Genomic DNA, 271125 nt, shown 5'->3' with positions numbered 1-271125 from the left:
GCATATTTGCACATTACAGGCACTGAGTGAACCTGTAGGAGACCACTGGTGGGGGTTTGATCAACACAGTGCTCCTCACACCTGTTTGACCACAGAAAGTTTATTTCTCCCAAATAGAAATTATTCAACAGGACTCATGTCCTGCAGAAAACACCGACCTAGTGAAATACTGCACTAGAACACGGGAGAGGCCCAAAGTGTCCGTAAGTGAGCCAAAGAAGATCCTTTCCAGTTCTTGTCTTTTTGTTTTTTTCTTTTCTTTCTTTCTTTCTTTTTTTTTTTTTTTTTATTTATTCATTTGACGGAGAGAGAGAGAGAGAGCACAAACAGGAACAGGGGGAGCAGCAGGCAGAGGGAGAAGATGATTCCCCACTGAGCAGGGAGCCTGATGTGGGACTAGATCCCAGGACTCCAGGATCAAGACCCCAGCTGAAGGCAGATGCTTAACTGACTGAGCTACCCAAGTGCCCCCCGCTTCTTGTCTTTCAAAGGAAGATGGGAACATTTTAGTTCCATGTAACACGAATCCTGGCCATGGTTTCTGCCTTCTAAGCCTATGATACATTTTCAGAACAAAACAAAAGAAAAAAATGTAGCAAACATTTTTCAGATAGGAAACAGAGGTACAAAGAGCTCATTCTTCTGCCTCTACAATCCCCCCTTCAGGAATGCCCTTCCTGGGTGCCTGGGTGGCTCAGTCCATTAAGGGTCATGAGATTGAGCCCCGAGTCAGGCTCAGCTGAGTCTGCTTGTCTCTGCCCCCCAACTGCCCCCCGGCCTCCACACCCCCCACACATGTACTCTCTCGCACTCTCTCTCTCTCTCTCAGATAAATAAATAAAATCTTTTTAAAAGAAAGAAATGCCCATCCTGCTCCTGTTTGCACACAGAGAGACCTGAACACCTGCATGGTCAGCTCCAATGCCACCTCCCCAGACACACTTGCCTTGATTCCTTTCTCTGTCCCTCATCAGAAGCTAACTGCATTCTATCACTTGCTGTTGGGCTATCATGGCCCGTGTTCTTCAACACTACCAGACTTCCCTTCCTACAAGGCAGGAACTGCCTCTTACCTCTCTACATCTTGCCCAACCTACCACAGGTGGGTACATAGTACATAGCAGAGTTCAATAAATAGTTGTTTACTGTCTTCTTAAATGTTGTTGGATGAATGAATCACTCATAATTTTTTTTTTATTTTTTTAAGTAAGCTCCACACCCAACATGAGACTTGAACTCAACCCTAAGCTCAAGAGGTGCACATTCCACCAACTGAGCCAGTCCAGCACCCCAATAAATGACTCACTAATCAATGGGCAGAGGAATAAATGAACTTCCACCACCCTACAAAAAGACAGTAAACCATCTATGTTCTGATGTACCAATGCCATTACCCTGAAACAGGGATCATCCTACAACAGTTACGCTCCCGCTCACAGCCACACTACAGTCCTTTCCCTCCATTGTGCCCAGCCAGTGTTTATCTCCACAGAACAAGCTTTCCTCAACCCGAATTGAGATTTGAACCAACATTACCCCTCCCTGACCCAGAGAGGCTCAATTAAAAAAGCAAACCTCCCAATTATGTCCACTTCATGTCTTCGTCCAACTGGGCTGCCATTACGAAGTACCGTAGTTGGGGCGGCTTTGGAAACAACAGAAATGTATTTCTCACAGTTTGGGAAGCTGGAAGTCTGAGGTCAGGGTTGGGTGAGGAACCTCTTCCAGGTCACAGACTTCTTGTACCCTCACATGGTGGAAGGGGCCAGCGAGCTCTGTGGGGTCTCTTTTAAAGGCACTAATCCCATTCATGAGGTCTCCATCCTCATGACCTAAATACCTCCCAAAGACCCCACCTCCTGATATCATCCCACTGGGGATTAGGATTTCAACAGATGAACCAGAGGTGGGCAGACACAAATATTCATACCACAGCATCTAGGGACAAAGAGAAACGTGAGACTTGTGTGTGTGTGTGTGTGTGTGTGTGTGTGTGTGTGTGTGTGTGTGTGTTTGTATCTGAGACAGAAGGAACTTGAGGGGAGGATACCCAATGGACATGGGGAGAGTGAGTTAGACTCAGACTAATAACTAATGCAGAGTCAGATACTAAGATGGAGACAGATTAGCACTGGGTATAAATGTAAGAAAAAAAAAAAAAAACACAACTTTTAAGCTCCTGCTCTTTCCCCATCACTCTTCCCAGGAAGAAGAATTTAGGATGAAAGAGAATTCGAGAAGGTAGGAGCCCAGCATTTGCACCACAGGAATCAGCAGAGTGGTTGCAATGGTCTCGGTTTGATATGTATCTCATTCTTGGTTCTGTCCCTGCTCACATGTACATATGACCCTGCTAAGAACCTGAGAACAAGACCTAGACTCTACACGTAATGATGAGGATAAGCAATGACCACATCCACGGTTGTCATCTCCCTTTTAAAGTCACAAAGTATTTTCACTTTGGGTCCTCACAACTACCCCAGGTTTAAGTCTGTTGGGCATTTTCATCCCCATTTTAGAGATGAAGAATCCAAGGCTGAGAAAAGAAAAATGACTTTTCAAAAATAATATAACAGGAAGAAGTAACAGTACAAATCCAGTGACCTCTTAGCTCCCACCTCCTCATCTTCCAGAAAGAACACTCATTTGTTTCTTCCCAGCAATGTTGGAGAAGAACATCCAGAGTCTTCACTGTATTTAGGACAACAGGAACCTGATCATTGTTCTCTTCAAAGCATCCTTAAGCTCTCTATTTCTCATGCTGTAGATCAAGGGGTTCAGCACAGGGGTGATGAATGTGTAAACCACAGACACTACCTGGCCCCTCTCTGGAGAGTAGCTGGAGCTGGGGCAAAGGTAGATGAGGCTCCCACATCCATACTGGAGCAGGACCACAGTCAGGTGAGAGGAGCAGGTGGAGAAAGCCTTGTGCCTCCCCTCTGCCGAGCGGATCTTCAGGATGGTGGCCACAATGAAGACATAGGAGAGAGTGATAAGCAGGAAAGGGATGGTGAGGACAGTGACACTGACCACAAACAGCGTGACCTCATGGACCCAGGTATCTGCACAGGCCAGTCTCATGACAGGGAGGATATCACAGTAGAATAGGCTGATTTCTTTGCTGCTGCAGAAGGGGAGTTGGAAGATGAGCACAGTCAGCTGCATGGCCAAGATGAAACCCAGCACTAGAGACCCCAGGGCCAGCTGGACACACAAGCGCCAGCTCATCATGAGGGTGTAGTGCAAAGGATGACAGATGGCCACAAACCTGTCATAGGCCATGACAGCTAGTAAAATGCAGTCAGTACTGCCCAGGAAGATGAAGAAGAACATCTGGGTGCCACAGCCAGGCAGGGAGATGAGGGCTCTCTCCATGGACAGGACACTGGCCAGAGTCAGAGGGGCAATGGTGGAAGAGTAGAAGATCTCCAGAACTGCCAAGTTGGCCAAGAAAAAGTACATGGGGGTGTGCAGAGAACGGTTAATCCAGATGATGAGAGAAATGGAGACATTGCCGCTGATGCTGACCAGGTACATGATTAGGAAGGCCACGAAAATCAGCATCTGCACCTCAGGCAGTTTGGAGAAGGGGCGGAAGTGGAAGTGAATCATCCCAGTTTGATTTGCACTCTCCATGTAGTCAAGGAGTTGGGCCTGTTGACGGTAACCTGCTGTGCCCTGAGGATAGATTAATGTCAGGACACAGAGCTCCTGCTGGGTGACCCATTCAACTCTTGGCTTCTCCCTTTCTTGAGCTCCCCAACCCCAACCATCTTTTTCTCCAGGCTAAACTCCACAACTGGGGCACCTGGGTGGTGCTCAGGGTCGGTTAAGCATCTGACTCTTGGTTACAGCTTGGGATCTCATGGTCCTGAGAGAGGATCTGTGTCAGACTTCATGCTCAGTGCAGTCGGCTTGAGATGCTCTCTCCCTCTCCCTCAGTTCCTCCCACTTGTGCATTCTCGCGCTCTTTCTCTAATAAATAAATCTTAAAAATGAATAAATAAGTAAATAAATAAATTCTGCAACGCACTTCTAAATCAGACTTTTTGTTGTAATCACCCAGAAGTAGTTCACCTCAGAAATCCTTTTCTTTTTTATTGTATTAGAATATACATTGCAAAAAAAAAAAAAAGAATATACATTGCATAATATTCATGAGTTTAGCCGTGTGTAAGTGTACAATTCAAGGGCATTAAATACATTCACAATGTTGTGTAACTGTCACCTCTACCCATAAGCAAAACTTTTTTATCATCCCCAACAAAGACTGCGTACCCACTAAACAATAACTCACCATGAGTTCTCCTCCCAGCCTCTAGTTACCTCTATCCCAATTTCTCTCTCTCTCTCTGTTTGCCTACTCTAGGTACCTTCACACAAGTAGAATCATACAATATTTGTCCTTCTGTATCTGGTTTATTTCACTAACCATCATGTTTTCAAGTCCATCCATGTGCTAGCACATACCAAATTTCCTTTATGTTTTATGGCTGAATAGCATTCTATTGTGTGTATATACCACATTTTGTTTATCCATTTCTCTGTTCATGGACACTTGGTTTGTTTCCACCTCTTGTCTCTTGTGCATAATGCTGTCATGAACGTAGGTGTGTAAGTATCTGTTTGCATCACACCAAAATCTTAAGTCAGAATACCATACCCAGACCACAGATCTCTCTGTTCCCTAATTCCTCCCCTGGTTCTCAAGAGCACAGCCTCTGGGATTAGAATCTACTTTGGGATTAGACCATCTAGGTTCTAATCCCTAATCTGCCACTGACCAAGAGTATGACCTAGAGCAACTCGTTGAGGCTTTCTGCTTCAATTTCTCTATCTTTAAAAATAACAATAGGACAAAACTCTTAAGATTGTTTTGAGAAGTAAACGTGTCTGGCCCCTAGTAAGCTCTCCATGACTGTAGTAATAATCATTAATATTTCATTTCTTCCAACTCTTCAAGACCACCTTGATGCTTCCAGTTCCTCCAAATAAGCCTCCTTGGGCATTACTCCCTTCCACCCAACCAAGACCTATGGTTTATCTCTTCCATTAGTCTTTTTCCAATATTGTTACTATCCTTGGCTCCTTGACTTTTTGTCAACCCTGTTGTCTTCTGTAATATCCAACATACCTATTCCAGGCTGAACAGGACTAAAGATTGCAAAACCCTGCTGACAGGGCCACAGCAAAGGGGCATTACCAACCCCAGCACTGTCCCCAGTCCTCTAAAGTGCAAACCTCCCTGGTCTCTTCAAGTCTTTCCTCTGCTACCTCCTTCCTCACTAATAATAGATGACCCAGCCTCCAATTTCACAGAAAGAAATAACAAAAGCTACTTGGAGGCAGCCCATCATCACCCTCACTAGCACTGGACCTAGAACATAAGACCTACACCATATCCGTAACACATTCCCGCAATCTTACATCACCCTCTGATGCCTCCCTATCTCCTTCCCATTATGACCATTCCCCACTTCTTGTTTAGTACAGGCAATCCAGTTTCCATCTTACTCCTTGAAACCACTCTAATGTGAAGGTCACCAATGACTTCCAAATCATTGAATCCAACAGCTACTTTTGACTTGATCAGCATTGCATTTGAAGCTGTCCCTACTTCTTGAAATTCCTCACCCATAGCCTCTGTAATGCTACTCTACCTCTCTAGACACTTTTACATTTTTTTCACTTTTCCATTTCTGTCACTTCCAGAGACCACCCTTCCTCTTAATAATTTACAAAAGGAAGATTTTGTTGGTTATTCTAAGTCGGCTTCCTGATCCACTCTCCACCCTGCTCTGCCCCATGGGAGGCTAGTCACTAAGAACTGCATTAACCAGTCTCCCTCACCTGTGGCTTCTGATTGAATTTGGCCAATGAGAGGTACTGGCAGGAGAATGAAGAATAGTAAAAAAACACTGGGTAGGGCGCCTGGGTGGCTCAGTGGGTTAAAGTCTCTCCCTTCGACTCAGGTCATGATCCCAGGGTCCTGGGATGGAGCCCCACATCAGGCTCTCTGCTCAGCATGGACTCAAAGCTCCATGAGGGCAGGGGTGATTGGGTCCCATTCTTCACTAATGCCCAGGACGCTAGCACAGTGCCAGGCACAATGTAATTCCATATTGACATGAATACTAGAGATTTACTGAGGCCCTATCAATGCCAGCAACTGATACTGAGTTCTTTTGAAGTAGAAATAGTAATCTTCATTTTAGCACTCTGATACTAAGCATATCCTTTCTGGAGGGATAATCAGCTGTTTTTCTTTCTTTCTTTCTTTTTCCAAGATCTATTTATTTGTTTTAGAGAGAGAGAATGGGGGGCGGCATGGTGCTTCAAGGGGAGAGAGAATCCTCAAGCCATGTCCTCGCTGAGCCCCTGAAAAGGGGCTCAATTCCCGGACTCAGAGGTCATGACCTGAGCCAAAATCGAGAACTGGCAGCTCAACTGACTGAGCCACCCAGACACCACAAAAATAATCAGCTGTTTTCAAGAAATGATTAAGATGTCACGTGCATTGGGGCATCTGGGTGGCTCAGTCGGTTAAGCACTGGCTCTTGATTTTAGCTCAAGTCATGACCTCAGGGTTGTGAGATCGAGACCCCCCTCCATTGGGTGCTGTGCTGGGCATGGAGCCTGCTTAAGATTCTCTCTCCCCTCTCCTTCGCCCCCTACTACCCCCCCACACCAAAAAAACAAACGAACAAACAAACAACAAAAAAACGGATGTCAAATGCACTGAATCAGCACTCTCATTAGAGGATCTACCCTAAGGAAATAGCCCAGAATATGGATCCAAAGGCACAAAGATGTGTATAGTATGTCTTAATAATTTCTCATAAGGAACCAAAACAAATGCTTAATGGAAAGTAACATTTCAGTCACTTAGAGTATATCCATGTAACAAAATATTACATTTCCCTTAAAAGTGTTATAATAAAGAGGTTTAATAAAGTAAGAAGATGTTTATAATATGACGTTAAATGAAGAAAACAAAGAAGCAAACTGCGTGCATGGCAACAACCAGTTCTGTTGCCAGCAGACAGGGCAACAGTACACTCTTCATAGTGTTTTGGGGAGAAATGAGGGATGACGTTTTCTTCATGCTTTCTCCACTTTTCAAATTTTCTTCCCAAAAATGTGGGTTTATTTTTTTTTTGTTATAAAAATGTTATCAATTTTTAGAATTCTCATTTGAGAAGCTATGAAACTGAAGAGACATAACACACCCCTAGTTATACAACCACTCATTGTCAGAACCAAGATTAACATCCAGATACGGCCATGGGATCTGCACACTTGCCAGTGAGGCAGACCAAGATGGCGCTAAATCTAGATATTTATTTTTATGTTTGTTAATTCCCAGGCATATCATACTCTTGACTTGGGCTAAGTTTATTGTTGTGTCGCTTCCTTCCTTTTCCTCCCTTCTCTCCTTCCCCTCTTTATTTTTCTTTATCCTCATCTCTTTTTTTTTAAGACTTTTTTTATCTACTCTAATGAGAGAGAGGGAGAGCAAGAGTGGGGGCGGGGAAGGAGCAAAGAAAGACAATCTCCAGCAGACACCCTGCTTAGCATGAAGCCTGACTCGGGGCTCCATCTCATGACCCTGGAGACCACAACACTAGCCGAAACCCAGAGTCGGACGTTCAACTAACTGAGCCATCCAGGCGCCCCATCCTCATTTCTTCTTAAAGCCAACCATTTAGAGTTAGCTCATTCTTCCAACCCATCAAGATCTTACGGAAAATTGCAATTCTTTGCTCCAACAAGCAATCGATTTCTCTCCCATTGTCATCTACAAATTTAATGAACATGTTTCTGGCCTAATGCCCATTTATAGCTATATTAGATCAGATATGGAAGCCACATCCCTCAAGCATAATAACCCCAATATCCCTCAAAATTTTCTTCAGAACATTAATAGGTTTTCAAAGAAGTTTTGTTTTTGTTTCTTTTAAGATTTATTTATTTATTTATTTATTTGACAGAGATCACAAGTAGGCATAGAGGCAGGCAGAGAGAGAAGAGGAAGCACACTCCCCGCTGAGCAGAGAACCCAATGTGGGGCTCGATCCCAGGACTCTGAGATCATGACCTGGGCCGAAGGCAGAGGGTTTAACCCACTGAGCCCCCCAGGCGCCCCAGAAGTTTTTTTTATCCCCGTTCGGTTAGCCACCATATCATTATCATATAATATCATTAGTTTTTGATGTAGTGTTCAGTGAATCATCAGTTGCATATAACACCCAGCTTTAAAGAAAAGTTCTCTGTGTGGAATGTCTTAAAAACAACAGCATATTCCACTGCAAAACAGAATCACACTGATTACAGAGAGATGTTCAACATTCCTTAGATAAGGAATTCTAATTCTCATTGCTTAGACTCACCTGAATCCACAACACATTCTCCACACCCTTGCCCAGACACACACGTTTCTCTCTAATGAACACATATATGTCGTCCTACTTGACTATTAATCCATTTTTGCCTTAGCTGTAAGGAAGTCCAAAACTTAAGTTTTATATTCAACTGCTTATCATTCCTCAACTCCAGTAACTCTGTTTCTGTTTCGTTCTTGCCTTTATAATGCACAAGTGAATTTTGATCTTACTGTAGCTAGGGTTTTATTGCAAGGCACTCTATTTTTAGGAGTATTCAAACCCTAGTAAATATATTATATGAATAAAAAATTTTTCTTGCCTTATGTGTCTTCATCCAAGGTATTGACAAGTGAATGAGAAATCTCTCCGCTCTCCATTCCCAATTTTGCTCCTTCTCTGAGTTCCTCTCAATGGTATAAAAATGACAACCCTGTGAGCTTGGTGGTAGTTAAATGTTCTCTTTCATTGTCTGCTTTCTTCTGCCTTTGCTGATGCGTAATCCCTTGCGGCTTAAACATCGGATCAGGGAATTCTAGTTCTCTTCTTACCTGGGAAATATAAAGCCTCAATAATGTTGCATCTTCTTTGATGTCTCTTGTGGTACCAGTACTGCTTCCAAAGATTTTGCGAACACTCAAAGAAAGATCCCTTCCTCTTCCTTGATGAGAAGGAAGGAGCCTAGGCATACTCCTCTACCTTCTTCCCTCATACGGTATAATTAACAGGACTGTTCTGCATCCACTCGTTCGACAAGTATTTACTGAGCATCTACTACCAACTAGGCATTGAGCATGTAACCCAGAAACTGAGTAGATTACACTATGTTTCCTGGGTGTCCCAATGAAGCATGTACCTCTCCTACAAGGAGGGTGGATAACACTTTCTCACCGCTCTCGGTTAACCTAGGAAATTGGTCACACTTTGAGAGAGAGGCAGACTTACTCTCTCACCCTCAGCAGTGGGCTGTCTGTTTTAAAGATTTGCTTGTTGTTAGAATATTTGGCATAAACTGTGTCACTTCATTTGCTCCAGGAGATGGCACAAATATTCCAACTCATTTGTAATTCCACCCCAGGAAGCCCCTCAGGGGATCAGGAATCCCAAGGTCGGTAAGGTTCATTGGTCCATTCCCCAGGGTCTAGACCACACAACAATTCAACCAGCCTGGTCTTCCCTGGGCTCTCCTTACCTTATGTCTGGAGAACCTGGCAGCCACATCCTTCCCTGAAGCTGAGTGAAGCCCACAGTGGAATCCTCTTCTCAAGGATCTTGGGAATCGTGGAGACTGTCACTCTGAGAAACCACCCAGCACTGAGGGGAGCACACATCCGGACACTGTTATTCCTTCCCTGCTGTGTCTTCCCAAGGGGGAAACATAAGACTTTGGGTCTTACAGAGACAGAATTCTGGGTTCTCTTTTAATTCTCAGTTCTTCTCATCTTATTTCTGGGGAATTCCCTGCCAGCTTTGGTTCAATAAAGCCCCAAGAGGCTAACTTCACTTTTAACTTGACCATCCCCTGTCGGTCAATGTTTGAACACAAATAGGAATTGTTTGGAGACTTGATATTCTAAATTGCTTTAATTGCTACTAGACTTAGCTATAGTCCAAGTATTGCTTAATTTTTACTCTCCAAGTTTGAGAGAGCTTAAAAGATAAACAGTTTTAATTTATCCAATTAATTAATATTGGGCACCTAGACAAATTATAGGAATCCTTCAGAACTCAGCCAAGTGTTAAATAAAGCCATATTCTGATATACACCCCTTCCCTTTCCCTCCTCCAAAAAAGGAAAAATCACTCCCTGCTTCATGCTCTGTGATGGCTTTGTCATATGGCATCTATCTTTGTTTTCTGTCCTGTAGCATCTATCACTCTATGTTGTGTTTATTATATTACTTGTCATTCCATCCCTACCACATAGGTGCGCAATGGGAGCAACTAATTCAACGAGATATTGCATTGCATGGTGTGGTATGTTGCACGACCCTGAGATCATGACCAGAGCTGGAAATCAAGAGTCAGTCGCTTAGCCAACTGAGCCACCCAGGTGCCCTTAAATTGTTTTACAACAACAGTTTATAGTGATCCTGGTTAAGGCTTTTATAAAATGTAGGAAAAACATTTCCCAAACTTCAGACATAAATGAATAGTTTTCATGATTTATGTTTTATCTGAGTTACTGGTATGAACGACTTAATGTTTTTCTTGACTTAAATTCAACTTACTTTTTGTTACATATCAATGTATATTACATGGGTTCTCCTTGGTAATCTCTCATTTTTCAATAAATACAAACAAATGTTTAAATGCTCATTTATGCGTCACCTGAAACTTTCCTTTCAAGAACCAGTAACTCTGAAGACTCTGTGAACCTGATCAAAATGAAGGCCTGCAGGGGTGTGGGTATGTGTGTGTGAGAGAGAGAGAACTTGGCAGGAGGCTGTCAAAGTAATCTAGAACAACAAATACAAAGCGATTCCTGAAACACAATCACCAGCCATTTTAAAGTCTCATGGTACGTACACTGAACTGAAACATGTTTCAGAAAGGAGAAGTAGTTAGGTGTCCACTCAGAGAAGGACCATCAGAACTGTTCTCTTGTCTAGAGCAGAAGGGGCAAGCTGCAGCTCACAAGATAGCAATGGGCAGTGGGGGGCCTCAGGTGGCTGCGCTCACAGTTTCATTGCCTTGTGGAAAGCCCCAGAATGCAATGCAGCAGAGTAGCTGCCATACTTGAGTTGGGACTCCATTTCTTTGGAGTCCAGATCTCTTACCACTATAGCCAGGGCCACAGATGTCTCTGAGTGACACAGCAGGCAATGTGGCAGTAGTTTATTCACGATTTCTCTCAATTCCATTCCTCTTTCTCTTTCTATTGCTTCTGCCTATTTTTCTTATTTTTTTAAAAATTTTACTTTATTTTTTCAATTTCCAAGATTCATTGTTTATGTACCACACCCAGTGCTCCACGCAATACACCCCCCCCTTAATACTCACCACCAGGCCCTCCCAACTCCCCTCCCCTCCAAAACCCTCAGTTTGTTTCTCATAGTCCACAGTCTCTCATGCTTCTTCTCCCCCTCTGATTTCCCCCAACTCACTTCTTCTCTCCTTCACCCAATGTCCTCTTGAGTTATTCTTTATGCCCTACAAATAAGTGAAACCATATGATAATTGACTCTCTCTGCTTGACTTATTTCACTCAGCATAATCTCTTCCAGTCCCATCCATGTTGCTACAAAAGTTGGGTATTCATCCTTTCTGATGGAGGCATAATACTCCACTGTATAAATGGACCATATCTTCTTTATCCATTTGTCTGTTGAAGGACATCTTGGCTCTTTCCATAGTTTGGCGATTGTGACCATTGCTACTATGAACGCTGGGGTACAGATGGCCCTTCTGTTCACTATGTCTGTAACCTTGGGGTAAATACCCAGTAGTGCAATTGCAGGGTCATAGGGTAGCTCTATTTTTAATTTCTTAAGGAATCCGAACACTGTTTTCCAAAGTGGCTACACCATCTTGCATTCCCACCAACAGTGTAAGAGGGTACCCCTTTCTCCGCATCCTCTCCAACACTTGTTTCTTGCTTGTTGATTTTGGTCATTCTAACTGGTATAAAGCTGGTATCTCAATACAGTTTTGATTTGACTTTCCCTGATGGCTAATGATAATGAACATTTTTTCATGTGTCTATTAGCCATTTCTATTATTTCTTCTTTGAATGAATTCCCCCAGGGAATCCATCAGGGAATAATCTTAATCTTTCGGTATCAGTTGTGCCCTGATTTGTGACCCAATATGTGGTCTATTCTGGAGAAAGCTTCATGTGTACTCGAGAAGAATCAGTATTCTGTTGTTTTATGGTGGGATGTTCTATATATATCTATGAGGTCCATCTGGTCCAATGTGTCATTCAAAGCTCTTGTTTCTTTATTGATTTTATGCTTAGATTATCTGTTTATTACTGAGAGTGTTGTGCTAAGATCCCCTACAATTAATGTATTCATATCAACATGACTCTTCATTTTGATTAACAGTTGCCTTATGTAGTTGGCTGCTCCTATATTGGGAGCATAAATATTTACAATTGTTAGGGAAATTAAAACTGGTTTATATATAGGGGTAGTATTGAATAGGGAAAAAGGATTACCTTGAAGCTTATATCTATATGTACACCACAACCTCCCACAGGCAATGTGCACCCCCGCCACCATCCCAGCGGTCGCCCAAGGCCCCCGCTTGTCTCTGCACCCCCATGCCACTAAAACAGCGAGCAATATTGGACTGGGTGAGCCCGAATCCTGGTGACGGCCATTGTCAGGACTGCTGTCTGGGGTCCACGCCTGCACCCGGTGCACTCACCCCCGTTGGAGGCGCATGGGCCGAGGGACCCAGAACTGAGACCACACCAGGCTCTCTCAGGCATGGGCAGAAGTATGCCCAGCCCAGCGGTGGTGCGAGCAGCGGAAAACCATGGACTCAGGGAACATGGACTGGAGCCCCATTGGGCTCTCTCTGGCATGGGTGGTCACCGGCGGTGACCGTCCTGGAACCATGGGTGTAGGCCCATGCCCATGACCGCCCGATTCCACTAGTTGCCCCTTAAGATCTTTTGCTCTTTTTGAGTGCTTTTAACCAGACTCCAAGTTAATGCTGTCCCCAATCACAGGGCCCTTTCGTTATGGGGGGTTATTTTCCAATGGGTCACTACTGGTGGTTCCCTCCCCCTTCTGTTTATCCTCCGATAACAGAGTGTTCCCACTCCACTTTACCTCTCCACTGATGTCTTCTGCCCCTGTTGAGATCCAGAAGTGTATAATCTTATATCTCAGGCTGATTTCATGGGTGTTCAGAGTGTTCTGATAGATACTTAGCTCACTTTAGGGGACCGGTTGAAACAGACTCTCCTACTTCTCTACCATCTTGCTCCTTCTCCGTGCTTACTTTTTCCTGCAACCCTAATGATGGTTTTCTCTTTCCCAAATTTAATGTGCCTTTGCCTTATAGGTATTAAATAAGTATCATTTTTAAGAAGCTACAGGGAGAAAAATCCACTTGACTCCTTGGCAAATGGCACCAGCCTTGAGTCATCTTCTTATCCTTTTTCTAGAATCAGACTCCAGGGACTTTGGAGTCATCCAATGATGTCTATGATCAATGTACCTCTTTCCCCCATGGTCTCTCCACATTCTCCAGTGATTCATTGAGTGCATCCATCTGATCCCAACTTTCAGTCAGTTCTTCCACAGGCAACCACAAACCACAGTAGGCATAGCTGGCAAATTATCTCTATGGGATGAGGAGAGTCAGTAAATCTTGCTGTTAATAGAGAAGCCCTTGAACTTCATCTTGACCAATATCTCACTTCTCTAGGAAGAGCAACCAGAGAGACACTATAGCAAACACTGCATGGCCCCAAAGATCATTTTCCTTGCTAAGGGTAAAGACCAGGAGTGGTGAGCTCTGAATTTCACTACAGACAAATCATAAAATCATTTGGCTTTTACTATTCTTTCCTAAAGTTTTTAATTTCTAGGTCAAACTTACCTGAGTAACAATCAAATCTTAAAATATACATACAAGGATTTGTGTTCAGTAACATCCATAAGTGAACAGGTTGTATTTTTCCAATTCGCTTGTGTGTTTTACTTTATAGCCTGTTTTCTGTTACAACAGATTCATTTCTTTCAGAGCTGAGGCGCTATCTAGCTTGTACCACTTGTACTCTAAATATCTGCTGTTGGTCGTTTACACAACCATTTCCCTAAGAGTGTTCACAGAAGACGATCTTGATCAGGTTAAGTTAATTAGGTGTGGAAGGAAGGAAGGAGAGAAGGAGAGAGAAAGAAGGAGAAAGAGAGAAAGAAAGAAAGAAAGAAAGCAGGAAGGAAGGGGAGAAGGGGGGGGAGGGGAGGGAAGGGGGAAGAGGAAGAAGGATGAAGGTTGATGTCCTCAATCACTCTCTTCCATCAGTTTGGTGAACAACAAGAAGAGGACTGGGGATCCACAGGGGCCCACCTAAACTTGAGTGACAGCCTGCCTGATATTTTTAGTTAAAAAAGGGAATGTTTTCTTAAATAACTACCTTCTATAAACTAGTTAGGCAGTAGGACCGTGGCATAGTTAGTTCTGGCTGTTAGAACAAAGTGGGTTGCTTCTAAACAACAGAAATTTATTTCTAACAATCCTGGAGGTGGGAAGTCTGACATCAGAGTGCCACATGGTGGGGTAAGGACCCACTTCCACACTCTCCTTATATCCTCACATGGTGGAGAGGGCTAGGGAGCTTTTGTGGGATTTCTGGTATAAGAGAGCTAATACTGTTCATGAGGGCTCCACTCTCATGACCTAATTACCTCCAAACAGTACCAAATACCATCACATCAGAGATTAGATTCAGTATATACATTTTTGAAGCAACACAAACATTCAGAGCATACTAGGCCACTTCCCTTGCATACCTAATGCCACTAGGAGTCTTTCCAGTAGGCTCAGACCGATGAGTAAATAAAATCAAATTAGAATATGATGACAGTATTTTGTGCTGTTCAAATCTAATTCCATCGGAACACCATTATGAAATTAGAGCATGCTGATGGATGTGTAATGAAAGAAAAGAAAACCAAATCATGTCCAAATCTTCTGTACTAAGCAAAAAACTTCTTGGCGCATTATTAATGCAGAATATATGCATTCCAACTCTTGGATAATAATAATAACCCAGAAATTCCTCTTCTCCAATTCCTAACCAGATCCTGGTTGAGTAAAATAGTGTTTGTGGAAAGACGTGCTGGCCAATCAGGCTCTAATAGTTTGGGTCTATTCCCCAAAATCAAGTTAGAAAATTTGAAAGATGCATCCTTTTTGACCATAATCATCCCTTCCAGAACTACTTTAAGTGACTTGAACACATCACACTATCAGTTTACATGGAGAATTAACCCTAGAAAATTCATTTCATATTTACTGTATGTTACAGTGGTTAAGGTCACAGTCTCTGGAGTTAAGATTGTGACAGCACTTACTAGCTGTATAATCTTGGGACAATTACTTAACCTCTCTGAGCCTCAGTTCTTTATGTGTAAAATATGGATAATAATGGTACATATCTTACAAGATATTGTAGGAATCAAGTGAGTTAACATGTACCAAGCACCTAAACAATGTCTGGCACATTATTCAGTGCTCAATAAATGATAGTTAGGGTTATTATTATAATTGCAGGTAGGTTACTAAATCTGGAATATTCTCCTTTGGAAGATTTTAGGAGAAGATTGTTTTACCTCTGAGATTTAACAAAAAAAAGTGTTAGATTTCTCCATATTTCTGCTATAAATTACCATATGAACTCTGAATTTTCCAACTGAATTGTATTTTATTCTTTTCCTTGGCTACTAGAAATCTCAGATACCTGTAGGTCACCACTGTAGAAACTGCAGAGAACACATGGTTTGCATTTCTACATAGAATTTTACTACTATATTCTCTATAATCCCACCTAAATTTTTCCTTTACCCCAATCTTCTTGCTTATGTGTTTTTAACATTTGTATCCAAGGTATTTTTAAGCTGCTTCACATCTTTTGTGGAAGCATATTGGAAACAGAATAAATAAAAAGTAGAGAAGTAATGTATTAATTCTAACAAACACCATTGCTATCAATAAAATATCTGTTGAATCTCCACACAAGCACAGCTGAAAATATTCAGATGCCCCAGGAATTCTTACCATCAGGATTCCATATCCCCTTCTTTCTCACATGCAAAACAATCAGATATGCGAGAGGCTGGTTTTTATCACCAAGTGCGCTTGAAACTTCTAGAGAGAATGGGATTCTTTTCTTTTGCTCTTATCAAGGAAGATGTCTTGGAAATACTTTTCCCTACTCTCAATCCTCCATCTGGTCCCTGCCACCAAGGCCCTGCTCATTGCCCACTATGGCTTGGGGTTCGCCTGTGACAGTCACAGGACCCACCTGCTGTGATGAGGAACCACTGACTCAACTGCTTTGGGAAGGGCTGATAGGATCAGCAAGAAGGCAGGAATTGAACAAGTTAGTAAAAGCCGTTCAAGGGCAAGGGACAGAGGACATACATACATACGATCGTGGCTTCTTCTGTACTTTCCTATTATATTTTCACACATCCATATTCTCACCTGTCTGTCCCTCCAACCCCCTTGAGGTAGGAAGCCTGTAGATATCACCATCCTCTCTTTTACGCAAAGGAAATGTTAGGACTCAAGTTTATAGTTGGACCTTAAGGCTAAGTATGCAGCACTTACCAGAAAATACGAAAAAAGACTAAGCCATTTCATCTATTCCAAGGGGCCTTAGAGACTTATTATAAAGGCAATGCCAAAACATATAAAACTTAGTTATAGGGGTGCCTGCCTTCAGCTCAGGTCATGATCCCAGGGTCCCTCGCCCTCTCCTACTCCCCCTGCGCCCTCCTCTCTCTCACTGTCTCTCCCTCTGTCAAATAAATAAATAAAATCTTTAAAAAAGAAAAGAAAAGAAACTTGGTTATATAAAAAGAAGTGTGATTTAGTGAAAAGAGAAAGATCACTGTTGAAGGGGTGGCCAGACAAACAATAAAGTTTGTGGGACTTTAAAGTGGGACTAGACAGTGGCATTAGACAGTGGGACTAGAGCAGCTAAAGAGAAAGGTCAAAAGACGATTGGATACGTGAACGCATTGGCTCTGCGTACTGTCGGGGATGCAGGCTCTTAGGTAACAGGACAGCATCCATTATATGAACTGCTATCATGTCTCTATGTGTCCATTCATCCATCCTTTTCCTCACTGACACTCCTGTGCAGTCCTTATTCTAAGCTGTACGGTGAGAGAGGAGGCTGGCTAGGCAGGCAGGGCCAATCCAGGGCTTCCTCACTGGAATCCATGAAAAAGCAGAGGAATTTGCAGTGATAAGCATTTCACAGACTAAGATAGTCAATGGACACGTTTATCTCTCCACTCCTTCCTTTTTGCTTCGGAGCTTCTTGTCCTTCAGATCATGCTGCTCCTCCTGGTTTGGGCAATATTTTTTCTAGCAAGGAATATTTCTGGTTTCCTGAACCAGCACATTCTTGCCGAAAGTCTTCTTACTGCGTCAGTCACCTCTTGATTCCTTATGCTGTAGATCAAGGGGTTTAGCAATGGTGAAAAAAAGGTGTAGACAACAGACACTGCCCGGCCCTCTTCTGGAGAGTAGCTGGACCTGGGGCGAAGGTAGATAAGAGTGCAGCTCCCATACTGCAGGAGAACCACGATGAGGTGGGAGGAACAGGTGGAGAAAGCCCGATGCTTTCCCTTAGCTGAATTCATCCTCAGGAGGGTGGCCACGATGCAGCTGTAGGAGAGGCAGATAAGGAGGAAGGGGACAGCCACGGCGGCCACACCAATGGCATAGACAACCGCCTCATATACATGGGTGTCTGCACAGGCCAGGCGCATGACTGCAGGCATGTCACAGAAGAAGTGGTAGATCTCATTGCGGCCACAGAATGGAAGGCGGCAGTTCAGAATGGTCAAAGGCAGTGACAACAGGAATCCCAGCCCCAGAGAACCTAAAGTCATCTGCCCACAGAGCTGCCAATTCACGATGAGCTTGTAATGCAGTGGGTGACAGATGGCCACGTACCTGTCGTAGGCCATGACAGCAAGCAAGACACAGTCAGACCCTCCAAGAAGGACGAAGAAGAACATCTGGGTCCCACAGGCCGGGAGGGAGATAAGCATCTGCCCCATGGAAAGGACGCTAGCGAGAGTCAGGGGAGCAATGTTGGTAGAGTAGCCAATTTCCAGCATGGCCAGAACAAAAAGGAAGAAATACATTGGGGTATGGAGGGAGTGATCTCTCCAGATGGTGAGCCCAATGGTGATGTTTCCAACAAGACTTCCTAAGAACAACAGCAAGAGGGCCACAAATATGAGGCGAGCCACTGCTGGGTCCGTTGAGAAAGGGTGGAAGTGGAAGTAGACCACTCCTGTCTGGTTTTCCTCTTCCATTTACCTGGTATGAGGAAAGAAGTCATGGGAAAAGTGACTGTCCTTGTCTTGAGCCTGGAACCTGCCCAGCCACGTTAAAAACACTGTCTGCAATCGTTGAGTACTTATCCTCAAGGCTTCCTTTGGAATCTAGTTCATGTTACCTCGCCTGGCTTGGGCTTACTCTACTAGCTGTGTGGCCTTGGAGAAGTTACAGACTTCACCACTCTCCTTCTAAATATGAGGAGAGCAGAACATCCACCTCTGAGGTGTGACAATTAAATGAGATTCTGTGTCTGAAAGTACCAAGCCTAGTGCACCCAGTAGGTTCACAATGGGGTTTCCTGTTTTCCTATTTCCATTCCTTCCTTGATCTACATATGAACACTCCTGATCATTCACATGTCTGTTTAGTACTCTGATTATCCAGTTACCACAACAGCAACTTAAAAATACATATTTAGGGGGGCACCTGGGTGGCTCAGTGGGTTAAGCCTCTGCATTTGGCTCAGGTCATGATCCCAGGGTCCTGGGATCAAGCCCTGCATCGGGCTCTCTGCTCAGCGGGGAGCCTTCTTCCTTCTCTCTCTCTCTCTCTCTCTGCCTGCCTCTCTGCCTACTTGTGATCTCTCTCTGTGTCAAATAAATAAATAAAATCTTTAAAAAAATACATATTTAGGGGCATGTGGGTGGCTCAGTTGGCTAAGCAGCTGCCTTCAGCTCAGGTTATGATGGTGGGGTCCTGGGATGGAGCCCTGTGTCAGGCTCCCTGCTCAGCGGGGATCCCGCTTCTCCCTTTCCCTCTGTTGTACCCCCTGCCTGTGCTCTCTCTCAAGTAAATAAATAAAGAGTTAAAAATTTCATATTTATACAAAGAGTATATGATTCTCAGGTCAAACCTAGAAGGCAGGCAATACAGGTGTTACTTTTGGTCAATAGAAATGTGGATCAGGGTGCCTGGGTGGCTCAATGGGCTAAAGCCTCTGCCTTTGGCTCAGGTCATGATCTCAGGGTCCTGGGATCGAGCCCCACATTGGACTCTCTGCTCAGCAGGAAGCCTGCTTCCTCCTCTCTCTCTGCTTGCCTCTCTGCCTACTTGTGATCTCTGTCTGCCAAATAAATAAATAAAATCTTTTAGAAAGAAAGAAAGAGAGAGAGAGAGAGAGAGAGAGAGAGAGAAAGAAAGAAAGAAAGAAAGAAAGAAAGAAAGAAAGAAAGAAAGAAAGAAAGAAAGAAAGAAAGAAAGAAAGAGAAAGAGATGTGGACCTGGAAGCCCAGATGAGTTAACTAGTTCACACAGCTACCCTCCCCAGTTAGGACTTTGTGATTGTATTTTTCCCTTCAACATTCATCATCCAATTTGTTTTGTTTTGTTTACCAAATGTGAACCCTACTCTTATTCTGTCTTCTTGCATCGGTCCACCTGAGTTTTTATGGTCTACCCTGGATAAGGTTTAATGCCCTCCTATGGGGTTCACCCTCCGGCCAACCCAACTTTTCATACTTTTAGATCCATCCCCCACCTTTTTTTTTTTAAGATTTTAGATATTTCATTGAGAGAGAGAGAGAGAGAAAGCACAAGTAGGGAGGAGGGACAGAAGGAGAGGGAGAAGCCGACTCCCTGCTAAGCAGGGGGCTCTACTTGGGGCTCGGTCCTAGGACCCTGAGATCATGACCTGAGCCAAAGGCAGACACTTAACTGACTGAGCCACCCAGGCACCCCTAAACCCATCCCTCTTGAACACTTTTAAAATCATATTACTGCACCTTGACACTAAGCTTAAAAAGCAAAAGAACCTCAGTTTTTTCAATTATACCTCAATAAAGCTGAAGAAAAAAAAAAGCAAAGGAGCCTCTTATTCTTACAGTATCATGTACAATTATGAGAGGCTGAGTCACAAAATATTTTTATAAGTATAATGAGCATGACTCATGGGGTGGGATGGAAGTTCAGGAAATCACCCCATGAACATGCCCCACGGCTCCATCTCACCACTCATATCTTGACTCCAAGTCACTAGGTCCTTAACATGACCTTTAAATTGCAGTGAGTCTGAATTTGCTGCAAGGTAGGCTTGCATATGCATACAAGTATTTTCTGGTGTTTGTGGAATTCTCGATTACATTCCAATGGCCAAAGCTACGGAGCTCTCCTTGTATTGATCTTCTTGGCCAGGCCAAGCCAAAAATACTGCTCTGCTAAATTACAGGGGTGGGACAAAAATGGCAAAATAATTTTTTTGTGTTTTTTAACACGTGAGCCAGGTTTTAATATTATGTTTTCTTTGGGTTTGGATCTTAAGGATAATCCTCAGTACTGTCGACAATATGGAGAAATGAGCCCTGCCACGCTCGCTGATGGAGGAGTGAAAGTTTCGAGACTTTGGGACAATGTCCTAACGTGAAAATATTGGTGATACAATACTACACAGAAAACGAAATTTTAAAAAGTTACAATCTCTGCACCACAGAAGAAATCCAGTCTTTGAGTGATGAGTCTGAAAGATATCTTTCCTGTTTTATATTCTCCAAAATCCTATAATAAACATCAAAACTCATCATCTTAATTACAAGCTTACAACACGATAAAAAAAGAGACAAGCAGTATTGCCTTCAAACTGCAGAGGACAATATTTTGCAAATCTCTAGAGCAAAGTGAAGGATTTTTACAGAATCTTTCTTCAGGGAGAGTATCTGCCTCATCACGATGGACCACCACAGTTTTGGGAAGAAAAGTGTCATCGCACGAATGCACTCAGTCCTTCTTCCAAGTCACTTGGAGTCGGTCATCCCCAGTATGAACGTGAAGGAAGTCTGTTGCTCCAGCCAGCCTGCTTTCCTTAAATGCCCACATAGAACAGGCCCAGCACATCAGCAATTCCCGGGAAACAGCCCCACCGAAGGAAGGTACCCAGAGCACCACGCACAGCCTCGGGAGGGCTGATGTGCAAACTTGAAACTGGCTCCTCTCACTCAGTGCATAGACCACCCACCCCCTCACTCTCCACTGTTCATTCTTGAGTCATCGGTGTACGCGCCTGTCCCCTTGGCCACACAACACACGTGGCAGCTTCTATATTTCGTCCTTACGCGCACACTCACACACGATTTGCCAAAGACAGACACAACTCAACTTTTTAAAAAGTAGGTAAGCCAGACCAACAAAAGCCAGATATCCTGAATCACAGCCGGGAAAACTGAAAAAAGGAGTAAGATGAAAATAGTAGCCAGTATCATGGGGTGCCTGCTGATGTCTCCTGCATTAGAAATGAGCATGACTGGGGCACCTGGGTGGCTCAGTCAGTTAAGCATCTGCCTTCGGTTCAGGTCATGATCCTAGGGTCCTAGGATCAAGCCCTGTTTAGGGCTCCCTGCTGAGTAAGGAGTCTGCCTCTGCTCCTGCCTCTGCCTAGGCTCGCTCTCTCTGTCTCTCTCAATTAAATAAAATCTTTAGAAAAATAAAATAAAAAACAAATACTAACTTTTATTGGATGTCGAGTGTTATGCTAAGCACTTTCTGCCAATTAACTCATTTACTTCTCATAATAAACTTATGAGGTAGGTGCTATTATTTCTCTCTCTCTCTCTCTCTCTTTTTTTTTTTAAGACAGGTGCTATTATTGACCTTATTTTACAGATGAAGAAATCAAAGTAGATTTCAACCCCAGCCAAAAGGCTGAAGATTGCATACGCGTAATCCCTGTTCCATGTGACTTGTCAGGAGTGTGTCCCCACATTTGTCACCTTTGTGGTGAAGCATTAAACCTGTGGACTTGCAGCAGAATAAGGATTTGCTGTATTCCATCTCTAGGAGACCGTGCATCACCTGTTAGTTGGGAATCTTAAAAAAAAAAAAAAAAAAATCAGGTACTTACTAGTCCCAATGCTGGGAGTTAATTCCGAAGAAGCAAGCCAAAGGAAGAAGGAATTATTCACATAAAGCTATTTCTACAAATATAGTTCCTGTATCTAGAAGAAAGAAGCAAATCACACAACTCACAAGGAACTAAAATGTCCAACAGTTAAAGAGTAATTAAATGTTATGGCGTATGAATTCAGTGGTTTAGAAGGCTTTTGCAAAGAAAAAAGTAGAGAAGACAGTATTGGAAAAAAAACAGGAAGTATAAATGGAGGACGGTCGGTCAGTTTAAGTATGAACAAACAAGGCCAAGTACCCTTCCCACCACGATCATAGGGCTGTGAAGTTTTATAACTGGACCAATGTCCTGAGAGACCATAAACAGTTTTAAACATCTATTGACAGAAATGAGTATGTTTGCATGTGTTTTTGCAAATTTTTTTAAAGATTTATTTATGTATTTGACAGACATCACAAGTAGGCAGAGAGGCAGGCAGAGAGAGAGAGAGAGGAGGAAGCAGGCTCCATGCTGAGCAGAGAGCCCAATGCGGGGCTCGATCCCAGGACCCTGAGACCATGACCTGAGCTGAAGGCAGAGGCTTAACCCACTGAGTCACCCAGGCGCCTCGCAAATTGAGGGGGCTCAATCCAGGACCCTGAAGTCATGACCTGAACCGAAGGCAGATGCTCAATCATCTGAGCCACCCAGGCGCCCCTAAAGTATTTTTTAAATAAAAATGAGGGAACCCATCACCAGAGAGTCCTTTTCTAAACAAATGCCAAAACCTACCTCAGGCTGGTTCAGAATCACTGGGAGTGTAAGTTAGCAGAGGGCTCTTTAAACATTATTTCCTTCAGAGCTTGGCAACATTCCATATCATTTGGGGGCCAGGGAGGCTGAGCTGCCAGTCTCCTAAAACTTCTCCCGAGGGATGCCAGAGCCTGAGGTTAACCACGTCCTGTCTCTCCTTCACAAGACCCCTCACTGAGCCCATGTACCTGACATTATTTATTGAGCACCTACTGTGTCCTCTGACCCTGATGTGGAAAGTGGGGGTGGAGCCATGAACAGGAGAGAAAAAGCCTTCCACGTGGTGAAGCTTACATCCTCACAAGAAAGAACAGACAGGAAATAAGAAAATGTGTGTGTGTGTGTGTGTGTGTGTGTATACACAGGTATATAATATATAATTGTAGGTAATGATAAGTGCATATGGAAGATATAGCAGAGTCATGGGGTGGGGTGGGCAATTTCCTCGAGGAAGACCCCTCTGGGAAAATGACTTGAATGGAGGCCGAAAGTATAAACAGAAAGAACAGGTGCAAGGTGACTATATTCTAGAAATCTGCTGTACAACTTGCCTATACCTAACAAGCCTATTTTGTACATAGATAAAGGGGATTTAAGGTACAAACTTCCAGTTATAAAATCATTAAGTCACAGGGATTAAAGTACAGCCTAAGGATTGTCGTCAGTAACACTGTAACAATATTGTATGGTGACAAATGGTAATTGCACTTGCGGTGAGCCTTTTGTAATGTGTATAATTGTCGAATGACTATGTGGCACACCTGAAACTAATATAATATGATATCAACTTCAATAGAAAACTTTTTAAAATCAAAACAGGTGAACCAAGGGGAAGGGATGGAAAAATAAAATAAGATACAAACAGAGAGGGGAGAACCATAACAGACTCTTAACTATATGAAAAACTGAGGGTTGCAGGAGGGGGTGGTTGGAGGATGGGGTAACTGGGTGTTGGGCCTTAAGGAGGGCTCTTCATGTAATGAACACTGGCTGTTATATGCAACTGATGAACCACTAAATTCTATCCCTGAAACTGATAATACATAGGATGCTAATTAACATGAATTAAAATTTAAAAATTTATGAATAATAAAATAAAATGACAAAAATATTCTAAAAGGTGCATTTCATATTAAGTATTCTTATCTCAATAAAAAGTAAAATAATATAATTTTTACAAGGTTCCTGAATGTGTAAAAATAAACAGAAGGGGGAAAGTATTCAGGGAGAAGTATTAGTACGTGCAAGGGTCCTGAGGCAGTGAATATTTGACTGGTTTAGTGAAGCACAGAAACAACGATGTGGGTGGATGGATGCAAAGGGGTCAGCGATGGGGAAAAAGGGAGGAGGAAGCCAGAGGAAGGTAGCTGAAATCATGCAGAAATATGAGGGCCACAGTAAGAAGTCTGGATTCCATTGTAAGTGTTACAGAAAACCGCTAGAGGTTTTTAAGGAGAGGGATATGCTAGCCCTTGTATTGCAACTAGGTCACTCAACTATGATGCAGAGAACATACTAGAAAGGAAGAGAAGTCAGAAAGATGGTCAGTAAGCTCAGATGCCATGAGATGACCGGTGGTCCCAGAATCAAACTCACCCATTTCCTTCTGCCCTTCCTGCTCCCCCTCAAATATCAATTTTATAGAGATCTTGCTAGATGTGAGACAAAGATGCATAGTTCTCCTCTCCAACAGGTTACTGTATCTAACTGGCTTTATTTAAAAAAAAAAAAAAGTAGTTTGGATATTTCCTATTGCCCTCTGCATTTCCCAGGTTGTCAAAGGAAATTTGACCTCTAAAAGGTATTAATAGAGATGACAGTTATTGGATACTTACTATGGGCACATTCTCTGCTAAGCATGTCATGTGCCTTATTACTTATGATTACCTCTATTTTACAGATGATGAAACTGGGGCTTTCAGAGTAAATAATGGGACCAAAATTAGGTATCTTAAAACAGAGAAACCTAGAAATAGAATCTAATTTGAAGGACTTCAAAGCCACCCTCTAGACTACATGCTTGCAAAGAATACACTGGTATTCTTTTTTTTTTTTTTTCAGCATAACAGTATTCATTATTTTTGCACCACACCCAGTGCTCCATGCAATCCGTGCCCTCTCTAATACCCATACACTGGTATTCTAAGTGTGATATGGGTATCAGCAAAATCAGTATCAGCTGGGAGCTTGGTACTAGTGCAGAATCTCAGGTCCCACCCCAGATCCCTTAACAGACAGAAGTTTTAAATTAAAATTTCTTACATTTTCTAAGTGTAAAATCGTATCATCTGAGACCAATTATTTCATTTTCTTGTCTGACTGCATTATTTAGAACCTCCAAAAAGTGTTGATTAATCACGATGATGGCAAGCGTCCTGTCTAGCACCTGGTATTTTGTGAATGTGGTTTAATTATTCTACCATTTTAATGATGCCTGCTGTGAGATCTTAATAGAGTCGTTTTTACATGAAGTTAGGCTCCACAGGAGTCAGCAAGTTTTCTCTGTGAAGTCCCAGAAAGCATGTGTTTTAGGCTCTGTGGTCCGTACAGCCTCTGTCACAGCTGCTCATCTTTGCTGCAGTCGTAGACAACGGGAATGAATAAGCACAGCTGTATTCCAATAAAACATTCTTTACAAAAAACAAACAGCCCAGGGGTGCCTGGGTGGCTCAGTGGGTTGAAGCCTCTGCCTTCAGCTCAGGTCATGATCCCAGAGTCCTGGGATCGAGCCCCGCATCGGGCTCTCTGCTCCGCGGAAAGCCTGTTTCCTCCTCTCTCTCTGCCTGCCTCCCTGCATACTTGTGATCTCTGTCTGTCAAATAAATACATAAAAATTAAAAAAAAAATTTTTTAAACAGCCCAGAGATGTGACATGTACCCGCAGTTTGCTGATTCCTGCTTTAGGGACAGCATAGGTTTGAATTTTGGTGCCATCACTTGCTAGTTACATCCCCTAGGGTGAGCTACTTGACATGTTGGTCCTCAGTTTCCTTCTCTGAAAGATGAGAATAATAGTAGCACCTCCTTCACAATGTAATTATGCAGATTAAGTGATACATGTGACATACTTAGAAGAGATGGTAACACTTAGATGACCTCTAAAATCCCTTTTCAAAGTTTTATTGTGTAAAATAAATAAATAAATAAATAACATCCCTTTTCATTCCGTAATTTTGTGTATGACCTTTCTAAAAAGAAAAAGCTCTAGACGGTCCTTCATTTCTCCAGGGAACACTAAAAGAAAACCATGTCTTTGGATGATATTGAATGAAGCATCAGTCTTCATTAATCTCAACAAATATTACTGAGAGACTACGGTCAGGATTTAGACAGTTCAATACAGAACACCCAAGTAGATAGTGAGTGAAGAGTGTCATGTTGGATGTGTGGAACAGAAGACACTTATTAGTGATCTAACAGAAATGTCAAATAGTGAATATACAAGTCTGAAGTTCAAGGACAAGTTTAGCTGGAAATAACGCATTTGAGAATTATCAGCCTGTTGCTGATAATTCAGCCAAACAACTAAATTGAATCATCTGGAGGAAAAAAATGTAAAAAGAAAAGAGGACCTAGGAGCGAGACCCAGCTTGAGTGGAAGTTAGGGGAAAAGAAGAAACCAGCAAAGTAGACCAAGAAGGAATATCAGAAATATAAAGTAAAATTAGGAGGAATTAATTTTCCAGAAGTAAAGATAGCAAGAGATATTGCAGAGTATGTCCTCCCTGCTAAAAAAGAAAAAAAGAAGGAGGAGGAGAAAGGTGAGGAGAAGGAGACAGAGAAAAAGAACGCTGCATGTAGGAATTAACTTTTTAAAAAACATGATTTCAAGGTGAGTCAAGTGAAAATAATAATTTTTTCTTTCCCCCAACTCACCACATCACTGAATTTACCAACAAGTTACTGAAAGACAATCCCCAGGGAAGATGTACCAATGGGATAATCCTGATGCAATTTTAATTCTTAAGAAACACTGTATTTAATCTTGTCGCTTTATGCTTCCCAGGCGGACCTCTGTCATCTCAGGAGACCAAGAATGTCCCTTTAGCCAGATTAGTTACGAATGTCCTTATTTGATGATAATTTCGAGTCTGAATGTCAGGGGAACTTCAAAGATAGGTTTTAGGCTACGGGGATGTAGTAGTAAAGCCTGGATGTTACCTTATACAAAGAAGAAAAAGGCAGGATGGAACATGCCTTCTTCAAGCTAAGAGTTGATTAGATAGGAATCGGTTGAGTTTGAGACGCGTTTTCACATAGTGCCCTGCATCAACGAGATATGTGAAATCTAGAAGTAGTGAGCATCCCTGCCCAGGGATCTTCTGAGGACAAAAGGACCTAGGGGCAGACTCCAGGGTACTCAGTGTTCAGCAAAGGATCCAAGTATATCTGCAAATACCTGCAGTCCACACAAGCCCAGTATAAGGTAAGAATTTCCACCCAGACTCCAGATTTGAGATTAGGAAAATCCCTAGTTTGTCATTAGGTCAAGCTTTATGGTAGGCACTGGCCAGGGAAGAGAAACTACGGATGGACGTTTCACAGACAGAGTCAAAGTTCAGTTCCTACTCAGAACTAATGTTTTATACCAGATGGTTTAAGGGGAACTCAAGAGCTCATGCCGCAAAATTCATGCTCTTCAGATTGGTGAATGGCAAGAAGGAGGTTTGGGCCAAAATGGTTGAGGAATCATACTCTCCAGCAGATTAAGAGTTCATTGCTAAGTAGCACTGAAACATACAGATGTCAGTACTTCGAAGGCTTTCCCTAGTTTAAAAAAATCCATCATTCCAAACATCAAACTTACAGAAGCTAAAAAACTAGGAAACATCTATTACAAAAGGAATGACTAGAAGCTTCCTTCACATCAAGAATCTCCCTTATATGTTCAAAAATAATTCTAATTACATGCAATTTTTCAAAAAACACTATTGCAAAAAAGAGCGATATGCCTGTACTCCCCGGGCATGCTGTCCTTTACCATAAGGTACTTAACTGAATTTAACATAAGGTACTTAAATGAATTTGACTTTTACTATTTTTATTGCTCTCAATTTTCAGCTCTTTGAACATTGGCTTCTCTCATTCTGTACACTTTTCCTTCTTTTCCTAGACACTTGAGATATGTCTTGCATAGAGTAGAGCCTTAACAAATATTTTTAAAGGATTTATTAAAGTGAATATTGTTGATTAAATGGGTAGTTGGTGAGGGGGTAGACAAGAAGGAGCAAAAAGGAAAGTGAGAGATCACAAATTAAGGGACTGAGCATTGACCTTGCAATGAACTGAGAAAGGTTTGTGGCACATCATTTTCCAATGAAATAGTTTTGTTAATAAGGATCAATTAGAATTTTAAAAGTTTTAAAAAAAGGAACTAAAAAGGCTTTCTCTCTAGGACACTTACCATTCAGCTTCACAGATAGTGCATTGCTCAGTGATGGTACAGTTTATTTGAATGGTAGAAGCTTACACTTGCTTCTAAACTGACATAGAAATTAAATTCTACCTTGCCATTTAACAGCTGGGAAAATCAGTCAAACCCAGAAGCCTGAATTTCTCCATCTGAAAAAATATAGACAACAAAGGTCCCTGTTGAATATTGTCTTCTGACCTGTTGAAAAAGACCACTGAGGTGAAATGATGCCTTTAAAATGATTAGCACAGCGTATCAGGGCCCAATAAATGTCACCCACTGGTATTCAGAAGGAGAATAACTTTTTGTCGCATGCCTGAATATCTCATTTGACATATTCAAAATATGTTTGTGAAATTGCCTGTATGCTACCATTAGTGGTTTCAGAAACAAATTCCATATGACTCAATGTGTTAGCAATAAATCGATATCACATTGGGCTCCTTCTTACCAGATGCTACTGCCAGGAAATTCTCACGGAAGTCTCTTCCAGAAAGTAAGGATCTCGTCAGACATCTAATCTCTTCAGATATATAGAGGCATCCAAAATTTGAATTTCATTTTATGAATGATATTTATAAATTCATAATTCTTATATGAAATTCATATATATTCAAGCATATAGAAAATGTTATTCAACAATGTCTTGTAAGGATGAATATACCTTTTGTTTGGATACATCTGATGTTGGAACATTTTGTTTGACTAGGTATGAATAGACCTTACAGCTGATATGAGCATCTCCAAAAGCCACAAATACTTGTGCTTCAGACATGACTGTTGTCCTGTGAATGATGGTTATAACATTGTTCTTCTCTGTTTCTCCCACAATCGACACTTCCGAGTTAAGATTTCACCTTCCTCTTCGGGTGAGTCTAACTTTGTGCTATATTCAGTACAATGCCATGTAAGTCAATTAGACCAGATAAACCAAAAACCAAGACATTTCATATAAGCTCTCTTTTAGCTGTAACAACTAACTTATGAAACAGTGGTCATTCTTCATTCTATTTAAAGAAGGATTTCTGCAATACGAGGTGACACAGGAAACTAGAAGTGGAACCAGATGTGACATAAAATCTTTCCCAGAAAACATCAGATAGACCTGCCAGGCATTCTACCCATTCAGCAATTTAAATCATTTTCAGTCTCAAGATAGATAATGAAGGGCACCTGGGTGGCTCGGTGGTTAAGCCTCTGCCTTTGGCTCAGGTCGTGGTCTCAGGGTCCTGGGATCGAGTCCCATGTCGGGCTCTCTGCTCAACAGGGAGCCTGCTTCCCTCTCTCTCTACCTGCCTCTCTGCCTACTTGTGATCTTTATCTGTCAAATGAGTAAATAAAATATTTTTTAAAAGGATAGATAATGAAAGGAATCAATGAATCAATATATTTTATTGACCCTTTAATATGTGCGAGACATTCCAGTAGGTTCTTGTACAGACATAATTTCATTTTCACCTCACAGCAACCTTGTGAAGAAGTGAGGTGCTATTCTGAACAAATGGGGTCTTAGAGAGGGCAAGTGACTTAGCAAATCACAAAACTAGTAAGTAGCAAAGATGGAATTTGAGTACACATCATTTATCCCAACATAGCCTACTTTCTACCATCTTTCCTGGGAGGATTATCTCCCCCAAATTATATGCTTTTTTAATATATGCATTGTCCTAAGATTGTTTAGTAATATAACCAAAGAGTCAGTTTACTGACTTAGTTAAAAGACCACTTTTTAACCACATTTTATCCCCGTGTTATAAGTGCTGTCTACAAATTAAATTAAATCAAATTGAGTAAAACTGACAAGGGAGGAACAAGTGTTTTAAACAGAACAAGAATAAGGAAAAATCTAGCCAACAGTCTTGTCCCTGTGACTCCACAGATGGCATCTCAATCATCTACACATCCTCTACAGTACCTTGTATATTTAAATGATGAATTTAAAAAGGACCACTTGTGAGACCTTGGACAAACCCCACAACCTTTTCAGAAGAGATAGACCTGATCACTTGGCAGTGCTCTGATTCTCTGGGCCTCTATAACCTTCTGTGGGCTGCTAGTCAGCTTGGACGGGAATTACATGAAGGACAAAGAACTCATGGAGCCATGTTCTTCTTTGCATGATGGTAACCAGTCTCAGGAGATGATAAACCACCTTTCCAAAGACTATCTATCCCCTGGGAGTTTTCTCTGAGCCATACTTATCTTAGAAAATGTTGACTACTACTTTGATTTTCTTTGGAACAATAAGGAAGGAGCTGTTCCAAATCAGAGTTGTATATTTGGGGAGTTTGGAAAATTATTTTTCATTGGGTAATAGCCAATCCCTGGTCTAAATCAGTACATCTAAAACTTTTCTACTTAAGTACTAATTAATCAGCATTAGAGACAATTTATATTCCTAAGGACCTCGTGAGCAACCACAAGTAAGGAATTTCATGGAAATATTTTTACCCCCCAAAATTCATGCAGATCTTCCTTTTAGTTATACATCTCCAGTTTCTTTTATATGAAATGATTTTCCAAGAACCTTCAAATACTCACTGCTGAGGATTTCTCAACCTTTGTATTTGAGGGTAGAGTTGGAAAGGTGAGGAGTGCCAAACACATGCATTATAACATTCCATGATCTGCACCAACATGAAAGTGTGTGCACATAATCGCTGAGGTACCTCAGAAAGTGCTCTAACAATGAACAAGGGAGTGCAAATGAATCATATGGCATGAAAGCAGTCTAGAGATGCATGCCAGTTTTCCTTTTCCCAGATCAAATACACTACCCATGGAAGAAATAAATAAAACTTCAAAGATACAGTTCTTCTTTCGTCCATTCTCCACTGACCCTAAGATCCAGATGGGAATTTTTGTGGCCTTCCTGGTGATGTATCTTACCAGCCTCAGTGGAAACACCACTGTTGCGGTCCTTGTCCAGATCAACCACTCCCTCCACATCCCCATGTACTTCTTCCTGGCTAACCTGGCAGTTCTGGAAATCTTCTATACATCTGCTATTGCCCCCCTGGCCTTGGCAAACCTCCTTTCAATGGGCAAAACTCCTGTTTCCATCCCTGGATGTGGGACCCAAATGTTTTTCTTTGTCTTCTTGGGTGGAGCTGATTGTGTCCTGCTTGCAGTCATGGCTTATGACCGGTTCGTGGCAATCTGTTACCCTTTAAGATACACCTGCATCATGAGCTGGCCCTTGTGTGTCGAGCTGATAGTAGGATCCCTGGTGCTAGGGTTCCTGCTTTCACTGCCACTGACTATTTTAATCTTCCATCTCCCATTCTGCAACAACAATGAGATCTACCACTTCTACTGTGACATGCCTGCAGTCATGCGCCTGGCCTGTGCAGACACACACATTCATGAGACTGCCCTGTATATCATCAGCTTCATTGTCCTAAGCATCCCCCTGTCATTAATCTCCATCTCCTATGTCTTCATTGTGGCAGCCATTCTACGGATCCGGTCAGCGGAAGGGCGCCACCGAGCCTTCTCCACCTGCTCCTCTCATATCTTAGTGGTCCTCTTGCAGTATGGCTGCACCAGCTTTATATACTTGTCCCCCAGTTCCAGCTACTCTCCTGAGATGGGCCGAATGGTGTCCGTGGTCTACACCTTCATCACTCCCATTCTAAACCCCTTGATCTACAGTATAAGGAACAAGGAACTGAAAGATGCCCTAAGGAAGGCACTGAGGAAGTTCTAGGTAGGATGATCCCATGACATGTTGAAATTGGATATTAGAGAATGAGTGGGATGCTATTAACAACTATGCTGAGACAATGTGAGCCAGGAATGTCCCCAGAAAATTGAAGCATGGCTCACTATTCTAGGATCACTGGAAGAGATGAATGCTACTGTGTAATGGAAATAAAGCTGTATCATGGAGGGTAGCCTGATGTCCTGGGCATGGATGGACAAGCATCAACACTTATTGGACACCTGCTATCTGCTAGGCACGTCCTGCGAGTTATCTCACTTAGCCCACAGTAAGGACCATTGTCTTCATCTTTTAGAAAAGGAAATAAAAATGACTAAAAAAGATATATCCAGGATGACAGCACAAGTATTTAAAAATCTAGAGGTACCTGGGTGGCTCAATCAGTTAAGCATCTGACTCTTGATTTTGGCTCAGGTCATAGTTTCAGGGTCATGAGACTGAGCCTGCAACATGGAACCTGCTTAAGATTCTCTCTCTCCCTTTCTCTCTGCCCCTCCCCTCCCTCTCTCTCTTCCTTTCTAAAAAATAAAGAATAAATAAATTAAATAAATAATAAATAAATAAATATCTAAATACTAACTTATCTTCACACAATAATATTGTCTGAGGAGGCTCTGAATGGCAAGAGAAAGAGAGAGAGAGGAGGCTTTTCAGTTGGCCAAAGGAAGGGGGACATTTTTCTTTTCTTCTTTTTTTTTTTTTACATATTTTTGTTTTGTTAACCAAAATGAAAACTCATGATTATGTTCATGACGTTTCTTTTTCTTTTTCCTTCTTTTCTTTCCACATCTTTATTTACTTTTATCTTTTTTTCAGTGTTCTAAGTTGCATTGTTTATATGCCACACCCAGTGTTCCATGCAATATGTGCCCTGCTCCATCCCCACCACCATGCCCTCCCATCCCCCCATCGCCCTCCTTCAAAACCCTCCATTTGTTTCTCACAGTCCAGTCTCTCGTGCTTCATCTCCCCTTCCAATTTATCCCAGCTCACTTTTCCTTTCCTTCTCCTAATGTCCTCCATGTTATTCCTTATGCTCCACAAGCAAGTGAAACCATGGAATAATTGACTTTCTCTGCTTGACTTATTTCACTCAACATAATCTCATCCAGTCCCATCCATGTTGATACGAAAGTTGGGTAATTGTCCTTTCTGATGGCTGCATAATATCCCATTGTGTATATGGACCACATCTTCTTTATCCATTCATCTGTTGAAGGGCCTCTTGGCTCTTTCCGCAGCTTGGTGATTGTAGCCATTGCTGCTATGAACATTGGGGCACCTGTGGCCCTTCTTTTCACTACATCTGTATCTTTGGGGAAAATACCCAGTAGTGCAATTGCAATTGCACTACTGGGTATTTAAACTTTAATTTTTAATTTTTTGAGGGATCTCCACACTGTTTTCCAAAGTGACTGCACCAACTTGCATTCCCACCAACAGTGTAAGAGGGTTCCCCTTCCTTCACATCCTCTCCAACACTTGTTTCCTCTCCTGTTGATTTTGGCCATTCTAACTGGTGTAAGGTGATATCTCAATGTGGTTTTGATTTTAATTTCCCTGATGGCTAGTGATGATGGTCTGTTAGTCATCTGTAGGTCTTCTTTGGAGAAGTGTCTGTTCATGTCTTCTGCCTATTTTTTGACATGATTATCTGTTTTTTGGGTGTTGAGTTTGAAGAGTTCTTTATTGATCTTTATTGACCTTTGTTTGTAGGGTCATTTGCTAAAATCTTCTCCCATTCCATGGGTTGCCTATTTGTTTTGTTGACTGTTTCCTTTGCTGTGCAGAAGCCTTTTATCTTGATGAAGTCCCAAAAATTCATTTTCACTTTTTTTTCCTTTGCCTTATCAAAAAAGAGAATTTCAGACCAATATACTTGATGAAAATGGGTGCCAAGTTTCTCAACAAGATCCTAGCTAATAGGATCCCACAGTACATTAAAAAGATTATCCACCACAACCAGGTAGGATTTATCCCTGGGATGCAAATGTTGTTCAACATTCACAAATCAATCAATTTGAGAGAACAAATTAACAAGAGAATAGAGAATAACCACATGGTCCTCTTCATTGATGCAGGAAAATAATTTGACAAAATATAGCATCCATTCCTGATCAAAACTCTCCAAAGTATAGAGATAGAGGGAACATTCCTCAACTTCATAAAATCTATCTATGAAAAACCCACAGTGAATATCATTCTCAATTTGAAGGGTGTCTGAGATCAGGAACATGACAAGGATGTCCACTCTCACCACTAAGAACATAGTACTAGAAGCCCTAATCCTAGTCTAGTACTCAACATAGTACTTAGAAGTCCTAGCAACACCAACCAGACAACAAAAAGAAATACAAGGTATTCAAATTGGCATAAAAGTCAAACTTTTGCTCTTCACAGATGGCATGATACTTTTATATGGGAAACCCAAAAGACTCCACACCCAATCTACTAGAACTCATACAGCCATTCAGTAGTGTAGCAGGATTCAAAATCAGTGTTTGTGACTTTTAAGGAGCACCCTAGCAATAAAAAGGGTAATAGTAATGGAGGAAAATGTTATTTAATTTAACAAGTGAAAATATAGGAAAGGAAGTGTTGAATCTTGACTCCCCAAGAATCCCTTCTACAGCACCTCAGTGTTCCAGACTCTTCTTGAGCTTCCAAGGAGAAAGATCACTCACTTGTAAGACACCACATTCCTTGTTGGATAACTCTGGTTGTCAAAATACCACATACTTGTTTGAGCTAAAATCCATCCACAAGCAACTTCCTCCCACTGATCCTATTTTGGCCCTCTGGATATTTCTTCCCCTTGATAGTTCTTCCAAGTACTAGGAGAGATTTTGTGTCTTCTTTAAGTCTTTAGTCTTCTTTTCTCTAGAGCAAATATTCCATCAGTTTTCTCTCCAAGAGATCATATTTAAATGCTCGCACACCAGTCACCTTCTAAATTTTCCCTAGTCCATATCCTTCTACAAATTTTCAACCAGAAATAAACACAGTGCGGTGGGAATATCTTGTTCTGGGGAACTGTTACTTTTCATGACCTATGAACTACGTTTCTATCAATTCACCTTGATCATTTTAGCCTCTCATAAAATTGGTATCAAATAAAATCCCCATATCATTTCATTTGACTTTCAATTTTGCCTGATCACAATTTATTTTACTAATATGTATGTAGGACATTTTTTTTGAGAGAGAGAGAGCATGCACATGTAAGTAGGGGTAGGGGTGGAAGAGCAGAGGGAGAGAGAGAATCATAAGCAGGCTTCACACCCAGCTCAGCAGTCCAACATGGGGCTCAATCTCACCACCCTGAGATAATGACCTGAGCTGAAATCAAGAGTCAGACACTTAAACAAATGAGCCACCCAGATGCCCCTGTAGGACTTTTCATCTAACACTGATATATTGGGTTTTTTTTAATTGGTTTGGGCCAAGTGATCCAAAATGCCACAGTCATCTTCAGGACTTTATTCACCACTGTTTTATGACATGATCAAAATTACAATCATATTTCATTTCCTTTGTCCAAATCATTAGCCAATATCCAGAACAAAATATAAGTGAACATCTATAGTCCTCCTACATGGGAATTGTTGTCCAGCCAGCTAGAAATATGCTCAGTAAATGCCACTGGTGGTACACTGTCACAATTATGAACACCCTGCTTCCAGTGGATTCATGCCTCTGTGTGGCCCCTTTCCCCCATGGTTATGTGACTTGCTTTGGCCAATGGTACATTAGCAAATATATTGCAAGCAGAAGCTTATACTTACTCTTTTGGTATCTGTCCCCTCTTGCTGCCCAGCGACTGCCACATGAAGTCGGGGCTAGGATAACGCCTAGAGATAGGCTATCAAGAAGGTTCCCTAGACCAACCCCAGCTGATCCAACAGATGATGCAGTCACATTGGTGATTCCAGCAAAAGAACTACCCAGCTGAACTAGCTAAAATGCTGACCTACAGAAACATGGACAAATAAAATGATAGATATTGTAAGTCGTTAAGTTTGAAATGGTATATTTTGCATCAAAAAATAACCAATTCAGGGTGCCTGGATGGCTCAGTGGGTTAAAGCATCTGCCTTCAGCTCAGGTCATGGACACGGGGTCCTGGGATCAAGCCCCACAATGGGCTCTCTGCTCAGCAGGGAGCCTGCTTCCCCCCGCCCCTTTCTTTCTCTCTGCCTGCCTCTCTGCCTGCTTGTGATCTCTGTCTATCAAATAAATAAATAAATCTTAAAAATAAAGTGCGTTTGGCATGATTTATCTTGGGTCACTTCATATGGGCTCTTCTTAGTTAATCACCAGGCTTTCCAAAATGCCTATAAATTATCTGTTCAATCACGTGTTTCCAGAATTTTAATAGGGGCTTGCACTGAGTTGGCTGTTTTATTGTTTTGAAACCCACTGGTAGTTTATAAATTTCTTTTATGTCTTCATCTGAATGGAAAAAATTTCAGTCGTTGTGAGTGCCTTGGGAGTGGAGAATATGCAATTTATCCTTGAATTCCCAGCATCTAGTGCCACAGCTAACATTTATTAGACTCACCTGTAATTTATCAGGAGATAAATTACATCTAGGAAGAGTGTCTTGCTGCTCATAAAAATTGTATGTTCTTTATATAAAGGGATTGTGTTCTACCCTTTTTCTACCATTTGTATACTTCACTGTTCCTTTAGCAGTGGTGGTACTCCATAAATATCTGTGGAATTAAACAGGACTTTCTTTGGAGATAATTTTTTTCTGGTTTTCAGAATTTTTTAATGTTACTGATAAATGTATATTCTTATTAAAAAATTTTTTTTAAGATTTTATTTATTTGACAGAGAGAGATCACAAGTAGGCAGACAGGCAGGCAGAGAGAGAGGAGGAAACAGGCTCCCTGCTGAGCAGAGAGCCCAATGCGGGACTTGATCCCAGGACCCTGAGATCATGACCTGAGCCGAAGGCAGCGGCTTAACCCACTGAGCCACCCAGGCGCCCCTAAAAACTTTTTTGAAACATATATTGCTGCTAGTCATTTATTAATGCCTTACTTGATTCTATATCTGTAAGCCCAATGTTCCCTAAGACTTACAGATAATAAAAAAATACAAATGGGAACTATAAAATATCCATCTGAAGGAAGTGGGCAGCTATTATTACTGCATATTAAAAGATCATATACTTTGATATATTTAACCCAATTTTAGCAAGGGTATTTTTAAACTGCCATCGTTCATCGAAAAATTTTGAGAATTTGTAACTTTTACTTGCTGCAGAGTGGATGTTGTTGATCCTGTTCCTCTTTATTCCAAAAATAAAGAGCCAAAGGGACAGGCATACTCTGCAATAACACCCAGAAGAAAATCCCCAAAAGACTCTCATGTTTATTTCATCCTTTTACAGTATAGCAGTGTCTAGAAGGAGAGGAAAGAGGATAGTGAAGAAAAGGTGAGGGGCACCTGGGTGGCTCAGTCAGTTAAGTGTCTGCCTTCACTTCAGGTCATGATCCCGGGATCCTGGGATGGAGATCCCAACTGGGCTCCCGGCTCAGCGGGGAGCCTGCTTTTCCCTCTCCTTTTGCTCCTCCCCCTGCTTGTGCTCTCTCTTTTTCTCTTTCTCTCTCAGATATATAAAATCTTTAAAAAAAAAAAAAATGGTGAGTCAGAAAGACACTAGAAAAACCAATCCCCATCAGGACATGGGGATAGGGCAGACAGAGGAAAGCAGGATGTCTGAGGAACCTGTGGGGGTATGAAAGATGGGAGGAATTATGGATTACTGCAACAGGCAACGGAGAGTGGACAGGGCATCAGAGATTCTACCATGCTTTTCTGGAAGACGCATCATGGGACTGAGATTCAGAGACATGGAGACATGATTTCTAGGAGCAGTAAGCTGGGAAAGTCACTTTCATCCTTCATGCTCACATCCCAACATCTAGAAAATAAGAAGATTAAAACTGTTAATATCTAAGATATCTGAGAGCATTGTCTTTGATTCATTAATTCTCCTGTGTTCTGTTCACTTCCAAAGCTCAGGCCATTCCTCTTCACCTTGGACAGGCTTCTGTGGTGCTTTACCCCACGGGAATAGATTTTTAGCTGCTTCTCAATTAGCAAGTGAAATGGACAACATGGGCATGACCCAGTGGGTTTGTAGGTACCCTTGTCTTCTCCAAAGTAGGACAGAAAGTCTGAGTGCTGGGGTCTGTGGGCGTCTGACTTGGGAAACACACTCTCCCAAAAATGATTTCATTCTGAGGTGTTTTGAAAGTCAGATGTGGTGTATGACTTTCTCATTATTTGAAAAGAAATGAGTGTTCAATCACAGCACCGGTACTAAAACTAGAATGATACTGAGATTAGCATGGTGCCTGCATAAGGATGATGTGCAAATTCATGAAGCATTCCATATTTTTAAAAACAAAAGCCCAAACTCATAGATGCAGAGAACAAATTCATGGCTGCCAGAGATAGGGGGTGGGGGGTGGGGGCGGGGCAAAAAGGGTGAAGGGGTCAAAAGGTACAAACTTCCAGTTATTAAATAAATGAGTCCTAGGTTATAGGACTTCTCTGGTTAACAATATTGCATTGTACATTTTATAGTCGCTAAGAGAGGAGATCCTAAAAGTTCTCAGCACAAGAAAAAAAAATTGTAACTGTGGTAACAGATATTAATTAGACTTGTTGTGATGATCATTTTGCAATATATACAAATATCAAAACACTATGTCATATACCTGAAACTAATATGATGTTATAGTCAACTATATCTCAATAAAAAATAAATATGCAAAAAAAAAAAAAAAAAGACATGAGCACCATAGCCTTGAGAACAGCAGGTAACTGGCTAAGGGTTCGTGTGTCTGTGTGTGTGTTAATTATAAACTGCAGTCTTGAAACTTTTCCATGTGTTTGATTGGTATGGGACAACTTTCTGGCCTTTAATTTGCCAGTCTGGTTAGACAGACATCCTCATCAGGGTACCAGAGCTTTGCCATTAGAGGTCAGCGTGCAGCTCACAGAGAATTTGGCAACCAGGTGTGCCCACAATCTGTTTCATCCACCATCTGGTGAGTCTTCCTGTGCTTTAGGTCCTTCTTGAGGACCTAAAAATCTACAAACTCCCAGATTCCCTAGCAATTTAGGATGTATTTAGTTTCCACCAATCAGATGCACTCCCCCAAGACATGAATTAAAACTGAATAACCTACAGAAAGAGGTGCGTGAAGTATGAGGCACCTGTTTACTGCTGGGAGTCTAGCAGTTGAGGTGTGGCTCTGAAGCCGAAAATCCCATCAGTGGTGACTCTTTGATTCCCAGACTCTCACGGATGAATGTGGCAGTTCCTCTTGTGATCGGTTCTGTGCTGTCCTCCTAGAGTCCCAGCCTAGCCCTGCTTCTCCATCCTTTCCAGGATTTGAAAAGCACCTAGGGTGGCTCAGTGGGTTAAGCCGCTGCCTTCGGCTCAGGTCATGATCTCAGGGTCCTGGGATCGAGTCCCGCATCGGGCTCTCTGCTCAGCGGGGAGCCTGCTTCCCTCTCTCTCTCTCTCTACCTGCCTCTCCATCTACTTGTGATTCCTCTCTGTCGAATAAAATGAATAAAACCTTTAAAAAAAAAAAAAAAGCACCTATTTCACTGAATACCATCTTTCTTATTTAAAATCAGGAGGATGATTAAAACCTAAGTGATATACCACCATTCTTTTCTATTACATATCTTTTAAATAGATGTGTTTTTTTCAGTATAGCTTTTATTGCATCTTTAAAATATCACAAATAAGTCTGAAAAATCATCCGGCTTCTCGCTGTTTCTGCAGATGGACAACTCAGATCTTATTCATCAGCCTGCTGAACTGTTCCTTTTTCAGAAACATAGATACCATCCAAAAATTTTCTGATATCCTTGTTTTTAACAGTTGTGGCTTGCTGAATCAAAGCAGCTGAGTTCAATACAAGTTCAATGTCATTTCCTTCAAGAATTAACTCATCTTTTTGGGCTTGAGATACAGAACAAGCAACACCTGGCCTCATCCGAACCCTGCAGATATATTTTTCACCCAAGAAATTTCGGATTTCAACAAGAGAACCATTCTCCTGAATAACAACGTTGATGGGGAAGTGAGCATACACAGACCTCATCTTGTATCCGTAGCCCAGTGTAACGCCCTTGATCATGTTCTGCACGTGACTATAGATGGTGCGAACCGTAGCCAGCTCTTTTCTGTTCCCCCACCATTTGTCAACTCGGAGCCTCTTCTTTTTCTTTCCAAGAAGACTGAGTTCTACGGTGATGTGGTTGAAGTCCCTTCGCAGGGTTCCTCTGGGGCCCTTCACGATCACCGTGCGTCCCTTCAGGGTGATGTCGATATTCTCCGGGATGTCGACCGTCTGATTGCTGAGAATGGTCTTCATCCTCGCAGTAGATGCGGCAAAGAGAGAGCCAAATAGATGTATTTTTTATTGAGCTATTCAGCTCAGCAACACTTCATCTAAATAGCCTTTCCTGACCGTCCACCCCACCCCCACACCAGGACAAGTGACCACACCATCCCCCGTGTTACCTCGGTACCTTGTGTATAATTCCATCACAGCATCTGTAGCACCTGCCCTTACTTATCTCCCTCAAGGACACTGTGACCTCTCTGGAGGAAGAAACTATCCCTGTTACCTTGATGCCTAAATATCTCAAAAATACTGAATTAATTTATGAATCATTAATTTACAGCCATGCATTCAGAGTTGGCTCAGTTTTTGCCTCTATTGCAAAGCACTGTGTGACTTTTCTTACCTTCCCCACGATAACATCCCTTTTGAGGGACAGTCTTGCATTGGACATTACTCACATTTCATGCCATTGTATTTTGTCTCCCAAGCCAGATGCTGACCTCATGGATGGCAGACACCATGCCTAATATCTCATGTTTTCAAATATCTCACAAAACTTGCCATACTGAAAAGGTGGATGTCAAAAATTCACCCAAAGAACTACAGATTAAATAATCTAATGGAAGAAATTGAACCCATCAATAAGAGCACAGAAATACTTCAGAGACCAACATGAACCATATAAAGTACTGTCCTTCTTGGTTGTCCACCACTGCTCTTCATGATACATGTAGGATGACACACTACACCCAGGGTCTACCATCCAACTATACCTTTGTGACTTTCAGGTTTTCCAGCCTCTGTGTCATATCCGTGCTTTCAGTGATCCCAGGAAGCGGGGAGGACCCAGCTGAGCACAGACACTTTCCTTACGCTTAGTAGCTAGGTGCTTCTGCTTCAGTGACAACATCTCAATGGAGAAAGTTTGAGTCTCCTATGGTACACATCTGTGATAATACGTATTTCTTCCAGTTGACTCAAGAAATGAAGTGAGGAACTTCCCAGCCTGAACAACAAATGCATGTTGGCATCCTTATTTACACACCTTCAAGAAGTAACTCCAGGGTATCCTTCACAGGATGCTTAGGGAAATTTTTCTTTTTAATTATGAAAGAAAGAAAGGAGAGAGGAAGGAAGGAAGGAAGGAAGGGGAGAAGGGATGGAGGGAGGGTGGAAGACAAGAGGTAGAGAGAGAGGGAGGGAGAAATTGAGCCTAGATCAAGGTACTTTCCCTACTACCACTCTTTTTAAAAAAATATGAAATGTGTTTATTTATAACATAAAGTAATGAGTTTGTTCTGTTCCAGTTGCAGTGATCCTTCAAGTCTTGGTAACAACTATCCCCAATAATTCCTTCCTTCATTCATTCAACAGGTATTTATTGAACATCTACTATGTGTAGCAAATTCCAACTTAGTGGGAATGTAACAGACTGAACAGAGAAGCCCTTTGCCTTTGCAAAGTTTACAATCTAATGGGAGAGGCAGACAGTAAACAAATAAAAGTGAACCTGATGGACAATAGTAGTTGCTGTGAAGGCAGTAACCATGGTGACGCAATAGGAAGTAACCGAGCGGGGAATATCTACTTTAGGTAAGACTGAATGTCTGTACACTATGTGTACACTGCACTCAAGTTCTCTCATGGTATAGTACATTTGTCATAACTAATTCACCAACCTCAACATGTTATTACTCACTAAAGCTCCTACTTTATTCAGATTACCTTATTTTTTACCTAGTGTCGTTTTTCTGTTCAAGGATCCCATACCGTACTACATTCAGTCATCATGTCTCTTTAGGTCCTTCTTAGCCGTGAGTTTCTTAGACTTTCCTTATTTGTTTTTTAAGATTTTATTTATCTATTTGACAGACAGAGATCACAAGTAGGCAGAGAGGCAGGCAGAGAGAGAGGAAGGGAAGCAAGCTCCCTGCTGAACAGAGAGCCCGATGCGGGGCTCAATCCCAGGATCCTGAGATCATAACTTGAGCCGAAGGCAGAGGCTTAAACCCACTGAGCCACCCAGGTGCCCTGAGACTTTCCTTATTTTTGATAACAGTTTGAGATGTCCTGGTGAGGTGTTTTGTAGAATGTCCTTCAAATTGAATTTGTCTGATGCTTAGACAAGGAGTTTACAGGTTTCTGGAAGATGCAGAGGTAAACTGTCATCCTCATCACCTTATATCAAGGGTACATACTATAAACATGACTTCATTGTTGATGTTGACTTTGATCACGTTGCAGAGGCAGTATTTGTCAGGTTTCTCCAGTGTAAACTTACTCTCTTTTCTCCCTTTCCACATCATCTTCTTTTGAAGGAAGTCAACATATTTAGACCACACTTACAGAGTAGGGAGTCATGCTCCACCAACTGAGGGGAGAATATCTACATAAATTATTTGGAATTGTATTGTATGGGAGATTTTTCTATGGTCCCTCATTTAAATTTTTATTCAGTGACATATTTATACCTGCCTATAATCATGAATAAGTTAAAACTCTTTGCTTTATTTTTTAGACTGTGCATATTTTTACTTAACTACAGATGAGAAGAGAAGAAAGATGAAAGAAATGAGAGAATGGACCAATGCGGGTGATAGAAATCAAGCAAATAAATGAATAATGATCACAGGACTTCCGTTTCTTGGCTTGGTCTTTTTTTGTTGTTGTTGTTCAAGGTGTTGTTGACTTTTGATTCCTTGTTCGTATTTTTTTTTTTACATTTTTAAATTTATTTTATTTTTTTTTTATTTTCAGCATAACAGTATTCATTGTTTTTGCACCACACCCAGTGCTCCATGCAATCCGTGCCCTCTATAATAGCCACCACCTGGCTCCCCCAACCTCCCACCCCCCACCCCTTCAAGACCCTCAGATTGTTTTTCAGAATCCATAATCTCTCATGATTCACCTCCCCTTCCAATTTCCCCCAACTCCCTTCTCCTCTATAACTCCCCATGTCCTCCATGCTATTTGTTATGCTCCACAAATAAGTGAAACCATATGATAATTGACTCTCTCTGCTTGACTTATTTCACTCAGCATAATCTCTTCCAGTCCATGTGAATACAAAAGTTGGGTATTCATCCTTTCTGATGGAGGCATAATACTCCATAGAGTATATGGACCACATCTTCCTTATCTATTCATCCGTTGAAGGGCATCTTGGTTCTTTCCACAGTTTGGCGACCGTGGCCATTGATGCTATAAACATTGCAGTACAGATGGCCCTTCTTTTCACTACATCTGTATCGTTGGGGTAAATACCCAATAGTGCAATTGCAGGGTCATAGGGAAGCTCTATTTTTAATTTCTTGAGGAATCTCCACACTGTTCTCCAAAGAGGCTGCACCAACTTGCATTACCATCAACAGTGTAAGAGGGTTCCCCTTTCTCCACATCCCTCCAACACATGTTGTTTCCTGTCTTGCTAATTTTGGCCATTCTAACTGGTGTAAGGTGATATCTCAATGTGGTTTTAATTTGAATCTCCCTGATGGCTAGTGATGATGAACATTTTTTCATGTGTCTGATAGCCATTTGTATGTCTTCATTGGAGAAGTGTCTGTTCATATCTTCTGCCCATTTTTTGGTATGATTATCTGTTTTGTGTGTGTTGAGTTTGAGGAGTTCTTTATAGATCCTGGATATCAACATTTTGTCTGTACTGTTATTTGCAAATATCTTCTCCCATTCCATGGGTTGCCTCTTTGTTTTCTTGACTGTTTCCTTTGCTGTGCAGAAGCTTTTGATTTTGATGAAGTCCCAAAAGTTTATTTTCGCTTTTGTTTCTTTTGCCTCTGGAGACATATCTTGAAAGAAATTGCTGTGACTGATATCAAAGAGAGTACTGCCTATGTTCTCCTCTAGGATTCTGATGGATTCCTGTCTTACGTTGAGGTCTTTTATCTCATTTTAACTCATTTCAAATTTATCTTTGTGTATGATGTAAGAGAATGGTCGAGTTTCATTCTTCAACATATAGCTGTCCAGTTTTGGTCTTTTTTTTAAGATTTTATTTATTCCTTTGATACAGAGAGAGACAGAGAACATGAGCAGGGGGAGAGGCAGAGGGAGAGGAAGAAGCAGACACCCTGCTGACCCAGGTGCCTGAGTGGGGCCAATCCCAGGACCCAGAGATCATGAACTGAGCCAAAGACAGACACTTAACTGACTGAGCATCTCAGGCACCCCTTGGCTTGGTCTTTTAAACATACATCCAATTCACAGAAGAGATGTAGATCAAAAATTACATCAAGAATTCAGGCACTGAGTGTCTCCCATCTCTCTTCTAACTTCATCCCACACCGAACATCAGATATTAGATGAGATCCTGAGACCTAAAGATCGAAGACCTAAAGATGCTCTTCTCTCTAAGTAGCTCACAGTCTAGAAGGAATAACAAATATATTAACAAACCATTGTGATTTGATGCAATGAAGGCTAAGAGTGAAATATGAATAAAGGGCTGTGAGAGCCATGGTAGGGAGTGGATTGCATCCTGGGGTGACTGACCAAGCCCTCACAGATGTGGTACTGGAGCATACAAGGAGATGAGCTAGAGTTTCCTAGGATAAGAACTGGAAAAGAGCACCAGAGAGAGAGCAAGGTTGACATTTGGGCTGCCATGAGGAGCTAATAGTGTTGTTTATCATTAGGAAAGACAGTACATTTATTTTTCCAAGGTACCAAGAATCTGGGGAATAAAGTAATTAAGATAAAATAATCAATCATGGCTTTGTAAGACATGAGAAAGAGGAAAAAGAATATAAAATTGTGCAGTCTTTTTTTTTTAAGATTTTATTTATTTATTTGACAGGCAAAGATCACAAGGAGGCAGAGAGGCAGGCAGAGAGAGAGAGAGAGAGGGAAGCAGGCTCCCTGCTGAGCAGAGAACCCGATGCGGGACTCGATCCCAGGACCCTGAGATCATGACCTGAGCCGAAGGCAGCGGCTAACCCACTGAGCCACCCAGGCGCCCCTGCAGTCTTTTTTTTTTTTATTTATTTTTTATTTCTTTTCAGCATAACAGTATTCATTATTTTTGCACCACACCCAGTGCTCCATGCAATCCGTGCCTCTATAATACCCATCACCTGGTACCCCGACCTCCCACCCCTGGCCCCTTCAAAACCCTCAGATTGTTTTTCAGAGTCCATAGTCTAGTGCCAATGCATGAAACAAGAAAATATTTCTCGATATTGATGCTGGTATTTGGGAACTGGTATCTTTTATTTAGGTGTGTGTGGCATCTTTTTTTACAGTTATTGTCTGAGTTCTTCTTGCTAGAGTTAATTTAAACAAATTCAACTTTATTCTTGAGTCTGATTATTATGCCTTAAGGTCACATAGTATCATTTGAGAATTATTATATCATCCCCACATTTATATCCCTAAAGGTCCTAACTTCATTTAATAAGGCCCAAGGTAATGAATCTGGGGATCAGATAATTATTAAGTTTAAGCCCTGGTCTCCTGATAAATCTCTTGTTCCAATGTCAACATTCAAAACTCCAACTTCCATTTCTGGTTCTTGTCCAGGTTTTGAAACTAATTTCTTTTGTTTCCTTCTTTTTTAATACCTATGGGCTTTGATTATTTCCTTTACCCACTTCTCTCATTAAGATGAGTGAAAACAGACAATGATATACTTACAGATGACTTACCCTTTTGAACATCAAAATAGAGAATTTGCTGTATACAGAACCTTTTCATATATAAAACTATTCCAAAAATATTATTATTTTTATTCTTTTAACAGAATCCCTATTAAACTGACATTATAGGGACACCCGGGTGGCTCGGTCAGTTAAATGTCTGCCTTCAGCTCAAGTCATGTTCCCAGAGTCCTGGGATCGAGTCCTGCATTGGGCTCCTTGCTCAGCAGGGAGTCTTCTTCTCCCTCTCCCCCGACCTGCCACTCCCACTGCTTGTGATATCTCTCCTCCTTCCCCTCTCTCTCTCCTCCTCTGGCAAATAAATAAAGCCTTTAAATTTTTTTTTCTAAAAATAAACTGACATTATAATACCCATTTGTGAGATTGAGAAATGGAGCACAGAGAACTAGGGTATTTGCCCAAGGTCACCTAGCTAGTAAGGGGCAGAAGTAGAACTTCAACTCCAATGTTCTGATTGAGTCCAGCTCACATTACAGGCTACATAAAAGTTGCCAGAATGATCTGTTTGGATATACTTCATGGCTCTAAATATAAAACTCCATGATCTACTCTGTCATCTGCTTTATGAAAACTTGGCTTTCACATATTAATCGGTCCATTTCCACTCACCAAATTTGTACACAGTGCAGGATATCAACCTAGAAAAACAGTAAACAAATCAACTTAATGATGGCAAGCAAATGCTGGCATTATGCCTTCTGTGAAAAATTACTTTTCAGTTCCAAAATTTTGTATTAGTCATTTTGCCAACAATTATTTGTGATATATAGAAGGCCCTCAGAGATCATCTAACACAGCTTCCTAATTTTTGCAACAACAACAACAAAGTAGTAAGGACTCTCAGAAGGTGACCAGGCCAGCAAGTGGCAACACCAGACCTATAACCCAGGCCAACCTGATTATCAGCCCAGTGCTCTTTCCAACTGACCATAAGAAACTAAAGAATATGACAATTTTCCACAGCCTGCTGTCTAGAACATGACATTATGGTTATCAACCTTCAGCTTCTAGATAGGAATTTCATCTCAGAAATAATAATAATATTTTTCAATTGAATAACAAATTTCCATGCACTTGATCCTCAAGATTGAAATGTTCCTGGTTTCTCATTATATTATGCTCATTTGAAGAGTACACCAAGTTTGAATGATTTGTCCAAGGTCTTCCAATGGCAAGTATGCTACTTTTTCTAATTTTTTATGCTTCCTTTTCTGTAAACTAATAATGGGACTATCAGGGAAGATTGCATAACCAAATAAGTAACCTGACTTAACCAGCCACCTAAGTTCATGGTTAAGTTTAAATTTGACATTATTTTCATTATAAAAGTAATGCATAATTATTTTTTTTAATTTTTATTTATTTATTTGAAAGACGGAGATCACAAGTAGGCAGAGAGGCAGGCAGAGAGAGAGAGAGAGGGAAGCAGGCTTCCTGCAGAGCAGGGAGCCCGATGCGGGGCTCGATCCCAGGACCCTGAGATCATGACCCGAGCCAAAGGCAGCAGCCCAAACCACTGAGCCACCCAGGCGCCCCAGTAATGCATAATTATTAAAGTATTCAAATGGACAAAAATAAAATGTTCCTTAAAAATAAACTTTATGGGGGCGCCTGGGTGGCTCAGTGGGTTAAGCCGCTGCCTTCGGCTCAGGTCATGATCTCAGGGTCCTGGGATCGAGTCCCACATCGGGCTCTCTGCTCAGCAGGGTGCCTGCTTCCTCTTCTCTCTCTGCCTGCCTCTCTGCCTACTTGTGATCTCTCTCTGTCAAATAAATAAAAATCTTTAAAAAAAAAAAAAAAAGAAAGAAACGTTAAAAAAATAAATAAATAAATAAAATAAACTTTATGGGGGAGAGGAACAAGATTGCGGAGGAGTAGGAGACCAAAATATCATGAGGTCCCCAGAGTTCAGCTAGATAGTTACCATACCATTCTAAACACCTACAAACTCAACAGGACATCAAAGAGATGCAGAGCATTAATGCTAGGAACAGAAAATTAATCACTTACTGGAAGGTAGGACGTGTGGAGAAGTGAATCCGAGGCAACATTCAGGAAGATAGAACATGAGGGGAGGGGCCAGCTCCAAGCAAGGGAGAAAGCAGCAGAGCACAAAATTGGAACTTTTAGAAATCTACTCCACTGAGGGACATCGCTCCAGAGGCTAAGCAAGGGGTGGAGCCCTTGCAGGAACAGTGTGGTTTCAGGACCCAAAGGGACACAAAAAGACCAGGAGTGTCTGAGTGTGGCAGAGCTCCCAGGCATTGGAGTGGGGAAGCTGCTACAGAAACAGAGCTGAGCAGTGGGCTCTCAGCTCAGGGTTATCTTAAACCATGATCAGAGGCACAGCTGGACCACTGCTCTTCAAGCAGGGACCTCAGAAGTGGCATGTCCAGGGAGACACCCCCTTTCCTCCTCTGGGTGGAATGGTGTGGAAGCATGGCAGGAATCTTCTGGGTTTGGAGACTCCAAATGGGGCCACATGCCAGAGATAGACACATTTGGCCACCTGCTGGGTGAGCAGAGAGCATGGCCGGAGACCAGAGAAAAGGAGGGATTGACTGCTTTTCTCTGAAGGTGCACTAAGGAGTGGGGCCCCAAGCTCTCTGCCCCTCCAGGCCAGAGATCAGGAGGCCGCCATTTTCATTCCCATCCTCCAGAAGCTCTATGGAAAGCATTCAGGGAACAAAAGCTCCGAGAGCGAACCTGAGCAGATTACTTAGCCTGGCCCCTGGCAAGAGAGGTGTAAGCCTGCCTGGGCAAAGACATTTGAGAATCACTGCAACAGGCCCCTCCCCCAAAGATCTGCAAGAACAAGTTCACCAATGTGGAACTCCAAACCTAAGGGAAAGCAACACATAGAATTCCTGGTTTTTTTCCCGTGATTCCTTAGTCATTGAAAGTTAAAATTTTTTAATTTTATTTTTTCTTACTCTATTTTTAAAAAATTTTCCTCTTTCCTATTTTAATTCTTTAATTACTTTATCTTATAAATAACTTTATAAAAATCTTTTTAAATTTTTCTTGTCATACTCATGTTTTATCGCTTCATTATATTTAATCTTATTTTTTGCCTACATGTAGACTTCTTTTTTCTTCAAAATTTGGGATACATATTCTTCTAATAGATCAAAATATACCCTAAGTTTAGCACATGGCTTTGTTCTAGTCTCCAGCCTTATCACATTCTTTACTCTTTTCTTTTCCTTTCCTTTTTTCAACCAACTTTTTATCAATTTCTTTTTTAGAATCTTTTTTGATATTCATCTTTAAGTCATATTCCATTCCTTTGTCATATTTACCCTTATTTTTGTGTGTATATATATATATATAAGTTTTTCTTTCTTTAAAATTTTGGGACATAGTTTCTTCTAACAGACCAAAATACACCCAATATCAAGTATGTAGCTCTGTTCTATTCACCAATCTAATATGTGTGTGTGTGTGTGTAGAAAGATAGTATTTTTTTTCTCCCCCCCTTTCCTATCCCCTGGTTTCAGGTATGTTCTGATTTGGTTAGTGTATATTTTTCTGGGGCCATTGCTACCCTTTTAGTATTTTGTTCTTTCATTCACCTATTCTTATCTGGATAAAATGACAAGGCAGAAAAACTCACTATAAAAAAAAGAACAAGAGGCAGTACAAATGGCTAGAGACCTAATCAATTCAGAGATTAATAATATATCAGAACTAGAGTTAAGAATGATGATTATCCAGGTGCCAGCTGGGCTTGAAAAAAGCATCAAAGATATTAGAGAATCCCTTTCTGGAGAAATAAAATCTCTTTCTGGAGAAATAAAAGAACTAAAATCTAAACAATTTGAAATTTTAAAAAAAACTATTAATGAGTTGCAATAAAAAATGGAGTTTCTTAATGTTAGGAGGCAAAAGAGAATTAGTGAAATAGAAGACCAAATGATGGAGAATACAGAAGTTGAGCAAAAGAGAGAAAAACAATTACTGGACCATGAGGGGAGAATTTGAGAGATAAGTGGTACCATAAGATGAAACAATATTAGAATAATTGGAATCCCAGAAGAAAAAGAAAGAGGGGAGCAGAAGGTATATTGGAGCAAATTATAGCAGAGAATTTCCCTAATTTAGTGAAGGGAACAACCATCAAAATCCTGAAAGCACAGAGAACCCCCCCTCATAATCAATATAAATAGGTCCACACACATCATCTAATAGAAAAACTTACAAACCTCAGTGAGAAAAAGAAAATCCTGAAAGCAGCTTGGGACAAGAGGTCTGTAATATACAATGGTAAAAATATTAGATTGGCAGCAGACCTATCTACAAAGACCTGGCAGGCCAGAAAGGACTGGCATGATATATTCAGAGCACTAAACAAGAAAAATATGTAGCCAAGAATACTATATCCAGCTACGCTGTCATTGTAAATATAAGGAGAGATAAAAAGCTTCCAGGACAACAAAAACTAAAAGAATTTGCAAACACCAAACCAGCCCTATAGGAAATATTGAAAGGGACCCTCTAAGCAAAGAGAGAACCTAAAAGTAACAGACCAAAAAGGAACAGAGACAATATACAATAACAGTCACCTTATAGGCAATACAATGGCACTAAATTCATACCTTTCAATAGTTACCATGAATGTAAATGGGCTAAATGGCCCAATCAAAAGACACAGGGTATCAGAATGGATAAAATAATGAGGACTATCAATATGCTGTCTACAAGAAACTCATTTTAGACCCAGAGACACCTCCAGATTTAAAGTGAGGGGGTGGAAAACAATTTAACATGCTAATGGATGTCAAAGGAAAACTGAGGTGGCAATCCTTATATCAGATCAATTAGATTTTAGGCCAAAGACTATAATAAGAGATGAGGAAGGACACCAAATCATACTTAAAGGGTCTGCCCAACAAGAAGATCTAACAATTTTACATATCTATGCCCCTAACATGGGAGCAGCCAATTATATAAACCAATTAATAACAAAATCAAAGAAACACATCAACAATAATACAATAATAGTAGGGGACTTTAACACCCCCTTACTGAAATGGACAGATCATCTAAGCAAAAGATCAACAAATAAATAAAGGCTTTTTACATGACACATTGGACCAGATGGACATCACAGATATATTTAGAACAGTCATCCCCAAACAGCAGAAAACAGATTCTTCTCTAGTGCACATGGAACATTCTTTAGAATAGACCACATCTGGGATCAAAAAATCAGGTCTCAACCTGTACCAAAAGATTGGAATCATTCTCTGCATATTTTCAGACTACAATGCTCTGGAACTAGAATTCAATCACAAGAGGAAAGTTGGAAAGAACTCAACTACATGGAGGCTAAAGAGCATCCTACTGAAGAATGAATGGGTCAATCAGGAAACTAAAGAAGAATTTTTAAAAACTCATAGAAAAAAATCTCATGGAAACAAATGAAAATGAAAACACAAGTCTTCAAAATATTGGGGACACAGCAAAGGTGGTCTTGAAAAGAAAGTATATAGCAATACAAGCCTTTCTCAAGAAATAAGAAAGGTCTCAAGTACACAACCTAATCCTACACCTAAAGAGGCTGGAGAAAGAACAGCAAAGAAAGCCTAAACCCATAAGGAGAAGATAATAAAGATCAGAACAGAAATCAATGAACTAAAAACCAAAAGAACAGTAGAACAAATCAACAAAACTAGGAGCTAGTTCTTTGAAAGAATTAATGAGATTGATAAACCCCTGGCCAGACTTATCAAAAAGAAAAGAGAAAGGACCCAAATTAATAAAATCATGAATGAAAGGGAAGAGATCACAACAAACACCAAAGAAATACAACTATAAGAACATATTATGAGCAACTGTACACCAGCAAATTTGAAAATCTGGGAGAAATGGATGCATTCCTAGAGAAATATAAACTACCAAAACTGAATCAGGAAGAAATAGAAAACCTTAACAAACACATAACCAGTAAGGAGATTGAAGCCATCATCCATCATCAAAAATCTCCCAACAAACAAGAGCCCAGGGCCAGATGGCTTCCCAGGGGAGTTCTACCAAACACTTAAAGAAGAATTCATACCTATTCTCCTGAAACTGCTCCAAAAAAATAGAAATGAAAGTAAAACTTCCAAACCCTTTTTATATGGCCAGCATTACCATGATCCCAAAACCAAAGACCCCCTCAAAAAGGAGAAATACAAACCAATACCCTTGATGAATACAGATGTGAAAATTCTCACCAAAATACTAGCCAATAGGATCCAACAGTACATTAAAAAGATTATTCACCACAACCAAGTGGGATTTATTCCTGGCCTACAAAATTGGTTCAACATCCACAAATCAATCAATGTTATACAATACATTAATAAAAGAAAGAACTAGAACCATATCATACTCTCAATAGATGCTGAAAAAAGCATTTAAAAAAGTACAGCATCCTTTCTTGATGAAAACTCTTCAAAGTGTAGACATAGAAGGTACATACCTCAATATCATCAAAGCCATCTATGAAAAACCCACAGCAAATATCATCAGGAAATATCAGGAACAAGGGAGGGATGTCCACTATCACCACTGCTATTCAACATAGTACTAGAAGTCCTAGCCTCAGCAATCAGACAACAAAAAGAAATAAAAGGCATCCAAATCAGCAAAGAAGAAGTCAAACTCTCACTCTTTGCAGATAATATGATACTATATGTGAAAAACCCAAAAGACCCCACTCCAAATCTGCTAGAACTTGTACAGGAATTCAGTAAAGTGTCAGGATATAAAATCAAGGCACAGAAATCAGTTGCATTTCTTTCCACCAACAACAAGACAGAAGAAAGAGAAATTAAGGAGTCAATCCCATTTACAATTGTGCCCAAAACCATAACATACCTAGGAATAAACCTAACCAAAGAAGCAAAGAATCTATACTCTGAAAACTATAAAGTACTGATGAAAGAAATTGAGGAAGACACAAAGAAATGGAAAATTTTTCCATGCCAAGGGATTGGAAGAACAAATATTGTGAAAATGTTGATGCTATCTAAAGCAATCTACACATTTAATGCCCTCCCTATCAAAATCCCATCTATTTTTTTTCAAAGAAATGGAACAAATAATCCTAAAATTTATATGGAACCAGAAAAGACATCGAATAGCTAAAGGAATATTGAAAAAGAAAGCCAAAGTTGGTGGCATCACAATTTCAGACTTCAAGCTCTATTACAATGCTGTCATCATCAAGACAGTATGGTATTGGCACAAAAACAGACACACAGATCAATGGAAAAGAGTAGAGAGTCCAGAAATGAACCCTCAACTCTAAAGTCAACTAATCTTTGACAAAGCAGGAAAGAATGTCCAATAGAAAAAAGACAGTCACTTCAGCAAATGGTGGTGGGAAAATTGGACAGCCACATGCAGAAGAATGAAACTGGACCATTTCCTTACACCACACACAAAAATAGACTCAAAATGGATGAAAAACCTTAATGTGAGACAGGAATCCATCAAAATCCTTGAGGAGAACACAGGCAGCAACCTCTTTAACCTCAGCCACAGCAACTTCTTCCTAGAAACATCGCCAAAGGCTAGGGAAGCCAGGGCAAAAATGAACTACTGGGACTTCATCAAGATCAAAAGCTTTTGCACAGCAAAGGAAACAGTTAACAAAACCAAAGACACCTGACAGAATGGGAGAAGATATTCCCAAATGACATATCAGATAAAGGGCTAGTATCCAAAATCTATAAAGAACTTATCAAACTCTACACCCAAAGAACAAATAATTCAATCAAGAAATAGGCAGAAGACATGAACAGACATTTCTTCAAAGAAGACATCCAAATGGCCAACAGACACATGAAAAAGTGGTCAACATCACTCAGCATCAAAGAAATACAAATCAAAACCACAATGAGATACCACCTCACACCAGTCAGAATGGCTAAAATTAACCAGTCAGGAAACAGTTGTTGCAAGGATGTGGAGAAAGGGGAACCCTCCTACACTGTTGGTGGGAATGCAAGCTGGAGCAGCCACTCTGGAAAACAGTATGGAGGTTCCTCAAAAAGCTGAAAATAGACCTACCCTATGACCCAGCAATCACACTTCTGGGTATTTAACCCAAAGATAGAAATGTAGTGATCCAAAGGGGCACATGAACTTCAATGTTTTAGAGCAGGAATGTCCACAATAGCCAAACTATGGAAAGAACCTAGATGTCCATCAACAGATGAATAGATAATAGATAAAGAAGATGTGGGGTGTGTGTGTGTGTTTGTGTGAGAGTGTGTGTCATGGAATACTATGCAGCCATCAAAAGAAACAAAATCTTGCAATTTGCAGTGATGTGAATGGAACTAGAGGGTATCATGCTAAGCGAAATAAGTCAACTAGAGAAAGGTAATTATCAAATGATCTCTCTGATATGAGTAATTTGAGAGGCACGGCAGGGGGGTGTGGGGGCTAGTGAAGGTAAAAAATGAAACAAGATGAAATCAGGAAGGAGACAAACCGTAAGACACTCTTAATCTCATGAAACAAACTGAGGTTTTCTGGGTGGTGGAGGGTAGGGATAGGGTGGCTAGGTTATGGACATTGGGGAGGGTATGTACTAAGGTGAGTGCTGTGAAATGTGTAAGCTTGATAATTCACAGACCAGTAAGTACTCCTGGGGCAAATAATACATTATATGGTAATAAAAATAAATAAATAAACTTGATTCCCAGCACTAAAAAACAACTTATTTTAATGTTTTGTTAAATTTCCATTTGATCTCTTGTATAGCATATTTTTAACATACTTTAATTATACATTATCTTTTTTCACTGAAAGTTATATTCATTTCCAATGTCATTACAAATCTTTTATAGACACAGTTTTTGATAACTTTTTTTTAAGAGGCTGATTATTTTTCTTTTTTTCTGTATTCACTCACTTTGTTTCTTAAATTACAAATACGAGTGAAATCATATGGTATTAGCCTTTCTCTAACTTACTTATTTATACTTAGCATTATACTCTCTAGATCCATCCACACTGTTGCAATGGCGAGATTTCATTCTTTTTATAGCTGAGTAATATTCCATTTTATATATATATACCACTTCTTTTTTTTTTTTTTATCCATTCATCTTTATCCAATCATTGATTGAAGGACACTTGGACTGCTTCCATAATTTGGCTATTGTAAATAATGTTGCAATAAACATAAGGATGTTTCTATCTTTTTGAATTAGTGTTTTCACATTCTTTGAGTAAATATCCAGCGTTGGAATTCTATGGAGTCTATGTGGATATTTTTCTAAAAAGGAAAATTATGAAAAGAATGAAAATAAACTCATTCTTCATTTCTTGATTTCAGAAAGATTATAAATGTAGTTTTTGTTTTCTTTCTTATACATTCCAAAAATGCTTTCCTATTCTTTGTAGGGCTTGGTAAAACTAGTTCCTCTGTTACCTTTCTCAGGCTCTTTTCTTTCTGCCCAAATCCCAAAGGCCAAAAAAGTACAGAAGGAACATCCAGTGTTGAGGAATTCATTGCAAATAACAGGGCTTTTTAGTTCGATTTTCTAAAGATTGATCTCTCTTTATGTGTATGTCCAGTATGTTCAGTTTATAAAAATTGTAAAGGAGCCACTGAATCCCATCTGTAGATCCATTATTCACGTGGAAAACTCAGGGGTAGGTGCCCAACTACTAAATGAACCAAACGGCATTAGAGTATCTATGAGAAATTGGACTCCTGTGTCCCATGGTGTAAGAACTTGTGAATAATTACTGGAGGAAAAATTCTGGGGCTTCTTCTGAGTCAGCATTCTGCTGAGAATTCTCCTTGTTCTGATGAAAATTCCAACCATGTTTAGTTATTGTATCCAAAACAAGGAAGGAGTAGAAGTAGGGAGAGAGGGAGGAGAAGAAAGGGAAAGAGGAAGAGGGAGGGAAAGCAAATAAAGAGAAGAAATTCTTGTTGTCTCTGGAGGTCAGGAAAATCACACATTTTTTTTTCAATAGCTAATACAGTAGTTGCTAAAGAAGGAGAAGAAAAAAGAATGAGGAGGGCGGATGAGGAGATGAAGACGGAAATGAAGAAAAAGGAGAGGAAGTGTGAGAAGTAGCTGTTTCTGGAGTTAGGGGCCAAGGTGTGTGTGTGTGTGTGGTTTCATACCTAACACATAACTGCTAGACAAAAAGATTAAGTCACAGAGGATCCTGGCTAGATTTCTCAACTATTCTAATGAATGATATGCACTTGAAACCAAGTTGGTTCTTCTGCAATGCCGTTTTACAACAGTGACCCTCGTAGTGCAGGTCCCAGGACCAGGAGCTTCTGCATCACCTGTGAACATGTTACAAATGCAAATTCTCAGCACCCACCCCGCACCATGCCCCAGACATACTTAATCAGAAGGAGAAGAGGGGGTCCAACGATCTGAGTTTTAACAAGCCTTCCATGTGATCCTGATACATAATACAGCGTAAAATCCACTGCTCTAGTACGTAGCCCAGTTGGGAAGGGATTGACATCGATGGCAATCCCCAAATCTTTACCATCTGTTCCCCATCCTCATTCTCCTCCGGGGACTAGAGCTGGCAGGGTTACTATCAACACTAGCCTCAGTAATTTCTCTGTGTATTAGATTCAAAGTGTTGGAAAATCTTTGACCACCACCACTCCCTCCCCCTTATGTTGTGACTTCCATGTTAGTTCTATTTTCAAAGCCTTTAATGTGATATTCAGATGTGTTCCACATGTGTTCTACCCAGTGTCCAGTAGGGCACCTGGAAGGTTATCTCTTAGTTCTAAGTCCTCCAAGTCTCTGGTATGCTGTTTGTATTCCTATCCACCCATTTGTGACTCAGGGGTGAGCCCAGGAATTCATAAACGACTTTATCAGGTCACTTTCCTGAACTCCTCCCTCTGCAAAATCTTCCTGGTATTTTTCAGTTCCCTGGGTTCTCCTGCTTGGTCAGAAGGCTGAGCTTTATTTATGTACTCTGAAGGGAGTTTCCCTGGACTGCTCCCAGGTCTGAGTCCAACAGCAGGAAGATGGGAGAGAAAAAATAATCCACAGGTGTTCACCTTTCCTTCTAGAGACAACATGTTCTTTGACTGGAGAAAAAGTATCTTTCCCCCTGAGTTTTAGGTGCCTGTGGGTGGTCCCACTGCTGCCATTGTTACCAGCAAGAAATCCCTTTCTTACTCTTCCCGTCTGAACTGGAATGGTTCCTCTTGGAGCCCTGTCTATCCATGCCAGTGCCCACTTCTGGGTTTCGGGCTGCCCTGAGTCCAGGCGAGGGGACACAGGAGAGGGAACAAAAAGGGGCAAACCAACCACCAACTCAGCTGTCCTCCAAATCTGGACTTCTTTCCCAAACTACCTGTTACTATATGCTTTTCAGAGTCCTCAAATGGCTCTTTCTTGCTTTTTGCAAGTTTTTTAGCTGCATTCAGTGGGAGGGACAGGGTAGATGATGGTTAATTCATTTTACCCACAGCCAGAACCAATGAAGATATTCCTTTTTTTATAGGAGTAAATGCTATCTATAATGTCTTCTTGTGGGGTTTTGTTTTACATTCTGGTATTCCATAAAACAGAGCTTACTTTTTGTCCCTCTGAAGGTCCCTATATCTTCAAGTTTCCTGATCTTAAAGCTAAAATGGAAAGGGTAGAGGTTTCATAGAGTTTATGTTTCTTATTTTATGGCAAATATACTCGAACCACAGATTCACTTGGTGGATGCAACTTATAGAGTATCCAAGTTCAGTTGCTTTTTCTGATCTCCATTTGAAGTTGAAGAGCAGACATTGCAGTTTCTTTTCCATCATAAGCTATGGCAGGATTGGTGGGACTCTTACATTTGGAGATCATCTTAGTTGCCTCCCCCCCAAAAAATGCCTCTTATTTTGGCTTTAAGACATAAACTCCAAGATCACCCGTTGTGGTCTCATTTGTGTTCCACCTAAGTTCTGCATCAGTGCTAGTCCCTGGTTCCTGGTCTCCTGGAGAAGAACATAGTTAGCATTCTTTATGGCATTTGGCAATTCTATATTAACCTAAACTTTTCTGTCCTACTGAAAGTTTCAATGGCTCTGGGCTCCAGGAAGTCCAATTCTTAACCCTGATTTGTTTAATTTGCCTGAAACATATTTACTACCTGGTTTTTTGTTTTTCGTTCTTTTTTTTAAAGATCTTATTTATTTATTTGAAAGACAGAGATCACAAGTAGGCAGAGAGAGAGGAAGGGAAGCAGGCTCCCTGCTGAGCAGAGAGCCCGATGCAGGGCTTGATCCCAGGACCCTGGGATCATGACCTGAGTTGAAGGCAGAGGCCACTGAGCCACTCAGGCACCCCTACTATCTGGTTTTTAAGTTGTTCTAATCATTACTACAATGTGACATGTTCATCTTTGGACCTTCTACAGCATCTATACCTAGTCTCCTGAGATTTTCCTATTGCCTCTTAGGTTCTCATTAACTGATGCCATTTTTCTGTGAAGTTTCTTTTAAAATCTCTTGTCTGGGTGGCTTAGTTGGCTAAGTGTCTGCCTTTGACTTGAGTCATGATCCCAGGGTCCTGGGATTGAGCCCCACATCAGACTCCCTGTTCAGCAGGGAGCCTACTTCTCCTTCTCTCTCTCCCCCCACTCATGCTCTCTCTCTCTCTCAAATAAATTAAACCTTTAAAAAAAACAAAACAAACAAACAAACAAACAAAAAAAAAAAAAAACAAGATAAAACCTCTTATCTCACCAAGAGTAGTTTGCATTCTATTTCAAAGTTCTGCATCTTTGGGGGTAGTTCCTGTAAGTTCCTGTTTATTGTCTCCTCCTCTCGGGCCGATTGCACACTTAAATGCGAATACATCTTCTAGCACAAAGAGAACACTCAAAATAAATATTTTTTGAACAAAAACTCTACTGTGAGTCCCATGAATGAGCACCACTTTCCATTCTAAAGTAGTTCTTCTCATATCACTGAGTCATCATTTATGTGGCCAAGAAGATTGATTTAAGTTAACAAATATCTATCAAGTAACTACATGTGTAGAACTTTTTTTTTTTTTTAAGATTTTATTTATTTATTTGACAGAGAGAGAGATCACAAATAGGCAGAGAGACAGACAGAGAGAGAGATGAGGAGAAGCAGGCTCCCTGCTGAGCAGAGAGCCCTATGCGGGACACGATCCCAGGCCCCTGGGATCATGACCTGAGCCGAAGGTAGAGGCTTAACCCACTGAGCCACCCAGGCGCCCCTACATGTGTAGAACTTTTAAAAAATAAATTTGTCACTGTTTTTGCCCTTAATTATATATGTCTTCTAATAATTTCTTAAGTATACAATTACCTATAAAATAATATCACAGACAAGGTTTGTATAAAGAACTATGAAAGTTTAAAGAGCGTATTCCTAAATACACTATTAGGACAGACTTATGGAGAAAGCACCTCTTTAAGTAAGAATTTTAGGAGAGGTTGGTGTTTTTTGTGTTTTTTTAAAGATTTTATTTATGTATTTGTCAGAGAGAGAGAGAGAGAAAGCACAAGCAGGCAGAGTGACAGGCAGAGGCAGAGGGAGAAGCAGGCTTCCCGCTAAGCAAGGAGCTAGATGCGGTACTTGGCCCCAGGACTCTGGAATCATCAACTGAGCCAAACGCAGATGCTTATCCGACTGAGCCGCCCAGGTGTTCCCTGCATAGGTTGGTGTTTGATGGCAAGAGACTCTAGGATATGTCTAGTATAATGGCATGAGATGAACCAAAGTATGTAGGTGGGAAAGTATAGAACCTGTTTAGGAAATGGCCTGGTTAGGATATAGAATAAAATTGAGGTTCTGCTGAAAATCTAATGGACTTTAAGAAGGAATAAAGGAGGACTTGTGGGTTTTTTTTGTTTTGTTTTTTAAAATATTTTATTTATTTGACACGCACAGAGAGAGAGAGAGACAGTGAAAGAGGGAACACAAGCAGGGGGGAATGGGAGAGGGAAAAGCAGGTTTCCCGCTGAGCAGGGAGACAGATCCTGCTGGGATCATGACCTGAGCCAAAGGCCCTGAGCCAAAGGCAGATGCTTAATGACTGAGCCACCCAGGTGCCCCAGAGGATTTGTTTTTAAACAATAGTGTAACAGTGGGCCACAGAGCAGAAAAATAACATGAACATTTTTAATATATAATAAATCACACTATGGAGAGATTTCATATTTGGACAATTTAGAGATACTATTTTGTGAGGACCTACCATATAATAGATATTATGTGGTATGCATGAAGGGTACATTAGCTTTTTTTTTTCTGCCAAAAAGAGCTTAATCCAGATATAAATAATTTGAGTGGATGAGACATATGACAATGGTACAAATTTGCATGGAATACATAATAGACTGAAACATAAGATCCTCTAAAACACTGTAAACCATTCTATTGTGAACAAAGTAGCAAAATTCACTTTTGATGCCAGTGAACTTTTATATCATCCAAGAGATATACAATGATTTTTCAATCCCAACAAAATGCTAGAACAAATCCAAGTTATATTTATCAGATAAATTTGGAGCTGTTGTCAAATATATAACAGAAAAATGGAGTTTGCTATCATGTGTCTAAAAACACAGTATACAATGCTCTTCAGAAAATTGCTAATGATATAAATAAGGATATAGTTTCTATAGTGCAAGCCAAAGACATACTTTAGAAAATATCTACTTTCAAATTCACTTTTCCAAGTTATAATTTGGCATAATATTTTATGGAAATTAATATTTTAAGCCATATAATACAGGCATCAAAATTCATTGTACATAATGCCCTTAGAAGCAATGACAGAGACCAATAAATCATTTCAAAAAAAAAAAAAAGGCAACCACTATATATATGTATATATTTATTCCAAGTAAAATTTTCAGTCTCTGAATGTGATGGCAACTTCTCCCAGCCAGAAATTTAAAAGAAAAGACAAAAACAGCAGCAACATGCATTTCGAGTATGAATTCAGAATCTTACAATTAGCTCATCAATTTCAAATCCATTTATTGTTTTTCTCTATTGAAAACAGTAATACTATCTTTCAAAGAAATGTTTCTACTCCTAAGAGAATTTTCAGTATCCGAGTTGACATGTGTAACTTAAAGAATTATGAAGAAAGTGAGCTACTGTAGTCATACGTAAAACATTATCCTTGAAACTGAGTGAGCACAGTAAGGAATGTGCTGTTGATATGAACTCAGTGTATGTGGAATTAAAAATCTTAAACAGTTTTCTAAGCTCTAGTATGATATTCCTATTTTAAGAGTGCAATATACTTACAGTAATAATTTACTAGGCACATTTTCAAATACTATCTAGGCCTCGGGATTTTTTTAACTCTCATTTCTAAATTTGCCAATATCAGTTGCTAGTGGAAGACAGAGCTCTCCAAATTTAATATTTGTTAAAAACTTAAGGTCTACAGAAAGATAATTATATGATCTCACTGATACGTGGAATTTAAGAAACAAGGCAGAAGATCATAGGGCAAGAGAGGAAAAAATGAGACAAGATGAAACCAGAGAGGAAGACAAACCATAAGAGGCTCGTAAACTCTGGAAACAAAATGAGGTCTGCTAGAGGGGAGGGGGTTAGGGGATGAGGTGGATGATGGACATTGGGGAGGGTATGTTTTGCGGTGAGTGCTATGAATTGTGTAAGACTGATGAATCACAAACTTGTACCCCTGAAACAAATAATGCCTTAAATGTTAATAATTTTAAAAAATTTAAAAAAAAAAACTTAAGGTCTACAATGGCATAAGAAGGATGACTGTCCAATCTAGTGATGGCTTCTATAAAACAGAGATATGAGAACTGGTAAGCACTGAACTGCTCAGAAAAAGTTTGTTTCCATGGAAGCAAGAGGTATAAATATTTTATACGAAATTATTAAGACAGATTTCATTTACATGTAGAATATAAAAAACAAAACAAATGAACAAACAACCAAACAACAACAAAAGAGAAACAGACTCATAAATAAAGAGAACAAACTGGTGGTCGCCACAGGAGAGTGGAGATAGGGGGATGAACCAAACAGGTCAGGGGGACAAAGAGGTAGAAACTTCCAGTTATAAAATAAATAAGTCACAGGAACAAAAAGTACAACATAGGAAATACAGTCAATAATATTGCAATAGCTTTGGGGGTGCCTGGGCGGCTCAGTCAGTTAAGCCTCTGCCTTCAGGTCAGCTCATGATCCCAGCATCCTGGGAAGGAAACCCTGCTCAGCAGGGAGCCTGCTTCTCCCTCTGCCTCTCCCCCTGCTCATGCTTACGCTCTCTTGGTCTCTCTCTCTATCTCATCCTGTCTCTCTCTCTCTCTCAAATAAATAAACAAAATCAAAGAGAAAAAATATTGCAATAACTTTGTATGGTGACGGATGATGGCTACACTTAAACGTGATGAGCATTTGTTAAGATATGTAACTATCATACCATTATGTTGTACACCTGAAACCAATATATGTCATCTACATTTCAATGAAAAATTTCTAAACAACACTTTAAAAATTACTATATCCAGTACATATTTATTGTACTTAAAATTTTAATTTTTCTATTAAGTTCAATAATTTGATCTGTATACTTTATATAGAATTCATGTTTGTTCTAATTATGACTGAGAAACAGTGTGCTCAGCTTAATTTTTTAACTTGAAAAAGTACTTTTTTCTACTTCAAAGAAGCTTTATAAGCCAAGTGAGCACGAAAATGTTCCTCTTTCAAAGTTTATATGATTAAGAGAAATACAGAATCAAAAAGACAAAGGGTGGAAAGAGAAAAGGTTACTAGAAAGTTTTAATAAAATTAAACCAAAAAGCTTAGTTAATAACAAGCAGTAACAATCATTATAGTCACAATAATACAAACTAAAGCTAGCTTAATATAATAAACAAAATAGGACTTTATGTTATAAAATCTGAATTTCAGCCCTGGCTCAAGCACTATCCATTACTTAGCCTGGTGAGCTTCTACTGACTCATCTGTAAAATGGGAATGATCATTTCAAGCTAACAAGATAGTGTACGGAATAAAAGAGTGATGCAAAAGTACTTAGAAAGCATTGCATACTATGATATGTGCATATTTTACACATACTTTATATTATTTTTTAATGACCATGTTTTTAAATCCACAAAAATTTGTTCACCTTTTTTTCTCCAGCTTTCCCCTCTTTTTTTCAAAAATTTCAATTCAAATTAGTTAATATATAGTGTATTATTAGTTTCAGGGGTACCCCCTTCTTTAATAAAGAAAATTTTTGTTAAATTTTTATTTATTTTTTTAAATTTATTTTCAATCTTCCAGAATTCATTGATTATGCACCACACCTAGTGCTCCATGCAATATGTGCCCTCCTTAATACCCACCACCAGGCTCACCCAACCTCCCACCCCTCTCCTCCAAAACCCTCAGATTGTTTTTCAGAGTCCAAAGTCTCTTATGGTTCATCTACCCCTACAACTCCCTTCTCCTCTCCATCTCCCCATGTCCTTATGCTCCACAAGTAATTGAAACCATATAATTGACTCTCTCTGCTTGACTTATTTCACTCAGCATAATCTCTTCCAGTCCCGTCCATGTTGATTCAAAAGTTGGATATTCATCCTTTCTGATGGAGGCATAATACTCCATAGTATATATGGACCACATCTTCCTTAACCATTCATCTGGTGAAGGGCATCTTGGTTCTTTCCACAGTTTGGTGACCGTGGCCATTGCTGCCGTGAACATCAGGGTACAGATGGCCCTCCTTTTCACGACATCTGTATCTTTGGGGTAAATACCCAGTAGTGCAATTGCAGGGTCGTAGGGTAGCTCTATTTTTAATTTCTTAAAGAATCTCCACACTGTTTTCCGAAGTGGCTGCACCAACTTGCATTCCCACCAACAGTGTAAGAGGGTTCCCCTTTCTCCACATCCCCTCCAACACATGTTGTTTACTGTCTTGTTAATTTTGGCCATTCTAACTAGTGTAAGGTGGTATCTCAAACTCAACACACATAAAGAAAATTTTGAAGTCTCTTGAAGATAATGGTGACATTCCCCTATGGTGGTAGTGATACCAAACCAATTTTTGAAAGAAGAGATAATAATGATTTAAGAAGTTTAAAGACAGGGGCACCTGGGTGGCTCAGTCGTTGAGTGTCTGCTTTTGGCTCAGGTCATGATCCAAGGTCCTGGGATGGAGCCCTGCATCAGGCTCCCTGCTCTGCAGGAAACCTGCTTCTCCCTCTCCCACTCCCCCTGCTTGTGTTCCTTCCCTTGCTGTGTATCTCTCTGTTAAATAAATAAATAAAATCTTTAAAAAAAAAAAAAAAGTTTAGGGACGCCTGGGTGGCTCAGTTGGTTGGACGACTGCCTTCCGCTCAGGTCATGATCCCGGAGTCCCGGGATCGAGTCCCGCATCGGGCTCCCAGCTCCGCGGGGAGTCTTCTTCTCCCTCTGACCTTCTCCTCGCTCATTCTCTCTCTCACTGCCTCTCTCTCAATAAATAAATTAAAAAATCTTTAAAAAAAAAAAGTTTAAATTCTTTTTTTTTTTTTAATTTTTATTTATTTGACAGAGAGATCACAAGTAGGCAGAGAGGCAGGCGGGGGGGGGGGGGGGGGGGGGAGGCTCACCGCTGAGCGGAGAGCCTGATGTGGGGCTTGATCCCAGGAGCCAGGGATCATGACCTGAGCCAAAGGCAGAGGCTTAACCCACTGAGCCACCCAGGCGCCACCCCCAAAAAAAGAAGTTTAAAGACATAACCTAGATATGTCAACACAACTTCAGAATATAGGAACGGCAATGAAGTATGCTGTTAATCCAAAATCTTACCTACATCCTACAAAATGTCAAGGGGCTTGCCTCAAAATACTCAAGTATTCCAGAGATAAAAAGTGCAGCATAGGGAATATAGTCAATAATACTGTAATAATGTTGCATGGTGACAGATGGTGACTACACTTAGAGTGGTTACAGAATTGTCCCATTAGTATGTTATACATCTGAAATTAATGTAACACTGTTAATTATACTTCAATACAAAATAATCAGATGTCTGTCTGATTCAATTTCTCAACTCTTCATTAGATATATTACTTAGTATGTTTTTTTCTTTATGAAAAGGACACCTTTTCATAAGGTATAAGTAAGGACATCTTACTCCGGGAGAAAGACTATTCTGGTAGTTGGTTTTTGGCTTAATGACACTATCAAGGAAAATAACACCCAAGAACTATTTTTAAAACAATTGAGAAAGGGGGTGACTTCATCAAGGCAAACTAAACTACCCATGAAACATAAGTCAAGCCTTTAAAGGCTACTAAACAGTGAATGATAAACGTTGTTTGTTTTCCTTGCTTTGAATTTCTAAGGGCTATAAACTCCTGTTAGATCGGATTGCGAAACCCTTCTAAGACACCAGACTCTCAGGGATAAATGCCTCCCTTGAACTAAAACACAGCAAGATGCAAGATTGCTGAAGAGACTCCGTGCTTGACAGAAACCCTGAATGGTGAGTGTGGCTTCGAGGAAGGAGGAGCAATGACAAGGTCTGTGCCACAACCTGGCAATTGTTTGTGGACAGGGATCTGGGGACACCCAGGGGAGGTTGGTCCCAAAGATCCCTGCAGAAATTGTAAAAGCTTGAGGATGGAGGGAAATCTTTAGAAATAACACTTGGATTAGAAGATAGTTCCTCCTTCCAGAGCCAATTCCAGCATCTCTCTTTGTTGCCTTGTAGGGGATCAGACTCCCTTACCTGTATGCTTAAGAGCCAACTCTGAAGATTATAGCAAAGGCAATATACCATCAGAGTTTTTGATAATAAGATGATTCTAATTAACCATTAGAATAAAAAATACTCTGTCTCTGTCTTTGGTTTTTGTAACATCTGTAAAAGTCTGGAAGACTGGCTCTACCAGGAAAATTTTGATATATGTTTTGACTTTCTTTCCAGGTAATTAGTGACTTACAGACCTGCCATTTATCATGGGTCCTTGCTCTCACAATTTAGTCCACGTGAAGACAGACAAAGGGGATCAAAAGAGTTTCACTGTGTATTGAACAATGAACATTCCCGTTTGGGTTAAGAGCAGAAAAACATCTGACAACTTCAAAATGAACAGAACTGGGAAGCTATGCATCCAGTCCAAGAATGGCAATGACTATTTCATGGGCAAATAGGCTAACTCCTGAACATACCATTATTTAACATAAATCTGTATGGTCCTAAGGAATGAGGTGGAAATTCTTTGGCTCCAGCTCCAAGATTCAAAATATTCTGGATAAGTTTCCTACTTTTTTTCTTTTTTTTTTTTTTTTTTTACCTCTTATGAGGATTGTAATAAGGCCCTACATTGAACTACTCCTTACAAGAACATCAAAATATCCCAGACAATGCTATATGCTCTCCCTTTCCCTCGTATACACCAGTAAGAAACCCTTCATTCATTCATGCATGCCTTCAGTCTTATATTTATTGTCTCTTGTATTCCAATACAATGATAGGTGCTGGGTGTACAATGGTACGCATGAGATATAAGAGCCATGAGTCCATCCTACTTGGAGAATGTGAAATAAGAGAAATATAATATTAATAGCCTAAGTCATTGGTTATAGTAATTAAAATTCAGAAAGGTCAAGATACCCTGGAAAATTTGGACGGACTTGGAAATACCTTTTTATAGTCACTGGATTTCCTCACGGGACTAGATTGTCCTGGTTCAAATTGGAGTAATGACAATGCCACACCAATGTACTTATACTTTGTCCTGTGGAGGTAAATCAGATGCAGGAAGACATGTAATTGTAAAGAGAGAACTAAAGCAGGAAAACATGATCATCAAAGGTTTTTATATCAGAATAAGAACTCATGTTATCTATGGCAAGACTCACACAGGGCCATTAGTACAACTTTTCAAAGATCAGTTATGGCAATAGCTAGCCTGGAATGACACCACCACCAGATGCTGTATAAATCACTTTATAGTCATTCTTTCATTGAATCCTTACAACAACTTTGTGGGATAGATGTTGATATTATCTGCATTTTGAAGATGAGGAAGTGAAGTGCATAGAGAGAAACTTTCCAAGGTCACACAGATGGTAAATAGCAGAGACAGGGGATGGTCCCAGGTCTTCTCAACTCTAGTCCTCAGATTCTTAACTCTGCTAGGCTTTCCTGCCAGTTCTGTGGACCAATCAGTATGACTGTGTTTTTAGGAACCAGGGACTGATGCTTTTGGTGCCAGTAAACACTGCTTTGATTCTAAGATGATCTGACCTCCTTTGAAGCTAAGCCAAGTCTGATCAATTCACTTGAATTAGTAGTATTTTTCTAATTTCACTTGAATTAGTAGTATTTTTAGAGTAGCCCCAACTGTATAAGCCTTGTAGATTCATGGAATTAGCTAGAAATTCTGAATAGAAATCTCTTTATCTTTTCCTATAGCATCATTAAGAACATTCTTCTATAAACATTAAGAGCCTTACCCTGAGAAAAGCCATTTGCTGGCTTGTTCTGAGTTCCCTGGGAGTGTCAGCGACAAGATCATAGCTGGCTCATAGTCCTGCGACAAGAATCAAGCTAAGATTTAAGTAATCATTGATAAGTACAAGGAGATCTAAATGCTAATCTCTCTTCCACCTCTAAACCCCTGAATGATAATGGGTCAGTTAATCACCTTTTCTGTGCCTTAGTCTCAAGATGGAGGTCTTAATAGCTACCTTCCTACCTGCTGGATATTTTAAGGCAATCAAATGAGATAGTGGAACAGAAATACATTGAAAAAGCATAGAATGGTCTATAAGAAATTGTCCCTAAGTTGCTATAAGACATCTAGTCATTCAAGGTTTATATCCAGGTTATGTCACTTTTTCCTCCCCTATGCACAGTGCTCTAAAATGTTCCCCTTTTAAGGGTGCGTAGGAGGCTCAGTTAGTTAAGAGTCTGACTTTTGATCTCAGCTCAGGTCTTGATCTCAGCGTTGTGAATTCAAGCCCGGTGTTGGTCATCATACTGGCGGTAGAGCATACTAAAAAAAAAAAAAGAAAGAAAGAAAGAAAAAAAAAAGGCTTTAAATTTAAAAAAATTAAATGTTTCCTCTTTCCAGGTCCTGAAAGAGAAGTTGAGTTGATTCTGGCAAATAAAATCAGGTAAGGCGCTGTTGACAGGTAAAATGGCATTATAACTGACTCTCTTCATTTACACTCACACCCCCATGCATCTTAGCTCACATTTTCATTTTAGCTGGGTACATTTTTCATTTTATCAGGAAAAAAAATAATCTTATGAATGAGAGTCTTTACAATGCCTTTCAACTCCTATCCCTATGGTAAATGTCTAATCTTTCTTCCTGGGGGGAGGGGGCTGACCCAGATCCAAGCAGTAATTAACAAAACCATGGGAGTTTGGATGACTTCCTATGGGATGACTATTGGGTAGAGGGTGTGTTTATGGGTGTGGCAGTAACTACAAAGAAGGTGAAACAAGGCCTCCCTGTTTTAAATCCTTTACCCTCCTTCTGAAAGTCTATTCTAGCCCAATCTACTGCCAGTAGTCTAGAGAAACTCTACATTTGGTGCTTGGCCCCCTTCGGTGGGGAGGCCCAGAGCAGGGCAAGGTCCAGACCAAAAATGTTCATCAGTCTAACCCTCAAACAGAGATTCAGGATTATCTAGAGATAATGGAGAGAGAGAGGATTATCTTCCATACATAGGAAAACAGTTTGAGATTTGAGCACTGAATTTATTTGAAGTCAAACTAGTAAGAACTAATAAGATGCACAAATTTTCAGTGATATTTTCTAATAAAGGAACTATGCTGCACCCAGCTTGTTAGAGGAGTGTTTCTTTCCATGACCCTTAAGTCATACTTTATAAGACTATGTGCTCTGCCTAAATGAAAATCTACCCAGGTTGTGAAAAACGTATTTATTTATTTATTCATTCTACAAATGTTTATTGGTCACCATAGTAGGCATTAGAGGGGGAGGAGTAAGATACAGTGCTTATCCTGCAGAAGTTCATATATCTATGATAAATAAGACATACATAAAACAAATTATCACAAAAAATAGAATAAAAGAAAAAAATTAAAAGTTTGTTTTAGAAAGGTGTACAGGATATCATACTTGATACTTTCTCTACCATATGCAAGACTGTGGACATTGTCCAATTGTCATAGTGGGAAGAATTTTCTAAATGTTTATATGGATGCTGTTTCTAAAACGGCTGTAATTTCTCTTGACTCTTGGTTAAAAACACAGGGAAAGTCTGTAAAAGGTATGGGGTGCTTATAGTTAAGGGCCAATGTACTAGAAGGCTCAGTTTTTTCTGCAATCACAAAGCAGTAATGGGGCCATCATGCTCAGTGCCGCTGCACTGGCCCGTTGACCTCTTTTTTTCTGTCTAGGAACCTAAGCCTCAGAGAACAATGGAGCATCATTTATATGGGACAATATGATCCCAATGTATATTATAGGACTTGGACTCAGGATCATTACGAGTCCATATTTGATAGCCAGTATATTACTGCTAGGTAACACATGTGTTTAGAAGCTCAGGGGTTATTAGTTCAGCTGGTTCTTGCAAAACAAAAGTGAAGTCAAAGTCCTGAGCTCCATTGCCACATGGGGCAAATTAACTTGGCTCTTACTCAAAGTGACAGGCTTTCCAGTTAACCTGAGCCAACTCTCTTGAAAATGTGAGCTGGCAAACACAAGCAAGATTAGAGAGTGACATGCCCGGTATAAACTCGGCTTCGAGATTATTAAAGCTAGAGGTGCTAATACAGTATCATCACTTCATCCTAAAGCTCAAAGCACTTTCTTTCCAAACATAATTTTTCTTTTGTCCTAGAAAACCTGATGTGCCACTTTTATGGGGGATGAAAACCAAACCACAGACATCCAGTTCCACTTTCACCCATTTTCGCCCATCCTGGAGATACAAATACTTATTTTTGTGGCCTTCCTGCTGATGTATATCGGCAGTCTCCTTGGTAATGCCACAATCTTCCTCACTGTCTGGGCAGAGAGCGTTCACTCCACACTCCCATGTTTTTCTTTCTGGCCAACTTGGCAGTTCTGGAGATCTTTTACTCTTCCACTGTGGCTCCTCTCGCTTTGGTCAACCTCCTGACCATGGGGAGAATACCCATCTCTTTCACTGGCTGTGGCACACAGATGTTCTTCTTTGTCTTTCTGGGCAGTGCTGATTGTATCCTCTTGGGGATCATGGCTTACGATCGGTTTGTAGCCATTCGGGATCCCCTGCGTTACACCCTCATCATGAGATGGCAGCTGTGTGCCCAGCTGGCAGCGGGAGCCCTGGTCCTTGGCTTCATTCTAGCCTTACAACTCACAGCTCTGATTTTCCACCTGCCATTTTGTGGCCACAACAGGATCACACACTTCTACTGTGACGTACTCCCGATCTTGCAGTTGGCCTGTGGAGATACTCGAATGCAAGAAGCCATGATCTTCATTGTCAGTGTTATCATCCTTACCATTCCCTTTTCCCTGATCTCCATCTCCTACATCTTCATTGTGGCTGCCATTTTGAAGATCCGCTCTGCAGAGGGGCGGCACAAGGCCTTCTCCACCTGCTCTTCTCATTTGACTGTGGTTCTCCTCCAATATGGCTGCTGTAGCCTCATCTATTTACGCCCCAGCTCTAGCTACAATCCAGAAATGGGTCGTGTGGTGTCTGTTGTCTACACCTTCGTCACCCCTGTCTTGAACCCTTTGATCTACAGCATGAGGAACAAGGAGCTGAAAGACGCACTAAATAAGGTAACGAAAAGACATTTGCTGTGCTAGGAAATGTGGACTCACATGAATGATAAACTCGGAAAATGATAAACTCAGGGGAACTAATTTACTACTTCCTCAGGCCCCAGTTCCTATTTCTAGCTCCTGAAAGTTAGATATTAACATTTAAAATAAGAGAGAGTAAATTCTTGATGGACAGGTATTTTGTTTTGTTCTCTAAATCCATACCCAGTGCCTAAAAGAGCTAAAGCTGTCAATACCTGTTTATTGAATTGATGAATTCCTTCGAGTGATGTCAAAGGACATTCTATTTCTTTGTTATCTCCCCTACAAAGTTATATACTGAGATTTGCTGCTGGCATTCCATAAATACTCACAGAGTAACTACAAGAGGTTCCCTTTAAGAGCATTAATAATTCTTCAAGTTTCTACTCATAAAGCTTTACTTTTCTCCTTTTCCATTGACTGAGTCTTGGGAAATGTTTATTGGGAGATCTATTATTGTTGCAAAGTTATAAAAATAGTATCTGGAATGTGATAAATATCTGGAATGTATCATCATTTTGAAAGTGTAATTGGTGATGCTTTAAAATCATAAACAATATCTTCACCCCACTCAGAATGGGAAATTTCAAGAAGGGGTCAGGAACTAATGGTTATTTGGCAGAACCAGTATGAGAACTTCTTTCCCCTGTTCTTGCCAATCTGTCTTGCTATGGTTCTTCTTTTAAAATAACATTTTTCCTAGGTGCCTGGGTGGCTCAGTTGGCTAAGCAACGGCCTTCAGCTCAGGTCATGATCTTGAAGTCCCAGGTTTGAGTCCCACATCAGGCTCCCTGCTCAGCTTGGGGAGTCTGCTTCTCCCTCTGATCCTCCTCCCTCTTTCTCTCTGAAAATAAAATCTTCTTTAAAAAAAAATAAATAAAATTTTTCCATTTTTAAGTATATTACATATCAATTTTAGAAAAATTGGGAAACATATAAAAGTAGGCAGGAGTTAAAAATCATTTCTAACCCCACCAATTAAAATAAACCTCAGATAATGTTTGGGTACTTTATACATTATGCATATTATATTTGGAGCTTTAGTACCCTGCTTCATTCTCTTAACTTATAAACACCTGCGTTGCTCAAGTAGCCTTTTAAAACATGGTTGTCGTAACATTTCCATTTATTCTTATTGCCATTTAAACGGCTACCTATCTTTCACTATTACAAGTGATCTTTACATATGATTTTGTGTTAACTCTAATTACTTCCCCAGTGTTAAAATACTTTAAACCCCTATTTATACACACACATTGCCAGATTGCATTCCTGAGACTACAAATTTATACTCCCACCAACTATTTACAAAGGTATTTGTTTTATAAATTCACAGTCAACACTGGGTCGGCTTCCTTCCATTCCTCCCTCCTTCACACTCCCCCTTCTTCCTTTTTTTTCTGTCCTTAGCTTTTTCTTATCTGCCAATTTGATGGCTTCACAATGGCAACTGTTAATCTTGTCTACATTGACTAAATTGATCTTTTTATAGATTCCATAGCTACTTAAAAATTTTTGTGGCCTTTACTAAGATGCTCAAAGAATTTTAAAATCTATTTTTAAGTTTTTGTACTTTATTCAACACTTTCCGTATGTGCTGAAAATATTTTGAAAGTTTATCTTATACATATACTACATCTTATATGTACTATTTACATATATTATGTGTATATGTTATAAAATTCAGCGTTCAAATTTTTGTTTTGTGATTTTCATTTTTATAGTAAATAAATTCTGAAAATTTATCCTGAAATCATACAAATATTCATTCATATTTTGTTCTTGCTGCTTTATGTTTAAAATTTACATGGAATGTATTTATCATTTTGGAATCTACTGTGTTGTATGCTGTGCTATAAGGCTTTAACTTTTACTTCAAAATAAATTACCAATTGCTTCAGTATAATTTTCAAATCGTATTTCCTTTATCCATTGAATTGAGGCATCATCTTTATCACATAGTAAATCCACATTTCTGTCAAGTTCTACTTCTCGGGTGCTTACTCTGCTCCATAAATCAGTCTGTATATTTCTGCACCAACACCACCTTATTTGTACCAGTGGTATTTTATGATCATCATCATATTAGAATCTATTTATCTTTCCAGAAATTTGTCATAATTAAAAGGTTTGGAGTCTGCCTTCAAACAGGTTGTGGTGGTTTCAAAAACTCCTTTGATATCCCTCCCTTTACAAGGTTAAGCCTGATACCCCTCCCTTTGAGTGTGGGCTATACTTAGTTAACTTATTTCTAGCAAATAGTACGTGGCAGAACTGATATATGACTTCTCAGACTGGGTCATTAAAAATACTGTGGCTGCAGCCTCTCCCTTATTACTCTGGGAGAAGCTGCCACATTCTGAGAACAGCCAAGAAGCTCCATGGAGAGGTCCATGTGGAGAGAAACTGAGGCGTCTTGCCAATAGCCATGTGAGTAAACCATCTTGGGCACACACCTGCCTTCAGATGACAGAGCCCTAGCTGACGTTTTTGACTGCCCTTCCTGAAACACTAGGAGCCAGAACCACCCTGCTGAGCTGCTCCTCCTAGAATCCTGACCCTCCAAAGCTTTGTAAGATGAGAAGTGATTTTAGTTTTCCGCTGCTATGTTTTAAAGTAATTTTTTGTGCAGCAATAGAGAACATAGCCCCCATTATTGGAATGAACTGACGAGCTGCATTTTAGGGGGGATCTGCATGCACATGGCCTACGTTCCACCACGGAAATCAGGGCATGTCCTTACCAAAGATTTTATAAGCTCCAAAACCGCAAAAATTTCCCAGATGTCCTTTGATTCTGTGCCAACCTCACACGCCATCCTATAAACCCAGGTAGTGGTGGTGGTGATGGCGACTTTTTAAAGAGAGAAAAATACCTACCTTGTAAGATTTGACTTTTGTTTCAAGAGATTTCTTGGCCTCTCTTAACCAAAAAGCCTTGTCTCCTAACCCTTAGCCCCCATTTTCCAAAACGACCACAATGACATATCCCTTCCCACATGCTCTCCTCCCACTGTGACACTGACACTCTTTCCATCCAGAGGTGAAGTCCATCTTTCTTGCCCTTGAATCTAGCAGCAGTGATGCTATGCCACTTTCGAGACTAGGTCATGACAGGGGATATGCTTCCAACTGGCCCTTACAGAACACTTGTTCTTGGAACCCAGAGACCAGGTGGTGAAGAAAGTAAGAAACCACGTAGAAAGTCCACATGTTAAGCACTGAAAACCCCTCTCAGGTCTCAGCTGCCAGGTAGTAAATGAAACTTCAGACGGTTCCACCAACCAACCAGAGTCATTCCCAGATGCAAGCAGTACCGTGTGATGCCACCTGGAGCAGAGATGAGCTGCTCCCCTTGTCCCCTTCAAACGGAGATTAATTGGCAAAATAAATCATTGTTGTTTTAACCACTGAATTCAGATGGTCCATTATGTGTATCAAATAACTACAACATTCCAAGTTAACCATCAAAGTCCAAAATATCACGTGTTTTACATTATAAGTTTCCTATCTCGCTAATGGGGGGCGGGGGGGGGGTGGAGAATACCAGAATCCAAGCATCTCTTCAATCAAAAGTGCCCTGACTTCAGTTGTTAGCGAATGGGTGAGGGAAACAAGTGTGCCTGAATTCTTAAACAACACTGTATATTTTACATAAGGCTTCTGTGTATGTAATAGAATGCCTCAAGACTGTTAATGGTGTTCATGGAACTTTGACTAATTTTCACACTTTGTTGAACAAAACTTTTTCTTTTGCAAGCTCTGCCCAAAGGAAGAGAGAGCGCCAAGTTCCCTCCAGTATAGCAGTCTCCACAGAGAGCCTGAAATCTCTCTCTTTCCCCAACTGTCTCAGGAAAAGGCCACAAACTAGAAGCTTACCTGCCTCCTCTCATTTAGACACGGGGAAATACAGAAGACCAGCTAATGCCAGAAACAGATCACCACTGAGCCCATGGCACAGGGAACACCAAGGTGTTGAACGGGGAGTTAAGCTTTTCAGCTTTCACAGGATTTCCTCCCTTACTCCCTACTCTTCAGCTACCTTGCCCCCCATTTCCTTAGCACCAGCTGTTGCCAGTAAAATGGGCAAGGATGTATTCTGAATGGGATGCTGCCACCTGACCCTGTTCCAGTGATTCTATAGGAACTGTTAAGAAACCAAGGCAAAGAATCAAAAAATCGAAATCCTGCCACTTGCAATGACATGAATGGAACTAGAGGGTATTATGCTAAGCGAAATAAGTCAATGAGAGAAAGACAATTATCAAGTAATCTCTCTGTTATGAGGAATTTGAGAGGCACGGTGGGGGTTGTGGGGGTTAGGGAGGGAGAAAATGAAACAAGATGGGACCGGGAAGGCAGACACACCATAAGAGACTCTTCATCTCAGGAAACATACTGAGGGTTGCTGGGGGGTGGAGGGGAGGGAAAGAGTGGCTGGATTATGGACATTGGGGAGGGTATGTGCTATGGTGTCTGCTGTGAAATGTGTAAGCCTGATGATTCACAGACCTGTAGCCCTGAAACAAGCAATACATTATATGTTAACTAAAAATAATAAATAAATAAATGAAATAGTCTCACAAGAAAATGGATTGTTTTACCTCAATTTTTAAAAAAAGAAATTATAGAGCCTATAAATACCACAAGGGATTATTTGTAGCTTTTGGGGAAAGGACAGACAGCGTTAAAGAAAACTCAGTGGTTTTATCTAACCGATGTCCTCTTCCATCTATCAAAGCCTCTTCTACCTACCTGGCGTGCAAGAGACTTTTCTTTCACCACTCACTGGACACTCTCCAGAGACATCATACCTTATCTCTAAAGAATCACTTGTCAAAAAAAACTTGTATCCTCCCCAACTTAATAAAGGATTACATTACACAACTTTTTTTAAAAAATGCATTATTTTCTTTAGAAAACCCTCAATCTCCTTCATGAACAGGTATTAGGTGAGGAAAAAAAGGATAATTTTGTTAATCCAGTGACACCTTGACTTCTGCTGAATTACTGCTTATTCTTTCTTTCTTTCTTTCCCAAGTTCACCCATTTCACTTATATTCAGCTTTCCTATTTTCCTTTATAAACGTCTTTAGCTATATCCTGAATCTCTTGATATCTTTTATCACTCAGTTCTAAATAGTTTCTGCTTGTCATTGTATTTTCTTAAGTAGTCCATGACTTAGAGATGTGTTTCTTTTTAACATCTGATTTCTAACACAGTGATGAGAAAACATGGTTTGTAAACATTTTCCATAAAGAGCCAGTGAGTAACTATTTTAGCCTTTGCTTGCAAAATGGTCTCCAGTGTAAGTACTCATCTCTGCCTTCCTTGCCCTAAAGCAAAGACAATTTATAAATAAATGAGAGTGACTGTATTCCAACAAAGCTTTACTTAAAAAGGCAGGCAACTTTGTCTGATTCAGCCAAGAGTCATAGTTTCCAACCCCTGGTCTATAGCACCCATGCTTTGGTCATTGTTAAGACTTGCTGTTACCTAATACTGTTTTGTAATGTTCAGTGCATGCCTGAAACCTAACAATTACCTTATTCTCCGGCTGCTACTCTTCTTCAAGGTTCAGGCCTGGCCCACGCAAGCACTTGCTTTTGTGAAAGGATCACAGTGCTTCAGATACTAGGTTTTGGAATGAGAGAGTCCCCAGCTGGCAACATTGCCACTTGCCATTGGGTGGTTTGGGGCAAATTATCTAACATCTCTAATCCTTTGGTTCCTCACGCACAAAAGAGAGAAAATAACAGTACCTACCTACCTCGTGGGGTTGGCATAAGGAAGGATAGAATGAAATAATCCATATACAGCACCTAGCAGAGTGCCAGGTTAGACCTCAATCGTCATGATACCATTAAACCACTACTGTAAGGCAGGTACCATTAAACCCATTTCACAAAGAAATTACGGCTCAGAGATGTTTTGGTAACTTGCCCAAATCTGATGGCCAGTGACAAAGCACCGATTACCACCCAGAACTTCTATTTCCAAATCCAGAGTGTCCAGACTTGGGGTCTGATTAGCATGTGAGGAATTTACTGTATGCCATTCCTAGGCCAGGCAGCATTTTCAAACACGCGGAGAAAAGGAGTTGCGAAATGCACAGGAATTAATTCCTCGCGGTTGAAGTTTAGTCCTTAGGGGAAAAGAGAGAGTTCCATGAGCTCTAAGGGGCCGAAGGGGCCCGGGCGGTGCCCGCACGGAGGACGAACCACCAGAACCCAGACAAACTCTCTCCTGGCTCGGTCCGCTCCGGAGGCGGTGTCCCCCAGCGGCGCAGCCGGGGTGGGGCTCGGCGGCCTCGCTGACCTTGCTGCCCACGGCCGCGCTGCCCTTTCTGGCTCCCCCGCGCCACGTGCCCGGAGCGCCTGGCGCCTAAAAATATCACCCCGGTTGAGCCTCCCGGAACGAGCCTCCGCTTTTTAAAAAGCGGGCGCCGTCATCACCTCGAGACACATAAATCACAGCCCCGACCTGCTGTGGACTCAGCGGGTGGCGTGCCGCTCACAGCGGTGACGACTTCAGCCCCTCTCGAGGACCTGCACCCGTCGGGCTTTGCCCCCTCCACTCCGCGCACAGGGTGTCTCGCCAGGACCACCGAGCCCCCCGAAGACCGCGCTGGTCGCTGGAAAAACAGCCCAGGAGCCTCCATTTCTCCGAGCCCAGGATCGGCCTGGGACTCTCTAAAGCCATACCCTGTGACAATCACCGGGGTTTTCTCCGCCCCGTCGGTGACGGAAAACTCGTGACTCGGACCTGAGCGCTGGGCGGGCGCAGAGAAGCCGGGGGCGGAGCCGCGAGTCGGGCTCGCGAGGAAGCCCCCGACGGACGGCGCGTGCGCAGTCTCTCTCCACGGGACCTCCTTCCCGCCGCTGAGACTAGGAAGCGGGACGCCAAATCTGTCCCCGCGCAGCCGCCGCGCCGGGCGCCGAGCGGGGCGGCCGCCCTCCCCGAGGCGCGCCTGTGCACGTTCCCACGCACGCTCCGGCGTACGGCGGCGGCCAGGGGTCGCGAGCCGGTGGAGGACCCGCGCGCGGAGGAGCCGGGGAGTCAGCGCTTCTTCCCTCCCTCCCCCACTCCCCTCCCCGCTCCCTCCCCCTCCCCAAGAATGTTCCGCTACGAGGTGAGCTCTTGCGACCGGAAGTGACCCCTCCCTCCCTCCCGCGCCCCCTTTCCTCTCTCACCCCCCGCGCGTCGGTCCCGCGCCCCTGGGGAAGGAGGGGGCTGGCGGCGGGACCCAGGGGACCGAGTAGAACGCTTGGGGCCTGGGGTCGCGGGTTTAATCCGTGGGCGCTGAGCCGGCTCCAGGGGGCGGGACTGTCCTATCAGTTGCCGCTGGGGAGAGTTGGCCTCTGTTTTGGGGTGGGGAGGGCCCGTTAAGTACTATAACCAGGCCATCCCCCACCCACACCCCGGCAGGAGCCGCGGAGGGGAAAGCGTTGCCCCCATCCTTGAGGGAGAGTCTCCCGGGAAAGCCTAGAGACGCGTTTCCCGCCCTGGACCCGGAACCCCCCCGCCCCAATTACACACACACCCGTGCGCACGGGCACCCAGCAGGTCAGGGGGGCCTGGACTTGCCCTTTACCGGGGCCCGAGACGGTTTACCGAAGAAGGCTCCGAGTTGGGAGGGGGCGTGTCCCGTAGAAGTTCCGGGCGAGGGGAACGAGACCTGTGTTTGGTGACCATCCCGGGAATGTAGCAATAGTAGAGAGTCCTGCCCCTGCCACTAACTCGCTGTATGACCTTGAGCTGCTCCTAGTCTCTGGACAGAAAGTTTCTAGACTTGTAGACTGAAAGGGCTGCTCTGGGTGATCCCGAAGAGTCTTTCTAATTTAAAAAAGCAGTGATTTGATTAAGTTGATCTCTGCTGTGGAAGCTGTTGCATGCCTGCTTCGTGGAAGTTTGGAAGGGTTTAAGACAGGTAGAATGGCCTTTTGGCCTAACCTTGCCTTTGGAAAAGTCTGTTTAAGGAGGTTGTCTGGCAAGGTGTATCACAGACCTGCTATTGATGTGTGGCATTGTGATTCTGAGTCTTTGAAAATTGGGGCCACAGGGTACTTATACTTGATAGGAATGGTTCAAGACCAAACTGACTTGATGTAAACGTGGGAGAGAGGATGAGGTGCGGTGGGCAGAGTTTCCAAAAGAAGAGAACTTGGAAAATAAATCAGTTGAAAACTGAAAAGGGGGGGTTGGTATTTAAAATAGAACTGAGCTAAATTGTCGTGGTGATAACTAGCATTGTTTAGCAAATTTACAATCTTTGCTTCATTTAATCCTTACAACCCTCTAAGGTATTGTCCCTTTGTTGCCACTCTGAGTAAATGTAGATAGAGCTGGAGACACACTAGGTACCTAGACGTGTTTAATGAGTTAACCAGAATATCACTTAGCCAAGTTTACACACACTTGTAAGAAGGGGACCACAACTTGAACTCACCATATCATAGCTTTTCCAGAGTTCACTTAATTGGGTTTGAGATTTTAGCTTTCTGTTTCATCAACAGATGAAAACAGAAGAGGGGAAATGAAGAGAAAGCTTTAAGAGGACATAATAGTTGAAATTTTGGCATGAAACTAAGGAACATGATACTTTTGTTGAAAGATACACATAACACTCAAAGTAATGATAAAGTTTGCATTTTGAGTTGTCATTACTATTCTAACCAGTGATGTCAGGAAAGTTGGGGGCCTAATTTCTTGGTTGCATGAAGAGATACTGTTATTAAATTCTTGATAGAGAAATGGAGTATTTCGGAAAAGAGAAACTGAAAGAAGATACTGCCATTTTTCAATGTCAGGGAAATTGGAGGTAGAAAAAATGATGTGTTTACAAGAGATCATATTCTAAGCTATCCTGATGATTGGGAAGACAAAATGAACTTTTTTTTTTTAAAGATTTTATTTATTTGAGAGAGAGAGAGAATGAGAGAGAAAGAGAGCATGAGAGGGAAGAGGTAGAGGAAGAAGCAGACTCCTCGCCAAATAGGGAGCCGGATGTGGGACTCTATCTGGGGACTCCAGGATCGTGACCTGAGTGGAAGGCAGTCACTTAACCAACTGAGCCACTCAGGGGCCCCAAAATGGACATTTTTTAAATGAAGGTGTGAACTTCATGAATAGCTAATCTCTTTTCTCTTTTTTTAGTCTTTAGAGGATTGTCCTCTGGATGAAGATGAAGATGCATTTCAGGGCTTGGGAGAAGAAGATGAAGAGATTGATCAATTCAATGATGATACATTTGGGTCAGGTGCTGTTGGTAAGTGACATCTTTCTCTTTTAATGTCATCTAGGTCTCTTGTTCTTCCAGTGTTCTCTTTTGTAAGTGCTTTGTCTTAGTAGGAGTAACTACATTCACAAATTTAGCAAAATATTCTATTCTTGGTCTCAGAATAGTCTTCACTGGAAGCATCTACCTCAATGCCCTGGGCCCCTCTTTTGCCTCATTTATATATAAAACCAGATGCTTTCTGAGTCCTGTGCCTTCTGGCTATATTATCTATAGCTCTAGGTTGATGCTGTAAGGTATGCTAGTCATTAGACAAGTAGACATTGTTTAAAGATTTAATATAATCCTAGAAGAAGGAAATTTTTATTTTTGAAACATGTAAGTTTTGGAAAATTAGTAGAGTAAAAGAAAACTTGGCCTTGGGTGTGTATGTTTTAAAACTCAGGTAACCATTGGTGTACTGCATGACCCCGCTATTGCCTTACATAGTATCTTCAATAAAATAAAAAACATTTTATTCTAAGAATTGTGGTGATAGGAAGTCTTCATAAGTTAGAAAAGTGCTCGCACGGATGAACGTTTCCCATCCCTAGATACAGATAAATATTTTAGGAGTTAGAAAGGGTAAACAGTTAAAGAGTCAGGCTAAACTTAACATGGCTCAGAGTTATAGTAATCTAAAATGGGAAACTTAGGCAACAGATTTATATGATAAAGTTTGAGAATTAGAGATCCTTAACCAAATATACTAATAAAATGTATTTTAAAAAAGAAGTAGGTAAGAGTTAATGTAAATATTTTTGCTTTAACCATTGGTGTAGAAAAGTAGCAATAAGAATGTTTCTGTTGGGATGTGTAAATCTGTGTGATTTCTTTGAAATTAGCATTCTGTCTGTGCAACAAATATTCAAAGTTAAGTAGCAAGAGGATATTTCACAATAGTGACTGATCTTAAGATGTTTAATATAAAAAACAAAAGGTTTTAAAGGTGTGAAAGTGGCTCCTCGTTTTGCAGTGATGTGGCCCACTTGAATTTATTAAAACTTAGACCAAGTTGAATTAACTGGGAAAAATGAGAAAGCATAGTATTTTTAGTCAAAGTTTACAAAATTCGGTAGAGAGTAAAACTGCCACTCTCAGGAGCAGCAGGAGAACCACTTAAGGTAGAAGTGAGACTGATTACAGAAGGAAACCAAAGACCTTCTGGATCATAGCCATAGTTTAGGGGATGAGATCCTACAAGAGGATGACATGATCTAAGATGCTGTTCTCTCTCCATGGAGATCACTGGGGAAGAGATGTTGACTAGAATTGCAAATACAAGGAACTGATGTGAATTGCAAATTGTATTTGGAAGTTAGTTTAGTAATAACCTATAGGATACAATAGAGTTAACAGACATTGTGTGCATGTTTCTAGAACTTCTTTTCTCTTAAAGTATTGTACTGAATGTTATTTTTTTAAGCAAATTCCTCAGGTTTAAATAAAGTTGGTGGGATTGATTTATAGATACTGTATTAAAATGAGACAGCATACTAAAATGTCCTCAGTTTTGAACCTGGACAGAAGAGTAATAGTTTCATCTCTTCTCATTGACTTCCAGCGTGCTGTGGACAGTCTTTTTCTGCCTCTGTGTTCCCCACAAGTTAGGGAAAATATTGTCTTAAAAGGACATTAGAGTGTACAGAACTCTATATGATATGATGGGAAAAAAGAAAAGTGCACACACATTGAAAAAGCCCCTAGGGTTATACTTTAAAAGAACAGGTAGCAAAAAGTAAAGGCAGTGAAATAGCATATGGTTAGCCCACTTTGTACCCCAGGGCATAAGTGATTAAGAAAGACTTCTTGGTCAACAAAGTTTGTAATGGGGAAAAGATGTCCAAATATGAATCTTTATAATATACACTAATTACAAAGTTAAAATCTTAGGGAGAGAGAGAGCACATGTGTGCATATGAGTTGGGGGGGAGGGGCAGAGGGAGGGACAATCTTAAGTAGTCTCGGTGCTCAACAGGGACGCCAGTACAGGGCTCTATCTCAGGACCTGAGCCGAAATCAAGAGCTGGACACTTAACTGACTGAGCCACCCACATGTCCCTCATGTTAAAATCTTAATTCTTCAGGGGGCACTGGGGTGGCTCAGTTGGTTGAGTGTCTGACTTTGGCACAGGTTGTGATCTCAGGGTCCTGGGACCAAGCCCTGTGGCTGGCTCCCTGCTCAGTGGAGAGTCTGCTTGGTCTACGTGTCCCTCTTCCTCTACCCCCAAACTCCCCCCACCCCCCGACACTCATGCTCTCACATGCTTGTGCATGCTCCTTCTCAAATAAAATCTTTTTTTTTTTAAACTAACTTCTTCATAATATCTTGATACAAATATCGTACAGATTTATTTATTTATTTATTTTTAAAGATTTTATTTATTTATTTGACACACAGAGAGAGAAATCACAAGTAGGCGGGGGGTGGGGGGAGCAGGCTCTCTGCTCAGCAGAGATGTGGGACTCAATCCCAGGACCCTGAGATCATGACCTGAGCCGAAGGCAGAGACTTAACCCACTGAGCCACCCAGGCGCCCCCAGATTTATTTATTGAAAAAATTGCTAAGTCAGCCTGTGATTTGTTTAATGCACCGTACAGGTAGATACATAGCTGGTGTGAAGAATTTAAATCAGGAGGTAAAATGTCCCACCTTGGACGTAATGTTATGGTTTGATAGTTTTTAACTCAAAGAGTGAGTGTTTTGAATGATACTTGTTAGTTATTTGAAGTCACTAGCTGCTAATGCTCTGATGTCATCTTTCCTTAAGAAAATAGTCCTTGTCTTCTGCATGGAAAAATGTTTACATCATCTTTAGAGCAGTAAATAGCCACAGTAATCTCAGCTCATTCTCTAAAAATAAAGTTCCCACTTGCAGAGTGCTTATTATCTGCTAGGCACCATTATGAATGTTTTATATTTATTATTAATCCTCACAAGAACCCTGCGAGGTAGGTACTGTTATTATCCTCATTTTAACAAATGAGATTTATGAGAGAGGTGCAATCAGGGTAGACTACCAGTTATGCTTGAACAGTCCTTGGGGAATCTCTGGGACTCTCCTGCCTTTGCTTGGAAGAGTCCCCCATTGTTTCCACTTCCCTTCTGTTGATAGCTGCTATGATCTTTAGGGACTAAGGCTGTCTTAAAATTAAATCACCTGTACTTTTCATGTGGTATTTATTCAGAATTATTCCTGAGATAGGCAGTGGGGGGCGGGATGGGGGGAGTTGGGTTGGGCGTTGCTAGCCGTGGGTAGATTTAGTAACCGGTCACATCAGGGTAGAGATTAATTAGTTGAAAACAAAAACTTCTTTTTCTTCATTTTTCTGGTATGCCTTTGCCTACCCTTTATTATTTTGACCATTGTGGATCAGGGTCAAGCTTTGTTATATCTGAGTAACTTTATTTTTAGGTCATTTGAAAAAGATACGAGTGAAGTATCCTCTAAAAGTAGGGGCTTGTGATCTTTTGATATTGCTTCACATGAGTTTTCACAAGAGCAAGGAAAACCTAAAATGATAATGATGGGATTCTGTGGCTTAGATTCCTTTGCTTACATCGTTCAGACAGTAATAGTTAATTCACAACAGAGCCCTTCTCGCAGAATAGGGCTATTTAACGAGTGTTTTTTTAAATTAAGGACAAACTGTTCATCTTTGGCAGCTCTAACAAACTCAGTAAGCGTGAGCATGGGAGGTAGTGAATGAAAACAACACAAGTTTAGGAATCCCGCATCAGAGTAATCCACTAACAAATTAACTTCTTTTTTTTTTTAAGATTTTTTTAATTTATTTGACAGAAAGATCACAAGTAGGCAGAGAGGCAGGCAGAGAGAGAGGAGGAAGCAGGCTCCTTGCCAAGCAGAGAGCCCAATGCAGGACCCTGAGATCATGACCGGAGCTGAAGGCAGAGGCTCAACCCACTGAGCCACTCAGGCACCCACAAATTAACTTCTTAAATTGGGGAAATAAATGTTTAAAAAAAATCCCCTCATTCAGTATTATAGAGTCCCCATTTTTTGGCATCACTGAATTAGTAAAATTACAAAAAACAATCTGTCCTTTAAAACGTACTCAGCTTACTCTTCCTTAGCAAAGATGACACAAATATTAATGTCAGCAGTGATTTTTTTTTAAATTTACATTTAATTAGCCAACATAGAGTACATCATTAGTTTTTGATGTAATGGTCAGTGATTCATTAGTTGCATGTAATACCCAGTACAATTGATTTTTTTTTTTTAAGATTTTATTTATTTGACAGAGAGATCACAAGTAGGCAGAAAGGGAAGCAGAGAGAGAAGGAAGCAGGTTCCCCGCTGAGCAGAGAGCCCGAGGCAGGGCTCGATCCCCTCGACCCGGGGATCATGACCTGAGCCCAAGGCAGAAGCTTTAACCCATTGAGCCACCCAGGTGCCCCCACTTGAGTTTTAATAACACTAATCTTTAAGAATAATTTTCCAGATAACTGATAATTTAAATTAATGTTGTAGTTTTCCTCTAAAGTGAATTTTTTTCTTTACCACAAGTGGTACATTGAAATATACCACAGTGCCCAAAGACTAGACAGTGATTCCGATCTTAAGCTACTTAATAAATATTTGCATAAGATGTTAAGACATATTACAGTATTAATCATTACATTGAAAATTTGCAAATAATCCAAGTTTCCATCAGTAAGGGATAAGTTAAATTAGTATATCAAAAGATCAGAATCTTAAACAGCATTAAAAAGAATGAGGTAATGTTATCAGTAGTTACATGCAAGTGTATATACATGAAAAGTATCCAAGAAGTATTGCTTAAATAAAAAGAAACAAGTTGAACTTTATAGTTTGCATTTTGAAAAACTTAACATACCTGTAGAATTCTGGGGAACATTCTAAGTTATATATTTGTGTGATGTTTAAATTTTTAATTAATAGGATTTTCTTTGTAAGCAGGAAAAAAGTTAATATTAACAAGTTGTACATGAGCCCCTCAGAAAATTGTCAATAAATCTAAAGAATCTCTCTCTCTTTTTTTTGAGTGGCTACCATTTATTATAACCTTGTTGTACATAGAAAAATTATATGAGAAGGATTGCCACTGAGGACACTTGCAGAAAGAATTCAGTGTTTTTATGTTAGTTATAAAGAGAATTATCAGGGCACCTGGATGGCGCAGTCGGTTAAGGGTCTGCCTTCGGCTCAGGTCATGATCTTGAGGTCCAAACCATCCAGTCCTGCCTTGGGCTCCTTGGTCAGTGGGAAGTCTCCTTCTCCCTCTGCCTCAGCCCCTGCTTATGCATGCTGCTTGAGCACTTGCTGTTTCTCTGACAAATAAAATCTTTAAAAAGAGAGAGAGAGAAAAAAAAATTTTAAAAATTGAGAGAAGAATGATCTGTTACCATTTTCTGTTGAATTTTATAGGGCGTAAAGAACAAACTAAGAATAAAATATATACAGATACATTGGGTTTTTGTGGAGTTTGAAAGTCTTGCATGTTTAGATGAGGTGAAGGTAGCATTAAAATGAAAAGGCTATTTAGGGAATGTTTCCATGAGGAGGAAAAGGTATCTGAATTTGAATGCCAGAAGGGGAAAAACATGGAGTCGAACTTTGGCAGTGGAAGCAGAATGGAGGAATGAGATAGAGGAGCACTGGAATGACAGCGCGAGGGAAATAGGGTCTAGTTCTAGAGAAGCTGATGGAGGGTTGTGAAGATTTTTACCTATGCTGTAGCAGGACTCCAAAATAATGCTGCTTTGGCATACAGAGTGAGAAAACAAGCTAGTGCTGGAGCTACAGACCGTCCAGGAGTGTGCAGGACTAGCAAGGGCATTGACAACATGGAAAAGGACTGGACCCAGCTGCAGGTCGCCACCCGCAGTAGCCCTGGTGTTGCTGCAGTAGCCACCTGGCAGGCCTCCATGCCTCCGGTGTTGCTTCTCCTTTTCCCGCCCACCCCTCACATCCAGAATCTGTTCTCAGTACAGCAGCCAGACTGTTTGTTTCAGAAAGGCCACATCAAAACCTCCAGCGGCCCCCCCATTTCCATCAGTGTGACCCAAAAGGCCCAGAAGGAGCTCCCTCCTACTACCTACTTGGCCTCACTCTTTTTTCCTGCTCTTCCTCTTTGATCGTTCCAATCCAGACACAGTCCTACTTGACTCTCAAAATCATCCCTTGTCTTTAAGTCCTTTCTACGGACTGGCCCTCTATGTAGAACACTCTTCTCCCAGATAATCCACACGGCTAACTATCTTACCCTTGAATCTTTGCTCAGATGTTACCCTCGCCATGAGGTGTACCTCTCTCTGTCCCATTTAAAGTTTTCAACCTGCTTTTCCTCCATATATCTATATAGTATTTCATCTCATACAGTATCTAAGTTATTTGTTATATTTATTATCTATTTCTGTCTCTTCCCTGCTTGAAGGAAAGTTGCAAGAGACCAGGGATCTTTTTGTCTTTTGTACACTGATCTATCCCATGTGCCTAAAACATTAACACATAATAGGTGCTCAACAAATACTAATTGATTTTTACCTATGCTGTAAAAAGATTTGAGAGCTCGTAAAGATGTCAGGCATAATCTAAAAGGACATGTATGCTAACGCAGTGGGTTTTAACTTCCCTTTTTTGCCTGATATGTCATAGAATCTCAAAACTAGGGATGCCTAGGTGACTCATCAGTTAAGTGTCTGCCTTTGGCTCAAGTCATGGTCCCAGGGCCCTGGGATCAGAGTCCCTCCTTGCTTCCTTGCTCAGTGGGGAGTCTGCTTCTCCCTCTGCCTGCCACTCCCCCTGCTTGTGCACTCCCATGTGTGGGGTCTCTCTGATAAATAAATAAAAATCTTTAAAAAAAAAAAAAAGAATCTCAAAACCAGTGAGTTGTGGACATACCTATCACTGGCTTAGAAACTGTTTTCAGAATACAGTTTGAATGCCGTTGGTAATGTATTAAGCAGTCCCTCTAAGTGCTTCAATTATATTCCTGGTAGGATGTTGTTTGTCCTTAATAGTGAAAAGCTCACTTTCCTATGACCCTTAGTTTAAATCTTACTTTGCTTCTCTCAAGTGGAAATATACTGTCTTCTGAAGTTAGAATTGTTCATCTGGTTAACAGAAGAATTTCATCCAACTTTTAGTCTCAGTATAAACTTTGTTTCTTGTGATGTTCTTACAGATGATGACTGGCAGGAAGCGCATGAGCGCCTGGCTGAATTGGAAGAGAAGCTGCCGGTGGCAGTTAATGAACAAACAGGCAACGGAGAAAGGGATGAGATGGACTTGTTGGGTGACCATGAGGAGAATCTGGCAGAAAGGCTCAGTAAGATGGTGATTGAAAATGAGCTAGAAGATCCAGCTATCATGAGGGCAGTGCAGACCAGGCCAGTTCTGCAAGTGAGTAAGTTACTCTGATCTGAGAACTATAGCCGACTAGTAATTAAGGTGAAGTACTGAGCTTTGCTGTTTTGTTTCATCTGCTACCCTAAGAAACTTGCACATACCATAGAAAATTGTTGATATACTTCCTGATCGTAGCAGGTGAAGAGGGGAGTCAGGTGTCGTCTGGAGCACTGTAATTTCTTCTTCTCAAGCAGTTGAGACTCTGTCGGAGCCTTGTTCACCGAAAGCAGTTAAAGCGTCCAGAAACCTCTCTCTACTCCAGACTTTGTGTATGTGTTTCCTTTTTTGTAGCCCCAACCAGGAAGTCTGAATTCCAGCATCTGGGATGGGTCTGAAGTTCTGAGGCGAATCCGAGGGCCACTGCTTGCTCAGGTATGAAACATTTTCTCCTTATACAAATTCCTAGTATCCGAAAACTCCTGTCTTGACCCTTTCCTTACTAAAGCAATGTGTTGATGTATGTCATTTGCTGTTATGTTGATTACTTAACCTCCTCATACCTGTACCTGGTGATTGTACAATTTATTTACTCAGCCTTCATGCAATGCTCATTTGTGCTTTATTTTGAAAGGTTGAAAGGGAGCCTTTAGAATTTGAATTTGTTAGCTTATAATTCAAATTGCTTAAGTCATTTCTAGGCAGAACCATAGGAATGAAGAACAGGTCAGTGTCTACCAATGGTTATAGGAGGGGTTGTCTGCTAAGGGACACTACAACAGGAGTTTGGGGAGTGACAGAACTGCTCTGTTCTTGATCGTGGCAGTAGATCCATGATATGTATTTATCAAAATTCAGAGGGCACCAAAGAGAGGGAATATTACTGGATATGAAATAAAATTTAAAAATAATTTCTCAAGATGCTTTTGGCATCTGTACAGATTATTAAACATTTGTTACGGACTAATTTTCTTTATTTCTTTCTTTCTTTTTTTTTTTTTTTTTTTTTAACTATTTCGTCAATTAGGAAATGCCTACAGTATCTGTATTAGAATATGCCCTGCCTCAGAGGCCCCCGCAGGGTCCAGAAGACGAGCGAGACCTTTCTGAGCGCGCATTACCACGGCGGTCAACGTCACCTATCATTGGGAGTCCTCCTGTTAGAGCCGTCCCCATAGGCACCCCACCTAAGCAGATGGCTGTACCCAGCTTCAACCAACAGGTACCTCTCATTAACAGGCACTCAGCCCAGGATATTGGGAATCTGGGCAAAATTATTTGGGAAGTTGGTGATGCTGGGAGGAGGGTGGAAGTTTTGGGTAGGCGTTAGATTAGAAAGAGAAATAGCCAATTAGAGGAGAAGTGAGTACAAATAAGAGACACATTCCCTAATGCCCTTTTCTGGTGCTGTTCCTGTTGCTGCTGCCTTTTAATTGGGGGAGAAAAAGGGTAGTTAACCACATTTAGTGTATATATCCTTTTCAAAGTGTTTTGCTGGCTGCCCACAACATTGGCAGAGAGGTAACTGAAAGCTGGGGGGAGTGGGAACACACAGCATTGTCCACATCCCTTTTTACCTTTAAGATATCCCTGCTTTCCCTAGAGCCTGTGCAGTCCTGTTCCATAGACTTTCCTCCACCTGAAACCAGCAGCTGAAAAGGAAGGCCAATTTGGAAGGTATGGGGGGAGGGTGGTGTTGGTATGGCCCTAGTTAGGCTCAGTATTCTATAAAACGGTGGAGTCCCGATGTATCACAAAAGAGCTGAGCATGGCGGCCATATCACAGGGGCTTCAGAATAGGACTTAGTTAATCCTCCAGCTTTCTTATCATTCCTTCTCCCTCGCTGCTACCAAAATAATATCCTCTTGCAGAGAATTTGCAAGTCAGAATATCTGTTGGTACCTCCCTCAGATAGCATGGAAGGGTGGGGATAACTGGAGAATTAGCTAAATCTTCTTCAGTTACAAGTGGCACATTGCTTGGTGTTTACGAGAGGAAGTGACCAAAGGTTCTTAGGTGAACCCATAGCCGTAGCAATTTGCTTAGAAGTAGGGCTTTGCATTGAGTTCTGTGTCTCTACCAGTACTCGAGGGGAGGGAGAGTAGGTGGAGGAAAAACTGACTTCATTGAGTGTAGTTGTGTATATGTTTGTCCTGATAGATCCTGTGTCCGAAGCCTGTCCATGTCCGGCCCCCGATGCCACCACGTTACCCTGCTCCCTATGGTGAGAGGATGTCTCCAAACCAGCTCTGCAGTGTCCCGGTATGTGTCTTCATGTCCTGATGAAAACGTGCTGCATATGGTTTCACCATTAGTATATAGAGGTCTCCTAAATTAGGTGCGCTTATTATAGTCTCCATACTTGAATTTCTGGATGTTATGGTCCCCAGGTCAGAAAACATGGTTCATCATGTTCAGTTGTTTCATACCTGAGCTTTTTTTTTTTTTTTTTTTTTTTTCATCTTTAATGGGGCACCTGGGTGGCTCAGTGGGTTAAGCCTCTGTCATGTCAGAAAACATGGTTCATCATGTTCAGTTGTTTCATACCTGAGCTTTTTTTTTTTTTTTTTTTTTTTCCATCTTTAATGGGGCACCTGGGTGGCTCAGTGGGTTAAGCCTCTGTCTTCAGCTCTTGTCGTGATCTCAGGGTCCTGGGATCGAGCCCTGCATGGGGCTCTCTGCTCAGCAGAGAGCCTATTTCCCCCCTCTCTCTGCCTACTTGTGATCTCTATCTCTCTGTCAAGTAAATAAATAAAATTAAAAAAAAAAAAAAAAGAATTCACACCCTGCGTGGTCATCTGGTTTCCTGCTATTTCAGTCCCTTATCCTACTGCCTCCTTCTTCGGGTTACATGATCATAGTGCTTCCTGATGTCTAGCATTGCTCTCTTTCATATTCCTTCCATAGACAACTTTTTTATATCCAAGATTTTTATATCCAAGTTTATTCTGCATTCCTACTAAATTCCTTTATATCAATTTACAAATTTCACAGAATGTGTGTAATTTTTTGTCATTTTTTTTTTTCCCCTAGAATTCTTCCCTGCTTGGTCACCCTTTCCCTCCTAGTGTTCCTCCTGTTCTCAGCCCCCTCCAGAGAGCACAGCTTCTTGGAGGAGCACAGGTAAGCCTGTGATGAGCCCAACCCATGAAGAGCTCTCTTGCTTTCCTAACATTCATAGGTAATACCTCTCTTTGCTGTTAATCAGTCTCTACTGCCTCTTATTTTATTCCTTCACTTTTTCAAACAAAGTTATTGATGGAAATAGTATTCACTTTTTTGTGGATAAAAGCAAGAGGCTTGCTGATTCACTAAATCTGAGATCTTGTCCCTCTTTCTAGCTACCGCCTGGACGGATGTCTCCCAGCCAGTTTGCACGGGTCCCTGGATTTGTTGGTAGTCCGCTTGCTGCCATGAATCCCAAGTTGCTGCAAGGGCGAGTAGGGCAGGTGCTTCCCCCAGCACCTGGCTTCCGTGCCTTCTTTAGCGCTGCGCCCCCTGCCGCTCCGCCGCCTCCGCAGCAGCACTCCCCTGGTCCAGGGCCTCACCTGCAAAACCTAAGGTGTGCAAACTAATGCCACTCTTTACCCATCAATCGCCCAAGGCTCTTTATCAGTGAGGCTTCCATGTCTGCAAGGGATGTGTTTTGAGATGTTACTGGATCTTCTTCTTGTCAGACACAAAAGTGTTTGACAGTCTCCAGGCATTCTTATGAATTAACATTTTCCTAAAGTCACATGCTTCCTGTGTAATTTGCATATTGCTAATCACCCCTTTATTTCTTCTAACCTTTCTTAGGTCTCACTTTATATCCATTTTATAAACATCCGCATGCACAAAGTACTTATTATGTAACAAGAATTACCAAATGCTAAGGACTAGAGATGTAGATGCTGAGATGTCAGCTCATCTTGGTGGTAGCCAAGTTGCTCACTTCTAATCTGGTTTTATAATAGGGGTTCAAGTTTCTGCTTCTAGTGAGATTGTATTTTATTACATGTCATATAGTATCAGGATTCCTCAGAGAAACAGAACCAATGAAGTATTTGTATATATACACATGTACATATGTATATATGCACATACATTTTTCTTTATATAATGAAAAGATTTATTTTAAGAAATGGCTAAGGAAATCCATAAAGCAGGCCAGGAAAGTGCAAGTTCAGATAAGAGTTGAACTTGCATTCTTGAGTCTGAAATTTGTAGGTTAGGTTGGCAGGTTGGAAGCTCAGGCAGCACTTCTGTGTTTCAGGCTTGAGGCAGAATTGCTTTGTGTCTGGGAAATAGCAGGTTTTTGTGCTTAGTGCCTTCAACTGGTTGGGTGAGGCCCACCCACATTTTCAAAAGTCCTCTTTTTCCTTATTTCTTAATAACAATATTATTGTTAGACCGGTGTTTGACCAAACAACTGGGCATTACAGCCTATGGCCAAATTGACATAAAGTGACTATCACACATAGATTTTCAGTGTGATTCCCAAATAGTTGAAACTAAACACATTAAATCTTTTGAGACTTCTGTTTATAGTTAGGAGGAAGAAGAAAATAGTTACACTGCTTCCCTGCGAATTCACTCAAATTTTATGGTCCTCTTCTTAGGAGTTGAGAATTAGTCTTGGTAGAATACATGTAAAAGTACTACAGTCTTTTCCTTCTGAAAGATCTGAGGATAGACTTGTGTATTCCCTTCAGTGCGCTGTGTGAGGTTAGCCTGTATTGACAACATTCTCTAAAACTTCAGATCACAGAACAACAGAATTAAAAACTTTTCCCTTTTTTTTTTATTAGATCTCAGGCCCCAATGTTTAGACCAGACACGACTCACCTCCATCCACAGCACCGTCGGCTCTTGCATCAGAGACAGCAGCAGAGCAGAAAGTAAGGACTCATCCTGCTCCTTGGTGGTTTCTTAATTCAAATTTTCCTTTTTTACAGTGTAACAAGGTGCTACTTATTTAGTTTACTCTTTAAGTAAATTTAATTAGTACTAAGTTTATTTTACTGGTAAAGAAGATCATATGTGCTGTCATGTTATGCTTTTGTTACACTAGCTTGCTTTATTTATTTATTTATTTTCATTTTTGGTCGGGGGAGAAGAGAATCTTAAGCAGGCTCCACACCCAGGACAGAGCCCCACAAAAAGCTCACTCACAACTCTGAGATCATGACATGAGCCAAAATAAAGAGCCAGACGCTTAAACAGTTGAGCCACCCAAGTGCCTTGATACACTGGGTTTAAATGACAAGATTTTTTATCAACTAATTTCTAAGATTCTATAAATTTGTTTATTGTACATCAGAAATATAATATAGATACGATTTTTTAAGTCATTTTTATACTCTTAACTACCTTTGTTTATCACCTCAGCTCAGAGGTGACCTTGAAATAAATGGCTAGGTTTGTATTTCGGTCTTACGTAAAGCCAGCAGTCACTCTGTTTTTGCCTGTAATCTAATGTTTATTTAACAGATGCAAATATGTACTTATGTGTGCAGCCCCGGCTGCATATCGGGCACTGTGGTAGGTTTGGGGGACTGAAAGAAGAACGAGGTATGTCAAAGTCCTGCCTTCATGGGGTTGAGGTTCTATAATCGCTCATAAACCAAAAATAGAAAATTAAACATAACTTTGAGGTTTCTTTAACCTTCAGTTTTATGGTTCTATGTGTGTAATTCCTTCTCACTTTCGAAGAAGCTCTAGAATATTTTTTGCAGGGGAAGAACAACATAGGCTCTTAAAATAAGACACAAAAAGTGCTAACCGTAAAGGAAAAGATTAATACATTTGACTCTTTTAAAATATGAAACTTGAGCGTGCTGGGCCCATAAAATATGAAACTTGTAGTGCCTGAAGTTAACAGTACGGTTTTATATATTTGAAAATTTCTGAAGAGGGGGGTTCTCATTTATATAAAGTGTTATTACCACCAAAAAAACCAATGGGAGATACAGAAATTCTAGTGGGTGTTGAATATATCTATTATCTTATGTGTGGTGATGGTAAGGCAAGTGTTTGCATGTCCAGACTTACAAAATTGTACACATTAAATATGCACAGTTCTTTGTATGTCAGTTACACCTCAGTAAAGCTGATATGACTTTGCTTATATGTGGAATTTAAGAAGCAAAACAAAAGAACAAAGGAAAAAAGAGACAAAAACTCTTAACTATAGAGAACAAACAGATGGTGACCAGAGAGCAGGGTGGGTGGGGGATGGGTGAAATAGATGATGGGGATTAAGAGTACAATTATCATGGTAAGCACCAAGTAACATTTAAAACCATTGAACCATTATATTGTACACCTTAAACTCAGAGGAAAAAAAAAATTTCAAGCTTGCTTATAATCAGGAAAATACAGATTAAAATTAGATAGCTATTTTACCTCATCAGACAAGTAAAATTTGAAATGTCTCAATACTCATTATTGGCAAGAATATTCGTTAGTCTCAGCCTCGTGTAAAGGAATTAGGCAGTAAATAATAAGGTTGAAAACATGGATACACCACATGCTGGCGGTTCTTTTTGGTGTATGCTTGGCTATGCTGTCAACACAGATAAATGTGAGGAGTGTAACATTGAATAAGAAGCAAGGGGCAGACTTAACATGTCCAGTAGCATTTATGTAAAAGTTAAAGGCACACAGAATAATACCGTATAATATTTAAAGATGGATACATGAGTCATGAGTCTTAAAAATATTGCAAGGAGGGGTGCCTGAGCGGCTCAGAGGGTTAAGCTTCTGACTCTTGGTTTTGGCTCAGGTCATGGTCCCCAATTGTGAGATCGAGCCCCACATCAGTATCCATACTCAGTGTGGAAACTGCTTGAGTTTCTCTCTCTTTCTCTCTCTCTCTCCCCCTCTCCCCCTCTTCGTGCTCCCTCCTACACACACATGGGCACAGAATGTCTCTTTTTCTCTCAAATAAATAAAATCTTTGTAGAAAAAAAAAACATTTCAGGGGGAATTCATACAAAGTCAGGATAGTGGTTCTTCTGGGAAGGAAGGGAGGCGGGAACCCAGGATCCAGACAGGGTACAAAAGGGCCTTAACTAAATACAACAGTATGTTGCTTTAATACTGCTCTTTAAAACCCTGAGGCAAATTGGGGCAACTAAATTTTTTTCTTTTTTTTCCACTAAGTCTAGGTGGTGGATAAATGAATGTTTATTGTGGGCTTTTCTCTATGTTTGAAGTACTTCATAATTTTTCTGCAAGTTAAAAAAAAAATGTATAGACTGTGAGTCAAATTGGCCTGCGTTCACATCTCTTTGGCCTCGGTTTGTTGTCTTCAGTGGAGAAAATCAAACCGCCTACCTCTTAGGGTTGTTGCAGGGCCTAAACAGAAGTCCGTGGGTGAGAGTGCGCAGCACAGGTGATGAGGCACTCAGGTCTCCGGGTTATTTTTTTCAGTGTATATCGCATAGCTCTTTGTTCTCCGACGTGATTAAGATTCAGTTCTTTTCACTTTGTTAACGAAAGCAAAGTGGAATCTTTTTTTAACCGGCGGGGCTTGTTCCTGTGTTGTTACAAGGCCTAATGAATACTGTGACTTGGAGTGAATGCGCCCCTGTGTTTGTTTTCAGTCAGCATCGCAGTCTCAATGGTGCTGGAGACAGAGGAAGTCACCGGAGCAGTCATCAAGACCATCTCCGAAAGGATCCCTATGCCAATCTCATGCTGCAGCGAGAGAAGGATTGGGTCTCTAAAATCCAGATGATGCAGCTGCAAAGCACTGATCCCTACCTGGACGATTTCTATTACCAGGTAGACAACCATTCAGTCCCTTACTCTGGGGAGGCGCTCAGAGAGATACTGGTAGACCTACATACTGACAGAATCTGCTTTTGATGTAGTTTTCAATTGGGTAAGAATTGACTAAGCAAATTCTGTCCTCTTCTGAAGCTGGAGAGCCTCTCAGTGTTCACTAGAAGGTTTCTATGTTTGCCTCTTATTCTTTACAGAGGCTCTCGGGCCAATGTTTTGAAATCTCTTTGGCATCAATAATCTGGTTTTCTCAGTTAAACATATTGGCAGTCTAACTTTAAAGATATTTCCATTGATGTTGGGCTTTTCTGTAGGCTGGGATTTTTTGAGAAGTAAATATCTGGCAGTCTAGCAAAAATTAAAGATCGATGCATATGTAGAGTCCCAGTTGTTGCTGCCGCCAGTATAATCACGTATGATAAAGAGCAGCGGTACTCTGGGCTTGTGTTGCAACTGAAATCATCTTCGTGTGGTAGAATTACTTTGAAAAACTGGAGAAACTGTCAGCTGCTGAAGAAGTACAAGGCGAAGGCCCGAAGAAGGAGCGCACCAAACTCATTACCCCACAGGTGGCCAAACTGGAGCACGCGTATAAGCCAGGTGAGGTCCTTACCCCTAGGCCCACAATAAAAGAAATTCAACCTGCTGCCCATACGATAAATAGAAATAGATGTGGAGACAACTGGATACAGACGTTCAAAGCTCATTCGTAAGGACCATTGTCCTTAAATGCAGAGGTCTGCCTTTATTGCGTGGAATGAGTGGTTTAGTAGATGGACTTGTAAATCCTTCACTGCTTGGAATGCCTTAACTTCTAATTTTTTTTTTTTTTTTAAGATATTTATTTATTTATTTATTTGGCAGAGAGAGAGACACAGCGAGAGAGGGAACACAAGCAGGGGGAATGAGAGAGGGAGAAGCAGGCTCTGTGATCCCAGGATCATGACCTGAGCAGAAGGCAGACGCTTAGCTACTGAGCCACCCAGGCGCCCTGAGATTCCTTAACTTTTTAAAATGTGTTATAATTTCTAGTATCCCTGTAATAAAAGGGAAATACTTCAGATTTTTATTACCATTGCAACCAAAGAATGGGAAAAGATAGATTTGGGTAAGAGATCACATTAGATAACATAGATTTCTGTACTGAACCATTAGACTGTGAGGAAAGAATATAGACCATAGAGGTCTTAGAAAGCTGCCTGCTTACACTGCTGAGTTACTTGTTGAAAATGCTTTGTCCTTACAGTGCAGTTTGAGGGCTCTTTGGGAAAGCTTACAGTCTCCAGTGTGAATAACCCCCGAAAAATGATCGATGCCGTTGTGACGTCTCGGAGTGAGGATGATGTAAGTGTCAGCACAGCCGTGTGTTCAAGAAACTCTGGGTTGTCCCTGGTGCCTAGGGGTCACCGTGGGAGGGAATCAGGCTCAATGGAGTTGTTTGTCGTGTGACTGGGAGCTTCCTCACCACATGTCCCGGCGTTCTGGTTTCCTGCAGGTGGGCTGAGGTGCTGACACATTCCTCAACAGCCAGGCTAGACTTGGGGCGGCAGGAGTCTTTTAACTGAGTAACCGGCTGCAAACAGCACTGGGCTATTCATTCCAGTTTCAAAAACTACCATTTTCTGTGTGTTTTAAGATTTTCCTGTGATAGTCTGCATCTTTACTACATTCTGTAATTACCTTGTGTCCACCTGTAAATTCAGTTTAATAGTCTGTGTGGGTTAATTCAGTCTGCTCTGTAACCTTCATCCAGTTAGTCTTGGTTTAGATTACTAACTTTCAAAGAGTTAAGATTTTTTTCACAGTATTGTCACAAGTGGAAGTACATATGCATACTTAGAAAGTTATTTTTAACAGAGGTTAAGAATTCACACTGAGTAGTCTTGTCTTTTTTTTTTAGGAGACAAAAGAAAAACAGGTTCGGGACAAGAGACGAAAAACCCTTGTCATAATTGAGAAAGTAAGTTTAGAATTTGTTGCTGTAGTTAGTTTCAAATAAGGAACTGTCACATAGATGTGATACTCAAGAAGTGGAAAAGTGAGCAGTCGGTGTTCTGTGATTTTAATTAGTGAATATGTTCTTCTTATGTGTCTGTTATGTACCAGAGCACACTAGAAAAGAGTGTGCCGTGCCTCACCTCTGGCTTCATGGAAAGAACACTGCAGTTGCGGTGAGAAGTCTTGGGTCTTTGTCCAGGCTTGGTCAGTTAACCACTAAGTGTTTGGGAGCAGGTCACCTTTCTAAGAAAATGAGAATAAAAATTACATTGTTCCACCTGTGAATTAATTGAGTTAACTAGGTCAGTTCACAGGTATTTCCTGGATGCTGGACACTGTGCTGGGTGCGAAGAAAAATGTGGTACTCTGTAGGCAGTTCGTTTATAAAGTGTAAATACTATGTGTCTAGGCCATAGGCATGGTGAGGAAGAGCATGGAGTATGGAACTGGGCTGCAAATCACGTCTTCTGCATTTCTAGCTGAGTCTGTGACTTGAGGCAAGCTGCTTAACCTTTCTGTGCTGCCCTCATTTTCTTCGTCCTCAACAGTGGAGATGATAACGTCCTCTCTTTCTGACTGGGTTGTGGAGAGTGTCTTGTGAATGAGTATAAGCGTAGTGCCTAGAACAGTGCCTGGCACCCAGGAGTAAAATTACTACTGTGTTTATAGATAGAAGGCATCACTTGAAGCAGCGATGCCGATCTTTCTGTTATAATGCTGTTCTTGCTGCTGGAAGGTTTGCAAAGGGTGTAATCATTCACTGTCCTCACCTCCTGGGTTAGTGGTCAGGAGGGACAACAAAGAGAGAGGAATTCTTTAAGTTCTTTCATTATGTTTTTCTGGATTCAAAAGAGCACCTTTTTCCTCTGTCTTACTACAGTTCGTCTTCACTCTTTTGTCTTTACCTGGTGGTCTTAAACTGTGAAATTGTTTATCAAATACTCTGATCCTGACCCAGCATGCTGTGGCCTGCTTTGTGTCTCACTTAGACCTATAGTTTACTCCTGGATGTGGAGGATTATGAAAGGCGGTATCTCCTAAGTCTAGAAGAAGAGCGACCTGCCCTGGCGGATGAAAGAAAGCACAAAATTTGTAGCATGTATGACAACTTAAGGGGGAAATTGCCTGGACAAGAGAGGTAAGAATTGTACACTTGGAGGGGCACGTGAGACCAGCTGGACTCCTTACTTGGCTGACCTGAGCTTTCCACATTTCTGTCTTTTGGATATCTTCTTACCATCCCAGGAAGCTCAGAGTCTATCCTTCCAGCCGAACTCAAATGCCACGTCATATAAAGCATTTCATAATCCTTCTCGGCCAGGAAAACAATCTCTTTATTCCGTATTCATTTATTTGGTACCTACCTATTCACTCTCTGAGAGGAACTATCCTGGGCACTGGACACATAGTGGGGAGCATGATTTGGTGTCTGCATTTGAGCCTATAGGTTGTACTTGCTTTGTGTTTTATTCCAGCCTGTTCAGTCTTTTAATCTTCATGTAGTCTCTTCTACTAAGTTGGAAAGTACAGACATTTATACTTTCTTGGAATTTCCATAGAATGCTTATACACTATCTTAGCCAATCAGTCTTCCAGTGGGGACTGAGCTCCTTAATGTATCCTTTTATCTGTATCTGGCATCTGTCCCACCCAGGATCTTGCAAACAGTAAATGTTCTATAAATCCCAAGTGTTTATTTGATGAGTGTAAGAGGACTCTGTCCCGAAAACTCCCCTCTCCTTTGCCCATGCAAAAGAATTGGTGATTCTTCTAAGCCAGGACACACACAAACCAGAACATAAGAATAAACCCCTTCTTTTCAACACACCATTTCTGGAGTCAGGCGGACAGGCAACTGGTTGAATAAAGGTGGGCTTTCCTTAGCTGGGGATGTTATGGGGCCATCAAATCAACGTAGTTGAAGTATATCTATTGAGATAGAAAATTGTCTTTAAGAAGTTGTCCAGTGAAGAAAGCCTAGTACAAAGCCATGTGAATTCTCTGGACTCTTTTTTGTTGTTTTTTTTGTTGTTGTTTTTGTTTTAATGAAAAAAATACACAGTCAGTGAGCACACAGATCTAACAGCGTTTCTTAAAAATGGTAGCAATAGGGGCGCCTGGGTGACTCAGTTAAGTACCTGCCTTCGGCTCAGGTCACTTGGGATCGAGTCCTGCATCAGGCTCCCTGCTCCATAGGGAGCCTGCTTTTCCTCTCCCTCTGCCACTGTCCCTGCTTATGCTCTCTTGTGCTCTCTCTGTCATACAAGTAAATTTTTGAAAAATGTTAACAGTATAAAGTTAATTGTGAAATGATTGTTTTTGTATTCTTTTTGCTTATGTATGTTTTCAGATTTTGCTGTATTAACCATGTTGTATGTCTAGTTACATAGTACTTAAATGAACATCTGTAGTTTGAACAAGTCTATTTTATGTACGTTTGTGAAGATGATTTTCTACATTTGTGAAACTTGAAAAATGACTTACTGTTTGGTAGAGAGTTGAGGAAGTAATTCCCATTATTTTGTAGCACAGGTCATCATAGGGTGAAAATGCGCACAGCATGTTCATTCAGTAACATGTAAGAGGAGAAAAAGGACGTGTTAAATAGTTCCTGCTGACCTAAGTGAGCATTTCCTTCCCCTGCAGGCCAAGTGATGACCACTTTGTACAGATCATGTGTATCCGAAAAGGGAAGAGAATGGTTGCCCGTATTCTTCCTTTCCTCTCCACAGAGCAAGCAGCTGACATTCTCATGACAACAGCCAGGAATCTCCCTTTCCTTATCAAGAAGGATGCACAAGATGAGGTGATCCCCCATGTGGGACTTCTTTCCTTTGGGTCTTCATAGTTGATAAGGTTTCTAGAATCCAAATTTCATTCCCTCCCCTCTTCCTGTTTCTCTTGTTTTGTCTAACCTTCAACAGTAGGATTTGACTGTTTAAAGCAAAACTCTACTCTAGGACTATACTTTTTATCCCATTTTTGCTCTAACAGACCAAGTTCCTAAACTGAGGAAAGCAGTAATCCCATCGTATTTGTCACAGTCATGAAGCTGTGTTGTGTATCAGAATTTCTTGGGAGACAGATAATTCAGTCCTACTCCAAACATTCTGAATCAGAATTTACAGAGGAAAGGTCAGGGCTTCTGTATCTGTAAGAGAATCCCCAGCTGAATCCAGCTGATGCTTACTAAAATTTAGAGATGTATGGTCTTGGTTACTTTGCTGGATGTAAAGTATTCACTGGACTGTTGTCAGGAGCTTAACATTTAGCTGCATATTTAGTTGAATGGTATGCTACAGGAATCAAGTCAGTGCTCGTAAATAACATTTATTGAGATCTAAACTAGGCTGGACTTTAAAACATGATTTTCAAGTTTATAAGTAAACTCTTGGTAAGAACTGCTCTCTAATTTCCCTTGTCCCAACACTTGAAAGATTAGCGCTATTTAGAATCATTCTAGAAGTTCAGAGCAAGCAATTGAAAAGGGAGTACAACAGGTAGTTCCTACTTAGTGTGAGGTTCAGAATGTTGGAACTTACGAGAGTGAGCCTCTCACAACAGGTGATGCTTGATCAGTAACCAGCTGGTGATGATCCACAGAAAACGTGATTCCAGGATACCATGTAGGTAGTATGGCATGAAAGTTGAAAATTACTCCCTCTGAAATCATAGTGAGTTGAAAAAGTCCTTTGAAATTGTAGCACCGGCAGAAGAAATTAATGCAAAGTTGAGGCCTCATGTGGAAAAGTGAAACGGGATGAGACAAATATGTTTCTTAAAGATCTTTAAGAAGGAAAAATGGGTTGGAAGAAAGTTTAAGGATTTGAGGTTTATCCTAGAAAATGGAAGCCAGACAAAAACCAGCAGCTTCCTTAGAGCATACAGATTATTGTAGGTCATGGGGTGAATGCTCGGTCCTAGAGGAACTCATCAGTGGAAATAATTTTGGGAAAGCTTTATTCATTCAGTAAATATTTATTAAATATTTATTACATGTCTATGTACCAGGAGCTATTTTGGGTCTTAGAAATATAGCGTGTAGGGCTAGGAGCTTGGAATTCAAAGACGTCTGCCTTAGTGGAAGGGCCTGCTAGTGAGGAAAACTTGGTTAATTATAGGGGTGGAGTTTCTGTCTATGTGTGTTAAAGAGTAATAGACTACATCCCTGAATACCATTTCTTGAAGCAATAACTGGTTGCACGTCTGAGGCCTAAGATATACAAGGTAATCCTAGAATATCTTGTACTAGAAAGTAAGGAAGCTAAAAGATTACTAGGGTCCCATGTGAAAGATGCACAGACAAAGCTGAAGGAACTCCTGTTGGCCAAAAATGGGGTCATTTGCTTCAGAAAGAAAAATTACAGCAGTGGATTGAAATATATCAAATATTTTGAACTTAATGATACCAAAAAATATTTAATCACCTTCAGAGATTGCTAGGCCATCAACTCATTATTCTAAAAATGGGTATATAGGGAAAAGACTCAAACATTTATCCTGCCTTTTCATTACAACTAAATATCATGGTAACCAGAAATTTGATAATAGAAAGTTCTTCCTAGAAGAGTTTCAGCTAATAAATGCAAAAGAAATGATAAAATTAGAAAATCTCCAATTTACAATACCTAATGGAAAAGCAGTCAGTCAGTCAGTCTGGACAGCAGTCCTTACTGGTGCAAAAGGCATCAGGTTAAAGGTGAATAGGGAATCTAATGTTGGTTGGGGCAGCAAACAAATGATTACCATCTAAGAAGGGGGACAGCCAGACACTGGGTGCTTCTTGACGTAATGCAGGAGTGAGCATACAGATCTATCCACGAAGTTTTCTTACCCTTGCCTTTTAAGTTCAGTAAAATGAACTTAAACATTTTATTAAACCTCTGATTCTAACCATCAGTTTTTATTGAAAAGACAGAGGGTAGCAGAACCTGTTAAGTGACACCACAGAGGTGCAGTTAGCCAGATCCAAACTGTGGAATGTCAGCAACCAAATAGCATGAGAAAAGAAGATAGGCAGTGGGCAAGGGACCACCAGTTCACAGATGTTGAAAGCTTTACCAGCCAGATGGTATGTATGGGTCCTATTGGAATCATGATTAGAATAAATCAGTTGCTAAAAGATCTTTTTGAGACAACTGGAGAAAATGAATATGGAGGAGATATTAGGTGATATTGAGGAACGGCTGTTAATTTTGTTAAGTGAGAGAATTTGTTAGAAATACAAGCTGAAGTATTTATGAACGAAAGGATAGGATATATAGGAGGAACAGATTTAATTTTAATAAGATTGGTAGAATGTGGATGATTTAATTATCAAAGCTGGGTGATGGGTACACAGACTTCATTATACTCTTATGAGGGATTAAAACTGCTTTTGTTGTTCAAGCTTTGTTTCTTTAGAGTGGTAGATCACTAGAAGTCTACTCTCCATCTTTGAATGCCATCTGAAGTAAAAACCAGCTGTCACTTTTTACACCATGGGCACTGAGTGCTGGAAGCACTTGATTTCCTTTCCTGTGTTAGAGCCTAGTTAACATTGGTAGCACTGTGTTTTAACCTTTCAGTCTGGGCCTCATGACAAAAAGGACTGAATGACTCGCAGGCCAGAATTCAACAGCCTTGGATTCTGGTTCTCACTGCTAGCTATGGAACTCTGAATGGCGAGCATCTGCTCGCTTAGCTTGCCTAATAGCTGCAAAATCTATCATTTTCCACTTCCTCACTGAGCCTCTATAAAGATCAGACAAGAGCCAGTTAAGTTTAAAAGTACATCAGGGTAGTTCCACGGCGCTCAGGATTTACCGGTCTCAGAGTCCTTCTCACAGTGTATTGAAATTGCCAGTTTACTCATGACTCCCCACTCAACTGTACATCCCTGCAGGCCTGGACTGTTTACCACTTCACTGTAGCCCACGATGCCTGACACACTGTAGACATTGAAATATTTGTGGGATGAAGCCAAATACTGGTGTTTTATCATGAATCTTGCCATTTGAGAAGTGATTTTACAACCTTGATTCACACAAGTCATGTTTCCTGTGCAAATGGAATTTTTAAAGTTCTCAGTAGACACCTCAGAACCCACTGTGGAGACTCCAAACCTGCTAGATTTGACAGCCCTTTTGTGTTAAATCTTGCCTGAGGCCATTTGAGGGTGCCCCTGGGCATCCTCCTGTCCATGTCCGTTGATGCAGGCTAAGTGAAGTCACGGTTGCCAGGACGTAATGCTTTTCTTCATTTTTTTGTAGGTGCTGCCATGCTTACTGAGTCCCTTCTCTCTGCTCCTGTATCACCTTCCGTCAGTGACTGTCACCAGCCTTCTGCAACAGCTCATGAACCTACCTCAAAGCGCAGCTGCACCAGCACCCTCCAACCCTCACCTCGCTGCTGTGCTCCAGAACAAGGTGCTCGCACCCTCTTAGGTCCCTGAACGTGGCCAGCCTTCTAGATTTGAGTTACAGATACAGATACTGGCTGCTGTGGCAACTTGTAAAAAGGTTTCTTTCAGGAGTGCCTGGGTGGCTCAGTGGGCTAAGCGTCTGCTCTTGGTTTCAGCTCAGGGTTGTGAGATGGAGCCCTGTATCTGGCTCTGTGCTCAGTGCAGAATCTGCTTAAATCTCTTTCTCCCTCTGCCCCTTCTTCCCTTGTATGTGTGTGCCCACACAAGGCCTATCTCTCTGTCTCAGTCTCCAAAATAAATCATTCAGTCTTTTTTGGAAAAGGTGTCTCTTGGCCAGGAGTAGAGCCTCTGACAGAGGAGAGCCTCTGACACTAGGCATTAAACGCCTAGTGTCAGAGGCTAGAAATAAGTGGTTTCAACAAAATGGGATTTTTCTCTCACTTGGAGTGGCTTTGGCATAGTGTCTGCGTGTCATCAGGGATATAGGCTTCTTTGGCTCGCCTTCTCCACAGCCTCAGCGGTGGCTGTCACCCTCATGACTTCGCTGGCTCCACTCTGCTTCAGGAAGAGAGGTGCCTGCAGAGGGGCCAAGCGTGTAGATTAGCTGTCTGCCTTGTTGGGATGTTTTCCAAGAGTTACAACCAACAACTTCTGCTTAATTTCAGTGGCCAGGTTTTCCTTACGTGCCACACATAAGTGCAAAGAGGGCTGGAAAACATCTTTGCGTTCACACCACTGTAATCTCAGATAAAATGCAAGTACTGACGTGAGGAAGGAAACAGGTAGCCTGCACTCTGACTCTTAAGACCGTAAATAGGAGAACATCTTGTCCCATGTTTCATCTACGTCAGATTCATGATCCAGAGACTTGCTGGGGACGTGTAACGTAGAAGAGAGAACATGAGCTTTCAGAGCAGCTTTCCATTCCTTGCCTGCCAGTCTCCAGGTTTGTGACACTGAACACATTCTTTCACTTTGCTGAGCCAGTTTCCTGACTTGGAAGGTGACAAGGGTGATTTCAGAGCTGTCCTTTTACTCAGATGAGCCTACTGCTGTGATAGTTCAGCGTAATGCCCTTGCTCAGTGGGCACTTGTGTGAACACAGTGTGAAAGTCAAGGCCTCTTTCCCCCGACACCTGAAAACCTGCCAAAGCAGGACTCAAGGGCAGTTGAGAGGTGATAGAGGTGGGGTTTCTGGAGTGACAGGCTGTGGGCCTTCTGCATTACTCGGGCTCTGAGTTTAATGTTGATAAAAGCAATAGAAAGCCACAAGGTCAGACAAGTGATTGTATGTGTAGCCCAGTGTTGTTTTTCTGACAGTGACATGAGGGTTCTCCTCTGTGAGGTGAGCTCAGAAACGTGGGTTCCCTTCAGATCCACTGTTGCTGTGATTGATACATTTAATCTTGGGCTGCTTGTTGCTGTTTGTGTTCCGTTCTGTGCCCCTTTAGACCACGTGTTTCCTGCGAGTACTGCCCATGAATAAAACAAATCTTTAATTTCTAGAGCAGGTTGCTTAAATTTTAATAGTCCTACATATATGAATGTATCTGTGCATCCCTTCTCTGCTCTGAACGTCTTACCTAAAACTTTATCTGTCCGCTAGGGATGTGTTATGGAAATTTTGTTAAGGGAACTTTTTCAGGAGATTCAAGGAAGTCTCTTCATAGCCTAATCGTTTCAGTCACTTCTCTTTGTACACTTCTCATTTTCCCACCGGTCTTCACATCTTTTTTCTTAATTCAAATATCAAGCTATTTAATGTTTTTTCTTTCTCTGTGAACTTTAATATTCTGTATCAAAGTTTATCTTTGACTTTTTTTAATCCATTTCTGTTTTAGTAAATGCAAGAAAAACTAAATCCCACATTATCTGTGGCAGGGAAAAAATTTCATCTCACTTTGGGGTGGGGAAGCGCAGAGGACGCTTGGCCCTGGGATTTCCCCTTTTTGTTGGTAATGCTGTTGCTGCTCTGCCTGAAGTAAAGCCAGGAGAAGGACACGCCCTCCCAGCTCATGTCTGATGTTTGCTGACGCCAGAGCACAGCAGCGGAGTCATTGTGGGCTAGTGCTGGGATCCCCTCAGTGCGGGTGGAGGATCAGGAGCTAAGTTGCATTCCCTCTCTCTCCTCTTGTAGTTTGGCCTGTCACTGCTCCTCGTCGTCCTGAGCCGTGGGGAAGACCTCCAGAGTTCAGACCCCACTACCGAATCAAAACAGAACAACCAGTGGTCAGTCCGGGCTGTGTTTCTTCTTTCACATTCTTTTAGATCATTGTTTATTCTTTTTCTCATATTGTTCTTATGTGTCGTTAACGGTTTTTCTTTCAGGACAGAGGTGATGTTCATGGCAACCCGAGAACTTCTGCGGATTCCCCAAGCAGCCCTGGCCAAGCCAATCTCTATACCCACAAACCTGGTGTCCCTCTTTTCTCGCTATGTTGACCGACAGAAACTGAACTTGCTGGAGACAAAGCTGCAGTAAGTCTGAAACAGGAGAGTTCCACATCTTACTAAAGTTGGCACTTTAAACATTATAATGAGGAGATCAGGGGCATAAAACTGAATTTAGTGGAAGACCTTAAAGACTTGTATCAACTGCGTGAGTATCTACTAGATACGAGATGCTATACGGGGTACAGAAGCACCCTTGAGTTCAGTAAGGAAAGGTAGAGATACTGTAGGTGTTTTGTTGAGAGAATTCTAACAAGGATGTAACTTTAATGCAAAATATTGCCTTCTGTTTTAACTCATTTATACAAGTTTCCTTTCTCTCTTTCTTTATACCCATAGGCTAGTTCAGGGGATCCGATAAAAGATCTCCAAATGTGTCCTGTACCTCCTTTTGGCTGCCACCTGCACTGCCGCCTCACAATGGAGTGTTTTTAATGAGGGAGGGAAGGTAGCTTATTTCCCAGAGCGTCTTGTGGGACCGATTCCTGTCACCAGGGGTCGGCTCCCAGTGCCAGATGTTTCCCCACTGCTCTGTGGAATTTGGCTGGGTGGTACTTCGGCTGGTTCCTTCTGACCTTCTGTGTTACAGTTCTGCATGTCCTGCTTTTCCTCAATTCTTCTCAATTTTGCATTTTCTTTGCCCTAGAGACGCAAATATAATCTGTCCCCTTTCCCACCCCCAGTACTCCAGTTCAGAGTAGATCGTAGCCTGCCAAAGGATTCCTTCCCTCATCCTGTTAAAGTCTTCTTTCCATTGCCCCATATTAATACAACTATAGGAGAACCAATTAAGTAGAAACCGATATATATACACATACGTATGTACGTACATATGTATGCACACACACCCCCTACACACGTTCACGTGGTCTCCAGAGGATCCTTAAAGAACGAGTTTTAGATTGAGAAATACATAGTCGACATGTCCCTCCTCTGAAATCAAACCAGCTGATGTATTTTTAATCTGTTTCTAGTCCATCTTGTAATTAGCTTGGTGGGTTCTACTTGTTTTAATATAAATACAGGGTATGCAGCACATTAATAAAATCAGAACTCGTAATTGGCTGACGCCCAGCTCTAGGCTGAGAAGTCCTGTATCTCCTCCCCGCCGTATTTCCTTTGTATCTGTCCGCCTCGGCGATACGGCACCCGGTTAAGCCCTTTTCCTGCTACAACTACAGTGCACTTGAGCCTGTCCCCTCCAGGGCGTACCAAGGTTACCCCAGATGAGCCGGACTTAGAACCTGCTTCCACAGTGTAGCGTTTGCACACTCGCTCTGTCTTCCTGAGACAACGTCAATAAAGCCATGCTTTTACTTCCCGCTTCCCCATTTTTATTTGGTGTCCTGGGTAGCAACCTCCAGAGGTAACCACGGAAGCTCAGTTCGGCTTGCTTTGCTCTGCAGGCTCCTCCACGCCACAGGCAGAAGTGCTGCCCTTCCCCTTTGTCTCCAGGTCCCTCTCCCAGGCAGCCAGGGGGGCCTGGCTCTCAGTCCTGGCGGGGACAGCGCACTGTGGTCCTTTCCACCCCTCCCCCTCTTCTGCAGCAGCCACGCAGGACAAGGGGTTTGATCTCCAGGGATTACAGCCCTCCGGAAAATTTAATCACAGTCAGTTTCACATGACTGTCCTGATGATAAACTTTTTGCTATTCTCACCTTTTCGAATGTTAGTGAGGGGACAGGTTATGATATTTAAAAAGAATCAACATTTTGCACAAACATGTCTCCTACAACAGTAAAGTCCTCCATTATAACCTGCTGTCCTTGCTCTCCATCTCTGCGTCTCCCCATTCTGGAGCCCCGGCCCCGCCAGCTGCTCCCGGTGACATGACCTAGCGTCCCTCTGCCCTTCCCTACTGACTGTTTCCACCATGCGCCTTTCCTCCCTTCCCCTCACAACTGATCAAGTGAATACTTGACTATTCTTTCTTCCTTTCTGTGCTTTATCTTTTTTGTTTGGTTCTAATTAATAAAAATTAAAGTTTCTAAATTTACATTTTTATAGGGTATTGTAAATAAAAACAAATTGTATACTTGAAGAACCGAGTGCCTGCATTTCTCTTTCTTGTGACTTCTTGGCTGAACGTGATTGCAAATGTGCCTCTAGCCTGTTTTGATGGGACTGATGGACACCTTGGTGTTGGGGACAGATGAGGAATTTACTTTTGTACTGTCGTAGGCGAGACAGATCAAAGACCTTATGTTCACATGGTGACCTTCCTTGAAAAACCTAGGTGCTTTCAGTTCTCCCCCATTCCCCCCCAACTATAAAACTACATTGTGAAGTGCGGGCACACACCGTGCAGTCCATCTGCATCCGCTCCACCTCCCGGCACATGGGACTCGCGGAGGCTTCAGAGAGCGTGGCCAGCTCTGCCTCGCATCGCGCAGTTCGTCTCCTCATGGGATGGGGAAGCGTTGATAATTCTTCATAGTAAATTTGTGTTATTTCAGACAGGGGTGTAGTTTTTACTCTCACATGCTCCAGATAAGAGACTACGCACGCTCTCCCCTCACACCACCATCGTGGTGTGTGCACTTAACTCTTCCTCGCTGGGTCTTCTGGTGAGACTTAAATCAAGCGATTTCTAGCCAGAAAACAGAAACAGAGTTATCCCATGTCTCAGTGGGTTCAAATGGAAGCTAGTACTAAAAGCTCCTTCCCAAGGGTGCCTGGTGGCGCAGTTGGTGGGACGGGCACTTTTGGTTTCCACTCCAGTTGTGATCTTCTGGTTGTGAGATAGAGCCCCACGGCAGCCTCCGTGCTCAGCAGGGAGCCTGCTTCAGAGTCTCTGTCTCCCTCTCCTGCTGCTCCTCCCTCCCCCCTCCCCACCCCTGTTCACACTCTGTCTCCCTCTTTGCTCTCATAAATCTTAAAAAAAAAAAAAAAAAATCAGTGAATATAATCCTCTAAGAAAAAGGAGACCATAGTAAGTAGTAGCTAACAGAGCTGTGATTAATAATTTTTATAAAGATACAAGTGAGTAATATTGAGAACTTCACCCTCACCCATAACATAGAAATAACAAATAAGATAACTTTTTCAACCTATCAAATCAACAAAATCTTTAAAAATAATGCTAGTGAGAGTTTGAGACTGCCACTTATACTGGTAGGAGAAATTACATTTCTGGAAGTGCTTTTGGTGAGGTGAAGACCTTCAGAAGTATTCACAGCCTCTGACTAATTAATTGGGTTTTAGAAAGATTCCAAAGGAATGATATATATATATATAATGAGAAAACTACTTGATGAGGGGAGATTATGTTCCTGTTGGTTACTGATGTATGTCTCCAGGTGATAGGAATACCGGAAGCTAATTTTTGCTTTTCCGTGTTTTCCAAATTTTCCATAGAGAAAACATATTGCTTCTATTTTGGGGAGAAATATTTTTAGGAAAAATTGCATTTAAAGAGCTCAGTTGGGGCGCCTGGGTGGCTCAGTGGGTTGGGCCGCTGCCTTCGGCTCGGGTCATGATCTCAGGGTCCTGGGATCGAGTCCCGCATCGGGCTCTCTGCTCAGCAGGGAGCCTGCTTCCCTCTCTCTCTCTCTGCCTGCCTCTCCAACTACTTGTGATTTCTCTCTGTCAAATAAATAAATAAAAATCTTTAAAAAAAAAAAAAAAAAAGAGCTCAGTTAACATGGGAAAATACTAAAATACAATGTTAAGTGTAGGGTATGTTCTGTATATGTATGTATGTGACTTAGTCTTAGTGGGGGAAAAGGTGACAAAGTAGCAGTGGTGACCTTTAAGGGAAAGGTGGCAGGGGATTGTGTCTGGGGGTGATTGTTCCTTTCTCCATATTTTCCAGTGTCTTCAGTGACCATGTATTGCTACTATAACCAAAAGGGTGATTCCTCTGTAAGAACTAAAAATAGGAGTAGCCTTCTGTTTCTAGTGAGAAAATAAGTCACAGCAGGGCAGAAGCATCTGATCTAGTTGTGCTTGACTTCAGAGCCAAAGTGTTTGACTTTGCAGCCTATGAATATGCTGCATGAGAGCAAGGCAGTTACCTGAGAACTGTGGCCTGGTGTTCCGTACTCCGTAATTGAGATGGCCTACCAACTGGGGGGTCGGAGAACCGCTTCAGTAAGCCCGGGCCGTAGCTCCCAGCAAGCTTCCCATTTCCTCTAAGCTGCATTTTTTCCAAACTGACTTGAATCAGGAAGGATCCCAGCTCCATCTCCAGGAAGATTAAGTGTCAGCCAGCTGGCTTGCACCGAAGTTGTCCTGTCCGTCATTAGGAAGGCCAAGACACGACTTTGAATTTGATACAGAGAACTGGATGCCATATACCATCTGCTTTTGAAGGGCAGGGAAGTCCACTGTGTGAGAAGTGAAAGTAGGAAGTTGAAAGCAACTTCTGCTTTTCCTCTGTCCGGCCACGTTTTAAGTATATTATTGTTGTGACCTTTGAGAAACTACCGTGAGGGTGTTTAGGAAGCAAGTCTTTAATCTGAGGAATCAGCATCTTAAAATCAGCTAATAGCATTGTTTTGACCTTTTTCCTTCTTCCTGCAGAAGCGCAGCTGTGAATCATTCGCAGGTCTCCTGACAGCCTCTGCTTTCCTTTTGCTTGATGACTTGCACATAAGGCTGTTCTGTGACTCTGCCAGCTCCCACCTTAGCCAAGTTCATTTTCTGAGGCAGTATTACCCTCACTCAGACCTTAGGGTTGGGAAACTTCTAGAAGCGACCTAGGGAATCAGTGGTGTGTGTACTTGGCCAGTTATGAATACATTGTCTTAAATTATTTAGATGTTAAGTCAATCTAAAGAAGAGGAGAGAAATCCGCATATAACACAGGGAAAATGTCAAGATTTCACACACTTGGCCCCAAAAACATATTGATAGGGACACCTGGGTGGCTCAGTCGGTTAAGCATCTGCCTTTGGCTCAGGTCATGATCCCAGGGTCCTGGGATGGAGCCCCACGTCAGGCTCCCTGCTCAGCAGGGAGCCCACTTCCTCTGCCTGCTGCTGCCCCTGCTTGTGCTCACTCTCTCTCTCTCTTTCTCTCCCTCTGACTAACAAACGAACAAAAACACACTGCAAGGACAAGTATATTGTCCTCCAAGTGATTTTTTTATGCATATACATATGTAATTAGTACTATAGATATTCTTACCTTTTTTTCCCATGATACATCATGGACATCTTTCTATGTCACTATATAAAAGCTCCCCCATTTTAAGTAACCTGTATACCCAACATGGGGCTCTAACTCATCCCCAAGACTGAGAGTCCCATGCTCACCGACTGAGCCAGCCAGGTGCCCCGAGCCGCCCTTTTTAACAGTCGTGTGGTGTTCCACTGTGCGTCATTGCACTGTGACTTATTGAACTGCTCCCCTATTAATAGGATTCGATCTTCAGATACTTCTCGTCATTGTTCATCCAACAGTGCACAAAGGGGATCACCGTATAGCTCTTTCATGGTGTACAAAGAACACTCACACTCATCATCTTGCCAGTTCTCTCTATAACCTTTTGGAGTAGGATGGGCCACTCTGCAGGTACACTGCCACAGCTGTGTGTGGCTCAGAAAACTGTCCAGCTGGTGAGGGCTGACACTGGGATGTTTTAGGCTCCATGTCTAACGACCCGGCCACTAGAAGGCCCCTGTGCCTGCTCCCTGCTTTATCCAAGAGCAGCGGGAAAGCTCCAGGCATTTAAGGACACATCTGCAAAGTCTTCTGATGGGATTTGAACTTCGTCATTCTCAGTAGGCAAATCAAGCAGTTGCCTCTCAGGAACATCAAAGAAGGGGTTGGTTGAGGGGGTCATTACTGGGGCCAACTGCATTATTGTAAAGATCAGAGTTACAGCTGTCCGGCATCCGTATGGTCCTTTACTGTAATAACTTGGTCTGCCTGTGCCATGCCTGTCAAACTGCATTTTCCCACACTCTATCATGACAACCCTGAGGTCAGGAACAGGCTGACTACGTCAGGCCCAGTGGTGATAACTACAAACGGAGGCCCCGCGTCACTGCAGCCTGAGGTCTCGGGAGGACACTCACAGGTAGTGACAGGCACTTGGAGAACAAAGGTCGAGGGAGTCGGGAGGTGGGAAGACAGGTACTCGAGACAGTGGTCAGGAAAGGCTGTGACGCGTAGGTGCACGAATGTGACAAGAGGACAGCGGTGCGAGGGGCTCAGAAGAGCATCCGAGGCAAAAGGAAGAAGACGGCCAAGACCCTGAGAGGAGAATGAGCTCAAGGCCCACAGGCGGCTGATGTGGCTGGAATGAAGCAGGGATAGAGGGGCCCACAGGGCCTTGAAGGGATTTGCTTTCATCTGCAGAGTGTTTGAGGAAAAAGCACAAAACAAGGCGTGACCTGATTTGTGCTTGTGAAAATCACTGCAGCGTGAAGATGGCAACAGGCAAGAGAAGGGGCCACTTGAGAGAGGGCCTCACAACACTACTTCTCGTCTGCAGAAGACAAAGCCTTTAGCAGGCAAGGTGACCGAGAGAGAGTCATTTTTGAAAAATTAGGTCTAGGACAGTGCTTACCTTCGGGAGCATTTAAGGGAATGGGATTCAGATAAAGTTGTAGGAAACCGGCTGTTGGGTGGTGGATTGGTGGGTGTTCGCTTTACTAATAATGTGCTTCACAGCTTCTGTGTATCAGCATTCAGCGTCTGTTAGGGGCCAAATTGTGTCCCTTGAAACTCACATTGGAGTCCTGACCTCCAGGGCCTCAGAATGTGGCTGTATTTGGAGATGGTGTCTTCAAAGTGAAGAGGTTAAGTGAAAAATGAGGTCATTAGGGTGGGCTCGAAACCAGTATGGCTGTCCTTTTAAGAGGACATTGGGACATGGGCACAGAGAAAAGGACCATCTTAAAAGTGAAAGGGAGATTTCAGAAGAAGCCAGTCCTGTCCATACCTGCACTTGATCTCAAACTTCTAGCCTCCGGAATTGTAAGAAAATAAATTTTCATTATTTAAGCCCCCAAGTCTGTGGTCCTTTGTTACAGTAGCCCTGGAAAACTAGTAAGTAGAGGTGTCAAATATTTCATCTTTAAGCATTTTTAATTATCGGGGCTCCTGGGTGGCTCAGTCATTAAGCATCTGCCTTTGGCTCAGGTCATGATCCCGGGGTCCTGGGATCAAGCCCTGCATCGAGCTCCCTGCTCAGCGGAAGACTGCTTCTCCCTCTCCTACTCCCCCTGCTTGTGTTCCCTCTCTTGCCGTGTCTCTCTGTGTCAGTTAAATAAACAAAATCTTCTAAAAAAAATGTAAAAAATAAAGTAAAAAGTTTTAATTATTTTTAAAAATCCCATGGGGTAGTAGAAAAATATATATCAAAATGTTAAGAACAGTCATCTCTGAAAGGTGTGATTATGGGGAGTTTTCATTTTCTGTATTTACATTTCTGAACCTTTATTTTTTAATTCTTTTTTTTAATTAATTAATTTGACAGAGAGATCACAAGTAGGCAGAGAGGCAGGCAGAGAGAGAGAAGGAAGCAGGCTCCTTGCTGAGCAGAGAGCCCAATGCGGGACTCCATCCCAGGACCCTGGGATCATGACCTGAGCCAAAGGCAGAGGCTTTAACCCACTGAGCCACCCAGGCACCCCCCCATTTCTGAACCTTTTATATATTTCATAATGAATATAATAGGGGTTTGTATTTGAAAGAAAACAGAGCATGGATATGACTTGTCCAAGATGGCAGTGAATTGAGTAGCCGAGAAAGAAAACTTGAATCACATGTACAATCATTTCCCATTGCTTCTTCATTAACAGACAAGTAAGCAGACATATTGTGTGGGACATCCAAAAACTGCTCCTTGGAAGGGAACCCTTTTTTCCCTCCTTCCCTCTTCTTGCTGCCCAGAATGCAGTTGTGATGGCTGGAGCTTTGGCTGCCACCTTGAGGCAAAAGGTAATATCAACAGCAGAGGAGAAAGAGTCAGTCAGAGTGAGTCTCTGAAGACTTCAATGAGCTACTCTACCAATTCTGAGCTGCCTGCCTACCTCTGGATCTCTTTTATATGTGAGAATAAATTCTAATGTGTTTAAGCCAACATAAATGAAGTCTTTCACTTGCAAATAAACCAAATCCTAATTATTACACAGTTTCTTTAGTCGTTTCATATTAGAGTTAAGTTAGTGAGGGGAGAAGCAGTATTGAATAATCTTTTAATAATTTATCATAAATTGGAGGGATGGCAAAAATGGTATCTTTCCTGGGAGTAACAGGCGGGACCAGGCTGATGATACTTTTTAAAAATAGAAGAAGCTGGGCGCCTGGGTGGCTCAGTGGGTTAAGCCGCTGCCTTTGGCTCAGGTCATGATCTCAGGGTCCTGGGATCGGGTCCCGCATCGGACTCTCTGCTCAGCAGGGAGCTGCTTCCCTCTCTCTCTCTGCCTGCCTCTCCATCTACTTGTGATTTCTCTCTGTCAAATAAATAAATAAAATCTTAAAAAAAAATAGAAGAAGCTATGTTTATTTTCTGTTATCAAAATGAAAACAAATGCCATGTTTTGTTGATGACACCAGCTGTAACTGTTTGGGTTGTTTATGTTATTAAGAAGAGAAGAGTTTTTATGGCACCTATGGTACAAAGGACAGCCTGCCTCAGCTGTGGGCCTTTGCCCTTACAAATTACCTACTTGTTCAAGTCTGTTTCTCCATCTGTAAAAGGGGGCATAAAGCAGCTGGGATTGTGACAAGGAATAAATGCAATTATATTTGTGAGTGTGCTTAACAATCAGTAAAAGTTGTGGGGCACCCAGCGGGCTCAGTCAGTTAAGCATCTGCCTTTGACTCAGGTCATAATCTTGGGGTCTCAGGATCCAGTCCCACGCCGGGCTCCCTGCTCAGCAGGAAATCTATTTCTTCTCTCTCTAACCCCTCCCCACCCCTGCTCGTGCTCTCTCTCTCTTTTAAATAAATGAATAAATAAATTTTTTAAAAATCATGTAAAAGCTTAAAAAAAAACTTCAATAAAGCTTCACTGTATTAACACACTCCTGCATCGTATGAAGTCCCAGTATTTCTAGGCTTCTCTATGGCATGTCTAATATTCCCAAGGAAGTCTTGGGCCCCACTTGGGTTAGCTCTGCTGTGCTTCAAAGATAGTCTTGAATAATTAATAATTACAGGTAGCATGGACTGATCATTTACTCTATGACAGATTTCATTCGTGCATTTTCATTTAATCCGTCCCTCAAAACCTTGAGAAATAAACGCTGTTCACATGGTCATTAGGAAACTGTTGAGAGGTTTAAGTAAATCCCCCCAAGATCGCATTCCCTTCGCACAAGCAGAACAAGGACCCCAGTGATCAGGGTCCCGAGGCAGAGTAACGCATCACTCTTACAAAGCCTCAGTGAGCCAATGCCGCCTCCTGCTGGGGGGTTAGAGATTTTCCCAGATAGTAGGCAGGTCCCATTTTTTAAGTATACAATTATTCCCTGTGGGACTGTCTACCAAATAGATACACAATGTGGTCTTCCTTTCTAGGACCGACCGTTCCCCTTGGTCACCCCAGAGTAGAGGGCTGAATGACCTCCCGGGAAGTTCTGTTAAAGTCCTGTTCCGATATCCTGGCAGTTCCCGCCTCACTTTTGTGTCTTTCTACTTTCGGTGAATTTCATCAGCCTACTGCACGAACTGGACCTAAATTGGAAGAACAATTGGCTCAGACGAAGTACTTGCTCCGGGGAAAGTGAGACAGCCAGGCAGACCATTCCTTGGTAACCACAGAGAGAACCATTCATTCCTCTTTTCCACGCTCAGTGCAGCCCTGAAACTAGAAGGCTTTAAGCATCGTTTGGACAAAGCATGCATGAGTGGCTCTGACCCCCGTGGCTCTATGGCAGTCCCAGTCCAGGCTTACCACCAAGGGCAGTATCTGTCAGGGGTCCAGCCTGCCTTGCCTTTCCTGTGGGTTGAGGGAACCACATAATGTAAGCCTGACCTATAGGGGGAATGGTTTCCTGTTGTGGGTGCCCTGGAAACGCCCTCTTTAGGAGCAGGTACTCAACCCAGCTGCTGACATCATCAGTGCCTCCTGGCTCTCCACTGAGCCTGTCTCCCTCTGGGAATCGCCCTCACCCCCAAGGAAATGCCTCAGGCTGGGCCACCTTCTTGGATGCAGCCTGGAAGCAACAATGGACTGTGCTGTGCTGCGAGTGCCCCCAGCCACCTTGCGTAAAGGGCGGAAGCCTGGGATGGGCTCGTCACAGCCAAGTGCCTCTCAGGCCCGCTTCTCCCTCGGATCTGGTTTCCTCCTCCTGCTCACAGTGAGCCTCTGGAACGTGTGCACCTGCCGCCACATTCAATCCAGACTCTGCATCTCTTGTAGAAAGCTGCACGTGGTCCCCAACTGCTGGTTCTTTTCCCCTCTTGTGACTCTAGTGACAATAACAAAAATTGGGGTCATTTTAACCCCTAATCACTCCGATTACACTTGGAATAGAACCCACACCACTCTGGAGGCCTGTGCCCCCGGCCCTTCATCCCTCCACCTCAGTCACCGCCTCTCCTCTCCTCCTCGGACCTTCCCACAAGAGTGACCATCTTTGGGGCCAGTCAGTGGCTCAGGGGAGGGGTGTGAGACTCTTGATCTCAGGGTTCTGAGTTCGAGACCTACACTGAGTGTAGAGATTACTTAAACAGAAAAGTCTTTTTTAAAAAAAAATGACTATCCTGTGTGCCTGGATGGCTCATTTGGTTGATCGACTGCTTTTAGCTCAGGTCATGACCCTGAAGTCCTGGGATCAAGTCCTGCATCAGGCTCCCTGCTCAGGAGGAAGTCTGCTTCTCCCTCTGACCATCCCTGTCTCATGTTCTCTGTCTCCAATAATCTTTTTTTTTTTTTTTAATTATTATCTCCATTCATTCTTTCCTTCTCTAACTCCTCCCCAGTCCCCAGATCTTAGAGAAAGTTCATCCCTGTTTGAAACGGGTCACACCTGTTAATTCTTTGATCGCACCTCACCTGCCCTCCACATTACTGTATGTATGTATAGGATTACATCTTTTCTCTATGAAAATACTATATATACTCTTTTCTGTGTTTCCTGCTCAATACCTGGGTGTTCCCAAGATCCTCTATATTCCACGAGGAACGAGAACCTATTTGTACATTCACTATCCTGTCCCTAACACCTGGCTCAGGCCTGGAGATGTTCTAGCAGATGCTCAATAAACATTTGTTACATGTGAATAGGCCAGGCTGTGTGCTACCGGCATGCGGGAACTGCAGATGACAGACACAGATCTACAGGTCACATGCTGGAGGAACTCGCCCTGTAGCGGCTATCATATGTGAAGAACACAAATGACTTAAGGCGAGACAACAAATATCACCGCAAATCCTATGAGTCCTGTGGAGGGAGCATTACTTCAAGGCAAGTAAGGAAAGGAGATGCTGTGTAGGGGGAATATTGTGCCGGGCGTTAAAAGAAGGGGAAGCATTCGCAGAGGCACCCACGTGGGAAAGCACAGGGCAAATGTGGAAACAGACGTTGGGACCAATTTAACGGGAGCATTGAATACATCAAGACATTAGAGCAAGAGACTGCCTGAAAAGAAGTCACTACAGATTGTCCTTATTTGCTAGGCTAAGAGATCTGGGCTGTATTCCGGAGGCAGCAGTGACCGACGATGACTCAACTCAGCCTTTGAAAACATTAAGAAAAATGCTCTTTTCAGATATACAAGTAGAAATAATAGTAGACACCCATATGCTTCTCACCAACATCCAACAGTTAACATGGGGCTCTATTAGGTTTGGGGTGCCTGGGTGGTTCAGTGGGTTAAAGCCTCTGCCTTCAGCTCAGGTCATGATCCCAGGGTCCTGGGATCAAGCCCCACGCCAGGCTCTCTGCTCAGCGGGGAGCCTGCTTCCTCCTCTCTCTCTCTCTGCCTGCCTCTCTGCCTACTTGTGATTTCTGTCAAATAAATAAATAAAATCTTAAAAAAAAAAACCATGGAGGCTCTATTGCTTTATAGAGATATACAGATGCATGGAATAGATACACAGATATAAATGTGTGTGTGTGTGTGTGTGTGTGTGTGTGTGTGTGCATTCCAGAGTATGTATTACTTTTTCTTGGCTCATTCTTTCTTATTCTTTTAATCTTTCTTTCCTTTTCTGAGCCATTTCCAAGGAAATTACAAACACTATGACTCTTCATTATCAATTATTTCTCCTAATATTAAAGGTGCTTTTCCTTCATAGCCATCATACCAATATCACATTGAACAAATGTAGTAACTGCCTAACATCATCTAATACCAATCCTTTTTCAAATTTCCCCAGTTATCCTCCAAATGTATAAAAAGCTCTTTTGTTTTGTTTTTTCAGAACCAGAATCTAATTAGGTATGAGGTTGTATCTTTCAATTTTTTTTTTTTTTTTAATTTAGGACCATCACCCTCCTGGCCCTTTTTTATGACATCAATTTCCCTTAATCTTTAGGTCTTGTCTTCTAGAAAATCAGTTGTCTTTATAGAACGCCTCACATTCTTGATTTACCTGATGGTCTTCCTTTGGGGTGTTGTTTAACTGGTTGCTCCAGCTCCTATAAACCAAAGGTTAGATTTGAAGGCTTGATTACATTCAGAATTCAGCATTTAGGGCAAGAAATTTTCATTAGCAGTGCTGTATACTTCATGCTGCAGCACACCAGGAACCTCATAAAAATATTGATTGTCCCAGGGTGAATGATGCTAAGTTGGATAGCTGACTTAAGGCGGGAACAGCCAGGTTTCCCTACTGTAAAAGTAGCTCATTATCCTTTGTGACTGACAAGTAATCTGAGGGATATGCCTGACAGCCCAAGTCACATTTTTGTAGCTGTTTAGTTTTAGCAAACATTTCCAAGTGCATTTAATCACAACAGCATCCCAGTAAGGTTTGATACCCATTTAAGAGAAGTGAAAACTGAGGCTCAGGGGCCTGAGTGACTTTCCCGAAGTCGCAAAACCAATAACTAGCAAAGGCAGGACACAAACATAAAGGGATTCACTTTAATTCAGTTTTATTTTTCTTTTTAAAAATATCACAATTAGGGTGCTGAGTGGCTCAGTTGGTTAAGCATCTGCCTTCAGCTCAGGTCACGATACTCGGGTCCTGGCATCGAGCCCTGCTTCAGGGTCCCTGCTCAGTGGGGAGTCCACTTCTCCCTTACCCTCTCCCCCTGGTTGGGCTCTCTTTCTCTGTCAAATAAATAAATGAAATCTTAAAAAAATTACAAATCACAAATAATCTACATCTAACTGCAGGTTTTCAAAGGGTATCCTCTCTCCAGAATGCAATAACTATTTCTCTTTTATATCAACATTTTCTGAAAAAGAGTATTCTTCACTTTCTTGATACCAGAGAGCACAATGCCATGGAAATGCAGTTTGCTTTAAAAGGTCAGAACGGCTATTTGTGTTGCGGATTTAAACTAGCAAAATGTAACAGGTGCCGGATTCCCCAAAGCTCAGTTTGTAACAAGAGTTCACAACATCCCCATGTTCAATGAGCTACTGACTCTGAGACTTTCACAAACCTGTGAACCAGGGCAATGGTGCTAAAGCCAACCAGGGCCCTCAGGTCTGGAGGAGACACCCACCTGGAGAAGCACACAGAAAGGCAGGGCCTCTCAAGTTGATTTTCTCCTCACAGCGGGGTCAGCAGCCTGTGGGACAGAATGAGGAGTGCCGCCAGGTGGACTGGGGAGACCCGGACCCTGAGGCCTCCCCCGAAGCCTACCCCAAGGATGTCCCTGGAGGCTCTCGGTCCCCTCACCAGAAAGAATTCAAGAAGAGACCAGACACCCCGGGTGAGCGGTGCGAGCCAGGGAAGTTTGAGTTCCAGTACCCTCTGCAGACATGAGAGTCCTAGCACACTGGCAGTTGCATTTCTACCTCTCCCTGACAGCTGTACAGGGAGGAATGTTACTGGAGGCAGAGGTTTCCTGGAAGCCGGATTTCATACTTTTTCTTCCTTATTTGGCCAGGGGTTTCCGGCCTTCTTTGTTAGCCAGCTTGGTTTCATCTGGTTTCTTTTGGGTTTGGGACAGTGGCCAGGACAGGCCTCTGACCTTCTGATGACAGAACTGCACACCAATTCCCCTTTTCTGGTCTCTGGGTATTCTGTTAGAACCTGACTAGCTGCTGCTTCTAACATTTCTCCCTTCAAGCACTCTGGGCCCTTAGAATCTCGGAAGTAAAAATTCCCTTCATGCTGGTCTGGGACGTTCACCTTGCCTGAGGGTTCCAGAAGTCCTTGCTCTCTAAGTTTCAGGATACCTGGATGGACGGTGGGGAGCAGAAAGAAGTCACAGGCTTGGGGCAGAGGGTGTTAATAGGTTTTATCTTCATGGGGGATCAGTTGGAATCCCTGGTGCGCCATCATTTGTTAATGAAATGGTGGGGACTCTGGAAGAGACAATTTGATAAGAAAATTAAACAAACAAGGTCCAGAAGGCAAAAGCAACAATATAGCCACTAGTAGTCCTGAAAAGGTCAAGGATGGGGTTACAGGTGGGAAGCTCTTACATCCAGCATTCCAAATGTTAATAGCAGGATCAGCCCCTTTGGCCATTAGATGTAGCCATTAGACTGGGGCTTCTAATTCTGGGATGTTTTCTTCCACCTGGCCAGTGGTGTTGATGTAGGTGCAACACGTTCTGTTAATGACAGCACATACTCCATCTTGTTCAGCCAAAAATTAAATGTAAGGCCAGCCTGTTGTCTGTAATTACATTGGCCAAAGACAAGTATGACTTGGTAGAGATCTGAGAAATGCGATACAATGGGGAACGCTGGTTCATCCAAGGCTGCTGTCAGATTTCGCAGGGTGGTGCCACGATATGCAAATCCCCAAGGAGCTAATGCACTGCCAGCCAACAGAAGGCCTATGGCCCTTCTGGTTCTGGAGTGGGGTGGGCAGATATACAGGGATTCCAGGGTGCAACTGCCCCAATGTTTGAGGTTATCAGTACACTGAAATCCTAGGGCCAATACACGCTGAGTAAAGATGGGTCCCTGTGGATTGTGAGAAGGATGTACACAGATAAGGAGACAGTTGGCAGAGGTACATAAGGTCATGGGATAACCTGCTGTTCCTAGCTCCTGGAGCTGTTGGGCCTATAGGTAAGAGTTATTGTGTGTGCATTTGGGGAATCAGGGCCTGCCCCCCCATATCCTAGGGAACTGGAAAGTGGTGGTGAAGGGAGAAATTAAACAGTAATGCTGAATGGTGTCCAGTGAGGCCATGATCCAAAACATGGATGTATTGAGGTTTTACTTGAAAGGATGGAATTGGCACATACCCAATGGGTGACATTGTAACCCGTGTCAGTTTTATTTTCTAAGCAGGCATGCCACATTCCATGCCTGGAATACTGAATTGAGACATCAGAAAATCATCTGATGGTCCAGGGGTCACTGGCAAAGTGAAGTCCAGAGGCTGCCCCTGGAGGTGATGCTATTTGGCAGCTGATTGATCTTTCAGGTCTGTTTTTTTTTTTTTTTTTTTTTTTTTTTACAAGAACAGTATTTATAGGGTAAACAAATAGCAAATGTACAGCCTCCCGTCCCCAAGCCCCCACTGTCTCAGTGCAAGAAGTTCCCCTCTGAGCAGTGAGCTGAAAGCAGGGTGGAGGGATCAGGTCTGTTTTTATGGGTTGAATTATTGGAGTTATCTGCAAGTGGAGCTTAGGAAATAAGCAGGGTCCACTACCTGAAGTATCGGGGTGCAAGGAAGGGATAGGTCAACACAGACCCAATTAGGGCTGATAAGAATCCCTTCTAGGGAAGGGGCACTCAGCCTGGTAGTATTTTTGATGGAGAGTTATTTTAGGAGAATGAGCAGGATGAAAGAGGGGGTAAGAAAGATCTTTCTGGGGATGTAAGTGACAAATCCAGCAGCTGGAAGAGCTATTCCCCTTGCAGAGAATGTTGGACTCCTTCATGGATCTGCCTAGGTTAGAGCAGTAATGAGAGTGAGAAAAAACAAGACTTCTAGAGCCATGTCTGAAGGTTAGACCCAATAGGAAAGATGTTTTTTGTTTTGTTTTGTTTTGTTTGAAGGAGGGGGGTGGCTTAAGGATCACAAGAGAAACAACTCAGAGGCTCAAGTAGACAAAGCATAAGAAAATCCAGAACTCCTAACGTTACAGCTTTTACACACACAAAAAAATACCATAAAGCTGAAACAAATGTATATATTAAATACAAGGGGAAAAAAATACAAAACCAATAAATTCAAATTTACATTTAAAAAAAAAATCCAGGCAATAGCTAAACGTATGAAGCAAATACTCATCATAAGGTATCAATCACTTTTTTTTTTTAAAGAAGTAGCGTAGATTTTCCACTGGCTCACGGGAAAGGGATGGAATGTCACAGTTTTTGACTGTGGGCAGCCTGGACCCACGAGTTTATTTCTAGACAAATGAACCTAGCTCATCATACCTTAGAGCTTAGCTGCTGTTGGGTGCTAAGAAAAACCTGGTAGGGTCTCTACCATTTGGGGTTTAATTGATCTGAAGGTAAACCCTCCTTCCAGGTCTTTAATAAAACCATGTCTCCTGGCTTGATCCAAGAGACAGGCTCTTTCTTGGACAGAAAATCTTGCCGTAGTCAAGGATACCTGCTGTACCTGTCTTAGGCTGATTAAATGTTTTATAAATTTGTGAGCTTCTGAATCAAACAGCAGATCTGCTATTAAGAAAGGCCTCATATAGCATTCCACAGGGGCTGAGTCTGAGGTTCCTTTTTGGGGCCATTCTCATTCTTAAGAGAGCTATGGGCAGGAGTTTCATCCAGGATTCTGAGGTTTCCTGACAAAGTTTGGCCAAGATTTGATTAACCCTCTTGACCTTTCCCAAGGATTGGGGCCTCCAGGCAGTGTGAAGGTGATAATAAATTCCCAGGGCAGAAGGCACTTGCTGAGTCACCCTTACAATAAAGGATGGGCTGTTACCACTCTGCGGAGACTTTGGAGGCCCAAAATGCAGGATAACTTCCTTTAGTAGAGCTTCTGCTACCTCTTGAGCTTTTTCTGTTCTAGAAGGAAGAGCCTCTATCCAACCAGTGAAAGTGTCCAAGAAGACCAGGAGGTATTTACATCCCTGAGATGGGGGCATCTGAGTGAAGTCTATCTGCCAGTCCTCTCCAGGTTATGTGCCTTGTCTTTGGATGGGCTAGAGAAGGGGAGGTGTTGTTGTGACATAGGTTACAGGTCCTGGTGACTTCTTTGATCACCCATGACAGGGTAATTCCTGACTTTAAAACTCTAAGGAGGTTAACACGTCTCTTCCCAAATGAGAAAAGTCATGTAGTCCCTTGATGATTCTCCACCAGGATGCCTAGGGAAGCGTCACCTTTTGATGTCCACCGTCCCTTGGGATGGAGCTGGTAGTCTTTCTGCTGAGTCCAGTTTATTTTATTTACTTATTTTATTTATATTATTGGTAGTCTTTCTGCTGAGTCCAGTTTACTTCCCTCTTTGTATAATGGGACCTTTGCTGGAGGGTTGGTCCATGAAAGAGTAAAGCTGTATTGGGAGTTTGGGGCCTTAAAGCCATCTTTTAGAGCTTTCTACAAATATCTGGACTGCCCTAGGACCAACATTCCCTCTGGGGTATCTGGATTGACACTGGTGAACTTTTGTGGTCCTTCTACTGGACGGGGCAGAAAAGAGCAGGATTGTCATTGGGTCCTTGGGTGATCTCCCTCAGATTATCATAGTTTACTAGTTTGATACATCTTCTCTTGCTCTCCAGGAGGCACAGTACCATGTGGTCCCTGAGGTCTAGTCCCTGCTGCCCAGGCTGATAATTCCAATTAGGGTCTATCTGAGGTATGACAGTCATTCCAACTGGGGTATCTGTTAGGCTGGGTAGCATGAAGTTCTCCTCTTCTGCCTGCATACAGAATTGCTCCTCTGGATGGTAGTGATGGAACAGAATGACCAGAAGGTCCTTCCAGGTTGGATCAAAAGAATGGAGTCAGGCTCCTGAATTCCTCAGTAAATTTGTTAGGATCCTCAGAAAACCAGCTTAGCACTCATGGCACTGCCTGAAATCTAACATCAAAAAGGGAACAAAGAGTCTTTGTGGTCCCCTAAGTTCCACCCACCACATCCTGGAGGGGGCAGAGGAACTTTTTCTTTTGGTCTGAGTCTGGCCAAAAAGGGTAGACTGGTTGCTAGGGTGAGGGACTGGTTGCTTAGGCTGGAGCCAATGGTGCTGAGGTATTTCTGAGGGAAGCTACTACAAGAATTCCTTTCTTGGGGCCAAGATCTAATGACCCCACCTCCCACTGTGCATGTTTTATATTTGTCAGGGGCATCCCTGAGGGCCATAAAGGCCTGGATGGAAGGGAATCTCTACTCTTTTCTTGCATTGTATGGAAGACATCAACTTACAATATGGTTTTATAGTTAAGACTATCATTTTCTGACCAGATCTCCCCTCTAGCTTATATGGTGGCCAAGCAATATTACAAAAGAAAATAAGCATTTTCCTATTTAGGCTTTCTAATAGAAGCTGATCCTAGTGTCTCAAAATACACCCCAGGGGGCGTCTTTGGGGATAAGGTGGAATTTCCCATTGTCTTCAGGGAGAGAGCTGATGCCTGTAACAAGAAAAGGAGCAACTAAACCAGGTTCCCATTACCAGAAGCCTGGAGTCCTATTTCCCTGAGGAGAGTTAGCTCTCTCTCTGAAACCTGAGAGGATCTCAAGTGGTTACTCTTCTAGAAAGTTCCAATGGCGAGTAGACTGTGGGTGATCCCAGCCTACTGTCCATCCACTCCTGAAATCACGGCTATGGCCAGCATGCCGTGTGATGACCCAGCAGCCCTGACACCCCAGGGCCCTCGCCTTTTTCCAGTACCTGCTCTCCCAGAAGTGATGGCCTTCCTGAAGACCCAACAGAAATAATGCCTGATAATTAACCCTGATGTCCCAGGATGGATCCTTCCAAAACGGGCATTATCATGATTTCAAGATCTCTGAATATCCCACCTCCCTTGCTCTGATACACCTCTTAACAGCTGATGGCAAACAATAGCTACCAAACAGGAATCTCTTGGGTGATCTAAACATTTCTTGTCTGGCCTGTTGATCTCTCCCTCACTTTGTGGGCAGTTCTGGTGAAACTAACCTCTATTTTCCAGTTCTCTTTGCATCCCTGAATTATTTGGGTTGAGTCACATTTAATTAAGTGGTGGATAAGGCATACCCACAGGGAGAGATCTCAAAAACTGGGGTCCTTTGCCAGGGAGTAAAATGGTTTATAGCTATTTTATGGTGATCACAGTCTGAGCTGGCAGTCGTGCAGGACCTCTGCGATTCTGGAAAGGACATCTCACAGGTCTTTATGCCCCACCACCAACAGAGGAGAGTGCAGAAGAAGGTAGGAGAGGAAACAGTTGAAGGCAGACAAAGTGGGTCAGTGTCCCATGACCAAGAGGCAGAGTCCTATAGACAGAGTCAGCCTGGGAATCTCAGACCGTCACCTTGGGACCAGTGAAGAGGATCTCAGTGTGCTGCTGTGTCACCTGCACGAGTGAATGAGTGACCATGGAGCACTCTCTTACACGTCTCAGTTTCTCCCACCAGAAGTCTAAGACAACCAGAGTGGTTCGGAGCACCGGAGGATCAGTCCTTGTGTGTACATACCCAGATGAGCCAAAGTCTTAATTACTAGTGAGATGCAAAACCCCATGGGACTCTTGCACATCCTGAGAAATAATCTCCGACACTTCCATAACACTTTTAGTCACCGAAGAGTGACTGTTGGCTGGAAGGAGCAAGTGTCCCTTGATTCTTTGGAGCTGAAAATTAATCTCTCATTAATGCCACCAGACCATCCGGTTCCCTGGTAGACCAGAGAGAACAGCAAAGGAGGAGTGGTGAGTTGACTAAGCAACTCTCCAGCACGAAGGCGAGAGCTGGAGGCTCACCAGGGTGGAGAGGGTCCCTCAATGCGCTGTTCCTTCCTTCTGGCTGGCTTGCCAAAACGGTGCCGCCGGTAGACTGGGGAGACCCTGGCCCCTGTGGCCTCCGCCCAGCCCATTCCAAGGATGTCCCCGGACGCTGCTGGTCTCACTGCAAGAAAGAATTCAAGCACAGACCAGACACAGCGGATGAGCGGCGCAAGCAGGAAAGTTCATCGAAGTGCAAGCAGGCTCCGCAGGCGCGAGCGGGCCGGCTCGAGCGCCGCACGCCGGGGGCTCGGGTTTCGATCCTTTACGGACAGGTGTTAACCAGGGCTGCAGTATCTATTACCTGCGGCGGGGAATTCTCGAAAGCAGGGCTTCCCGCCATTTCTTCCTTATTCCGTCGGGGTTTCCAGCCTTCTTTGTCAGCCGGGGGGGCCAGTCCGGTTTGGTCCGGCGTCCCGCGGCTGTTTGGGGAGGGCCGCCAGGTCGGGCCTCCGACTTTCTGACCGCGCCGGCCGCGATGCCCCCTGCTCTGGACTCCTGAAGCCTAACGAGCTGCCTACTCCAACACGGGCAGACGACCGTCCGGAATCAGGAGCTAAGGGCCGTGGTGCGAGGAGGAGCAAAGCGGGGAAGGGAACTGGGAGGATCTTGGACGCGCGAAGGAACTGGGGACGCGGTCTGTGGACGCCGCAGCAGCCCGGGCCTCCCGCTCAGAGCCAGCTGCGAGGACGACGCCCTCAAAGAGGGCTTCCCACAGGCAGTGGCTAACGACGGAGAGTCGCTCCTCCCAACAGGAAACGACGGATGTCTTTGACTCAGGAAGAGAGACTCCAACCCCGCGCCTATGCGAAAAAACGCTTCTGGCCAGAGGACCCCGCTCGCCCACCCCGAAGAGCCGGCAGCAAGCAGACACGCCCCCAGGCGGGCTTCCCGGATCTTATTGGTTGTCTCCAGTCAGCCCCTCTCTCAATTGGTCAGCACTGCACAGCGTCAGCTGTCACAGACACTATCCAGAACCAATCATCTCTAATCCCCACTCTGGCTCTCTTCCAACATGTGAGTGACCTTTAGACGAACCAATAAGATAGGGAAAGTGAGGATGTGAAAACGAGACTCCTTCCCTTTTTCTTCCTCTCGTTCAGCAAATGGTAGCTAAGGCTGAGCAGCTGACACCAACCACCAATCCGTAAGGGCGGAACTGGGGCGCACAGAAGAGTGATGGCAGGGGGTGACGTGGCAGTGACGGGATCATAAACTGAAATGAGTGGCGGAAACCCTGGCCAATCCGTGACCGAATTGGCCGGGCACTCTGCATTCTTGGGTCCTCCCGGAGCGCCGGAGACTCCGGGAAAGCACCAATGGGCTTGTACGTGAGTCTGATTGGCCTTCAGCTAAACCAATCAGCGGCGTGCCTGCGGGACGCGTCCCACCCCGGGCTCTCACTGGGCGGTGTGAGATGACAGGCCCGAGAGAAATGCCAATGTCCTAGGGGTCCTCCGCAAGTGACGCTCAGGAGCACCAATCGACTGTCTCCTTCCCGGCGGCCGAGCCCTCCTCCCGCGGCGGGCCTGGCGGGGCGGGGACGCTGCGCGGCCGCTGCTGATGCGCTAGCCGTGTGGGGCTCTCCGGGCGGCGACGGCGGCTCTCGTAGGCGGTTCCGGTCCTGTATCTCGGGGCGGCGGCGGCTCATGGCGGCGACGGAGCTGAGAGGGGTGGTGGGGCCAGGGCCGGCGGCCATCGCAGCTCCGGGCGGCGGCGGCACCGGTCCCCCCGTGGTGGGAGGCGGCGGCGGCCGCGGAGACTCGGGGCCGGGCTCCGGGGCCGCGCTGGGCACGGTGGCCGCGGCGGCGGCGGGCGGCCCGGGCCCCGGCGCTGGGGGAGTGGCGGCTGCGGGCCCGACCCCTGCGCCTCCGGCGGGGGGCTCCGGCGGCTCGGGCGCCGGGGGTTCGGGCTCGGCTCGAGAGGGCTGGCTCTTCAAATGGACCAATTATATCAAAGGCTACCAGCGGCGGTGGTTCGTGCTGAGCAACGGGCTCCTGAGCTACTACAGGTAACTGCTTCCGGGGCGCCGTCCCCCACGGCAGCCCACAGTCCCCGCGCCGTCACCCTCTCGAGCCGGCACCGCAGCCAAGGTCGCCCCAGGCCCCTTTTCGTCACCTGCGCGCATTGACAGCCCGCGACGCGAGCCCACTGCCACGAAAGTGAACGCCCCGGCTCTAAGCCCTCCACCCGGGTTACCCGCCCTTAGTGCAATACCTTCCCCTCCGTCCCTGGCCTTTCCAATCGTTTGGAGAGCATCTACTCTTCCATTGTGTTTCCACCAGCACAGAGGTGCAGTGATGAATTCTGCAAGGAAGGCGCTGTTGTGGGTGCTAAGGGACGCGTGTAGGAGAGCAGAGCCTAGGCATGGCTCTCCAGGAACTTGCTGTGAAAGTCCCAAGTCTTAGCTGTCTGTGCCCAGTCTCCAGAATTCAAGGTTATTAGCAGCCCTTGATGTACCCGACGTTGTTCTCTCCACTTTCAGGCACAAGGACGCCAGGCACAGGGTGGCCTTGGTATCTACCCCCTGTTTTCCTTATCTCTCCCAGACTTGGCATATGCCTTCACCTTCTGGACAGCCCGGAGTGGAGATGTGCTCTCCAGTGCTGCTTTTATTCACACTCATCCACCTGCCCGCTATGGGAATGGTTTAAGTGGTTTATCTAGTATTTCTGGGGTCTCTTTGGTTGGTTCGGTTTAAGTTTTATTAAAAGAAGAATCCATATCTTTGGTATGATTACTTCTGTTCCACAGTGTTTGTTCTGGAGTGTTTAATATATATTTATGGTGACTCACAGTCTTGCCATAAACTGCAGCCTGCTTTTGGCTACTTGAGTTACTAGACATAGGATAGTGGATTTGGGAAGAAACATAGACATTTTCCGAGTGCTGGACAGTTTGGATAGTTTCGTTGACTCCTGACACTAGCTCTGGGAGTTAGGAGATATTCCCATCTTACTGATGAGGAAACTAAGACCTAGCTGGACAATTTTTCCAAGGTCTTAAGGAATCAGGATTTGAAACTAGTTCTCTTCACACCAACATAACCTAAAACTCGGGTTAGTGTTACATGAATCAGTCAGATAATAGAGATCGTTGCTTGCCTATAGCAAATGCGTTTCTAGGTCACCGTTACTATATGTCCTTTATACAGAATATAATTAGTCTGTTTAGGGGAGACTTTGCTTAATAAAATGGCATTTCTAATTGAAATTTTTTTATAAAGACCATCCTGTTTGAGACCCCAAACTCTGTGAAGAACAGCTCACTCTTTTTCTCTTCCTCTGCAAGTAGTCATTCTGCCACCAGGAGAGTTAGAGTGAATGAATCTCTTGCATCAGCTCTTAGAGAATTTTGAGGGGAAATTGAAGGTGGGAGTTGGAGGTTGTTGAAGTAAGAACACATTCTTATCTAGTCTCTAACAGTGGAAAATGCCTTAGCACATCCTGACTGCTTCAGCTACGTTGTGAATAGTTGTGTGTGTCATTTGCATTATTATATGTTCAGAATTGATTTTAATTTTAACCTCTCTAAGTAGTCATCCAGGATGATCAGTGGAGGGTTAGATCTGACATTTTAGTGTGTTCCAAAACTTTCCCTCTACTCAAGTCCTGCTTTCCTGTTAGACTGACCGTCATTCTAATGTTCAGTTGATTCGTATCCTAACTTAGCTTGTAAGTCACTGTTAACATTGATTCCTCGTCTTCAGAAGTTGTGTCACAGTGCAGGCCTTACTGTGTGGCCATTTTTCCTCATCCAAATTCTTACCAGTTCCACTTTCCAGGCCAGTTGATTCTTTGATCAGTTACAGCCTTAAACAATGTTGATATTGGCTGGACATTAAGAACTTAAATGTTGCGGTCTCTTCAGGTATTTGCAATCACTTTTAACTTGGCTCCTTCAAGAGCTAGTGGCACCTGTCTGACAACAGATCAAACTCCTTCCAAAGCATACCAAATCACATATTGGGAAATGTGCATACGCCTGTCTTTGCCAGCTAAGATGGTCCCACCCACAGACCAACCAAGCAACAGGAGCCAGGGTTATCAAATCTGTGCACTGCTTCAAAATCACACTGAAGTACTTCCTACCAACTACACTCGTAGTTTATTCTTAACAGGGTTCTTTGGGTCCCCATCTCCTTAGAGTTATTCAGCTAAATTGTCATTCCTCCCACTTTTTGTGCCTCTGTAACCTGTCATCTCCTCTATATGCCTTTTATAAAATGCTGTTTTCTTTTTACCTGAGGTCATGTATTTCTTAGACCCACCCTGTGATGAACCATCCCAATGGCCTTTAGCGGGCCACTTCCCTCTTTTTACCCATCTTGTTCTTCTTTACATGGATGTTCCATTACTTAAAACCATATGTAGAATCCCAGCTTTCCCAGACACATGGTGACAGGGCTATGTAGCATTAGTTTTCCTGACTAGCTTCCAGAGATTGACTTACTGTTTTGGCTGACCTTTTTAGGGAACTTTCTAGACAGAAAGTATCACCTAATTGATATGTAGTGACTGAAGAACATATTTTGCACTCTGAAAATCACATCTTTCCAGCCTCTGTACTAATCATCTGTAAACATACATGCATCTGCCCGAACCCAAGAGCTCCTGAGTCAAGCCTGCCTTACTCCTAGGGTTCCTTGGTAGTTCTAAAACTGCTGTAGACTTTATGGGATGTGAGAAACTCCTTAAGTTCGTGAAGATGACCCAGGCAGAAGACATTCGTGTAAGTGTCTGGTGAAAAGTACCAACAGATAGTGGGGAAAGTGGTACAAAGTCCAAGTAGCTCCCTTGGAGTAGAAAGCAAGGGTGAGTTGGCCTGTCAGCTGTGGGTCTGAAATTCGGCCTGCATTATTCATAATGTAACTGAAGCTTGGGGGCGGGGGAGGCGGGGGAGGGGAGGTAAGAATAGAAAAAAAACAGGGATTCTCATTACAGTGTAGCAGGTGCAGGAGGTAGAAAATGGCCTAGTCCATTGAGACCCCCCTGGCCATCCCATACTGCTCATTTGTGCGTTTGAGGAAGAAAAACCAGTTTCATGTGACACACTGAACAATAGCAAATCTGTCTTCCTAAGCACAGTAAACAGACTTTCTCAAACATACCAAGTCTTAGTTTCTGGAGATGGGGTGTGTGTCATTTCTGGCATGCAGGAATTCTGGATGTGCCAGGTGTGTGGGGCTGCTTGGCGCCAGTGAAAGGGAAATGGCTCTGCTGCGCACGGTGGCAGTTGGCAAAAAGGACTTTGACCTCTGTATGTTCCAAGTTGGTCAGGGAAAACTGTGGTCTCAACATGCAGGTCTCTGGGCATAACCCAGCGAGTGGCGGGGAAATTAGCTCAGTCTGCAAGGTCTATGCAGTTGTGCTAGCAGCTTGGTATTTTCTGTGAAGTAGCTTGTCACCAAGTGGTGATGTAAAGTTCAAAAGTTAGGCTATTAATAGAACTGTCAGTAGAGATGGGGAAAATTTTTACACCCAATCCTCTGAGAACAGATTTGCTGAATCTTTCCTAGCTATTAATAGGATGGCTTAGGAGTTCCTACCAATAGAGGTCAGTGGATCTTTGGAAAGAGCATATTCCCAAATAATTATACTACCTAGTGATTCTTTTATGATTATTATTATTCTTTCTTTACTCCTACAGAGAGCTAGTTATTCCTTTCATATCATTTGAGCTGTAGTCAATACTTAATACCTAAGCATCTCAGTGCACCTTGCACTGATCCAGTAGAATTCTAAGCGTAGTGTGACAACTCTCATTTGGACTGAGTTGAGCTTAGGGAGGGGGGTTGTTCAGTATAGGTGAAATGGAGCTATTCTTTCTCGGAGGGAGTGAGATTGTTGAAAGAAATTTTGTTATGTGAGTTTATGAATCACTGTTTTTTTTTTAAATTTGATTTATTCATTTGAGAGAGAGACAGAGAGAGCACAAGCAGGGGGAGGGGCAGAAGGAGACTCCCTGCTGACCTGGGAGCCTGATATGGGGCTCGATCCCAGGAACTGGAGATCATCTCCTGAGCTGAAGGCAGATGCTTAACCATCTGAGCCACCCAGGTGCCCCATAAATCACTATTTTAAACTTAGAACTTGCTAAGTAAGAAGTAATTCCTGACTACAAAAAGGTAATGAGGGAACTTTTTTTGGTGTGATGGGAATGTTCTACATCTTGATTGTGAAGGTGGTTACACAGTTGTGTACATTTGTCAAAACTCACTGCATTATACACTTAAAATTGCTGAATTGACATAGCCTTCCATGAAGGCTCTTTCTGAAAAGCCGAGGGTGAGAGGAACAGCAGAGCAATACAGTCTGACTCTGAAACACCACTTAATGGCTGTGAAAGGAAACCCCTGCTGATTGTTTCTGGAATTTTAGGGAGCCATGTGAGGGAAATAGTAGAACTTGCTGTTTCCTAAGGCTGCTGCATTTTCAAAAGGCTTAGAGCTACGAGAAGACAAGAAGGTGGTGAAGGATAAACCACCCATCCGCTTTCTACTTAAGCTGGTCTTTGTCTCATTATTGCAGGTCAAAGGCTGAAATGAGACACACCTGCCGTGGGACCATCAACCTCGCCACGGCCAACATCACCGTGGAGGACTCCTGCAACTTCATCATCTCCAACGGCGGCGCTCAGACCTACCATCTGAAGGCGAGCTCAGAGGTGGAGCGGCAGCGCTGGGTGACGGCCCTGGAACTGGCCAAGGCGAAGGCCGTGAAGATGCTGGCAGAATCGGGTAGGGAGCAGAGTACACCACGTGTGGGGAGCTTCCTGTTTGCGCCTCCTCGGCCATACCTTATTTTATCCCTCACTCTCAGTCCGTTATCACCCATCTGACTGACTCAGGCTTGTCATCATCGTGTGGCATTTTTCCCGGAGTGGTGGCTTTCACCTGTCCGCAGTTCTGCCCTGCGCGGTGTCTGGAGATGTTTCTGTGGTCGTAGCTGAGGGTTGCTGCTCCTGCAGGCATCCGGTGACTAGAGGCTGGGGAGGCCGCACGGGACAGCCCTCACAACAAAGAGTGAACTGGGCCCAAACGTCAGTAGTATCGAGGCTGAGAAGCTCTGTCGTAGAGGTGCAGTGAGTGTCCTTTTGGCTTTTAATGCCATTTGGCTACCTCAAAATTTGGGGGAAGGATTATTTTATTGCTAGGTCCATCTCAAGATCATTACAGCTCACAGTTCGATTCTGTTGTTACTTTTTTTCTTTTTCTCCTGACATTTTTTTACCTAAGTATCTTCTGAGTTGAAACAAACAATCTTTATAGGTTGCCAGAAACCTTATAGGGGATACTGCCCATGAAAAATCTTTAGTTTGCCTTAGTTTCACCAGAAAGAGTGGTGTACACATGTTGTGATATTTCTTCAAGGAAAATGGTCCCCACTTGTTAATAGTTTAAGCACCCTGAGCTTGTCCACTCAGAGCTGACCGGGATGGTCACCTCCTGGCTTTTGTTCACCTCTTGTTTTTCTTATCCGCGGTCATTTCCCACACTGTATTTAAAACCTGGTTAACAGTGAAAGGAATATTTACTACATTGTTAGTTTTTTTGGTAACAGGTTATATTTTGGATTTAGTCCTGCCTCTCGAGCTAGCAGATAGGGGAGGTCTTTCCTTATTTCTTTTGTTTTGATTTTAGTGCTGATGTTCCAAAGGAAGTGACACTGCTAGGAGAGCATTTTACAGTTGCAGGACTGATAGCGAGAGGTGCAGCATGGCCCTCTGTTTGACCTGCTTCTGGAGGGTCGCTTAATAGAATACCTTACATTGCTTTCAGTGCAGGGGTGGCTTTAGTGTCAGATGAGTTCATCACAAAGTTCCTGAGCTCTCCTTTGGAAAAGGTAAATTAATGAGTCTTTTGGTGATGTGGACATTGCTTACAAAGAGCCAGACTGCATTTCACAACCTATTGCATACAGGGCTCACCTGTCACCCACAGGATGACGGGTTTGTAGTAATGATCAGCTTGGACTGGATTAGAACCCTCAAGCTTGAGTTACAAGGCTCTACAATTCATTCCCAATCCCAGGAGCCATTTAGCTTCTCCATCCTGTCTTCCAGGGATCATTAGTTCTGAGACTTCGGTGCGCATCAGAATGGCCTGGGCAGCTTATTCAAAATGAAGGTTCAATTTCTGGGGTGGGGGCCAGAATGTTGGCACCTTTAATAAGCCCAGTGTTGGGAGGGTGGGGAAATTGAATGTAGATGGACAAAAGGTACAGATTTATATTATAAGATAAATAAATACTGGGGGTGTAACATACGACATGATGACTATAGTATTTTTGTTTTTTTTTTTAAAGGATTTATTTATTTAGGGACGCCTGGGTGGCTCAGTTGGTTGAGCAGCTGCCTTCGGCTCAGGTCATGATCCCAGTGTCCTGGGATCGAGTCCCACATCGGGCTACTTGCTCCGCAGGGAGCCTGCTTCTCCCTCTGACTCTGCCTTCCACTCTGTCTGCCTGTGCTCGCTCTCACTCTCTCTCTCTCTTACAAATAAATAAATAAAATCTTTAAAAAAAAAAGAAAAAGAATTTATTTATTTATTTGACAGAGAGCATGAGCATAAGCAGGGGGAGTGGCAGGCAGAGAGAGAGGAAAGCCCCTGCTCCATAGGGAGCCCGATGTGGGGCTCAAACCCAGAACCCTGGGATCATGACCTGAGTAGAAGACAGATGCTTCACCGACTGAGCCACCCAGGTGCCCCCACACGATGACTATAGTTAATGCTGTATGGTATATTTGATAATTGCTGAGAGATTACATCCTAGAAGTTCCCATACAAGGAAGAAAACATTTTTGAGATGATGGAGGCTAACTAAATTTATTGTGGTGATCATTTTTCAGTATATATAAGTCAAATCATTATGCTTTGACAGTGCTGTATGTCAGTGATGACTCAATAAAACTAGAAGGAAAAAGAAAAGCAGGAGCAGAATAAATGTGTCCCAGTGGGAAAAAAAGGAAGAACCAGCCCGGGTGTTTGTGGTACAGGTGGGCTGTGGACCGCATCAGCGCCTAGTCGTCTGGTAACGGCAAGCTCTCAGTTGGTCCCAACGCCCAGCATGAGGCATGCTGATTTAGTTGGGGACAGAGTTGGTGGGCTTCCGACTCATAGCTCTGGAGTCACGTAACTGGCGTCCTGTGATTCCCCTTTTGGCTGTACAGATGAGTCCGGAGATGAAGAGGCTGTGTCACAGACTGACAAGACGGAGCTGCAGAATACCCTGCGGACGCTGTCCAGCAAAGTGGAGGACCTGAGCACGTGCAACGACCTCATAGCCAAGCACGGCACGGCGCTGCAGCGCTCCCTCAGCGAGCTCGAGTCCCTGCGGCTGCCCGCCGAGAGCAACGAGAAGATCAAGCAGGTCAACGAGCGGGCCACGCTCTTTAGGATAACATCCAATGCCATGATCAATGTGAGTGCTGAGTGCAGCTGGCGCCTGGGTCGCCTTTTCGTTCTTTCCCCCAGAATGTAGTTCTCCCCATGCGCCGTGCTGGGGAACATTGGAAATGAGAAAGCAGGGAACTGCTCAGGGGACTTAAGTTACATTGTTTGTTTCATGAACAAGACCAGGCTGCACAGTTGGAATGACTTTCCTGCTCTGATCACACAGTCCGTGCCAACCTGGGAATTCGTTAGGAGGCCAGGGGCCCAGTCTTCCTTCTGCAGCCAGCAGGATATCTGATGGTGATGTTAGTTGAATTCCTTAACCTCTCTGGGCGGCGGTTTTTGTTTGTTTTTAATCTAACCTGATCCGCTGGATCTGAGAGGTCTCCGTGGGTCCTTTCTGTCGTGTGTGAGCTTCAAGTTGGGAGTCTTACCATCCTTTGCTAGTGCGTTCTGGCCTACAGTGTGGTAAGTGGGGGCCGGCCGGGTACTAGTGAGAACTTGATAATACTAGTTAGTCCCATCTGTAGTCCTTGATCCCAGGGGTAATTCTGGGTGATAAGACAGAATATTCAAATTTTGCTTTCAAAAAGAAGGGACCAGTGCTTCTGTTTTATTGTGACTCCAGCCTCAGGTGGCTGTGTGGACTACGTCAGCTGCCTGGGTACAGGGCTCCAGGTAAACTTAGAGCATGGCGGGCGTTGGGATGTATTTCAGAAACTGGGTGATAGGTGTGAAATGAATACATGGTTTAAGTAGCGCAGTTTCTCCTCTCCTGGTGACTGATTCTCACCTGGCGGGTTTTTCAGTTAACTTACCCAGAGGAACACCAGGGGTTATGTCGTAAGGCAAGTGGAATGGGTATTCTGAGAAAGGGGTTACACTGGTTTTGCCCCTGTCCAATCAAATGGATGAAATTACTCTACGAGGGCTAGATTTTCCCTTGTTCAGGGAGCGATAGTAAGATATCTGCTTAGAACTAGTTTAGTTCACATGGCTTCTAGAGATCAAAGGTCTTTTCTCATGACCAGGGGAACATTTAGCTTTTCTCATTTAAAACCCCTTTGTTACTCAATAGGAAGTTGTGATACCCTTGATTTTCATATCATTTTCTGAAATGTTGAACATTTTCCTTGGTGCTCCGATTCACATACCAGTTGGAAGAGGCTAATTATTTTTGTCCACGTCAGGACTGCAGGAAGGTCAGCTGTCTCCCAGGACCATCCTGCCCATCGGCACGAGTGCTTGTGTTTGTTTCTAATGGCGAATCGTGTGCTCTTGTTCCAAACTGTCTACTTCTTAGTGACGGCATGCCTGTTTTTCAGGTCCTCTTGTGATCAGGAAAATCTCATAAATCATACAGGTCAATTCACCAGTAGTAAATAAATACACTTTTTAAATGGAACACCTCAGGCCACAATAGTCCCCTGACAGTGCGTGTTGCCTCTTATCCCTGTTTCATGCAGGTTTTCTTCCCTTCTGATGTGAAAAATTAGCTAAATCAAACACCTCTCGGTGCCTGGTTGGCTCAGTGGGTTAAAGCCTCTGCCTTCAGCTCAGATCATGATCTCAGGGTCTTGGGATCGAGCCCCGCATCGGGCTCTCTGCTCAGCAGGGAGCCTGCTTCCCACCACCCCCACTTTCTCTGCCTGCCTTTCTGCCTACTTGTGATCTCTGTCTGTCAATTAAATAAATCTTTAAAAAAAAAAAAAAAACCCTCTTGATAAAAAAATTCTCATAAAATTGAAACTCAGTTTGGATTTTTCTTTTGAAAAAAAATGCTCATCTTCATTCTTTGGGGGCAGTTCTTCCTCCCCAAGTTGTAAATGTTCAGAGTTTGGTGTCAAAGGGAATGATCCTTTGGCAATTAGAGGTAAGTTGTGTTTTCATTCTGTTCTCCCCAGTGTACTGCCTATGCCTCCTTCATAGCTGGGTGTTGCTTGAAATGGGTTTTTTATCCTTGTGTTTTTTCCTTGGTATCTTTTCGGTACTAAGGGCAAGGCCTTAAAATTAACCTGCTAACTTCACATCCCCAAACAGGCAAAGTTTTATCAAAGGAAGAGTACATTTCACTCAATTTCTTGATTGCTTAGGGCATAGCTATTCTTACCACCAAAGTGAATCTAACCTGAGAAATATATTTGATACTATTAGTGTGTCCACTTGCTTATCCAGGAAACATCCGTGAGCACCATCTGTTTTCTAGGCACTGTGCTATGGGATATAAAACAAATGTGGATACGGTCCCTGCCCTCAGGGAGATCATTCTTTAGTGAAAGGACAGAGAAGTGATGGATCATTATAGTGTGCTAGGCATCATGATAGAAAGGAGCACAGGCTGCTGTGGTGTATATAGAATATTGGAGGTGTTCAGCTCAGATCAGGAAGATTACAAAATAGAGAAGGTAACTCCTCAACTAAGTTCTGAAAGACCAGAGAGACTCTTCCTATGAAAAAAGGCAATAAAGAGCTTGGGGGCCTCAAGTCCAACTGCTTTGTCTATCTACATAACCTGCTTCCTCTGTGAACACAATTCCTTTTCAGTAAATGGTGATGATACCAGTAGCTGCTCAAAGAATTGTTGAAAGGCTTCTATAGATAATTAATGTAAAGGGTTCAGCGAAGTGCCTGACATATTGCCTTTCATTAAACTCGAGTTACCATCAGTATTCTTAAAAGAAGTGTGGGAGAAGAACTGATCTGGGTATGGATATGGCTTACGCAGAGCCCTTCCCTCCCTCCCAGTCTGAAAACGAATTGACTGTTAGAATAAGGAAGTGGCTAGAGATAAGGCTGGCCAGGGATTAAGTGTGGGGGAGGGGATGGGGTACAGATCCTACTAAATGGGCTTGGTAGAGTGGATTAGAAGGGGATAAGACCGATTTTGATGCAGGCTTAACTATAATAGCTAACGCCTTATTGAATGCTTACGGTGAGCCTCAGATTTCTAAGTGCTTTACAGGTAAAGAGACAACTCTTTGAGACAGTTGCTGTGGTGGTTCTTTGTTTACATATGAGGCACAGATAGGTTAAATAAGTAACTTGCCCCAAATTGCATAGCTAGATAGTGGGATGGAGCTGTGAGTAGAGCCCCAATGATGGAACTCCTCTGAGGGTATACACAGATCCCAGAAATATTAAAGAAGAATCAGTAGGACTTGATAATTGGAAGTGGAGAGGGAAGAAAAATGTAAGAATCAAGGGTGCCTCCTAGTTTCCTGGCTTGGGCAGGGGTAGGGCCCTGGTACTCTTCTTGGTATGGAGAATGAATACCAAAGGGAGAGGTAGAGTCAGAAAGGGAACATGGTGTGTTCACTCTGGCACCCTAGGATTTTGAGATTACTTTGAACCGTTGGATAGACAATTGGATACCCTGTCTCCATGAATGCAGAGCTGGAATTACTGATTTTGTAGACATTAGCCTATAGGCAAAGGTTGAAAACATGGGAGTAGATGTTTTCTGTTTACTTTTTAGTTTTGCCGTAACAGGGAATAGATTTTTAAGCTTGCATTGCTTCCTTCCTTCATTATTTATTAAGCAGACTTTATCAGGCTCCTACAATGTACAAAGCAACTAAGTTAGGAGCTGTATATAAATAAGATATAAATGGTGTATTCAAGTTGCTTGGAATCTACCTGGAGAGACAGAAAATCAGTTACAATGCCACTGTGGATGGTATAAAACAGAAGTGTGTGCAAAGTGCTATGGAAATGCAGAGGAGAGATTGGCTGCTTATGAAATCATCACATAAGAAGGAACATTTGCCATAGATCTTAAAGAAGAAAGAGGACTTGGCCAAGTCGAGGAAGTGGGTAGGAAAAGGCATTCCTGGCAAAGCAACTAGCATATGCTTGTGGCAGGCATGCCTGGGAGAGCAGGTCAGTGTGGCCCACTGTCGGGTGTAGGAGCAAGTCCAGCTGCCTGGGGAGGAGGATACGAAACAGGTGGTGGCCATACCTGAAGGGCCCTTGACGTTCAACCCAATAGTTAGGTTCCCAGTGGGGAGCCCATAAAGGAGGTAATATGAACAGGTCTGTGTTTTGACTGTAGATTCCTTCTTTGATGCCTCATGTAGGCTTCTGGTTTTTAAGGTCAGTTGTTTCTCTTTGTGACCAAAATAAAAACCAGCTGCTTTCCCCCGTCTTGATCTAATTCAGGGCAGATTCCCTTTTCTCAACGTCTGAATTCCTCAACTTTAGGTGACCTGTGTGTGGTCAGGAATGTATTGAAAGCAGTTATCCTCTGCTTGTCCTCCTCTTTCAGTCAGTAGATTGCTGCTTTTGGTTCAGTTCACACAGTTGGCCTTTGTGACGTTGCCACAAATACCTTGTCTGGGTTTACTGCTCACTTGGCATTTGTTTCATCCTCATGACCAGGAATATGTAAAGGAACCGTGACAGCCATGTCCAGTTTTTTCCCTGGGGCTGACCTTGATTGCATCACGGAGCTGGCTGTCCCTGATACTGTGGAATAAAAATGAGTCTTCCACCGTAATTTGCGAAAGTTCCTAGAATATGGTTACTTAACAGGCTCACAGAGGCCTGAGGGAACTCTCTGACTAGTTGGGTTGAGCATAACTCTTTCTCCATACAGGCCTGCAGAGATTTCCTCATGTTAGCCCAGACCCATAGTAAAAAGTGGCAGAAGTCCCTTCAGTATGAAAGAGACCAGCGTATCCGACTGGAAGAGACCCTGGAACAGCTGGCGAAGCAACACAATCACCTGGAGAGGGCCTTCCGGGGGGCCACGGTGCTGCCGGCGAACACTCCTGGCAGTGCTGGTTCTGGAAAAGGTAAGTCACCTGGCTCTGGGGTGGCCCGTTCACATAGGAGCCAGGTGGTTTTCTGCCGCTGATAGCAGACCTGCAGACTCTCCAGGATCAGGGGTTTCTGTGCCAGGGAATTGGAGCTGTTTACTTCTCCTGCCATGTGTTCCTGTGCGGTAGTCGCAGTGTGGTCAAGATCCTGCTGGGCTGGGTTTTGGTAAATTGAGCCAAAGTAAACGAATGGCCTTCCTTCTCCTTACAGATCAGTGCTGCTCTGGCAAAGGAGACATGAGTGACGAGGATGATGAGAATGAGTTTTTTGATGCTCCTGAGATCATCACCATGCCCGATAATTTGGGCCACAAGTAAGTTGTCCTTGACTCCTGCCAAAAAGAACACATCCGGCCATCAGAGTCGAGAAATGTTTCAGTGGGACTGTCGTGGTTGTCGGTGTTAACTAAGATCTGGACTCTTTTCCTTAAATGAGTGGAAAACTCTCACCTTTTTTCTATGAGCGAGTTCTCCAGAGATATTTGAATGCATGCATATTCTAATCTAAGTGTTGTCGTTCAGTTACCCGTTACTAACTTCGTGCAGTGTGCTTTGCACTCCACTTTGTAGAGACCTGGCGAGGACCAAACCCTAGTTGTTGATCCTTGTTCTAATTCCCGTATGTTTCCCACCTGTGTAGACGTACTGGCAGCAACATCAGTGGAGCCAGCAGTGACATCAGCCTGGATGAACAGGTAACATTCAGTTGGGAGCCATCGGATGGGAGACCTGGGCGTGATTCTCCAGGATTTGCTTGTAAAGCCCTTGTGAGAGAAGGAAAATGCCCATTCGTTTTTAAGATGGGGGAAGGGAAGCGTATAAATATTGGGTTTTTTGTTCTTTGTGGGTGATTGAATGGCTTTGTTTTGCCCTTAGTACAAGCATCAGCTGGAAGAGACCAAGAAGGAGAAGAGAACTAGAATACCGTACAAGCCGAACTATAGCCTCAATTTATGGAGCATCATGAAGAACTGTATTGGAAAAGAACTCTCGAAGATCCCCATGCCGGTGAGGCTCTTGCACACCTGCGCTCTGCCAGGAGGGCCTCTCGGGCCACAGTGGGAAGAGTGCTCCTGTCACAGCCCCACACACTTGAGAGGCAGTTCGTGTGTGGCGTGGTCTTTGTTACCGTTACCGGCAAAAAGTGTCCCTTAAAATTAGCTGCTTTAATGTAGTCTGTGGATCTGGTGTGTTTCCAGATCACGTCGGATCAGATGCATTTGTTTAATGACGATTGTGAGCAGATTCCTAAGCTTGACATGCTGGGGGCATGCACAGATAAATGCAACATAGCTTCTGTGTTCAAAAAGCATGTAGTTTAAAGGAGGCAGACGTGAAAACAGGGAGAAAATTCTACTCTCTATGGTAGTGTTACGGGAAGTACTAGCCGTATGCAGGCTTGGGGAGCACAGAACAAAGACAGTCCGTTCTGTCTGGGAAGATGACGACCATCTCCATGGTGACGTTGGTGTTTGGGCTGACCTCCCTGCCCGCCTTCCTGCCCTCCTCCAGTCTGTCCACACTGTTGCCAAGATGATCTTTTTAAAATCACAAATGTAGTCATGTCACTCCTTAGCCTAAAATCCTTAACTGAATTCCTTCTTTGCTTTGAGGGTGATCCAGATTCCTTAGTGGGCCTGACGCTTCTCCCTTGGACCAGGCTCCACCCACACTGCTGATCTAGTCATTCAGAGTCACGTTCAGGTGTGCTAGAGGCATTTTGGTTTCTCCCCCTCAGGGCATTTGCGCAGACTGCTCTCTCTGCCCAAACTTTCATCAGCTCCCCGTGCACTCGTGCTGTGGCTAATCGCCTTGAGGATTCAGCTACAACATTATGTCTGTTAGCAAGCTTTCACCCATGCATCCAGACAGGGTGAGAAGGCTCTCCCTTGTGTTCCAACAGGTGCCATTGCTCAGTCATTGCACAAGCATTTACTGAGCTGCCTCCTGTCTGCCTGGTGTTATACCCATGTATCAGTTATGTTTGATTTAGGATCAATTTAAAGAAAAAAATCCAAAATCTGTTTGTCTAAATCCAGGGTCAGCAAACTGTGAGCCCCAAGGCTACATCTGGCGGCCATCTATGCGGCCTGCAAGCTAAGAATAGTTTTTATATTTTTAAATATCTCAAAAGAATAAAAAAGAGGATAATATTTCCTGATGTGAAATTTATATAAAATGTAGATGTTAGTGTCCCGTTAAGTTTTATTGGAACACGGTGATGCCTGTTCATGCGTGTATTGTCCGTGGCTGCCTTCATCCTACAGCAGCCGTGTTGAGCAGTTGTGACAGGGGCCATATGGCCGTGTCATATGGGATAGTAAATATTTCGGCTTTGAGGGCCATATACATATTTACGATCTAACCTTTTATAGAAAAAGCTGGTCAACCCCTACCTTAAGCAAATACTAGCCTAAGTCATCCTCCTGTTAAAGTCCAGAAGTAGGGGATCCCGGGCTGGTACCATACTCCACACTGTTGGGACCAGGCTTCTTTCTATCCTGTTGCTCTACTATCTGTGGCCTCGGTTCCTGGTTCTGAAGTGGCTGCTCTAATGGGGCCCATCAGAGTCTCATCCCAGACAGCAGGAAGAAGGGAAGAGAAGGGTGTGCCCTGCCTGCGAAGAGTACTTCCTGGAAATTGCATGAACTACTTTCACTTCGGTCTCTTTGGCCAGAACTTAGATGGTCACAGGTGGCAGGGAGGACTTCTACCTTCAGTGGCGTGGCTTACTTAAACATGGGGGTGGGGGGTGTTTCTATTTCTTGCAGAAGAAGGGAAGAATGGAGAGTGGGGGTAGCATACAGAAATACGGAAAGTATTCTCCTCCCCTCTTGGGTCTTACGGACCAGAGTGTGGCTTCTGCTTCTCCACAGACTGCGTTCCTCATGGGCAAAGACTGTGTCTTACTGCCCTTCATATCTTTGTTGCTTAGCTAGTGCCTGGCACATGGATACCAGTTAGCAAATGTCGAAGTCATTAATTAACTGGGTCTTAGAGAACAAATGGATTCATAGGTTAAGTGTGTAGGATTTCTGTTAGAAAAGTGTTGACTTCCGGACAAGAAAAGGCAATGGGTTAGCACCCTGGAGACACACAAAATTACTGGTTTACTGGGGGCCTGAAAAGAAGCCTCACTTTTCTGGTGCCTTGCAGAAAGTAGTGGGAGGTGGGCTGGAAAGGCGGGTCACTGCAGCCTCAGAAGTGCAGTTCTTGCTTAGAAATAACTTCTGCGTTTAGGTGACCTCTCTGTCTCCTTTACCATTAGTTCCTTGTTGACATTGCCACCAGGGGTGTGCAGTCCTGTACCTGTTTGCCAAAGTTCGAGTCCTCGCCCTTTGCCTGCCCTGTGGGGTGTCACAGGAGAGCTGGTTCCTCCAGGCTGTTTCTCAGGTTCTGTGCCTTGGCAGCTGGCTGCGCTCCACCAGTGCAAGGCACCAGTAGGAGTTGTGGGGGAGGGGTTTGGGGGGGAGAGGAAGGGAGGGACCCTGGCCGTGCATTCTCCTGGGCAGTGCTTTGACGGTGGCTGCGTGGCTCTGGTTTCCACTGGACGGGCGCCCTGAGACTTCAGCTGCTGCTGCGTGCCTGTGGCCTCTGGGCCATGGTTCTACCACTTGCTTCTCTTTGTTCCTCCAGCCCCGTGCCCACGGACTCCTGCTGTTGTGATCTCCAAGCTGTCTAAGTGTCTATCAGCTATGTAATGAATTCCCTCCTTTCTTCTGCTTTAAATTTGCAGGTTCATTTGTTTTCCTGTTGGGCCTCTGGCTGATAAAATGACCAATATGAAAATCTGGGCGCCTTTAGAGAAACCGTGGTTCCTGGAACAGTGATTGGGGCCAGGGCTGCGTGTGTGTAAAGAGCAGCGAGGGCTTAAGGATGCACTGATTCCAGGCCCAGGATGTGCCCATATGTCTTGTAGCTATCAGAGGAGCGCATTCTTCATCCCATGTTCCTCAACACTCATGGAAGCGTTACTTTGTGCTGCCTGAAATTCTGCCCCTGAGAGATTTTGTCAGCATAGTTTCTAAGTACCTTCTGTAAAAAAGACTCCGAGGATTAGAGCTGTGTTAGTCCATTACCCCTCAGTGTGCATTTTTTCTTTTGCTGTTTTTCTCTAAGTGTCTCTCAGCATCAAGAAGATGGTTTTGGAGTGTGGCGCCCTATTTTAGTTGAGGCAGGTTAGATCCTACTGATGAAGTCCCAGAACCTAAATCAGGTTCGGTGGGGTGAGGTTCGGAGCTGACGACTAAAGAAAGAATTCTTAAGACATCTTTGGTGCAAAATGGTGGTTTATTAAAGCACGGGGACAGGACCCGTGGGCAGGAAGAGCTGCTGCACCCGGTTGTGAGGAGTGGTTGGTTATATACACAGGAGTTGGGTAGGTGAGGACAAAGGGGTGTCCAGAAGGGCTATTGAGGCAAAGAATACTATCAGGATATTGAAGGCTTGGTTACTATCAAGTAAAGACAATTGAGAGTCTCCTGGTGAAATGTTACATTCCTGCTATCAAGCATCCTTGTTAATGAGATTTAGGTTTAGAAGAAATTTAACTTTATTTACTTTTCCTTCTACTTCCACCTCCTTCGGTTTTTTATGGAGGGGAGGGTGACATTAGGGATTGAGGAACTGAGTTCTGTGTCTTTGGAAATTGGGCTATTGATAAGGTAATGTCTTTGTTGTAATCTCAAGGACATTTGCAAACCAAGGGAGACTCCTGTCTTGCAGGATTGCGATCTCAGCAAGTTAACTATTTATCATTTTATGGCAGTCAGGGGTGCCTGAGGAATGCTACACCTATGGAGGGGAGCGGATGAAGGGGAGGTGCAAGGCGCCAGCTTTTGCTTTGTCCTCAGCCAGCCTCCTGCTCCCTCATCACTACTGCCCAAAAGAGGAGTGGTTGTTTTTTTTTTAAGATTTTATTTTATTATTTATTTGAGAGAGAGGGAGAAGACGATGGAGAAACAGACTCCCCACTGGGTGGAAAGCCCAGTGCAGGGCTCCATCCCGGGACCCTGAGATTATGATTGGAGCCAAAGGCAGACATTTAACCAACTGAGGCACCCAGCCCCACCCCCCCGAAAGGGAAGTCTTCTGTTGTTGGTCCAGTGACTCTTTGTTCACTGGGAAATTTTCACAGAGATGCTGGGTATATTTCTCAGAGAAAAAGCGGGCTGTAGCCTGTATTTCATTTTTTAAATGTATACATGCATAGACATAAACATGGCAATATGATGGGTATCTTTGGGTAACGGCATCTCAGGTAAATTTTTTTCCTTTTTAAAGTTTGTTGTGGTAAAAAATTACAAGACACTTCACCATTGGAAGGGCAGTAAATATTGGGGTACTATGTGGCTCAGAGGTTGGTGGGTAGAAGGTTGGACAAAAAAGCAGAAAAAGAGGTGGGACCACAGGAAAGAGAAGTGTTTTTGTTTTAACTGAAATATTGCTCTAGGCCGGCTCAATCCATAGAAAGGGAATTGTTTTCCTCCTCCCTCTGTTCTTTGGATTCAGAACTCAGGCTAATGATACGCAGGCTTGTTCAGCGAGATTGCTGGATTGTAAAGCTAAAGTAAGCTTTGTGGGCTAGCCTGGAAAGCTAACCTGTTTTTATAGTAATTTTTTGAGTAGTAAAGTCATCTTAAATCCCAAACAGTTAGAGATGGGAGATGGAGAGATAATGTCTCTTTTGTTTACTTCTCTCTCTACCGGGTGGGATCTGGCACACATGGGGGCTCAACAGATATTTGTGGAATGCATAAGGGAACAAACGAACGAATGAACATCTCCCCTACAGAAGCACACATAAACTTGCTTCATCCTATGGTTGAGAGCCCTAAGTCGGCTCTGAAACTTGAAAGGCAGAAACACTCGAAGCCCCCAGTCAGCCCCGATCATGAGCACTGCTGTCCAGAACACAACTGCCCAGCCTCAGAGAAGAAACCAGATCCTGGCCTAATGTAGAACTGAATCAGTAATTAGCAATTGAGGGGTACTTGGGTGGCTTAGTTAAGTGTCTGCGTTTAGCTCAGGTCATGTTCCCGGGGTCCTGGGATCAAGACCTGCATCGGGCTCCTTGCTCAGTGGGAGTGGGCTTCTCCTTCTCCCTCTGCCCCTCCCCCCGCTCCTGCTCACTCTGTCTCACACCCCCCCCCCCGCCCAAATCTTAAAAAAAAATTAGCAATTGTCTCATCCAGGAGTAAGAAGCTAAACTTTCGTAATGTTTTCTTTTCACCAGTCAGGACAAGCCTGTACTTAAAATTCACTACCCTTTCTTTTCTTCCTCAAGAATTTTAAATACCTCACTTCATCTCTGGGTATACTTGTGCTAAAATACATTTCTTCTTTTATTCATTCTTTCTATACCTATTTGATGATAGTTTCCTGTGGGTGAGGCATCAATGGCTCTCGGATATGCAGGGATGAACAAAGAGGCACAGTTCCCATCTCAAAGAGCTTGCAGTCAGTGAAGTCAATGAAAACCTTGATTTATACCGCTCATTGACATGGACAGTTGACCAGGGAGGGTGCATCGCTTGTAGGTTAGATCTTAGAGCCGGTCTCCTGAGCAAAGGCCTCTTTTCTTCCCAGTGATTTACTTTATCATCTTAACAACCTGATATGTCTCTCTACCTGCAAAAACATTCAACTGTCTCTTATAGATGTGTGGGCAAAGTTTTTAAATCTGTTCTTTTCCTGACAGGTGAACTTTAATGAGCCCTTATCCATGCTTCAGCGCCTTACTGAAGATCTGGAATACCATGAGCTGTTAGACCGAGCTGCAAAATGTGAGAACTCTCTAGAACAGCTCTGTTATGTTGCAGCTTTCACCGTGTCCTCCTACTCCACTACTGTCTTCCGTACCAGCAAGCCATTCAACCCACTCCTTGGGGAGACTTTCGAGCTGGACCGATTAGAGGAGAATGGGTACCGATCCCTCTGTGAGCAGGTAAAGGGGCCTCAGGACTGGGACACATTTGCTTTGAAGAAAGGGATCATTTTGGTTGATACCTCTAGGTGCTACTTTTGCAGAAATTCAGTCCCTTTCATCCCAGACTGGCTTCTTTTCCTTTAGGGCTTCAACCCTGGAGGCCCTGGTATTCACCTACTGTTGTGGGTATACAAATATCAAGTGTGCATTTTGGGTGTTTATCACCAGTTCACAGGCAGAATCTTTTCCTTCTCCTCTTCCCTGTCTTAATTTGAACCACTGATTTCTCCAAGGTGAGTCATCATCCCCCTGCTGCTGCACACCATGCCGAGTCCAAAAATGGCTGGACGCTGCGTCAGGAAATCAAAATCACCAGCAAGTTCCGAGGCAAATACCTCTCCATCATGCCCCTCGGTAAGGCTGCCATCTGTGTAAGGAGGAAAGATTTTCTGGCTGGAAAGAAGTGGTCACTGCTTTGACAGTCAGGAGACTGGAGGTCTGATTTGGGTACGGAACCTTAACTCGCCAGCTCTGGGCAGGTCATTTCACTTCTCAGCTGTCAAATGAGTGAGGAGGCAGGAGATTCTTTAAGGGTCGGTCCAGTCATCAATGCTTCTTAGTTATATCTAATCTTTAAGTATCATTTTAGAATATAAAATCTGGCATGCTTAAAACTCTTTCTCTTAACCAGTGTTGTTGCCCCCACTACTCTAGCAATCAGCTTCACTCCACAAATCACAACTCCTGTGACCGCAAGGTTAGGTTTCTTGGGCGGTCCCTTCCCCTTTTTTTTTGTCTCCTTTCTCCCCTCTGTCTTCCGCCACTGGGAAGGTGAGGTATCATTTAGGTAATGGCTGAACTCCAGGTAAGAGGAAGCTTCATTTAAAAGATCTTACTGGATTACAAGTTAATTGTGCACCAACATCAAAAAGATCAGGCCTGGGAATAGGAGTCCTAATATGCAGTATTAGAGAGTCTGTACTTGAGGCGAAATGAGGTTACAAAGTGTCGTAGTGATTCTCGAGGTTCTCTTGAACCGGAGCAGCCACATTTGGCTGTGCGTGTCCAGAAGAGTGAATGCTGAAAAAGATACAAAGCAGACAGAGAGAAGCCGAGTAGCTACCTAGAGACAGAGCGGTCAGTAATTGCCTGAGCTCCTGGTGGCCTTCCATTTCCTGGTTCTAGTCTGTCATGAGGTGTGGCCTTAGTGCTGGGTTAGAGTCCTCTTCTTTAGTAAATTCCCCTTTCCTCTCAGAAATACAAAATGTAGCAAGTATAGAAATGAGAAAGTGTCTAGAAAATAAAAATTAGAAAACAAGTGCAGGAGTGTTTGTAATATACTAAAAGGAGAAAAGAACCAGGAGTGTTAGCTCTACCACCTCGTGGCTGATAGGCAAAAGACTCTTAGATGAAAAGGTCACTGAGTGGTTTTGGTCTTGATGTTTACTGAGGACCTTAGAAAAGGTTCAGATTGCTAACTGTCTTTGATGCTAACAATTTCAGAAGTATCTGGTTAAGAGTAGTTAAGCTTGGGGTGTTCTAACCTGATGTACAGAACTAGGATGTCAATGGTCATATTGCAATATGACTTTTACCCATGGAGAAGTTGGAGACCCCCTGAGGATCTCCAAAGGGATGGGTTATTTTTAACTCTAAGAAAGGTTGTATACATTTTAAAAGTAGCAATAGGGGTGCCTAGGTAGCTCAGTCATTAAGCATCTGCCTTCACTCAGGTCCTGGGTTCGAGCCCGTGTAGAGCTCCCTCCTCAATGGGGAGCCTCCTTCTCTTTCTCCCTTGGTAGCTCCCTCTGCTTGTTCTCTCTCTGACAAATAAATAAATCTTTAAAAATCTTTAAAAGAAAAGAGTCAAATTTATATACATAGTATTTATTTACTTGTTTTAAGATTTTTATTTTTAAGTAATAATTTAATAAATAATTTTCTCTACACCCAGTGTGGGGCTCAACCTCACACCCAGAGATCAAGAGCTACGTGCTCCCCCAACTGAGCCAGCCAGGGCCCTAAAAAGACACATTTAAATGGGTGTTATTTTACAGCGTTGGCGCTCTCTAACCCAAGGAGAATCACGATTAGGGAATATGAATGAAACAACCAGTCATCCTGTTGATCTCCGTGTTGTTGACCCTATGGGGCTCCATGAATCTTGAATTTTGCTCCCAAGTGGCATTTTACTAAAAGAAAAAGTCTCCTTATATATTTTATTCATTCTTGCAGTTTATACTTTTTGACTAGAGTGATTACTTATAATCAATTACTGATTAGGTAGGATTTATATCTGCCATTTTTGTTTTTTGAGTTTTTTGTTTTTGTTTTTTGTATATCTTCTTTTTTTGTTCCTGTCTTCCTCTACTAGTTCCTTCTTTTGTGTTAAATTAGATATTTTTCTAGTTTACCATTTTAATCCTGTTGTCTTTTACTATATTTTTAAAGGTATTTTTGTAGTGGTTATCCTGGATAGTATAGTTAACATCTAAGTATCTTGTTCAGATTAATACTAATTTAATTTCAATAGACACGAAAACTTTGCAACTATATAGATCCAGTATTTTTTCCTCCTTTGTGTTTTTATTTTTATGTAAATTATGTTTTATACATTATAATACCATCAGCATAGTTTTATGACTTACTTTATAGGTGTGTCTTTTAAATCATACAGCAGAAAAAAAGTTGCAAGCAAAAAATACATTTATACTTTTTTTTTTAAAGATTTTATTTATTTATTTGACAGACAGAGATCACAAGTAAGCAGAGAAGCAGGCAGAGAGAGAGGAGGAAGCAGGCTCCCTGCTGAGCAGAGAGCACGATGCGGGGCTTGATCCCAGGACCTGGGATCATGACCCAAGCCAAAGGCAGAGGCTTTAACCCACTGAGCCACCCAGGTGCCCCTATACTGTTATTTTTTTAAAAATACTGTAATTATCGTTACCTTTCTTGGTCTCTTCTTCATTTTTTTAAAGATTTTATTTATTTATTTGAGAGAGAAAAAGAGAGAGTGGGCATGGGGAGGGGGAGGGGCAGAGGGAGAAGCAGACTCCTTGCCTAGGGAGCCCAATGCAGGGCTCAATCCTAGGACCTGGGGATCATGACCTAAGCCTAAGGCAGATACTTAACTAAGCCACCCAGGTGCCCCTTACCGGTCTCTTCTTAATGGAGATTTAAGTTGCTGTCCAGTATCTATCTATATCTATCTATCTATATATATATAGATAGATAGATATTTTTTTAAGATTTTATTTATTTTATTTCACAGAGATCACAGGCAGGCAGAGAGAGAGGAGAAAGTAGGCTCCCTTCAGAGCAGAGAGCCCAATGTGGGGCTCAATCTCTATTTCACAGAGAGAGATCACAGGCAGGCAGAGAGAGGAGGAAGTAGGCTCCCTTCAGAGCAGAGAGCCCAATGTGGGGTTCAATCCCAGAACCCTGGGATCATGACCCAAGCCAAAGGCAGAGGCTTAACCCACTGAGACACCCAGGCGCCCCTGCTATCCAGTGTCTTTTCAGTTCAGCCTGAAAGACTTCCTTTAGTATATGTCTTGAAGGGAAGATATGCTAGCTATGACTTCTTTAAGTTTTTGTTTGTCTGAATGTCTTAAATTATTTTTATATGAAGGATAGTTTTTCTGGCTGTAGAATTCTTGGTTTGATAAATTTTTTTCTTCAGCATTATTGGATATGTCTTCCTGCTGCCTTCTGGCCTCTGAAGTTTCTAATAATCTTATTGAGGATTGTGTAAATGTGATGCATCACTTCTGTCTTAGTGTTTTCCAGATTCTTGCTTTGTCTTTCAGTAGTTTGATTATGATGGGTTCTGGCGTGGCGCTCTTTGAGTTTGTCCTGTTGGAGTTCAGTGATTATGTAGATTGATGTTTTTCATCGATTTGGAATTTGGGGCCATTATTTATTTATTAACTGCTCCAATTGTGGGTTTTTTTTTTGTTGGTTGTATGTTTGTTTTGTTTTGTTTTAGAGAGAGCAACCAGGGAAGGGACAGAGGGAAAGGGGAAGAGAGGATCCCCAGCAGGCTCCATGCTCAGCGCGGAGCCCAGTGCAGGGCTTGATCTCACGACCAGAGATCATGACCTGAGCCAAAACAATAAGTCAGACGCTCAACCAACTGAAACACCCTGGGGCCCCCTTAACTGCTCCAATGTGAATACCACCTCAGGCGGCTACTGTGTTAAATAATTCTTATTTAATCGTCACGCCTGGGAAAAGGCCGCGTGAGGTGAGCAGGTGCTGAGTCAGGTGAGATAAGGAGAAGCCCTCACGCAGGAACCACCAGACAGGTCAGGCAGTGACCGTTCCTTGGAGATTGAACTTCTAGGGAGCTTCAAACCATCTGTTTCTCCAGTGGTTGCTAGGCTGCTTGCGGGTTTTATCTCTACCGTGACTGTGAGGCTGCAGGTTTTCAAGGCTACTGCCAAGCTGGGGAGAGGAGGATGGAAATAGGGCAAGTTAAAATGCCACAAAGCTCATTTTTCTTACTGGAATTCTGAAAAAGTTGATTTGGTTAGTTTTTGCCTAGTGTTCGTAACTCATTTTATGGAGGAACAGATATATAAAGTCCTTCTGTGAGCATTCTGAAGTGCCTATCTTCCTTTTCATATATTTTAAGCACTTCAATTTTTAGATCTTTATCTCACTGTCAAGTCTCCGAGACACAAATATTATATAAAGGAAGGCAGTCATTGGGCTTTCTTTGTTTTTCCACTATCCCTGGGAGCTGGAAAGGATACTTTACAGAAAAACAGGTGCATCAGCAGGGTGGGACATAAGGTTATGGTATTGGGGAGTACAGATATTCTGAACTTATTTTGAACTTCAGCTCTGGCCCTTACTAGCTGTGTGACCTTGGGGAAAATTACCTCTCTGAGCTCAGAGCCTTTGTTGATAAAAGGGGGATGTGGTAGGCTAAATAATGCCCCCCTCCTCCCAAAATAATGTCCACATCATAATCCCTGGAACTTGTGAATATCTCACTTCTCATGGTGAAAGGAACTTTGTAGGTGTGGTTAAATTAAAGATCTTGAGATGGGGAGGTAATTCTGGAGTATTTCTATAGGCTCAGTACAATCACAGAGGTTTTTCTGAGAGGGAGGCTGGAGAATCAGAGGGAGTGATGACAGAGTCCAGAGTGACACTGGGAAGAGACCACAGGCCAGAGAATGCAGGTGGCCTCTGGTAGCTGGAAAAGGCAAGGAATGAATCTCCTGTAGGGCCTTTGGAGGGAACACAGCCTTCTGATGCCTTGATTTTAGATTTCTGACTTCCAGCCATGTAACAGTCTTAACAACCGTGTTGTTGTAAGCCGTAACGTTTGTGGCAGTTGGTCCCAGCAGCAATAGAAACAAATATGGGGGATAACAGTGCCCATAACTGAGGTGTCAGCAGGTATTTGCGTGCCCACTGTACGCTGGAAGCTGTTCTCGGTGCTGTGGGTATGTAATGGTGGGCAAAAGCCACTTTGCCCTCACTTAGGTTGCATTCATTTCTTTCCTTTTCTTTTCTCTCTCTCCTTTTTTTTTTTTTTTTAAGAGAGAAAGAGAGTGTGGTGAGTGGGAGGTGGGGAAAGATAGAAGCAGGGGAGAGAGAATTTCAAGCAGACTCCATACCTAGCACAGAGCCCAATGTGGGGCCCAATCCCAACACCTGAGCCAAAATCAAGAGCCCGTTGCTTAACCAACTGAGCCACCTAGATACCCTAGCTTGCATTCTTTTCTTAAGCAGACAAAAAAGTAAACACCGAACTTATAATTATTGTCAATACTTATTTTAATTTTATATGGTAGTGATTCTATGAAGAAATAGAGCAAGGAGAGATGGGGGTGAGGGGCAGAGAAAGGAGTGGAGTGTGTTTGTGGTTCCTTGGACAAGGTCACCAAGGAAGTTCTCTCTGAAGAGGTTATATTTGAGCAGAGACCTATCTAATAAAAAGAAGCCAACCAGAAGAAGATCTGGAGAAGTGTGTCCCAGCAGAGAGAACCCCTTTAAGATAAAGGCCCTTGAGAGGGGGGCAAGCACAGCACACCCGAGAAGCACAAAGGTCACAGCAGCTTCCCAGAGCGATCCGAGCAGTTGGCAGGGGCCAGATCTTGTAAGGATTTTGTACATCAGGGAAAGGAGTTGAGTTTTGTTTTCATTGCAGTGGGAAGAAATGGAGAGATTTTATACAGTGTGGTACGTTGACTTGACATGTTTGAAATGGATCGCTTTAACCAGAGACTCAAAGCTGACTATGGTAGAAGCTGGGACCAAAACAGAGTTGTTAGCTTCAGGCAAGAGATGATGGTGGCTTTATTATTTTATGCTTTTTAAATTTATCTATTTGTAGAGAGAGAGAATGAGCAAGCAAGCACAAGCAGGGGGAGCAGCAGGCAGAGGAAGAAGCAGGCTCCCCATCTAGCAGGGAGTCCAACATGGGACTAGATTGACCTGAGCCAAAGGCAAACGCTTAACAACTAAGCCAGCCAGGGTCCCTGATGGTGGTTTTAGACAGGTGGAAGAGGTACTGAGCAGGAACTGAGCATATGTTTAGGTGGTACAGATATTTGAAAGGTGGTTGTGAAGACTAAATGAGCTAATATTTGAGGAGAGCATAGCCCAGTGCCTGGGACACAGGAGATGCTGGCAGCAGGACAGCTGCCGTTGCCCATGGTGTCATTGTCATCACTGCTGCTACAGCCATCGGGGCTGTTTTAATCTCTTATACGAGAAAGACAGAAAGACACATAATTAGTCTTCTGTGCATCAGTGGTTACAGAGGGAGCTTAGACTTAACACTGGTCCTGTAACTGTATTAGTCAATATGTATATAAAGATATACACATAGGGGCACCCGGGTGGCTCTGTTGGTTACGCATCTGACTCTTGATTTTGACTCAGGTAATGATCTCAGGTTCCTGGGATCGAGCCCCGTGTCGGGCTTCACGCTCAGTGAGGAGTCTGCTTGAGTTTCACTCTCCCTCTGCCCCCACACCTCCACTTGTACACATGTGTGCACACACTCTCGCTCTCTCTCTCAAATAAATAAAATATTTTTAAAAAGATATACCTATATGTATAGTTCTTGTATATATGTATAAGTTCTTAATTATTTTGGATCTCTAGTCACTTCTGTGCACCTCATTTTTTTCGTTTGGTATGTGAAATGAACTCAGAGGGACAAGAGAAGATTGTATCTCCTGAGTGCCTGTTATGTTTCAGGCATTTTACTGGGCAAATAAACAGTATTTACTGTACAACAAGTTGTGCTTATTCCAAGTCTACAGATGACGAAGCTGAGGCCAAGGAAAATTACAAATCATGAAGGATATATTACTCTAATGCAGTTCTTTGCTAACCGCTCAGATTCATGCAGACCCCGTAAGTCAAGGGCACAGGCTCCAGCAAGACTGTCCTCACCTCAGGGGCCAGCCACAAGTTTGGGGGTCCCCAGGCCCTCTGTACTTCTGACCAACTGGCTTTACTTTCGGGAATTTGCTAGGATGACTCATAGAACCCAGGAGAGAACTATCCTCACTATCATAGTTTCATTATAAAGGGGACAAATCAGGACTGGCCAAATGGAGAGACACATAGGGCAAGGTCTGCAAGTGTCCTGAACTTAGAGCTTCCGTGCCTTCGCTCATGGAATCAGGGCCCATAATCCTCCTGGCGCATTGATGTGTTCACAAACCAGGAAGCCACAACAAGCTCCACTGTCCAGATATTTTACTAGGGTTTCATTAGGTGGGCACGATTGAACTATTGGCCCCATGACTACACTCAATACCCAGGCCTCCTTCCCTCCCTGGAGGGAAGGGAATACCATTCTGGGAATGGTAGGGAAGGGAAGGGAAGTCCATCTGATAGCAAGTGATTCAAGGCCCCAAGTCTCTAACACATAGTTGATTTTTCTGGCCTGACTCATCCTGAGCATAAGCTATCCAGAGGCCCACCGTGTTACTTCACTGACATAAACTCTTAAGGCGCCATGAATAATAAGGATACTACTATCCCTTGGGAAGGTCTAGGGGTTTAGAGGTTCCCTCCCAGGAACCATTTTCAAAGTCAGGCAAATTCTTCATTATATAGCCCAGGGTCACACCTCTAATGAGTGCTGGATCTGGGATTCAGTCCATTTCTGCCTGATTCCAAAGCCCCTGCTCTATCCACTACTCCATTACTGTTAAGGCCCTTAGGAAAGTGGTTTACTTCAGGTCCCACAGCTAGTTACTAACAAGAAGGCCTGGCCCCCGGGCTTGACTACCCATGTGTGCTCCTTTCTGCGGTTCACTTTTATTTCTTCATGTTGGGGCAGATTTGACCTGTTCTTGTACATTTTGCAACTTGTGTGGCAGGCACAGTTGGTGAAAAGATTGGAGCTTTTGCTTTCATTTCTATTTATACAATTCCAGAATATTGCTTCCTAGCTACGCGCTATTAGTTGTCAGTGTTGGTCATCATTTAGTTATAGTTCATTCATAAATTTAAAAATGAAGTGAAAAAATTCAATCAGTGCTTCTAACATTTAAGAAGATTATAAAGCCCTTTTGGTTTATTATTTTCCTTTTAAAAGTAAGAACTGTTAATAGAAGAAAATCAATCCATTGTTACTTGTAGTGAATATGGTGGTATTATTCTAATACTTGTCTTAATTTGAGTACCTCTCTCTGTTTCCAGGTAGCATCCACTGTATTTTCCATGCAACTGGGCACCACTACACTTGGAAGAAGGTTACCACAACGGTGCACAACATTATTGTGGGCAAGTTGTGGATAGATCAGGTAAGCAGAGGTGCCCAAAGTGTTCTGAAGTTCAGGAGAATACGTTCATAGGTACATCTGTGCAGTATCAAGGACATGTGAACTGGCCCCACACTGTTGTTACTGATTTATACATTTCTCCTAAGGAATTGCTCTCAGCCAGAAGCCCTACCCTGACCTCCCAAGTTTCTATACCACAGATTATTTCTTATGAATGACCAATTTGTAACATTCATTCTATAACTACTCTACCAGGACTATGTTAGCTACTATGAAAGTTTAACAAAATAATAAACACGACTCTTACTCTTCATCCTTTCATTATTTATCAGACATGACTGCTAGGCAGAGGGCTAGTTCTTAGGGATACAAAGCCAGATAAGACATTGTCCTTCAAAGAGTTATTGTATCATTGGTGACAACATGACAAATAGGTATAAATTGAAAAGTGTTAACAAAATATGCTAGTGTTAAGAGCTGTACTAAGGGGTCACCTGGGTGGCTCAGTGGGTTAAACCCTCTGCCTTAGGCTTGGGTCATGATCCCAGGGTCCTGGGATTGAGCCCCGCATCGGGCTCTCTGCTCCGCCAGGAGCTGCTTCCTCCTCTCTTTCCGCCTGCTTCTCTGCCTACTTGTGATCTCTCTTTCTCTGTCAAATAAATAAATAAAATCTTTTAAAAAAGAAAAAAAAAAGAGCTGTACTAAGATAACATCTAAATAATTGTCAGTTTGCTCTTAAGATGATGGTTGTAATAAATTCAGAAAAGAAAGGGAATACTCTCTGGCAGTCAGGAAAGCCTACATGGTAGATGTGGGAATTAAACTGAGGTTTTGTTGTTGCTGTTGTATTGTTTCGTTTTAGATTTTATTTATTTATTTTAGAGAGGTGGGGGCAAGCAAGGGGGAGGGGCAGAGAGAGAGAAGGGGGTAGAGAGAATCTCAAGCAGATTCCACACTAAGCACCGAGCCCAATGCAGGGATTTGATCTCACAGCTCTGAGATCATGACCTAAGCTGAAACCCAAGAGTTAGTTAACTGATTGAGCCACCCAGGCGCCCCAAGCTGAGTCTTAAAGTGGTTTGGGATTTAGAAGATAGAGGAGAAAATAAAGTGTAGAAAGCCCTGTTATATGTAACCTTGTAATTGTGAGTAGAGTACTTTGACTTAACCACAGAGTTCATGAAGGGTATGAGTGGGGGCTTGGTTGGGAAAGGTACATTATTATGTGAATATCAGTATATGTGCTGAAAGGCAAATCTTGTCACCTAACATGGGACACATGATTGACAGAAAACCAGAAGGCCATTTGATCTTGATCCCAATCTGGAATACCAAGGTTCCGAAGGGATTTCACAGCTTGTTGGGGTCGGCTGAGACTGGAATCCTTAACCAAGGGAGTCTGAAAGTATACGATGGAAAAGTGAAGAATTATAAGGCGTGGGGTCTGGCAGATATTCAAGTCCTCCGGTCTTAATAAAATCAATCCATGATGCTTTTTATTTTATAGTCTGGTGAAATTGATATTGTGAATCACAAGACGGGAGACAAGTGCAATCTTAAATTTGTTCCTTATAGCTACTTCTCTCGCGATGTAGCAAGAAAGGTAAGAGAAGTTGGAGTTTAAATGTTTTTCTTTAGTGTGTGTCTCTTAGAAAGCCTACTCTTTGGGGGCTGGTATAGATGATGGATCAGGAGATAGTCTAAACATATGTATCTCCTAAATATGTATGTGGTGATTTAAAAAAAAAGGCGACATTAAAGGAGAAAGTCAGCAGGAAGGGGGACTAGATTGCATTACCAAACCAAATCATTGTCTTTTCTGGTAAAGACATTAAATAAGAAAGTAAAAGTCAAGAGCAAGGAGAGATTGAAAATGGGAAACACCAATAGACCAATAGAAGGATTTCAGGAAGAAGGATGGGCAGTTCGACTGCTGTGAGGTCTAAGCGCGAGTCCTGTGTCAACACCATAGCGCAATTGCGCCATGAGTTTGATGGAGAGTAAAGAAGAGCTGGGGAGTTAAATCTGTTTGTGGCTGTCTCTGAAGAAAGAAGAAAATACCAGAGAGAAGAGAAAACCATAGAAAGAAGAAAATACCATAATTCTGAGTACCATTCAGATCCTTTTCCTGCATATATCATTGCAACGAAAATCCCTATACAACAAAATGATGAAACCACAACTCATGGCTCATTTATTTTAAGCAGCTCAAAAAAGTTTACCAAAACAATTTTGGTGTTCCATGGTGTTTGTTGTAGCAGAATTGAACCAATATTGACCATAGGACCTTTGTTTCCAGAATAGTCAGGTAAGCTAACCCACAGTGAATGCCGTACTCCAAAGCCCTACTTTCCATCCTTGTAGGTAACAGGGGAAGTGACGGATCCATCAGGAAAAGTTCACTTTGCCCTTCTGGGGACATGGGACGAGAAAATGGATTGTTTCAAAGTACAACCAGTCGTTGGGGAAAATGGGGGTGATGCTCGGCAGAGAGGCCATGAGGCAGAAGAAAGCAGGGTCATGCTATGGAAAAGGAACCCTTTACCGTGAGTATCAGTATGCATGCTGTCCAGGTAATACTTTGACCTCCACCTTGGAGCAGTACTGATAGCATTTCTGCCGGCCTTTCCACTTAATTATGTGAGGGATCAAGCCAGGGAAATAAGAACCTTTGGAGAGATTACCAGAAGGCCGTCACCATATGATTTGGGTTGTCATGGGCTTTGTCAAGAAAATTGAAACTAACCAAGTCACATCTGCCAAAAAATATTCATAATTTAGAGCAAAGTGACTCAGAAGCAGCTAGAGGAGAAAGATGCCTACCACCTGTTAACAACTTAGCCCGAGACCCAGTGGCAATATAAAGGTTCCTGAGGTCATATTCTGGAATTTGGAATAAAGATGGAGGCCATTTGTCTCCTGTCATTTCCTATGTTCAGTCTAGAGTAAGAGCCAAGATTATCCCAGAAGGAGGTTACAAAGAAAGCAAAGGAAATAAGAATAAGGAATTTTCATTCGGTAGAAGGTTTCATTTTTCCTAAGGCATTTCTTCCTAATGTCCGCTGAGCACAGCACAAGCCCAGTAAACTCCTGTAGTGAGTGATGCCCAGGGAGGGGATGGGGATGGTCCAGTCTGGTTCTCTGCTGCATGAGGGGAACCTGCCACCGTCCTAGAGTCCATCTGTAGAAGAGCTTTGAGGAGGCCATCTTTTGGCAGGGTGCTTGGTTGTTGCTCCTTAATAAGGGCCTGGGCTCTGGCGTCACCCATCTTTCTCATCCTTGATTTGTAGGAAGAATGCGGAAAACATGTACTACTTCTCAGAGCTTGCTCTGACGCTCAACGCCTGGGAAAGCGGCACCGCCCCCACAGACAGCCGATTGCGGCCTGACCAGAGACTGATGGAAAATGGGCGCTGGGATGAAGCCAATGCTGAGAAGCAGCGCCTGGAGGAAAAGCAAAGACTTTCCAGAAAGAAGAGAGAAGCAGAAGCTATGAAAGCCACAGAGGATGGTAACGAATCCATCTTCCACTCTCTTGATGGGTAGAGAATCATTTGGTGTGTTTCTGGCTCTCAATCTGTTTTTCTTTACCTGCTTTCCCTTTTAGGCACACCCTATGATCCCTATAAGGCGCTGTGGTTTGAGCGGAAGAAGGACCCTGTTACCAAGGAGCTAACCCATATTTATAGGGGAGGATACTGGGAGTGTAAGGAAAAACAGGACTGGACCTCATGCCCGGACATTTTCTGAAGTGGCAGCAACGAGAAGGTGGAGGATCCAAAGGAGAAGAGGACAGAGGATGTGCGGGAAAGCTGGCGTTTGGGACTCTGACCGATCGCCTTCCTCCAGTTTGTCTGTCTTAACCAATCATTTTGTCCAAATCAATCACCAGAAGCAGACACCAGTGGTGGTGATTGGCTGGTTGCCTTAGCTGATTGAAACTGAAATCGACTTACTAGGTACCTGTGTGTGGGAGGGGGAGGCTTAGTGGCCGGAGGGGGGCGCTGCTCCACTTCTGCAGTCAGGTGTTCCTGGCTCGTCCTCCTCCCTCTGCCCCCACTTTAGGATGACGTCATTCACCCTCCCCTGTAGCATCCTGCTCAGCCAAGGTCTGCGTGAGGTGATGATTCGGGGGCATTTTGGTGCTGTTCAGAGCGAGAGCTGAATTTAGAAGCTCCTTGAAAGGAGCACGTAAGACTTAACCAATGGAGGCATCGTGAATGACCGCGGTGGAGCTTAGGCATGGCGTCTCGAGATGGGGTCCCGCACGGGGTCAGTCTCATGGGGCGTCTGCCCCGATACAACTGCAGTATCAGAACAATTGCAGGGGGACTTGTCTTGTAAGATTGGAACACTCAGACTGACATTTCTTGGAAGTTTCTATCTTCATTTGTGTAACCTACCCTTCTGCTGTCCTCTATCTTTGACAGCAACCGGAGGCCACTTTGGGGGTTGGTAGGAGGGTTGTGTTATCCTCACAAGGGAATTTATGGACTTGCTCACACAGGGAACTTGTGAGAACACAAGGCAGGGTAGAAAAGACCGCTAGCCACTTTGCTTTCCCAGTTCCTCCTCACCCCCGCTCTTCATTACCTTTCTTGCTCTTCCCTCCCTCCCGGCCTCCCTCCCTCTCTCTTCCCTCCTCTCTCTCTCTCAGCGCAATACCAGTTTGGGTCTGTGCCCCAGGGTGGAGCAGAGCATTACCTATCCCACTCTGGTATGATTCCGAATTTGAGAGAACGAGTTAATTGGAAACAAAAGTTTTCACCATCTCTCAAGCCCCATGGACTGGAGCCACCTCTCGAATAATGTGTTAAATATCTGTATATTATATATATGTAGAGAAAGATCTAATTTTTTTGTTTGATTTTCCTTCTTCCCATTAAGAATCTTGTTTTTTGATATCCTTTATCTCCCTGGGACTCTCTCTTGGACACACTGATGTGGAATGGAGCCTCCTCTGTTTCCCTCTTTTAGGGGCAGACAGACTCAGACCCTAAGCAAGATCACCTCTGGCAGTTACTGAGCAGGGACTCGATCCCGGGTCTGTATCACGGAGTGCCCACTGCTGTCTAAGTTCTGCTCTCCTAATGACCTGAGTCTTGAAAATGAAATCCCAACTCTTTCCTGCCTTTTTCCTTTCTTTTTTTAGGAAGAGCATGGGTAGAGAGTCAGGACGGTAGTTTCCAGTTTAATTCTGCCTCTGCCCAAATCCCACCACACACAGCTGATTCCCAAAAGACACTTCTTCCTAGGACGTGGGGCTGAAAGTGCTGTCACTTGGGGTGGGTAAGAGAACTACTCCTGTGGGGCCCTGGCTTCCTTCATTTTGTGTTCTGTATTTGTTTCAATTGTCTTGTTCAGGAATCCGCCCCTGTGCAGCCCACCCTTGGTTGAGGATCACAAATTGAGGTGCCTTCCTTGTATGCTTTCTGTTCGTGTATTTCGTTTCTGTTCCTTAACTGCTGAGCCTCAGCCAGTGTGGGTCCTGGGGGAAATACCATTCCAGAGGAAGCCATCCCTGCATGGAAATTGGATTTATACTGGGTAAATTAGTACTTCTATTCCTTCCTCGCCATTCCTCCCTTCCTAGCTGTGAGGCACTTGAGAGACGGGCAACCACTGCGGAGTTTCCTCCCAAGACCCCAACTCCCAAGCTAAGCGCGGGATTGTGCTGGGGCTTCTTTCAAGGAGGCCCGCTAAGGCCGTGACCTTTCGGGGGGTTTTAGCCAGAGCAGGAATTCCTCAACCAACTGAACGTCTCTGCGTTATCCCCCACCTTTCTTCTTCCACCATCTGCACTACATTTCCCAGCCTGATCCCCAGTCCCGATTCCTGCTAATGGAGAAGCTCTGAGTCCTTCAGGTGAAATGAAGTCACATCAAGACAAAACTATATATATTTTCATTTTTTTTGCCTTATTGTGTTTTTTTCCAAGAAAACTACTAAATTAAATAATTTTTAAAAAGTCATATCGTTTGTCTGATTCACTTGACTCCTACTAGATAACAAGTTGGTGGGGTGGGGAGCGGCTGGAGAACCGGCCAGGCGCCAGTTTGTTCTTGGGAATCAGGCAGCGGATCTTTGTGAGCGGTTGAAAGAAAAATGGGGCTCGGGTTTCCAGATGTCTTAACTGTCTGACAACATTCTCAAGGGCCTGTGGACAGAAGAGTAGTTTTAACAGCCCTTTCCACTTTAATGGAATGTAACCATCAGTGCCCCCCACCCTTGGTATAGGGAAATGATTTCTAGTGTTTTTGATGTTGGACCTATTTCACTTCAAAAAACAAAAGTTGTCTTGAATTTCATTTTTGCCCGTTAAGATTTTCAGATTCTTACTGTTCCATGTAGGGATTCAAATTCTGTACTTTGAAACAAGCAATTGAGTACTGATTTGAAGGCCTTGGGAGAGAATTAAGGACTGGGAAGATGGTTGGTCAGTTTTTCTCTATAAAGTTCAGGGAGAGGGTCAGGGTGCGCAAAGGAATCAAAGGGGCCCAGAGAGGCAGCACACAGGTCCTGCCCTGTGGCTGAGCATCTGCTTCTGCATCCAGCGTGCTGTTAGGAATTCTGAACATTGTCCAGCTCACACTTGAACAATTTTAAGAGCTAAGTGTTAGAATCGTCATGTGAGGTAGAGAAGGCACGGGGGGGGGGGGGGGGGGGGGGAGGTGGCGGGGAACGCCTAATTTAAATAAATTCACTAAGGTTACACAGCTGATTGGTTAGTCACGGTGTTGGAATTCAAAGCTGGGTTTGTTTGACCCCCCAAGTCTGTGACCCCTCCTACCTCGTGTTCTAGGAGAAGCTGGGTTGGAAGGCAGCTGACAGTGAAGTCATTCCCTCCTCACATCATGCAGTAATGCACACTGCTGTTTCCAGAGGCTTAATGATGTGGGTAGCGCCACTTTGGAGGTATGCCTGAAGAAAGGAGCATCCTTGAAGTCCAGCCTCCAGATGCCTTTATTTCGCAGGCTATCGTGTCCACAAAATTAGCTATGTTGCCAGAGGTGATTTTCCTAGCCCGGTTCTTGGGAAGGCCACGCATCCGTTCAGGTCATTTGCCTGATTCACATTGCTGGGCTTGATGGTAAGTTTCAGGACCTTAAGGGCTTTTTTTCTAGCAAGCTAAATATCATTGCAGTAGGCACCTGCTGTTTCTGACAGTTATATCTGGCTACCTTGAATAGCCCTGTGCCTTATAACTTCCTCCAATAGGGGCAGTCAAATGTACCTGAGACAGTTTAACAATCCCTTCTTTAGTCCTTCCATGGGCTGCTATGACCTGATGGGTTGTGATGTGGATCCCCAAAGGCCTACCACACTCACTCATGATTCAAAATGAGGACCCAGCAAAATTATAACACTAGTCAGGGACCTCTGAAGTCCCACAAAAATGGCAAACCTTTAAATTTCAAGGCCTATTCTACTTTTGGCAAGATAAGTGAAAACCAACCCCAAAAGGAGATGTAGAAATCTTTGGAAGTTATTCGCTATAAAGTAGATAGCCTGTGAAACTCTAAGACCGTCATCAAAATGTAGAGCTTGCTTCTAAAAGTTACAAAGCTTTTGCCCCGTGATCTGTCCTGCCCTGTGGGAAGCACTTCAAGCCTCTCACAGCTTTTCCTTCCAAGTTCAGACAATAATGTTAATATAGTCTCCTCAGGCCTTCCTTCCGCCTACCCCTCAGGGGAAGGAAGCAGGGTGGCCTCAGGAGTTGTGTTTAAAGTCAAGAACTAGAAAGCTCGAATCCTCTATAAATAGCTTTGCAGAGATCATATTTGAATTTAACCAGGTGATCTTAAAAGTTAGTAAAGAATCAGTTGGGCCTGAGATAGGGCTTTCTTTCTCTCTCTTTTCTTCCCTCTGTCTCTCTCTCCTTTCTCTCTCCTTCAACATTGACTCCAGTCTGTTATGTAACATACATTAGGGTTACAAATGACAAGAAAGAGCTCTGATAAACAGGCAGTTACAGTCTGGTTTGATAAATGGTGTAAAAGCACTGGAGGGGGTCACCAGCCTATTATTGGGAGTACGAGTGGGACAGGATAGAGGCGTGTCCAAGAAGGCATCTGGAACTAGGAGAATGTATTCGCTTTGGAAGTTGCAGGCTTAATAGGGGTTAGGGAAGGGCAGTGGATAGAAAGCAGCATGAACAAAGATGAAGAAGAGCAAAGTCTAGGAAAGCATCCTGAGTTTGGACGGCTGCATGAATGGCTAGAGTTCAGAGTCCAGGAGGAAGCAATGATAACGGTGCTGGAGAGAGGAAGGACCCAAGTTCTGGAAGTCTGTATACCATATAAAGAGAGAAGTTTGGGGTTTTGAAACGTGGCAGATGAGATCGACCAGCAACAAAAACCAACACCGTAGTAGAGTCCCTGGATGTCATCAGGCTCAGCCCCAATGAGCGAATTTAAAGTGAAAGTGAGAAATGACAGAGAACTTCAAGGCAGATTACATGCTTATCATCAGCATTTAAATATGATATTGAGAGATATGGAAGAAACTGTGACTACTATAGAATTGATAAGGAAACATACAAAGAGATATATAAATTAACAAAATGGAATATGCTGATGCTTTTTGTCTGGGGAAATGGTGTTGTACTAGTTGCCCCTCCACTGAAAGTTGGCTGAAACAAAAGAATTTATTGTGTATGGAATATAGGAGATTTAGTAGGATTGCCTCTTTAAATGTAGAAGACATTAAAAAAAGAGATCTGTGTAAAATTGTGGTATTAAGAAATGGCCAAGGATTCTTCCACTCCTGAAATGAGTTGATTTGCAGATAACTAAAAAATCCCCCCCCCTTTTGAAATTTATTCATTTGTCAGAGAGAGAGAGAGAGAGAGAGAGAGAGCAAGAATGGGGAGCAGCAGGCAGAGGGAGAAGCAGCTCCCTGCTGAGTAGGATCCAGTAGGACTCAATCCCTGGACCCTAGGATCATGACCAGAGCTGAAGGCAGACACTACACTGACAGAGCCACCCAGGCATTCCAGATAACTCAAAAATTCTTAAGCTAAAGGGCATTTTAGTTTTTTCCAACACTTTCAATAAATGTGATCACCAAGATGCAGAATTCTTTTTTTCAGGAATTGATTTGTTCTGTTGTTTTTTCAGACAATTTCTGATATTTTTTCCTTTAAATTAAATTTGATGTTTCTTCTTTGACCAAAAAGAAGAAGAAGAAGAAGAAGAAGAAGAAGAAGAAGAAGAAGAAGAAGAAGAAGTAGTAGTAGTAGTAGTAGTAGTAGTAGTAGTAGTAGTAGTAGTCGTCTCGGATTTTGCTCTCAACTGGGGAGACCCTGAAGGATTTTTAAGCAGGGTGATGGGTTCCAGTGTAAACTTACGGGTAGGAAGATAATGAAGAGGTTGGGGAAGATGTAAGAATGAAGAGAAGTGGAAGGATTCCAGAAACACTGAACGGGAATGAACAGCACTTCTGATTATAGGTGGAGAGCATCAGGAGAAGCAAAATTATGAAACAGGAGGAGGTGGGATAAAATCAGCTTTAAGGGGATATGATTAAACCACAGCTTGCTTCTTAGAGTTTGGGAAAGGTCGCAGCCAATTCCACTTTTTGACAGTGTCTATATATTTGAAAGTTTAAAAAACGCCAAGATGGGGTTACAAAAATTGAGGTATATTTTAAAGAGTTAGTTTTAGCAAAACGGTGCTTTTAACATACAGATGCAGCGACTCTATGCACACCTCTAGGGGTAACATGGAAAAGTCACGTTTGAAGTCTTTTATGAATGGCCTTCCTGTTCGATTTCATACATTTCTTGAGTCCAAACAACTGAGCAATGTAAAATTATTCGTCATTTCTGGCTCATAAACAGAAGCTTGGCTTTCTCACCGAATATTTGCTAAATGCTGACCTCCAGCCGAACTCATCCTGAGCTCTCTCGTTACAACCAAACAAATTAGTATTTCATTACGGAAACACAGAAAGTATTTTAACAAGCAGCCGAAATAGCTCAGTTGGGAGAGCGTTAGACTGAAGATCTAAAGGTCCCTGGTTCGATCCCGGGTTTCGGCAGTGGTTTTAGATGCCACGGTCAGGAGCATCCCTTCTCGCTGGGCGGCACCAGTCTCATTACGACACGATTCCCACCTGTCACAATTCTCACCCATACGAGCTGAGGGTGGACGCTTGTCCCTTTTTAAACCTCTCCCAGTGGGAGGACTGAAAACCGAAAAAGGGATTTATCCCGTTTCTAAATTGCTCTGTATTAAGCCGGGCTCCCTTTGCTGACCTTGCTGGCTGAGACCACGCTTTCGCTCTCCCTACGCACCGCGAGCCGCTCACTTGCTTCTGGATCGCTCCCGCCCTTTCGTTCCAGTTTCCCGCGACGTTCCAGGAGCTGCTGGCGCTGGGATCTGCCTCCGCGAGTTCGAGCCACTAGCGCGCCCGGGCTCGGCAGGGGACTTGACGGCCCCGCGGCCGCCAGCCAGGAGCAGAGCGCAGGGCGCGGGGCTCGGTCCCGGGCGTGCGGGGGCTCGGTGGGGATGGCGGGCAGCCCGGACCCCCTCTCGGCCAGAAAAGTCCTCTATTTCGCTTTGATCCAGCTGGTTTAACAATGACAAAAACCTAGAACAGCGTTCGGGGGTGGTGGTGGTGAGTATGGAAAGCCCTTTCTGGTTCGGGTCTACACCACTCTTATCAAATCAAACACAGGACGCCCAATTAAATTTGAATTTCAAAGAAACAATGAATGTTTTTTTAGTATAAGCATATCCCAAATACCGCGTGGACCAAAGTACACACTCGTTTCTCAGAAATTTAACTTTAACTGAATTTGTATTTGCCAAATCGCAAACCACTATTGTGTATCATATATATATAAATACATACGCTCTGAACGGGCTGCGCCCCCTGCCCCACCGCGCCCCAGCAAATATACTGAGAAACTACCCTCTGGACGATCCGGTTTCGGAACACGCTGGTAGGTTCTTATTCTCAACATCTCCCCACATACAAAACGCCTTTGCGCCCATCACCGAAGCTGGCGGTGGCAGAGATCCCCAGGAAATGAGCCTCAGGGAATCGGCCATCCTACCTGGCCCAGGCTTCCAGAGCTGTTTACCTCGGTCTGGGATAGGGGTGGCAGGGAGGGGGAATTTGGAGGCTCTGGGCTGGATCCTAGTAGTTGTAATAGTAATAATAGTTGGAATAATAATAGTAGTAGTAGTAGTACTAATAATAATGGGAGTAGTAGTAATAATAATAGTAATAATCATTATTGTTATATAATACATAATACATATTATTATAACAGTAATAAGTATAACAATACTTATATATTATTATATAATATATACTATATTATTAATAATACTTATTACTTGTTAAGATGGTGAATAATACTTATTACTATATTTATTGATATTATACTTGTTAAGATGAGTAACAACAATATTACTCATACTTACTATTACATACTATTAATATTACTTACTCATACTTACAGATGAGTCACTCTGTCAAGATAGTGCAATGGAACAACACACACTCAGGGATGCCTTCTTTCTGGCTGGACACCAGGCTGGGATGTGGGGAGAGAGAATGGAGAGTCAGTCCTCACGTTCTAAAAACCCTAGTTGTGGTGAAAGGCAAAATGCAGAAATATTGCTTTGGGGCCTATTTATGTGCCCTCCCCTTTCTGCTTGTCTGTGCCAAGACAATAGCTGATGAGGGGCTTTGTCCCCCAGTTCTTTGTGTTCTTGGGTGGAAGGGTGCATTTTGATGAGGGACTCTTGAAATCTAATGATGGCCAAAAGGAAGGAAAACAGAATGATGTACTAATACATAGAGGACTTGCAGGTTTGCATGATGTATGTCAGCACGTGTGACAGGGAGTTTTATAGGTCACCGTGGCAAGGCTGTGGTGTGGTGCCCGGTTGTTCACTCAAACACCAGTCTAGGTGCTGCTGTGAAGGTGTTTAGATGTGAGGAACATGTAGATCAGACTTTGAGTAAAGCAGATTGTCCCCTGAAATGTGGCTGGGCCTCATCCAATCATCTGAAAGTTTAAGAGCAAAGACTGGGGTTTCCTGACGAAGAAGGAACTCTTTTCAAGATGGCAACTAGAAAACCTACCTAGGTCTCCATCATCTGACTCAAGCCTGCAACACCAACTCTTACCTGAATTTCCAGTCTGTTGGCCTACCCAATAGGGTAGTTAAACTCGCCAACGCCCACAGCTGTGCACCAATTTCTTAAAATTGCGCGCTCTCTCTCAGTGTTGGGCCTTCCCATTTTCCAGCCTGAAGAGAAAAAGGTTGAATCCCCACGGGTTGGACTTGGGATCCAAGCAAGAAGTGCGAAGATTGGGTGTCTGCCAGCGTCTACTCTGCCGGCCTTCTGGTTGTCCGTCTGTGTGACTAAATCACAAGTATTTTTCTCTATTAAAGCATTAGATTACAAGGTTCTGAAAGGTTTACTGCCTGTATGCTTGCCTGCCCGACCTGTAGTAGATCCGCAGTGTAGCGGAGGTGAAGACCAGGGATGGTGCGGGTCACCAGAAGGTACTTCCTAGGGAGGATGGAGGTTAAACGGAGTTCTCAAAGACGCTTGAGACGGGCGAGGGCAAGGAGTGAAAGGGAGGTGGTAGGCCATTTCGAGGGAACAGCATGCGTAAAGGCACAGAGGACCGAAAGGCAGCCCTGGGGTCTGTAATATGCAAATAGTGGCGTGTGCGGTCCAGAGGTGGGGAGATGAGGGTTCGCCCTTGCAGGGCGGCGCGAGCACGCGTGCGCGGAGGCCTGGCCAGTGGCCGCGGAATAAGGGGGTGCAAGGGGGTGGGAGGGGGTGGAGCGGAGGCGGAGGCGTAGGGGGCGTGCTCTCCAGGCCCAGGCGCGGGTCCGAGGTGGCTGCTGGCGCTTCTGGCCGGAGCCCGCTCATATCATCTCTTTTAATTAATACGCTTCGCGCTTCTTTTGAGGTGGGCACCTGAGATGGGGACCAGAGCTGCGAAGGGGTGCTTCTCGGAAGAAGGGGCACTTGATACCTTTAACACTGCACTGTGATCGCCGACCCCGTGCTCTTTGCTTTTAGGGCAAATAAACGCGTGGCGGGATGGGGGTGGGGGTGGAGGGCAGTGACTAAATGGCTTCTCCTCCTTTCCACAGGCTTTTGCAGAACTCAAGATTCATGTTTGCCAAGCAGTTTCTAAATAAAACGGGTTGCTTTTTATTTAAGAACTCTGCAAGCAGCTGCCAAAAAACCACCTGACACCTTCCCCCCCCAGGGCAGTGGGTCGGAACTGGGCTAGATCACAGTCAGAGGAGGAGTCCCGGAACTCACGCAATGTGTTTCTGTAAGCGCGCAGCGCAGAAGGCAACAGAGCTTTCTACCACAGCAGGGAGGGACCTCCCGTGAGCCCGGATAGCTCAGTCGGTAGAGCATCAGACTTTTAATCTGAGGGTCCAGGGTTCAAGTCCCTGTTCGGGCGGACTGCTCTCTTTTTTTCTTAATAACTTAAAAATAAGAATAAACTTTCGTCATCCGGGTTTCCTTCAGAGAAAAGAGTAAAATCTTTGAGCGCGTGGGTTTTGAGTCTAGACGCTTCCGTGAAAAGCAAGACCTCAGCGAGGACTGACACTGGGAACCTTTGTGCAAAGGGCCTCCGGAAAACTTGCGGCGCACTGCTCCAAGTCATTAAATAGGCTGCTTTATTCTGCAACCACTAGGCAGGCTCCGGGGTCCCAACTACTGACTGCTGTATTCACAGGAAGAGGGAACAGATGCCTTCCAGGACGGCCCAGGCACCGCCCTCCGTCGCTGTTTGGGGCCGTTCCCGCTGACCGTGTCTCTGGGGTTCCCTCCTGCTAGGTGCCTGCGACTATGGCGTGCATCTTGCACCTATACGCCACTTTTCTATGCTTCTAGAGAATATGTCTGCACTCTGAAAAGGAAGAGACAACCATCTAGAAACCCACGCACCAAACAGAGCAGTCCCCTCTCTAAACGAAGGCTTCTCTCTACCCTTCCCTTGCAAATTGTGACCCTGAACACAGGGAGGAGTTGAGGTGGACATGGCAGCTTCTGCTGTGGGAAAAAGAAGGGTGCTAATTGGAAAGACTTCAAGAGGCTGGAATGGGGGCAAATCCTGGTGTTGCAAAAACAAATTAAATCAGCTAACAAAGGAAGGAGTTAACTTCTGAAAGGTATTGAGGAAGTTGGGTTGTGGACACAAGAGAAGCTTAGGCATGGGTTCCTCAGGAGGTAGAGGGAAGGTGCATCCTTGCTTCACTAGAGACTGACCCTATCACTAGGCAACAAAGGAGAGTCTGCATTGATCTCCTTAGCAGGATGGAGGTGTAGGTTGAGTCACCTGCCCTCTTAGCTGATGGATGGTGGTACCCAGGGAGTCCTGATTAGTGTGGCAGATCCAGGATGGAAGGAGCACTCAAGAGGGAGGCTGGGCCTTCACCCTCCACACTGGAGTGCCTTACCCAGAGCCTACACAGACCCACAATTACCTCCCAGTCTCCAAAGTGCAGCCTCCTCATCAGGAGAAAGCGAATCAGAGCAACAGCATCCATCTTATGAACTTATCAAATGAGGTAACAAGGCATACACAGTGCTTGTAAAGTTTTTCCCCAAGGTAAACATTCAATGTACTGTAGCTATTCTCATTATTATTATCCAATATTTAATATTGTTATTATATTGAATCTAGGGAGGAAACAAGATACCTGTCGAAACAGGTAAGGAACCATTCCAAAGAAACAGACTCCCAATAAGCCCAAGATGATAAGCCTATCCATATTCATGTGATTTGTGTTAGTTGGTATGTGCTGAAGGGACAGCAATGGTCACTGATCCAAGTAAGAGCAGAGTGTACTCGTTGGCCCAGTCAGGCTTTTTTCTTGAAAAAAGTGAACCAAGGGGTTCAGATGGCATCTCAGGGAGAGAAACAATGTGAGGAGCTATGTCAATTTTTCTTCTCTTTGAGGGAGTCCTTTGGAGAGTGATCCAGTGCACTTTTGGCAACCTTGAAAAGTGAAGTGTCTTTGCTCCAATCATTTCCTGACTGAAAAAGAACAGAGTGAGCTGGGACAAGGAGAGGACTGGGGGTGGAGAGCATTGCGATCTCCTGGTTCCCTCCTCCCTTCCCCTCAAGGTCACTCCCTCTGTCTTTCACCAAAGAGGGAAAAGTGAGAAAACAAAACAAAACAACAAAACAAAACAAAACACCAGAAAACAACCCTATGTCGTCTTGACCAAGACATTTTGGGCTTTGGAGCTGGACAGCTCTGGTTCAGTTCTGTATGAGATCAGTTACTTCATTTAAAAATTATCATATTATCAACCTTAGGGCAGGGATGAAGTGGGTGGAGATTGAATGAGACCATGTAGGTCAGGTCCAGGCACACAGTAGGCACTTAGTAAGTGGCCCTATTTACTCTTGTTGGGGAGGGCCCCGGGGAAAGAGAGAGAAAGCATTAGCGATGAAGGAAAGGGTTAAGATATAGGCAGGCAGAGGTAGGGGGCCCCTGACTAGGCTCTGAAACTATTCCTGGCAGGCCCAAGTGATAAGCCAGAGTGAACAAGAGATAAAGGAGTAGACCAGACCACCTGGCTCTGGATGTTAGGGAGGGTTTTTTTTTTTTTTTTTTCTGTTTGTTTGTTTTGTTTTGTTTTGTTTGCGGCTACAGTGTAATCACAGAAAATGATCAAACCTCAAAGAATTAAGTAATTAAGGGTGTTCTCAATAGTCCTTGCTCAAACTCCAAGATGGTGCGAGGATCTCAAGGCCACAAGCCTCCCAGGCAGTTCTCAGTAAAAGATGGCCACCAAAAGCCCTCCGTGGCAACCCATTCCGGACCCCTTCTCACCTCCCTTCTGCTCTCACCTTCACTTAATAAACTTTCACTTCGCTTACCCTTTTAGAGTCCCCAAGATTCATTCTTTGACTCTGTGAGACAAGAACCTTGCAATCCTGTTAACATTAGGATAAGAATGCTAAATCTTCCTCCTAGGACAGGAATTAGTTTTCTCATCCACTGCTCTCACAACCTGAGAGCTGTACACAGTATGATTTGGAAGGCGAAATTAGGAACTGAAAAAGCAAAGATAAGAGAAAGGTGGTTTCTTTTCCCCTTTGCTTTCTTTTTCTAAATTTCCTCTAACAGGGTAGCAAGAGCTCTCGTCTTCGCCGAAATAGCTCAGTTGGGAGAGCGTTAGACTGAAGATCTAAAGGTCCCTGGTTCGATCCCGGGTTTCGGCAGGGTTTTTGCCTACACGTCCCAGGACAGGCCAGAGAATCTGTTCCTTTGAGTAGTCTCCCTTGTGCCCCCCGATACGCCTGCGCAGAGGCCCTGCAGGTCTGCGCGTGCCCACCCCCCCGCGCCTGCGCAGCGGCTTGGTTGGGTCGTGGATGGGTGGGTGGGTGTCTCTTAGCCTGTGTTATCCTCTTCTGCGCTTGCGCAGCGGCCGTGCGGCTCTCAGCGCGTGTGCCCTCCGCTGCGCGTGCGCACCGGCCGAGAGGGTTTCAGCGCCCGGGAGAGGCGACCGTGCTTTCGTTCAGCACGCGGGGCGTCCTGTGGCCGTGGGCCTGGTCTCCAGCCCAGAGGGGCGGAATGCCCCGCCCCCAGTGTAAGACTGCACAGTAGCCTCCCAGTGCCGTCAGCTCATAGGGCTCGCGAGTTTTTCTCGTGGGTGACAGACGTGCCCATGGCCCTAAAAAGTCTGTCTATACGGATGGTTCCCAGCCGGAGATGTGACTCAGAAGCACGAGTCTCGGTTTGAAAGAGTCCTTGGAGCCTGTTTTCTCTCTGCGCCTTTAGTAAACGTGGCGCGAACGATTGCTCAGAGCCGAACGCGGCGCAGTGACCGCCAGGAGCGTTCCTGTCAGGTCAGGACTGACGACGGGGCTGCGGTTTTCTTGCGCATAGATCTATCGATGTGCCGGGTAGAAAAGTTAAGTTTCAAGGAAAAAATATCACAGGCAAAAAGTCACATTCCAAAGTTGGAAGAGAAAGGTCCGAGCTTGGAAGGCTCCTCAGGTGGCCCTCTGCGCATGCGCTAGGTCCACTGTGGGTAGGGCCAGGCCTGGGGGGTAACCTGCCCCCACCCCGCACAACCCAGGTGTGCTTTGCCTACCTCCCACCTGTTCATTAAGAGGGGTGTGAACACTGTCTCAAATTTGTTTTTGGAATTTAAAATAACCTCCGCCCGAACAGGGACTTGAACCCTGGACCCTCAGATTAAAAGTCTGATGCTCTACCGACTGAGCTATCCGGGCTCGCTGGACAGGAGGTTTCCTTGCCCTATGTGCAGTTCAATAGGGCACGTGTCCGCATTCTTTTCCTACTGAATTAACACCCTTAGTCCTTTTACTGATTTCCTGCGCGGTGAAACTGCAGAATCAAGCTCCAGTGCGTGTTTGGCGGAATGGAATCCCCTTTCTACCACCAGAGACAGACTGTAAAGAGAGTATCCGCCTGCCTCTCCTGCCTTGTCCGCGGGCAGCAACCCCCTCCCCGCCTCCACCTTCCCTCCCGAAAGAGCTGGCATCCTAAAGGGTCCGTCACCAGAGGAATTCCCTAGATTTAGGACCTCTCCGCGTGCTTTTGGCCGAGCAGCGGCATTTTTAATTCCAGTGCTGGTCTTTGAAAAGTCCCGAGTGGTGAATTACGAGTAATTAAATTTCCACTAATCTATTCAACAGGCGTTCATCGAGGGCCTGACGCTCTCCAGCCTTTAGGCAAACTGGGGCTGCAAAGGCCCAGTCCTGGTCCTCAGTGCCGCGACAGGACGCGCTACCAGAGGCACCCGATCCAGCTCTTTGACGGTGGGAAACTGGCTTTGGCAGCGTTACCCAGCCGACACCAGAAGTAAGAGGCAGTAAAGTCTTCCAGGGGGGTGGGGAAGCCTGAACTGAGCTATGAATGGTGACGGGGCCCCTGTAGCCTGGGAAAGAATTCTACCTGTTACAGGGTACCTTCAACACCTGTATGAGGATCGATCTTTCCTCCTCGAATGTTTCTGCTGGGAGGCAGACACCCTGTATGTCCCCAATGCCTGGCCAGTGGCTGACACGGCTCAAACTCTCAAAACTTCTGTGGCATGAATGAGGGCCATGGGTCAAGGAATGCTTTTAGTCAAGGTTCCGAGAGCAGAATTTGTTCTTGGGAGTTTTTGTTTAGCGGAGAGAGGAGGGGAGCATTCATGTCAAGGTGAATGACTTCCACAAATGGAATAAGCTTGGGCTTGAAAAAGTTCTATACCACCCTCTTGTGCTACCCCGTTTTCTTTATGTTCAAGTGCTTATTGCCATCAGAAATTCTGTTTAGTTGCTAATTTATAAACCACTTCTTCCCATCACTGTGTGATGTAAGTGCTGCTGGACAGTAATCTTGTTGGTGAGGACCTTGTCTTTTTTGTTGTCCTTATTTTTTATTTCTTTTACTTAAAGAAAAAAAAGTTTGCATTCCCATAACCTGAGCGTTTAGAACAGTCGTTGGTGCATAGCAGGATCTTAAGAAATAACCGTTGACTCATCTCAAAGGTTGAAGGTTTTTACTACATAGTGTGTCTCCCCTCCCCCTGTCCCCAAGGTATAGTTGTATACAGACCTTTCATTTCAGTTTTCCAAACCACCAATTCTGAATTTGTTGCTAAAGGTTCCGTTTCTGGCAAAAACATTAACATTCAGATTAAGACAACATCATTGCCCGGTATCCAGCCGGAGGTCCCAAACTGTTTGCCACTTTTAAGCCTTCGGGAAATTCAGAGAGAATGGTTTTTTTCTGGAAAAGCAGGGATAACCTTTACCAGAAGTGGGGTTCGAACCCACGAGGATATGAATCCATTGGATCTTAAGTCCAACGCCTTAACCACTCGGCCATTCTGGTACCCTTCGTGTTGCTGTTTTCTTTTACGCAGCTTGACCAATACGAAGCTGCTATCGTTTCAAAACAATTAAAAATGTTCATTGCCAACGTAAAAGAACAATATAAGGAAGGGGAAAAAAAAATCCCAGTAACATATCACATCATGCTGATTTTACCATCTTCGGTCACTAGAGACTCTGGGGCCCCCCTCAAAGCCACTGGAAGACTCAGGTGGCGGGATTCTTACCACCTTCGCACGAGAGGACACAACAAGGAGCTGGGAATGAGTTTCTTTCCATCGCGGGGGAGTGGGATGCGGAATTTTTAAATTGGTTAAGGTGTTTTTTTTTTTTTTTTCCCTTCCTTTTCCTTCGTCCTTTTCCTTACCAAAACAAAAGCGACTCTGGTGGGACTCGAACCCACAACCTTTGAATGCCTTCATCTGTCTAGAAGTCCAATGCGCTATCCATTGCGCCACAGAGCCAGGCACCGGCACCCCCTCCGCGCCGCTTACATCAAGGCAGGCGCGACTCCTGTCCCCGGACGCTCGCCGCGGCCACGCCCGTCTTCCTTCTCCGACAAGCGGCGGAGCCCGTGCGGCCAAGGAGAAGCGTGGGTGGGAGCTGCGCTGGCAAGTCCGAGATCTGAACGTGTCTCTCCGTAAGCGACAGCCGGGCAGCAACTCCCAGTCTCGGTGCACGTTGGAAAGAGAAAGGTCTTTGTGTGCAGTTCTTCCACCCTGGAGAGCTGGTGCAGCGCGCGGTTCCATAGTGTAGCGGTTAGCACGTCTGCTTTACGCGCAGAAGGTCCTGGGTTCGAGCCCCAGTGGAACCAGGGGGTCGTAATTATACCTTTTAGCGGTATTTTCAGGTTTCCCTTTGCCAGCCAGGTCCTGAATTGTACTCGGGGAAGCGAGGGGCGCTGCGGTTCCGCGCCCCGGGCTCGGCGCTGCGCCCGGCCGCGTCGGCTCCAGTCCGACAGGCGCCCGCGCGGATCCGCCGCCGAGGCTGCCCCCGTGTGGGGCCTCTGGGGAGGTGCAGGCGGTCGACCCGGCGTCTGTCTCAGCGCGCCTCTGCGCCTGCGCCCTCCGGACCACCCTGCAGTCCCGCCTCCCAGTGCCTGCGCGGGGTCTGAGCTTACTTGCCGCTTCCTAAGCCCTGCTTGGGCCACCTTTTAAAAGCTGCCGCCACCGACTCAGTGCGGGGGGGATAGTCGGAGGGTTACCCCCCTCCCTTGCTGATTAATCCTACTCCACTGGTCTCATTATTTACTGGAATTAAAAATCTTTTTGAAAAATTATACATGCCTGCTACGGAATTCAGAGAGCCCCACATGTCTTATAGGGATGCCCCCCCTCTGACCAAGCTTTTCTCCTTAACCAAACCACCCGAGCTCTGAGCCTGCTTCTCCACGAGGCCTGTCAACCTCGCCGTGATGACTGGAACTAACTGCAACGCTAACATGGTTTTTAGGCATTCCCCAGGTGACCCTAGGTCCACCTTAAGTGCTGCCTGAGAGAACTGAAGGCTGCCCAATTTACTGTTGGTTTCAGCCAACACCTGAGCACAGGACCCCCGTCTCTCAACGTCTGTGGGAAGGCAAAGAGCCCAACTTTTGTTAGAGTTCAGGACCACGTGGGGTTTATGTAGACCAACTCCCCCGTTTCCAGATTTTTTGTTATTTTCACTTCCCTGACTCAACGGAGCTCCAATCACACCCTCTCCTATTCCTTCATTATTCTTTAAAATGCTCAGCCACTCTGTACAAATCAACGCTGAATGCAGTTCATGCTGGACACTTGTCCCTCTTGCAATAGCGTATTACTGATTAAAATCTGTGCTCTCCCTTTTAACTGGAGTCCAGCTTTCTCTTCTACACCTCCCACCTGTTAACCACTAGAAGTTTCTTTTGTGACCCTTCAGGGCTAGTCTTTGCGTTCTCCAGTACAGGCGCGCCCTTCTTTATCAGCCAATTAGGATTTTCGTACAAAAGATAGCATACCATAGGTACTATTCCCCTCCCCCCAACAATATTCTGGGAAGAATTCATTCACAGGAAGCGAAAGGATGAGCAGACTTATGAATGAATGTATCACGATTGTTTATACCATTTAATGAACCATTACAGACAGTGCTGGTGGTGGATTTCCTTGTTCAGTGGTTTGGGGGCGGATCAACATAAAGAGTAATAATAGCAAAATCTTGACTAGGTATTTCCCATGTGGCTAGGCAGGAGTCTCAGTCGGCTCAGGTAACACTCAAAATGATTGTATTATTGTCTAACCCATTTGGGAGATGAGGAAGTAGCATAGGGAGGGTAAGGGATTGCACAGGATCATACTGGTCAGGGACAGAAGAGGGTATCACCTAGGCAGGCAGGGTATTGCCTTTTTGTCTTAGAAAAGGAATTACTGGGAATATATATGTTATATTTCTGTGAATATTGCTGCTTTCACCTCCAAAGGGCTTGGACAATATTATACTCCCACCAATGTGAGAGTGCTTGCTTGACTTCAGTCTCAGATAAAAAAATATTAACATGCTTTTGGGTCTCTTTGCCTTTTGAAAGGGGAAGATGTTTTAATTTATATGTCTTTCATCAGAGTAAGGTTGATTATTCATGTGCTTAAAAAACATTCTCTTTCCTCCCTATCTTCCTTTTTCCCTCCCTCCCTTCCTTCCATCCTACGATCTGTTCTATCCTTTTGTCCAAATTTCTATTATATTGGTAATTTTTAGGTGTTTTTATAAATATAGATTTAGATATATTTCGCAAATGTGTTTCCCAGACTTAGCATTTGCCTCTTGATTTTACTTTTGATACTTTGTGCAGAAATTTTAAAACTTTTAACATAGTCAAATTCCTTATCCTTTTATTTATTTTTGAGGGGGAGATTTAAATTTTCTTTCCTAGAAAATGCTTCCCCTTTCTGAGATTATGTTCCAAAAATGGTGCTGTATTTTCTCCAGGTTATTTTTTACTTAAAATTTACCTGTTACACCTTTGGTCCTTTTGAAACCTCTATAACTGGGTGCTATGGTCTGAATGTTTATGAGCCCCCAAAACACGTATGCTGAAAGCTAATCCTCAATGTGATGGTGCTGGGGGTGTTGGAAGGTAATGAGAATAATACCCTCATCAGTGGGATTAGTGCCCTTTTATTTATTTATTTATTTATTTATTAATATTTTCATTTATTTGAGAGAGATAGAGAGAATAGCGGGGGAGGAGTAGAGGGACAAGCAGAGCCCCTGCTGAGCAGGGAGCCTGATGCAGGATTCAATCCTAGGACCCTGAGATAATGAACTGAGCCAAAGGCAGACACTAACCAACTGAGCCATCCAGACACCCCATGGATTAGTGCCCTTTTAGGAGAGTCCCCAGAAAGTTCCCTCATCCCCTCTGCCATGTAGAACAGCAAGAAGACAGTGATCTATGAACCAGTGTTCTTACCAGACCAAATCTGCTAGTGCCCTGATCTTGGACTTCCCAAACTCCAAATTGGTGAGGTAGATTTCTGCTTCTTATAAGCCACCCAGTCTATGCTATTTTTGTTACAGCAGTCTGAATGGACTAAGGAACTGTGTAAATTATGCAAGGGCCCCTGTAGAGGGATTTTGTAAAGCACTCTAGAAGACTCTTTTAACATAAATTCCAAAAATTAAAGGTCCTCTCTGTTATTTGGTCTTTAGGTTCAAGTTCCTTAATATCCTTTCCTTAGAGCTTCCCAGAAGCTCTGCTGGTGTAGGTTTCTCCTCTGATACTTCTTTGGCTCATCAAACCACCTTACTTCTGCTTTTCTGTGTCTCACAGGCTGGGTTCATTTCCTTCTCACAAAGAGCATAGCTTTGGGTGGTCTGGCATACTATAGAAATTCACCCTGTAGAGTCCAGATCCAAACTGTGGGTTCAATCCCTGGTTCTGTTTCTCTTGGTTGTGTGACCATGGCACAGTACATAACCTGCTGTGCTGTGTGACATTGGGTTAGTTGCTTAACTGTTCTGTGCCATGATTTCCTCTTCTGTAAAATGAGGATCAAGCTCAGCTTAAGATTCTGGGGAGGATTTAGTAAATTAATGTATGTAAAGCATTTCAATGAAATGCACATAGCAAGCATTTAACAAATGACATCTATCATCATCATTATTATTACTGATTTGGTGGATTAATCTGGTAAGTTTAGGGAGAACAACATGGTTCTCTCATAGGGACATTTTTAGAAAATGATAAGTGCTAAGAACATCATCTCTTCATTTACTGGCCTCTCTTCTAGGCTTGCAGGGTGATGTAGGAAAGACATTAGGATTCAAAGCCTACAGCCAAGAAAGAATTCTTGAGAGTCTTTGGTGCAAAAAGGTGGTTTTATTAAAGCATGGGGACAGGACCAGTGGACAGAAAGAGTTGCATTGGAGTCATGAAGAGTGGCACATTATGTACTTTCAAGTTGGGGAGGAGGGTTAGGGGTAGTATAAGCCTCCCAGGTATTTTGGAAACAAGGTTTCCAGGATCTTGAGGGGGCTAGCTATTGTTAGGAAAGATCATTTGTTACTGTTTAGTAAAAACTCAGGCATGAGACCCCTCAGATATATATCAGTGGGTCATATGTTTGGAGGATGATTGCCAATATGCATCTGGGGTCCTAGGGGTAGAGATAAAGGAAGTTTACAAAGACAATTTTATAGACTTACAAGGTTTTGGGGGTTGGGCTAAGATTGCCTTTTGCCCTTAGCAAAGGATCAACATCCAGACGGTTGAGTTCCTAGAGGAATGTCACTCTGCCTGTTTCAAGGACTTGTCAGTGGGCTATAGGGAGCAGGGAAATTTAATAATTTTACTTCTACTTTTGTTTCTCACATCACAAGGGACAGTCTTCTCCCTCTGTCTCTTCACATTGTTTGTCCTCCATCTGCATCCTTGGGTCCAAGTTTCCCCTTTTCATAAGGGCACCGTTTTATGGCACGAGGGCCCACCCTAATGGCTTCACGTTAATGTGATTATCTCTATCACAACCCCGTCTCCAAATAGGGTCGTGTTCTGAGGTCCTGGAGGTTAGGACTCCAACAGATGAATTTGTGGGAGGGGGGACACCAGCCATGGCATAACTTGTCCAAAGCAGAGCATGCAGTGTTGCCCAGAAACACGATCTGCCCTGTATTTCCCTTCTTGGTGAGCCATCTGCTACCCCAGCACCCCACCCTAGCCAGAGGCCCAGCACTTTTCCCATTTCCTTACCCCCCCCATCCATCCACACCAGAGCTGGCAGGTTCTTTTCTCTGTTTCTCTCCTGTTCCACCCAGCTCAGGTCTCACTCATCTCCTCCTTGGAGGGCCAGGCGGCATCCCTGTCTCCAGTCCTGTGCTTCTCAAAGGGACCAGAGCGACTTCTCTAAAATGCAAATGGCACATCCCCCTTCCCCTCTCCACCCTCTGAGGTGTGGTCTCCCTCTCCAGCCTGCCCCTCATCTCATTTCTTCCTTCCCTGGTGCCTGGGGTGCCTTTCCTGGTGCTTCTCCCCACTTCTCACTGCCATCTTTGAAAAGCAGCTACTCCTATACTTGACAGTTTGGAGACACTTCTGCTACTTTCCTGACTTCAGCCTGGGCATCCGCACAGCTGGAAACCCCTTCCGGTCCCCATTTAGTTCTGGGCATAAAGGAACATGAGGTCAGGGCATCTTGTTAATTCTTCTCTTTTCCCCTCCCCCAGCCCCAGGTACTGTTAAAGCAAAAATCCTTCTGACACTTCTTAAAACAATAAGAAAGACTATTCAGGCCCATTGCCATATGTGTCATGACTGTTGTCATAGGGGACAGAGCCTGGACTCAATTCTGAGTACAGTAACGTCAGCTGGAGACCTACAGCCATGGAGCAGGGCTGGGGAAGGGGATGGGTGGAAAATTACTAAGCAGAGACATCCAGGTCAGGGGATTCGCAGTAAACTGACATCACAAGATTCTAGGTGAAGGTGGGGCAGGGTGATCCAATGTCAAAGTCAGGGGACGAGGAATTTGATGTGATATTGATCAAAGGTGATCAGATGCCAGGAGTGGGGAGAGTCTCGCTAAGCTGACTCTGCAGGATGGTTGGGAACGCTGGGCTGAAGAGAGGTTGGGGGCAAGTGCAGGTGTAGAGAAGAGGAGGGGGCTCTTGGGAGCATGGCTCAAAGTCTGGCCAAAAGAGAGGCTTTGCTGGCACCCCACCCAGTTCCCAGTCTGTAACAGGCCCATGATTCGTGGGCATTGCTTTTAACATATTTCTGAGTCATAAAAGGTCTTTCGAATGGTGGCGTCTTAAAATTTTACTCTTCTTGGAGTTAAATTTAATTCAGTTTCTTTTGTAACTTTTCCACCAAAGAGGAAGCTCAGCCTTTTTGAAGTTTGTCTTTTGAGATTTTCAAACAGAGCACCCACTTTGCAGAGGAATGTCTTGTCAGAAATCTATATTTCAAGCTTCAAAAAGACAGGGTTTATTATAGGCCTGAAACTATCAGATATTTTTTTCTAGAAGATATAGGAGAAAACCGTTGTGACTACTGTTTAGGCAAAAATTCTTACATAGGACACAGAAAGTGTCCCTAAAATAAACAATGAATTTAACTTCATCAAAATGTAAAAACAAACAAACTTCAACTTGTCTAAAAATACTCTTAAAGGAAAAGACATATCACAGACTGGAAGAAAAATATTTGCCACAGGCTTATCTCGTAAGTCTTGTATTGAGAATTTATTTAAAAGTCCTCTTATGAGGGGCGTGTGGGTGGCTCAGTGGGTTAAAGCCTCTGCCTTCGGCTCAGGTCATGATCCCAGGGTCCTGGGATTGAGCCTGCATAGGGCTCTCTGGGCTCTCTGCTCAGCGGGGAGCCTGCTTCCTCCTCTCTCTCTGCCTGCTTCTCTGCCTGCTTCTCTGCCTACTTGTGATCTGTCTGTCAAATAAATAAATAAAACCTTTAAAAAAAAAAAAGAACATTGACTTTCAAAAAAAAAAAAGTTCTCTTATGATGTCTTATGATAAGAAAACAAAGAACCTCATACAAAAATGGTCAGAGACCTGAACAAACTTTTCACCAAAGATGATATACACATGGCAGGCAAATGTACAAAAAGATGCTCAAAGTTATTAGTCATTCTGAAAATGGACAGTAAAATTACACTACACACTTGTTAGAATACGTGTAAAAAAAAAAAAAAACTTAATGCTAACAATGCCAAGCGCTGACAAGAATGAGGAGTAACTAGAATTCCCGAATGTCGCTGGTAGGAATGCAAATGTTATCGCCACTTAGGAAAAGAATTTAGAAATTTCAGTAAAAGTAAACACACTTATTTTACCAGCAATTCTACTTCTAGGTATTTATCCAAGAGATAGGAAAGCATACATTTACACAAAGATCTATGTGTAAATATTTATAACAACTTCAGTCATAAATTCTCCAAAAACTGGAACCAAACGAGATATCCTTGACTGGAGAAGAGATAAGCAGACAGTGGTACGGCCAGGCCCTGGAAACCCATCAGCAAGAGAAAGGAATGAGCTTCCAGTGCACACAGGAAGATGGATGGATCCATTTCAAAAGCGTTATGCTGGGGTGCCTGGGTGACTCAGTGGGTTAAAGCCTCTGCCTTCTGCTCAGGTAATGATCTCAGGGTCCTGGGATCAAGCCCAGCATCAGGCTCTCTGCTCAGCGGGGAGCCTGCTTCCTCCTCTCTCTCTCTCTCTGCCTGCCTCTCTGCCTACTTGTGATCTCTGTCTGTCAAATAAATAAATAAAATCTTAAAAAAAAAAAAAAAGCGTTATGCTGAGTGAGAGAAGCCATAAAGAAAAGACTACATGATAAAGGATTGTGTGGTTATGACTTTCTGGAAAAGGAAAAGTTATAGGCACGGAAGACAGACCAGAGATAGCATTCTGGAAGCCTGAGCAGAATTTGACATAATGTCCCAAGATCTCACACAACTGAGGATGTACTGAGGATGTTTTTGCCTGTGCAGGAAGAGGGTAGTGTGAGCATGAGGCAGCTTTCTGAGGTGATGGAAACACTCAGCATCTTGATTTTAATGACTGTTACTTGACTTCCTATCTTAGTCAAATCTCATTGAACTATACACCTTAAAATGGTGAATATCGTGTGTATAAATCAGACCTCAATGAACAAAAAGATCAGATTTATAGCACGGTGCAGGCTTTCAATAATGAAAACAGAATCAACAAACATAAAGAAGTACTTGTTGGAAGAAGGATGGAATGAAGTGGAAACTGGATTTCGGGTTAATATTGATAACAGTTTTTTAAAAAAAATTATTTATTTAAGACCTAGAGAGAGCACACAGGAGGGGTAGAGGGAGAGGGAGAAGTAGACTCCCCATTGATCAGGAAGCCCCACATGAGTCTCAAAAGGGGCTCGATCCTGGGACTGTGGGATCATGACCTGAACTGAAGACAGATACTTAAACCTCTGAACCACCCAGCCCAGGCTGATAGCAATTTTATGTGACTATAACTTTGTGGGTAATTTTTGTGATCTTTTTACATTTCTTGGGGCATAGTTGGACAATAGAAGCTGATGATACAGCAGGCTGAGTCACAGGTGTACCAAACCTCCAGGTACAGAAGGGGTCTCTATGCAATTGTGTTTAAAGACTCAGAAAAAAAAAAAAAAAGATTCTTCAGTCGTAATTTTTAAGAAGAAAAAAAATCTTTGTGGGGGGTGAGGAGAAGGAATATGGTTTCAGGGCATCAGAAGCTCTATGTCATTTTCGGGCTATCCATGGGAAATGAGAAGTGAGACAGACTAAGTCAGAATTGTATAGCAACTTAGTGGCTGCCCAGTGTAACTTGAGAACTAGCAGAGTTTGGAGAGCACACTAGTCCCCCCTCATCCTGAGAGTCAGGGGTGAGCAGGGCGGGCAGGCAGGGTAGAAAGTATAGAAAAATCGGACACAAAGAAAAGATGAGGGGGAGGAGAGGAAGAGAGAAACAGCGGAAGCCTAGAGAGAGGGAAAAGAAGATGGAGGAGGAGGAAGGCAGGAAGAGGAGGAGAAAGAAGAGAAAAAGGAGGAGAAAGGAGACACCACTGTGAAGGGAGGTGTCCAGTGTTCTTTGCAGTTACTTCCGGTGTCACTCATCGGTGTTAGTTTTTAACCAGCTTGCCTCTGAGCTTTCCGTCTTCAGGGCTGACCTCTCTTTTGACTAGTTGTATATTAAACAGAATGTAAACAATAACGGCTTTAAAATGGTTTGGTGCCAATTTTCATTTCTTGAGCCAAGGTGAGTGTTGCCTTTGACCTCAGTTCTTTCGCAAAGGCACATGGTTTTACAAAGCGACTTTTCCATGCTATGAGGTTGTTCAACACACGGGGCTGAGGAGGATGTGAAAGCCCTGGTCCTTAGGGAGCTCTGCCGTCCCCTGTTTTCGTGGACTTTCAGCCTGCTGCAATCCCCTAGTTTATCTAGGTCGACGGACCCCCAGGGTTTGGAACATGGCTCCTTGTAGTGGCTTCTTCCTGTCCCCTGAGTGCTGACATCGGGCAGAGGTAGTAAAAAAGGGACCAGAGCAGGGTCTGAGGGTTTGGTAACTGGAACTGATGGCTCGGAGGCTTCACAAAGACCAACCAGAGAATAGGTCCCTGCCCAGTGGTTTCCAGGCTCTTTTCATTGAAGTACATGCTCATATCTGTGTTTTATTTACATCAAGATGGCTATACTCAAGTCCATATCCAAAATAAAGGTTTGAGGAATTAGTGCTTTTTTATTATTTGAAGGATTCTGTGCTTTTTTATTCTCCCCTAGACTATTCAGTTTCATTAACAACAACAACAAAAATGCATGTGCAGACCTACTGATGGCACACGCATTAATTTTTCTGCAGTTTGTAAAACACTGACCTGGAGCTGGGCCCCCAGAGTGTTGTGAGACAAAGGCCGCTCCCAGCAGGACCACCCAGCAGTGAGTGGTTCCTGGTATCCGTGACAACTCTTGAATCTCCCGGAGATGGTGCCTGAGACTTTGCATTTTAACTACATTCCTAGGCGATTCTGTGCTCACCCAGGTTTGGGAACCACTGGCCCCTGGGGGAGCACATAAGCTGCTCCTAGCAGAGGTTTCCAACTGCGATCTATGGAGCCCTGAGGACTAGAGCGGATGCCCCTCGGGGAGACATCTACTGAGCTGCTCATGTGCCAAGTCGTTTCTGCTTCTCAAAGAAAGATCTGAAATTTGGGAGAAAGAAAATGCATGTGATAAGGGTTTTGAGTCTTCATCTCCTTAGAAATAAGTGAAGTTCTGTCTGCCAAAGGGAGAATCACGGAAAGGGAATGGCTCCCTTTAGTGGTAAGGAAACGTTACAGAACTTTGCTTCATAGACACTGGTCCTATTTCAAGGGGAGCCTCTTTAGAAATGCAGCTTCCCAATGTGGGAGATACTGAACAGTTTAGCAAAAACGTAAGAATCTTGTATTAAAAGCCATATTTTGAAAGATTGTTGTCAAACAAGGCATGCTTATCACCTCCAAGGAGAAGAAACTTTTTCTTGGGAAATGGATTTTAATGTATACCAATTGTCTCTAGAATACCATAGTCTTTTTCTTTTTCTTTTCTTTTCTTTTTTTTTTTTTTTTAAAGATTTTGTTTATTTATTTAGAGTGAGAGTACAAGCAGAGGCAGGGGCAGAGGAAGAAGGAGAGAGAGAATTTCAAGCAAAATCCATGCTCATTGTGGAACCAGATGTGGGGCTTGATCTCAAGACCTTGAGATCATGATCTGAGCAGAAATCAAGAGTTGGCCACTTAACCAACTGAGCCATCCAGGTGCTCCTAAAGTATCATAGTCAGGGTGCCTGGCTGGCTTGGTGGGAAGAGTATGGGTTGTGAGTGCGAGTCCCAGGTTGGATATAGAGATTATGTAAATCAATAAAGAAATCTTTAAAAAAATTAAGTATGGGAGGCACTCTGCCTTCGGCTCAGGTCATGATCTCAGGGTCCTGGGACCAAGCCCTGCATTGGGCTCTCTGCTTAGTGGGGAGCCTGCCTCCCCGTCCCTGTCTGCCTGCCTCTCTGCCTACTTGTGATCTCTGTCTGTCAAATAAATAAAATCTTAATAAGCAAATAAACAAACAAATAGATAAATAAAAGTACCATGGTCTTTTAGGAACACTAGAATCAATTAATTGTCTTATAAAAATATGTGTGTGTGTGTGTGTGTGTGTGTGTGCATGTGTGTGTGTATTTTAAAATGAACTACATGCTATATATTTTTTTCTTGTACTGAGCAGTCTATATGTAAGCACGAATATGTGTATAGACAGGAGACACACATACACACACACATATTTTTTTCTTGTAAATCCTCAATTCATTATTTGCCTTTAGAAAATAAAGACGAAATGCTAAAAAAAAGTATAAGGAAAGGAAGTTTAATTTTTAAGAAAATCTTGACTTTTTTAAAATAAAAAATGATTTGCAAGTGGTGGTAGAAGGATGAAGAAAATAGGTGAAGGGGATTAAGAGTTTACAAACTTCCGGTTATAGAATGAATAAGTCACTGAGATGAAAAGTACAGTGTAGGGAGAACAGTCAATAATATTGTAATCACTTTACATGGTGTCAGGTGGAGAGTACACTTATTCTGGTGAGTGTGGTTAATGTACAAAATTGAGAATCACTATGTGGTGTATCTGGGACTAATATAACATTGTATATCAATCATGCTTAAATAATAAAAATTTTAAAAAATGATTTACAAGGAAGAAAATATCTACTACTGTTGACAAAAGAACATACTGGTTAGGGCAGAATATGATTCTGTATTCTGGTTCAAAGGGAAGTTTGAACTGTTCTTGCTGTTTTTGATATGTGAATGATTAGATATAAAAGTCAAGGCTGAAGTCAAAACTGAGGTGAATGGTTTTAATTCTAGGCAGGAGGTCATAATCAGCCTCAAAGAAGCAAATGCAGATTTTTCAAAAGATCTTCCAACTTTAGTAAAGCACCCTTGAGTCAAGGATCTGGCGTTAGCTAATGTGAATTTTGTTAATAAATTCTGCCTTGCTTTGTTGTGCAGAAATGTTCCATCCTTCTGTACCTGGGTCTCCTGGGCTACCTTTGACAGCCTGGGCTTGGACTCACCCCTCATATCCATGCACTGCAGTTTTCCTGTTCTACATCTCCTCTAGGAGGACACCTGGTGCCTTTGACTAGTCCAATAAGCCAATCCTCTGAGAGGTACCACTGAGGATAAACTCAGAGATGCCTCCTCTCCACCATCACCACCAGCAGCTTGATATATCCAGAGATATATCTAACTTCCAAAGTGGTGGCATTCTATCTAACTTAACCCTATGAGTTATGTCTAACTTACAAAATATTCCACAATAGGGATATGGGGCCAGCACCAAGGGAGGAACACGAGGCCGTGATAGAGATGTTTGGGATTGGCTATATTTTGGAGCAGGTTTCCCTAGCTTGCGTTTTTCTCAGAATCAGGCTATAAAAATGGCTCTTTACTTCCCTTACTTCACACATCCATCAGAGACTGCATGGGAGAGAAGACTGAGATCCAAATGCAATCCGAATTTTAGCTAACTACCAATTTCATTTATTTGCTTGACAAATTAACAGGTTGTCAGAAGACCAACTCAAATATGATATTGTTTTCTGTTCTCTTAAAAAGGAAGCCTGGATAATGAAAAGTCATTTATTCTTCAGCCTTTGCTTCTTGTGGACTTGAGTCAGGCACATTCCAGCAATGGGCACAGGATAGGATTCCTTTCTCTGGAGGGCTGGCTGGGAATGAATGCCTAGGAAATGATTTTGAAATTCTTAGAGGGGCCTGAAGCCTAAGGTATCTACTCCTTGGTCTGATGAAGACATGCAAGCACCTTTTGTAATACTACAATAGAGGAGAAATTTTTATGGATGAGCTTATTTCAGACCTTAGAAAATCCAGTATGAGGCAGCAGGCCTAGTGAAACATGCACTTAGCTGAGGCTCAGATATCTCAGATCTAGCCGTGCCTCTGCCATTCATTAGCTAGGGAAGCTTTGATAAAGCATGAAACTTACCTCAGCTCATAGTCTTAGGGTGCCTGGCTGGCTCAGTGGGAAGATTATGTGACTCTTGATCCCTGGGTTGTGAGAGGTAACTTTCTCACAGAACTTATTTCCTCACCTGTAAAGCTCACCTGAGGTGTTTGGGTGATGTAATCTTTGGAGTCTCATTAAGAGCTGACAATTTATGGGTCTGAGACTCTTAGTTGTCAACAATCTCACCAAGATAAAACCTTTCAGAAAAGATTGTTTCAGGCCACCCTTATTAAAGGATGCTGCTGAGGGACAAAGGGAGAACTTTGGTCTCAAGATGGTCTTCTACTGTGTTGTGAGGAAATACTTTTCAGTTTTGACTTTCAATCTAGATTTCATAGCATCTATTCTTTTTCAGAAGGTCCAAGTCTTCTCCTCAGTCTCCTCATTGATGACTTCATTTCCTGGTTCCTCAGGGTGTAGATCATGGGGTTCAGGACAGGGATGATGACCGTGAAGGTGATGGAGACAGCTCTGTCCATGGGGAGGGCAGTGAAGGGCCGGGCATAGACATAGATGCAGGGCACAAAGTGCAGGGTCACCACAGTGATGTGGGAGGTGCAGGTGGAGATGGCTTTCCTTCTGCCCTCCCCAGCGTGAGACCTCAGCATCATCAAGATGACTGTGTAGGACACAAGAAGGAAGACAAACCATAGTGTAGAGATCAAACCATTGTTGGAAATCATTAAGACCTCAAGAGCAAAGGTGTTGGTGCAGGCGAGTTTGAGGACCTGGGGGACATCACAGTAGAAGCCATCAACGACATTGGGTCCACAGAAGGGGAGGGGCAGCAACAGGGAAATCTGCACGATGGAGTGGACAAAGCCCCCCACCCAGGAGGCCACAATGAGGGCAGTGCATCGCCCCCTACTCATGATGGTCACGTAGTGTAGGGGCTTGGAGATGGCCATGTAGCGATCGAAGGCCATGACAGAGAGGGAAAAAATGTCTGCCCCACCGAGAAGGTGGAAGAAGAACATCTGAGTGATGCAACCATTGAAAGAGATGGTCTTTGTCCTTGACAGAAGGTCCACGAGGACCTTGGGAGCAGTGATGGAGGAGAAGCAGATATCCAAGACTGAGAGATTGCGGAGCAGGAAGTACATGGGGGTGTGAAGGCGGGACTCACAGGTCACAGTGACCATGATGAGGATGTTTCCCATTACAGTTGACATGTACACCAAAAATAACAAAGGAAATAAGAGCAAACTCAGCTCTCGGGACTGGGTCAGTCCTTGAAAAATAAATTCTTTCACTCTGGTGTAATTTCCCTGCTCCATTGTATCATATTTTTTCTTCTTCAACTACCTGGGGAGAAAATAAGAGTGGGTTTCCAAGGGAGGTAATTAATCAAAGCACTGAAATCAGCATGCTATTAAATTCTTACTAAAATTTTTTACAGTTGCATAATTTTACATATTCTATATCCTTCTTGAAAAGCCACTAGGTGGTATGAGAAGTGAGGAGAATAGTTTTGTTTTGCAATGAATACTCCTGTATCTAATTGTTAGGAATTTGGAAACACACAGGGGAGAAGTATAAAACACGGTCTCATGGAAGCTTAGAGAATCTTCTCTCATACTGTTTCACAGTAGACAATTTGGCATAGTCTGTGCAAAATTTGATAGTACTTGATGATCATCACTGTTAAGACAAGAAAAAGTTTCCAGTTTGCTTTTCCCCCAGGACAAACAGGTTGCAGCTGCTAACACAATTTGAGCACATGCTGCTTTTGTTTTCAGTTTTTCTTCTCCTTGGTGTCTTCTTCTCTTTTGTCCATGGGACTTGGCAAGTGATAGCTACAGTCCCTGCTCCTCATAATGCTCTTGGCAAAGACTTTATCACCTGGGTCACAAGACAAATGCCTTTTTCTTAGGCTCACTCCCTTCTCATCACCTACACTTGGATGGCACTTCCTCTCACCTCGCTATTTGCAAAAGCTTCAGTTTTGTGCAAAAATCACAGATTTTAGAACCAGTAGATCTGAATTTGAATATAGAATCTGTATTAAATGAGTAGGTAGCTCATTCATAGCTGACTCTGAGTTTCTGTTTATCATCAGTGAAAGTGGGTATAATCATGTTTGTGTCATAGGGCTGTGAAGTTTGAATGGGTTTGTTTCATTCTTTAACTGGAGTCTCTTTAATCCGCATTCTTTAACCTGCAGACCACAGGTCCCTTCACACAGCAGCTGCTGACATTTTGCAGGTCCCGTCTTCTCTATCGCATTTATTTGGGAGATGCTGTTACGCTTTTTCCTACAAAAGATAGTTTTTTGAAGTAATTACAATGAGGACCAAATGTAGTGTTTAAAAAGCAGATGTGTCCCATACAATGGAGTATTATTCAGTTCTAAAAAGAAATGAGCTGTTGAGGCCATGGGAACAGAGAGGAACCTTAAATGCATATTGCTAAGTGAAAAAAGGCCATCTGAAAAGTTACACACTGTATGATTCCAACTATATGACATTTTGGAAAAGGCAAACTGTAGTAGAAAGATGAACGGTTGCCAAGGGCTGGGGTGTACAGGTGGGGAGGGATGAGTAGGTGAAGCACAAGGGATTTTTAGGGATTTTTATACATGGCTCCATGCATTTGTCAAATCCACAGAACACATAACACTAAGAATGAACCGTAATACAAACTAAGGACTTTAGTTAATAAATAAAGAGAATATTTACAGTAAGCACTGCTTTAGGTGGCTTTTGCAGTTTTGTCAACTGCTTACAATAAAATTGCCCTTTGTAGCTTGCTCTCTCTTAAAAAAAATCAGCTTTGTTAAGGAGTAACTTGCATATAATAAACTGCACATATTTAAGGGGCACAATTTGATGCCTTTTGACAAATACATGCACCTGTGAACCCGTCTCTACAATTAGGATAAGGAACATCTCCATTCACTCCCTGTGCTCTGGAGAACTGTGGAATTCTTTGCACATAATGACTCTGCCCAAACCTCTGCACAAAGACAGGACCCAAGTTTATCAGGCGCTGGGGCAGCAGAGGGCTGTGTGTTCAGGATGTCTCCAGCCTCCCGTTAAAGCGCTTACCTGAGAAAGGACAGAGCTGCCAGGAGAATTTACTGTCTGTTCCAGCTGACATGTGGACATATAGGCCCCTGACCTCCCTTTCTCAGAGCATTTACTAAAAAGGGCTTTCAATCATGAACATGGATTTCTTGCAAGGCAGTTTTTCTCAGGCACCTGAGAACTGTTCCTTTGAATGTGCTCATCAGGAAGAACCAGCCTCTGTCTCTTTGTCTACACGAGGTCGGAATCCTGACTTCCCTAACTGCCGGCTAACAGAACAGAACTAGTCTCAGGGATGCTGACCGGCCCCTTGCCATCATTCTCTTCCCGGACCCTCCCCTTTTTGCTCTTTCCTGTCCAGAATGCCTGCTGTTACCGTTGTGCAAATGAAGATGGAACTCACTTTTTCCCCAGCTCCAAGTACTTACTGGTCCTTGTCATCACTTAAACGAACGGCCGGCGCTGTTCGGGTCTGACACTGGGTTGTGCTGCTTCCCTCAGTATTCCCTCCACACTGATGCCAGGCCAGGCCTGCTGTGTGGGATGGGGCTCTCTGCTCTCACCGGACTTTCTCTCTCATTTTCTCTTCAGAACAGAACTGCTCCTTCACTAACTTTCTGTTCTCTTTCCTTTGAAGCCCAAGCCACAAACACTCATTTTCTAGGCTTTCTGCCAATGATCTATTGACCCGTCAGTAACTCTCAGAGAATTTCATTGCCTTCAAATCTTTTTTGTTTTTAAAAGGGCCAGACATCTTCTTCAGAGTAAAGATTTTTAAAAAATCTTAAAAATAAAATGACCAAAGCACATGTAGTGTTTTAGAGAAAGCACAGAGGATTTTGTTTTATTTTGATCTATGGCATAGAGTAATGTGGTGCAGAGGAAGGATATCAGGTTGGGAACAGGGGCTCCGGTTGCCTTCACGGATCAACAGTGGAATCCTTAAAGGCAGTGAACTCCAGGAAGGTCATTCCTATCATCAATGAAATGGGAGCATTTGCTGCCTTAAGTCCTTTTGAAAGTAGGCAAGGTCTGCATAGCATCGAACAATATTAGGTGGACCCATTGATCTGGGTAATTTCTAGGCCTTTGGAGATTTAATGCTGAATTATTCTAAATAATATAGCCTCAGTTACCTTATGACTAGTCAAGACTGTGTGTTCTACCCATTGCTAACAGTTAATAATCCCAATTAACCTCAGATTGTTTCTTGATATTTAACTAAGAGCTGACTGGTGGTGGCAAGAACAATTGCTGATGTCAAGAATTCTCAGGGGCAGTTGGTCATAGCTGTTGAGAGAATGGGCTTTGAAACCCACATGCATGAGGTTCTGTGCAGATGTTAGTCATAAGCATGACCAGGTCATCAAAATCATCAAGAAATACTCCAAACATGCTCTTCTGAACACCAAAAATGTGCTCCTCTGTGCACAAAAGGGATGTGGAACTAGGAACCTAACACATGGAGAATGGGAGGATGACAGAGAGCCCCAGTGTATGGATATGTCTGCTTGGAACAAAAAAGAAGAAAGAAAACAGAGAAGTGTCATTTATATGTTGGATTTTTTGTTTTGTTTTGTTTTGTTTTTGGCAAGAACAAACTCAAGATCCCAAAGTTCTTCTTCAGAATCTTGTCTGGGTAGAACCACCTTAATAAATCAGGCTTACTGAGTGGCATGGAATCCCCAGCTTGGGGGAAACCTCAGTCCCACTGTCTAGCACACATTGCCGCCCCCATTTCCATCTCTTTACAACTGATTTCTCTGTATGCTCTTCAAGCCACCTTCCTTGTATCAAAGAATGTGTTCCTCTTCCCTTCATCACTATGGTTTCTAGCTTTAATATACATAATAGAATATACAGGAGCATTGTTAATATTCAAAACACTTTTGTAATTCACAGTGACATTTCAAAATTGCTGGGACATGGCCCCATATGCACAGACACACTAGCACACCTCAAAATGAAATGACCTCATTAAAGGTCCCAAACTCGAATCCCTACCTGTTAGAAGTAGAGCTAGCCATTTGCCTGCATACACTGACCTTAGGAGACACTAACTGTCAAGGAATATTCTCCTTTAAGGCAGATATGCATCTGAAGGTTGGTTGGGTCAGGATCTTCTTTCTTCCTGTCAGAGGCAAAGGGCAGCTCCAAGAATCGTCTCTGTGTGGTACTACCACAGTCCTATCACGCTGCCTTGTGGTGTCCCTACATGAGTACGGGTCTCTCAGCCCCAGAACCGGCAGAAGCTCACCAAAGGGAATTATTGTTGGATGTGGCTGCTAACTCAAATAGCCAGACTTTCCTTTTGGGACGAAGCTCCCTGGAGTGTTATTAAGAACTCATGCAGTGGAGGACACACTTTGGTTTTGCAGCTTTCCTAATGTAGGGGAGGAGATGAGTCCTCCTAGACCTTGGGCTTAGAGCCCAAATATCTTTGCCTGAAGGGCTCACAGGGGACAAACAGGAGTCCGCCTCCTTAAGAGGTAGGAACTCAGGGAAAATGAACAGAATTCCCAGTAGAGTGTATTTCAGCCCAATTTGCCCCAATTTTTTCCCAACTCATTCCAATTTTTTTCTTTCTAGGCCGATGGTTTGCTTGTTGTCCTATTGATATACATCAGAAACATCATAAAGATTGGGAAATGCATTTCTCTTTGTTTTCCACCAAACTTTTCCTATGAAGAGGGGATATAAGCAAATAAAAGATATGTTGGTACTATTCACTCATCAAATATCCAACTGCGAAATATTTATTGAGCATCTACCATGTACTGGGCCCTATGGTTCCAGAGGTCCTAAAAGCAGAAAGTTGCAATTTGCTTCTCATCTCATTCCCTATATCATTTCTGAAACCTTGTCTCTCAGCATAGATCAATGGGTGGTCTCACTTGGACATTGCATACCTCCAACTGAAAATGTCTACGGTAGGGGTGCCTGGCTGGTTGAATTGGTAGCTCCTGTGACTCTTGATCTTGGGACTGTGAGTTCAAGCCCCATGCCAGTTGTAGAGAGTACTTAAAAATAAAATCTTTTTAAAAAGTTTATCTGAGGGGTGCCTGGCTTGCTCAGTCAGAGGAGTATGTGACTCTTGCTCTTGGGGTTGTGAGTTTGAGCCTTGCATTTAGTGTAGAGATTACTTAAATAAATAAACAAAAAAAATTTAAAACATTAAAAAGTTGATAGGATCTGATCATTTGATTTGATCATTGTTATTAATAAATAAATTCTTCTCTTGCTGTGGCTGGCACTATTATCTGCTTGTCCCAAGGGCTCAGTAGCTCTGAATCACCTCTGACATTCCTCACTACCCATTTTCTTTTGTCTCTTGTAACCTTTTCTGAATAAATTAATTTTTAGGTTTCTTTCATAATTTTCAATAGTTTTTCATAATTTACTTCTAGAATTTGCCAGTCCTGGCCCTGATATTCATGCTTTTGTACAATCCCCTCCTCTTGTGTGTGGAGGGAATTTAGTGACTTGCTTCTAATAAATAGAGTACAGCAAAAGTGATAGGATGTCACTTTCAAAATTAGGCTATAAAAGACTGACTTCTAGGGGCACCTGGATGGCTCAGTGGGTTAAAGCCTTTGCCTTCAGCTCAGGTCATGATCCCAGGGTCCTGGGATTGAGCCCCACATCGGTCTCTCTGCTCTGTGGGGAGCCTGCTTCCTCCTCTCTCTCTGTCTGCCTTTCTGCCTACTTGTCATCTCTGTCAAATAAATAAATAAAATGTTAAAAAAAAAAAGACTGACTTCTATCCTGCTACACACTCTTTTGCCTTGATTGTTCACTCTGATGAAGTAGGCTGCCATGTTGGAGAGGTCCACATGGCAACGACCTGAGGATGGGCTCCAGCCAACAGCTTATAGGGAACTGAGGCCCTCATCCCAATAGCTCATGGTTCTGGCCAGCAATCCTATGAGTGAGCTTAGAAGTAGATCCTTCCCCAGTGAACCTTGAAATGAGACAATAGATCCCTGCTGACACATTGACTATCACCTTGTGAGAGACCCTGAAGCAGAAGATTTAGCTAAGCCTTGCCTGGTTCCCAACGCACACAAACTGTGTTTTTTAAGCCACTAAGTTTTGGGGTAATATGTTATGGAGTAAGAAGTCACTAATCCAGTGCTGAACTGAAAGTCTTTTTTATTGAATAAGAGCTATGTTGAGAACTCTTTCAAACTTGAAAGAGTTTGAGTTTCTCAGAGAAATCCAGAGTGACGATATCACTCCTAAACTAGCTGGTTTGCATATATTGATATGTTTACTTGCTTAAAAAATACCATGGGAATTTAAAATCAACATTCCTTACGTAGAAAAAAAGTCACAGATGGTAGGACCAAGCATATGTAACCTGTGTAGGATAAGCTAGAATCAGTTTATTTGTAATAACTAAGGATATGGCTCTACCTGGAGAAAAATATAGATTAATCCAAGTAATTATGTGATGTCATATTGCAAGAGAAGTAAATTTAATGGTGCTTTCATGAATTCAGTTGCTTTTCCCCACTGTGTTTGGTCAGGTTGCTTTGCATGTCTAAACAGTCCAAGTGAAGCTTCATGGGCACATTTTGCTGGGTTGCTGTCATTTGTAGGATCTTGTACTGGGGAACATAAACTCTGATTGTACATATCTTTGGTTACTTAAAAATCCACCCAATCACAAAGGTTTTGCTCAAGGTGAAGTCAACATAGAGGTAGAAAATAAAAAAGAGGCATCATTGTGAAAAGTACGTAAGATCTGGAGAACAATGATGCCAGAGCAAAGATGGAATCACTTAGTATATGGTCCTTTGGTCTGAAGATGGATCTAGCCTAAGACAAATTTATGTCTTTATTGTAATTTTAATGCTTGGAGAAGTGTGTCTAATATTGGAAAATAATTCAGAATATTTTTGAGTGGTAAGAACAGAACAGAACATAGAAAAGGACAATCAACAAAGAAAAATCAATCATCTCTGTAGGACCTTCTAATGTATTAATAAATGTTCATTTACAATTAGCTGATGGCAACTGTAGGGTTAAGTGAAGGTTGTCTTCTCTAAGGTTGTCTACTAAGCCAATCTCCTCTAGTCCAGTGTTTTAGCTTTTGGGACCTGATATTTCAGTTTACTGTCACTCTAATTTCCAGGATTACCTTCCCCTTCCTTTAAATTAAATTTCCTTTCCCCAAATTTCCTCCATTTTGGTTTGATTCTCTGTATATTCCAAGGGTCCAGCAGTACTTCCAGCACATCTACACGTTAACAGAATCCTCTTAGAGACAAAGTATAGTCTTTGTGATCTAATCCATTTGTGATTTCTTAGCACAGAATCATAGATGTGGAAGAGATCATTAGAGTTCATCATTTTTCATGTTCTCCTTTTCTTTCTAGGAATAGAGCTAGATTACATTCTCCAGATTCCCTTGCAGTGAAATGAGATTATATGAACAAGGGCTGGTCAACGGAATGTAGCCAGAAGTGGAAAGTACCACTCTAAGGACTTGCTAATAATGACCCTTCCCCTCTCCCCACAATTCTTTACAACATTTTCTAAGGATTTATTTATTTATTTGAGGGGGTGGGGGAGAGAGAGAGAGAGAGAGAGAATGCATGCCCACGAGTGGGGGAAGGGGCAGAAGGAGAGGGAAAGAGGAAGCAGATTCCCTGCTGACATTGGAACTCCATTCAGGGTTCAATCTCATGACCCTGAGATCACAACCCCAGCTGAAACCAATAGTTGGACACCCAACAAACTGAGCCACCGCAGTGCCCCCCCCCCCATCTTCAGATTAAGGGGATTCTTAATCCTCTCTCCCTTTCTCCATTTGCTGGATGAATGGAGAGATTCTTAGGACCTTGGGAAAGGTGGAGCCCAAGGTGGAAGAAGCCTGTCTCTCTAAATGATGAATGGAACAGCTCTTTCTAAAGACCAGCACTGGCCTGTGCCCTGAGCATCAAATAAATTTTTACTCCAGTTATTAAGTACTTTGGTTTTGGATGTTTTTGTCACAGCATTTTATCTACTCTAACAGACGAGTGCCAGCTTCTGTGGCTTGAGCTTTATTAGGAAGAAAGACATAGTCTAGTAAAATCAATCAATCCCAGCAAAAGATCAGTTGGATTATTAGGTAAACCTTCTCCATTATCTTTCTCATCCCTTTCATTACAAAGACTAGCAAATTCCCAGATTCAGTGATTAAGCATTCATGCTTTTTTAACATCTTTTTTTTTTTTTGACAGAGATCACAAGTAAGCGAGAGAGAGAGAGAGAGAGAGAGAGAAAGGAAAGCAGGCTCCCCGCTGAGCAGAGAGCCTGATGCGGGGCTTGATCCCAGGACCTTGAGATCATGACCTGAGCCAAAGGCAGAGGCTTTAACCCACTGAGCCACCCAGGCACCCCACCTTCATGCTTTTTATGACCCTTTCTTTACCTTTTAATGGATTGAAAAGGAAGTGTTAAAAAGTTGTGGGTTCCCTACATGCAGAAACAGTGAGGAATTTGGGTCTGACTCATCTGTGATTGGGATAATCCTACTATACAATGAGGAGTCAGTTTTTTTCACCAGCGGAGTGCTTAGCATCTCTATTTGCTTAAGCCTTGCCCAGATTCAGGTGAGCTGTCTACAGCCTTTACCCATCACTGACTGTTATTTCTTGATGAATGCTCCCACTCACAGCATTACCTCCTTCTATCTCGGAAGAAACCATGGCTTTGAAGTGATTTGAGGATCCTCTCTTCCCAATAGAAATCATGGATTTGCATCACTTAAGGGACCACAAATGGAGTTCTACTTTCCTCGTAAATGTCCACTAGTGGTATTCTCACTTCACAAGTGCACTACTTCATGGCTACATTGAGCTCACCATTGCACAAACGTGGCATATTTTTATAATGGTCTCTCCCCATTGGTAATACTGGTTTCTTTTCTTGGGTTGTGTTTTTCTGTCTTTTCCCTTTGAAAAGGTCTACTCCCTAGAAAATGCCTTTTGAAACTCTCAGGTAAAGTGTCTACAATATTCCCACAGCACTTTGTTCATCTCTCCATTAATGCATTTTGGGATATGGCTCTAGGAATGTGACTATATTTAATCTTTTTTCAGCAATCTGAATCCTAGTACTGTCAAGCACATAATGTGTGCTCTGTAAAATATTTGCAGAATGAATAATTGAAAGTGAGTAATGGAAGTGATGAATGAGCTTCACCTTAAAGCAGTGTCACCTAGAGGCCCTTAGTACATACTATACTACAGAATCCACTTCTTTGAGGACTCCCTGATATCCATAGATACCCCTTTGTTTTTGGCATTAAAGTGATCTCTTCCCATTTTGAGAAAGTGAGGTTTAATGTCTATACTTACCTTTGGGGGCTATCTCATTCTTACAGAACTTAAATCTTTTCTGAATGCCCTAGTCGTTTCTTTAGTCTCCTCATGGCAGACTTCATTTCCTGATTCCTGAGGGTGTAGATCATTGGATTGAGCAAAGGGGAGATGACAGTGAAGGTGACAGAAATGGCTTTATCTGTGGGGAGGGCAGTGAAGGGCCGGGCATAGACATAGATACAGGGTACAAAATGCAGGGTCACCACAGTGATGTGGGAGGTGCAGGTGGAGATGGCTTTTCTCCTCCCCTCCCCAGCGTGAGACCTCAGCATAGCCAGGATGACTGTATAAGATATGAGGAGAAAGAAGAAAATAAACCAACTGACCAATCCATTATTGGAAATCATCAGGAGCTCCATGGTGAAGGTGTCAGTGCAGGCAAGTTTGAGGACCTGAGGGACATCACAATAGAAAGTGTCAAGAACATTTGGTCCACAGAAGGGGAGGGGAAGCAACAGAGAAATCTGCACAATGGAGTGGACAAAGCCCCCCACCCAGGAGGCCAGCACCAGGCTAGTACATCGTCCCTTACTCATGATAGTCATATAGTGAAGGGGTCTTGAGATAGCTATATAGCGATCAAAGGCCATGACAGAGAGAGAAAAAACATCCGCTCCTCCCAGAAGGTGGAAGAAGAACATTTGAGTGACACAGCCATTGAAGGAGATGGTTTTTCTCTTTGATAGAAGATCCACTAGGACCTTGGGAGCAGTGATGGAGGAAAAGCAGATGTCCAAGATAGAGAGATTGCGGAGCAGGAAGTACATGGGGGTGTGAAGGTGAGCCTCACAGGTCACAGTGACCATGATGAGGAGGTTTCCCAGCAGAGTTGTTGTATACACTATAAACAAGAAGACAAACAAGACCCAGCTCAGTTCTCGAGACTGGGTAATACCCAGGAAAATAAATTCTTTCACTCTGGTATAATTTCCCTGATCCATTGGGTCACAGATCCTTTTCAAGTATATGTTTGGAAGAAATAACAAAGCAGTTAAGGAATGTGTTATAACATCTACTGTTGTCTTTTCTGTCTCTTGACTCTTGGTGTTTTTCTTGGGAGGAAGCTCTTTTCCCATGCATGTATTGTGCCTGCAATTCAGCATGCCACCAGTAGGTGGAAGATTATCTGGGTTTTTGACTCCCGTCATCCAAGCTGATGGGTTCTATCAGAATGGTCACTGAAATACAGGTAACAGGTCTGTGAACTTACTCAATTGTACTTTTACAATACAATCTGACACTTAAAATAATAAACAATAAACATAAATTTGACTATATGAAGAATTTTGTTCACAAATACGTCACAACAATTAAAAGATAATCTACAGATGGGATGATGTATGTACAATATGTATATCTGAAAAAAAAATCATGTCCAGAATATATAAAAAAAAGTGTACAAAGCAGGGGGAAAAAAAGATGACAACTGGATCAGAAAACAACAAAGGCATGAACCAGAACTGCTCAAACGAGAATATCCAACTGCCAGTTCAACTTGATTAGTTATCAGAAAAATGCAAATTAAAATTGCAGGAAGAAACTACTACCTACACACCCACATGGCTAAATGGAAAACGATCAGAAATGCCAGGTGATAGTGAAGATGTGGAACTGAACTCATATAGTTCAGAAGGGTGGGTGAAATTGGCACAGCCACTCTATGGTCAGGGTCTATCTGCTCATGCTGTATACATATCTCATAGGATGGAGGTAGGTACCTAAGAACATCTCTTCTACTCCTAGGAAGTCTGTATGCACGTCACAGGCAACACAGGACATATCCTACAATGTTCACAGGAGCACTATTTGTAATTGCTTCAAACTGGAGAAAGACACAAACACCCACCAACAGTAGGAAAGATAAATTGTGTTAAATCCACACAAGACATCAGTGGGAATGATCTATGCTGTGCGTAATGGTATAAACGAACCTTGTTATGTTTATAATGTGGAGCCAGATTAGCCAGGCACAAAGGAATGCACACTCTCCTATTTTGTTTACAAAAAGGATAAAAAAGATACAAAATGAAAGGAAACGTGAAGAAGGTTTCTAAGGTGCTGGTAATGTTCTGTTTCTTGATCAGGGTTATTGTTTTAAAGGCGTATTCAACATGTGTGAAAATTCATACAGCTGTACATTCATGGATGGGCATTTTCTGTATTTATGTACATCATACTTCCATGAAATGTAAAACGTAATAATCCTGTGGTGTTTATAACATTTTAATCTCATACTTAAGGAATGAATTTCATTGAAAGTGACATTAAATGGACCACTCACTTTCACTATAGTTACTTTTAGAGTTTTGCAGTTGTAGCCCTTACCAGGTACAAACTCAGGGTTGCCTTCTTATTTTTCTCTCACTTAGAGACATAAGGGCCTCCCAAATCCTTATATTATGTAGGCTGCCCTGTAGTTCTTTCTCTGATTCTAGTTTTAATTTCTGCATTTTTTTCATTTTGTTCCTCTAATCTTAGGGAAAAAAATTCCTTAACTGACCACGGTTCCCCACGCAGGACTCTCTTTTTTGCTCCCATAGAAACATAAGATAAGAGCTCCTCCCCATTCCATTATCATTTGTTCCAATTCAGCTCAGTCTCCCTGTCTTGGGGCTTTAGTAATGACATGGAGTGACAAGAATAAATGTTCAGAATAATGACTGCAAGAGACTTCAGGTCTCCAGGATCCCAGAATTAAGAATTGCCCTCACCATATACTCACCATGGCTAGAAGGTAGAGAAATCATTTCAGGAATCTGATCAATCTGGACAGCAGAAGCGTATTTTAATGGATGACAGCAATCCACTCTAGAATATTTCTTTTGGATACTGGAATGATAAGTTAACAGGTTTCAAATCTTTTGCTCCAGAAACCACTGCAATAAGCCCGAATTTTCTATGCCTCATGTCCTCTCCCTCCCTCCTTTCTTTCTCGCTCCTGTTTTTCTTTACCATATCCATTTTCTTTATTTTGTTCCTTATATACCATTTCCATGATGGTATTAGGATTCTTCTAATTTATACATACATACATACATATAATATGTACAGTTGGTTAAGCATCTGCCTTTGTCTCAGGTCATGATCCCAGGGTTCTGGGATGGAGCCCTGCATTGGGCTTCCTGCTCAGCAGGGAGTCTGCTTCTCCCTCTCCCTCTGGCTGCCTCTCTGCCTGCTACACCACCTGCTCATGCTCTTTCTCTCTCTCTGTTAAATAAATGAACAAAATCTTTAAAAAATTATGTATATATAATGCACATATATGTGCCTACACACACACACACACACACACAAGCACACATACAAAAGGAGAATTATTATGAAGCATTGGCTCACACTAGTATGGAGGCTGAGAAGTCCCACGGTTTGCTGTCTAGAAGCTGCAGACCCAGGAAAGCTATTGGTATGAATCAGCCCTAGTCTGATGGCCTGAAAAACAGGGAACCAATGGTATAAATGATGAGATGAGATGTTCTGACTCAAGCAGTGAGGCAGGAGAAAGGGTGCGAATCTCTCCTTCTTCCACTTTTTGTCAAACCATTCAGGTCCCCAAAGGATTGGAAGATGTCCACCTTAGCTGGGAAGGGCAATTCATCTACTCTACCAAGTCCACCCACTCAAAAACTAATCTCATCTGGAAACACCCTCACAGATACACCCAGAAATAATAATTAATCTGGGTACCCCGTAGCCTTCAAGTTGGCATAGAAAATTAAGCATTATGATGACGGTCAGATCATTTTTTTTAAAAGAGAGAGAGTGCACATGCACACAAGCGATGGGGGGAGGGGCAGAGGGAGTAGGAGAAGGGGAATCTTAAGCAGGCTCCACGACCAGTGCAGAGCCTCTCATGGGCCTCGATCTCACTACACTGAGATCATAACCTGAGCCGAAATCAAGAGTCAGATGCTTAATCACCTGAGCCACCCAGGCACCACTGAGATGACCTTTTTGAGGGAAAGGTGACTCAAACATCTGTCTTTTCTTTAAGAAGTTTACAGTGAAAACAGTAAGAGTGTTGTAGCTTGTGCAATCAGTGGACAGAATAGTGAGGAGGTATAAAATCATGGCAGATATATACAAAAACCAGCCCCATTTGGGCACATAATGCTTGTAAACCCTGTCTACCAGTCCAGATGAACAGAATCGCCCCACACTTGCATTTGGGATACACCTGGGTGGATCAGCTGGAGTGCTTAGCCATTTGGGTTTTGCCACTTCCTAGCTGGCATCACCTTTGGCAAGTTACTTACCAACAGTCCTGAGCTCATGGTAAACATAAGATTCACAGGGCCTGGCTTAGCGTTAGTTCCTAGCCTGCACCATTAGAGTTCATCAGCAACACGCTGACAGTAAGACCTACCTCATACGAAGGATCCTTCTTAGGAGTGGGTGAGATTATATATCCGTTTCGGAAGCGGTTGGGGAAGTGGATTCTGCTAGGTGCTACTCTGTGTCATCAGCCTCGGGGGACGGCTTCTTCCTTACACATGCCAGGTCCACCTGCGGAGGCTTGTCTGAGAGCTGCTCCTCTTGCTGTTGGTTCAAAGCCCTCTCTCCAACATTTTGGGGCAGATTTAATGTGCAATCTCTTCTTTGGTAATATTTTTCTTTGTTGCTCAAAAAATTCAGAATACTGTATCACATAACTGCTTATAAACACCAATACATTTATTTTTGTATGCAGTTGTAAATAGAGGTATTCATATTAAAAAAACCAATCCCCAGTTGGAAAGGCGGTCATCTGGATATCAAGCTCTGTGGGCAGGGAACGGTGGCAGTGGTTGGGGTGATGAGGGTCTGTGCAACTTTCAAGGTCTCAGCATTATGGAAATATGAGCAGAATAATGAAGCTCTACTATGCTTACTCTGTCTTTTTAAAATAAAGATTTTACTTATTTATTTGACAGAGAGAGAGTTCACAAGCAGGGAGAGTGGCAGAGTGAGAGGGAGAAGCAGGCTTCCCACTGAGCAGAGAGCCTAATGTGGGCCTTGATGTGGAGCCTGATGTGGAGCTCAATCCCAGAACCCTGGGATCATGACCTGAACTAAAGGCAGATGCTTAACCAACTGAGCCACCCAGGTGTCCCTATTTTTTGCTTGCTCTTAGTGAACATGAATGGAGTGATTCTTATATGCTATACTGACTGCATCATTTTATCTTTTCCAAAACCTACAGTATCCACATGAAATAGATATTATCTTGATTTCTCAAGTGAGGACGCTGAGGCACAGAAAGGTTAAGTAAATTGCTCAAGGTCTCACAGCTGGGAGAGCCATGGCTCAAACTAAGATTTGTCTTATTGCAAAGACTGATGCTGTTAACCTAGGGAAACTCTACTTCTTCCCAGCGTTGATCAGCCCTTCCCAGAAAATGCTGCAAAGAAAAAATAATCTTTCCAAATCAAGTGAAAGTAGTACGTGGGTGTTAGGAGACCACACATCCTCTCCTGTGAGAGGATATCAGAGTGACTAGGGATTTTGAAAGAGTAGACTTTGCCATCTTCGGAGGCTCCTTCATCAACTACATGCTCTGCTCCAGGGCAAGGTGCAGAAGTGAGATCTGAGCAGCATCACCTTAAATATAAATTCCTCTTGGAACTAATGGCTCTGGTGGGTTCCAATGGATGCTGTCTTTTTATGAAGACTGGGAAGGATACTTTGAGAGCATTAGATTATGCATATCGGATTGAAACACATACATAATACAGAGTGGGGAAGGGGAATGGACAAAGAAATAAGTTTTATGTTTCTTTGCAAGGTGGAGATACGGAGCACAAGAATTTCTCGGAAATCACCTCGAAGGGGACCATCCTTAGGAAACAAGCTTTTCACATATGTTGGACAGAGTCTGTAGCTACAAGGTTACCTTGTACCCCAGCTTTCCACTGGGTAAAGGCTGCCCCAATCTCTACATGGAGTTAAAGCTCTCATGTCACAGTTTTCTTTTTCCCAATACTGAAAAGCCTCTATTCTTAATTGAATCTCCAGAAGTTTTAAGAGCATGGGCCATATTCATTAGTACATGAGGGCATAGATAAGCTAGCCATTAAAACACCTTACTCAAAACCCCCAAACTTCCATTCCCAGCCAAGAAACATACATTGAATTCAAGAATATTGATTTGGAGCTGTTTTTCCATGGCAGTCACCCTCCTGAGAGCTGGGATATTAGCACCTTCTCAACTACCTTCAACACTTTGAACTTCAACATCCCACCAAGCAGAATATGTCCCATCCCTGAAGCCAACTTACCTTCTTCTTGTATTCTGTAAGCCCCACTTTCCCTTTTCTTAAGAGTGATTTGCTTCATTAGAATTTTGGTTTCAATAGGAACATCCTTATATACTTGCCATGTTTCTGAAAAATCAACACTGACAGCTTTTTAGTTTCAGAAGTTCACGCATACCAGCACTAACTGACTTCAGTCTCCAAGTGGGAAATTGATCCTCTTATGATGCTCAAACTGCATCTTAGAAGAAATAGGTTCTGGGGAAATTCTATGTTTAATGCAAAGCCCAACTCAAGGTTAGTTAGTGGTTTTGTTATTTTCTTCCTTCAGATGGGAAAAGGCAGCCTCAGGGAATCACATCTTACTGACTCTTCAACTTTGCCTTACAGTTTCTCAGTTCCCTCGATTAGTCCCTCAGCCACAAGCCCAATATAGGAATGAGCAAAGGGAATATTGTTGGTTATGAACAAGGAAAGCTTAGTGGCCAATTCTGTGAAGTTCCTATGGGAGTCATTAAAACGTCACCAAGTCCTACTCCTCTCCCTCATCTCTTCTCTGTCCCCATCTCACACATAATGCTGAGGTCCCAGAACACGTTCAGGATGTGTTCTTTTCTCTGGAGGAAGCATTATCGTCTTTGGCTCAAGAAGATAGCATTGTGTTCAACCACACCAAGGACTGTGCAGTCTTCCTCCTGACCAAAATCCATTAGCTTGCAATCAGCTGGGAAATGAAACTTAAGTAAAAGAGCCTCCATAGAAAAATCAAAGCCCTGTGACTACTGATAGGGCAACTCTCAGAGACTGGACAGTGTAGATTTATCTGTGCAGTTTCTGTTTAATACAATATATACATTGCCCCTGTATGATTACTTTAATTTTTAAGAACAATTTTATTTTTAAGTAATCTCTACACCCAATGTGGGGTTCAAACTCACGAGTCCAAGGTCAAGAGTCATGTGTTCTGCCAACTGAGCCAGACAAGGGCACCCCCTCACCCCACCCCATGCGATTACTTTAATCTACTACATGTCTGAGGTTCCTAGTTCACTTAAAACCTAAGGAGGTAGCACAGTGACAGCTCTTGATACTCATCAGTTTAGTTACTTCAACATCATTTTATATTATTCGGTTCATGGCTACCCAGAGATGTTTATCACTAACGTGTTTGATTCAGGGAACAACGCGAGAAAGGGTAATTTGAAAGCTATATGTATGCCCAGGGTCTGTTAAATTTTCTATGGTTCTTAGTGGTAGAACTTAAGAAATAATAAAAACTGATTTAAATGGAAAACCTGCAGTCCAAGCTGTGATTTGATGTCATTCAGATAAATGACGTATGTTCATGTCATCAAATGCTATTGCTTTCCCCTTCCTCTGAATTACTGATCAGGTTATGTTGTGCATTTTGACATGGTTTGAGGAGGTGTCAGGAGCAATGGTGTGGCAGCGGTTTCTGGGTTCTTGCCCTTGGGGATTATGCTTCTGCAACACAATGATTCAGACCCCATATATCTTTGGTGCCATACAATTCTGACATAGTGATAACAATCTGATTTGAGTGAGTCACCAGAGATAAGGTGGAAAGGAAAGGACATATTTGCATGAAATGGACTATAAAGTGGCATGTGGTGTGTATCTTTTATAAGCAGTTTCATAAGGAAAAGCCTAAGGGCTGTTGAGAACAGAGCTACCTGAGTAATGGAGCAGGACTATGAATGGTGACTTGACCAGTATGAATTATTCTTGGAATTTTCATGCTAGAGGATGTAGGTTAATATTGTCAAATTTAGAATTGATTGATCAGGTGACAGGAAATGGCAAACAATTGAGCCAGTTAGTTAGTGAATGCTTATAGGGCCAGCCCAGATCTGATGACAGATAAAACTGAAGTCCGTCCTCAACACTCAACTCCCTTTGGCTAACTCTCCTCCGGCTCTTTTCTGTCCTACTGACTCTGACTTTTTGGTCTGGTCCCTTATCTCACTTTCAAAGCTAAGGTTTATCTTTGGCTCATTATCTTCTTTTGATCTGAAACTCTTTAGCCTTGCAACTTATCAGCTGTAGAGTGTCTATTTAAGCTTTTATGGTGACAGAAAGCCAGAAATTTTAAGATGATAGATGTTTTGAATTCAATGTACATCCCTTTGTTTTTTATTCCATCAGTTTTTTTCCCCCTAATAATGAGGAATATGGGCCATATAAGAGAAGAGGTTAATGGGAGGTTGAATGTGTGTTAGGCAGAGCAGTAAGGGTGACATTGAGAATGACATTTGCCTTGCACTGAACATTTACTATCTGCCAGGCATTGTGTGTTTCACACATGTCATCTCCTTTTAACCTTACCAGTGACTCCATGAGATGCATAATATAAGTATCTTTGTATAGTGAACTATAACCTATGGAGAGACAAGATAATTTGCTCAAGATTACACAGCTGATGGATAGCAGAGATAAACATTGGATCCAGGTCACAATACTTACTTTTTACTTTACTTCTTTACCGGCTTTTCCAGATAAAACAATAACCTGTACCACCTCTTTCCAAACACCAACAGACTGAAAAACAGACAGTTAGAATTTTACCTTCTTTAACACCTCCTCTCTTCCTCCCTGGGGGCAAGAACATAAATCCTCCAAGCTGAAGCTAATCTGAGACTGGAGAATCAGTTCTTCAATAGTGAAAATGGGTTGCTTTTCATGTAGGATCCCTGAGGTTCTGCCTTTGTCTAAATTTAGAACACTGAGAATGTGAATCTTGAGAGGTGAATCTGGCACGTCTGGTTCTGCATGAGATAAATCCTTTTAGGACATAAGGGGAAAGCTTCCCAAGTTCTTCATCACTGATAGGAATCTAGGAGGACAACCATTATGTACTGTTGAGGTTCTCAAAAGGTCAGGGGCCCATATGGAGTTTAACTGGGCTGAGAAAATTTCTTACTCTGTGATAGGCCATATGTATCCATATATGTGTACTACAGAAGCACTGATCATAAGATCTTTCCTAGAACAGGATTGTAGTTTGGTATAGACAGTTCTAGTAATTAACACATTGCAGCCATGTGAAGGAAGAGCAACAGATTAGGTGTCTGAAGATGATCTCTACAATTTATTTGATATAAGATCTTGAGCAAATCACTCATGTCTAGGCTTCTATTAACTTACCTCTTTTTTAAAAATAGTTTTTATTTTATTTTATTATTATTATTTTAAAAAGATTTTATTTATTTATTTGACAGAGAGAGAGAAAAATCACAAGTAGGCAGAGGCAGGCAGAGGGGAAGGGGGAAGCAGGCTTCCTGCTGAGCAGAGAGCCAGATGCAGGGCTGGATGCAGGGCTGGATGCAGGGCTGGATCCCAGGACCCTGAGATCATGACCTGAGCTGAAGGCAGAGGCTTAACCCACTGAGCCACCCAGGCACTCCTAACTTGCCTCTTGAAAAAGGATTCAATCAATTTCTTTACCTGCCATGTAGTTGTCCTCGAATAAAAATACACAATCAGTTCAGTCTCACAATAATAATCACTTTATGCTTACCAGAAGCTTGAGTCATTAGTAATCTATTAACGTAAATAGGAAAATAAATTGTTATCTAGTAAGTATAGTTGATTTATTGATAATATATTCCAGTATATAAATATGACTCTATAAAAAAAATAATGGAAGGAGTCCTTGGTGATGAATAAGTTGAAGATTCTTACACTATTCCATCATGAAAGGCATGAGTCTTCTCCTCAGTCTCCTCATGGCTGACTTCATTTCCTGGTTCCTCAGGGTGTAGATCAGAGGGTTCAGCAGTGGGGAGATGACAGTGAAGGTGACAGAAATGGCTTTATCTGAGGGGAGGGCTTTGAAGGGCCGGGCATAGACATAGATACAGGGCACAAAGTGCAGAGTCACCACAATAATGTGGGAGGTGCAGGTGGAGATGGCTTTCCTCCTCCCCTCTCCAGTGTGAGACCTCAGCATCATTAAGATGACAGTGTAGGACACAAGCAGGAAAATAAACCACAGGGTAGTGACTAAGCCATTGTTGGAAATCATCAGGAGCTCAAGTGCAAAGGTGTCTGTACAGGCGAGTTTGAGTACCTGGGGGACATCGCAGTAGAAAGTGTCAAGAATGTTGGGTCCACAGAAGGGGAGGGGCAGCAACAGGGAAATCTGCACGATGGAGTGGACAAAGCCCCCCAACCAGGAGGCCACAATGAGGGCAGTGCATCGCCCCCTACTCATGATGGTCACGTAGTGCAGAGGTTTGGAGATGGCCATGTAGCGGTCGAAGGCCATGACAGAGAGAGAAAAAATGTCTGCTCCACCGAGAAGGTGGAAGAAGAACATCTGTGTCATGCAGCTTGTATAGGAGATGGTCTTTATCTTCGACAGAAGGTCTATGAGAACCTTGGGAGCAGTGATGGAGGAGAAGCAGATGTCAAGCACGGCTAGATTGCGGAGCAGGAAGTACATGGGAGTGTGAAGGCGGGACTCACAGGTCACAGTGACCATGATGAGGAGGTTTCCCAGAAGAGTTATCATGTACACCAAACACAAAGAAAGAAATAAGACCAAACTCAGGTCTTGGGACTGAGTAAGTCCCAGAAATATAAATTCTTTTACCCTTGTGCTATTTCCCAACTCCATTGAATCATGTTTCCTCTTCTTTGTGTAGCTTGGGAAAAATGAAAAATACTATTTCAGAAAGTGCTCACTGTCCCTTAATATATCAGACAGAGTTAGGTATTAGATCTTGAAAATGAGTGTGCTCCTATTACCACATGAAAAGCTGTCCTGAGGTTATTGCTAATGTATAGAAAATGACATCTGATTAACACAAACATGCATCTAATTAAAAATTAGAAATATTTTAGATGTGGCATAAAAACAACATTCTAAGTATAGAAGTTCTAAGTATTCAAGATAAATAGGCAGATGTTAAATATTCAGAAAGGAACTATTGGGGCATGAAGGACATAAAAATGGGGTCAGTTTGGTGTGTGGGTAAGGCAATGTGTCTGGTTTCTTTTCAGATTGCATGCTCCACTTAAATGGTTTAAGAACCCCTATCTGCAAAATGGTTCTTTATGGACTGATCTCCACAGAAACACTCCTCCCTTCCTTAAATTGCAAATTTAATTCTATGAAAAATGACAAAATTTTAAAGTCATGAAATTCTTCTCTATTGGTCTATTCTTGCTTAACAAGGCTTCTTTATTTCCACCTTTATTTTACACTATTTTATGTACCAAAACCCCTGCATGTTGAATAGCTCCTCAGCTATGGAAACAAAAGTGTAAGTCAGATCTCAGATCTTCTCTTCTATTCATTGTTTTAGTTTGTTTCTTAAAAATTATTATTATTTTTTATAGCACCATCATTGACGTACAATAGACTCACGTATTTGAAGTGTGTACTTTGATGTTTGGATATCACCATATATCCATGACATCACTATACTTAAGATTGTTACCGTATCTATCACCCCAAAAGTGTCCTTATGACCCTTTGTTATATGCTCCCTTTGCCCCTCTTTCTTCAGACAAACACTTATCTGCTTTCTGTCACTATACAGTAGTTTGTATTTTCTAGAATTTTCCATACATTGAATCTTATAACATAGACTTCCTTTTTGATTTTTTTTTGCAATCATAAAATTACCCATGTGTTTGCGGGCACTAATATTTTCTTCCTTTTAATTATAAGGATAAGCCACAGTTTGTTTATCCATCCACTTGTTGATGAACATTTGGCTTTTTTTAGGTTTTTGGCTATTACACATTAAAGTTGCTATAAATAGTCATTTTTAAGCCTTTTTGCAGGTGTATGTTTTCACTTCTCTTGGGTAAGTCCCTGGGAGTAGAGTGGTTGTAATTCTTAAAATTCAATAATAAGAAACAAACAACCCAAATGAAATACAAAGGGATAAATGAGTTTGAACAGACACTTCGACAAGAAGATATAGGGATAGCAAATAAACACACGAGAAGATGCTCAGCATCACTTATCACTGGGGAAGTGTAAATTAAAACCACTGCACACATCCATTAGAATAGCTAACATAAAAAGGACAGATGTACCAAGAATAGGCGAAAACGGACAGGGACTAGAACTCTGGTGGTAACAGAAAATGGCACAACCACGTGTGAAAACAGCTTGGAGTTTCTTACAAGGTGAAAGGTATACTTACTGTATAATCTTCCTGTTTTTGAGTTCCTTTCTTTTTCTTTCACGAATCCTTGAAATAGGCCTTAATTTCTTTCTTTGCAGTTTATTTCCCTTTTCTAACCATAATCAGAAATAACAGAAAGGTGAACATCACTTCCCTCTGACTTTTTTGGGTGTGTTTTTCATTTCCAGTAAAGATAATTCTTTTTACTTAGCTCACATTCCCATCAAGCTTTATTTTACCTGTATGCAATTTTGGCCAAAGTCCATTTAATATGGAAGGCCTAAAAAGCTCCCATTGTAGCATACAGCAGGTACCTGGGGGGGCTCTGTCATGACCCTCCTGTTCAAATCCCAGCTGGGCACTTACTGCTTATGTGAATACAGGCAAGTTATTTCAACCCTTTGGTCTGAGTCTCTGCATCAGTATTTGGAAACAACAGCATCTCCCTCATATGATTTTTGTGAGGGTTAAATGAACTAATCTCTGCTAAACCATCGATACTTAGAGCATTGCCTAATCTATAATCCATAGTCAAGGTGATTATATGTGTGTTATCTTAAAGAAAAACCCTGGGTCAGTTACTGTCACAGAAACACAGAGTCTTTAAGTAGTCTGACAATCTTTTGGAGGGACTGCATATTTCCCAGAACATGAGTTCTAAAACAGTTTCATCAGAATATACTGTTTTGAGGAAAATAGGAGATGTGTTTCTTTCAGTGGCAGTAAGAAAGGCCCAAGCATGGTGACAGTGTATGATAGCAAGAAGAGAGCTTGCCTGATTTAGCTTCCTGTCTGACATCATCTTAGCAAACCAGAGAAGTCCAGTGCATGGTCTCTGCTGTGAGAGCTTTCTGGGCTCAAGTCCTGGCCTTATGACTTAGGCAAATGAGAGACTTCGCTTCTGCATCCATGGAATGGGGCCTTATAATACTCATCTCACAGGGAAGCTGTGAGGAATAGGTGAACTAAATATGTAGAAGTGTCAGCATATAGGCTGGTAACCTGTTACAATGAGTACTATGTTGGGTAACCATAATACTGGGGTATCATCGGTAAATGGGGTGTGTTGAACTAAATGATAGCTTAGTTGTCAATCTTGACTAGTTTAAAGAGAGAGAAGATGATCATCAGAAACACCAACTCAATTGTTATTGAGGAAATCCAACCTAATTATGAAAGTCTTCCACAGGGACTCCCCATGTAAATAATAGGCTATCTACACAAAAGGGGAGACGATACCTCACTCCCAAAGTCAGGCCTGTTAGCAATATGTCCCATGTTCACAAACTACCTTTGGTAATTCAGACGACATCCTCCAGGTTCTCCATCTTTCTCCTATTTTTATTTTTATCTATCTATCTATTTATTTATTTATTTTTAAAATTTATTTATTTATTTATTTATTTAATTGACAGATGGAGATCACAAGTAGGCAGAGAGGCAGGCAGAGAGAGAGAGAAGAGGAAGCAGGCTCCCTGTGGAGCAGACAGCCCGATGTGGGGCTTGATCCCAGGACCCTGGGATCATGGCCTGAGCTGAAGGCAGAGGCTTTAACCCACTGAGCCACCCAGGTGCCCTATTTATTTATTTTTTAAAAATATTTTTTATTTTATTTTATTTATTTATTTTTAAAGGTTTTATTTATTTGACAGAGAGAAACCACAAGTAGACGGAGAGGTAGGCAGAGAGAGAGAGAGCGAGGGAAGCAGGCTCCCTGCTGAGCAGAGAGCCTGATGCAGGACTCGATCCCAGGACCCTGAGATCATGACCTGAGCCGAAGGCAGCGGCTTAACCCACTGAGCCACCCAGGCGCCCCCTATTTTTATTTTTTTTAAAGAAGATTTATTTACTTGAGAGAGAGAGTGTGTGTACGTGCACCTGAGTGGGGGGAGGGGCAGAGGGAGAGGACCTCAGGCAGACTCCACACTGAGCGTGGCGTCTGACACAGGACTCCATCTCACCACCCTGAGATCATGACCTGACCTGAAATGAGAGTCAGAGGATCAACCAACTGAACCACCCAGTCGCCTCCAGTGTTTTCCTATTTTTAATCCATCTGATTGTTTAGCAAGTATTGATGGAGTATCAGCTGACTTCTTGGTTATTTGAGAGAAAGAAATACAAGCAGTGGGAAAAGAATGGGAATCTAACAGTAATATGGGAGTGATGAAGACAGATGAGCTACATGTAAGACAAGGATGATTTCTCACTACAGACTATGAGAAATCTTCATGAAGAGGGTCACATTTATGTTTGGGGCACAAAGGAATGGAGGAAAAGGGAGCTCTGGCTTTAGGAGGCAACTGGAATATATAAAAGTTGCTTGTAGGGGGCGTCTGGGTGGCTCAGTGTGTTAAGCATTTGCCTTCTGCTCAGGTCATGATCGCAAGGTCCTGGGATCGAGGCCCACAGTTGGGCCCCATGCTCATCATGGAATCTGCTTGAGATTCTCTCTCTCTCTCTCTCTCTCCCTCTGTCCTTCTCCTTGCTTGCATGCACAGGCATGCTAACTCTCTCTCTCTCTCAAATAAATAAAATAAAAAAAAGTTTCTTATAGGTGGAAAGATTGGCTGGAAAGAAAGGATGCAAACATGAAGGCATGGAAAGATCATTGCTTGAAAATTTTTATTTTTTGGTAAAGATCATTGCTTGAAAGATCATTGCTTGAAAATTTTTATTTTTTGGTAAACCCAAGGAAGGGTTTGTGTTTATTGTACAAAATTTTTATTTTTTGGTAAAGATCATTGCTTGAAAGATCATTGCTTGAAAATTTTTATTTTTTGGTAAACCCAAGGAAGGGTTTGAGTTTATTGTACAATTCTTTCAAATTTTCTAAAGGTTTGAAATATTTTATTTTTCCCTCTAGTTTTAAATTTAGTAAAAGAAATACCTCTATATATTTCAGGTTGAGGACATCCATGTAGGGGAAACAGGGCCTGCAAAAAATCCTTCTGTGAAATTTAAGGGGTCCTAGAAAACAAAAAGACCTTTTCTCTAATTCCAGACTGAACTTATTTCCTGGTCTTTCATCTCACAATGCCTTTTTTGGTTAATATTTCTTATCTGTGCTGTCACTGAAGATGAACCTTGGAACACAGCACCTTGTGTACATATCACATTTTTAGTCAAAATGTATTTGTGAATATTAATAATTGCATCTAGATTTCAGTTTTTCTCACTTTTATTTGTCACTCTTATACACAGACATCCAGACACCACAGGCACACACACTCATGTAGAGTTATATATTTCTTACCTAAGTCTCCAACCTTCTGTCAAGGACTCCACCCGAGGTTATGTTCACATGAACCTTGGGAACTCTCCAGCTTCAGGAAACTGTGTTACATACCCCTCTGAAGGCCAACGAATTTCAGTGGCTGCTCTTCTGTCTTTACGTGGAAAAGGGCAGACTCAGGGAGTAGTATTTTCTGGTCTCTCCCATGGTGACTTACAGCACCCCACCCTATTTACCAATTCCTTAATCCCAAAACTGGTGTGAGAATTATCAGAAGGATTATAGTTGGATGTTGTGGAAAACATCTGCTAATGGTGAAATTGTTTCCGTGGGACATAATTAGGACATAATTAGGCACACACACTTAGGAGCACACGTTTTTGTCAGGGCCTAAAATTTTCTATCAGTGAAAAAAATTCTGTCCTTGGCCAAACTCTACCCAGGCTCCCCTGAATTTTCTTTTTATTTATTTATTTATAAAAAGATTTTATTTATTTGACAGATAGAGATCACAGGTATGCAGAGAGGCAGGCAGAGAAAGAGGAATGGAAGCAGGATCCCCACTAAGCAGAGAGTCTGTTGCGGGGCTTGATCCCTGGACCCTGAGATCATGACCTGAGCTGAAGGCAGAGGCTTTAACCCACTGAGCCACCCAGGTGCCCACCCCTGGATTTTCTAAGCAGGACTCGACTTGTGAACCTCCATGTCTGTCTCTGCATTGTGCAGTTTTAGCAACAATCCTGCTAAGTCAGGTTAGCCAGAATCCCCCACCCTCCCAATCTCATCTCCTCATCAACAATCTCGTTCGGTTGGTTTAGCCAGAGGCCCCCTTTAACCTTGGTGTTTCCTCTTAGTAATTTTCTTTTTGGGAAATAAATATCTTTTCTTAGGGATTCTGAATGACTTCCTCAGGCAGTGTCACCCATGCAGGGCGAGTCCTGACGTGTGACACACAAGTATTAAAAGGACCGCAGGACTCCATGGGGTTATTAGGTGGGAAGTGAAGGAACTGATGGGTTGATGGCCAAGTTCTCACAGGATACACAAGTAGCCAGGAAATCCACACTGGATCCACCAGCAAATCCTACTTGCTCGACCTTCAGAGTTTTTCCAACTTCTCACCAACCCCATCCTTACTAGCTTAAGTCATGTCTTTATTATTTCTAATACAGCAGCCTCTTAATTGGTCTCCCTGCTTTTGTCCTTCTTCTTCTTCAGTCTATTCATCATAGTGGCCCCTGTGATTCTGTTAAAACATGATTATTCTGCTTTTTAAAAAAAATTTATTTTCAATTTATTTTCAGCATAACAGTATTCATTATTTTTGCACCACACCCAGTGCTCCATGCAATCCGTGCCCTCTATAATACCCACCACTTGGTACCCCGACCTCCTACCTCCTGCCCCTTCAAAACCCTCAGATTGTTTTTCAGAGTCCATAGTCTCTCATGGTTCACCTCCCCTTCTAATTTCCCCCAACTCCCTTCTCCTCCTGCTTTTTGATGCTCTCTATCTTACCTAACAGGAAAGTCAAAATTCTTACAATGGGTCCTAGTGCCAGGTCCTGTGGCCCCATGATCTGTCTGACCTCAACTGCTACCTCGCTCCTCCTTGCTTCTTTTCATCTAGTTACAAAGCTCTCCTGGCTGTTTCTTGGATGCTCTGGGCAAATCCCCACCAAAGCGCCTCTGAACTTCTGATTTGTGGACTAGATTTGTATCATGATGGAAACATTTTTCTAGTTTCAAAAATTTTAAGATCTAAGATTTAAAAAGACCTCCAGCAGCTATACATAGCATAATAAGTAAACAAATATATACTGAGTTGAAATGTTAAATAATGTGTTTCATTACATTCCAGCATTTTTGATGTCTATGCATGGTCTGAATCAATGTCATAGGCTTCTGTCAATTTTTGGGAATCATGTTATCAGAGAGTAAAAATGAATCGTTTTTTTTTTTTTTAAACCATATCCTCCAATAATTTGAGTTGCAGAAATGAATGAGAAACAATGTGAAATCCTTGAGTGGTCTGAATTCAGCAACTTTTAATGTGTTTTTACTATATTCACTTGATGCTGATATTGGGTACACAAAAATAAGTAAAACATAAACCTAGTGGGGGAGATAGGAAGAAAGAGAAGAGGGAATAGGAAACAGGATCCTGAGTTCTGTGCTAGAGCTAACTAAGCAGCAGGTGTTGAGGGAATGCAGTGCTGTGGTGGCCAATAGGCCTGCGGTTCAGAGGAAGGTCAGGGTAAGGACCTTGCACTGGGTCACATAATTATGAGAGCTTGTAATTGGTGAGGTGCATATTCTTACTCAAGCTGGACTAACTTAAAGACACCAGCTCTCAACCACTGTGATGTGGGCTTTGGATGGGACAATCTTCTGGTAATTGTTACCTTATTAATATTATAGACTCAGAGGATGAATTCAATTTGGATGTGTTCACTTTAGAAGCATGTGATTACATTATGAAAGACCTTGTACAACTTTGATGCCCAAGATGCATTATGTCTCTAGGATGTGACTCAGCTCCCTCCCTGGTAACAGGGCAGGACTGTAGTGAGAATCTCTGAGTATATACATAGACAGGTGCTTTTTTTAATTGAAAATTTTATGTAGACAATTGTAGATTTACATGCAGTTATAGGAAATAACAGATCCTACCTTTGTTTATGCAGTCTCCCCTATGATCATTTCCATATATCAAAACACTGAGTTGTACATCTTAAGTAGGTGCCTTTTGGTTAGTTGTTGATCTTAAAAAAAGGAGCTATTTTTTTGCCAGAAAAATTAAGAATAGAGGAGGAATCAATTTGGGAAAAGCAAATTGTGGTGAACAATAAGCAAGTCTGGAGAACAGAGCGGAGGGGCTTGCTTTTATAGGGAAGAGGAGAAAGCTGGGAGGGGCTGTTTTTACTGAATTCTCATTGGCGGAGCTGTTGTTGGGCAAGGAGAAATTCTTCCCTTCTCCTGCTGGGGTATATAAAGCACGTTTTTGGAAATATCAGCAAGGTGGTTTCCCTTAGCCTCCAGGAATCAAGTTTGGGATAGCTAGGGATCTTGATAATAGCTAAAGCAGCTGATAAGAATATGGCACCTAATAATTCCCGGACATAAAAACCATTTAAAATTTTGTCCCTGTTGGAAATGAGGAGGCCTTACTATTTCCAGAGCATCCCAAAGTTATGAGTTACTCCAAAGGCGTACCTCCTAACATACTTAACATAGTATTTGCAGTTTTGTCCTTGGTTAAAAATGCAGGCCTGAGCAAGAGCATACAATGCAGCCCACTGGGCCAAGGGAGCCAAGGGCAAAGCTACCATCTCAATGATTTCAAAAGGAGTTGCAAGAGCATACCCAGCATAATATTTAGCATTTGCATTACTCTTAAAAAGGATCCATTGGTAAACCACAAAAAGTCATGTTATCCAAAGAGTTTCCTGTAAGTCATCACAGGGGGTCAGGAGAAGATCTGGCAGGGTCAAACAATCATGAAGAGTATCGTCTGTAGAGGAGGGAAGAAGGGGGGCAGGGTTAAAATTATTACAGCAAGAATTTTATATGAGGCATGTTTAGTAAGAGGATTTAGATAACTTGCTGTAAGATGTTGAGTGTGATGGGCATTCAGGAGGGCTTCAACTCCATGGGGTACAAAGATTTTTAGAGAGGATTCCATGACTATCTCTTCAATGGTCTTGACTAAAATGGTGTTGGTAGGAATGGCTAGGAGGCAAGGGGGAGCATCCTTGTGCCACAGGCTCTAGGTATTGGCTGTAATACCCTATGGGTCAATGGTGGGGTCCATGTTTCAGATGAGTACCCCAAGGGTGTTCCCTTCCTTTTTCAAATATAAAAAGGAACAAGAGACATTGATATTTGGGATGTCCAAGAGCAGGGAGATTGATCAATCTTTCCTTTAGGGCTTTAAAAGCTAAGTTATCTTGATCTTCTGCAAAAATAGGGTCAAGTTTGTTGTTTTTTTAAATAAAATGTATAGGGGTTAGGCCATAAGGGATTTTTAGAATCCAGTTTTGACAGTAGCCAGCCAGCTCAAGAAAACTTCATGATTGGCACTTAGTTTGGGTTTGGGGAAGTTCAAGAAGCCATGGGGTACTAAAGAAGGTGCTACATAAATCAATCAGTGGGGATTCAGGCTAACAAAATATTGGGGTTTGAAAGACAGAGTGATGAGGGATTGAGGCTTGAGGCTCCCTCCATTTGAACCATTTGAATGGTTCAGAATCCCAAGACAGGGTTGCCTCTTTGTTTTCTTGACTGTTTCATTTGCTGTGCAGAAGCTTTTGATTTTGATGAAGTCCCAAAACTTCATCTTCGCTTTTGTTTCCTTTGCTTTTGGAGACATATCTTGAAAGAAGTTGCTGTGGCTGATATTGAAGAGATTACTGCCTATGTTCTCCTCTAGGATTCTGATGGATTCCTGTCTCACATTGAGATCTTTTATCCATTTTAAGTTTATCTTTGTCTACGGTTTAAGAGAATGGTCAAGTTTCATTCTTCTACATATAGCTGCCCAGTGTTCCCAGCGCCATTTATTGAAGAGACTGTCTTTTTTCCACTGTATATTTTTTTCTATTTTGTCGAAGATTATTTGACCATAGAGTTGAAGGTCCATATCTGGGCTCTCTACTCTGTTCCACTGGTCTATGTGTCTGTTTTTATGTCAGTACCATGCTGACTTGGTGATCACAGCTTTGTGGTAAAGCTTGAAATCAGGTAACGTGATGCCCCCAGTTTTATTTTTGTTTTTCAACATTTTCTTAGTGATTCGGGGTCTCTTCTGATTCCATACAAATTTTAGGATTATTTGTTCCAGCTCTTTGAAGAATACCGGTGGAATTTTGATCGGTCAGAGGGATGAAGACACTTGGAGCACATTTGTAACAATCCTTCTCACTATATCATGGCTTTTCCCAATAATACCAGAGGCCAGGAGGGGTTTTGTTTAGGGAACTCCATTTGTTGGAACTGAAAACTAAGGCTTTTAATAGTCTTCCTTTTGGTTGAATTCTCAATGGTACAGGTGAGCTGATTTGCTAAATTAACTAAATCTGGAATGTATATAGTATCCCATTCCATCCTGCTCCTTTTAAGTAGGAGGGAAGGATGTCAGTTCAGCCCATTACTGAACACAGAGTTGAAGGCTACCTGAGTGGAGTCAATATCCACAGGAAGGCCAGACTTTTCCTTAAAAATAATTTGTAGTTGATGGTAATCATCATGCATGGGTTCCCTGGGTTTCTGAGTGCAAGCCTGAATCTTAAATCAATAGGTTTTGGGAAAGCCCCGGAGTTTCCAGGGGAAGTCTTAGTGATTGTTGAGCCTGATCACATAGCAAGATAGGGGCTTGGCTTTTTGTCTGCAGTTTGGAGATTTCAGGATCATCCCAGTTAGCTGTTTCCTCCATGGTTGGGCTTGGCCTTCACCAGTGAGCATGTGAACTAGCTGAAACAAATCAGAAAGCTTGTTGGTAAGTTTGGACCACTGTTACATTCCTTGGCAGATCTATGAGGGTCTTCAGTAATTCTAGGAAAATCTTTGACCATGGCTCATAGTTCAGCCTTAGTCCAGGAGACACAGGAAATTACGGGCTTACCATTAGGATCCTCAGAAGGCTAATTTTATTTTACTTTATTTTATTCTTTTAAAAGATTTTATTTATTTGAGGGAGAGAGTGAGAGAGCGAGAGTGAGCATGAGCCCAAGTGGGGTGATGAGAAGGAGTGAACTACTTGTCTATTCCGTGTCAGAAGGCATGAGTCTTCTCTTCAATCTCCTCATGGATGACTTCATCTCTTGGTTCCTCAGAGTGTAGATCAAGGGGTTCAGTAGAGGAGAGATGACAGTGAAGGTGACAGAGATGGCTTTATCTGTGGGGAGGGCAGTGAAGGGTCGGGCATAGACATAGATGCAAGGCACAAAATGCAGGGTCACTACAGTGATGTGTGAGGTGCAGGTGGAGATGGCTTTCCTCCTCCCCTCCCCTGCCTGAGACCTTACTACTAATAATATGACCATATATGACACCAGGAGGAAGAAAAACCACAGTGTAGTGAGCAGTCCATTATTGGAAATCATCAGCAGCTCAAGCATAAAAATGTCTGTACAGGCAAGCCTGAGGACCTGGGGGACATCACAGTAGAAAGTGTCAAGGACATTGGGTCCACAGAAGGGGAGTGGAAGCAACAGGGAAATCTGTACGATGGAGTGGGTAAAGCCCCCCACCCAGGAAGCTACTATTAATCCAATGCAACGGCTTCTACTCATAATGGTCACATAGTGCAGGGGCCTGGAGATGGCCACATATCGATCCAATGCCATCACTGACAAAGAAAATACATCCACCCCTCCAACAAGGTGGAAGAAAAACATCTGGGTGAAGCAGCCATTGAAGGAGATGGTCTTTCTCTGTGACAGAAGGTCCACCAGAACCTTGGGCGCTGTGATGGAAGAGAAGCAGATGTCGGCAACAGATAAATTACGAAGCAGGAAGTACATGGGGGTGTGAAGGCGAGACTCACAGGTCACAGTGACCATGATGAGGAGGTTTCCCAGGAGAGTTGTCAAATACACCAGAAGCAGGAAAAGAAACAAGACTGAGCTCAGTCCTTGATTCTGGGTCAGGCCAAGGAAAGTAAATTCTTCCACCCTGGTGCAGTTTCTCAGCTCCATTGAGTCATTTTGTTTTTCTCTTTTATTTCAACCTACTTCAATACCAAAGTCTGTCGCTATTTATTTCGTTTTTTCTCCTAAGCACTAAGACTGCAATTCAGAATCTTGCCCATGTGGCTGTAGTGTTTGCTATTTGTTGGGCTGTCCAAATTTTTAAGATTGCAGTCAGTTTGGTACTCAAATCAAATTATCACATGCAAAATCATTCAATAATTCTTTTTCTATAAAACTCATTTTGGAAAGAATAAGCATTTATGTTAAGAAGTAATACTTTTTAAATTTTGGTTTTTAAATTTTATTTTTCTTATTCCACACAAACTGATTGATTGTCAGGAACTGTCTGTAGCATATAGAGTAAGACATGTTTCCAGCCATTGTAGATTTACAGTTTACAAGTTTAATGTTTGTATTAGCATATATTCTGTTGATTTCAGGAGGGTCTTATCTTCCTAGAAAACAATGTTGTTCTGTTTCTTATTGCAGTGTTGCTCTGGCACGAGTCACTTTCTTTGCTCTTGGCTGCTTTATATAAACTTTCTTAAATCTTCAGCCTATTATTCCATGTAGGTAACTTGTTACTGTGATTATTAATTTGTACTAATCACATTATTTGCTTGATAATCATTTTAAAATATTCAAAAATTGCTGTTGGAAAACAGATTGAGACAATGTATAAATCGAAATCTCAAAGAATACCATTAATTTTTTTGTTGTGGTAAAAACACTTAAACGTGAGAGCTACCTTTCTTTCTTTCTTTCTTTTTTCTTTTTTTTTTTTTTGAGAGCTACCTCCTTAACAGATTTTTAGGTGCACAGTATAGTACAGCAATTTCCTAAAACTTCTTCATCTTCTATACCTGGTTTGGTTCTTGCCTGAGTGTGGGTGAGAGAATAAGGATAATGACCTGATTTTGAGACATGTCTGTTCTATATCCTTCACACTCTTCTACCTCTTTTGTGGATCAGAGCTAAGAGACAGCAAGGAGAGATGTTAGTATCATTAGAATAATGCTTGTTTTTTTCATATACCATTATGGGTAATTCTCATGAATTTTTATAATTTTTTATTTGTTCCACCTTGTACTTAGCAAGTGAGTATTTATTGCGATCTTCCTAGGTATCAGAAAAAGTTGGACCACATTGTCCAAATATTTACACCGTAACGAAAGTGGGTGATTTGATGAATGTAATGCATGATAAAATGTGAAATGTCTCATGGGAAAAGCGAAGGTAGATTTGGGTGGGGGGAGAGATATGGTAGAGATATTGTGATTTCTAGAAGCAACAAAAGATACTACTTCGTGAGTGCTTACTATGTGTGAAGAGTTATCAAATGATAATACATTTAATGTGCGCCACTATCCTTTAGTAGATATTAATGTCATTCTTGTTTTTCATACGGGATATGTTTTAAGTCTGCATTTGGCTGAAGGAAAAGAAGAGATGGAAATAGGATGGAAGAAATAGTGGTTTTTTTTCCCCCTTTGATCTCATTTGGAGGGTCTAATTTCATATAACAAGAATGTGTTTTTTTTTCCACACAGATAATCTTGAGTTTTTAACAACAATGTTTGATAGAGTCTGTATGAAGACTGGAATTTGGCAAAACGGGACTCTGGAAACCCCATTTACAACGACCTTAGTCTGAGGTGGCTTCATTGTTAAGCAACTCAAAGGATCACGGCAAATGTCTGATGCCTCCCCTCTCACTGAATGCACCATGTTTCTGGAACCCCCCTCCCCCTTTTTTTAAATTTCTTTTCAGTGTAACAGTATTCATTGTTTTTGCACCACACCCAGTGCTCCATGCAATCCGTGCCCTCTCTAATACCCACCACCTGGTTCCCCCAATCTCCCACCTCCCCCTTCAAAACCCTCAGATTTTTTTTTGCATATTACCATTTTTTTTAAAATTTTTTTATTTTTTATAAACATATATTTTTATCCCATTTTTTAAAATTTATTTTTTATTTTCAGCATAACAGTATTCATTATTTTTGCACCACACCCAGTGCTCCATGCAATCCGTGCCCTCTATAATACCCACCACCTGGTACCCCGACTTCCCACCCCTCGCCCCTTCAAAACCCTCAGATTGTTTTTCAGAGTCCATAGTCTCTCATGGTTCACCTCCTCCTGATAGTTAACACCCACCTTTGTTGTTTCTTTTGCTGGGAAGATCATCTCAACTCTGAAGTGTTTAGTATACCTGGAAAATATCGAAGTCAGACTATTTATACATAACCAAAATAACAACATGTCAATTTCACTAGGCATAACATTAACCTTAGCTAGAAGTTTGATGTCTTGATCGAATTCCTTTGATCCTGAAATTCCAACTAAAAATTGTACGCTCTTAGGTACAGTGCAGAATATTATACTTGGAGACATTAATTCTGGAAAATGTTGTTTTTGAAGGGAAAGCCTTTTGGAAGACTAAATCTTAGTATCTTTGCTCTCCTTTCAATAGAAAATTGGCAGATTCAAAGCATCACACCTCCAAGAAATTCTGCTGTGTCCGTGTCTTATATACAAATCCCTCAACCTCAGGCCTAATATAAGAATTGCAAAGGGAATATTATTGGACAAGAAAGTGGAAGTCAGGTGCCTGATTCTGCTGGTGGTGAGGAAGTTTCAATGGGAGTTATTAAAAAGTTACCAAGATATGCATATGTGTACACACACCAAGATGGACACATTTTGATTCATGTCCAAATTATTTAGAAGCAGTAGTGGAAATCTATCCCCTTATCCGCAGCTCAATCAGGACCCTGTTAAAACATGCCAAAGGTTGTGCCCAAGAGACTACAACAGTCTAATTTTCATGGCTTGCAAGGCTCAGAGGACACTATATACAAGTTTCAATTAGATTGCCAGGAAACTACAAGAGAACTGGACCTAAAATCCTTTGCTACCAGTTCTAATTATACACAGGATGATTATAGTCTCATGACTATAATCTCATATAGTCTCATGCTGTAAGTCCCTGCATGTAGGGAAACATGACTTAGGTGGTGTTTGGGGAATGTACATTTTTCCTGTTTTCCTACACTCTGCACTTGTGGTATCTCTCAATTTGGATACAGCTAGATTAATATGTCAGTAAAGCTACAGTGGCTACTTAGGATTAATTCAATTTATTGGATGGCTTGACTTTATATAGAATGCACTTCCACTGCTTCTAGACTGATGATGGGTTTTGATTTACCTGCTTCTCCACTTTGTTGTTGTTTTATTATGTTAAACTAATGTACAAAGATGAAAACTGCACGAGACAGGTTGTATATTTGAGATAGGTAATTCCCCTCCCCCCTGCTTTATTGAGATATAATAACATCAGTTAAGGCTAATTAGGCCTTAAACATACACAGAGGTATGATGTGTTGACTTGTTACATTTACATACTCCAAAATGATTATTATTGTTGTGTTAGATAACACTACCGTCACCTTAGATAAGTACTAATTCCTTTTTATGGGGGAGATCACTTAAAATCTACTGTCTTAGCAACTTTCAAATATACAGTATTGTTAGCTTTAATCATTATGCTGTACATTAGGTTCCCAAAGGGTTTTCATCCTACAAATGGAAGTTTGTATCCTCTAACTAACATCTCCGCATTTCTCCCACCCCTCAGTACCTGGAAACCACTGCTTGACTCTCTGTTTCTATGCATTCAGATTCCACATATAAATAAGGTCATACCGTATTTCTTTCTTCGTCTTATTTCACTTAGCTTAATGCCCTCAAGATCCATCCACGTTATCCCACAAATGGCAAGATTTCCTTTTTTTTCCAGTGTGTGTGTGTGTGTGTGCGTGTGTGCGCACACACGTGCGTATGTGTATTTGTTTATATACACATATATTTATCCATTTATCCATCGATGGACACTTAGACTTTTTCCCGTGTTGGATGTTATAAATAATGCTGCAACAACCATGGGAGTGTTGGCACTTCTTTGAGATCTTGCTTTTATTTCCTTTGGATATGTACCCAGAGATAGAATTGTTGGATCATATGGTAGTTCTATTTTTAATTTTTTGAGGAATCTGTACACTGTTTTTGATAGTGGCTGATCCAGTTTATGTTTCCACTAGCAGTGCACAGGGGTTTCCTTTCCTTCACATCTTTGCCAACACTTCTCTCATCTTTTGCTGACAGCTATCCTAACAGGTGTTGAGTGATGTCTCATTGTGGGTTTTGATTTGCATTTCTCTGCTGTTTAGTGATGTTGAACACTTTTCATGTACTTGTTGATTTACCTGCTGACATGCCATCTGCGTGTCTTGTTTGGAATAATATCTTCAGCTCCTCTGCCATTTTTTAATCAGATTTCTTTCTTTTTTTTTTTTGCAATTCAGTTGATGAATTCTTTATATATTTTAGATATCAATTCTATAAGATTTGCAAATACTTTTCCCCATTCTATATGTTCATTTCATTTCTTTTGCTATGCAGAAGTTTTTAGTTTGGTATAGTCCTATTTACTAATTTTTGCTTTTGTTGCTTGTGCTTTTGGTGTTCTAAGAAAAATAGACAGTGCTAAGACCAATGTCAAGGAAATTTCTCGCATTTTTCTTCCAGGAATTTTATGGTTTTAGGTCTTATACTTAAATCTTTCAACCGTTTCAAGGTAATTAAAAAAAAATTATTTATTTGTGGAGCATAACAAATAGCATGGAGGACATGGGGAGTTAGAGAGGAGAAGGGAGTCGGGGGAAATTGGAAGGGGAGGTGAACCATGAGAGACTATGAACTCTGAAAAACAATCTGAGGGGTTTGAAGTGGCGGGGGTGTGGGAGGTTGGGGTACCAGGTGGTGGGTATTAAAGAGGGCACGGATTGCATGGAGCACTGGGTGTGGTGAAAAAATAATGAATACTGTTGTGCTGAAAATAAATAAATTTTTTTAAATTAAATTAAAATTTTTAAAATTTAAATAAAAAATTTTAAATTTAAATTAAAAATTTAAAAATTCAATTAATTAATTAATTAATTAATTAAAATAATTTTTTAAAAATTAAATTAATTTTTTAAAATTAAAATTAAAATTTTTTAAAATTTAAATTAAAATTTTAAAAATTAAGCCAAAGGCAGACACTTAATGACTGAGCCACCCAGGCACCCCTGGAAAGTGTTTTTTAAGGAACAAATGTACTCAACTCGTGGGCAGAATTTGAAACGGTTTGTAGTGGCACTAGTGAAAAAGATGTTTCTAAGACCACCACCTGTATATATAAATAAGACCATGCTATTTCATTTAAACATAATGCTCATCACTCTGTACTGAATTTTAAACAAACTGTACTTACTTGTTTTGGTTCTTAAATTCCACATATGAGTGAAATCAAATGCTGTTTGTTTTTCTCTGACTGACTTATTTCACTTGTTATAATACCTCTAGCTCCAGCCATGTCATGGCAAATGGTTTTTAACATTTTATTTTATTTGTTTATTTATTTAATTTTTAAATTTCTTTTTAAGTTTTTATTTAGTTTTTGAGAGAGACAGGGAGAGCGGGAGAGCATGAGCAGAGAGAGGGAGAAGCAGATTTCCTGGCCGAATAGGGAACCCCATGCGGGGCTAGGTCCTGGGACTCTGAGATCTTGACCTGAGTAAAAGGCAGATGCCTAACCAACTGAGCCACCCAGATGCCCTATTTTTTCACATTTTAATATCCCTGAAATTAAGATGTGTCTTCCCATCAATGAGTACATGTAACATGGTACTGCTTCATTTTTACAACATTGTTGTTATTAAAGTGGCATTTTCCAGTGGATGACCATTTCAATGCAGATACGGTAGAGTCACCATGCAAAATACTTGAAACTCCATCTCCATGTATCTTTTGATAAAGTGTAGAAGCGATTTGCTTGGTGTCAGATGGTCTCACTGTTAATCAGTTACATGCGGCATTTCAGAGGGTGTTATATTAAATCTTTGTTTCAGAGTCAAGTGTCTTACTCCATCCTATATAGAATCCAAGAAGTGGTGAAGGCTTGGGACTGGCTTCTCTAGCCCAGGGCACTTGTAATTGAGATATGTGCATGCCCTCCTGGGAGAAGCATCTGACCACCCTTCCTTGGTTTTTCCACTTCTTACTCCCACCCCCTTTTCCTTGCATGCATCTCTCTATTCCTTTCCCTTTTAAACTCTGTCAGCCTCTTCATTTACAGCTGAAGTATTACCCTTGTATTGGTTTCCTTTTGCTGCTGTGACAAAATCACCACAAATTTAGTGGCTTAAAATACCACCAATTTGTTGTCTGACAAATTCTATAGGTCAGAAATCTGATGTGAGTATCAACTGGGCTAAAATCAAGGTGTTGGCAGGCTGAATGCATTTCTGGAGGTTCTAAGGCAGAATCCATTCTCTTGCATTTGCTAGCCTCTAAAGTTTAGTTACGTTCCTCGGCTTGTGGATCTTTCCATTGGTAAAGCTAGCCATGTTAAGTCAAGTACCCCTCACCTTGTATGACTCTGACCTCCTCTTCTGTCTACCTCTTCCACTGTTAAGGACCCTTGTGATTACACTGGGGCCTCCCAGATAATCAGGATAGTCAGGATAGTCTTCCTATTTAAAGGTTAGCCCATTAGCTTCCTTAAATCCATCTGCACCCTTAGTTTCCTTTGCGATATAACATAGCATACTCACAGATTCTGGGGATTGGGATTTGATTATCTTGGTGGTGGTGGGCGGGACAGAGATTATTCTGCCTATTACAATCCCCTCTTATTCAGTTTCCATATTTCATTCTGAAATGTCCAAGCTCTGAATGCTGGAAGACTTTTAGAACATCATTTGGTACTAAAATCTCATCTACCTGAACTAATTTTGTGGCAAAATTTGATCTGAGTTAGTGTGAGCCCATGCATGGTTTTAATTTTTTAATTTTTTTTAATTTTTATTTTTTATTTCTTTTCAGCGCAACAATATTCATTGTTTTTACACCACACCCAGTGCTCCATGCAATCTGTGCCCTTTCTAATACCCACCACCTGGTTCCCCCAACCTCCCCCCCCCCGCCCCTTCAAAACTCTCAGATTGTTTTTCAGAGTCCATGGTCTCTCATGGTTCACCTCCCCTTCCAATTTCCCTCAACTCCCATGCATGCTTTTTTTTTTTTTAAACGATTTTGTTTATTTATTTGACAGAGAGAAATCACAAGTAGATGGAGAGGCAGGCAGAGAGAGAGAGAGGGAAGCAGGCTTCCTGCTGAGCAGAGAGCCCGATGCGGGCCTCGATCCCAGGACCCTGAGATCATGACCTGAGCCCAAGGCAGTGGCTTAACCCACTGAGTCACCCAGGCACCCCTCCCATGCATGGTTTTTAATGATTATACTTAGTGGGACTATTTACACATTTCCTTTCCTTTTTTTTTTTAAAGGTTTTATTTATTTATCTATTTATTTAGAGAATGTAAGCTGAGGAGGAGCAGAGGGGAAGGGCATGGGAGGGAGAAGGAATTTCAAGCAGACTTTGAGTGTGGAGCCCAACACAGGAGTCAATCTCTTGACCTTGAGATCATGACCTGGAGACCAAGAGTCTGATGCTTAAGGGACTGAGCCATCCAGGCACCCCTACTTACACATTTTCTTACAGAAATATCAAAGTGTTTAAATATAAGATGCTCCCCACAGGAGAAATGATGTAATATATAATATATGCACTGTATTATCATTTTAAAATTTAAGGAACTCCAACTTCCAAAACCTATTTGACCCTAATAAATTAAAATAAGGGAATGTAGTACCATATTATTATTATTGTTGTTGTTATTATTATTATAATTAACCTGTAGTTACATTTAAATGAGCCTCTTTCCTTAGTTTTACTATGTCCCATGCTCCAGAGGAGGCGAGAGGAGAGAAGAGGAAATGCATCCCATGCTTCTGTGTATGATTACCAGGCATCCCGAAGGTTTGTCTGGACATACTCAGAGCACAGGCTTATTGGAACTCTGAATGAATTTCTACATTCATTTGTCTTGAGTGTTGCAAAACATTTGTTTGCTCCGGGATGTTTATTTTCACTTGTGTACAAAGATTTTAGATCTTGATTTGGTGATTTTTTATAAAGACATATATAGATGCTAAGACCTTGAGTATAGATCATAGTGCACTCCAATTTAGCCATTTCAATTTCCTTTGGCTTCCATGAGGAAGTATCTATTCAGAAAATACAGTCAGTTTTGAATGCCAAAAAACAAGATTAAGTAGAATTTGGCATCTTCTTATATTAATTTCATTCCACTCCACAGATTCAACCAACATTTACAGCTTTTTATAGGTCAGACACTATTCTAGATACTGGGAATATAAAGGAAAACCAGATCTAGTAATATGAAGTTTTATGGGGTATTTTAATACACTGTGGTAAGGGAAATGATAAAAGAGGGCACCTAGGAAAAATAAAAGTATTTATTGGGTTGGTTACAGCTTTTTCTTTTCCCAAATATCAAACTAGCTTCTGCCTTAAGCAGTGGTATGAACGGTAGGACAGGTTGTTCCAGATTCTTACCATTGTTGTGTTTATGCAGTCTGATTTTGTAAGGCCCCAATATCTAGGTCCCAGGTCACATCCAATTCTGACAAAGTCACAGGAAGTAAAAGGTAATGGAAATTCTTAAAATCTAAGTCTTTATGTATCTTGAGTGGTTGTGGGGGTCGTGCCAGTGTATTTTATAGATGAATTGATTAAAAAGAAGGTCCAATTGTTGCTGACAAAGCAGAGGTTATAGAGAAGGTTTACAAGTGGTATCTGACACACAGTATATGCTTAATAAATCATCATAGGGTAACTACTGCTGGACTGAGTCCCAGCTGCTAGAGCCCTACTATGTTGAGACAGATGTCCCTGTTGCCTTCTGCATGTATGGGCATTGCAGCGCTAATCTCCACCCTATTCCTTGAACACCCAAGATCTTCTATTATATTTCACATTTACACCCTTCTTGCTGTCAGTTGCTCTTCAAGGACTATGTTCTTTCTGTTTAACTTCCCATCAGTGTTCTTTCTCAATACCAGTGTTTCAGGTCACTGATCCTTTGTGTCTGTGCCATCCTGCTGTACTTAATTGTCTATGCATGGTTGAGCCCCAATATGTGACAGCTGATATTTTAAAACATATTTTGATTATATGTTTGTATCTTGATTGACAATCTATAAGGAGTCTATCCCCTTTCAGAAAACATAAGTCTTCTCTTCAGTCTCCTCATGGATGACTTCATCTCCTGGTTCCTCAGGGTGTAGATCATGGGGTTCAGGACAGGGATGATGACCGTGAAGGTGATGGAGACAGCTCTGTCCATGGGGAGGGCAGTGAAGGGCCGGGCATAGACATAGATGCAGGGCACAAAGTGCAGGGTCACCACAGTGATGTGGGCTGTGCAGGTGGAGATGGCTTTCCTTCTGCCCTCCCCAGTGTGAGACCTCAGCATCATCAAGATGACTGTGTAGGACACAAGAAGAAGGACAAACCACAGAGTAGTGACCAGACCGTTGTTGGAAATCATTAAGATCTCAAGAACAAATGTGTCTGTGCAGGCGAGTTTGAGGACTTGGGGGACATCACAGTAGAAGCCATCAACGACATTGGGTCCACAGAAGGGGAGGGGCAGCAACAGGGAAATCTGCACGATGGAGTGGACAAAGCCCCCCACCCAGGAGGCCACAATGAGGGCAGTGCATCTCCCCCTACTCATGATGGTCACGTAGTGCAGGGGCTTGGAGATGGCCATGTAGCGATCGAAGGCCATGACAGAGAGAGAAAAAATGTCTGCCCCACCGAGAAGGTGGAAGAAGAACATCTGAGTGATGCAACCATTGAAAGAGATGGTCTTTGTCCTTGACAGAAGGTCCACGAGGACCTTGGGAGCAGTGATGGAGGAGAAGCAGATATCCAAGACTGAGAGATTGCGGAGCAGGAAGTACATGGGGGTGTGAAGGCGGGACTCACAGGTCACAGTGACCATGATGGCAACATTTGCTAACACAGTTGTTACATAAACTACAGATAAAAAGAAAAATAAGAGCAAGCTCAGCTCTTGAGACTGGGTAAGTCCACAAAAAATAAATTCAGACACCCTGCTATGATTTCTCAGGGCCATTGGATGATAGTCCTTCCACCATGTACAGCTTTGAAAGAAACAATAATACTGCTGAGGCATTGAGATTGAGCAAAGATTTATCTCTTACATGGAAATTGAACAGCATAAATATATTTTAATCATATATCTTATTCTTTATGAACCTGCTATGTTACCCAGGGAGGTCACTCAGTTCTACTTGCTTCAGCTCCCTCTTTAGCCCAAAATGTGGTTTGAGCTAGATCATTCATCTCCCTACTATATTCACAGGAGCCTTTGGCATCTGTTAAAATTCAGCCCTAGACAGACAGGTCAGAAGGGGCTGTTCTGCGTTAGACCAAAGGAGAGAAAATTCTTGTCATTTCATCCCAATCCTAGTTGTTAGAACGAACTTGGGAATTGTGATTCAGTGTTGTACACATTTAGTCTTGCAATGGTGCTTTAAGTATTAGTGGAGCATGTGAAAGACATTGTATAGACAGGTACAATTTTCTTAGTGTTGCAATGTGATAACAGCACCTCTTTAAATCAAGACTATCAGATTTTATTTCTGTATAACTTAAGGAAGGTGAATTTAGCGGACTAGAAGACTCTAAATTGACTTCTACCAGATCCAGTGACTTAAATGTAAGCAGTTTGTTGGAATTTTATGACTAAAATTATATTTGTGTATATAACTTTTAATCTGTAACGTATAATAAATATATTTGAAATTATTAAATGTTACATGATATTTTGGTTCAAAAAAAAAAAAAAGTCCACCCCCAGAGGATGTCGAGGAAGAGAACTAAAGAAGGCTTCATGGAAGGAGCTGTGGGCTCCCTACACCTCTGCGTATGGGAGCTCCACTGATTTTATTCTTTTTTTTTTTTAATTTTTTATTTATTATAAACATATATTTTTATCCCCAGGGGTACAGGTCTGTGAATCACCAGGTTTACACACTTCACTACCCTAAAGATACAAATGTAGTGATCCAAAGGGGCACATGCACCCGAATGTTTATAGCAGCAATGTCCACAATAGCCAAACTATGGAAAGAACCTAGATGTCCATCAACAGATGAATGGATCAAGAAGATGTGGTATATATACACAATGGAATACTATGCAGCCACTGATTTTATTCTAATTCCACTTTGTCTCTGTGCCTTAAAACCCATTAGAATAAACCAACACTCACAGGCCTTACAGTGACACCATGATAGGAATTGATTTGAACAGCATGTTATAGTTTTAAAAGCACTGCACACCTAATTATTAATCAATTTTTCTAATATCCCTCTGAGGTTAGAGGGGAAAGTATTAACATTACCACATCAGTTAATACCAAAACTGAAAAAGTGAACTCAGTAAACATTAAGCCAGTTTTCCTAGGACATATGGAAAACCAGTGGAACAGGAAAAGTAACACAAATCTCTTCTATTAGTTCTAGAATCTTTCTACTCATCCAGATTGCCTGTCAGCTTGAGAATATATAAAACCAAGGATAATTTGTATAAGAGACTCTTTTTACAGGATTTTCCTAGTCTTTTCAAGGGTGGGTTTATTAGTCCCTTCATTTCTTCTCCATGACTAAGGAATTTTAGACCACTGCCCTTCTATTATCTTTCAGAAGTGATGAGGCTTTTTTTTTTTTACTTTTAAAAATTTCATTTGGTCGATACCCAGAGGTCGGGGTTTAACACAAAGGTGACAAGGATAGCACCAGATATGATTCTGTTCACAAAGAAGACAGCAGAGTCCAGGCATATGTACATAGAGAGAGGGCATGAAGTGCAAGCTTTCTGCAGGGTTGTAGGCAATGCAGGTACACCCAATGGAACAATGGTAGCTCCCTACCTGCCCCTGGACACCCATAGGTTCTCTTACTATAGAGTCGTATTTGGGAAGGAGGCGGCAGATCCAACTTAGAGAATTTTCAGTTCATTCTATTTTGCCCGTAGGAGTCAGGAGTGAGCAACCTTTTATTGTTTGAGGGTCAATTTTGAAAAAAAAAAAAAATTAAGTCTCAGGAAAATTTAATTGACATGCAGAAGGACATAGAGAAAGCTAGTGGTGAAGTTTAGCTTTCAGCATAATACATATTCTACTCATGCCATTTCAGTAATTTCTGAGATTTATGGTGGTGGCAGTGGTGACAAAGTTAACTGAGAGGAAAATAGCCACCTTCAGCCTAAGCATCTGAGCCATCTGGCACCACCATCTAGGTGGTCCCCAGAATGTGTCCACCTGGGAAGCATTACTCTTCGGTTGGTGTAGAAACAAGCTTTGAGAGCCTTGAGAAGTTATGTGGATAAATAACCCCCAAACACAGCTTGCATCTCTTTTGCTCTGAAGAGTATGACCACTTGCCTTGTTTCCTCTGTTGGTTCTCTCTCGGTGAGCACAGTGGCCTCCGCAGCAGGCACTGGCAGGTAGCACGTTTATCCAAAAGATTTCTACTGAGCCACTCACATTGCAAGGAACCTGGACACTGTACAGGCTCTCCGGAGGATTCGACTTTCTTCATCTCTCCCAGTGTGGCCTCCTTCTCTTCCTCCTCAGTTAACCCCTTATCTCTCCCTAGATCATTCCAAGTTTCCTTTGTTGTCCTTTCCTGGTCTCCTTCCCTTCAGTATAGTTTTCTCTAATTCATCTTCTCTGTTTTTTTTTTTTTTTTTAAATTATTTGTTTATTTGACAGACAGAGATCCCAAGTAGGCAGAGAGGCAGGAAGAGAGAGAGAGGAGGAAGCAGGCTCCCCACTGAACAGAGAGCCCGATGCGGGGCTCAACCCAGGACCCTGAGACCACGATCTGAGCTGAAGGCAGAGGCTTTACCCCGCTGAGCCACCCAGGCGCCCCCATCGCCTCTGTTTTTTCCAGAAATGTAATTACAAATCACAAATGGGACCATCCGTTCTTTGCCTGAAGATTTTTAATGGTTCCCTATTGTCTACAGAATAAAGATTAAACTCCTCTTAGTATTATCTGGTACCCTGTTTCTTTTGATCCTGTTTCAGGGGTTTAAATGTTATGCAACTTCTTGCTGGTCCATGCCTTTGGATCCGTGTTCCTGTGGCTAGATCTACCCACCACACACTCCCCAGTTCCAGAATTTCCCATTTATCCGCCTTCACAACACTCAGGTTCAGAGTCTTGTGTTCTATGAAAACTTTCCAGACACCGCTTTGGGACTCATCATTCCCTGCTCTGACTTCTCCTCTGGCACTTGTAACATTTTTACATCTAAGTGCTTACGTGTCTGTCTCTCCTTAGTTCAGTATAATTTCCCTCTTACCCCTCAAGTTCATCCTGCCTGCTCAGTGTTTCATTTATGTTACATCACCAAAACTATACTTAGTCTGGGGCACGTGTTAGGTGCTCAAAAAAGGTGTTATTTTTGTTGTTGTTGTTTATTTTGTTTTGTTTTTAGATTAGTGAACAAACCTACCTGGTAAGGGCTTATTTTAACTTATGAGCGTTGACATTGGAGTGTGGGTGAGTAAAGAAGGATCTTGACAAACACAGGTTAAGCAACTCTTTTCTTAATGTCCTTGACTTGACCTCAGGGATACCAGATAGCGATGCATTTTCTGATCCAGGCTATGAAATAGCTTTGTGACCTTGAAAAAGTCACCCTTCTCTCTGTTACTCAGATCCTGAGTTGTAAAATAACGTGGTGTGGTGTGGAACAAGGATAAGGGCTTTGGAGTAGGGCATACCTGGACTGGAATTCTGCCTCTTTCTTCTTTTTCACCTGGACCAAGTCTTCTATTTTCTTTCAGTTCCCTCCTCTGTAAACTGGCAAGCATAACACTTAGTTCATTGGGTAGCATAAACAGCAACTGCGATCATGTGTGTAAAGTTCAATTAACTTGATTCCTTTCCCTTTCCCCTGAAAACAGGATCTTCCCTGTCACGAAGAGTTATTTAGGAAGACTTTGGCAGAATGTAAAATGCTATCCAGTAGAACAGCTTCTCTTTGAATCAACTTGCTTGTTTGTATTTTAGTGAACTTGTGTGGATTAACCAAGTAGACCAGAGGTTTCAGTGCTAAGTCATTGGTTTGGGAATAAAACTGACTCTGGGTCAAAGGCAAAAGGGACCCAGTGAATCATGGGCCATGTGTGGATATGGGGCTGCCTTTGAAACATCTACAGTTTTAAAGGAAATTTAGGGCATTATAAAATCATGTTTTTTTGAGGAAGCACCCATCTTGTGGAAAAATTCTCTGTTATCCCCATGGAAAGACCCCAAGATAGAACAAAATCTCCTTAAATGCAATTCAGCTGTTCTACCAAATACCAGCTGCTTTCTCTTTTAGCAGGCTGACCCCATGTCTGTGGTGCCTTCTTAGAAAGACATTCCTCCTTTCCCAATATTTAACATCCACTCTGTTGTCTCTCACTCAAGAGAGAGCTATTTTGGCAGTATCTTATATACTTGGTGTATTTTTCATGCTTATCCTATTCATGCATTATCCACAATGTCTCACACTGACAGGTCCATGTCCTTACCTAAACCTTCAGTATCCAACCAGGAACTCGCACCATCTGAGACTGGGTGGTGGGTGTCAGTGGATATGATGCTGGGGAACCATCGTGTTAGAAGGTCAAGTCCTTCTCAAGATTAGTTATGCTAGTCTTCAAACTCTTCTCTTCACCTTTGCATCTGAAAGGGCAGACTCAAGGAGTCATGTCATCATGGCTCTTCTGCTTGTCCCAATGTGCTCCTGCCACATGTACTAGTCCCTCAGGTCTAAGCCTCATATAAGAATTAGCAAAGGGAATTTCATTGGATGTGAATGTAGAAAGAGGACGGATCTTTTTTGATCATGTTGGAGTTCCAGTGGGAGTTATTAAACAGCTTCCAAGTCATTACTGCATGCAAGTTCACATGTATGTACATGCACACCCACCCACCCACCGCCACACACATGCATACATACACACACACACACACACACACAGATGCCCACATTTCTATGCTTTCCAAATTCTTATAAAGCCCCAGAAGGAATAAATCTATCTATTCTGTGATTCCCTGAGTTTTAGGGAAACATATTAATAGAAACATCTAATGTCATATGATTATTCATTCTCAATGTGAACAACATGTCCAAGGGACAAAAATTGATTTGGTGGGGGCAAAAATCTTAGATTAGAATGCTGTGTGGCCCTTCAAAGAACTTCAGTCCACAAAAAGATACACTGTATATCTTTGGTATTAAATTTTCTTATAGGAGAGGATTAGGAAAAATACCTAATACAGTTCCTTGGAGGGGGACAATAATTCTTAAAAATTTGAGAATCACTGGCATATAATTAGAAGTCTTGTCATAGCCTCTTTCCTAAGCAACCTCTGAAAATGGTTCATTATTCACTTGATGCAGAAAACCCTACAAAATCATGCAAATCTCCGTATTCATTTTAAGAACACACATAAAACTACCCAGGCCATCAAGGATGTGCATATCTGAAAAGTGACCAAGTATCTGAAGGATGTCACTTTGCAGAAGCTATGTCTGCCATTCTGTTGCTATAATGGAAGAGCTGGTTGGTGCACTCAGGCCAAACAGTGGGGAGGGATACAGGGTCAGTGGGCCAAAAGGAGGACTGAATTCTTACTGCACATGCTTAAAAATGCAAAGAGTCTTGCTGAACCTAAGGGTTTAGATGGAGGTTCTTTGGTCACTGAGCACATTCAGGTGAACAAAGCCCCCAAGATGCGGTGTAGAACATACAGAGCTTATTAACCTACACATGAGCTCTCCCTGCCCTACTGAGATGATCCTTACTGCAAAAGAGCAGGTTGTTTCTAAACTAGAAGAGGAGATTGCATCCAAAAAGAAACTAAAGGAAAAAACCTTATGGCCTGGGAGTAAATTCTGCATAAAATGAAAACAAAAGTAAAAAAAAAAAAGAAAAAAAAAGAAAGTCTTGGCCTAATGTCTCTGTCTCATAGGACTCAGTGAAGATCACAGATGTGTGTCACTTACTAGGACCTTTTTTTTTTTTTTTAAAGATTTTATTTATTTATTTGACAGAGAGAGATCACAAGTAGGCAGAGAGGCAGGCAGAGAGAAAGAGAGGAGGAAGCAGGCTCCCTGCCAAGCAGAGAGCCCGATGTGGGACTCGATCCCGGGACGCGAGATCATGACCTGAGCCAAAGGCAGCGGCTTAACCCACTGAGCCACCCAGGTGCCCCTTACTAGGACCTTTTAATGTATCATAACAGCTTGCAAAGAAATTGTTCTGTATGTTACAATATCCTGATTTCCTGTATGTTGCTTCTTTACTAATTGTTTGATTTTTGAATGATGATTGTAGGCTAAAGGGCGGAATTTGATGTGAGCCTAGGGAGCAAAGAGACATTTATTGTCTTTCTACATATTAACTTCTGTGGAATTCTTCTTAGGAGAGAGGTGGGTTATGACATGGACCCAGTGGCTGTTCCTAAATGACTCTGCATTTAATATGTTTCTTTCCTCTCCTGGTACACAAAATGGGTCCTGAGTGTGTGGAAAGGTGTTCCTTAGGTATTTTTGTTGTTGCTGTTCTAAGTGACTTCCCTGAAATTGTCAGGCATTCAAAGGTAAAAACTAGATTTTCTCCAACTATAAAAGCTCTGAGGGTGAAAGAGGAAGAGAGAGAGGGAAGAAGAAAGTTAGGTTAACATAAATTACCATGGTGGGTTTTGTGCAGCTATATCCCTAAACTGTACTTTTGAGATTAATTTCAGTGGGCAAATTAGTAGAATGGACCCGATAAGAGGAAATTCTTGGTCTATGTGTAGATTTGTCCAAGTATATATCTGACTGAACACAACTTTTAAAACGTTTCTTCTCTTTTCACTAGTTGGTGAAATATATTAGAGATTCTGTATTCAGAATATTAAACTAAGAAGTAATTTTAATAACTAATTGGAAATACAGAGTCACTAGAGAGAGCACGTATGACATAGACACATCCATAATTTCCATATGTGCATATCTAGGATTCGAGGGATTGACAGTAGGGAATGTGGACTGTATGCCTGATTAGTGAACGGTGTTAATCGTCAGAACGACCATCCTCTCAACATTTATCATTCTTCATTCTCATGAACACATTGTAAATGGACAATGTCATTTCCATATTGCAGGTGGTAAAAGTTAGGTAAAATGTGTTGGCATGATAATCAAAGATTGCACCAAATTAGCATTAGGTCATTGATTTTCATCTTCTACCTTCTACTTTTCCCAAATTCACAAGCCCAATAGCTCATGTTCAAGCCCATCTCTTCCTTTGGTTGGTAGATTCCTGCTGAGAGAGTTGAAAGGCTATGAGGATATACAGAGATGACTGGTGAGAGAGCTAGTGGTCTGTTGCCTCAGGATAGCAGTTTGTGGAAACCAGATCATAGATTTCCAGTCTCCATGTGAGTGCTCATCCCAGCTTACTGCTCTTGGAAGGCTCAAGCCTTCTCTGCAGTCTTTTCATGGCTGACTTCATCTCCTGGTTCCTCAGGGTGTAGATCATGGGGTTCAGCATGGGGGTAATGACCGTGTTATTGATGGACACAGCCGTGTCCATGGGCAGTGTAGTGAAGGGCCTGCAGTAGATATAGACGCAAGGCACAAAGTGCAGAGTCACCACGAGGATATGGGAGGTGCAGGTGGACAGGGCCTTTTTTCGACCCTCCCCAGAGTGAGCTCTTAGCATTGCCAGAATGACAGTGTAGGACCCCAGCAACAGGAGGAACCACAGCAGAGTCACGAGCCCATTGTTAGAGATCATGAGAAGCTCTAGGGCAAAGGTGTCGGTACAGGCCAGCTTAACCACTTGGGGCACATCACAGTAGAAGGCATCCAGGATGTTGGGGCCACAGAAGGGGAGCGGAAGCATCAAAATTATCTGAACAATTGAGTGCAAACCACCACCCACCCAGGAAGCCACCACTAAGCCCACCCACACCTCTTTCCTCATAATGGTCACATAATGCAGGGGTTTGGCGATGGCGAGATATCTGTCATAGGCCATCACAGAGAGGAAGAAAATGTCTGCCCCACCAGCGAAGTGGAAGAAGAAGATCTGTGCCATGCAGCCATTGTAGGAGATGGTTTTCCTCTCTGATAACAGGTCCACCAGGAACTTGGGAACGGTGACAGATGAAAAAACAATGTCCAGGACCGATTTGTTCCGCAGCAAAAAGTACATGGGGGTGTGAAGGTGGGACTCACAGCTAATGGTCACCACAATGAGGGCATTGCATAGCACAGTTGCTACATACACAACAAGGAAGACCACAAACAAGAAAAATTCTAGCTCCTGGAAGTGAGTGAGTTCCAGGAAGACAAATTCCTTCACATTGGTGTGGTTGCTCTGGCCCATGGTGCAGACCACCCTCCACCACATCTACCTTGGAAGAAAGTATGTTCGGGTTAGGAGTATAGTGTTGTGAGGGGACAGCATCATTTATTGTATATTCTTACAAGGCTCTCTTGAACGTGCAGATCATCATGACTACTCTGAAAAACTGGAGAGGGTCTCCCCTTTTGTGGCCTGGAAATTGTTTATCCTGATGATTCTTATTTCCTGCTGGAAATACCCTGACTGGACAGTAAAAGCCATCCTACTTCAGTGCCTTTCCTCTGACAAGAGGGAGATGGCAAGACTATGGTCATTTGACTAATGGCTTGCCTTCTGTCCTGCAGGAGTGGCTTCCTCACATGTATGAAGGGCTTTATACATTACCAAAGGCCTTCACCTGCAGTGTCTCATTTTGATTTTCATTCTCATGATGTCTCTGTGGGGTCTGGAGAGTGGATATGATCATCTCCACATAGGGGAAGCTGAAGCTTAAGAAGAAGTTAATGTCTTGCTCACATTTGCACAACTGCAAAGTTAACAAGTGGCAAATCAAGGATTCAAATCCAAATATTTTTTGGACTTGACAAGGAACAAATGTTAATTGGGTTCTTCTTCTTTTTTTTTTTAATATCTGTAAGATTTTTAAAATTTAGTTACTGCTTAAATGAAAATGCCATCTATAATGTTACCAAATTATTCAGCAGTTATAGCTTGAATATATTTTAAATTCACTTCAAAATATAGCCATCAAATGTTTCTATTACAAAAAACATTATTTTTAAGCTCTTTACTTTAACAGAGTAATAGGAAGTTTTACACACACACACACACACACACACACACACACACACACACACAGAAGACCCATGCACTTTTCATCCACCCTCGGCCAGTGTTAGCATCTTTCATAGCTACAAGACAATAACAACACCATGAAACTGACATTAGTACAATTCACACACCTTTTTCATATTTTACCAGTTACCCATGCTTTCACATGTGTGTATCTAATTTTATTCAATGTGTAACTTTAGGAACTACCACCACAGTCAAGATGCATCATATGTTACAACTTATAGCCACCCATACCTCCTCCCTCTAAAGCTCTATCCCCTAGACACCACTAACCTGTTTTCCATCCCTATAGCTACATTATTTCAAAATGTTATATAAATTGGTTTGTACACTGTGTAAACTTCTGTGATTAGCTTTTTAACTGGGCTCTTCTGAGCCTTCTTTCCAACTAGGCCTGGGCCTTAGCCTTCTGTGTCTTTCCTTGCTGAGAATTCTGCTAAATCAGTTCAGCAAGAAGCTGAACTTAAACAAAATTTATTTATTTATTTATAAAATTTCTTTTCAGCATAACAGAATTCATTGTTTATGCACCACACCCAGTGCTCCATGCAATATGTGCCCTCCTTAATACCCACTGCCTAGCTCCCCCAACCTCCCAACCCCTGCCCCTTCAAAACCCTCAGATTGCTTTTCAGAGTCCATAGTCTCTCATGGTTCACCTCCCCTTCGAGTTTCCCTCAACTCCCTTCTCCTCTCCATCTCCCTATGTCCTCCATGTTATTTGTTATGCTCCACAAATAAGTGAAACCATATGATAATTGACTCTCTCTGCTTGACTTATTTCACTCAGCATAATCTCTTCCAGTCCCATCCATGTTGCACAAAAGTTGGGTATTTGTCTTTTCTGACGGAGGCATCATACTCAATAGTGTATGTGGACCACATCTTCCTTATCCATTTGTCCATTGAACGGCATCTTGGTTCTTTCCATAGTTTGGCGACCATGGCCATTGCTACTATAAACATTGGGGTACAGATGGCCCTTCTTTTCACTACATCTGTATCTTTGGGGTAAATACCCAGGAGTGCAATGGCAGGGTCATAGGGAAGCTCTATTTTTAAGTTCTTGAGGAATCTCCACAGTGTTCTCCAAAGTGGCTGCACCAACTTGCATTCCCACCAACAGTGTAAGAGGGTTCCCCTTTCTCCACATCCTCTCCAACACATGTTGTTTCCTGTCTTGCTAATTTTGGCCATTCTAACTGGTGTAAGGTGATATCTCAATGTGGTTTTAATTTGAATCTCCCTGATGGCTAGTGATGATGAACATTTTTTCATGTGTCTGATAGCCATTTGCATGTCTTCATTGGAGAAGTGTCTGTTTATGTAAGAAGCCCCTACCTTGACATCAGATTAAATGTGTCATCCCTTAACCCTTGAGATCTAACTCCTTTTATCTAAGTTCTTGGCTTATCCTTGTAAGATTCTATAAAGCTAGTTTAGCAAGAATTCCTTGGTCTGGAAGTGTCCTTTCATAATTTTCCATCCATCGACCCCTTCACTCTGCTTGTTGGCTATAAATACCCTCCTATCCTTATTGTATTTGGAGTTAAGCTTAGTCTCTCTCCTTTATTGCTGTCATCTTAATTCCTGTTGCAGTAGTCTTGAATAAAACATGTCTTTCATTTTAAACAAGCATTCCGTGAATAATTTTTATTTGATAGACTCCAGAAGTTTTCTCTCAGTACCATTTTGGCAGAAGAGAGAATATGGAAGTTACTTTGGTTTATCAGAATTATAGTGGGTGGATAGGGCTTAAGTGGTTCACTAAATAGCCTGAGTACTTAATCTTCACCTCCTCCTTTAAAGGATAAGAAGAGTCAGGCCCTGATAAGTACTCCTCCCTGCAGTCAGAGACCCCTGGACCTGACTGGGCCCACAGGGCTCTTGATGGAGTGGAGAGCTACGATCATTGGTATTATGGACAAATTGACTGTTAAAGCTTCAGGGGTGACTTAACCCCAAACTCCTCAGAGAAGATTGTTTATTTTTTTCCACAACAGTCTGACTTGATGAAAGGCAGAGAGTTTTTTTTTTAATATTCAAGTACTTTTCTGTTTCTTTTTGTTTGTCATGAAAACACTGAAGATCTACCCTTTCAACAAATTTTAAGTACACAATAAAATATTTCTAACTGTAGTCACCATGCTCTACATTAGATTTCCAGAACTTACTTATTCTTCTTGCATAACTCAAGTGCTGTGCTTCTTGACCAACACCTCCTATCTCCTGCTACTTTCAGCCTCTGGTCACCACCATTCTATTCTCTGTCCCTATGAGTAGGGCAAGTTATGCTAAATGAAATAAGCCAGGCACAGAAAGACAAGTACTGTATGATCTCATATGTAGTACTAAAATATTCTAAGTATTCCAAAATAGCTGAACTAAGTATTCTAAAACAGTTGAACTAATAGAAAGATATTTTTAATCAGGTTTGATGATTCAAACCACAGAGATTTTATACTATTGCTATATTATAGCAAAATAGGTTTGTTTTTTTCAAATCAGATATTTGGCCATCAGAGGACAAAACTCTTTCAATAAGAATATCTGAATGAAACTCGACTATTCTCTTACACCGTACACAAAGATAAACTCAAAATGGATAAAAGACCTCAATGTGACAGGAATCCATCAGAATCCTAGAGGAGAACATAGGCAGTAATCTCTTCGATATCAGCCACAGCAACTTCTTTTAAGATATGTCTCCAAAGGCAAAGGAAACAAAAACAAAAATAAACTTTTGGGACTTCATCAAAATCAAAAGCTTCTGCACAGCAAAGGAAACAGCCAACAAAACAAAGAGGCAACCCACGAAATGGGAGAAGATATTTGCAAATGAAAGTACAGACAAAAGGTTGATATCCAGGATCTATAATGAACTCCTCAAACTCAGCACACACAAAACAGGCAATCATATCAAAAAATGGGCAGAAGATATGAACAGACACTTCTCCAATGAAGACATACAAATGGCTATCAGACACATGAAAAAATGTTCATCATCACTAGCCATCAGGGAGTTTCATATTAAAACCACATTGAGATATCACCTTACACCAGTTAGAATGGCCAAAATTAGCAAGACAGGAAACAACATGTGTTGGAGAGGATGTGGAGAAAGGGGAACCCTCTTACACTGTTGGTGGGAATGCAAATTGGTGCAGCATCTTTGGAGAATAGTGTGGAGATTCCTCAAGAAATTAAAAATAGAATTTCCCTATGACCCTGCAATTGCACTCCAGGGTATTTACCTCAAAGATACAGATGTAGTGAAAAGAAGGGCCATCTGTACCCCAATGTTTATAGCAGCAATGGCCACGGTCGCCAAACTATGGAAAGAACCAAGATGCCGTTCAACGGACAAATGGATAAGGAAGATGTGGTCCATATACACTATGGAGTATTATGCCTCCACCAGAAAGGACGAATACCCAACTTTTGTTGCAACATGGACGGGACTGGAAGAGATTATGCTGAGTGAAATAAGTCAAGCAGAGAGAGTCAATTATCATATGGCTTCACTTATTTGTGGAGCATAACAAATAGCATGGAGGACAAGGGGAGTTAGAGAGGAGAAGGGAGTTGGGGGAAACTCAAGGGGAGGTGAACCATGAGAGACTATGGACTCTGAAAAACAATCTGAGGGGTTTTTTTAGTGGGGGGGTGAGAGGCTGGGGTACCAGGTGGTGGTTATTATAGAGGGCACAGATTGCGTGGAGCACTGGGTGTGGTGCAAAAATAATGAATACTGTTATGCTGAAAATAAATAAATTTAATTAAAAAAAAGAATATCTGTATGCCCAAGGACTTTCATATAGCACATAAGTTTTAAAAATTCAAATAGTTGAGATGACAAAAATCCAGTTCAACAATAGAAAATACATAGTCCCGGAATCTGCAGGAAAGACATTATATCTAAAGAGAATAGGCTAAGAAAGAAGAGAGTGAATTAGATGAAAGGAGAAGTGAGCACTTCCCCCAAAATAATAGCGTAACAAAGCATACCACAAACAACCTATTCCTTGATGTTTCTTTTTCCAGTTCTGTTATACTTGGGAGCTTTTTACGATTTAAATTGAGGGTTTGGGACATAGAGAAAGCCTCTGGGAGGATCTGGGTGTTTCAGTCGATTGAGTGATTCTTAATTTTCTCTTAGGTCATGATCTTATGGGAGGGGTTACGGGATCATTAGGGGTCCTGGCATGGAGCCCTGCCTTGGGCTCTGTGTTCAGCGAGAGGTCTGTTTAGGATTCTCTCTCTTTCTCCCTAAGACCCTCCCCACCTCAAATAGGTAAAATAAATAAATGAGTCTTTGAAAAATCCTCTGCAGTAGCAATGGCCACTGTTGCCAAACTGTGGAAAGAACCAAGATGCCTTTCAATGGATGAATGGATAAGGAAGATGTGGTCCATATACACTATGGAGTATTATGCCTCCATCAGAAAGGATGAATATGCAACTTTTTTAAAAGTTATTTTTTATTTTCAGCATAACAGTATTCATTATTTTTGCACTAAACCCAGTGCTCCATGCAATCCGTGCCCTCTATAATACCCACCACCTGGTACCCCGACCTCCCACTCCCACCCCTTCAAAACCCTCAAATTGTTTTTCAGAGTCCATAGTCTCTCATGGTTCACCTCCCCTTCCAATTTCCCCCAACTCCCTTCTCCTCTCCATCTCCCCATGTCCTCCATGTTATTTGTTATGCTCCACAAATAAGTGAAACCATATGATAATTGACTCTCTCTGCTTGACTTATTTCACTCAGCATAATCTCTTCCAGTCGCGTCCATGTTGCTACAAAAGTTGGGTATTCGTCCATTTGAGACCACAAGGGAAACACTTGTCCTAAACCCCAGTGTAAGAGAGTGTTCCCCTGGGAACCGGTAAGATTCTTCCTCATAGACAATGAAGACCATGTACTGGACCATTACCCCTTGCTTTGTCCTCCATACACTCGAAACATATATGTGGCTTAATTTCCTACACCATACGTTTCCAAGTGTAGTCTCTTAACAGTTTCTTACATTTTATTGTTTTATTATGTGTGTTTTGGTGATGTTGTTATAATATCTCCCTAATCCTTTATAGAATGCAATAGATAAATACATTGAGTACTAAGGTAGAGCATGGTTTTCATAGGTATATGGTAATCAGGCAGGTTGAGAATGAGCATTGGTCATGAGGCTAGACTGGACTGGGGGGGTGCTAGCCAGGCAAATACAGCAGTCTTGGGAGACAAGGGTAGAACAGGGAATATGGAAACAAGGGGTGGGTGGATGGCATTGGGAGTTAGGCTTGTAGAATATATTTAGGTGAGAGATCACAAAAGTTATATATTGACCTCTTCAGTTTTCCTAGTTGGGCCCTTAATTACTGTTTTCAAATAGTGCTGCTCTCAACATTTTGTAAATGCATTTTTGTGTGCACCTGTAAGTCCAGAAATGGACTTACTAGATCAAATAATATGTCAGTTTTCTGGTTTTAGATGATGATGAAGATATTGTAAAGAAACAGCCTAATTTTAGATGTGTTTGAATGATTTCTTTTGCTTTTTGTTTGTTTGATTTCTTTTTAGAGGTAGATGTTATGAGTTGAAATAAATTATGTTACTTTTTAACTTCTCATGGGAATAAAAGACTGAAGATTTTGTTATCTCAGTAACAAATGTCAAAAAAGTTAGTTAAAATATTAGAAAGAAGTTTAACTAAATGTTTATATAATTTGGGGGGTAGAGGATTTTGTAATCATGGCACCAAAGATTATTAGATTTGACTGAATAAAAATAGCAAAATTTGTGTTTTAAAAGCATGAAAAATAAGTTAAAAATAAATGAAAATCCTTGAAAATATATGTAAAAATCTAGTATTATGTCATTCAGATTGAAAATGTAGAACTTGTAGACTTGGAAACATTCCCTTTTAGTAACAGATTGAAACACTGAACTTATCATATAATGTTATCTTGGGGAAAAAATTTACATGCCTGGAAGAAATCTGGAAAGATATTGAAATAGTAGTACCCATTACCTGTGAGTAATTGCGTTTTGGTAATTTAACTTTAAGAAGACATTCATTCTATTGTGTCCAATTAAAAAAAAAAGATTTTAAATGCCTTCTGATTTTGAAAAAAGAAAACCCAACCTGACGTATTTACAACTTGAAGTAGATTTTCCCATTAATTTGAATTCTGATTGCCTCTTGTATTTTTCTCTTCCTTTTCTGTAAAATTGTCTTTAGAAAGGTGATTTTAGAAAATAAAAATTTAGGGAAGACAATGCTAAGTATTCTCTTGATATTTAATGGTTCTGTGAGACTGAACCATTGGCTCAGTCTCACAGAATGAGTTGTGGCTCATTTTATCTATTCTATCGTCAATGGCTGATGTCTAGAAGACAGCCTGGGACCAGCCAAGTCAGATCTCAACACTGGTGTTGAAGTTGCTTACTATTGGTTTCTCTTTTGAATTAATGTGATTCTACTCACTCTTCTGGTGAATCATCTTAGAAGGTTCCATATTTTGGTGCAATGTCAGGACAGGATAGAATGGTGATCTTTCTATCTCATAAGCCCAGGGCTGCATTATGGACCCTAGAAGCACCTTGTTCAAAGGAGCACAGCTTTTGAATTCAGGTTCAAGCATTTTATTTTATTTAAATTTTTTTTTCTTTTTTAAAAAATTATCTTCTGTTGCCACTATATAGTATATCATTAGTTTTTGATGAAGTGTTCGATGATTTATTAGTTATGTATAACAGCCAGTGCTCAAGCATTTTAAATGTTGACTGTGTGACCCTGAGAAACTTAACTTTTATGCACTTCCCAATCTTCCTCTGTGGAAGGGGAGGCATAAGGCTTACTTTGCAGACTGAGGTTTACTTGTGATAACCTAACACTTTTACCAACAGTCCTTATGTATCTATTTGTTTCTGCCTCTTCTTCCAAATGTAAATTCCTTGAGGGTGGAGACTTGGTTTTGTCACCATTGTATCCCTTGTTCCTACCTGGCATATATCAGTTATTCTGTGATTCTTTTTGAATAGAAGAATGGACAGGTGGATGGCTAGTGTCTGATACACAGCAGTGACTCAACAAGTTCTTGTTTGTTTTCACATCATCTCCAGCTTCATCCTAAATGTTCCTCTTTGTCCCCCTATTCATTTTTGTTGCTGCATAAGTCCTTTGAATGAAAATTCATATAACAGCACATTGTAAACTTCAAAGCACTGTAGAATCATGGGTTATTAATATCACCATAATGTTAATGGTATTATATAATTCTGTTTCTCTCCCTGAATCCTGCTAGCTTTTAATCTCTTTTTTTTTTAAAGAGAAAAACTGTACCAGTTATTTTTCTATATATTGTACATGCTCAGTAATGTTTATGGAATGAGTTTTAGTGAAAAAAAAATCACTTCTAATTTGAATGTATCTTGAGAAGCCTAGCATTTTACATAAGAGGCAAGAGATCTTAATCAGCCTGAGACTTTTAGCTAATGGACAAATTCTTCAAGAATTGCACAGGGATATGGTATCTTTCAGGCACTAGGAACTGAACGCTATTGAGATCCTAAAATTGTATATGGGTTAAGCCAGGTTGCCTGCAGATGTGTCTTTAGGTATCCTCACCTACCTCTGCATTAGACAGGGGAGACTGCCAGTTGCCCCATCTTCATTGCTCTGCTCCTCTTTTCCCAAATGCACGCACAGTCTAAGCTTCCTTAGACACTGAATTGGAAGAATCATATAATAATCAGCATAGGGAATAGTGTCAGATATTTGAAGAAATATAATTTTCAGTGGGGAAGCTGGCAGTTGCAGATGCAATGGGAGTTATTAAAAAGTTACTAACGTGTATATATTGAGATTTTTCCATCTGTCTTTCCAGTTTAATCCCACTGTGGTCTATGAGTTTACCTTGTATGATCTGTGAAGGTGTAAACACCATATTCTATGGCCCAGAATATGATCTCTCCTGGTGAATGTTCCGTGTGAGTTTGGGAAGAATGTGTGTTCTGCTGTTGTTGGATGAAATGTATTATAAATATTAATTAGATACAATTGGTTAATGTTGCTACTTAATTCAACTATATCATTATTGATTTTCTGCCTTTGGATCTTAAATTACAGGTAGAGGGATGTTGAAGTCTCCAGCTCTAATAGTGGGTTTCTCTACTTCTTCTTGTACTTCTATCAGTTCTTGCCTCACCTACTTTGATAATCTGCTATTAAGTGCATGTGCATTAATCATTGTTACATACTGGGAGAATTAGCCCCTTTATCATCATCATTATAAAGATCTTCTTTTACTCTCTGATAGTTTCCCTTGTTCTGAAGTCCACTTCATCTCAAATTAATGTATCTATCCAGTTTTCTTCTGCTATATTTTTTCTCCAGTGCATTACTTTAAATCTGTGTCTTTATATTTAAAGTAGGTTTATTGTAGGAGACAGATGATAGTTGGGCCTTTTAAAAAAATCCACTCTGGGGGCGCCTGGGTGGCTCAGTGGGTTAAAGCTTCTGCCTTTGGCTCAGGTCGTGATCCCAGGGTCCTGGGATCGAGCCCCATATCGGGCTCTCTGCTCCACAGGGAGCCTGCTTCCTCCTCTCTCTCTGCCTGCCTCTCTGCCTACCTGTGATCTCTATCTGTTAAATAAATAAAATCTTTAAAAAATATATTAAAAAAATCCACTCTGTGGTTTCTGGCTTTTTTTTTTTTTAAGATTTATTTATGTATTCATTTGAGAGAGTGAGAGAGGGTGCGAGTGCAGGGAGAGGGGGAGAGGGAGAGAGAAAATCCTCAAACAGACTCTCCACTGAGCAGGGAGCCTGACATGGGGCTCAATCCCAGGGCCCCAAGATCATGACCTGAGCTGAAGGCAGATGCTTAATTGACTGAGCCACCCAGGTGTCCCTCATTTGTTTTTCTTTTTTACACTCCACATATAAGTGTAATCATATGGTATTTGTCTAAGGCTGACTTATTTCACTTAGCATAATAAGTCCATACATGTTGTCACAAATACCAAGATCTTATCTTTTTTATGGCTGTGTAATATTCCTGTGTGTGTGTGTGTGTGTGCGTGTGTGCATGCGCGCGCGCGTGTGTGTATTACATCTTCCTTGTCCATTCGTCTATTGATGGACACTTGGACAGCTTCCATATTTGACAATTGTAAGTAATGATGCAATAAACATAGGGTATATATTTTTGAATTAGTGTTTTCATTTTCTTTGGGTAAATACCCAGTAGTGAAGTTATTGGCTCAAATGGTAGTTCTAGTTCTAATTTTTTGAGGAACCTCCATACTGTTTTTCACAGTGGCTACACCAATTTACATTTCTACCAACAGTGTGTGAGGGTTCCTTTTCTTCACATCTTTGCCAACACTTGTTTCTTGTGTTTTTGAGTCTAGCCATTCTGACAGGTGTGAGGTTGTATCTCATTGTGGTTTGGTTTGCATTTCCTACAACAGGTTATTTTTGAGGTTAGGTTCCTATTATGCAATGGGAGTGATGTCGCTTTTCTCACAGGGCTGTTGAGATCCCTGTTTCAGAAGAAGTATATGAGGTTTAAAATAAGGTTCCAGGCACCAAGTGAGTGCTCCTGAAGAGGACCATATTACCAATGGTGGTTCTTGGGCATCAGTGGAGTATATGTCATGGATTCCATGTTGACGTATGCTAAGTACAGAAAAACTGAGTCCCCTATGACAAGTTCAGCGGAAGGTAGTTGTAGAGGTGATGTTTGGGAGCCAGTTTTCTTGAGATTAAAGCATCAATCAAGGGGCTCTGCTTTTTTTAAAGTTTAATTTTATTTTTTCAGTGTTCCAAAATTCATTGTTTATGCACCACACCCAGTGCTCCATGCAATATGTGCCCTCCTTAATACCCACCACCAGGCTCACCCAACCCCTCTCCTCCCTCCCCTCCAAAACCCTAAGTTTGTTTCTCAGAGTCCACAGTCTTTCATGGTTCTCCCCCTCCCTCTGATTTCCCCCAATTCACTTTTCCTTTCCTTCTCCTAATGTCCTCCCTGTTATTCCTTATGTTCCACAAGTAAGTGAAACCATATGATAATTGACTCTTTCTACTTGGCTTATTTCACTCAGCATAATCTCTTCCAGTCCCATCCATGTTGATACATCCTTTCTGATGGAGGCATAATACTCCACTGTGTATATGGACCACATCTTCCTCATCCATTAGTTTGATGAAAGGCATCTTGGCTCTTTCCACGGTTTGGCGACCGTGGCCATTGCTGCTTTAAATATAGGAGTACAGATGGCCCTTCTCTTTACTACATCTGTATTTTGAGGGTAAATACCCAGTAGTGCAATTGCAGGGTCATAGGGAAGCTCTATTTTTAATTTCTTAAGGAATCTCCACACTGTTTTCCAAAGTGGCTGCACCATCTTGCATTCCCACCAACACTGTAAGAGGGTTCCCCTTTCTCCACATCTTCTCCAACACATGTTGTTTCTTGTCTTGTTAATTTTGGCCATTCTAACTGGTGTAAGGTGATATCTCAATGTGGTTTTGATTTGAATCTCCCTGATGGTTAATGATGATGAACATTTCTTCATGTGTCTGATAGCCATTTGTATGTCTTCTTTGGAGAAGTGTCTGTTCATGGTTCTACCCATTTTTTGATGTGGTTATCTGTTTTTTTGAGTGTTGTGTTTGAGGAATTCTTTTTTTTTATTTTTTTTTAAATTTTTTATTTTTTATAAACATATATTTTTATCCCCAGGGGTACAGGTCTGTGAATCACCAGGTTTACACACTTCACAGCACTCACCCAAGCACATACCCTCCCCAATGTCCATAATCCCACCCCCTTCTACCAAACCCCCTCCCCCCAGCAACCCTCAGTTTCTTTTGTGAGATTAAGAGTCACTTATGGTTTGTCTCCCTCCCAATCCCATCTTGTTTCATTTATTCTTCTCCTACCCACTTAAGCCCCCATGTTGCATCACCACTTCCTCATATCAGGGAGATCATATGATAGTTGTCTTTCTCTGCTTGACTTATTTCGCTAAGCATGATACGCTCTAGTTCCATCCATGTTGTCGCAAATGGCAAGATTTCATTTCTTTTGATGGCTGCATAGTATTCCATTGTGTATATATACCACATCTTCTTGATCCATTCATCTGTGGATGGACATCTAGGTTCTTTCCATAGTTTGGCTATTGTGGACATTGCTGCTATAAACATTCGGGTGCACGTGCCCCTTTGGATCACTACGTTTGTATCTTTAGGGTAAATACCCAATAGTGCAATTGCTGGGTCATAGGGCAGTTCTATTTTCAACATTTTGAGGAACCTCCATGTTGTTTTCTAGAGTGGCTGCAACAGCTTGCATTCCCACCAACAGTGTAGGAGGGTTCCCCTTTCTCCGCATCCTCGCCAGCATCTGTCATTTCCTGACTTGTTGATTTTAGCCATTCTGACTGGTGTGAGGTGATATCGCATTGTGGTTTTGATTTGTATTTCCCTGATGCCGAGTGATATGGAGCACTTTTTCATGTGTCTGTTGGCCATCTGGATGTCTTCTTTGCAGAAATGTCTGCTCATGTCCTCTGCCCATTTCTTGATTGGATTATTTGTTCTCTGGGTGTAGAGTTTGCTAAGTTCTTTATAGATTCTGGACACTAGTCCTTTATCTGATATGTCGTTTGCAAATATCTTCTCCCATTCTGTCAGTTGTCTTTTGATTTTGTTAACTGTTTCCTTTGCTGTGCAAAAGCTTTTGATCTTGATGAAGTCCCAATAGTTTATTTTTGCCCTTGCTTCCCTTGCCTTTTGCGTTGTTCCAAGGAAGATGTTGCTGCGGCAGAGGTCGAAGAGGTTGCTGCCTGTGTTCTCCTCAAGGATTTTGATGGATTCCTTTCTCACATTGAGGTCCTTCATCCATTTTGAGTCTATTTTTGTGTGTGGTGTAAGGAAATGGTCCAATTTCATTTTTCTGCATGTGGCTGTCCAATTTTCCCAGCACCATTTATTGAAGAGGCTGTCTTTTTCCATTGGACATTCTTTCCTGCTTTGTCGAAGATTAGTTGACTGTAGAGTTGAGGGTCTATTTCTGGCTCTCTATTTTGTTCCATTGATCTATGTGTCTGTTTTTGTGCCAGTACCATGCTGTCTTGATGATGACAGCTTTGTAATAGAGCTTGAAGTCCGGAATTGTGATGCCACCAACGTTGGCTTTCTTTTTCAATATCCCTTTGGCTATTCCAGGTCTTTTCTGGTTCCATATAAATTTTAGCATTATTTGTTCCATTTCTTTGAAAAAGATGGATGGTACTTTGATAGGAATTGCATTAAATGTGTAGATTGCTTTAGGTAGCATAGACATTTTCACAATATTTATTCTTCCAATCCAGGAGCATGGAACATTTTTCCATTTCTTTGTGTCTTCCTCAATTTCTTTCATGAGTACTTTATAGTTTTCTGAGTATAGATTCTGTGTCTCTTTGGTTAGGTTTATTCCTAGGTATCTTATGGTTTTGGATGCAATTGTAAATGAGATTGACTCCTTAATTTCTATTTCTTCTGTCTTGCTGTTGGTGTAGAGAAATGAAACTGATTTCTGTGCATTGGTTTTATATCCTGACACTTTACTGAATTCCTGTATAAGTTCTAGCAGTTTTGGAGTGGAGTCTTTTGGGTTTTCCACATATAGTATCATATCATCTGCGAAGAGTGATAATTTGACTTCTTCTTTGCTGATTTGGATGCCTTTAACTTCCTTTTGTTGTCTGATTGCTGAGGCTAGGACCTCTAGTACTATGTTGAATAGCAGTGGTGATAATGGACATCCCTGCCGTGTTCCTGACCTTAGCAGAAAAGCTTTCAGTTTTTCTCCATTGAGAATGATATTTGCGGTGGGTTTTTTGTAGATGGCTTTGATGATATTGAGGTATGTGCCCTCTATCCCTACACTTTGATGAGTTTTGATCAGGAAGGGATGCTGTACTTTGTCAAATGCTTTTTCAGCATCTATTGAGAGTATCATATGGTTCTTGTTCTTTCTTTTATTGATGTGTTGTATCACATTGACTGATTTGCGGATGTTGAACCAACCTTGTAGCCCTGGAATAAATCCCACTTGGTCGTGGTGAATAATCCTTTTAATGTACTGTTGAATCCTATTGGCTAGTATTTTGTTGAGTATTTTCGCATCTGTGTTCATCAAGGATATTGGTCTATAGCTCTCTTTTTTGGTGGGATCCTTGTCTGGTTTTGGGATCAAGGTGATGCTGGCCTCATAAAATGAGTTTGGAAGTTTTCCTTCCATTTCTATTTTTTGGAACAGTTTCAGGAGAATAGGAATTAGTTCTTCTTTAAATGTTTGGTAAAATTCCCCCGGGAAGCCGTCTGGCCCTGGGCTTTTGTTTGTTTGGAGCTTTTTAATGACTGTTTCAATCTCCTTACTGGTTATGGGTCTGTTCAGGCTTTCTATATCTTCCTGGTTCAGTTGTGGTAGTTTATATGTTTCTAGGAATGCATCCATTTCTTCCAGATTGTCAAATTTATTGCCGTAGAGTTGCTCATAGTATGTTCTTATAATAGTTTGTATTTCTTTGGTGTTAGTTGTGATCTCTCCTCTTTCATTCATGATTTTATTTATTTGGGTCCTTTCTCTTTTCTTTTTGATAAGTTGGGCCAGGGGTTTATCAATTTTATTAATTCTTTCAAAGAACCAGCTCCTAGTTTCGTTGATTTGTTCTATTGTTTTTTTGGTTTCTATTTCATTGATTTCTGCTCTGATCTTTATGATTTCTCTTCTCCTGCTGGGCTTCGGGTTTCTTTCTTGTTCTTTCTCTAGCTCCTTTAGGTGTAGGGTTAGGTTGTGTACCTGAGACCTTTCTTGTTTCTTGAGAAAGGCTTGTACCGCTATATATTTTCCTCTCAGGACTGCCTTTGTTGTGTCCCAGAGATTTTGAACCGTTGTATTTTCATTATCATTTGTTTCCATGATTTTTTTCAATTCTTCTTTAATTTCCCGGTTGACCCATTCATTCTTTAGAAGGATGCTGTTTAGTCTCCATGTATTTGGGTTCTTTCCAACTTCCTTTTGTGGTTGAGTTCTAGCTTTAGAGCACTGTGGTCTGAAAATATGCAGGGAATGATCCCAATCTTTTGATACCAGTTGAGTCCTGATTTAGGACCGAGGATGTGATCTATTCTGGAGAATGTTCCATATGCACTAGAGAAGAATGTGTATTCTGTTGCTTTGGGATGGAATATTCTGAATATATCTGTGATGTCCATCTGGTCCAGTGTGTCGTTTAAGGCCTTTATTTCCTTGCTGATCTTTTGCTTGGATGATCTGTCCATTTCAGTGAGGGGAGTGTTAAAGTCCCCTACTATTATTGTATTATTGTTGATGTGTTTCTTTGATTTTGTTATTAGTTGGTTTATATAGTTGGCTGCTCCCACGTTGGGGGCATAGATATTTAAAATTGTTAGATCTTCTTGTTGGACAGACCCTTTGAGTATGATATAGTGTCCTTCCTCATCTCTTATTATAGTCTTTGGCTTAAAATCTAATTGATCTGATATAAGGATTGCCACTCCTGCTTTCTTCTGATGTCCATTAGCATGGTAAATTCTTTTCCACCCCCTCACTTTAAATCTGGAGGTGTCTTCGGGCTTAAAATGAGTTTCTTGGAGGCAACATATAGATGGGTTTTGTTTTTTTATCCATTCTGATGCCCTGTGTCTTTTGAGTGGGGCATTTAGCCCATTAACATTCAGGGTAACTATTGAAAGATATGAATTTAGTGCCATTGTATTGCCTGTAAGGTGACTGTTACTGTATATGGTCTCTGTTTCTTTCTGATCTACCACTTGTAGGCTCTCTCTTTGCTTAGAGGACCCCTTTCAATATTTTCTGTAGAGCTGGTTTGGTGTTTGCAAATTCTTTCAGTTTTTGTTTGTCCTGGAAGCTTTTAATCTCTCCTTCTATTTTCAATGATAGCCTAGCTGGATATAGTATTCTTGGCTGCATGTTTTTCTCGTTTAGTGCTCTGAAAATATCATGCCAGCTCTTTCTGGCCTGCCAGGTCTCTGTGGATAAGTCAGCTGCCAATCTAATATTTTTACCATTGTATGTTACAGACTTCTTTTCCCAGGCTGCTTTCAGGATTTTCTCTTTGTCACTGAGACTTGTAAATTTTAGTATTAGGTGACGGGGTGTGGGCCTATTCTTATGATTTTGAGGGGCGTTCTCTGAACCTCCTGAATTTTGATGCTCATTCCCTTTGCCATATTGGGGAAATTCTCCCCAATAATTTTCTCCAGTATACCTTCTACTCCCCTCTCTCTTTCTTCTTCTTCTGGAATCCCAATTATTCTAATGTTGTTTCATCTTATGGTGTCACTTATCTCTCGAATTCTCCCCTCGTTGTCCAGTAGCTGTTTGTCCCTCTTTTGCTCAGCTTCTTTATTCTCTGTCATTTGGTCTTCTATATCACTAATTCTTTCTTCTGCCTCATTTATCCTTGCAGTGAGAGCGTCCATTTTTGATTGCACCTCATTAATAGCTTTTTTGATTTCAACTTGGTTAGATTTTAGTTCTTTTATTTCTCCAGAAAGGGCTTTTATGTCTCTCGAGAGGGTTTCTCTAATATCTTCAATGCCTTTTTCGAGCCCGGCTAGAACCTTGAGAATTGTCATTCTGAACTCTAGATATGACATATTACCAATGTCTGTATTGATTAGGTCCCTAGCCTTCTGTACTGCCTCTTGTTCTTTTTTTTGTGTTGAATTTTTCCTTCTTGTCATTTTGTCCAGATAAGGGTATATGAAGGGGCAAGTAAAATACTAAAAGGTTGGCAACAACCCCAGGAAAATATGCTTTAACCAAATTAGAAGAGATCCAAAATCGTGAGGGGGGAGAAAGGGGATAAAAAGAGGTTCAAAAAGGAAGAAAGAAAAAAAAAAAGAAAAAAGAAAAAAAAAGAAAAGAAAAGAATTAAAAAAAAGAAAACATCTAAGAAAAATGTAAAAAAGAAAAAATATATATATTAGATAAACTAGTAAAAAATCGTTAAAAAAGAAAAAGGTAACAGTTAAAAAAAAAAAATTTACCCGAAGGCGAGAAAAAAAACAACAAAAAATGAAAAAGAAAAAAAATTAAATTAACTGCAAGACTAAAAAAAAATCACAGGGAAAAAGCCATGAGTTCCGTGCTTGGCTTTCTCCTCCTCTAGAATTCTGCTGCTCTCCTTGGTATTGAAACCGCACTCCTTGGTAGGTGAACTTGGTCTTGGCTGGATTTCTTGTTGATCTTCTGGGGGAGGGGCCTGTTGTAGTGATTCTCAAGTGTCTTTGCCCCAGGCGGAATTACACCGCCCTTATCCGGGGCCGCGGTGAATAATCCGCTCGGGTTTGCTTTCAGGAGCTTTTGTTCCCTGAGCGCTTTCCGTAGAGTTCCAGAGGACGGGAATACAAATGGCGGCCTTCTGGTCTCCGGCCCGGAGGAGCCGAGAGCTCAGGGCCACACTCCTCAGTGCGCCCTCAGAGAACAGCGCCCAGTTACTCCCGTCTGCCTGACCTCTGGCCGCGCTCCGAGCTCACTGAGCCTGCGACCGGTTCAAGGCAACCCCAAGCTGTGAGCTTACTGTCGGCTCTGTCTCTGTAGCCGGCTTTCCCGTTCCAATACCCGCAAGCTCTGCAACACTCAGACACCCCCAATCCTTCTGTGACCCTGCGGGACTTGAGGCCACGCTGACCCCGCGTGGGCTTCGCTCCGGTTTAGCCTCTGGAGCGATGTCCCTCAGCGGAACAGACTTTTAAAAGTCCTGATTTTGTGCTCCGTTGCTCCGCCGCTTGCCGCTTGCCGGGAGCCGGCCCCTCCCCCCGGGGTCTGTCTTCCCGTCGCTTTGGATTCACTTCTCCGCCGGTCCTACCTTTCAGAAAGTGGTTGTTTTTCTGTTTCCAGAATTGCTGTTCTTCTTGTCTTCGATCTGCCGATGGATTTTCAGGTGTTTGCAATCTTTAGATAAGCTATCTAGCTGATCTCCGGCTAGCTGAAGCAGTCTCAGTTTGCTACTTCTCCGCCATCTTGACTCCTCCCCCTGAAGAGTTCTTTATAGATCTTGGATATCAGCCCTTTGTCTGTAGTGTCATTTGTGAATATATTCTCACATTCCTTGGGTTGCCTCTTTGTTTTGTTGACTGTTGCCTTTGCTGTGCAGAAGCTTTTGATCTTGATGAAGTTCCAACAGTTCATTTTTGCTTTTGTTTCCTTTGCCTTTGGAGACATGTCTTGAAAGAGGTTGCTGTGGCCGATGTCAAAGAGGTTACTGCCTATGTTCTCCTCTAGGATTTTGATTATTTTTTTAATCTTTTCCTTAAAAATCCAATTTAGAGAGTAGCCTTGAAAAAGAACATTCACAGTTTAAGGGTAGGATTTCCTAGCACCATAAATTCTATTTATTATTTGATAACTTTACACAGGAAGGAGAGGCATAGGGATATACTACTCTGAATATTGCCATACAAACAAATTAAAATGACTTATTGTCAGGGATTTTTGATATAACAGAGATCTTTGAAGTTTGACTGTAATGGTATAGAGATTCTCTGAACTTAGAAGAGGGGATATTCATTCCTTGAGACAGAGGGGTTAGTCCCTGCCCTCGCCATAAAACAGAGAAATCTGTCTGTACTGAGAATCACACAGAGAGAAGGAAACCTAACATAAATTCCACAAGTTACATATATTATATAATTTAATTCCCACATGTATTGTGCAAAATAGATGTGAAATTAAATATTAATGAATTTCAAATTAGTATCATCCCCTTGGTAGATCTAGAGGAGGAGCACCATTGACATTCATAAATTGTCAGTCAGCAGTTTGTGGCTCTGGGATTGGAACCTTGATCATCTGATAAACACCCACGTGGCAGATTATCATGTTAATCACATAAAACAGCCAGTGTGCTGTCTAGCACAACATTCCATGAGTAACAGGCAAACATTAATTCCTTTATGTATACTGTGGGTGAATGGTGGGAGGCATCTTGGGAGTTGATCCTTCTCCAATTAGATAATACCAGAACTAATAAAACATGTAATTTTATTGGTGTGCAAGACCCAGAATGTTTTACACATCTTATCTCACTGAATTGGCTCCTGACAGTTTCAAATGTCTTAAAATTTGTGGCTTGACCATTTGAATCAATGGTTTTTATTTGACAGGTGTCTTGACCATGAAAGTGAAATGGGTACATGCATTGATGTCAAGGTAAGCAACCAGACCTGTGTCAGGTTGACATTTCCGCGCTTTGCTTGTGAGTGCGCCCTCTTCTGGTCCAGAACTTGTTCTCCAAGTTCCCAGGTGCTTAGTACCTTCTTTTGCTCTCAGATCCTGACTGTATTCACATCTACAAACCTCAAGGAGTAAAGTAACCGCTAATAAAGGGGGAGCTTGGTATTTTAAGAGGGACAAGCCTTAAACTAACAGATGAGTTTCAGATGGTAGAATTCTAGGCATCAGCATGCAAATAGGGGGAGTTTGGAGTTTGGGGACTTCCCCTGTGCTTAGAATATATGTCACTCCTAATCTTTTAGGTAGGGGGTTGATGGCAGGCAACCTCCTCAGGAACTTTTTTTTTTTAATTTATTTTCTTTGAGGCAAAGATTCGAACATGGGTCAGGATGCTAATCAGGATGTCATCAGAGGAGCAGAAGAGGAAAAGGAAGGATCTGGGTTGAGTTTATAGAAAGATAAAGTCTAGAACAATGCATGGAGAAGAGATACTCAAGAAGTTTCTGTTCTCTGGCTGAATCTTATAGTCCCCAGTGGGCTCGTAAATAAGCTCGGCTGGTACATGACATGCAGCAAATGCCAACAGTCTGTGGGCACACTCCCTCCCTCATGTACCTGCCAGTCTGTTCTCTGAGTACTTTGTACTTGGACTGACTTTGCATTGCATGTGGTCTAATCAGGCACATGTAGCTCCTTTCTGTCCTCACGTTACTGCTCTCTAATAAGGCCATGAGAATTTATATCTGGCTTATTCATCCATCCTCCTGGGCACAGGAGAGTATGTTTGTGGGCAGATGCTAGACATGACAAGACAGGAAGAGATTGCAGAGAGACTGTAACCTTTAAAAAGCCATTTTCCAGAGGAGAACACAGGTAGCAACCTCTGTGACCTTGGCTGCAGCAACTTCTTGCTAGACACGTCTCCAAAGGCATGGGAAAAAAGGGGCAAAAATGAACTTGGGACTTCATCAAGATAAAGACCTTTCACATGGCAAAGGAAAGAGTCAACAAAATGAAAAGAAAACTGACAGAATGGGAGTAGGTATTTGCAAATGTTTTATCAGTTAAAGGGCTAGTGTCCAAAATCTATAAAGAACTTACCAAACTCAACACCCAAAAACAAATAATGCAGTCAAGACATGGGCAGAAGACATGAAAAGATATTTCTTCAAGAAGACATATAAATGGCTAACAGACACGAAAGAATGTTCAACATCACTTGGCATCAGGGAAATACAAATCAAAACCACAATGAGATACCACCTTACACCAGTCAGAATGGTAAAAATTAGCAAGTCAGGAAATGACAAATATTGGTGAGGATGTGGAGGAAGGGGAAAACTTTTACACTTTTGGTAGGAATACAAGCTGGTACAACCACTCTGGAAAACAGCACGGAGGTTCCTCAAAAAGTTGAAAATAGAGCTACCCTACAACCCAGTAATTGCACTACTGTGTATTTACCCCAAAGATACAAATGTAGTGATCCAAAGAGGCACCTACACTCCAGTGTTTATAGCAGCAATGTCCACAATAGCCAAACTATGGAAAGAGCCAAGATGCCCATCAACAAATGAATAGATAAAGAATAAATAAATAAAAGAGATGTGGTGTGTGTGTGTGTGAATGCAATGGAATATTACTCAGCCATAAAAAGTGAAGTCGTGCCATTTACAAAGACATGGATGGAACTAGAGGGTATTATTATTATTATTTAAATTTAATTTTTTTTCAGTGTTCCAAGATTCATTGTTTATGCACCACACCCAGTGCTCCATGCAATATGTGCCCTCCTTAATACCCACCACCAGGCTCTCTCAACCCCTTCACCCTCCTTCCCTCCAAAATCCTCAGTTTGTTTCTCAGAGAACTAGAGGGTATTATGCTAAGTGAAATAAGTCAATCAGAGAAAGACTATGACATAATCTTACCCATGTGGAATTTAAGAAACAAAGAAGAGGGAAGAGGATCATAGGGGAAGAGAGGAAAAAATAAAATAAGACAAAATCAGAGAGGGAGAATAAACACAAGAGCCTCTAAACCATAGGAAACAAACTGAGGGTTGCTGGAGGGGAAGGGGTAGGGTATGGGGTAATGGGGGTGATGGACATAAAGGAGGGCACATGATGTAATGAGCACTGGGTACTGTATAAGACTGATGAATCACTGGCCTCTACCTCTGACACTAATAATACATTATATGTTAATTAATTGAATTTAAATAAAAAAAAAGAAACTTTTTTGGTTCCTGCTAACACCTGCAGCTTTGGACAACAGAGAAGGGATTTCCAAAGTCCAAAGTTAGAGGGTGCATCTGGGGACATGGTTCTTTATATCCCTAGATCTTTATATCCCCTTATGTACATATAGGAGATACATATCCCTATGAATCACGACATGTTGTCCTGAATGTCTCTGTGAAGGAAGGCTTTGCAGAATCCAAAATCCATGTCTTCACTAATTTTTCACTCTCTGGGGTGTAGAGGACACATTCTTACTTATGTTTTCTAAAAGCAGAGATAATTAATTATAAGAATGTTCAACATCACTTGGCATCAGGGCAATACAAATCAAAACCACAATGAGATACCACCTTACACCAGGGTGGTCAGACCCTCAGATTCCCTAGAGTTGATCAATCTTGGAATTTTCCTTTTTGGTCCATGAGGAAAACACACAGGAGGGTCTGAAAGACCAAGCATGGGATAAACAACTGATCATAGCAAACTCTGCCTTTTGCACTTCCAAACAGCCTGTCAGCATACAGAATCTCATAAGCATTGAGTTTCTATCATTTGCCAAGTGTCAGGTTGGGCATGTTGCCTACGTTAACATATTAAATCCTGCAAACCACCCATTTGCTGATGATTTGATGGACATTGACATTCACAAATTAGAAGGACACTTTGCACTACAGTCTTCACATCATGAGCCCAGCTCTCTTCTTGGCACATATTGTGACCTTTCCCTCAGGTGACATAGCACAAAATACGTGGGCTTTCCCTAGAATATTTTGGCTATTTTGGTGTGTGCACCATTTAGGGCAGGAGTGGTGAATATCTTTTCTATGGAGGAAAAACATTCATATAAAAACAATAGAAGATGACAGACTCATAAGAAAAGCAACTTACTAGCTAAATATACGTTAGCACTTTCATCTAACACACCACTTAATTATATTAAATAAATATTTGATTTTAATTTGATATAAATTTTAAGTCAACACAATATAAAACTTTTAGTTCACTTCCTTTGAAACAGCATGGAATTGAACATCTATTAAATAGGTAAAATAAATAGTAAAAAGGTACAGCAAATTTGATTCTTAATTCCTGTTATGGCCAATTAAAGGGAAGAAAGACACCTACATTAAGAAATAAGGTATGACTTTTGAGGACTACAAGGTCATTTCAGTTTTTTGCCATGCATAGCTCTGTGATGGGCATCCTTGGATGTTTGTCCACACCTTAGAATACGTTCCTAGAAAGACAGTAGTTAGGACTAAAGCATGTACTTTTGAATGATTTTTTGATACATGTTACCAAGTCTTTAGAAAGACAGTACAATTTATGTTTTCACTATCTGTATATAAGAGAGCTTATTTTCCTGTATTTTGTTAGCATTCAGTATTATGTTTACTTTTAACCTTTGCCTTTCTTTTTTTATTTTTTTAAGATTTTATTTATTTATTTGACAGACAGAGATCACAAGTAGGCAGAGATACAGGAAGCAGGTTCCCTGCTGAGCAGAGAGCCCAATGTGGGGCTCAATCCCAGGACCCCTGGACCATGACCTGAGCTAAAGGCAGAGGCCTTAACCCACTGAGCCACTCAGGTGCCCCTAGCCTTTGCCATTCTAATAAAAAAATTTTCTCATGGTTACATCTATACAGGTAAAGAAACAAGGATCTTGTAGGAGCAATAAGTTCAGATAGAAGAGAGCAAGAGGAACTTGGAATGTGATGAGAAAAGGAGGGCATACTGTGAAATGGAATCGGGGGCCAAACAGGTAGAGGGATGATATGGTAGAAATCAAGGAGATGCTGAGCAAGTAGGCAATTTAGGTGACTGAGACTGGAAAGAAGAGCACTGATATGATTCTGTGGGGTTCAGAATGTCTAGGGCCCTGCATAGCTGAGATAGAAAGGCAGTCAAAGGTGATATTCTTCAGTCTTAGCAAATTATTTACTAGTTGTAATGGGAGTCCAACAGGAATATCTAGGAAGAGTGTTTAATGGAGTAGGCATCTTGTTCTTTTAATTCATCTCAACCATACACAGTGTTATCTTTTGGGTTCTGCCATATGCCAGAAGTAAGTGTCATACACTTGTGCAACTTCAGGGCTATTTGTTATTGAATGTGGAAGGTAGCACTTGGGTTCTGGAATCAGGAAGACCTGGGTCTGAGCAGGTTCTGCCTCTGACTTCCTATATGGTCCTGGGTAAGTCAGTCTTCCTTACTGGGCCTGCATTTCCTCATTTGTAACAAAGGAATGACACTATGTGCTTCATAGAGCTGCAATGAATATTTAATTAAATGATGTTCCTAGTACATACTAAGCATCCAATAAAAGGTGGTTGTTGTAATACCAACTGTGAGAATAGGGTAACTTGGGGTGGTTTTTCTGTGGAAGTAATGTCTTCCTTCCTCCTTTTCATTATTCATGGTGGGGTCAGCAGATAGATGGCCATGCACATAAGATGTCTCCCTCATTGATGCCAGAGGTGAAGGTAGATGCCAGGGATCATTTGTCTCTGTCAGTTTGGAGAAATATATTTTCAATCATGAACTAGGAAAAACATTTTCTTCTTCTCCAACACCTTCCACAGGGCATCTTTGATCTCTCTGTTTCTCAAACTGTAAATGAGAGGGTTGAGCATGGGGATGACCAGCGAATAGAACACAGACACCACCTTGTCCCTGCTGAGTGAGTAGCTGGAGCTGGGTCGCAGGTACATGAAAAGGGCCGTCCCAAATAACAGAGTCACCACCATCAGGTGTGAGGCACACGTGTTGAAGGCTTTCCTTCGGCCCTCCACTGAGCGGATCTTCAAGACGGCAGCTCCTATGTAGCTATAGGAGATGAGGAGGATGAGGAATGATGTCCCCCCGACAGTGACCACCACGAGAAAATTCACCACTTGACTGGGGAAGGTGTCAGAGCAGGAAAGTGCCAGGACCGGTGGGAGGTCACAGAAGAAATGGTTGATGATGTTAGGTCCACAGAAATGGAGCCGAAATACAGAGCTGGCCTGGATCAGGGAGCTCAGGAAGCCACCGGCATATGCCCCAAGCACCATGCGTGTACAGCGGTGTAGAGCAGGGGATTGGAGATGGCTGCATATCGGTCGTATGCCATGGCCGTCAGGAGGAAGCACTCAGTGAGACCCATGCTGACAAAGAAAAAAAACTGAGCAGCACAGCCCAAGAATGATATGGTCTTTTGCTCCTGGAAGAAATCAGTGAGCATCTTGGGGGCCACTGTGGAAGAGTAGCAGATGTCAATGAAGGACAAGTTGCTGAGGAAGAAGTACATGGGTGTGTGCAGGCGGGAGTCACCTCTAATCAGAAAGATAAGAGCCAGGTTCCAGACCAGAGTCACAAGGTAGATACCCAGGAAGGTCACAAAGAGAAGGGTCTGGAGTTCTGGATGGTCTGCAAATCCCAGGAGGATAAACATGGTCACTGAAGAGCTGCTGTTCCAGGCCTTGCTTGTGGACATGTTTCCCAAGGACCACAAGGACAAGTTGCAGACCTGGCATAATAATGATAATCTACATTACAGGTGATGTCAGTCAACAAAAAATTACAAAGGGCACGAGAGGGACAGTACAGTATTGAGAAGATCATAACTTTATGCAAAGACTCTTTCTCTCAGAAGGCAGTTTTAGTCATTGTACTCCGTACGCTTACATAGTACAGTGTGATTGTACAAAGCTCAGATTTTGGATTCAGACTCCCTGTGATCAGCTCCTTCTCTACCACTGAGTAGCTGTGTCACTTTGGGTGAGATATCCAAAATCACTAGGCTCCAGTTTCCTTATCTTCCCAAATGGGTGACAGTGCCCCACTTCACATATTTGTTTTAGGAATTAAACAAGGCAAAGTGGGTAAAGTGACTGACACATAGTACATGACACATAGTACGACAAGTGAAAGTTGTCAGGACAGTTTCGTGGGTCCCAGATGAGTCATGTCATACCCTGAATTAACTGGTCATCTAGTCTTCTTCAAGTTTCCACACCGGAACAGGGAAATTAATAGAGCAACCAGGTTCATCTCTGTAGTCGTGAAATGATCAGACATTTAGAATATTTTTAATCTGAAGGATTAGGCCAGAGGTATAGAGAAGTGCTCTCAATTGTAAACTATTCTGAATATACTAAGTAGTTCCTTTTTCAAATTTGTCTGTAGTCAGAACTCTAAGCTATTGACTTGTTAAGAGATGGGGACTCTGGATTTGGACGGCCTGTATTCAGTCCCTAGGTTTACCATTTAGTGTGATCTTGGGCAGGTCACTTGGACATTGCCTCTTTCTCTGTCGAATCAGAGATCATAGTAGCACTTACTTTGTTATTAGTATCTGTCATCAATCGTCTATTACCTGTCTTCTATCTACCTATCTATCTAATCTATCATCTCTCTATCATCTCCTTTAGCACATGTCTGACCTGTAGGAAGTACTCTGTGTTTGTTGTTGCTGCTGTTGTTTAAACCTAAATACAAAGTTTCTTCAATCAAATTCCTAGAATTTTCAGTGTATGAAACACCTTTCATAGATCAAGTGTTGATTCCACCCATTTCACATGGATAATAATTCTTATCACCCCCCCGACACACCCACACTAAGTCTCAGTCCCTATAAATCAGGAGAGAACTCCCACTGTCAGCAGATCTCTGATGCTGAGGTCCAGTCCCTGCAGAAGGAAAAAAAGTGTGGTTAGAGGGACCCTGTGGCTCACATTGAATGGCTTTTATATGTTTGGAACATATCTTGGTTCTTCCTTGGGTCTTAATGTATTTTGATGAGCACTGGGTATTATATGCACTAGTGAATCATTGAACACTACATCAAAAACTAATGATGTGCTATGTGCTGGCTAACTGAACATAATAAAAAAAAAATAAACAATTTGGAAATCAGTGAAATTACCTTAACTGTCTTTAAAACTATACTTTTAGCCTATTCTACCTACCTCTTAAAGTACAGAGAATCTCATAAATTCCATTTTATTTTTCAAAATGGAAGTGTTATTTTATGAATTTAAAAGCAATATGTGAGCACTGTAAAATAATTGGATCAATATATAAGTGAAATGTCAAAACTAAAAATAATGTGCACAAAAGCAAAAATGAACTTTTGAGACTTCAAGATAAAAAGCTTTTGCACAACAAAGGAAACAGTCAACAAATTTAAGAGACAATCCATGGAATGGGAGAAGATATTTACAAGTGACATTTTGGATAAAGGGCTGGTATCCAAGATCTATAAAGAACTCATCAAACTCAACACCCAGAAAACAAATAATCCAGTCAAGAAATGGGTAGAAGACATGACCATACCCCTCTCCAAAGAAGACATCCAAATGGCCAACAGACACATGAAAAAAATGAGCCACATCATTAGGTATCAGGGAAATGCACATCGAAACCACAATAAGATACCACCTTACACCAGTTAGAATGGCCAACGTTAAAGACAGGAAATGACAAGTGTTGGCAAGGATGTGGAGAAAGGTGAACGCTCTTACACTGTTGGTGGGAATGCAAGCTGGTACAGCCACTCTGGAAAACAGTATGGAGGCTCCTCAAGACATTAAAAATAGAACTATCCTATGACCCAACAATTGTACTACTAGCTATTTACACCAAAGACACAGACGGAGTGATCCAAAGGGGCACATGCACCCCAATAGTCATAGCAACAATGTCCACAATAGCCAAACTGTGGGAGGAGCTGAGATGCTCTTCAGCAGGTGAATGGATAAAGAAGATGTGGTCCATATATACAATAGAATTTTACTCAGCCATCAGACAAGGTGAATACCCACTGTTTGCACTGACATGGATGGAACTGGAGGGTATTATGCTAAGTGAAATAAGTCGAGCAGAGAAAGACAGTTATCACATGGTTTCACTCATATGTGGAACACAAGGAATAGAGTGGAGAACTACTGAGGGAGTAAAAACTGAATAGGAAGAAATCAGAGAGGGAGACAAACCATCAGAGACTCTGTACTCTGGGAAACAAACTGAGGGTTATAGAAGGGAGGGGGCAGGGGGATGGGGGTACCGGGTGATGGGTATTAAGGAGGGCATGTGTTGTAATGAGCACTGGGTGTTATATGCGACTAACGAATCAATGAACACATCAAAAACTTACGATGTACTATATGCTGATTAACTGAACATAATAAGAATAAAATCATGTGCAGTTCCTAATCAATCCAGAAAAAAAAAAAAAAGAAAAACCTGGGAATTATGACATTCTATTTCCTGAAATAAGAGCTCTTAGCATTTTGGTGTACACCTTACCTGTGCGAATATATGTATATGTGTCTGGTTGTTTATATTATAGAACACAAACCCTCTATAAATTACATATATTATAGAAGTCATTCCAAGTCAGTCCCTTCACAGTTTGTGAAGTAATTCTCTATTTGTTCTGAATTTTCTTATTTTTTTTTTTAAGATTTTATTTATTCATTTGACAGACAGAGATCACAAGTAGGCAGAGAAGCAGGCAGAGAGAGGAGGAAGCAGGCTCCCTGCTGAGTAGAGAGCCTGATGTGGGGCTTGATCCCAGGACTCTGGGATCATGACCTGAGCCGAAGGCAGAGGCTTTAACCCACTAAACCCCTGCTCTGAATTTTCTTGATCAGTTTAAGAGAGCCATTTTATTTTAATAGTCCTAGTTTTTAAAAAATCAATTCATATCTACCCATTGCCAGTCAAGGTTTCATTGACCTTAACTTTCTTCCTGAAGCTTATACACAAAGAGACATCCATGGAATTGGGATCTCTTCTTCTCCCTCTTAATTGTTCCTGCTACAGACTTTTCAGTGCTAAAATCCTCAAATTTGGATAGTGAGAGAATGTGAAGCTCCTTTTGGCCATCACCATGCCATCATTGTGCAGAGTTCCAGAGATCCCACACACTTAACAATCTTGCCAATATGGCTTGAAGCTTTATACTCAAGAGACTCTGCCCCTGTCTGTGAAAGGTATGTAGACTTCCCAGAATCAGGAGAGGATTTTTTTTCCTCTTGAAGAAAAGACAGAGACCTGCAGCAAAGTTTGGCATCATCTAGTACAGATGTAGAGCCACATGGAGAAATTGTGAGCAAAAACAGCTCTGCTGGAGCCTTCATCCGTTCATGTAAACTCAGCCCTCAGTCTGGTAGAAACCTGAGGTTCGTGATGTGATTCAAGGTCTTTGGAACACTTGTTCAGCTTACCAGCAAAATTAGGGGAGTAAGATGGTGGTTATCATTCTGGATAGGCTTCAGGACAAGCCTGGTTCTCATCCTGACTCTGCCACTTGCCAACTCTGGGATATTAGGCAACTCATATAACCTCTCTGAGTTTCAGTGCCTCCATTTGTACAGTGGGGATAATCACGACTTCTTTTTTTTTTTTTTAATTTTTTTATTTTTTATAAACATATATTTTTATCCCCAGGGGTACAGGTCTGCGAATCACCAGGTTTACACACTTCACAGCACTCACCAAATCACATACCCTCCCCAATGTCCATAATCCCACCCCCCTCTCCCAAACCCCCTCCCCCCAGCAACCCTCAGTTTGTTTTGTGAGATTAAGAGTCACTTATGGTTTGTCTCCCTCCCAATCCCATCTTGTTTCATTTATTCTTCTTCTACCCACTTAAGCCTCCATGTTGCATCACCACTTCCTCATATCAGGGAGATCACGACTTCTTAACAGAGTTGTTGGAGGATTGCTTAAGATAATGTGCAAAAGGTTCACGGTCTCGAGATAAGATCTTTGCTTGACAAACTAGGACTGTGATTCCTATCAGCAGTGACTATTCCTTAAATAATTCTTTAAGGAATGGAGTCTTCTTTGAAAACACTTCCCCTCATGTGGTGGGTTGAAATGAGGGGTCCACTGATGGGCCATGTAGGTTTGTGACAAGTGTTGGGAGTGAGGGTGAAGTCTGTAATGATCTGGGGAGGAGAGGGTTGATGGGTCCATGGCAAGTCTGTTTTGAATGATGCCATCAGGGGGAAAACGTTCACATTTAAGGATGGAATTTCCCATCTCCAGAAACAGAAAGTGAATCTGAACAAATTGCAACAAAAGGAAAAGCATATTCAGAGCCTTATTCTTGCCCATGGATGCCATGAATCTCAGCCATCTTACCCTAGAACATGAAACAGAAGGTGTCTTCAGGCTCTGTGGAGTCCTTCATGTCACTGACATGCTAAGTCTGCTAGTCTAAGCTTAACACAGTTGGTGATGGAGTTAAAAAACAGTACAATGGGAGCTCCTGGGTGATTCAGTTGGTTAAGTGGGTGACCCTTATTTATGGCTCCAGTCATGATCTCAGGGTCCTGGGATCAAGCTGAGCATGGGGCTTGGCACTCAGCAGGGAGTCTGCTTGAGGATTCTCTCTCCCTCTGCCCCTCCCCCAGTTCTCTCTCTTTCTCTCAAACTAATAAGTAAATCTTAAAAAATTAAAAAAAAAAAGACCCATGGTATAATGACAAAGAGAACTTCAGCCAAACTGGGGAGTAGGAGTGGATCGTCTGATCTCCCCATCATTCCTGCTCTGGGCTTTGTCTTCCTCTTTATGAAGTCTCCTCCTCTCACCCTTGCAGGAGCCTGATACCCTCAAGGTCTTCTTCCAGGTCTATCCTTCATCCAAACATACAAATAATTTATGGAAATGGAAGTCCCTTTCGACATAAGGTGAGCATTCAAAGGCATCAAAACTTTAATCCAAGAATTAAGACTCAGATGGTCAAATTCAGGCCACCAGTTAGAATAGAGAAAGAGGATATTGGAGGTTAGAGGTCTCTGTCATGTTAGGAAAATCTGCTGTGTAAAGTCTGCCCAGTCACAGCTATTTAAATTGCTTTTCAAACCACCTACTAATAATTGGAGCTCTGTTGAAGGGTGTAACAATTGCTTTCAAAATTTCATTCCCTCTTAATTCTCTTTTTAGTTGCAAGGGCTCATAGTCCAGGAAACCCATTAAAGCAGTGTTAGGGTAAGATTGTGGCTAAATTTGGGGAAAGAATTGACAGGTATATGGAGAAAAACTCAAATCCAAAGAACAGCTTAGTCATCTGTATGGGCTTGCAGATCTAAAGTGCTCTATAAAGCGAGATTAATGTGGGCAAGAAGACAAAAAGTAAAAGAATGACTGCACTCACCCTCTTCCTCTTGTTTGTCTGTCCTTTAGCTGATGCTTGTCTTGAGTTTTGCTTTGTAAAGAGTCTAGTCATGCTCCGGTAACTGCTTCCAATCCCCAAAGTACTAATGAGCTGGGAGAGCAAGCTTGGGGCTGGTTTGTTCATCAGAAATAAAAATATCCATAGAATGTGTGCTTGTGGGCAGAAAGGAGGAGCGAAAAATTATACAGAAATAAGAGAGAGAATCTTTAAGAAGCTCTTCTAGTATCTGCCAGTATCTGCAGTTGGCGTCATTTTGAAAATGTTGTAAAGCTGGGGTTGGAAATGATTTTGAGAGAGGGTTTCTTCCCCTCTCTCCTTGGAGATGTTTCATTACATTTGCCCTTGAGGGTCTTTTATGAAAGAGAAAGAAATGTATCACCCAAACCTCACAGATTTGTAGTTAATTGATCTCTGGGGTGGTTATGGAGAACACATAAAATGCTCTGACGGTAAATGCTTACCAAACTTCATCCCAATGGCCAGCTCCTCTGATCCCCAAGGCCATTCAAAATCTCTTCTGGTAGTCCATGATGAGTGAACTTAGGAAAGCAGCAGGACTTGGAGGACAAGATGGCTTTCCTCTGAAATTTTTAAAATTTTCTCTGGTATAACATGATGTAGTATAAAGATGTAAGACTTTTATTCTACAGAGGACCATGTACAAATAAAAAATAATTTGAGGCTAGACAGACATGCAACAAGAAGGAAGTCACTAATTCATGTGTTTGGAGAGGGAGAGAGAAAAGGAAGAGGTTTGATTCATTTGTTTCTTAAACTGAGAATATTGAACTTTGATGAGAATTGGAAGGGGGGATATTTGAGCAAGCTCAAATGAAGCTGACAATCTTTTTTTTTTTTTTAAAAGTAGATAATCTTGAATCTCCAAGTGACTGAACCTTGAGAGACGAGAATGGTCTCTTACCCTGTCCGAAGAGCCTATCCCCTTTGGGCTTGGGCAGAAGGATGATTTAATTGATTAAAAAAGTGGTTCTCATAAATGACTCTTAATCTCACAAAACAAACTGAGGGTTGCTGGGGGGAGGGGGGTTGGGGGAAGAGGGGCGGGGTTATGGACATTGGGGAGGGTATGTGCTATGGTGAGTGCTGTGAAGTGTGTAAACCTGGCAATTCACAGACCTGTACCCCTGGGGATAAAAATATATTACATGTTTATAAAAAAATAAAAATTATTAAAAAAAGTGGTTTTTCCAGAATCACTTTCCAGAATCACTTCTCTCCTCTCAGGCTGCACCATTGTCCTGAAACCAGATGAGTGCACTTTGATTCTTCTTTTGGGATCTTCCTTTTAGAGTTCCTGAGGGAAATTTAGATTCATA

At 42.3% G+C, this 271125-nt stretch overlaps 12 protein-coding genes, 3 long non-coding RNA genes and 3 pseudogenes across 22 annotated transcripts; 6 read left to right on the top strand and 12 right to left on the bottom strand.

The window, feature by feature from the left end:
• Positions 1-2697: 2697 nt before the first annotated feature.
• LOC309840550 (olfactory receptor 10V1-like) lies at positions 2698-3636 on the bottom strand (the record flags this gene model as incomplete). Its single annotated transcript, XM_082682715.1, has 1 exon — positions 2698-3636. The coding sequence occupies one exon, from the start codon at positions 3634-3636 to the stop codon at positions 2698-2700; it is 939 nt and encodes a 312-aa protein (XP_082538841.1).
• Positions 3637-17401: 13765 nt separating this feature from the next.
• On the bottom strand, positions 17402-18429 carry LOC309840409 (olfactory receptor 10V1-like; the record flags this gene model as incomplete). Its single annotated transcript, XM_082682455.1, is given in 2 exon segments — positions 17402-18405; positions 18408-18429. Coding segments are annotated over 2 exon segments (1026 nt in total).
• A 12815-nt stretch (positions 18430-31244) lies between these two features.
• Positions 31245-32174, top strand: LOC309872949 (olfactory receptor 10V1; the record flags this gene model as incomplete). The annotated part of the gene is made up of 1 exon (XM_082747919.1): positions 31245-32174. The coding sequence occupies one exon, from the start codon at positions 31245-31247 to the stop codon at positions 32172-32174; it is 930 nt and encodes a 309-aa protein (XP_082604045.1).
• Positions 32175-39924: 7750 nt separating this feature from the next.
• LOC309873000 (large ribosomal subunit protein uL6 pseudogene) lies at positions 39925-40634 on the bottom strand (annotated as a pseudogene). The gene has a single exon. The product of its transcript is annotated as a large ribosomal subunit protein uL6 pseudogene (transcript).
• A 29479-nt stretch (positions 40635-70113) lies between these two features.
• On the top strand, positions 70114-71722 carry LOC309872848 (olfactory receptor 10V1-like; annotated as a pseudogene). Its single transcript has one exon. The product of its transcript is annotated as an olfactory receptor 10V1-like (transcript).
• Positions 71723-76993: 5271 nt separating this feature from the next.
• Positions 76994-77810, bottom strand: LOC309873034. The gene is made up of 2 exons (XR_014316157.1): positions 77548-77810; positions 76994-77209 (listed from the first exon to the last, which is right to left on the bottom strand). It is a non-coding gene; the product is annotated as an uncharacterized lncRNA (long non-coding RNA).
• A 66-nt stretch (positions 77811-77876) lies between these two features.
• On the top strand, positions 77877-108340 carry PATL1 (PAT1 homolog 1, processing body mRNA decay factor). 3 transcript variants are annotated; one of them, XM_082747603.1, is made up of 19 exons: positions 77877-78196; positions 80221-80332; positions 87516-87733; positions 88031-88111; positions 88704-88898; positions 89838-89939; positions 90711-90800; positions 91019-91239; positions 92468-92557; positions 95267-95447; positions 95924-96047; positions 96694-96791; positions 97348-97407; positions 98435-98583; positions 100092-100251; positions 103697-103852; positions 105986-106077; positions 106177-106326; positions 106639-108340. In XM_082747603.1, the coding sequence occupies exons 1-19, from the start codon at positions 78182-78184 to the stop codon at positions 106658-106660; spliced, it is 2316 nt and encodes a 771-aa protein (XP_082603729.1). In that variant the 5' UTR covers positions 77877-78181; the 3' UTR covers positions 106661-108340. The 3 variants fall into 3 exon arrangements, with proteins under 3 accessions (XP_082603729.1, XP_082603731.1, XP_082603730.1); XM_082747604.1 differs by lacking the exons at positions 77877-78196; positions 80221-80332; positions 87516-87733; positions 88031-88111 and adding an exon at positions 89280-89353 and having other exon boundaries at positions 88879-88898; XM_082747605.1 differs by lacking the exons at positions 77877-78196; positions 80221-80332; positions 87516-87733; positions 88031-88111 and having other exon boundaries at positions 88798-88898; positions 89814-89939.
• Positions 108341-119286: 10946 nt separating this feature from the next.
• Positions 119287-126560, bottom strand: LOC309873022. 2 transcript variants are annotated; one of them, XR_014316144.1, is made up of 3 exons: positions 126229-126560; positions 120515-120690; positions 119287-119481 (listed from the first exon to the last, which is right to left on the bottom strand). It is a non-coding gene; the product is annotated as an uncharacterized lncRNA (long non-coding RNA). The 2 variants fall into 2 exon arrangements; XR_014316145.1 differs by having other exon boundaries at positions 120562-120690.
• A 1233-nt stretch (positions 126561-127793) lies between these two features.
• Positions 127794-162125, top strand: OSBP (oxysterol binding protein). The gene is made up of 14 exons (XM_082747602.1): positions 127794-128260; positions 132780-132988; positions 135421-135671; positions 140238-140436; positions 140672-140774; positions 141101-141155; positions 141337-141468; positions 147161-147406; positions 147682-147802; positions 156071-156174; positions 157661-157756; positions 158518-158699; positions 159444-159664; positions 159761-162125. Exons 1-14 carry the CDS (start codon positions 127899-127901, stop codon positions 159901-159903), a joined length of 2424 nt encoding a protein of 807 aa, XP_082603728.1. The 5' UTR covers positions 127794-127898; the 3' UTR covers positions 159904-162125.
• Positions 160396-164789, top strand: LOC309840408 (U6 snRNA-associated Sm-like protein LSm3 pseudogene; annotated as a pseudogene). The gene is made up of 2 exons: positions 160396-160462; positions 164489-164789. The product of its transcript is annotated as a U6 snRNA-associated Sm-like protein LSm3 pseudogene (transcript).
• Positions 164790-172638: 7849 nt separating this feature from the next.
• Positions 172639-176297, top strand: LOC309873027. Its single transcript, XR_014316150.1, has 2 exons — positions 172639-173082; positions 173834-176297. It is a non-coding gene; the product is annotated as an uncharacterized lncRNA (long non-coding RNA).
• Positions 176298-186388: 10091 nt separating this feature from the next.
• LOC309872890 (olfactory receptor 4D9-like) lies at positions 186389-191698 on the bottom strand. 2 transcript variants are annotated; one of them, XM_082747858.1, is made up of 2 exons: positions 191502-191698; positions 186389-190327 (listed from the first exon to the last, which is right to left on the bottom strand). In XM_082747858.1, exon 2 carries the CDS (start codon positions 189347-189349, stop codon positions 188414-188416), a length of 936 nt encoding a protein of 311 aa, XP_082603984.1. In that variant the 5' UTR covers positions 189350-190327; positions 191502-191698; the 3' UTR covers positions 186389-188413. The 2 variants fall into 2 exon arrangements, with proteins under 2 accessions (XP_082603984.1, XP_082603983.1); XM_082747857.1 differs by having other exon boundaries at positions 191527-191698.
• Positions 191699-198476: 6778 nt separating this feature from the next.
• LOC309872891 (olfactory receptor 4D9) lies at positions 198477-199412 on the bottom strand (the record flags this gene model as incomplete). The annotated part of the gene is made up of 1 exon (XM_082747859.1): positions 198477-199412. The coding sequence occupies one exon, from the start codon at positions 199410-199412 to the stop codon at positions 198477-198479; it is 936 nt and encodes a 311-aa protein (XP_082603985.1).
• Positions 199413-207857: 8445 nt separating this feature from the next.
• LOC309872993 (olfactory receptor 4D11) lies at positions 207858-214228 on the bottom strand. Its single transcript, XM_082747963.1, has 2 exons — positions 214122-214228; positions 207858-209368 (listed from the first exon to the last, which is right to left on the bottom strand). Exon 2 carries the CDS (start codon positions 209338-209340, stop codon positions 208405-208407), a length of 936 nt encoding a protein of 311 aa, XP_082604089.1. The 5' UTR covers positions 209341-209368; positions 214122-214228; the 3' UTR covers positions 207858-208404.
• Positions 214229-219745: 5517 nt separating this feature from the next.
• Positions 219746-220797, bottom strand: LOC309872901 (olfactory receptor 4D10; the record flags this gene model as incomplete). The annotated part of the gene is made up of 1 exon (XM_082747869.1): positions 219746-220797. One exon carries the CDS (start codon positions 220795-220797, stop codon positions 219862-219864), a length of 936 nt encoding a protein of 311 aa, XP_082603995.1. The 3' UTR covers positions 219746-219861.
• A 9174-nt stretch (positions 220798-229971) lies between these two features.
• On the bottom strand, positions 229972-230907 carry LOC309872898 (olfactory receptor 4D9-like; the record flags this gene model as incomplete). Its single annotated transcript, XM_082747866.1, has 1 exon — positions 229972-230907. One exon carries the CDS (start codon positions 230905-230907, stop codon positions 229972-229974), a length of 936 nt encoding a protein of 311 aa, XP_082603992.1.
• Positions 230908-238296: 7389 nt separating this feature from the next.
• On the bottom strand, positions 238297-239241 carry OR4D6 (olfactory receptor family 4 subfamily D member 6; the record flags this gene model as incomplete). Its single annotated transcript, XM_082747827.1, has 1 exon — positions 238297-239241. The coding sequence occupies one exon, from the start codon at positions 239239-239241 to the stop codon at positions 238297-238299; it is 945 nt and encodes a 314-aa protein (XP_082603953.1).
• Positions 239242-263146: 23905 nt separating this feature from the next.
• On the bottom strand, positions 263147-264090 carry LOC309840407 (olfactory receptor 5A1-like; the record flags this gene model as incomplete). The annotated part of the gene is given in 2 exon segments (XM_082682454.1): positions 263147-263676; positions 263679-264090. Coding segments are annotated over 2 exon segments (942 nt in total).
• Between the last annotated feature and the right edge of the window lie 7035 nt (positions 264091-271125).

This window comes from Mustela nivalis (assembly GCF_964662115.1).
Source record: "Mustela nivalis genome assembly, chromosome: 9".
Taxonomy (NCBI): domain Eukaryota; kingdom Metazoa; phylum Chordata; class Mammalia; order Carnivora; family Mustelidae; genus Mustela; species Mustela nivalis.
Note: the sequence above shows the minus strand (reverse complement) of the source record. Positions and strands in the feature narration are given on the sequence as shown.

Excerpts from the sequence above, each read along its gene's own strand:
- PATL1 (XM_082747603.1), top strand. Across the intron at positions 90,801-91,018 it reads AGCTTCTTGGAGGAGCACAG|CTACCGCCTGGACGGATGTC; the intron begins GTAAGCCTGTGA and ends CCCTCTTTCTAG. Across the intron at positions 92,558-95,266 it reads AGACAGCAGCAGAGCAGAAA|TCAGCATCGCAGTCTCAATG; the intron begins GTAAGGACTCAT and ends GTTTGTTTTCAG.
- OSBP (XM_082747602.1), top strand. The coding sequence starts at position 127,899 with ATGGCGGCGACGGAGCTGAGAGGGGTGGTGGGGCCAGGGCCGGCGGCC. Across the intron at positions 140,437-140,671 it reads CAGTGCTGGTTCTGGAAAAG|ATCAGTGCTGCTCTGGCAAA; the intron begins GTAAGTCACCTG and ends TTCTCCTTACAG. Across the intron at positions 147,803-156,070 it reads CCTCTCCATCATGCCCCTCG|GTAGCATCCACTGTATTTTC; the intron begins GTAAGGCTGCCA and ends CTCTGTTTCCAG.
- LOC309872993 (XM_082747963.1), bottom strand. The coding sequence starts at position 209,340 with ATGGAGTTGGGAAATAGCACAAGGGTAAAAGAATTTATATTTCTGGGA.
- LOC309872890 (XM_082747858.1), bottom strand. The coding sequence starts at position 189,349 with ATGGAGCAGGGAAATTACACCAGAGTGAAAGAATTTATTTTTCAAGGA.